General features: G+C 36.7%; 3 protein-coding genes and 2 non-coding genes across 6 annotated transcripts; 2 read left to right on the plus strand and 3 right to left on the minus strand.

Annotated features, from left to right (window-relative positions):
- Positions 1-739: 739 nt before the first annotated feature.
- On the plus strand, positions 740-70007 carry LOC114241388 (lachesin). Of its 2 annotated transcripts, XM_028172209.2 has the most exons (9): positions 740-919; positions 16119-16417; positions 31144-31271; positions 33055-33240; positions 56750-56939; positions 66002-66133; positions 67312-67440; positions 67908-68078; positions 68165-70007. In XM_028172209.2, the coding sequence occupies exons 2-9, from the start codon at positions 16321-16323 to the stop codon at positions 68527-68529; spliced, it is 1398 nt and encodes a 465-aa protein (XP_028028010.2). In that variant the 5' UTR covers positions 740-919; positions 16119-16320; the 3' UTR covers positions 68530-70007. The 2 variants fall into 2 exon arrangements, with proteins under 2 accessions (XP_028028010.2, XP_089584475.1); XM_089728349.1 differs by lacking the exon at positions 16119-16417 and having other exon boundaries at positions 742-919.
- A 38535-nt stretch (positions 70008-108542) lies between these two features.
- On the minus strand, positions 108543-228967 carry LOC114241341 (lachesin). Its single transcript, XM_028172149.2, has 9 exons — positions 228731-228967; positions 174632-174714; positions 169564-169685; positions 153472-153657; positions 151193-151382; positions 118645-118776; positions 115883-116002; positions 110332-110511; positions 108543-109314 (listed from the first exon to the last, which is right to left on the minus strand). The coding sequence occupies exons 2-9, from the start codon at positions 174693-174695 to the stop codon at positions 109121-109123; spliced, it is 1188 nt and encodes a 395-aa protein (XP_028027950.2). The 5' UTR covers positions 174696-174714; positions 228731-228967; the 3' UTR covers positions 108543-109120.
- On the plus strand, positions 160245-163721 carry LOC114241340 (facilitated trehalose transporter Tret1). Its single transcript, XM_028172148.2, has 3 exons — positions 160245-161015; positions 161142-161280; positions 162087-163721. The coding sequence occupies exons 1-3, from the start codon at positions 160932-160934 to the stop codon at positions 163370-163372; spliced, it is 1509 nt and encodes a 502-aa protein (XP_028027949.2). The 5' UTR covers positions 160245-160931; the 3' UTR covers positions 163373-163721.
- LOC149502822 (U6 spliceosomal RNA) lies at positions 179936-180042 on the minus strand. Its single transcript, XR_016323277.1, has one exon. It is a non-coding gene; the product is annotated as a U6 spliceosomal RNA (small nuclear RNA).
- On the minus strand, positions 185360-185523 carry LOC114241434 (U1 spliceosomal RNA). Its single transcript, XR_003624590.2, has one exon. It is a non-coding gene; the product is annotated as a U1 spliceosomal RNA (small nuclear RNA).
- Positions 228968-288358: the final 59391 nt, after the last annotated feature.

The raw sequence follows: 288358 nt of genomic DNA on the forward strand, positions 1-288358 counted from the left end.
TTTTCAACTGTAAAAAAGATAATAATAATAACAATTTACAACAATAACTGCTATCGCTTATATGAGGCTTACATTATGACCCAGTGCCACAATATCGTGGTATAATTTTGTCTTTTAAATTATATGTAGAAAATACAGTAGTAATTGTGGGCTCTGGTCTCCGGCTTAACTAAAGCTATGAGCCCTACGATAAATATCTGGGCAATGTATTTAAAGGGATTTAGATTTAGCTTGTACGAATCTGATGGAGGTTCAACGGGTAAAGAGATCAGACAGAATACGGGTTTTATGTTTTTCAAGTATACGGTGATTAATTGAATTTATATAATACAACAATTTTTTTTTTTACATTTTTATAGCATTATTTTATTCAGATCGTGAAAGCGAAATTTTAGCGAATTAACGACATAAAAGAAGATTCTGATCAGTTTTAAATTAAATTAGATAAAGTTTCGCTTGAAAGTTTTCAAATAACAAAACCCCGAATCAAAGCGTACGTCACGAGCAGACGGCTACTGTTGTTTCTCGTAAACACAATACGGCGTCGGTCGCCTCCGTAAAAGTTGTCCTAATCTAAACGTAGACGATCGCGATTGTCAGGAAATTCAGCGGCGATTTAAACGTATTCATAACGTTTACGTTTTGAGATTGCGCGGCCGTCAGAAGCAACAGGGCCGCTATTGGGAGTTGCGACGGGGGCATGCGCGGCTGTCGCGGGCGAGGGGGCGCGGGACGAGCCCGCCGCAGCCTCCACGCTTGTTCTTAATGAATCGCCGGTTCCCGCGGCTCGCGCTGCGCTCCGTTCCGAGCGCTCCTTTATAAAGTTAAGGAGATTTTCTCGCTGTCTCCCTCGCGCTTCTCTTGCTGCAACAAATAAACGCGCGGTTGGTCGTGGTCTACGATGTCCGTTGCACTGGAGGTAAGTGCATGCAATTGTTTCTTAATAAGTTTTCATTACTACTTTGTTTTCTTTTGGTTTTCAACATAAAAAAATTAGTTCACGAACTTTTTTCTTTTATGTAAATTAAAATACTTTTGATTTCTTTTTAGATTAGTAGTAGCACCTTTATTTGGTATAAAAAACATTAGAGAATTTTTTATACATAAATAAGTGACCGAATGGAAATAATTGTAAACTTTTAACAGCACTTCCAACTTTTAGTTGTAAACAAAAGTGTTGTAGGTACCTTGTCTGAAATAGTTTGACAAACTATTAATATTTGGTAATGTAGTATTAGTATTTGACATTTTGTTTGTTTTTTGGGATCGTTCTCAACGACATTACTTTAAAAATTCATTTAATTAAATTTTAAAGAAATTGGAAGTCCATTGTCGCATTTGAAAAATTGCATGACTAACTTTTTTATAGCAATAATATTGATGTATAATTGTTTCCGGTCTACAAGTACTTCTAGTTTTTGACTTACTACGTTAGGTATTGAACTACGCTATAGCTACTATAGTTAATTATTACATCTTATAATCTTATATCTTATTATTGTAGCTCTACGTTAGCTCTTAGCTTACGTTAGCGTTAGTTCTTATATCTTATAGTCTTATATCTTATAATTATAGTTAATAGGATATGTTGTAGCTATAGTTAATTCACAGCTTTAGAATTGAATGTTTGGTTGCCTAAGTAACGTAAGAAAAATATGTATTAATAATATTAAGTGAGCCTTGCATTAATTTTTCGACTTCATTATGTACCTAGCGCGTGTTGAGTGAATCCTACAGTAAAGTAATTACATTATTGTAAAATAAAAGGCCCCAACAAACCACAGTAATTTTATTTTTGGCGTTTTACTAGGATTGGAACTTCAGTCTTTTGTCTCCGCCTGGGTTTCGGCTTTTCCTTTATGATATCTATGGGCTCCGTTAACTACTAAATACCGGGCGAGCCCCGTGAGCTGGTTAACCATCTACGAAACCCTTCTTTTTTTAGGGATAAACCTGCCTACCCATTTTAAATTCGTAACAATCATGCATTCAAGTTTAAATGATAACATGACCGATAGTTGTAACTTGAATGCATGGGACCTCTAGTCTCAAGGTATAGCCATTCACAGCCCACTGAGTTTCTCGCCGGATCTTCTCAGTGGGTTGCGTTTCAGATGGTATATTCTGCGAAGCACTCCTCTTGCTAGGGTCAGTGTTAGTAACACCTCCGGTTTGAGCCCCGAGAACTCACCTACACGTTAGAGTAAAGCTGATAAAGCCTCTCACGGCTATCAGCATAGGAAGGAAAAGTGACGTTTATAGGTTGAAATATCGCAAAAAGTCAGATGGGTTCTGAGATCGAGATCTGATTAATCCCCTACTTATAGTTTTTATTATTCGTATTGGGTATGAGCTCTATATTCCATACCAATCCGAGGTGGCAAACCATTCGACGAGAATGAAGGAATCAATTACATGCGTCCGCGTTCTAATTGGTATCTCTACTCATATCAAGTAGTGTGACTATATCATAGTTTGGATCTTGAGACATGTAGCCATTTACTGAATTAAATATTTTTCGGGTACGTTCAAGAACAATTTCTACGATACGATAGGATCATTTAATAATAATAATATGGATAAGTTTATATATGATTACGTACTTACCTGAGAGCTGGGTGCGTGCTCATGTCGCTAACAATAAATAGACATTGCTACAAAATTGTTCTGACTTGGAACCTGTGTCTTTGGCTTCGCTAACCACATAAGAATAAATAAGAAAGAAAACTTAATACATCGACAACCAATGCCGTTTCTGCCGTGAAGCAGTAATGCGTTTCGGTTTTAAGGGTGGGGCAGCCCTTGATACTGATACCTTAGAACTCATATGTCAAGGTGGGTGGCGGCATTTACGTTGTAGATGTCTATAGGCTCCAGTAACCACATAACACCAGGCGTGCTGTCAGGTCGTCTACCCATCTAAGCAAAAAAAAATCTGAACGCATTTTGTAACATTGAACACAGCCGTGGACAGCTTTAAGCGAATGGCAACGACAATTACCTACAAATGACTAGCTTTAAATAGATATTACGGAATTGACAGCGCCAATCGTTAACTTTTACTACATCATTTAGGTACGGTCGGTCATGAAAGTGGTTGACAATTTTTACCATCCCCTCGTTATAAAGTTCAAGAGTACGATGTTAATTTCATTGTCCAGCGTAATTTAGAGGCAACAGCTGTTAAATCAGTTTCATTTGCTATTAGTGGAAATAAACGGTTATTGAGCGCCATTGTTAAGTGAATTCGTAATTAAACAGAAATAAGCACGACAGTCGAACTAAAATACTAAGTAAATTTACTTGAAGGAATTATCGTGGCTGGTTATTGTTAATTTTTGTATATTACGAGGATAATTATTTATTATTTTTCAAATTTAATGAAGACCTAGTATTTCACTACTTTACTGAAATTAACTTTAATGTCGTTTTGAGAATTAGGCCGTAAATAAAAACAAGTATATATATTGCTATATATTATTGCTAATATGGGTAAAAGAGTTCACGTCACAACTAGCGTTAAATGGTTATCGGAACCTACATCTCAACAACGTAAATGACGCCACCCAGTTTGAGATATGAATTGTAAGTCTTCGTTTTTTCGGTACATCGGCTGCCCCACCCTTCAAATAGGAATGCATTACTGCTGAATAGCAGAAATAGGCAGGGTGGTGGAGCTTACTCGTGCGGGCTTACAAGACCCCCTATTTCTAGTTTGATTTTTATTACACGATGTCACTCTTTCACAGTGGGAGTTAGTCGTGAACATTTCTTAAGTACGTCAGAAAAATTAGTACCCGCCTGCGGGATTCGAACACCGGCACAATTTACTGGTGGTAGGACCTCTTGTGAGTCCGCGCGGGTGGGTACCACCACCCTGCCTATTTCTGCTATTCAGCAGTAATGCGTTTCAGTTTGAAGGGTGGGGCAGCCGTTGTAACTGTAACTATACTTGAGACCTTAGAACTTATATCTCAAGGTGGGTGGCGCATTTACGTTGTGGATGTCTATGGGCTCCAGTAACCACTTAACACCAGGTGGGCTGTGAGATCGTCCAACCATCTAAGCAATAAAAATAAAATAAAAACGCATTGCTCGACACGAATGTAACGGGTGTATTATCTCTTAGGCTACGATGACTTCATAGGTTTTTTTGTGATATTAAAATGGAGTTGGATGATAAAGAAAGCTGAATTATGAGATAACACCCTAAGTAGTTATAGCATTTTTCGAAAAACCCTATTGTTAGGTAATATAACGTTTTTAGTTTGAGACTGAACAATAAAAGTTTTTCTATATGGTATTTTTTATAGAAAATGATCAAAGTAGGAAAGATTTTGAAGCGACCCTGTCCGAAATCAAAAGGTTCCATCGACGGGAATGCATTTAGCACGCCGAAGCATGTTGCGTGACATAAAAGATGAGATAAACTTTGTAGCTTAGTAGATACGCACTATTTTTTACTTAACCAACAATTAGATAATACAAAAAAAAAAAAGATGTGTGGTGTCGTGTCGGATAGGAAAGAAGTTCCTTATTATAAAAATATTAATTTTAAGTTCTATTCGAGGTATAAAGAATGTAAAACTGGAGGTTTCGCAACAGCCCACGGTCATTCGGTAACGTGCGAACTTATTGTGGTACACTTCATTCTCGGTTGTTTGCATAATGAGTTAGTGTATTGCGCAACCGAACGCTCTGAGATCGTGGTCAATGAATGATAAAAAAATATGTTGTTTTTTGTACGTTATTACAAAGTTAAGTCGTACACTGTGTTCATTATTATTTTGTACATTATTACAAAGTTAAATTGTACACTGTGTGCATTACTAATAAAAATCTTACGTTACGGACGTTTTTTCCTGGTTAGGGTAACCCTCTGCATCGTCCGATAAGGAACTTTGTTCCAAAAACGCCTACAACAAAATAAAATGAGAATATCATCAATGTAGTCGAAGTCAATTGATGTCACTGTTAAGGGATAGTTCGAAAAACTACAGGGCAGATCTTGATCAAATTTAAATGGGACCACATGAGAAGCACAAGCTTCCAAATAATAATAAAATGAGTTCATGTAGAAAAAAGAGAGAGGTAAAAAAAATTCGAATCGAGAACATCCTTGTTTTTTGAATTCGCTGGTAAATGGCTGGTAAAATATAAAAAAACTTCTTAGAAGGAACGCGAGGGAATTCACAGAAAAAATGTTTATAAGATATATTGTACTGTTGAGTAATATATTAATTCTGTACTTACTTCGGTTTTTGCAAATCGTAAATGATCTGATAAGCAGGATGACCGTGTTTGTGTTAAAAGCGCTACAAAAGTTTCACAGTCAGTCAGCAAGGAACAATGTGGGTACTAAATACGGCTTCAAATAAATAGGCATCAGCCAAAGTATATCACGATGCGATTCTTGAAAAGGTACTAAGGTAAAGAAACGTAAGTTTCTTAGCAAACGTTATGTTACGCTTGGTTATTAAGCTATTGCATAGCTTTTATCACGGGCCTTGAACGCTGCGACCGAGTCATGAAATTCCGTAACGAAAAAATCCTTACACCCCTCACTCCACCTACCATGTAGCTCGTGTTCAACACATGCACACGTTGCGCCTGTGTAGTGTTTGTGAATAAGCGCGTGGCGTGACGTCACACTGCATGCACATCATGAAAAGTCTGCTCATCTCTCTCTCGCGCAGTCTAGCTTATGAGTGTGAAGGAGACAGTTAAGGTTTTGCTTTTATTAATGTTTAATATAGCGTGGTCTTGTTTTATTATTGTTTTAATATTAAATTATCATTGTCTAATTATAATTGCATAAGTTGATAAAAATGCTATGCAATAGCTTTACCGCGGCAGTTCCCGAGTGCCACACGTTTTTTAAATGGTTTTTTCTAGAAAGCATGGTATGCTCGAAACGCCACAATATTTTGAAGTTCCCAAAATCTTCCGTAAGGGTAGTGAATATTCCCAATGAGAAAGTGCTTAATTTTTTTTTAACCGGTCCGTCCGGTTTTTAGCTCTGCCGAAGGGAGTTCAAAAATAGTTCTGCATTGTGTCCAAAGCGCATCCAGTTTATGAATTATTGGATAATATATTCATTCAAATAAACTATGTATTTTTATAATGTTACTTCCTCCAATTATAACTACCTACTCGTAATCATCCATAAATATTTTACTACAAAGCATAGCAAGTTGAGAAAGGCGAAATTATTACAGAAAAATTATCGAAAATTAAATTTAAATTAATAGTTGTTCAGAGCGGTCGTGCATTACGGTCATAAACGGCTTTTTCGTTAATAATTTTGGAATTCCAATAATTGCCTCGTCGGGGCTTTAATTCGTGAACTAAGGGGCGGTTTCCAATTTTTTAGGGTCGTTGACCTGAGTTTAATAAGCCTTAAATCAGTTACATAAGTTGGCTGCCGTTCTTTTTAAGCTGATTTGAAGAAAATATTTCATTATTACAGATCTTAATTTCAATCTATAATACATTACAATACTTTCCTCAGAACTCCCAATTTGTTGATATTATTATGATATTATTACAAGATAATCTGTAAACAACTTAAATCCAGACGAGCTATGAGATCGTTAACTGGCTTATGGATTGAATAAAAATATACATCAGAGATTAGTGGAGAGTGAAAAACCTTCTAGTTTTGCCCCACAACATGTGGATGTATGGTTGTCTGAGTTGTTGTGTTCCTGATCTTTATGTAAATTTTATATATTGTATGTTTACGATACTCTTGAGTCGATCTCACTTTTTTATCTCTATTGAAAGAACTTGTTTAGTAACGTCATAATAGGACGGCACGAAATGAAGTCAACGATCCCTTGTTGAGTCAGAAATGGACGCTACCTTAAAGGTTCCATGGATATATCAATTTCTTATTTGCCAATATTTTATGAATTAATATACGAATACTCAGATCGCAGATATGTTTACATAATCATAGAATTTGCGAAATATATCTAGTTTCAAGTTCATAAAATATACGAACACATTTGATATGGATTTTGATAATTTAATCCAAGAATGCCATAAAATTATTACTATTACACAGCTTGTTACTACTATCTTGTACTATACTATAATCTAGGTCATAATATTGTCAGGAGCGGCATCGACTTAGTCAAATTAGCCGAAACAGGGCACTCGTTGAGCCAAGCGCCGAGTTGCGTTTGTCAAAATCCCGCAGATGCAAATTCTAGCATCGGCGCGGTTAACTTCGAAAGGTTTTATCGAAAACCTAGCGCAATTTCCGACGGCTGCGGACTCACCCTCGGTAGCTGATTACGAAAGAGGTGTTGGATAAAATACGATTCAAACTCGGAATTTCTAATTACAGTATTTTGGGAAAATCTCTCATTTCAAGATAATTTTACGGCTGCATACCGTTGCTGTCCGAGTAGGATTCCTCACGAATTTGAAATTTCATCAGTGAATAAAACTACTGGTTAAAAGAAAAGCAATGAAATTTAATAAAACTATTGTCTTTTTAAACACAACAAACACACAAACAAACATAAAGTACTTACTGCATTTTAGCAATGTAGATTGCTGTATTTTTATCATTGGATTAGTATTCAACATGTGAAAAATCAAATATTTTTTTATTAGTACTTTGAAATGCTGTTAAGTTTGTGGCAGTGATTACTTAAATAAATAAATAAAGCGTTTCAAAATTTTTTGTTTGACTAATTTAAAGCTAACCTATAAAGATTTTATATATTACTAGCTGACCCGGCAGACTTCGTAGTGCCTCAATCGATAAATAAAAGACCTAAACTTTTGTATAAAATAAACTTAAAACAAACAAAAGGAACTTTGATATTTATCTACCTTTTAAACCTTCTCTGGACTTCCACAAATAATTAAAGACTAAAATTAGCCAAATCGGTCCAGCCGTTCTCGAGTTTTAGCGAGACTAACGAACAGCAATTCATTTTTATATATATAGATCTATATATTAATACGTGAAGCAAAAACTTTGTATCCCTTTTGACGAAAATTGCGCGGACGGAGGAGTATGAAATTTTCCACACTTATAGAGAATATAGAGAGGAATGGCACAATGCTAATATTTTTTTTCAATAATGCATAAAAGATACATTAAATCAATAAAAAAAACATTACACACACTACATACCATGTATTTTACGCACACACGCATGCATACTATTTATTGTCAAACTTTTGTTCTTGACGTCTGTTGTCAAATTGAGAATAGATTAAATATTGTTTGTCTTTGTTAATATTTTTTATAGTGTAGTCTTGGCGAAATTTGTGATTATAGAAGTATAAAATACATTCATAATAGTGTACAAACTTACAATTCCAATAAATTATAGTCGAATTTCGACTACTGCGGGACCTCTAGTTATAATAATTTTAAATATACATATATATATTTTAGTGAACATTAAAATTAAGTGAAGGAATAACAACCTCTTGTGAAGCGCACCACTACCCAAATCGATGGCCACGACCACTCTGCCGAGAGTGCAAACGACTGAAAAGAAAATTAAGTATTACAAACAATAACGGGCAAACCGAATACAAATAATTGATCTGTTCGACGCTAATCCTATTCGAACGAAGGGTTCTTGTCGAACATGATATTTTAATGAGATTTTCGAATACGAAAATTCTTGCTGAAGGGATATGTACCTACCTCGGTGGTGTACGTAAATATTTACTGATAAGTCGAATTCTTAAGCCAAGGGCATCAAATATGGTTGGTATTTTGTAATAAAAACTTTAATAAAATGTATAACGCGACGGGTATTAGCGGCGCGAAATTCCTCGCCGCGTAAATAATAACATAAAGATTTTCCAATATATGTCCCAATAGGATGTCCCCGTCGGCGGCGGCACAAGCCCGCCCCTTCTGTATATTAGATAACAACCAAACGTGTACTCGATTCCGTCCCGAACGATAAAAACAATGAAATGCTTCGAATTGATTCAATATTCTTAGAAGACGCTCAATAAAAAGTCTCCTTAGTAAATTAGATCTACAATATCTTTGAAATTCAATTTTACACGCAGATAAATTTCAATTCATTGATTCACAGCGAACAAGTTTGTTGAATCCGAATCGAGGAGATATTTTTCTGATTATAATAAAGAATTTCCTTAAACAAAAAAGTCTACTGCTGAAAAGGTACGTTATTAACGAAAAAAAAAATATGCTCAAAATAAATTCGATTTCGCGAACAAATCAGTGAACGAAAATAATATAAGGGGATTTTGACAATACGGGGTACGGTAATTTAGTCTGTTGCGTTGGGGACAGATACAGTGTCAACAGATAATAAAACGAGGTGGCCAATACCCTCCACAGACCCAATATCTCCAAGCCGTCTACATATACGAACCTATGTGGAGAGACTCGTATAAGGAGTGTGTCGCACCCGTATATGCAACAAACAGGCCGTCAAGACCTGGAATATTGGGAGCAATAGAATCAGTAAACAAGCTTCATTTGGATGGATGGTTTTCGGATGCGGTATGAAGTTCCGCTAAACCAAATTCCGTGTCCGATAATACTCAATATATTTAGTTGGAATTCATTCTATCATCGATCTACGTAATACTGCGGGAACCACTTGAACCCTTTCCGACATTCCACAAATACCAATGAGACCCGATTTCAATTAATTTATCATTTAAATAAATGTTATTATTAGTGTGATTTCCGGTTAATTTAACGTATACGTATAATTAGATTGTGTGCTCTACAATTTAGATATAGTTGAAATTGTTGAGACGCATTGGTTAGTACTATGAGGTGATTCCACTCCGTTCCCTTCGTCTATGAGGGATGGTGTTCACTGAATATAAGATGGATCCTAAACGCGTCTGCCTCCAAAGGCACTAAAAACCTACATCCGCACGGAGAGGTACGTTCTACCATTACCCGAATGGAGTTCTCGTTGGAATTAAAGGTACAATTTTGGCATAAAACCTATCAACTAAGAGATATAATGAGTTACATAAATCAGAATTGTCTACACTGACAATTTAGTTGTAGTACTTATTCGTATTTTCACAATAACATGCGCTATTTTAACTATCTTATACTTTTAAGTACAACCTTTTTAGATGGACGAGTATTGATATTTAACGACATCATTGTTTTAGATTAGATACGACGGTGGCTCACAACATAATTACGATGAATATTTCGTTCAATAGATTCATTAGCGAAAATTCTCTTTGTATGTTCATGTAGATATTTTATTTCACTCTACTAATTTATATAATATCGTAGTAATAGGGCTGGATAATAAATTTATTAATCATTGAAATCAGGGATATTACTATGTATCAAATTATTTGATTCGTATTTTTTTAGAATTTATTGAACCGCCTTCTCTTTACGAATATATTTTTTAAAAGCTCTCGGCATGTAAATTTAGATATTAAAACGGTGTTTTAACAAAGCGACAGTCACATTTACAGTGCAAAACCGCAGCAGGCGTCGGTGTTAAGAAAAGTTGCTTATTGTAGATGAACGGACTAGATCACTGTCGACCTGGTATTAAATGGCTACTTAAACTCATAAGCATCACAAGGTAATTACCGCCACTCAACTTGTCAACACTTCGACACCTAGTCTAAACCGCAGCGAAATCTGTCGGAATTTCACATAAATATGAAAATACATATCATCAGTTGCGATACTAGCGATTAAGTCTTGACACTAAGTAGCCTCCCAAATGACAATGAAAGATTTACACGGACCAAGAAAAATAAAGTCAGCCAAAATTAGAAATCTGCATAAATACTGGTATGACCGTAGTGTGAGTTCATACAGGAAGGTATCATCACGGTCCTATCTGTTACTGGTGCGAAGTGGTCATGCATTCCAGTTGACGTTGCGATGTTTATGGACATCGGTAATCACGGGCTGTGTCGTGAGCTCATTCTCCTATTCATTAACCCTACTGCTGGTCACAAACATTCCTCAAGGTTCGCTATGTTGACCGGTTCTGTTATAAGCATCAAGCGGATTTCCGTGACGTTCAATTGTAATAAGTAATAAGGATAAGGGGAAGTGTTTTTAATTTAGCTTTCAATATTTGACTTAAAAATATTGCAAGTTAAGAAATCCATCATGAGACAAAAGGTAGACGTCTCGATATATATAAAAAATGTAAAACAGCATATCGTCGTTGTCAAACCAAAATCTGCTATGTGCACTTTTTGAGAGTTTTACGTTTTGACCTTTTCGTATAGTTCACAGCCCTATCTACCGTATAAAAAAAAACTGATATGTGTCTATAGCTTTCATATTTACCTATAGCTTTCATTTGATATAGTTCTTAAAAAATCACCTTCATATAAAATTTTATACAAAAATGTTTTTACTCGTAATTCAAAATAGAGTTTTTGCACATAGCAGATTTTAGTTTAACAGCGACGATATTCTAAATGCTAACAAGGATGCGCTATGTTGTTAATGATCCATTCGTTTAAAAATATTAGCTCATATTGTCAACTTTAATCAATTTTCAACTTTAACACAATTCACTTTCGGTAGTATTCAGTTTCAGATTGAAACATAAAACAGTCCGTGGCAAATATGTTTTCTTGTTTGCGAACTTAAATTTCACAAATGGAATTGAATTTGTTCCGAGCCTAGATGACATCATGGATCAAGTGGTGATCCAATATTTGGACTGCACTTCCATGACTGACGAATTCCGAGGGATCGTGTTTTAGTTCGACAATTTCCCGATATTATTTTAGTTTACGAAGAATGTATATAGATTAATATTGGCTACTTAATTACATTTTCAAGATATTATTAGTTTTCAAAAACTATTCCACGAAACCGTAGAATGAGTAAACGACTCGTGTTTGTGTTCAAACTGGCTGACATTAACTTGGTTTCCCAGCTATTAAATTCAAATAGAAAAATATAATTTACCAGAATAAAATAAATATTTGTCGTCGATACGTTGGAACTTCTAAGAAATACTATATCCAAGAAATTTCATTACGGGCAATTTAAACATAAACATTTTCATACTTAATTCTATAGCTATGGTTGTTTTTTCTTTCGAAAGATTTTTTTATTTTCTTTATGGCTTAGATGTATAGACGAGCTCACGGCCCACCTGTTCAGTGGTTGGTAAAAGATTGATCGGTGTAAGTTATTATATGAAAATGGAAGAGGTCTAGATAATTTATCCTCAGAAGATATGTAGTGTATCCAAATCCGATCGCGTAATCTATATATATAAAAATGAAATGCTGTTCGTCAGTCTCGCTAAAACTCGAAAACGGCTGGACCGATTTGGCTAATTTTAGTCTTGAATTATTTGTGGAAGTCCAGAGTAGGTTTAAAAGATAGAAAAATATGAAAATGCTCGGAATTAAATAAAAATAACAATTTTGTTTTTCCTTTGATTTCTTTTCTTTGTTTTTTTAGTTTATTTTATACAAAAGCTTAGGTCGTTTATTTATCGATTGAGACACTACGAAGTCTGCCGGGTCAGCTAGTCTTATTAATAAATTCTATCATTGTCATTAGAGGTGTGCAACTCTAGCGGTAGGAGCAGGCATAGGGGCCCTAGTAATCACACTCGTCGAACATGTCAAAGAGCTCAACGTGAAATGTAACTCATAAATGAGCCCGGTGAGTTTTGTGACGGATTTGCGATTCGATGCATTTGCGAAGCAGCTGCCTTTGAGGTGTTAGGTCTCCTTCGAACAGCTGTTATTAAATCACACCCCTTCTAGCTGGGCCCACCTGTACTGATGAAACTGGAAATACCTCAGGGCAACCAGTAGTCACAAAATTAAGAAAAAAGTAGATAATTCATTTAGGCTTCATTTAAAAGATTAACGAATGATACTATATATCAGTATATACAAATATTATACTAATCCACATGTTCCTATAAATGTTTTCTATCGAAAGTTATTTCTGTGTGACTGAGCAAATACAATGGAACTTAGACAATTAAAGAAAATATTTCAGCTCACTGATCTTTCTGAGATTGTTCACGCTTTTAAAACCGAAGTCATTTTTGACGTGTTTTTGACAGAACAATAAGATTTCTTTACAAAGTTACAAAAAGGATTTGCTACTTAATTAAACCCTAATTTAGAAGAAGCACTGGTAACGACCGAAGTTTTTGCCCACAAAGAATGTAATGTAATAAAATGTTTTTTTATTAGTAACGTTTGTATTTTAATTCGCTTATGTTTTATAATAATATTAATATTTAATTAAATAATATTTTCAAACATACTATTCTAAATACATTCGGTGCTGTGTTTTCTTCAATTATAAAAAATACAAATTTGATTTTGTCACTTGAAATTTGGTACTGTATTTTTTTTTTTCGTCCCAAAGTGCGTCAGAAATGACGTATCGAACACAAACAGTTGAACGTCGGCCACGGATTCGCGTGTCGTGATTTATTTAATCCAAATTCTTCACTTCGTTTATTAAGCAGAGTCAAGATTAATACTGAGAGCTTAACGTAAGACATGAACCCGCCGCCTTCGACCCCCGCCCCGTTGCCGAGCACCCGCGTGACGACGACAGATAAGCTAATTACTTATTGTGATTTACCAACCGGTTCCTCTGCGAAATTTTTCATCAGATTTTAGGGAAGAATCCTGAATAATAAGCAGACGCCGTCCACCGCAATGACGGCAATTAACCGGACAATTTAACTTTTTTAATTGCGAATCGAGATTTGTAGAATGCAAAGGTCGAACGCGTTCTTCGTTATAATTTTTTTTTATTGTTGAATCATTTTATGATTTCATTTTTTTTTTATTACTTAGATGGGTGGACGAGCTCGCAGCCCACCTGGCGTTTAGTGGTTACTGGAACCCATAGACATCTACAATGTAAATGCGTCACCCACCTTGAGATATAAGTTCTAAGGTCTCAGTATAGTTACAACGGCTGCCCCGCCCTTCAAACCGAAACGCATTACTGCTTCATGGCAGAAATAGGCGGAAAGGTGGTACCTTCCTATGCGGATTCATAAGACGTCCTACCACCAGTAAAGATCCATTGCTTAGTTATAAAAGTATTATTAAAGGTAGCAATAGCAGTGCAGCTTACTTCAATAAATAATCTACTAGGTGTAGAAGCTTAAAAAAAATATAAACTTTTCATTTGAGTCCCGAGCTTCATAATCTTAGTTTTTTTCCGTTGTAGCGAACTGAACTTGCTTACGAAACTTTTCCGAACTTAAATCCTCAACAAAGAAACTCGAAACTGCGAACAAAGTTAAACAAAAGCAGAAAACCTTGTTCAGTCATATTATCGTGCACCGAGAACGAAAGCCACAATATTTATTTAGGCACGTTCAATGCCTGCATGGAGATAAGTTAGCGACTCGAGAAATACCATATTATTACGCGAAAGCGATTTCGGGTTCGCGTTATAATCGGAATTTCGAAATGAGCATAGACAATGTAAACACGACAATAGGAGCAACAGTAGGGGCTTGCTAAAACTCGTATCGGCTGCGTGCCACTCGTGCGATAACATAATGTGGCGTCTTTGTCAAATTATAAAGCAAAGGAATGTCGTAAATGGGGCTTCGGCTCAGCGATATCAAGGGTTAAGGGCGACTCGCTCCTAATATGAGGTTTGATACGATTAGCTCCGAATTCCCGACTTCAGATGGAACCTAATTATGTTTTGTGATATCGTTTACGCAGATTTCACTTTAATACATTTTTACTCAATAACAATGGCGTCTCATCGGAATATATATCTCATACACATATTACACTAGCTGTCAGTAATTTTTTCGATAATATTTCAAGCGGCAATAAATTGTTGGAAACCTTGTCCGTATCTGTCGAGCGATAGAAGGCTACAATCGATTGACAGTCGGATGACTCTGACGTTATGAAAACTCGCCAATATTAAATGTTGAACGTTTCGAAATTGGAATGGTGCTATATCTACAGAGAATAAAACAACCGCAGAGCAAACACTATTCAGTTTTATTACATAGAAAAGAGACCTCAGTAAAATTCCCGGGCGGCAATCCCGTAAATCTCTATTTGTCGCAACTAAAACAGGTCACGGCGGAAGGCTATTACGATCCCTAAATGCTGCCGAACTCCCTGTAGAACGGTCTAATCCACTCCGAACGGGCTGGTGTCAAACGCAGGCCAGGGTTGTTTGTATTGTTTATTGTCGCGGCGCTCGTTCTCACGGCAAAGACGCCGCCAATGCCGTCGTCGTCAGAGACCATGTTTCAATTGATGGAGTCGAAAACTCCCCGAGGCGAACTATTCTGTTCCTGCTCTAGAACAATACTTATACTCGTTCAATGTCTATTTGCCTTAGTTTATGACACTTATTGTCTAGAACAATCGTACCTAATTATTCGCGCAGTTCCTTTTTTTACTGGTGTACTGGTGGTTTTTTATCGCAGTTTTACTGGTGGTAGGACCTCTTATGAGTCCGCGCGGGTAGGTACCACCGCCCTGCCTATTTTTGCCGTGAAGCAGTAATGCGTTTCGGTTTGAAGGGTGGGGCGGCCGTTGGAACTATACTGAGATCTTAGAACTTATATCTCAAGGTGGGTGGCGCATTTACGTTGTAGATGTGTATGGGCTCCAGTAACCACTTAACACCAGATGGGCTGTGAGCTCGTCCACCCATCTAAGCAATAAAAGAAAGTTTTTAAATTGTTGTGCCCAAATGCAAAAGAGAGTGTGATCGTAGGTGAAAAGCGTCCCGGTAATAATAGTGTTCGTTAAGAAGTTTCCTTGACTTTATTGTCACTTTTTTGTAAGGTCGATCTCTCAACACGTTATAAAGTGCTTAGTCAGTTGAATAGTTTTTATGGAAGAGTTCGCCGTTTGAGCGCGACGAGCAAAACACCGAGAAGCTAACAGAATGAAACAAAACACTTGAAACAATATCGCGACAGAGCGGCAATCATTCCTGTTTTATCTCAGTTTGCGCACGCTGTGCCGCGGAAACTGCTCTAATAAAAAACTACCATGTGCTGCACACATCCACTCTCGTACAGCCCACTGCAGCGTTGTTAGTGCACCTTTTTTATTATTATTAAACTTCTCCTAAGCCCTCATCCGTTGGTTTGTTTCAGATTCATTGAATAGCAACATCGAAGGAAAAGCAAGAGATTATTATAATTAACAATAGCCTGTACATAAAAAAAAACCTGAAGCGCAGAGGAGGAAACAATGCTATTTAAATTTATTTAAAAGTCTTTCAAAAGAGCAAAGAGAAGAATTTTCATGAAGGCAATGTGAGACTGGGCAGCATTTATAATTGTGTCCCGTGACGTCATGCTGAGCGATATACCGAGACGCACCAAAGCCGTTTCCATGGAAACCGGCGGACTACCTCTAGTGTCAACATTTGCTTTACTCACTATTGTCGCAGGTGAGAAACATTATTTATAACGCAGTTTCCGAGTTTTCTGATTTACAGATTCAGACTTGCAGTGTTATTCCAATGATTGTATGTATTATGATGAGCTATGATCCTGCATGGGCTGATATCACAATCTTATCTGTTTCTACCTGAATTAGTTATGCTTTCGGAGTTTGTACTATTGGCATGTGTTGTACAATATAGTGAATAATTCGAACTCATATCGTTACGTTATACTCTATCCGAGTATATAAACGAAAGTTGTATTATAAATTAAGACTACCTACTTAAAACTGAATAACTACTGCGCATTATCTTTTTCATTGAAAACTCAATTCCATAAGGGCTCATTTGGAGCTTAGACTCATCTAGTTATTAATATTGAATTATGAATTTAAAAGTAGTCTTTATCTAATTGTTAACACTTAATCGTAATCTTTAACTACGGTTTAGCGCGTGTAAGTTTTGTTTTCAAAAACTTACAGAAAGGAGCTATAATATAATAAATAAAGTTTTCTGTAAGTTATTGAAAAACTGTCTCTATACGTCAACTCATATTGTTTCGAGGGATTGATATTTGTGGCAGGATATCTTCTATATTATAATACAATTTTATTTTATAAGAAATTATAATAAAAATCGTCGCTTTATATTTTATTAATTAATAACTCAATGATTACCTAAGAAAATAAAGGCGGTGAATATCTCGACTACAGTTTTAAGGAATTTTGTCTGAATAACATTTCACTCCTTCGTAGTCCTTGCATATAAGCTGCGGCATTATCTTCTAATGTTATATTATATAAGCTTAAATACAAAAAAAAAAAATTAAGCCTGAATTGTCACTTTGCCCAAAAATGCATAGAGCTCTGAGTACAGTTCACGACGCGATGTCGCGGTAAAGGCTTAGTAAATTAAAGGCAGCGGTAAGTTTTCGAACTGAAAGCCGAGTAGTAATAAGCCCTGGACGTTAATGGGGAGCTTGATGAAAAGCTTAATATCCAGCATTCCGTGCCTCTTTGAAAGCATTAATTTTCTCTTCCTGCCTCCGGACGAACTAATGCGGACACATTAAAATGTTTGCAAATGTCAGTGGCCAAACGTAAACACGACGGTTTCGCAGTATAATAATAGACTAGGGGTCCCGCAGTAGTCGAAATTCGACTATAATTAATTGGAATTGTAAGTTTGTGCACTATTATGATTGCATTTTATACTTCTATAATCACAAATTTCGCCAAGACTACACTATAAAAAATATTGACAAAGACAAACAATATTTAATCTATTCTCAATTTGATCACAGACGTCAAGAACAAAAGTTTGACAATAAATAGTATGCATGCGTGTGTGCGTCAAAGACATGGTATGTAGTGTGTGTAATGTTTTCTTTATTGATTTAATGTATCTTTTATGCATTATTTAAAAAAAAAATTAGCATTGTGCACTTCTTCTCTATATTCTCTATAAGTGTGGAAAATTTCATACTCCTCCGTCCGCGCAATTTTCGTCAAAAGGGATACAAAGTTTTTGCTTCACGTATTAATATAACTAGTCAGGTCATAAGTATTGTCACACAGTAAAAACTTTTCTTTTAGAATGCTGGCCACAAAAAAGTTTATTGAATTCGAATTTAGAATTGTTCATAAAAATAAAAACGTATACTTTTAGAATTTTACTCATTTTTAAATATGGAGTGGACGCTTAAAGAAGACCGTGTTGCAGTTATTGCGTTGCATCGTTGCGGTTACGCGCCAATTCAAATTTTTAACATACTGAAAAATTTGAATATAACCAAAAGATTCGTTTATCGTACCATCAAACGATACAATGAAGACTCTAGTGTAGATGACAGGTCAAGAAGTGGTCGCCCTCGGTCTGTTAGGACTCCAGCAGTGATAAAAGCTGTGAAAGCGCGAATTCAAAGAAATCCCAAACGTAAGCAGAAACTGTTGGCCCTTCAGATGGGGTTAAGCAGAACCACGGTAAAAAGGGTGTTAAATGAAGACTTAGGGCTTCGGGCATATCGAAGAAAAACAGGACATCGTTTGAATGCTCGTCTAATGGACCTGAGACTGAAGAGATGCCGCGCTTTGTTCAAGCGGTACGCGGGAAAAATTATCAGGAAATTCTTATTTCGGATGAAAAAAATTTTACCGTAGAAGAGAGCTACAACAAACAAAATGATAAGGTGTACGCACAAAGTAGTGAAGAAGCGAGCAACCGTATTCCGCGTGTCCAACGAGGTCATTTTCCATCCTCGCTCATGGTATGGTTGGGGGTTTCTTATTGGGGCTTAACAGAGGTACATTTTTGTGAGAAAGGTGTAAAAACGAATGCAGTTGTGTATCAAAATACAGTCCTGACGAACCTTGTGGAACCTGTTTCTCATACCATGTTCAATAACAGGCACTGGGTATTCCAACAAGATTCGGCGCCAGCTCATAGAGCGAAGAGCACACAAAACTGGCTGGCGGCGCGTGAAATCGTCTTCATCCGGAACGAAGACTGGCCCTCCTCCAGTCCAGATTTGAATCCGTTAGATTACAAGATATGCCAACATTTGAAGGAAAAGGCGTGCTCAAAGCCTCATCCCAATTTGGAGTCACTCAAGACATCCTTGATTAAGGCAGCCGCCGATATTGATATGGACCTCGTTCGTGCTGCGATAGACGACTGGCCGCGCAGATTGAAGGCCTGTATTCAAAATCACGGAGGTCATTTTGAATAAACTTTAGTGTCATAAGAATCTATGTTTTGTTAAGTTCATTTTCGTTTAAGAATGGTTACATAATGAATAAACTTGTTTCAATTATTTTACATTAAACATGTGACAGAATTTATGACCTGACTAGGTATATAGGTAGATATACATATTTTCACATTACGTAAATTTAATATTTTGGATTACGTAACTTTTCTATCGATCATTCTTTTAATTTTTAATGTGAATTATAGCCGCGATTTTAGCTGTAAACGATACGATACGATGCTGTTCGTTAGTCTCGCTCGGGAACGGCTAGACTGATTTGGCTAATTTTGGTCTTGAATTATTTGTGGAAGTCCAGAGAAGGTTTAAAATATAAAAATGCTCGGAATTACCTAAATAAAAATAATTTTGTTTTCCTTTGATGTCCCTCCCGTCGGACGGATTCCTTTTGTTTGTTTTAAGTTTATTTTATACAAAAGTTTATGTCTTATTTATCGATTGAGGCACTACGAAGTCTGCCGAGTCAGCTAGTCTAAAATAAATTACAAAGGTCGTAATCTAGAAAATAAAACATTTGAATCTGCTTAGGTTTATGCAGTGTCTATTATCTAGACATATAATACAAGCATTTATCTATTATATATTAGAGTTTAAAACGCTATGTATTGGAAGCTTAGTGTATGTCTGATTTTAAGCGAATAACATTTACATTTAAGCATTATTTTAAAATTCAAGAATAGCTTATTTTTCAAGTATTCGAGAATGTTCACATACATTTGTAGAAGGAATTCACTCAATTTGTTCTACTGACAGACCTTAATGTTTGTATCAGTCAAGCTGCATTTCCGACGTTTCGTTTTTGTATTTGCTTTCGGTTCCATGTTCAACATCTGTTAACAAAATAACCGTTCAAAAGCAGACCTTTATTAACGATTTGTAATGTACTATTGCCATAATTTCAACTGAGAGCTATTCATCTTTGATAGAGATTACTAGAGGTATTTCTTCTTAGTCGTTCGCTTTACTTGAGGATCATATCTTTTTTTGTAGTCTTCTCATTATTTTTATCCATTTACGCCTATATTTTTCATAGTAGAGAGCTTCATTGACCGGCATTTCAATAACCATTACCCAAATACTAAATAGTTCACAAATTGAAATCTTATTTAGTTAAAATACTTGTGATGCTTCAACGTGATTACATTATGCAGAATAGTTGACCTCCTATTGTTACAGTTCAACCGCAGTGTACTGAAACGGTTTGTAGTTTAAACTAACGTCGCTCCAGATTCCCTCATGTACCAGACGTAAGAACCCCACTGGATTCCGAGTTTAATTGAAAACGCTATACATCCTTTCTTTTAATTGTTTAAAAGCTCACGCGGCCTGCGTGCCGAGCGTTATAATTACGCATTCTTTTACATTCTCCCTAAATAAATAATACTAGTTGCGTTGTTCTGGGAATTTTTGATTGTTGTGAATATACTCGGATTATTTGGATCGGCTACTTGAGTTGCCAATCGGTGTAAATCAACTTGATCTATTGTATAGTTTAATTTTGTGCCACTTATAATAATAATAATAATAGTAATTTCAAAATACGGATACTGAGGCTTATTTGTTCAAATGCCGAGAAAATACCCAGGAAACCTGGATACCCAGGAAACCTGGATATTTTCACTACGCGTTTTTGTTGAAGGAAAAGAAATGAAAAGAATTGAACTGATAATGTAATTGCAACATTAACATTATCGTCTCTAGATGGACTACTGTGATTAGTTTGCCGTCGATTACTCCCTAAAAATTGTCTATTTATCTATTGCTATTATCCGTCTTAGACTTGGCCATGTTTGATCCCCAGTTTTTCTTGCCAAAATTAGAGTCCGTGACCATTCTCTTTATGAGTGTGGATTATATGAGGGTGCCTTGGAGCACATTTTCTTTGACTGCCCCAATATCGTGTCCCCTCTTTGTGATATCCTTCCAAAAGACATTCCTCGGCCTATTAATATTAATTTTCTATTAACTTTAGTATATTCTAATTATTTAAATATTTTATGTAAATTTATATCTACTAATAATATTTATTTTTAAAGTAGTTACACTAACATTATTGTTGGTGATGTTCTTAAAACCACAGGTTCGCGTATGGAAAAACTGATCAACTTTATTTGTGTTTAGATTTTTTTCTCTAAACACCTGTCATTTTTGTATATACTGTGACATTGACAAGATCAATGCCGAAGGCGAAGAAGCCAATTCTTAAAAAAAAAAACAGAAAGGCAGGAAACTTATCAGCTCATTAACGGCAATCAATAAACATGATACTATATTGATGGCATAGTCTGATACGGCAGATGGCCATAAAAATAATAGCAGTAATAGTGGCTACACAGCAATCTATTTTCTTAAGAATTGATCGATTAATATACTCTCAATTTGATACAGTTATTAATCAGCCAACTAAAATACTAAACAAAGAAGATAATATTTACTTCATCAAACTGTCTCCAAAGCCGAAATTGTAGTACTGTTAATCACCGGATTGATTGTATGGAAATTGGTGTCGGTACGCGGTGAATTCGACGCTGTTCCGTCAGAATGTAATTATAGAGCTCGATAACTGTGAAATACTCTGTGTAATTAAATCCTATAATCTCGCGACACGTACTGTGATATTAATTATACAAGTAATTTAGTGTGAAGCCTCATCGTAACGTAACAATTTATGTGTTAGTAAGATACATAATATATAGAATAGAAGAATAGAATCAATGAAACAAATTCCAACTGAAGTGTTGGGAATTCTTAAGCTAGACTAGAGAAAAGGATCCAACGTCGAGAAGCTTAGTTTTTTTTATTCTACTTCGTTTTATTCACCAGGAAACTGATATGTATTACGAATGCTCATGTCTATATATGTATTCGTATTTTCTTGATAAGTTTTAATACAAAGTTAGGGACACAATGTTTATTACAATTAAAAGGGTTTTTTTATTGCTTAGATGGGTGGATAAGCTCACAGCCCACCTGGTGTTAACTGGCTACTGGAGCCCATAGACATTTACAACGTAAATGCGCCACCCACCTTGAGATATAAGTTGTAAGGTCTCAGTATAGTTACAACGGCTGCCCCATCCTTCAAGCCGAAACGCATTACTGCTTCACGGCAGAAATAGGCGCGGTGTTGGTACCTACCCGTGCGGACTCACATGAGCTCCTACCACCAGTAATCTCAGTATCACCAGCTTCTCCTCAGATCTCAAAAATGTACTCGGAAGGATGCGACGGTCCTGGAGATATTATTTTGCCGATCTTGAGATAGGTTTTATGTTAATATACCTTAATAGTTTGGTAGTTCAAACTTATTGCGTATTTTTTTTCTTATTAGTCTAAAATGCGTTTTGTAACTTTAGGTGAGAGTATTATTTTAGGCTCAGTTTAAATTGAATACAATTATTTTATTGAGCAAGTACATGGTTGTATTGTAGAGCTTCCACGTATCGCATAGAATATTAACGTAGTTAAGACCCTTTCTATTCATTGCGTACCCATGAATACTATAGAAATGTAATAAAAAATGGCTAGAAATCATAATTACTTTAGGACAATAGTGAAAAACAACGATGATAATAACTTAGCCGGGGGCACAACGTTCGCTGTCGTTAGTGAAATTTTCAGAAAAATATCAGTTTGAAAAAAAACCTTACAAGATGATGACTATCGAAATAGTTATTCTAATTAACACATAATTCTCTTGTTCTATTTGTTATTTTAGTTATGTGTTATTTGTTCTACACACACTTATCACTTTTTATTATTATTCTCATTATCCTCTCGCAGGTCAGCTGGAAGAGATTTCTCAAAGAAATAAGCAGTGCCTTTGTACATAATTTTCCTATTACTCTGTACTGTGTCTTGTTTTCTGTGTACATAAATAAATAAATAAATAATAAATAAATAAATAATTTTCAACGAAAAAACATTTTTTTTAAAACGATCTGAGTTTATTATTTTCGCTATTTGTAAATCTTATTCAAAAAGCGTCCGAAATCCAGGTTTGTCGATATTCGATTAAAATTATTGTTCACGAAGCGACAGCTAATGAACGTGGCGTATCTGGGAGCTATTAATTTTCGTTTGACACAGACGGGCTGAGGCGCATGAAGCGGTGACACGAAAGCCCTTGCAGCCATTGTTTATTTTCGTTATTTATCCTTCAACTAAACCGGTCTTCATAAATTTGATTTTCATTTATTTACCAAGAGTGTGATATTCGAATGATTTGCTTGAAACAAAATAAAAACGATTAAATATTAAGATAGTTTCGAGTCATCTAATTTGATTAAGAAGCAATTGTGTGGCACGATGTAAAATAATGACTGTGCTAGAAACTATGATTTGCAGAAGAAATATGTAGTTACTATGGTGGTCGTGATATATTCAGGAAACAATACAACTAACTGACAACTACTTATGATCATATAGTTTGTAACTATAATTTGAGTAATTACTGGAGGCAGGACGTCTTGTGAGTTCGCACGGATAGGTACCACTATCCTGCCTATTATATCCTGCCGTGAAGCAGTAATGCGTCTCAGTTTGAAGGACGGAGCAGTCTTTTTATTATACTGAGACCTCAGAACTCATATCTCAAGGTAGGTGGAGACATTTACGTTGTAGATGTCTATTGGCTCCAGTAACTACGTAATACCAGGTTGACCGTGAGTTCGTTCATGCATCTAAGCAATAAAAAAAAACGTATGATTAAGTATTTTTTTTTTATTGAGTAATTCAAAATTGAACATATAAACCAATTGGATTACTAAATGCAAAACTTACCGTGTATTCAATAATACTCGTACAAGAATTCACTTTATTCACATTATTTATTTAATATTATTTGTTGATGATAATGAAAACAGTTGGTGAACCGCAGAACCGGCTCCGTTGCCGCAATGAGCTTAATTTGAGGCATTCATTATACCGAAGGCTTTTGTTTTATTACGTTATGAATTTTAATACATTCATTTTTCTGTGAACATTGTTTGATTGGATTGGATGTGACGTTTATCGTCAAAAGTTAGTTGCATTTTCATGAAAGTTTTCAATATCTTAGCAAACATATAAAACTGCTCAAGGTATGTTAATTTTTAAAAAGATTAATAAGCTTTGTAATGATTGTTGTGTGGTGTGGGCTACGTAACTTTTTCATTGAGTGGATCGTGTGAGGAGACTAAGGGATTCACTGGAGATGGGATTGAGTGTTCTGTGAGTAAGTATTACACTAGCATACTGTGATGCCCAATTGGTGTTTGTAGCGGTAAGGATTTATGTAAAGCAGCACGTGTAGATATCGAGATAGGTGGCAGCATTCACATTGTTATTTCTGTACGCTCCGGTTTTCCTCCAACGGAAAAAAAAATCCTTCTGATATCGCCTCTCTTCTATAATGTTATCAAAAGGATATCAGTGCTGAAGGAAAAAATATACTTGTTGACAGCAAATTAGAATAGGGATGTTTTTATAACAGTGAAAGGTTTCCGTGTCGTTGCGATCTATAGGATAAGATACGCGTAAGCATCGCGCGATGTGATTTTGTTAATTGAAATCTCGCAGGAAGTTACCAATCTTTCTAAGAAAATGAGTCTTTATGGTAAATTACGAGCAATTATTTTACTTATGTATATTCTAATCTTCAAGCGAATTGAAATCGCAGTTTATGATATATTATGAGTCATTATTTTACTTATGTACTAGTGGTAGGACCTCTTGTGAGTCCGCGCGGGAGGGTACCAACACCGCGCCTATTTCTGCCGCGAAGCAGTAATACGTTTCGGTTTGAAGGGTGGGCCAGCCGTTGTAACTATTACTTGAGACCGTAAAATTTATATCTCAAGATGGGTGGCGCATTTACGTTGTAGATGTCTATGGGCTCCAGTAACCACTTAACACCAGGTGGGCTGTGAGCTCGTCCACCCATCTGAGCAATAAAAAAAAAAACATTTATTCTATTCTTGAAACAAATTGAAATTGCAGTAGTTATATGTTTTTGGTATGTGCTAATATGCTAATAGGCTTAAGATGAAATAGGTAGATTATGAATTATTAAAAGAATCATCTCGTCTTCTAGTCCGTATAAAAGACCACGAGTTTTGATTAATTTTACAAAATTGCGGTCAGCCCATGCATCAATGTATTCATCCTTTACGCGGTCAGTGGGAAAAGCGGAAAAATTCATTTCATCTCCCACATTAACTGAATTGAATGAAAATGTTCGGTGTTCTGAAATCTCGCGCGATGTCATTAATCGTTTTGACGTCACGGTACGGGACATTTAGTGTGACCCTTTTTATGCGCCGGTCTATGCGATTCACGTCCCTAATCGGTAGAGGTCGAAATTGGTATCGTACGAATATCTGAAATAGAGAGTGTTTATTGCTTCAATATTTCAAAGTCATATTACACACACATATTACACACTAGTACACGATGGACGAGCCCAAGATGTATCTGGTATTAACTGGTTTTCAAAGCTTAAAGACATCACAACATGAATGTCGTCACCCACTTTGTGATATGAGGTGAACGTTTCAAGTGAATTGTATGATGATAGATAGACAGATCAGCTTACGGCCCCTCGCAGATATTACTACGTGTGTTCTGGCGTCCACTTTGAGACAGTACGGTTGAAATTTCAGTTCTGATAATTACCATGTACAGTGATAGAAATACAAAGTTTCGTATGTAAATAATAACGACCAAAATATTCGTATTTATATGGAGCGTAAACGTAACAGAGGCGAAATTCAGTCAATTAATAATTTTTGGACACTAGAAATGTCAAGTATTTAGTTCGTACTAGAGGTCCCGCATTAGTCGAAATTCGACTATAATTAATTGGAATTGTAAGTTTGTACACTATTATGATTGTATTTTAAACTTTTATAATCACAAATTTCGCCAAGGCTACAATATAAAAAAATAATAATAAAGAAAAACAATATTTAATCTATTCTCAATTTGACAACAGACGTCAGTAACAAAAGTTGGACAATAAATAGTATGCATGCGTGTGTGCGTCAAATACATGGTATGTAATGTTTTGTGATACTGTGTGTAATGATTCCTTTATTGATTTAATGTATCTTTTATGCATTATTTTAAAAAAGTATTAGCATTGTGCACTTCTTCTTTATATTCTGTATAAGTGTGGAAAATTTCATAGTCTTCCGTCCTCGCAATTTTCGTAAAAAGGGATATAAAGTTTTTGCTTCACGTATTAATATATAGATATTACTACATTTGTAATATGACACTTTATTAAAGCAAATCGATTACCTTAAGCATCAGACGTCGGCAATTTTACATTTTTGTTTGTGCCAGTCTGACCCAATTTAAAGCAATTTGTAATGCCGATTCGACCTGTATTTCTTCTGATTGTATTTGGCTACTGTGGCAAATAAAGCTGATTCGACCATTGATACAGCTGAATTGTTGATTGGGAGAATCCTGGTCGGTTGCTAATTAATTGTTCTGGATATGCGAAAAAAATGTAAGTTTGCTCTTTGATATTATTTGAATTGTGTCTTATCAATGCGTTGAAATTATAATTCACGAAATAATCGGTTTTCTTTCATTCAACGGTTGACCTGATAGTAATTTCTTACTGTCACTTAATGACAATGCCAATGGAACATCTTAATTATCGCCTACTGAGAAGATCTAATTTTATACTTTTATCGATCAGGAGGGAAATATTGTTAAAAAAATAACAATTACATCCTCAAAGGGGATTTTAAGTAACACAAGCTTTAACAATGAGGTTTATTGACTTTCAGATCGTATGCTCTAAGTATGGCTTTATGACAATTATAGTAAAACTCAAAGAACGTAAAATGGAACGGACTTACAAACCATACCATACCATAACATAAATATGTTAAAAATAGTTTAACATCTAATTACAATACATTAATTAGAAGATTAACAAAGTGGCGAAAGTTATTCGTTTGGTATTAAAAGTACTATATTGAACGATTTTTATTTTATTTTAATAGGCAGAATAAGCTCATGATGCACAGGATATTAAAATATCTTCCAATAGGATAAGGTGAAAGTTTTATTTACATTGAGATGAGTACCTTGCTAATATGCAATTTAGACTGCACGATTCCTACGCACTAATAATAAGCAAGATACCGGTACCAACCAATTTAACAGTACTAAATATTTGAATTAGATGAATTTATATGTACAGGGTGGCCCATAAGTCCTTTGATATGAAAAAAAATTTATTAAAATAAAACTAATTACATTATGAATTAAATTTTTATTTACATAAAAAGCTTAAAAAACAGGAATTATTTTTTGAAAATAACATCTCCTAAATGTAATCCGTTGCGATCACGGCACTCTTGCAAACGACGTCTAAAATTGTCGATGACTGCGCGGCACGTCACTGCTGAAATGCTTGTCATTTCTCTGCGGATGTTTTCTTTTAGGGCCTCAATTGACCGCGGGTTTGTGTCGTATACTTTAGCCTTAAGGTAGCCCCACAAAAAAAAATCCATCGGGGTCAGATCTGGACTACGTGGAGGCCAGGAAATGTCTCCTCTCTTAGAGATAACTTTGCCAGGAAAAAGTTGACGGATAACGGGTATAGCAGTGTTAGAGGTGTGAGAAGTGGCCCCATCCTGTTGAAACCACGTCCTGGCATTAAAGCCTGAAAAGTTTTGCAATTCTGGTATGAAAAACTCTTCGATCATAGCCACATATCGCTCCGACGTAACAGTAACTGCGCGCCCTCTGCCATCCTCAAAGAAGTAAGGCCCTAGGATACCATGGGCTGACATAGCGGCCCAAACAGTCACTTTCGGACTATGTAAGGGCTTCTGATGCTTAAGTTTTGGATTGATGGGGCTCCAATAGCGGCAATTTGGTTACTAACATGCCCGTTAAGATGGAAATGAGCCTCGTCAGAGAACATTATGTTATTGAAGGAAGTAAACCGATTCAACATTTCATTCGCATAATTTTGTCTTTGAATACCGTCAGTTTCCTTTAATTCTTGAACCAACTGAATTTTGTAAGGGTGCATATGTAAATCTTTCTTCAAAATCCGTTGTAACGATGTCCTGGATACGTTTAATGCTCTGGCGCGCTTACGAGTTGACTGTGTCGGATTTTCGCGAATAGACTGTGTCACTGTGTCTATGTTTTGTTCCGTACGTGACGTCCTTGGGCGACCCAACCGCGGTTTATCTAACGTCGAACCGGTCTCCTCGAACTTAGCAACCCAGTTCTTAATCGTTTGAAGAGTTGGAGTGTCGTCAAAGTTGTGTAAACCTTTGTGTTCTCGAAATTTACGCCGCGCAACGGTTGCCGAATTGTCGTTTTTATAAAACTCGCGCACACAAAACGCACGGTCCGCTCCGGTAAAACGCTCCATCGCGACTAAATTCCCAGAAACCGAAGTTACTCCCCCCGCTTCCCCTGCACCGCTCACGCGCGCCCTGTTCGTTTTATTCAAATTTTACTTTTCAAAGGACTTATGGGCCACCCTGTATAAAAGAAGAGTAGTTGTAATTATTGTTTTACGGAAAAATAAAGTTACACCGTACTACTGCATGAACTAAGACTAGATAAAAGAATATATCGACGCTTGAAAGACAAACGTGACTAAGCGACAATGCGTGAACTTTACAGTAGACTAATTTAAAGTTGAAATACCTGAAAAAAAAATTATTTTAACGAATCTAGCTGTAGTAGAATCTAGCTAGTAGCTGTAGGATTGAAATGATTTTAATAGACCGAGAAATATATATTTTTTGCGCATCGAATATGGTTATTGCCTATCGTTTATGTACAAAGCAGTTATTGTCGCTTAGTGATATTTGCCTTTCAAGCGTCGATATAAATTTCGGACTAAACTTAGACTTGAATGTAATAAATCCCAAAACCTATAAAAGCATTAACCTGAAAAAGCTAACTTAGCTTCTTTACTTTGATTGTATAATTATTACGTTTAATTAAAGTCGAAAATTGGCAAGTGAATAAAGTTATTATATGATACATACTCCTTTCATACGAATTATTTACGGTAAGTAATATATCACGTGTTAATACGAATAAAAGACGTGAGCTCAATGTGGTGTACTGAATTGTGAGTTATATTTACTTTACAATGGCACAAGCCTTTTGTATAGTTACAAGACGCCTACACTCTCTCGTTAACAGTATACATAAGCTTTACATTACGGCTCGTGGGTGTCGATTATTAAGCAAATATTTAAGAAGGCTAAAACAATAAGCTACTAATAGTTGAGTTGGGAATATGTGGACTAAGAAACTACTTACTTAACCTAATATTTGAAATTTTTGGAACGAAGTTCCTTATGGGACGATGCGGAGGGGTACCCTAACCGAGAAAAAACGTCCGTAACGTAAGATTTCTTCTGTTTAGTTTGTTATCAACAGATGTCGCTGCACGTGAATTCAACAATTCCTGAATCGCGGTGACGAGATGTTGCACAGTTGATAGACGTTCTCGTATTTCTCTTGCTAGATCATACTTACCTGGCGTAGGGGATACCGTGATCATGCAGGCGGTTCCCTCAGGGCAAGACTACTCCATTGCGCTGCGGAGTGGTTGACCCTTGCGATTATTTTTATTTTTATCAATAAAAAAATCATAATAAAAGATATATACCCGAATAAGTATTTTCTTTATACTTCGAATGGAACTTTAAATTAGTATTTTTTATAATAAGGAACTTCGGTCCTATCCGTTGTACCACGCCCACGACACCACATATATTTTTTTAAATTTCATTTCGTTTTTGAACTGATGGCCCTCCTCGTGTAAAATAGTTGCCGGAGCCCGTAGATATCAAAATGTTAATGCCACCACCCACCCGCGGGCCTAAGGTTGAAGTCTCAGTTGTATTCCATTACAGCTGTGCCATTTTTGAAGCTGGAACACATAATTGCTTAATTGCTTTTCTACAATTCGTGCTTCTGATTTTGAGAGATTACAATACTTTGTTTTGACTCGATATCAATGATTATTCCATTATTTTGTTTTTCCTATTGCACCGCCGGCCACTGGAATAGAGTTCATCCATACTACCTGGAGCCACTGCGTTCATCCACAGTGCGTTTTCAGAGATCTTTTTTGCCACGTACCATCTAGCTTTCGAATGAGTTCCCCTTCACTAACCACTCACCATCAAGTGGGTTGGCTGTATGCTCGTCTGCCTCCAAGGGCAATAAAAAAACCCTAAGCATTAATAAAGCAGAATTAAGTAAATAAGGATACTCTAAATAAGAATGGATGAATATGCTGTGAAAACTCAATGAGGACATACAAATGTTGTATCCTGGTGAATGAATAGCTAGAAAGGGTATTCTCTTCACTTTAAAGACATAAGTGAGGTTGAACTTTGAAAATAATTGAACAAATTGTTTTTTTCAATCGTTGGATTGAAGAGTGAATGTCTCCTCTATTATTCCTTTCATATTACATTCGTCGATGTATATGTCGGGTCGAAATTGTTTATGAAATTACACAGTATTACAATATGTCTCGAATTTATAAATAGAAACAAATATCCTGTAAAATAGTGAGGTTTTTTTAATCTTTCCTGAAAGCTATAATGTTAAATATCACAAAAAAACTGGTTTGCACGCACAAATGATTACCAAGTTGTTCAATTTAAAAACTACTACTGTTATGAGACCACACGATTGCTCGCTGAGTTTATCGCCGGATCTTCTCAGCGGGTCGCGATTCCGATCCGGTTGTAGATTCATTCGCGAAGCAATTTCTCTGGAGTTGTTAGGTCTCCTTCCGTAGGCGCTCGGGCAGTTGTTAGCAAATCCCACCCCTCCTGGCTGAGCTTTTGCTCGCCCACCTATCCTGGTGAAACTGAAAAGGCCTCCGGGCCACCAGTAATCTTTTAATCATAAAAAAAACACACGATTGTAAATGATGTTTGTAAATATGAAACGTTTTTTGTTCAAGGTCAACTACAAGGGTCAGGATATAACGAGCCGGAGCCAGAATTTCTGTCTCCCTTAGAAAATCTGACCGTAGCACAAGGGAGAGATGTTCATTTCACTTGCACCGTTAATCATTTGGGAACTTATAAGGTACGCGACAATTACATTGGTATTTTTATATTATGAGATAGCGTTTTCCTATTTTTACCTTAATAACAATACAAAATTTCGCTTTCGTATTTCGCTTGGTGAAAGATTATTTGGTTCAAGCGACATTTCGCTTAATACGCGACATTCGTATTTGTTAATACGCTTTTATTAGCTTCAGACGTATGTATGTTAGTATGTAACGGAATCTTTGAACATGATTTTGACCCCCTTCAAAACGTCGGATTAACTCGAAATTTGGCATACTTATATTAAGGACCGACGACAATATAATATTTAAAAAAAAATTGAAAAAATTTAAACTCAACTAAAAAATGAAAAATAAATAATAGTTTAAAAAAACTAAAAAAATACGCTTTTATAGAAAACCGAACTATAAAATATTATCAAAATAACCCTTCTACTCATATCTGTTCATAAAATATTTATAACTACTGATACCACGCACTCCACGCTTTTTTTTACAAAAAAATAATTTGTTTTCCACTCATTTAAATTTTTACACACAAATTTATTAAAATTTATCATCAAGTTTTTAGTTGGATTTTCTATAAAAGCGTTTTTTTTTAGTTTTTTTAAAAGTGCGTTTTATTTGGTATTAGCATCAACGATTCAATGTTTTTAATTGAATTTCAATTAAGTTTACTCCATTGAAATAGCTGAAGAAGTTTTTTTGTTATAATATATTTTCCAAATTTTAAACTTTAAATGCCTCTTCTGTAATGTTGCAAAAATGTAGCCTTTACTCCTCGATATGTAATCTTAAAAAATTATCTAGGTTTTGCTAAATATACGTAGCTTAGAATTGCTTGTGAGTAGAGCTTCTATTATGGTTAAGTACCCAATAAATTGAAACATATTGCAGTAGTAGGGTGAAAATATGTGTTATATAAATAGCTGGTTTTGTGTTTCACAGGAAAGCTCATGTCCAAAAAAATAAATGGCATAAATGTCATCGAGTTTTATCTTAAGTATATTAACATAGATGATGACCGAGCATTGCTCGTTTTTTTTTTTGATAACACCATCTTGTTGTGTCTTTAAAGCGGTTAGTTGCCCTCAATTAAGATAAATAGTATTGTTATTCGCCAATAGATGTCGGGAAGAGTTGATTATTGAAAACACGAATAAAACAACATTTTCTGAAAATAAATCGTAGCTAGATCGATTTATCGCCCCCGAAATCCCCTGTATACTAAATTTTATGAAAATCGTTGGAGCCGTTTTACGAGATTCTGATTATATACATATACATATACCTATATATTACAAGAATTGCTCGTTTAAAGGTATAAGATTATTATAAGATTCGATTCGATGAGTTAATTAGTGAAATACGTAGAAAATCATGTTGCTATTTTCATAAACAAAGTATTGTTCGAGGATAAAGTCGATAAGAGAATAAAAATGTTTGTTATTCTAATAATGGGACGATTTATCTTAACGGATAACGGTGGGTAGTTTACGTAATCTTGTACCGCGACTTTGTGAACTCTCCGTGTTTTGTGGTAAAGTTTTCCTTGTACCATTCAACTGAAGAAGTTCATAAGTATTCTTAGGTAAACCTGAATTTAGTTTACTTCTAAAGATTTTATTTACTTTTATTAGAGTAGGGAAAGGATCGTTTTAAAAAAATTAAACAGTCCTCAAATATTTTAATCGCATTTAACACGTGCTCTCTTTCAATCAGTAGTAATAGTGCATAGATATCAGCGAGTACTTTGTTGGAGATCTCTTTGGACAATAAAAGCTTGGGACTATACAGGTGGCCTGGATAAAATCGGACACGAAGACGATTCTGGCGATCCACACACACATGGTGACACTGAACCCGCGACTGTCAGTTACACACAACGGGCACAACACTTGGAAGTTGTACATCAGCAATGTGGAGCCCAAAGACTCTGGTACCTACATGTGTCAGATTAACACAGATCCAATGATGAGTCAGGTAAGTGGCCGTTTTATCGATTTTTTTGACGGTTAGGTGTAATTTTTGAAGTGAAAACTTCTTTAGAATCGTTGTGATTTCAAACCGGATGCAACGGAAAAAACGACAGGTAAGAGACACAAATACAAAAATGTGTAGGATGAAGCCAACAAAGAATGAGACAGAAATATACATACTACTTAATACAGCGCCATCTGTGAGATTTTTTAATACTAACGTGTGTATGAAAGCTCTTGTAGTGAATTTTAATTTAGGATTATACGTGAAATTAAAATATCAATTCACAGAGGGCGCTACCTTACAATTATTTACTAATGACAAAATTTTACATATACTTAAGACGTTTAGGATTTTAATTTTGGAAGGTTTCACTTCTACCACGTGTGAATTGCACACATTTTGTATTTTTTATTATCGACCAGCTGACCCGGCAGACTTCGTAGTGCTTCAATCGATAAATAAAAGACCTAAACTTTTGTATAAAATAAACTTAAAACAAACAAAAGAAATCGGTCCAATGGGGGACACATCAAAGGAAAAACAAAATTGACTTTTTTATTTAATTCCGAGCATTTTTATATTCATTTACCTTTTAAACCTTCTCTGAACTTCCAGAAATAATTCAAGACCAAAATTAGCCAAATTGGTCCAGCCGTTCTTGAGTTTTAGCGAGACAAACGAACAGCAATTCATTTTTCTATATATAGATAGATAGATAGATAGATAGATAGATAGATTATCACTAGCCGAAAATTGTTCACTGTTGAATACTGCTCTCCTTGAAGGTAAGTCTGCAAGCTCTGTGATCTATTGGGTCGTGGGATCAGCTTCATAATCTCGCAGTTGCTATTTTAATTTTATTCCTTCTATGTCACCGATATGTTTTTGCAATAGTTTTTTTTCGAACCTTCTCATTTGTCTTTTAAAAGTATAGTGAAACTTCGAGCGTTGTCCTTTCCATAAAATTTTGTATCACTTTAAGTTTTCTCTTGAGGTATTAGGTACAATGGAGACAATTGATCAATAGGCGAAAATAAGGCAAGCTTTTTTTGTCTTGTAATGGAAATATCGAAGCAGAATATGTTTAGTACGGAATATGAAAATTCTAAGATAAAGCATAATATCTCATCCCGAGCACCGTTAGTGGACAGTAATGTTAAATAAAATAAATCTGCTGTTATTTATTATGAAAACTGCAATATTTGTTTTAAAATTAAATAGAAGAATCAATTATCTTTGTGAATTTTATGAATGAAAAACCTATCATCTTAGTTTAGCCTAAAATTCCTAAAAAAGAAATCTTGGTATTTACAAGTTACACCTCTTACCTAGTATAATTAATTACTCACAATAACTAATTTGTACTACTATTTTCGTAGCATAAGAACATCAAAATGTATATGACATGAACATATTTATTATGACACGAACATATTATGCATTAAATAGGTAATATCATATAAAAATTTCAAAACTAGTTCAGTTAAAGCAATACAATTACAAAAATATAAATTATGTTGTAAGTAGTATTCATCAAAATTCAAAATGGAATTTATGTCTATATTCGTAGGTATAGTACAGTAAATAGGTTGTTGAACATGGTTCACATTACTCCATTTAATTAGGGTATCATTGCTTATCTATGGACGGTAATTACAATCAGTTTCCGTGTCGTTGACTCGGTTTGGACGCCGCCCGTATGTTTATTCAGTCTGAAAACATAGTAGGACCCATAGTATTTAATGTGGCTTTTTGTTTCCGTTCGATTTGTTTGATAAATTCGATTGTGTAAACAATAAATATTGAATCGTCTTCTATTTAGTACCGTTTGAAAGTCGTGAATTAAAATTTTATTTAACAATTATATGTTTGCTTATTAACATTATTTTATGAATAAGTATATAAAGGGTGTATTTATTTTCAACAACAAAATCCTATCCTAGTTATGGCTATCATTAAAACTTTGTAAAAATAACTGATGCATTTCAATAGGCCAGAACTTAATTGATCGTCATTACGGATACTTCTATTCAAAGAACGGCTAACCTTAACCCTTCTAAAATTTGTTTAACAAACTTATATTTGATTTTACACGTTCTACAAAAGCCAAAACCCGTTGGCCAGCTTTTGATATTGAGCAGTAACGTCTCTAATATTAAAATTTATGCAATCGACCGAGGCTTGCAGACCTGCACCCGATTTCACGAGCCAAATGTTTCACCAGCTAAATTATGTGATCGTATTTCTTGCATTGTCATTCTTTTTATAAAAATCAAAGTATGAAACGTTTTTCTTTTAGATTTCTTTATTTGATATGTGTAACTGTAGATGCGTTTGATTTACCTATTCCAGTTCCAGTTAAACTATAAGATACCACATAGGACCAAGCATTATATAGCAAAGATAATTTGCCATCTGTCATAACACAGAGAATCCTAATTTAGGGCCGGATGTCCGTGTGTGATTTATTGCCATTAACCATCTGTGTTCAAAAACGCTAGGTTTATATTAAGTTCTTCGTAATTCAATTAAATGAATTTTATCAACGCTTCACTTTTTCAAACTCTCCAATTCAAACAAGGAAAACGATGACGCTAACATTATTTTGTTGAATCGTTCTAGTTTTGAATAAATAACACATGTTGAGCGACTTTTGACGAACGGGAAATTGTTATTCAAACTAAACGCAAACAAAGATGTAACCTCATCTGAAACATGTCAACGCGACGGGAGAAATTTGTTCAAAGACGAGACTCCGACATGCCGTTCGCGAAACAACTTTGATACAATGTTATTATAATGTCTACCTGGGTCTCTGGCCTTTGGGTGCCACTGTGTGTGTGTGTGTGCTCTGTTATTTTGCGTAATCTGTACATCGTGTCGGCGAACATTGGCATTGTTTCAGAAGGGTTTTACGTTGTATTTTTTTTGGTCTCATAATTTTCAGGTACATCCCAATTTTTCTCATGTTTTAGTTTTTTTTTTAAGAGATTTTATGACCTGGTAACGAAGACCTTTAAGTCATGTCTTATTTTACTTTATATTCTTAATTTTATGAAAAATGATAATATGGAGTGAAATGAAATGAAGATGATTAATTTGAAACATTAATCAACTGGGATGAAATTTAATGAAATGAGATGATATGGGATGAAATATAATCGCAGTAAAATGGTGGTCATTTACTGAGATTTTTTCAGTGGACTTTTTGGAGGAACCCGAGAAGTTACGTCCAGCAGCTTTGTTTCATTTTCCTACATTTGTGCACATTCACAGATATTAAACAGTTAATAAACCACCGTTATTACACATTTAAACCTGAAGAAACACTAAATAGACAAAATAAAACAAATCATACAACTTCACTCCTCGCGTTCCCGCGAAAAAGTCTCATGTTTTAGTGTAATATTTTTTGTAGATTACCCTAAAATTTTCCTCAGTCATTTATGTCTTATATTCTTGTATCTATTTCAATAATATTCAAAACTATTATCCTCTTACCTATTCCAATACTATTCTATACTATTAAATTCTTGTATATCTGTACATTGAATATTCCGTGATGTCTATGGGATATTAATGTAACAATTTTGGCACAGATTCAAAAACGACTGCGCTTTCACATCCCTCGTAGCAGTTTTCAATCTCTATCGTCGATTATGCTGTAGACGTTGATATGTTACTCAATAGTGTTAGTATCAGTTAGATGTTGTGAATTTTATTTTTATATAATATCTGTAAGAGTAATGGGCATAGGCATTTTCTATACCTTACACCATGATTTTATAAATGAATTAAAATTTTACGGTATAATCTCACGTTTATTTTTTCTTATCATATCATTTCCTTTGATTATTATATTAGTTAACGGTGGGCAGCGGTTTGGCTCTGCCCCTGGCATTGCTGATGTCCACGAGGGACGGTAACCACTCACCATCCGGTAGGCCAAATGCTCGTCTGCCTACAAGGGCAGTAAAAAAAAATTCGACCTTTCGAATACTGTACAGTTTTGGTGGTTATAATAACGCGAGATTAAACCGAAAAAGTTGCAATCACGTCTACGACTCACGAAAATCGTAGTTAATGCCACATCATCATTGCCTTGGGATTACAATCTGAATTAGGGAATAGATTTACAAAATCTAGCAAAAATTATATCTTCATACTTAAATTTATAACGTTATATTGGGCAAATTTAATTGAGGAATAATAAAATGAGTTAAAGCAACAGGTTAATCATCACTAAACCAGTAATACTTAGGGTGATAGTTCAGTGAAACATCACGTATGACCAGAACAGTAAGTTAGTTGTTAACGTAAATGTAAAGTTCAGTGCGATTTCTTTTAACCGCAATTTATTGATGTAGCGTGCTCAGTTCTTGAACTATCCTATCCTATACTGTTTGTTATATATACGTGTTAAATTTATTTAATACTTTTTAAATTGAATACTGTTATTATTATAATTCAATATTACGAGTTCCTCTGTTGTTATATAAAAGCAGAGTTCAATATTATCACTTGAAACCGCATGGTCAAATTAACAGTACATTGAATAATTTTTTTCGGATTTTTGGATTGAATATTCGCGCCTCATTCTTTGTGTTTCTGTAGCGCTTTATGATAACTTTCTTGAAACGTTTCAGTCAGGGCGTGTATAGCTAGTCTGCCTCTAATATGAGCGATTTTTTTAGAATACATAGTAAAAAAAATTAAATTACAAAATAAAACATCGCAGTAATAGCATAATGCCTCGTAAGGAGGCTCGTGTAAGCTCTGTACATAGAACGAATAGAATATTACAAAGGAAAACGTATTCGGATAAAAATAATCATACGGATCCGAATTTATCTACTGGCTTAGAAGGCTTCTCTCGTTTCCGAGTCGCGAACGAATAACGTACAGTAAATAAGATCTACACTGGCTTCTTAAGCAAGTATCCACAAATTCTGTTCACAATACTAAGTCAATTCTTAAGCTCGATCTCGGTGTTGTTTGTGACTTTGAATTTCATTGAACTGATTTGTTTAAATGAAGAACTGGTTTTGCGGCAGCATGATGCTTTTTAAATAACGTATTGAAATCACAAACATTTTAAAAGTTTTTTATTTATTTTAAAAGTAAAATCTGAGGATGTAATTGTATTTTTGTCCGTATTTCTTACAAAGCGGTAGGCAGCGGCTTGGCTCTGCCCCTGGCATTGCTGAAGTCCATGGGCGACGGTAACCACTCACCATCAGGTGGGCCGTATGCTCGTTTGCCTACAAAGGCAATAAAAAAAATTAAAGTGTTATTTCAGCCTGGTATTATTTTAGAAATAGCATATGTAGAAATAGTAATCCTAACAATCATATCCCTAATTGTATAATTCTACATCTATATTTGCAAGTACATCTATATTTGCAAGCTTATCAGAACTCGAATAGCTGATAATAACAGTCAATGAATTTCTATATAATAATATAGTAAGCGCCAAATTTAAATTTCAGCTAGATTTACATCTCTGAGCTCACTTATAGGCTTAACTAGCCATTTAAACTTTGAATCTCCAAGCCAATAGAGAATAACGCGTAGGGCTGGTCAAATATTAATTTTATTTCGTTTAGTTATTTAATTAATTATTTTAATTTAGTCAAATACATATAATAATACATACAATTTTACATGAACTGATTTAACAGAGTGTGACTCCCATTATAATGAAGTTTGAAAATAATTCATGAATTCTGTTTGGAACTTGCTTGAGTAGTACCTCCTCCTTGCGTTGTTTCCTCACTGCTGAGGGTCGTGACCATCATATTTGGACAGGATTTTACTCTTTGAAAGCGCCTCCGGTCATTGGCCGCACGAAGGGCTTCGTGGAATTGGATGAATAGTACTACTAATACTAAATAATAAAAACGCATTGATTCTATCTATGATTTTTAATGATCCTACTACGGGAAGTTTCAGAATAAATTAATGCAATTGATGCCGTTGTCTTCCTATTATTATCGCACCACTCACATAGTAGTACTATTCGTTTTCAGAGGCATTTTTTGCTGAGTACCATTTGGTTTTGAAAGATAACTTCCCTTCTAAGTTTTTTATTTTTATTTTCATTGCTAAGATGAATGGACGAGCTCACAGCCCACCTGGTGTTAAGTGGTTACTAGAGCCCATAAACATCTACAACGTAAATGCGCTACCTCCTTTGAGATATAAGTTCTAAGACCTCAGTATAGTTACAACGGCTGCCCCACCCTTTAAACCGAAATGCATTACTGCTTCACGGCAGAAATAGGCAGGGTGGTGGTAGCTACCCGCGCGGCCTCACAAGAGGTCCTCCACCAGTAATTACGCAAATTATAGTTTTGCGGGTTTGATTTTTATTACATGACGTTATTCCTTCACCGTGGAAGTTAATCGTGAATATTTGTTGAGTGCGTAATTCTTTAGAAAAATTGGTACCAGCCTGGGATTCGAACATCGGTGCATCGCTCAATACGAATGCACCGGACATCTTATCCCTTAGGCCACGACGACTTCAAATAGTAATAGTAAAGTGCTTCAAAATTTGCTTTTGCAAATGAGGTTAGGGAAGGTTCTATAGAAGTTCCATAGACGGTTTTTTGTGTTTTTGCCCTGGCTTTGCTGACTTGCATTAGTGACGATAATCATTCACCATCTGTTCGGCTGTAGGGCTTTCTGCGGTGGAAGCGAAAAGACCGATGATCGAAAATGTTGCTCGCTTAGAAGCAGGCGATAGCGATTACTATAGTAAACTGACACTAGTGTAGTGTGTAAACACTCAAGTATATATGTATGTATACAGCCTTATTTAAAGTGCTTCTTCAGCACTACTGTCTTACTGTCTTGTAACTAAATACATCTTTTACACAATAAACCGGACCCTGAAACTGAATGGACGTATTATTTACTCTCTTTTAATCCATCGTGACCAGACACATCTAGATAGGCTATCTGATTCGAGCAAGAGATCAAAGTATCTGTTGCCCTCGATAAATTTCTTTGCGAATGAAATTCACAAATGTAATTCAGGTATTGGACAAACACGTTTAGTTTACCTTTGCGGTGTAACGCCACAATGCCCGGACCGCGGTGGAATTCCTCTCGTGGAATGCACGTTCGCCAAAAAGCCGGGGAATTCTGGCGTGACATCTTCATGCGCGACAGAAACAACTTTCCAAATGTCGGGGACTTTGAGAGCTGCTGTAATTCTTCAGAGATGGGATAACCTGGAATAAGGATTTGCGATACTGATCGTTACTTTATTCCTCTAAACATGAGACTGTTTAGTAATTTCAGGAGGAAAAGAAAATTGTCCGATTGCTGTTACGTCATTAGATTTATTTATAAATTCACAATGCATAAATGATTAAACTATTAAGATTAATATTTTTGGTCTGATACGATTTTGTTTTGAGCATGAATTCTGTAATTTTTTTTAATCACCCTTTTAATAACCTCACCAAGGTACAGAAATCGTTCTTAACTTTAAAATTAGTCTACGATGCAGCGTACTGGTGTCGTGGTGTGTATTACAAGTGAATGTCTACGAGCTTCGGTAACCACTTAAGATGAGTTGAGATGTGATCTCGTTCATCATCTATTAAAAAAAAGTACTGAAATAAATTTAATCTGGACGCAATTTTTTTGTAAAATCGACCTCGACAAAATTTTATTGCACGGTATGAATGTATCTAATCCATTACTAGCATTGCTGAAGTCCATGGCCGACTCACCATTTGGTGGGCCGTATGCTCGTCTGCCTACAAAGACAATAAAAAAAAGGGTAATCGACTCAACTAACAGCAGAATGAAATAATATAATATATAATTCATTTAAAAACCAAAATTCCAACAAAGAGTCGTAATAGTTCATGTAAAATATAGCAAGACTGCTCACTCGGCCCCGTAGATAAGTATTTGCTTAGGTCGGTAATACCAGGGTCGACAGCAAAAAGCTCGTTTGTATTTTGTCGTTTTGTAGGACTCCTTGTGTAAATTTGATCTTCAGAATAAGTGCGTGGCTATCTGTTTCCTAACATCCCTTAATATAGTTACTGGCGGCAGAACCTCTTGTGAGTCCGCGCGGGTAGGTACCACCACCCTGCTGCCTATTTCTACCGTGAAGCAGTAATGCGTTTCGGTTTGAAGGGTGGAGTAGCCGTAGAAACTATACTTGAGACCTTAGAACTTATATCTCAAGGTGGTTGGCGCATTTGCGTCGTAGATGTCTATGGGCTCCAGTAACCACTTAACATCAGGTGGGCTGTGAGCTCGTCCACCCAACTAAGCAATAAAAAAAGAATGACAAATGTATTCTAAAATGCAAGTATGTGTAGGAAATGTGTGTGTTATAATGCAAGGAGAAGATCTCGATTCTCTTGGTCTTTTCGTTGCTTGACGCAGCTAGCATGTATCCGAATGTCGTTTTCCGGAACTTGTGCAAAACTATCTGAAATTATTGCTAGCGCCATGTTGGTTTTCGCCATATTCATTCCGTTACTTAACAATACTGCCCCATATTATAAGTGTCATCAAGCCACTGTAACACATAATGGATAATTATTTAAATGTTTTTAATCTAAATAAAATTCATCGTTACAAAACGTTATCGATAATTGTTATTTATTTTAATGAAATAGATTAATAAACGATACGACGGTCATCATTCATTCCAAGCCGGTTTCGGGCAATCAAATAAATATTGACCTACTAATTGTTTTTGCGGCATTGATGGCGAGCCTCGTTGACAGAGGCGGTGATGGACGACCGCCTTTTTTGTAACCCTAACCCTTTTTCTACTCTCAGTGCGATCGTATTTCGACACATTGAAGATTAAATGCGCAAAGAAACATTTTTTATCATTAAACTTGGGACGGCGCTGGTTCAAATCGTCTAATGTCCAATGTTTTGCATGACAAAAGCAAAGTTATTGTCAATCAATCTCTTAACAATTCTTAAGGTTCTTGCATTGAAGGTTGCGTCAATCAAATATTTACTAACAATCACGCCACGTTAACTGATCCCGTGATAAGTTCGTAAAGAACTTGTGTTACAGATACCAGATAACGGATATAAATGTAAGATTTTTATTATACACATACATATATTTAATAGACATCCATAACCCTGGAAAAGACATTTATATTTATCATACAAATATCTTCCCTTGGCGGGATTCGAACCCGCGACCCCCCTGTGTAGTGACCATGTCACTTACCACTTCACCAGACGGCCGTTAAGTAGTCTTTCGTTCGCCCTTATTCCTACGAGGGATTCAGATTTTAGGTTCTTACTCGCGTTTTATGCACGGAATACAGCAGTGGATCACGCTGGTATAAATAACCCTTCGGCTGTTACCACCGAAGGGTATTTTCAATATGGGTAATTTCGCTTGGAGCACAAATATTTTAGGAGCTTTATTGCAAACTCCGGGATTAACTCGGCATATGAACGGTGGAAGCCGGCAGTGTAACGGTCACACACAAAAAGACTATGGTATTTTATCTTAATTACTTCGGAATCTTTGTGCGAGAAAATCCCATCCCTTATGTCCATCGTCGCGTAACTTTATGAGCGGATTACTTTTATGACCGGGATTAAAGTACCGTTTGCGAAATGTTTACAGCTTTAGACCCGTTCTCTGCCGTATATAAGACTCCTATTGTTATTAAATTCAAGCGAGTCGAAACGATAAAACCACTTAAAAATAAAACTCATAAAACACAGTCCTCGTGTCCCGCAGCTGTTGTGGTAATGTTGGTTGAAATTCGATTCAATTGTTTTATTTTAGACTAGCCGACCCGACAGACTTCGTAGTGCCTCAATCGATAAATAAAGTACCTAATCTTTCGTATAAAATAAACTTAAAACAAACAAAAGGAATCCATCCGACGGGGGACACATCAAAGAAAAACAAAATTGTTATTTTTATTTCAATCCTTTTAAACCTTCTCTGGACTTCTCTGGACAAAAATAATTTGAGACCAAAATTAGCCAAATCGGTCCAGCCGTTCTCGAGTTTTAGTGAGAGTAACGAACAGCAATTCATTTTTATATATAGAGAAGATAAGATAAGATACAAAATCTATAAGTTTAATTCGTTATTTTTTAACAAACTTAATTATGAGATTCATACCCAAATGTTAAATAGTAAATTTGCACTGGTTTTTACCACTACCCTGTCTATTTCTTCAGTGATGTGTACTGCTTTGAAGAGTGGAGACTTTGACCTCAGTTCTCAAGGGGCATTTGCGTTGTGATCTCTATAGGTTCGGATAACCTCTTAATAACATGTAGGCCGTGAGCCTTTTTTTCCGTCAATGCATAAGAAAAACAACAAACATTTCGATTTTAGTATTTAATTGATTTTAGCGTTTGCTAGAAGATATCCGGTAACTTTTCTCAAACATATTTATACTTATATTACCGTTGAATTAGCCGTAGCTTTTAGCGTTTACACCAAAACAATATTGGCTCGTTGGCGTCAGATTGGCAGAGTAAATGATCTTGATAAGTGGGTGCTGCTCGAACTGAATTATCGCCACCGCGTCGAGCGCGCTTATGTGGTTAAGGTGGTGGATAAGTTACGCGCGTTACTGGTGGTAGGACCTCTTGTGATTCCGCACGGGTAGGTACCACCACCCCGCCTATTTCTGCTGTGAAACAGTAGGGTTTCGGTTTGAAGAGTGGGGCAGCCGTTGTAACTATACTGAGACCTTAGAAATCCCCTTAAGGTGGGTGGCGGCGTTTACGTGGTAGATGTCTATGGGCTCCAGTAACTACTTAACACCAGGGCTGTCCACACATCTAAGCAATAAATAAAAAAAGTATACCTTGCTGATACTTCGGTGGATATTTAGATTGATAGAAATAAAAATAAAATAAAATAAAAGTAACTTTAACTTTTGTGTTCCAAACAGCAACTTCATAGGTAAACACAAATATGATGTTAGAAAACGTATGTTATCGTTTATAAGCTCCGGTAAAATACTTCTCTAAGTATTCGTTTCTCTTTCTCAAATGAAACTCGATGAAAATATTTCTCATAACTTCTAATGAAAAACGAAGAGTAAAAGAATCCTTGCAATTCTAAAGTTTATAATAAATTGCTCCGCTACCTACCATAGAATGATATTTGAAGAATTTTCATAACGGCAGCTCACTGTTCAACAGATAACTACTGCGCATTTTATTTATGTGGTCAGTTGAGGATTTTGAATGAAGATGATTTATCTGAATCTTGTATTGCCAAAGCTTGTATTTATATGTATTTTGGTAACTCAAATTTCCAATTATAATTTCAAAAGGTAATCCGATTATAAATTTGCGTAATTACTGGTGGCAGGGCGTTTTGTGAGCTCGCACGCACAGGTACCACCACCTTGTCTATGTCTGCCGTGAAGTAGTAATGTATTTCGATTTGAAAAGTAGGGACATTCGTTGTTACTGTAAAGCTGTGACTTAGAACTCATATCTCAAGTTGGGTGGCGGCTTACGTTGTTGATATGTATGTGAATCGCTAACCACTTAACAGCTAGTGGGCCGTGTGTTAGTCCACTCATCTAAGTAATAAAAGGTGTTGACCAAAATAGTTGTTTAATAGATAAGAAATAAATACTACCTTAATTCGTTTTTAGCATTTCGGCAAAATTTATATTATCCACATAATTTATAATGCAATGAAATAGTTTGAATGGTTGCTCGCTAAAATATTTGGAGTATCGCGAATAAAGACATTACCTCGCTAGGTAAATGCCAGCGAGGCGTTGAACCGAGGAGGTTCGCTCCGGCTACTAAGGAGCTCCATTCTTGGCACCATAAACACATTCTTCGACACATAGTTGCTGCGGCGTCGCAACTAAAACTCGTTCTTAACGCTTACTAGACAACGCTCCGAGGAATTCGTTAGACTGCCTTTAGCAATTCACCTCTAGGTTGTAAATTAGGAATCCGTTTTGGCTCTAACGTAATTATTTCATCTTTGTAACGCTACAAAGTCGAAGCTTTAAACGGAATTAAAGCGATACCTAAATTTTGTGCCACAGTTTATCTTCCTATATTGGATTTACGGTACTTAGAAGATTATCTGAACGCTAGCGGAAATATTCAGTAGAACATTGGACGTAGCTTTTCTATTGGCTAGGATTTGTTACGGAAAAAACTTTTCAAGAGCACACTCCGGAATAAATATGCTGGAACGTGGATTTGTATCAATGACGGTTAGAAGATAATTCCGAGATTGTTCGAAGTAAAATAAATAAAACATAAAAGAAAGTAAGTGGAAGGCTAGAGAGCAGAATCAACAAGTGAATTATTCCTTAACCGAAAAATCGTCAGGCGTTACTCAGCATTCTTTTGTTGTGTGAGGCTACAGGTGCGGCTTGAAAGTGTTTGACTTTTCATAAGGGTTTGTCACTGCTTCTGAATATCATGAGAGCGGTCTCAAAATACATATATCAATTTTTTTTATAGTGTACCTATCTTTGTGTTTCATTCTTACTTTATAATATTTTGTTTGGACGAATAAATTCTTGTGTATGTGTACATTCTTTACGACCAATTCGTCTGTACTAAGTACGTTACATTTTGAGTCGTAAATTCGGTCACCCGAAAAACCAACGACGAAGGGTCAAGCGGCTGAAAAAATAGGCAATAAACTGTCGGGAATCGTCCATCATGGCGGCTGCAAGCCGGGCGGCCGTAACTTTTAAATAATTGCTTCAACGCATCTTATTTATTTGGACGGATCATTGCCACCGCAAAATAAGTTGATTCATTTCTTTACGGTCTTGATTCGTGAGTATTCAAATTATCATTGTCCACACATATAACAGCGAGAAAATCGTTTTTCACGTTGACTCATGAGGTCAAAGTCGTGATTTTGTGAAATAAAGATTGTCCTATTTAAGCAATAACGTTAACTTTTTCTTGTTGAATTAGGCACCGTTATATCTAGTCAAGCGAGCCTAGAGTATGCCCTATTCCGAGTAATTACGCAATTAATACAAATCGCGGATCTCGTTGCCCTCCCAAACTTAAAATTTTGAATAAATAAAATATGCTATATGTATATAATATAATACATAATATCGGGAGAATTTTAAACGTTTTACTGAAATATTAAACAAGGAATTTTCATTAAAGTGTGGACAAACATTTAAAAATATGTTATGAGTCATAACTTTCGCAATTTGTGTGTAGATCAGATGAAATATCAAACTCATATGAGGCCAAAGAGCGCTTTGAATTTTATATGCAAGTAATCATATCATAAAACGTACACAGTCTGCAGTCATTTCATATTATTATAGAGTGAAATTGCTCATGTACGCGTGAAAAAATGGGCACTCTCCTACGTTTCGCAGTTCCTTGTCGTGATCTCATTCGGACCGGTTCCACGTCGGGCCTCAGCTCAGAAGATATATATCAGCCAAGAAAACAAATGACTCACTTACCTGTTGATGTTTGGCGTTTCCTCGAGGCCAATCTAACCGCCGACTCTATCGTGATGCGAAAACTAAAACGTGACTTGCGCTTAAAAGTCGCGACGTCATTTTTATTATAACATCACTTACGTCGTGATACGAATAGAATAGAAATCAAACGGTTACAGATACGCACGTCACTTGACAACAAGTTAAGTCGTATATGCGATATTACTAGCGTTGCAAATCTTCGTTGTAAAGTTGTGCTTTTTATGTTGCACCCGATTGACGCGTGGTGAGAGACACCACCTATTGTTAAGTGGTTATCACAACTTGAATGTTGGCTCACAAATTGCCCTTCCACCAATAATTATTGATTTTTTAACGAAATTCCTTAATGCACTTTGCATGATAAAAATGGTCACGTATTACGTTAAATTCTCACATTTCTCTGTCTACTACGCTGCCCTTTTCTGTCGCGAAACAGTAATGTGTTTCGACTTGAAGAATCTACAATTGTGACTTAGACCTCAAGTTGATATCGTCATGGCCTAAAGGATAAGATGCCTAGTATGCTCGTATTGAGTGATGCGACAGTGTCGGTGTTCCAATCATGCATGCAAGTAGGTACTAATTTTTCTAATGTATAAATGTACTAAACCTATGTTCCCGAATGACTTCCACAATTAAGGAATAATAACATCATGTAACAAGAACTGAATCATAAAAATATTACTTTTGCGTAATCAGTACATACGTACTTATTTATATGATTTATACAGAGTATTTTAAATCTACTCATCAATTTAAGAAATTTAATAATGCTTACCGTTTTGATAATACAGAACTTTATTCATGATGGGGAGTTTTCCAACCACGCACGTTTTTCTTCTTCAAATATACTTTACTTTACTCATGCTGAAATCGTCGTACCTAAGTAGAATGTTTTCGCTTATTTTGTCCGAAATTATGGGTCCTCGTCCGTGGCTTAAACAGATTAACGTGATGTGCCGGTACATTAATAATATGAAATATGTCTTGTATGAACCGTAAATGTTATTTCTTTTTATATTTGTCACTTTCAGAGGCATAGCATTGCAAGTTTATAATTTCAACTTCTGTAATTATGAGTTTTAAATTGGATTTAGTTCTAATGTATTGTAAATTATTAAAGATAATATTTAATTGTTTCGTATGTATGGTCGAAAGGCGTAAAGTGAGTTCGCACGCGTAGATACTACCGTCATACTTATTTCTGTAGTATAATTGTCTTCGGTTCCGGTTTGTGAGGGTGAGATAGCCATATTGCCTTAATTGAGACGGCGTATATGGAACTGTCATGGAGAGATTCATAGTGATGGGTATGGTAAAGTGGATGAAAGACGATCCAGAGGTCGGAGCCAAAAAAGATGGAGCGACAAAGTGTCCGAGCATCTGGACCAGAGAGTGAGCCACGCACTTCACTGCGCCACTGACCGACATACGTGGCAACAAATTATAAAAAAAGGTCACAGGCGGGCGCATCACGATTCTCAGCAATGAGCGATCGATTGAAGGAGGAGGAGGATATGGAACTCAAAGGGTGTCTTTAGTCTTCGGCAGCCAGATAACAACAGGTGGAGCGCAAGATCATTCACCAAGCCATGCAGTATATAAAATATGTATTTGTTATAATAAATGATATAGAATTCATAGATAAATTAGCAAAAGTAGATTCGTTTCATATGAAAAAAATATAGTTCCGATTGACAATTTATTAAGATTTAGATCTACGATTTAAACTAGTAGACATTATGTGAAACATACATTTATTGGACATATCGAAGCAAGTTAAGAGGAAATAAGAAAATGCACGCGAATGTGCAAGATTCCTTGTAAATTCCTAGCTAAAGCACGAAAGGACACCAACAAATGCGATACATTTCTCATGTAGAATAAATTGCTAGAATAAATCGTATTAAATTTTGTATGTAAATGTATTTGGTATGATCAAACGAAAAGGTTTTTCTACTACTTTTGAAACTATGTGTTGTATCATCGTCTGCAAATATTTAGTTTTTCTGATTTGTAGGTATGTGTGTAAGTCTTCTGCAAATTGTCAGATGACGATGGGAAACGTAGTAGAGTAGTAGAGGAGTAGAGTTCATCCATACTACCTGGAGCCACTGCGGTCATCCACAGTGCGTTTCCAGAGGTCTTTTTTGATACGTACCATCCGGCTATGGAATGAGCTCCCCTCCGCGGTGTTTCCCGAGCGCTATGACATGTCCTTCTTCAAACGAGGCTTGTGGAGAGTATTAAGCTGTAGGCAGCGGCTTGGCTCTGCCCCTGGTATTGCTGAAGTCCATGGGCGACGGTAACCACTCACCATCAGGTGGGCCGATTGCTCGTCTGCCTACAACGGCAATAAAAAAAAAAGTAATAGTGTTAAACGCTCTAAAGGTAGATGTTTTACAGTTGTCATACTGTATTTGATTTCGACGTTTCTTTCATGGAATAGTGTATATATCTCTTTAATTACCATCGTTTAAGAGTGACAGATTAATGACGTCTAGTTACATTTGTCTAATCATTTAAGATTGTAAGTCTATTTGGCTATGAATCAATAGAAACTGCGGCTTCTGCGAGTAGACTACTTTCAATCACACGTATCTAGTAACAATTTTTGCAGTAAATGGTGGGTGAGTGGTCACTGGATACATCAAAACGGGAATGAGACTTTGAGACATGAAATAATCTCATCGTATAAAATAATACTTATTTCTTTGCAATCGGAACGTAAGATTGTTTTGCTCCAAAATAGGTGAGGTTTACAATACTTGAGCGATGAACTAGGTTGGTAGAAAAAACACTTTAGGATACTGCTACTGTAAGCGAGAGTCAGAAGAATACTAATAGATCTAGCAGGCCAGAGGCACATATCTGTATTTGCATATAAATACCTAGAGAAATTATCATTAAGATCCTAAGACATAATATGTCTTAGAGTTCATTGCTTTTTTTTTTCATTGCTTAGTTTGTTGGACGAGCTCACAGCCCATCTGGTGTTAAGTGGTTACTGGAGCCCATAGATATCTACAACGTAAATGCGCCACCCACCTTGAGATATAAGTTCTAAGGTCTCAGTATGGTTACAACGGCTGCCCTACCCTTCAAACCGAAACGCATTACTGCTTCACGGCAGAAATAGGCAAGGTGGTGGTACCTATCCGCACGGACTCACAAGAGGTCCTACCACCAGTAAAGTAGCCATATTACAATTGAATGAAGACCAATTTTAAAGATATCGGTTTTTTTATCTCGACTATTTTACTTTCGACTTCATTATAATATCGTTTCAACACAAAAGATATAGAGTAAAAGTAAGCTGCAGCAAAAGTAAAACTGTTAAAATGATTTGGCACTGCATTGAACACACGAACTAAATTGAACGTTTTCCATTCTTGCTTGAGCTGGAACGTATATTCTTCGAGAAGGTTCCGTATCACATGAATTATGCAAATATCTGTCGCAAGTTCCAAGAGGTTTGAGGATGTATACTAAGCAAATGTTTGTGATTTTATATTGTAAACAAAATATAGTGCAGAAATCGATTAAAAAAAAGTATTCTCAGTTGATTTTTAAGTTTAGTGTCTATAATACAAGCTAAGTACTGTGTAGTATGCTCCGAACACACTCCATTATGACTTTCGATAGTTGAATGAAAACCTTCGATTTTTTTTAAATACTCAATCGCCTCTTATTGCCCGTTTTTTTTTTTTTTTTTGTTGCTTAGATGTGTGGACGAGCTCACAGCCCACCTGGTGCTAAGTGGTTACTGGATCCCATAGACATCTACAACGTAAATGCGCCGCACACCTTGAGATATAGTTCTAAGGTCTCGGTATAGTCTCAACGGCTGCCCCACCCTTCAAACCGAAACGCATTACTGCTTCACGGCAGAAATGGGCGGGGCGGTGGTACCTACCCGTGCGGACTTACAAGAGGTCCTACCACCAGTAATTACGCAAATTATAATTTTGCAGGTTTGATTTTTATTGCACGATGTTATTCCTTCACCGTGGAAGTCAGTCGTGAACATTTGTTGAGTACGTATTTCATTAGAAAAATTGGTACCCGCCAGCGAGATTCGAACACCAGTGCATCGCTCGATACGAATGCACCGGACGTCTTATCCTTTAGGCCACGACGACTTCAACGACAACGACGTAAATGACACTGGAACAGTAAATTTCCTTAGAGTGTCAACAAATACCAGGTTTCATCACAATCGGGTAACGGCTTAGAATCGCATAGAATTGGTTTGATCTACATTTATCTGATGCATTTACCCTGATGACATGGTGCTGCTGAGTCCATTGATTAGTGCCCTTAGGAGGTTGTAAGGCAAGGTGCGAGTGTTACGCGGGGGTTCTTAACATGGAATCGCCTACATGTGGCGGGATAAATATATGTATCTCCAAATTGTATTTTCATATATGGACAAACATATGATCTGAAATAAATGATTATTATTATTATTTTTCTTTACTTTTTTTTTCTCAGCAGACGCTGGTACGTTTTTATTATTTACGGGCCTTAGCCAAGTAAATGATAAGGAATAAATATTTTTAATGTCCGTTAGTTAACTGTTATTATTATTATTATTATTATATAATAATTACCTCGATGATGTCGGCGCATCGTTACTATTTAGTTAACTAAAAATAGTTAAAGTTAACTGTTTCCTTGACTCGAGCAGCTGACTGGAGCGGGGCACTCTGCTATTATCGCTGTACACTTCAAATGTAATAAATGGAATTCGTTGGAAAATTCTTCAAATAAAAGTTCTTCAAATAACATTTATGGTTATCGCTTTTGCCTCTTACATTGTTACAAACTAAGCTGTCTACATAAGCTGTGGCATTTCTGTTACTTTGGTTCTGTTCGGGTCATTAAATTAGTTAATAAATTGTTCACAACATTCAAACAATGCACTTACGAGAATATGCCTATTTCCTGTGTGTGTATGTGTGTAAAGCGTATTCCTGTATGTGTGTAAAGTGGAGTTGGTTATATCGATTAGACTTGATTATTTAGAGGAATATAGTTTTTAGCTATTATTTTTTTTGCTTAGATGGGTGGACGAGCTCACAGCCCACCTGGTGTAAAGTGGTTACTGAAGCCCATAGACATCTACAACGTAAATGCGCCAGCCACCTGGAGATATAAGTTCTAAGGTCTGCGTATAGCTACAACGGCTGCCCCACCCTTCAAACCGGAACGGATTACTGCTTCACGGCAGAAATAGGCGGGGTGGTGGTACCTACCCGTGCGGACTCACAAGAGGTCCTAGCACCAGTAAAAAAGCAGAGTTTCGTGGTTTTTCATTAATTTACTTTGATTTTTACTTGTCGAAAATAACATTGTTAACAGGGCATATACAAAATAAGCCTCAAACATTCTGATACAGTACGAGTATATTATAGACGATTTATAGACAGGAATATCTATTGTGATTGATGAATTTAATACAAGTTTTTATATTGTATGTATACAATATATTCGTTGTTTCAAGAGTTTTAGCTTCCTATCTTTGCGTTAAATTTAAGGATCATGAACAGTGAAAATAATAAAACTGTATTTTTTTTAATAAACTTTTGCATTAGTAAAACCACTTAGACCTAATAAATGAATTTTATTTTTGCCGTTACGTCGGGTTGGTAATTTTGAGTTCACTTTAAAGCATATTCTTACATTACTCAGATTTAAAAGAATTTAAAAGAAAATTTAGAAAGAACCAGCTCACTACTAATAGACTAATTCTGATAAGGATTTTAGACACAATGCGTTTAATTTACGGTCTAATGTTTTTGTGTAAGGTTCTCATAAATATGCTACAAGTTAGATATAATATATAAATATAATATCGAAATTGGTGAATTCGACAAATAAACATCACATCGACAACATTATTTAATCATTATTTAATTATTTAATCAACATTCTACTTTTATTACACATCAGTTTATTAAAACTATAAAAGCTTAGAGTAAGAAATAAATAAAAACAAAAGTTTATTCTGAAACATTTTAAATCTCGACAATAAAATTCAAGAACAAAATGTCTGAATATACACATTCCGAGCAAAATTCATTCCGAATACAAGTCCTTTAATCCATACAGATTATGGTGTGGCGCTGGAGGGTGTCTAGTTTATAGTTGGTTCGGCTCCCGGAGGCGATAGCAGACGTTAAGTTGGTTGGTTTTCCTGTAGAAAGCAATGTAATGACCGTGTTTTCCTTTGTCTATGCTCGGCCGACAGTTGTCGTAACGTCCCTGATTAATATCAATCGAATACTAGTTGCATTATATCCTTAAAAATTAATGCCCAGCTTTTAGAATGGTTACGGTGAATTGTTCAATATCCTAATTTAGCATTGTTTAGTAATGAGTGTTTTTGTTTATGTTAGTTAATGTTGATGCAAGTATCTAGTTCGCGAGGAATGTACTAGACGATTTCTTCTCTTCATTCTTGATTAAAAATAATTTAATTTTTAAAAATTAGTCTGAAAATGCTATAAATTTATATATCATGTTTAATTTCAGTTCTGTATCCCGCTCACGCTTCGATGGTCGCTAATTCGTATTTAAATTTTCTTCTACATCACACACATTTGCTTAACATATATAGGTACATATATTTCACTATTAGGTAGAAACGCCTTGCAAGCTATCTATTTACGCAGAAACAAGTCTAAAGCTGGTAGGCAATACTAAAATACATGCAAATGAACAAACCACAAACAAACACAAAGATCAATCTAGTTGTCAATGAACATTTGTTTCTTAAATATATCTTTGAGTTATTGTGTCTAAAGTTCTAATCGACTTAATGATCGTCTGTCTATCATCAGAAAATATTATATTTGAAGAAATGAAATAAAACTTAGATTAGAAAAAAAACGTTCGGTTTATAAGGTTTAAAGTGATACTAATAATATTAATGACTACAGATAACAACAGACAGATAAATACGTTCATATCTTTAATCTAATGAGAATAAAGATTTGAGGGTATCTCTCCATGCTCAAAGGGCAGGTTATTAAAGTAAGATGAAATTTAGTCATTATCTGTTTCGTAGACGTGTCATGTCCTAACGTGTATAGTTTATTAAATAGGCTATATATATATTTCTTTATTTTTTCTTTCGTACTTAGATGGGTGGATGAGCTCACAGCCCACCTGGTGTTAAGTGGTTACTGGAGCCCATGGACATCTACAACGTAAATGCGCCACCCACCTTGAGATATAAGTTCTAAGATCTCACTATAGTTATAACGGCTGCCCCACCTTTCAAACCGAAACGCATTACTGCTACACGGCAGAAATAGGCAGGACGGTGGTACCTACCCGCGCGGACTCACAAGAGGTCCTACCACCAGTAATATATTTTATATTATAACGAGAAAAACAAACTAGCTAAACTAAAACCATACAATATAATAAATAATGAATCATTAACTTAATTCAATTTGATCATTCCCTTGGCCGCTAACAATAGCTGAAATATATTTTATCCAATATTCACACAATAAGTACTTAATATAAATAAAAATTGGCATGTTTTCACCAAATAATCTGAAATTTTGTAATACTTATTGAGAGCTGTTAGCTACTTGTAACAATGCTGGCCATTCCATTTCTGCAGATATTAACTAACTTGAATGAATTGAGTCCGTGTACCAATTTGTAGCGGATTGCTACGAGCTAGTATCCCGTAGCTGGCACGTAGCATGTGGTCACGTTAGCATCGTAGAGATCTGCGGTTTCATATTGGATTTAATCCCGATACTATATTCGAAGTTATAAAACTCAATACAACATTTCGAAAATCTATTTTAGACTTGTGTTTTTTTTTATTGCCCTTCTAGTTGGACCAGAATAGGGCCCACCTGATGGTGAGTGGTTAGCGTCGCCCATGGACTTAGCAATGCCAGGGGCAGAGCCAAGCCGCTGCCTACCGCTGCTTGTGTTTAAATTTAGAGATTATTTATTATTATACTATTTCTTGATGTCTTGTAAATATATATATACTTGTAAATATACTTTGATGTCTTAAAAATATATAGTTCATTTAATAATAAATCTGGTGTACGATTTACATACCTGCGATGTTTTTCGTAAAAAGGGCTACCTTAACTGACCTATATGTAAGCCGTTCAGTAATTGTACCCTTAAAACTGAAAGGAATAATTAGCCTAATGAAGAAGATGAAGAATGATCTTCTTCAATATCATAGTGAATGATTATGATAATGAAAAAGACAATGCATGACAAATAAAAAGAACAAAAATTTGAACTATGTAATTTAATTACAGCTTCGAACGTTTCCCTAAATTATTAATTAAAATTCATGTGACATATTATTAATGTGCGTTTCCGACGCCACAATTATTAAATGTACGTGAGCGGAGGGGGATTAACCGAACACATTTTTGTGTCAATTTTACAAGTAAATATTTTAAAATGTTAGATTTTGGTATTATTTACGTACAAATAATCGTAGAATAGTCACTTCTGAGATTTCAAAACAATTGAATTAAAATTTATGTCTTGTGATCCTGTTAAATTTAATTTTAACATAATTCTAAACTCTCTAAACTCTATCTGACGAAGCGTGTTGCGGATAATAATATGTTTAAAAAAGTGTTATTTCATTATTGCGAAAAATAAAGATAATTATTCTAAACAATAGTATTTAGTTCAAAGAACTGTTCATTATGTTTACAGTATGTCAGTCTTCGAAGACAATAAAAAAAAACGTATAAGAAGTGTCCGCGACGTCATTGTACGCGCAACGCCTCTGATACTTGTATCGAGTGATGATTTTATTCTTTGGCTTTGATACCATGATTCCGAGCAAGTATAAATGCACGCGCAGGCATTATCGTTCTGCCTATTTGTATTCAGAATGTATGTATTTAGTTTGAAGAGTTAGGGGAGTCCATTTCTAGTACAATCAAAGCTTGGATCATCTTTTATTTTATTGCATAGATAGGTGGTCGAGCTCAGAGTCTGCCTGGTCTTAAGTGGTTACTGGAGCCCATCAATATCTACAACGTAAATGCCGCCACTGACCTTGAGATATAAGTTCTAAGGTCTCAGTATAGTTACAACGGCTGCTCCACCCTTCAAACCGAAACGCATCACTGCTTCATGTCTGAAATAGGCAGGGTGGTGGTACCTACCCATGCGGACTCACAAGAGGTCCTTTGGGTGATCTTATTTTCGTTGTGGTGCTTACTGGTGGTAGGCCGCTCGCACAGGTAGGTTTCAACATCACGCTATTTTTACCGCGAAGCAGTCAAACGAACCGATTTTAAAAGATGGGACAGTCGTTCACTGAGACTGTGTTATCATCTCTTAAGATGGGTGGCAGCATTCACGTTGTGCTGTTAAAGGGATCCGGTAACCATTTAACACTTTAGCAGGCCATTTAGACAAAAAAAGAGATGTGTGGTGTCGTGGTATTCCTTAATATAAAGATATTAATTTTAAATTCTATTCGAGGTATTAAGAAAATAAAACTGGAAGTTTGGCATCAACCCACGGTCTTTCGGTAACGTGTGAACTTATTGTGGTACACTTCATTCACGGTTGTTTGCATAAGAGTTAGTGTATTGCGCAAACGAACGCTCTGGGATCGTGGTCAATGAATGATAAAAAAAAGGTTATTTTTTGTACGTTATTACAAAGTTAAGTCGTACACTGTGTGCCTTACTAACCAGTACGTAATAACGTACAATAAAAATCTTACGTTACGGACGTTTTTTCCCGGTTAGGGTACCCCTCCGTATCGTTCCATAAGGAACTTCGTTCCAAAATCCGATGATAAGAAACATCCAGTGAGACACGATGCTCTGTACCCATTTGCGGCATTAATAATAATAATAAATTTTTATTTCAGAATTAAATTCCATATGAAATGTTAGTAATACAAAATCTTGAAGTGTTAGTAAAACAAATTCTTTCGTAAAAAAATTTTTAAGGGAATCCTAATTGTGGTATTATTAACATTGCACTCCTTTCAGATGGGTCATCTTTCAGTGGTGATACCGCCAGAGATAGCCGATGAAGATGGATCGGAAGCAAGTGCTCCTGAAGGTGGGTCGGTGGAACTGCGGTGTACAGCTTCCGGGGTGCCTGAACCTAACATATCTTGGAAGCGGACCTTGGGTAGGAACATTATCCTGCGTGACAGTAATGGACAGGAACTGAAAGGTAATTGATAAAAGCTATTTTTAATGTTAAAAAATGAGTCAGTGTTTAAGTTCATTTTATAGTAGATACAGGTTTCGACGGAAAATAATGTTATCATTGATAAAATATTTGTATCATTTTGTGTATTGTAAATAAAGTTTAATTTTAATTTTAAAAAAAAATAGTATATGTGCTATGTTCACGCGAACAAAAATATAATTTGAAATAAAAATTGCATCTAACAAGAAAGCATATAAAATAATAAAAAATTATAACACATTTAGTTTTGATAAATTATTGTAACGGATTATTAAAATAATTTTCAACATTAGCTCTTAACTACAAAATTGATTATTAGAAAACAGTAAAATAAAAAAGACGTCAATTCTCCGATAAATTTTATTCGAAGCCCATCGCTATTCAACTAAGTGATAAAAAAGAAACAAGACTAATTTTGCATTCAAAGCCTGCCTGGAGCGAGAGCAGGTGCCCGCGCGGTTAAAACATTGGAGTTTTGTAGGATTTATTAAGATATAGCCTTAGGATATTGGAAAGAAATTCTGAGTTCGAAATAAACGCGTTTCGATTGAGCGATGAGAGTGAACGCAAAATTAATATTTCTAAATTTCTTGTTATTTACGAAAAAGTTGAGTTTCACACCTAAAAACAAAAAAGTGTGTGTGTCCGCTCCGACGCACGACTGGAGTTTACTGGATATAAAAAATTAAACGAAACAATACGAGAAATAGTTCTATATTACGACAACACGATACACTACAGATTATTAACAAATTAACGAGACACAAAACAAACGACTAACAAATATATGAAAATACAATAATGAGAGAAACGCGCGATCAGTACGAGGCTTTGTGGCGGACTGCCGGCGCATGTACTAGCATGTCACACGAAATGCGCATAACGCATTTCGTGTGACATGCTAGTACGATTTTGGTCCCCATAATTTTCATACCCCGGGCCTATATATGTAAATCGATTCTAAAGGAGTAAACTCCAAAAAAAACCTGTCTAAGCTGATGGTCTTGAGAGACCACTTCAGCGTAACCGGGCGAGTAGCTGAGCTCACGGGGTTCAAACGTTGTTGCTAACACTGGCCCTAGCAAGAGCCGTCCTTCGCAAAATCTACCACCGCATCGGAAACGCGACCCACTGAGAAGATTAGGCGAGAAACTCAGTGGGCTGTGTCTGTGGGTTAATTTACTCGCAGAGCCCTTCGTTGCAAGCGACGGGTTCGACGAGAACGATGACCGGAATCATCTAAGATGAAAGACGTGCACATTGTGACGTGTACGGACTGTGGTAGCCACTCAGAACTAGAAGACCGAGAGCTCGTTTCCCCTTGATTATCAGCATTTATACATTATTTTGCGAATTGTATAAAAAGCTAAAACCACATTTTCATCTTTTGGCGGTGATAATGATCAAAAATACAGTTGCATAGACTCCTTAAACAGTACAGGTATTTATGTGTTACTTAAGAATAAATAAATATAACGATAATTATTGGAAAGATGCCGTAAATTAATAATAACATTCTCATAACATTTTTCTTAAAATTCTGTTAATTGCAAAGCTATTTTCAGAATATCTAGTCTACTTAATCTTTAATTTTGTTCCCGAAACACCTTAAAAACTTATATTCGTGTGAAGAAATTATCAAAATAAAAGATTTGAATAAAATTATAATTATAATTTCAATTTTTAAGATAATTCTTTAAACAAATTACTTTTGTTTTGTAATGTTATATCGTATCATAAAAGAAAACGAAAGCGGAATGTTCAGAGATAGACAGCCCACGAAAGTCTTTAGTAAAGATGGATTGTTCTCCAAATAAGATTGTAATCGAGGCTATTTGTCTCAAGTCGGTTGTGCAACGGTGACTGGCACGAGAATAATGCTTGAAATTCATTTCCGTGGAAAATCGCGTTCAAAGAACTCAATTACTACTTAAACAAAATATTATGGTAGCCTGGGTTTTGGTCAGGAAATTAAACGAACGGCTTACTGAAGACCGTGCTTCTAACAGGTTTGTTATCTTTATAGTTTGCTATAACGACCGAGTTTTAGGGCTCCGACGAGAGGCAAGGCGAAAAGACATGGGAGTTTGAAACAATTAAAGGCCTCGCCGTAGTAACCCACACGTAAACATAACGTGTTTGATAATATCAAATCTTGTACGTAATCGTCCATAATATGAGTGTGTTAGGCACAAAATTGCTTGTTCCCTACATACTATTTAAAACCTTTTCGCTTCGGTGTTTTACGAATTTGACCCGTTTTATTTAAGCCATTAAGCGTAAACAAAAGACTGGCAGTCCCCAGTAAGCGGAGGGAGGTTGTAATAGTTAACAGAGTGGCGGAGCCGGCTCTGCCTTTGTATTAATTGGACATGTTAGACATGCTTCACTAAATATATAAGAATTGCCCTTCGAGTAGCCTCACGTTTTCCTTTTTCTATAATATTCGTTTTATTTCTGTTGGGGAAACATCAAGCGAGCGTAAATGTCTGAAGAAGTTTCTGAGGTTTCTCTGAAATAAACGAAGCTTTATGTGTGTATTCAATGGAGTGAAAATCGAGTCGCCACTACAAAATCAAAATATACAAAATTTAAAAAAAGTAACAAAATACGCTTTTATAGAAAATCCAACTAAAAATTAGAATTTTTTTTTAAATAAATTTGAATGAAAAATAGTGTAAGAAAATATTATTTTATTGTAAAAAAAGCGGGGGCGCATGGTATCGGTAGTTATAAATATTTTATGCACAGATGTGAGTAGAAGGGTTATTTTGATAATATCCTGAAAAGCACTCCACGCTTTTTTGTGTATTTTTTTCTAAACTATTTTTTATTATTCATTGTTTTGTTGAATTTAATTTTTTTTTGAAATCATGTTCAAAGATTCCGTTACATACTAACATACATACGTCTGAAGCTAATAAAAGCGTATTAAAAATGAATAATGACAAGGTACCAAGGTAATTTGTGTGTTAGATTTTATACTGTATTGCAAAATAATGGATAATTTAATTACGTATGTCGTGTCGTGAAGTGCGGCGTCGAGGCGAACAGCGGAGTCAGCAAACTTAATTAACTCACTTAATAAAACATCGCGAACGGATCATTAATTAGCCTAACGAAGTAAATAAAATGTAATGATCAAGATCAAATTGTTGCAGGCTTTCGTTTTACGGTTTTCCAATTTAATTTTGAATTCTCAGTTCAATATTTCAAACAAGAAACGGCAAAGGGAAGACCCTTGCACTGCGCTCGGCTCTAACTTTGTTGTTTGAATTTGTATACGTAACCATACATTAAAAGGGTCATTATCATGATCGTGGTTATCGTGGCGTTTTTCCTTGGTTTTATCTTACTTTCTATTATAGCTACCGGTTAGACTATCTCCTAAGGACAGCCTGTTATATTACATCGCGAATGGTTCTTCGATAAAAGTTCATTAAAAGACATCAAGAACAAAGTTCATCATCTTTGAAACATTACAATGCTAGGTATGCGCGTGGGTGCTTAGAATCTTAATTTTGAACAGGATAGTTGTTAGTAGATGTTAGGATATTATGTTATACTAGAGCTGGATACTATGTGAATAAATTATGAATATATCTAATGTTGGGGAACTCTTATGATTGTTCTTTTTTTTTTAAATAGGTTAAAATCTAGGAAAAAATCTGTTAGCAATATGTTGTCAAGTATAATAATACTAATACTCCGTTTTATATTTATATGTATATGAAAAATATATTTTTTGATTTGTTTAACATAATATTTAAATATCGACTTCGGACCAAGTTTGAAACTAAGCATTTTTCATTTAAAATGTGTTTAGTGGTAGTAAATGATTTGTCTGAGAAATGAAATCGGAAAACAATTAGTCTCGGCGTAATAATAAAGGGGAATTGCTGAATCGCAGCCGTCGTCTGGCGTAACAAGTTGCCAACGACATGTCGCAAGGCAACTTTATAACCCGTTAATAAAATACAATTTCATACAAGCCCCGCTTTCGATATTAAGCGCTCTCTGTACGTATCCTTATATTTGCGCTTGATATTTAGGAGCCTCGTGTGTTTTAGTGAAGCGATAAATTATAAACATTAAATTTAATTTGACAGCAATTGTTAAATTAGCCGCGATTTTAATTTATGATCTCGATGAATTGTTTGACGTTTTGCTTAGACCATTACAAAGCATAGTTTACGTTAATAAAACTATATAAATAGTTTAGTACGCTTATTTAAGAGTATTAACATGTTTATAGTTATTGATAGTGTGTTATGGCTAAATAATAAATATATCTGTGGCTAAATAGTCCTATATTCAAAAGGGTAGGACAAATCTGTCAATTCCGAATCTTCTGATTAAAATGGTTACCGGAACTTCTTAACATCTGAAATTGTAAAATCTGTCTTTAGAAATAAAAACATGAGTATCCATTTCGTATCCTAGCCAGTATTTAATTTAAACTTTATTTTTCACGCTCATACTGTTTAATTATTACATAGTTGAAGTGCTTAAAAGAATAAGGCGTTCGGTATATTATAATTCTTATTATTAATTATTATCAATATTCGAATTATTTTGAATTATATTCAGGATTTTTTTTTTTTTTTCTTTTTTTTTTTTTTTTGTTCAGGATTAAATAGCTAATTCAGATATTAAACGTAACTAAGGAATGTTCGTATGGCTCTTCAATGATGTTGAAATAATATCGTATACGTACGTAATAATACAATTGGAACTCATATTCAAGGCATTCAGTTTTTGACGTTTATGGGTTTATTTTATCACCAGACAGGTCGTGAGCTTATTTAGCAAATCAGAAAAATAAAAAAATGAGATGAAGTATGATAGAAAGATCATAACGTAAAAAGTTTCGTAAGCATGGTTGCGAGCTTTTATATTTTTTCTGAAAATCGGATTACTATTGTATTTTTTTTATCAGCTCATACAATAAGCTTTCCTGACGCAATGGGAACAACAATGTTCTTATTCGTTTTGACACGTGTATTTATTTTGTATATCTGTTAATGCGATTACGATACGATTATTAGATTAACGTGGTATTTGATGTTGTAAATTATTTATTTTGCCCGTCAAAAGTGAAGAAAACAAAGTTCATACAATTGTAATGTATTTCTTAGGTAAACATTCTCTATCAAGTATAACAAGACTAACAAAGCCTGGATTGTACAATTATTTGTTGTTTGTTCACTCTAACCCAAAGTTTTTTTTTTATTTTTTTTATTTATTGCTTAGATGGATGGACGAGCTCACAGCCCACCTGATGTCAATTGGTTACTGGAGCCCATAGACATCTACAACGTAAATGCGCCACCCACCTCGAGATATAAGTTCTAAGGTCTCACTATAGGTAAATGTAGTTTAAATGTAGCTTTAAAGTCTTATTACTGGTTATTATCTTCTTTACTGGTGGTAGGACCTCTTGTGAGTCCGCACGGGTAGGTACCACCGCACCGCCTATTTCTGCCGTGAAGCAGTAATGCGTTTCGGTTTGAAGGGTGGGGCAGCCGTTGTAACTATACTGAGACCTTAGAACTTATATCTCAAGGTGTGTGGCGCATTTACGCTGTAGATGTCTATGGGCTCCAGTAACCACTTAACACCAGGTGGGCTGTGAGCTCGTCCACACATCCAAGCAATAAAATTTTTTTTTATTAAAAGCTACTCTACATTTTTATTAATAGCTTCTTTATCTAGAAGGAATTAACAATTTTCTCGGGTATCTTTGGTGGTTATTTAAACAGTAACGTGCTTTTGTTGTAAGGACGGAATTCCTCACCGAATAAGTCCACTGTGGAGTTTGTTGAGTAAGTTAGACCATTTACGGTATCCGATTGTGTTTCGCTTTCCAAGCCTCCAGCCTCCATGTCACTTGGAACTTCAAACTTCAGCATAATGCCTTAATTGAAGTTTTTGGAATTACACGGGGCACAATTTTGAATGAACTGCATAGAAAATTTATAGCTAGGAAATACTAGCTTATTGCTAAGATAGGTACTAAGATAGGTTATTGCTAAGAGATCACGACCCACTTGGTGTTAAGTGGTTATCGGAGCCCATAGCCTTCATAACGTCCATCTACCTTAAGGTGTGAGGTTCAGCATTATTTAACCTATCGGTTACCCCACTTTTAAAAACGGAAACCATGATTACTCAGTAGAAAAGCAAAGGACGATGTTCTCAACCCCTGTGTGTTCGTTATCGCATAATGGCGCGATATCATCAAGGAATAACAGCAACACCTGTGCCAAGGACATATGGAATCGACAATTGGTGGCCCACTGTACGAAAACCACAAAAACAAGGAAATGTCGAGGAGTCTTGAGATCTATATTGACAATAGAACACTCAACGCTTACCTCACGCTCATGCTCACGGTAAAGAAGGCGATGTGTACAAAATAAAAAAGCTACAGTAAAGCGATTTAATTGTAACTTAGGACTAATCGTTCTGTAAAAATAATGCATTATCAAAAAAAAGTTCTGTTAACTAAAACCTATTTATCAGCCATCAGCCGCATCTACACAATTGGGTAAACGCCAATTTTCTCCTGACGATAAATCATACTATTTCAGTGGGCCCCTCGCGTGGTTCTGTCGTTGTGTACAATCTAACATTAAATGCAGCCAAAGCCAACGCTTCCAAACCTGTTTTGGTTAACAGGCTAATTCCTATTTGTTAAGGCAATCCAAGACCTAATTTTTAATTTTCAGATAATTTAGTAAAATTGAAAAGATTATTTGAAAATACGTGAACGAGTAAACGAAAAAATATATTGTGGTATTCAATTTGTTAACTCGTCTTGTCGAAGTTTATTTTGTGAAAAATAATTATATATAAAATCAACTCATTTTTATAGCATCTACAAAATTGGGTAAACGCCAATTTTCTCCTAACGATAAATCATACTATTTCAGTGGCCCCCTCGCGTGGTTCTGTCGTTGTGTACAATCTAACATTAAATGCAGCCAACGCTTCCAAGTCTGTTTTTGGTTAACAGGCTAATTCCATTTTGTTGAAGCACTTGAAGACCTAATTTCTAAAGGTTACATTTTGTAAAATTGAAAAGATTATTTGAAAATACGTGAACGAGTAAACAAAAAGACAATATTGTGGTATTCAATTTGTTAACTCGTCTTGTCGAAGTTTTCTTTTGTGAAATATAATGATTTATAAAATCAACTCATTTTTTATTTGTCATTATAAAGTTGAAATTTTATTACGGTATACCTATTTTACTGTGGTTTAGATCTTACGCATATCCCAATGTGAGTGCCATGGCTCATTTTGAGATATGAGAAAGAAACCTTAGTACTATTATGATGTAAAAGATCTAAGGTTTAACCCTTCGTATCGAAATACACGGATACTTACCGATAGTAAAATCAGGCGATAATTAAGGACATTGACCGAAAAGCAACGACAGGGAGAAGGTGATTGAGACGCTACTATCAATAGTTAGAAGTTGTCCGGGCTAGTACACTTGTACCAGTATAATCGGATGAATGACATGGCTCATTATTGAACAGTTAAGAAAACGTCAGCACCGCTCTGATTTGACACTTTATGAACCAAAAAAACGACACTAAAAAGAGACAAACATATTATACATAGTATAGCATTTAGCCTGCGTGAGAATGAGATATAATAATACTGAAGACTTCAACCACATGTGAACTGCACACGTATTATTTTATCACCAAATAATCGTCCGACCTGATGTATTGAATTTAAGATTTTTAGCTCTTGGAGTGTTCTCAAATAGTTTTAAAATCCCAAATGAAAAACATCTTTCCTCTCTTACGCAGCTATTTTTCAAATAAAACGCACTGAAGCATCATTGTTGATTACCTAATTGTACCAATTCAAATTGGGACTCAAAAATGCACAAATACCTAGAAACCTGTATTTTACTTACCATCAAACAATTCCGGGTCCAGTCGATTGGTTTTTGGTTGGTAAAAAACAGAAAGGTTGTTTAACAGAGTTTTTCAGAGACTGAATATATTTGCTTGTTTAGTCTGGTATTTACGTTGTCCTTTTTTGATATTAAATTGCACAGAACGGAACTTAAACCTATTACTGATAAGAGACAATCGACGTTTGGAAATATCAATTGTTCAAACTAAATGTTAGTTTCGTTTGAATTAGAAAGTAGGTCAGAGGATTCGATGATAATAATGGTCTATCCGGCTACTAATCAGAAGCGGGTAGTCAGCCCCGACATTTTCAAGCTACTGCTTGTACCTTCTCAACATCCTTCTATAGCAAGAGTATTATTATCACTTATCCTAACTTAATCACTAATTTCTTAAGAATTGATTTAAAAGTTAGTACTTTTACAATCTTATGTCTCATAATACGCACATACGGTGCGATAACGTCACTTATGCAAATTAATTTATGTAATTTTTCATGAGAAACGTTGGAAAATTCAACACGTTAATAATTCTTATATAGTTCTGCTAGACTATAGAAATAAAATAATATTTAAACTACAACTTTAAACTTCATCAGTAAAAGCAAACATCTGAAACGAGCTCAGTAATAACTATTAAAAAATGTATTTTCTCATACTCAGTTCAGTGTTAACAAAAATTGCATAAGTGAGTTTATAGCACCGTATATGCGATATATAGTGGTATTTACGTTGTAGGTCCATCCAAATATTTTTTATTTTTAATAGTTAAAATAGAATGTATCCTGAATGTATCGTATGGAAGTCTATCTTGTATTGTATTATTTTTCACATGTGTATATAAGTATATATTTTTATGTACGCTTATTAAGATATAGCACCGTTCATGCTAGTTTGCTTATTCCTCTCCTTGCAAGGTTGCCTGGAAGAGATCGCTTTCAGCGATAAGGCCGCCAATTGGTGTCACCTATTATTATTTGTTTTATATGCTTACTCTCTACATGTGGTATTAAATAAAGAGTTATTATTATTATAGAATTTTGTATTGTATTTTTTATTTATTGTACGTACATAGCTTCTTATCACAAAAATTTATATGTCTGTCCAGTGGTGGACAGCTATGTTGGTTCAACTCTTGTGCTGAAAGGCCTGCGGCGTTCGGACATGGGCACCTATCTGTGTATCGCAGCCAACGGCATTCCGCCTACAAAGAGCCGCCGCTACGAGGTCACCGTACTCTGTGAGTAAACTAAAAACTCTTTTATTTACGATCCTACTGGAAAGCGCTCACTCATCTAGAGTTGTATTGGCGATCGTAAAACACGCCTTCTATAGAAATACAATTGAGATCCACTCGAGGATTTTATTCGTAGGTTTTTTGATGAAGCCAGCCGTCTATGTGAAATGACTGAGTGCTTCATAAAACGAGAGAATTTATAGTCTGCAAGTTACGAAAACTTTTGCTTCGTGTTAACGCTAAAATGTAGCGTTCGATTTGTTCGTAGGGGAATCGATCGAGTGAAGTTATTGTCCGTGCAAGGAAATAAACTGTCCAACTTTATATCCTCAACCGAACTGCCTCGCTTTAAAGCCCCACCTTAATTGAGTGGACTTAATTTGGAAAGCGTAAAACTTTACTTCGCCATGTTTATAAATTGATTTCGTAGGTGAACTGAGATTATAAGAATTAGCTTCACTGACAAATTAGATTTATGAAGAGATTAACTGAATAATATAATTATTAATAAGGTATTAAAGTCGTCGTGGCCTAAAGGATAAGTCGTCCGGTGCATTCGTGTTCAGCGATGCACCGGTGTTCGATTCTAACGCGGGTACCAATTTTTCTAATGAAATATGTATTCAGCAAATGTTCACGATTGACTTCCACGGTGAAGGAATAACATCGTGTAATAAAAATCAAACCCGCAAAATTATAATTTGCGTAATCACTGGTGGTAGGACGTTTTGTGAGTCCGCGCGGGTAGCTGCTACTACCCTGCCTATTCTGCCGTGAAGCAGTAATGCGTTTGGGTTTGGAGGATGGGGCACCCGCTGTAACTATACTGAGACCTTAGAACTTATATTTCAAAAGGTAGGTGGCGGCATTTACGTTGTAGATGTCTATGGGCTCCAGTAAGCACTTAATATCAGGTGGGCCGTAAGCTCGTCCACCCACATAAGCAATAAAAAAAATCATCCGCCCCAAGTTAGGGCTTTTCTTGTGTGTCCGCGAGCGTGCAAGGCAAGAAAAAATCACTTCGATCTCAAACAATGACATATCTTTCTATCATTCTCGAAAACATATCTTTAAATAAGGATATCTATAAAAAATACGCTCTGAATCGTGAATCAAATCCGGACAGTAGTTATCGTGTTTGTGGTAAATCTCACATAAGCTTTCTAATTCTTTGCGTACAGTTGAACCTATAGTTCGGGTGGCGAGTCCAGTTGTGCTGAGATCAACAGACATGCAAGTTACGCTGCAGTGCTACGTTGAGTCGTCTCCTAAATCTCTAAATACATGGCAGAGAGGAAAATCACACAACAGTACGTATAGCTCATCGGTTTTTTTATCACCGATTTATTTCAAAAGGTATCTAAAGTAAACACGTTTGTATTAGCTTCAATAAATCTAATTTATTGCTAGGTTTTTCTTTTATATCCTTATCATCTATATCTATATCTATACTAATATATAAATCTACAGTGGTTTTTACGGATTTTCCGTTATAACTACTGAACCATGCATCCGATTGACTTGAAACTTGGTGTCCATGTAGAAAATACATGTACTTAATGGATAGGCTAATATTTATATGAGTGTTGGACTCCCTACACCAGTTGAGGGGGCGTTGATGATGAGAATCTTTGTGGGGGTGAGAAATAATAATGTTAATTTAAAATATCCAACGAAGCAGTCGGGTACAGCTAGTATTATATAAAAATTCTAATAAAAAGTCTGAAATAAAGAATCTGATATTCTTTTCTCAAACAAATAACAAACTTTGTCATAGGTGGGAAACTTTTGAACAGCTCCAAATACGTTATATCCGAAGAGATATTGAACGAGTACGCGTTGCGTATGAACTTGACTATAACTCGTCTTAAGAAGAATGACTTCGGCGACTACACGTGCTCGGCTGTCAACGGATACGGGAGAGCAGATGGAGCTATTAATTTAAAAGGTAAATTTAATTCGTTTAAACAGCTCAAAATAAATATTAAGAGTAGTTATCGAGTGATTTTGAACGATAAACTTTTGATTTTCCAGAAACACCACAGAAGACGACCACAACTACGAGCACAACGACCACGACGACCACGACCACGCGTCCGTCCACCACCACAGCGTCGACGACCCGCCCCTCCAAGGTTCACGTGAAGAAGCAGCACGACCGCGCCAACCAGAACGCGCTGGACGCGGATCCGCGGCAAGTCGAGCTCAATAACGCCTTCAACTTTTACAATATCAACGTTTTCATTCCCAACACGACTAACAATGATTACTCTCAACGAACCGAGAGACAGAAGACTCGACCGACCGGCTCTCCGCGACATTACATCTCCTACAGCAGCGCTAACAAACAAAAACTAACTTCACTCGTATTATTCATTCTACTAAAACACATCGTATAGACACACTTTGTTTTATTATTCAGCTGTTTAATTAGATATAATAAAGACGTGGCTGTTGAATTTTATATTGTACTATTTTGAAGTTGTTGTAAAGTTTTTAACGGTATTGTTATGTAATGTTTATGAAGAACATTTATCGGCCTTATGACGTGAATCGAGACAATAAAACGGTAGCGGCTCTAAATGTCGAACCGTCTTCTGATTAATCTTCATATAACTTATATACAAAATATTTCACATTAATATCATATTGTCATATCAGATTTAATACGAATTTTGATTTCAAAATGTTTATCTTAGATGAAATAAAAATATTTCCTGTATTACATTATTATTATTAAACTAAAACTTACGATGCTTATTATATTAAACTGTTAATAATGTGAGGTAATTAGAAAACGTTAGATTTGTATGTGACAATAAAATTGAAAAGACAATAGACTTTAGACGTAAGATAGCGAACAATATACATACATAAGTATAATAAATTAGTTTGTTGGGTCATTGAGACGTTATTACAAGTGAAATGACAATACTATATGATATACAATTTGGGATACTGTTTACAATGACAGTAATTACAACGAACAAATAAAGCATTAAAATGTTGTTTAGAAATTTAATAATAATTTAAAAAAATGTAGGCGTAGTAAAGATTTATTAATGAATTTTGGAAAACCACGATTCTTTTATACGATATTGTATGGTTTTTTTTTTTTTGAAATATCGACAACAATTTATGCTAGCGTTTTTAAAAAATATTTATATTATAAATTAACACATAATATATTAACGTATGTAACATAAAAATTTAAGTAATTAATTTCTTGGACAAAATTTAGATTAAAAAATATGATATAATACTCGTTATTAATAAATTTATGTCTTCCGGTTAGTGTATTAAAATGTAATTTGGCTCATTCAAATTTATATGTTTCAATTGTGGTAATATATAATATATATTATAGTCCCTTTTGGATGATGCTGGATGATGTGTGAGAGTAGACTTTGTAAGCAACGTCAAAGAATTTATTGTAGTATTATGAATGTTTAGAGGACGTATTAAATTTTAAGTATGGAACTGTAAATTTTGCGGAAATGTACGAGTAATGTTGCGTGTCTCGTAAATATTAAAAAATTTAAATTGTATTTGACGTATCGAATAGTTATTATGACAATAATGTTGCGACAGCTGAACGTTTGTTAGTTTTAATAAAATTTGTTCACAGCTTTGATTCGTAAATGTAAAAGTTGTTTTAAATTGCAAACACTATATGGTTTGTTACTTTGCTTCGAATAATGTTTTATTAAAGTAAATTGAATCGATAACAAATAATGGAATAGTAAAGATTAATACTGTATTTGTAAATATCAGACCCATGTAATTATATATCACTCGAAGTTCGTGGGCGATTATTTATCAATGTTAAATATAAGATGTTAATATCATTTTATGATATTTGAAAATAAAAAATGTAATCCATCGTGTTCATTCATTTTAAGTCCTCAAAAAAGGAAAACGTCGTTTTGAGAAAATCGATTTAGTGGAAAAAACCACTGCAGGATAACCACGCATCTGTGCATAAGCTACAATAATAAATTTAGAAGTTAGAAGCATTTAGTTTTGAAAATAAAAAAAATATTCTCGCTAGTTCATTGGATAGATCTTAGAAGCAATGTTTTGAAGGGTATAGCATATTCATGAAATCCAACTATTTAAATAAATGTCATCAGAATTATATTATAAACTAAAACAATTTATCCCCAACTTTCAACGTTGAAAGACAAAATGAAACCTTTAGCCAAACAAGCAGAAGATACAAATAAAATTGAAAAATTGCAATAAATTTTGAAAATATTTCTCACTGGTTGGTAGCAGCTTGAATCAACTCCTGAAATATACAATGTACACAAATCAAAATTTTACGGTTGCACCGTAACATCGATGGTAGTTCGATGCTATAAAAGCATCAAAAAATATCTTGATACTGCGTAATTTAGGCACGTCAATGAAAATTAACATTAGAATTGCTTCGTTTGCTCCTTCAACGCGTTCCTGCATCGTTCACCCAGTTGTGTTGAAACTTCGGGAATGTATGGCTGTTGCTTGATACCAGCGACCTCGATATTGAAACTTTTAATCCAAAATAACTTTATTATAGTAGTTTTGATGTACAATAAATATGCTAAGTAATAGTTAGTGGAACGGGCTCAGCCAGGAGTGGTGGGGTTCGCCGACAGCATTCCGAGCGCTGCAAAAGAGCTGTTTTTTTTTCCTACCTAAGCTGATAGCCTTGAGAGGCTATTTCAGCGTAACCTTAACTAGTAGGTGAGCTCACGGGGCTCAAACCTGATGACGTTGCTAACACGAACCCTAGCAAGAGCCGTGCTTCGCAGAATCTATCACCGGATCGGAACACGACCCACTGATAAGATCCGGCGAGAAACTCAGTGGGCTGTGTCAGAGAGTAAACTGCAAAGGAGCCTTGATAGCAGAAGGGCAGCTGTTTCGTGCAGAACTGAATAGATCCTTGATATACTCTAACTAGCGTGTATCTATCTTTTATGTATCGGTGTCTTTGTATCGGAAATATTCAGCGTAATTGTTAACTTTTTTTTTTAATGCCGCCACTCACCTGGAGGTATAAGTTCTAAGGTCTCAGTATTGTTACAACGATTGCTTCACCCTTCAAACCGAAACGCATTACTGCTTCACGGTAGAAATAGGTAGGGCGGTGGTGCCGTGATGGTATCCGTGCGGACTCACAAGAGATCCTACCACGACGATTTTAAGACATCCGAAATTTGCAGTCATACCACAGACCAATGACAAAATTAATTAGGAACGCTAGGATAATAACAAAAAAATTGTAATTTAAAGATTTAAAGATTTTTTACTGGTGGTAGGACCTCTTGTGAGTCCGCACGGGTAGGTACCACCACCCTGCCTATTTCTGCCGTGAAGCAGTAATGCGTTTCGGTTTGAAGGGTGGGGCAGCCGTTGTAACTATAATTGAGACCTTAGAACTTATATCTCAAGGTGGGTGGCGCATTTACGTTGTAGATGTCTATGGGCTCCAGTAACCACTTAACACCAGGTGGGCTGTGAGCTCGTCCACTCATCTAAGCAATAAAAAAAAAAAAAAGATTAGGTTACCCATATTTTTATTTATCGAATTGAATATATTCTTATGTAAAATTTATAAAATATATTATATAATGTTATTATAGTATAAAAACACACACACTTTAAGTCGAACTGCAAAGTAGCACAATTAAATCTTAAACACTTATGATTTTTTAAAATGTGGTATGACGCTGTTGGCCGTGGGAATGTCTGCCAATTTACCAATCCTAGCGAGAGGACGGAAGGTTGCGCTTCCGATTCACGCTGGCTCTAGACCGGCGTAATATTGGGAATGTTCGCTGGCCGTTGATCTGATTTTTTTTTTGGGATTTTAGGACCTGGTATTTACAACATTTGGGTCAACTCTTATTTTTCATAGCACATTCATAGATGTCATATTATGCCTATGAGCACATTCCATTAAATTGCTTTAATTGTATTCTTTATATATTTGTAGATGTGCTTGTAAGTAAGTTCGTCTTGTAACAATTGTTTTAATGGCGGCGGGCGGGACCATAAATCACACTTATTGTCAACATCACTAAGTTCACTGGCCAACACTAGTCTCTCGATCAAAAATTTTTGACAATCGAAGATAATGTGCTTCACAGTTCCATCACTTGAGTTACAATGTGAACAGATTTTATTCGCAATAATGCCGAGTCGAGCAAGGTGTGACGGTGCCGTTGAATCTGACCAACGGTACGTATAGATGCTTATGGCTAGATAATCTATCATGATAACGAATTTATTATGGCAACACTCGATGGAATTTTCAAGCTGCTACAATTGCTTCTTAACTCCTTGGTGGTAGTTAGTTTCGTATCATCGTCCTTTTCTACCTAGTTCCGGTATGAAGCATTGATACGTTTTAGGATAATCATGATTAGGGTTTTGTCTTCTTAACTGAAAAACGGAGAGAATCCCATTGTAATAAACTACAGTAATTTCTTAACATCTCGTGGATCATAAACTAAACTGGTCATAAATGCTAGTAGAAAAATCTAACCTGGAAAATAAGCTAATAGACAGAAACAACCAACAAATGTTCGGTTCAATTATTCATACATACTAACTGCAAGATTTATGTGGATGCGGAGTAAAGTCACTGACCTAGTTCGCTTTGATATTCAATTCAGGTGTAATTTTAATAGTAATGGAACGGTTAGTTCTTAATACTGTTGCTGTGATGATATTCATGAATTTTAAGTTATTTTCACAGTCAATTACGATGTACTTCCTCATATAAAGTGGATCACAAAAACGAGCGTAGATCACGCACTATCTAATTACGAATCTCCTATTCATTTTTCATTTCAATCGCCATACTATAGAAAAACAATTTGTTTTATTTTAATGCCAACAAAATATAAGTGAAATAATTTAAAACGAATCAAAACGTCTTGTGATATGTATATATTATTATATGTAATGTTTACTGTATGCACTAGGTGTGTGTCCCTAAATCTTCTTTCCTTTTGCCGGTCTACTGGAAGAGATTTCAACATGAAATAAGTAGTGCCCTTGTACTCTGTATCCTTCTTATTGTCGTGTTTTTTCTAACAGCTGTGTGTACAAAATATATTAAATAAAAATAAATTATAAATAAAAACGATCATTTCGTTTTAATTCGTTTTAAATTTACTAGATTTTTTTATATTAAGCCGTTTTAAGCAACGGTTTTCCGCTTATGTTAATATTGTACCATAGTACAGAATGTGTCTTCACCATGACCTTAATAAGGAACTTCACATTTATTGAATTTTCCAATTATTGTCTATCTTTAAATAAATTACTTGGAATTTGGTTTATGTTTATTTATTTATTTATGTTTGCCTGCATGATACGTTAGACCATCGGTTATCGGACAGATTCGAAATTCAATTCAATAGTTATTGTTGGCAATTCAAATAATGTTTTTGGCGTAATGTGACAAGTGACTCTCGAAAATTCCCACTTAAGGTTTAACGCCTAAGTTGTTAAAAGCAAAGCGTCATAGATTGTCTAATTTATTATTTCCCTTAACGGGATCTAGTGACAGGAACATTCTGAACCTCATTTCGTGACGTAAGATTCTTATTTCGCTATGAATAAGTTATTAAGTTTAACGAAGACACACTCGTCGATTCGTAACTTAATTATAATTTTCATTGCGATTCAGCACGAGAAGTAGGACACGTCGCGCTTGTAACAAGTTCACCGGATTTATTCGAAGGTAATTTTCTGGGAGCATCTGGCACTGCGGTATGAGATATTCGGCTGATCAATATTCCGGCACTCGCTCCGAAGAGCTCCCCGGTATGTCACTCTCTCAGTCCGAGTGCAACTTATTCGTACCTGCACCTTTCGTAAATTGAGCTCTTATTATCTTATTTCGGATCGTACGAGTTCGCACAGTTCAATTGGGCATTGAAGCATTCAACTAACGGTATGAAGGAAACAAACATTGATTTGGATTAATTAGTTTCGTGCACTCGTTGTTTTATACAAATGTTTGATTTTGTAACGAAATGATTGGAAACATGAGAGGACCGCGAAGTTTTGTATACATAATAGTTTTGGTGATCGCGAACGAATAAGTTTCTATTCGTTGATATTCGAAAATGGCCCCAACTACTGTCTACAATAGTCTACATGGTTTTAAAAAAAAATCGGTTGTCTGTAAAGTCGGTTTACTGACGATAGTTGAACGTGACAACATCATAAGAAAATACTGATGGAATGGTTTCATTTTTCAAAAGAAAATTTTAATTTTATTTGTTTGATACATATTTTGTATGGACAATTGACACCACATTAACTTTTCATTGAACTTCACACTTGACGATAACATGTATTATTGTATGGCAGCTGTTTACGAGGATGCATCGCTCACTCAAGTAGGAGAGGGACAGATGTCGAACGCTGCCGAACGCGGAGGCCGATTGTGCCTCTTTGTCGCTCGTTGCGCGCTCTCGCTTGCACTTGAAGCTTTAAATGGAACGCCTCAATGAGTCATGTTTTTTTGTGCATGCAGCCGGCTCCATCGAATTATAAGACGTTGTCACGTCAAAAAACCTGGAATGTTTCGAGACGTCTCCGCAAGAAATATTATAAGACAATTAAAAAAAAATGCCAGATTAAATCGTAAAAGTATTGTCGTTTGTTATATTATTTATTTAATATAAAAATATATCATGCATTACAAGCATGTTATAGTAATTGTTGTTAGCAACCTCGCGAAGAGCCTAGTTAAGTAGAGCTCATAAAGATCACAACCGGTGTGCCACTATAGATTTAGAAACAGGAGCTCTAAATTTCTTTGTATAAAGTATATACCACCCTTAAAACCGGAACTGATGACTAATCGGCATTACAACTAATCAAAACATCAAAAGCGATTACAAAACTTTAACGAATCCTATTTAATGTATACTATGCGATTACACATCAAAATTCGGACAGGAATAACTTAATATTTCAATGAAGCGACGTTATTAGTTCGACAGGGATTAAAACAAGGATTATCAAATTATCACTTGACATAGTTTCTGGGTTCGACCCCAAAAACGTGTCCCTGTTTAATAGTTCCGAAGACATGGCACTATTCACATATGAAAATTTATGGCTGTCTCTATTAATTAAAGGTCGTTACGTGGAGCCCAAGTTTCTTAAGCAATTAAGTATCCTTCAACAACTTACGTCAGAAATACACTCACTAACGAAGTCGCATAATCAAATTAGCATTACAAAGCGTTTCTGTGTGTGTTTGACTGATGCTAGATCGTGAACTTATATGAGTAAGTATCACCGTCCTGTTTATTTCTAGGGCGAGCTGTTCATATTTTCTATTTCAAATGGTAGAACAACCGTTCTTATATTAAAATTAAGACCTAATTCATATCTGGCTGAGAGTGAGAGCTAATATGTAACTATAACATGGTCAGGAACGACAGGCTCTCTGCTCGTGGTGGTGGTACCGTCATTTACTATAGAAGAGCCCTGCATTGCGTCCCGCTCGATCCTCCCGCGCTCGCTAATATCGAAGCATCAGTGTGCCGAATCTCACTGACGGGACACGCGCCGATCGTTATCGCGTCCGTTTATCTTCCACCGGATAAGATCGTTCTAAGCAGTGATATCGAGGCGCTGCTCGGCATGGGGAGCTCTGTCATTCTGGCGGGCGACCTAAATTGTAAACACATCAGGTGGAACTCACACACCACAACCCCGAATGGCAGGCGGCTTGACGCGTTAGTCGATGATCTCGCCTTCGATATCGTCGCTCCGCTAACACCGACTCACTACCCGCTAAATATCGCGCATCGCCCGGATATACTCGACATAGCGTTATTAAAAAACGTAACTCTGAGCTTACACTCGATCGAAGTAGTTTCAGAGTTAGATTCAGACCACCGTCCCGTCGTTATGAAGCTCGGTCGCGCTCCCGACTCCGTTCCCGTCACGAGGACTGTGGTGGATTGGCACATGCTGGGCATCAGCCTGGCTGAATCTGATCCACCATCCCTCCCGTTTAACCCGGACTCTACCCCGTCTCCTCAGGGTACCGCTGAAGACATAGACATCTTAACGTCACACATCACCTCAACATTGGATAGATCATCGAAACAAGTTGTAGCGGAGGACTTCCTTCACCGCTTCAAATTGTCCGATGATATTAGGGAACTCCTTAGAGCTAAGAACGCCTCGATATGCGCCTACGACAGGTATCCTACCGCGGAAAATCGTATTCGAATGCGTGCCCTACAACGCGACGTAAAGTCTCGCATCGCCGAAGTCCGAGATGCCAGATGGTCTGATTTCTTAGAAGGACTCGCGCCCTCCCAAAGGTCTTACTACCGCTTAGCTCGTACTCTCAAATCGGATACGGTAGTAACTATGCCCCCCCTCGTAGGCCCCTTAGGCCGACTCGCGGCGTTTGATGATGACGAAAAAGCAGAGTTGCTGGCCGATACATTGCAAACCCAGTGCACGCCCAGCACTCAATCCGTGGACCCTGTTCATGTAGAATTAGTAGACAGTGAGGTAGAACGCAGAGTCTCCTTGCCACCCTCGGATGCGTTACCACCCGTCACCCCGATGGAAGTTAAAGACTTGATCAAAGACCTACGTCCTCGCAAGGCTCCCGGTTCCGACGGTATATCCAACCGCGTTATTAAACTTCTACCCGTCCAACTCATCGTGATGTTGGCATCTATTTTCAATGCCGCTATGGCGAACTGTATCTTTCCCGCGGTGTGGAAAGAAGCGGACGTTATCGGCATACATAAACCCGGTAAACCAAAAAATCATCCGACGAGCTACCGCCCGATTAGCCTCCTCATGTCTCTAGGCAAACTGTATGAGCGTCTGCTCTACAAACGCCTCAGAGACTTCGTCTCATCCAAGGGCATTCTCATCGATGAACAATTCGGATTCCGTACAAATCACTCATGCGTTCAACAGGTGCACCGCCTCACGGAGCACATTCTTGTAGGGCTTAATCGACCAAAATCGTTATACACGGGAGCTCTCTTCTTTGACGTCGCAAAAGCGTTAGACAAAGTCTGGCACAACGGTTTGATTTTCAAACTATTCAACAAATTGTGCCGGATAGTCTCGTGCTCATCATACGGGACTTCTTGTCGAACCGCTCTTTTCGGTATCGAGTCGAGGGAACCCGCTACTCCCCACGACCTCTCACAGCTGGAGTCCCGCAAGGCTCTGTCCTTTCACCCCTCCTATTTAGCTTATTCGTTAACGATATTCCCCGGTCGCCGCCGACCCATTTAGCTTTATTCGCCGACGACACGACTGTTTACTATTCCAGTAGAAACAAGTCCCTAATCGCGAAGAAGCTTCAGAGCGCAGCCCTAGCCCTAGGACAGTGGTTCCGAAAATGGCGCATAGACATCAACCCAGCGAAAAGTACTGCGGTGCTATTTCAGAGGGGAAGCTCCACACGGATTTCCTCCCGTATTAGGAGGAGGAATCTCACACCCCCGATTACTCTCTTTAGTCAATCCATACCCTGGGCCAGGAAGGTCAAGTACCTGGGCGTTACCCTGGATGCATCGATGACATTCCGCCCGCATATAAAATCAGTCCGTGACCGTGCCGCGTTTATTCTCGGTAGACTCTACCCCATGATCTGTAAGCGGAGTAAAATGTCCCTTCGGAACAAGGTGACACTTTAAAAAACTTGCATAAGGCCCGTCATGACTTACGCGAGTGTGGTGTTCGCTCACGCGGCCCGCACACACATAGACACCCTCCAATCCCTACAATCCCGCTTTTGCAGGTTAGCTGTCGGGGCTCCATGGTTCGTGAGGAAAGTTGACCTACACGACGACCTGGGCCTCGAATCAATTCGGAAATACATGAAGTCAGCGTCGGAACGATACTTCGATAAGGCTATGCGTCATGATAATCGCCTTATCGTAGCCGCCGCTGACTACTCCCCGAATCCTGATCATGCAGGAGCCAGTCACCGTCGACGCCCTAGACACGTCCTTACGGATCCATCAGATCCAATAACCTTTGCACTAGACGTCTTCAGCTCTAGGAGCAAGCTTAGGGACCTCGGTAACCGTACTCGTCGAACTCGACAAAGAGTTCGCCGTGCAACCTAACCCATGAATCAGCTCGCTGAGTTTCTCGCCGGATCTTCTCAGCGGGTCGCGATTCCGATCCGGTAGTAGATTCATTCGCGAAGCAGCTACTCTTGAGTTGTTAGGTCTCCTTCGGAGGCGCTCGGGCAGCTGTTAGCAAATCCCACCCCTCCTGGCTGAGCCTTTGCTCGTCCACCTGTCCTGGTGAAACTGGAAAGGCCTCCGAGCCACCAGTAATCCTTCAATCATAAAAAAAAAAAGCTAATATGTACGGCCGTGAAAAAAGTGACTTTTTTATTTTTATTTTTTTATTGCTTTGATGTGTGGACGAACTCACAGCCCATCTGGTGTTAAGTGGTTACTGGAGCCCATAGACATCTACAACGTAAATGCGCCACACGCCTTGAGATATAAGTTCTAAGGTCTCAGTATAGTTACAACGGCTGCCCCACCCTTCAAACCGAAACGCATACTGCTTCACGGCAGAAATAGGCGGGGCGGTGGTACCTACCCGTGCGGACGCACAAGAGGTCCTACCACCAGTAACTGATAAAGATTAATTACATAATAATATAATATTAAAAATACGTAGCAATCAATTTTTTTTACTTACTAATGTGTCCATGATGATATTGATCCGTGTGCGTTCAAACCAAATATAGTCTAGCGTTCACACGAAATAAAATAATGATTCTCAGAATTTATTTGCTTATCTTAATTGCCTCAAAATCTATTTGCAGACTTGTATTATAAAAAATATATTCTTCAAACAATAATTTATAATATAAAAATTGTTTATTTACGTTAAAGACTTTCAGATCACTTGTCATGAAATCAACATTAATTAAAAAATACATAAAGTTCATAAAATGAATGGATAATTTTAAATTTTCAAACATGTGTAAATGGTGTAATGACCATTCAGATTCAGATCAGATTCAAAATTTGCAATCAGACTTATAGCTTACAAGTTGTGGTGAATTTCAGATTCGATGACAGCTTAATAATAATTATTATAATAGATATTGTATGTGTTTACGTGTTTGTTTTGTTTTTAGGCTCTAGTTTTACTTTTAACTTTTACTGGTAGGACGTCTAGTGAGTTTGCACGGGTAGGTATCATCACCCTGCCTATTACTGCCGTGAAGTAGCAGTGCAGCATCCGTTATGTTGTAAGAAGTGAGACCTTAGAACTCACGTCTCATATAGGATGGCGGCATTTACGATGTTGATATCTATGAGCTTCGATGACCACTAAACACCAAGTCTAGGCCGTGATCTCGTCCACCCATCGAAGCAATCTATACAAATAAATAAAATTGGAGTGTCTGTTTGTAATAATAAAATAACCACATTTTACTAAAAGCGTAATACACAGTACATACAACATTTTTTTTTAAATTTTTGTCTGTCTGTTTGTTCCGGCCAATCTCTGGAACGGCTGGACCGATTTTGACGGGAATTTCACTGATAGGTAGCTGATGATATAAGGAGTAACTTAGGCTTCTTTTTCTGGACTAGCTTTGCCACGCGGCGTCACTCGCGGTACGACAATAGCCGCGGGTAACATCGCGGGACTCAGCTAATAAATAATAAAATAGTCAGCAAGCTTACAGCCTACTTAATGTTGAGTAGTTGCAATGCGCTATATCAGAGAACAATCACCTCCTTTACTTATGCTTACCAGCTCTGACCAGTGCTGTGTATTTCGGTTTTGATTCCCGGTCCCTAATAATTTTTTTAAGGTTTTCGGTATTCGAGTGGATCTGATAATAAAAGAAAATATGGATGTAACACTTTTGGACTTTGAATGCAGATCGTTTAAAAAGTTACATAAGTAAAACCTCAATAACATGTTTGTTGACGAAGCTATTTTGGATTACTATGAATAATGAATACAAGTTTAAGTAATTACTTCATATAGATTCACACGTTCCGCCTACATAAAATAAAACATTCCTTACCTTACCTCGTAATATTGCGTTCTCTTGCAATATGAAAATTTATTGCAAACTCTGTGCCTTTATGTAATAGAGACGGTTAACGTAGAAAAATGAGATTTTTAAAACGTTTTATTAGCTCGATCTGTCTATGTTTATCTATATCTGTAACGGAATTGTTTTCTGTAACGTCAAGTTGACCGATCCACTTGAAGATTTGGACTCGTGTTAGGCAGAAGCTTGGCTGTTGCCCTGGGATTGCTGACATTTATGAGCGACGGTCATCACTCACCATCAGGAGGGCCGCATGCTCGTCTGCTTACAAAGCAATAAAAATTAATAGTAATAAGGACCGATGATAATTCTGTAACATTACGACTTTGTGCTAATATCTTAACAAGGATCACTAGCAAGAATCCAAATTAATTATTTCACCTTTTAATTTGGGTTGTTTTATAAATTTAATGTTTTATATATTAATTATTTTTTATATATTATTATTATTAGTTTTTAAACGGCCTTTTTAATTATTGAATAGAGATTGTGGTTGGCTAACGCAGTTGATGATTTTAGGAAAGCAAAAAATAGTTACAATATATTTCAACTTCTTTGATCATTTGTTTATGAGATTTCTATTTATTCATCAGATTCCAGAAGACTCAACTTGTCACTAGTATAATTACAAAAATAAACAGGCTTTTTTTCTTCTTTAGACATCAATAAAACATTCCTTTATTCCAACGTAGTACTCGTAGTATTAATGGAGCTAAATTTCAGAAATGAAACGCGAGCAGTATTACGAGTAATATTAGTTTGTCGGTGAATAATTTGACCGGAGTGTAGGTGCGGGTGTAGCGCTCTTTGTAGTTTAGAAATACGTTCAAGTTGTTAGGAAACTTTGCTTGCAATGAAATTGCATTTTGTTGGATTTCTATTGTACTATAGTAGCTACCTGTGGGGGCTGGTCACGGTTAGTTGCGCAACTCACAACTTTCGGGACGTACATGGATATTTACTGGTGGTAGGGACCTCTTGTGACTCCGCACGGGTAGGTACCACCGCCCTGCCCATTTCTGCCGTGAAGCAGTAATGCGTTTCGGCTTGAAGCGTTGGGCAACCGTTGTAACTATACTGCGACCTTATATCTCAATGGTGGCGGCATGGCGGCGCTTAACACCAGGAGGGCTACGAGCTCGTCCACAAACTTAAGCAAAAAAATAATTATAAAAATAATCAAAGCAAACTCCTTTAGTCTTGAAAAGGAATAAAGTTACAGATTTGCAGTTATGTATACAGAGTACATATTTCAATAAACAAACAGATATGATAGCAAAAAGTTAAATTTTCAAAATATTTTTAAAAGCTAATTATCTCAACAAATTAGTAGGTACATCAAAAATTGGTATTCCGACTCATTCCGCTGGAGTTTTAAGTCTTCAACAATATTGTAGTTGCAAATCTTTAACTTTATTACTTTTCAATTTAAATTTTGGAGAGAGGAGTTTGTTTATATAATTTATATTCATATATATTTAATGTATAAAAGAAAACCTAGCTTTATATGATTGTTCACTACTAGTGAATTGGCTTTGAACAGAAATGACAACATTACAAGTTATATTTATATTAAAGCTCACGTTGTTGAAAAGAAATCCTCTGTTAAATTATTTATGTATGAGATAACATATGCGTAAATTATCCAAGCTCTATTTTACGAAAATTTCGTCCACACGAGTACATTCTGCTAGATTTTATCAGCTCTCAACTCTTATATTGGAAACACACATGACAGAATTAACTGGAAAATAGAAACTGAAATGTTATTGTGTTGCGAACACACTCGTAGGAATTCAGAGAAAATCGGATCGGGAAGTAGTAATACAGAGAGTTAGATAATGTTTCCTCCGGGGAGGGATCTCACGGTCGCAGATAAGGTGCTACCCGCGACCTCGGCTTTTTCCACGCTACCTTGTCTCCTAGCGTTGTTATATTCAGCTATCTAATTCACGTATTATAATATTGCGACATATTAAATTTTTACTCCGGTCACTTGTCTTTTATCCGAATATCTTTGTAACAACGTGCCCGGGGCGATTTCATCAATTTGAATATTAATTTTTCTGTGAAGAACATCTCATAAAGAGATTAATATCTATACCGCGTTTCCTTAGCGTAGTATTGGGTATGTTATGATAATATAGCAAGTCGGCGACATGAATCACGGGGCTCTTTCGAGGCGAGTCTTTGTATTCAGTTTGGCGGATGACGATAACCTTAATGTAAGCGCTGTCACGGCTGGTGGTCCGAAGAAGGATCGTTTTTGTCGTGGTCCCTTCCGCGCGTCCCATTCTTTTCTCTTTATACCGTTTCTCACTTGAGTAATTCGAGGACAATAAACATTTATTGTGCTCGTTTATTTGACAGACGATGAAGAAATATCGAATGAGTGAGTTCGTTATATTCGGCCGGCGGGCTTCCTCCGCACTTGTTTAACGATCGTTTGTTCGACAAAGGACCTTGGTGTTTTTAGGGATCGAGAGGTTTCCTTTAAAACGTAAGGGATAAGAAAATGATCCGGTCACCTTAAAGCCCGAACGTGAATTTGCGAAAAGTCTTAAAAGGCGGTTGAGTCCCTAGGGAGCCTCGAGCCATGAGACATCCGCATTCGTTTTTACAGTTTCATTACGGAGCACAAAATGAATTTACGACTTCCTCTTACAATAATTATATTTTGTTTTCATTCAAAGCTAATGCTGAAATATATCGTGCGATATAGCTAATTTTGAACATTAATGAAAATACCTATTTAAGTTAGGCGGGAGCTTTTTTTAAAAAGCTGTTTTCGCAAAATCGTAAGTACGCATACGAATTGACAACAGTAATTCTTTTAACAAGTCACATAAGGGCGGTCGTCTCGAGCCGAATGCCACCTGCATTTGTATTCAGTTTGGAAGACTACGATAACTTTAATCCGGGTAAAGTGTCACCTTGAGTGGTTCACAGAGAAAGAGCCTTTGTCTGAGAGGGAGCAGGGTACTTTGACCTTCTTATTTTTTCCGTCAGGTTTTCCCCTATTGTCACGGGCTAATGTAAAATCCAGCCACTTAAAAGGCGCCCGCTTTTCTTTGGATTGGAACCTAGACTGTAGCGAACGTCTTAAGAATGATTCTATTTGATGGATTGTGATCGAAAACCTCGTTTATCATATATCGCTTGAGCACTTAGGTCATTTCATTATGAAATACATTGAATTACAAAGTATTTTTTATCTAAAACTTAATGTGTTAGTATTTTGTAAATTACCATTTGCTAAGTAATCACGGGCCAATAATTTATCTGAATAGTTCACAGTTGTTAAACAACCTTTCATGTCTGTCTTTCTTCATTGACTTAGTTCAAAAGTACTAAACTTATTCAATTTTAATGAAATGGAATACGTTTGTGCCATAATAAAATAATCCCGAACAATTATTGAGAGACCCTCTCAATGACTTGAGTATTTAATGAAATTATGTTTTTTGTACAAGACTAATAGTATGAATAAATTTGGTTCAAAGTTGAATAATAAAATAGAATAAGACATAAATTGATATACTAAAAGTAGTTACATTTCTATTAGGGAATAACGTTGGAGAGAGTTTTGACAAAAGGTGAAGAAATGATACGGTTCCCTTTTGCAAAAGTTGTAATGTACGTGACAAATCTTCTAGTTTCGGATTGAAAACTGCCATAGAGTCGGCCCAGACGTGCTCTGAATCAGTTATTAGCTTCCCATTTAGAAATAGGTGCACAAATCTTATAGGTATTATAGTAGAATCGGCTGTAGTTAACTTGGTTGGATTGTAGTCACGTTCAGTACACTTCATTGAGGGTACAACATTCATTACAATGCAGTCAGCTTAGAAAGTTCTATTGTATTAACGAAATTAGTTTGGCCCGTCAACCGCAAACTAACTCTAAGCTAGTCAATTGGAGGTAAATCGAAACATAATCCGATTTGGTAAATGTTTTGCAGCTTTATGTTATTGATTGAGTGTTTTTGATGGCTCGGGATTTCTGCTGTTTTTTATGGATGTTATATTTCTTGACTTTAGAAACCCAAGATCGCATCTACTTTTGTATAAAGTCTCTTTGATTCTTGGATGATGTGTTTGTATTGCTATTTATTATCTGGAACTTTAGACTAAAATGTTCATTAATTAAGTAACAAAATTTTATTTCAAAATATACACATGCTTATTTGAAATCTTCAATTTGAAAAATATGAACATAGGAATTTAATCATAGGTCTGTTTTTAATATCAAGATTTACTTGTTGCTTTAAGAATTACCTACTTGTGTCTAATTTTCACGTACCAATACTTATTAGGTTTCGTTAGAATTATAAAATTTTATATCGCAAAAGGATGAATAAACAGGATTATTAAATTAAATCTATTCTTCGATCTTTTTAAATCCTTTCAAAGAAATACTCGTGGCAATTATGTAAAAAAACAGAAAAGATCAGAACGGATTATGTCGATGATTGGCTTAGATAATGAATCTTAAATTTCAATAAATCGTTAATGAAAATTTTCGCTAACAATTTGCAATAGATGCCTAACAGACGCAATATATACGCTTAGCCCGCTGAGTTTCTCGCCGGATCTTCTCAGCGGGTCGCGATTCCGATCCGGTTGTAGATTCATTCGCGAAGCAATTGCTCTTTCGTTGTTAGGTCTCCTTCGGAGGCGCTCGGGCAGTTGTTAGCAAATCCCACCCCTCCTGGCTGAGCCTTTGCTCGCCCACCTGTCCTGGTGAAACTGGAAAGGCCTCCGGGCCACCAGTAATCTTTCAATCATAAAAAAAAAAACAATATATACGCAAGTAACTATGTAAGTAAAATTCGGGAAATCTCCATTAGCAACTCACATATAACGTGCATCTGTTGATCATTAGCGAGTAAGTAGTCGCTAGAAAGCTTTTTACACCAATGTTGTGAGGACCGCCAAACACAGAAAACCTTTGAAAAAATGTAAGCTGATTTACCGTGACCGCGTGGGTCTCTTGTGTTCGCTCGACCGGCAAATAAAGGCGACCAGACAAATGCTCGCAAATTGACTCGACGTTTTTCACAGTATTCTATATTCTTTACGTAAGAAGGAAACTACTTGCTGAAACTTCGAATATTAAGCAATAAAATTAATCCTTTTAAGCAACCCAACCGATGTTAGGTTAACGAGATATTTCGAAGAAATGGAGTTACATGCATGAAAATATTCATAGCTGGTACATGTTTCTTATGTGTTTACTCTCAGACACAGCCCACTGAGTTTCTCGCTGGATCTTCTCAGTGGGTCGCGTTTCCGATCCGGTGGTAGATTCTACGAAGCACGGCTCATGCTAGGGTTCGTGTTAGCAATGTCATCAGGTTTGAGCCCCGTGAGCTCACCTACTAGTTAAGGCGACGCTGATATAGCCTCTCAAGGCTATCAACTTAGGTAGGAAAAAAATGTTTTTATTTATTTATGTTTCAAAATACCTGAATTGCTTTGTGTTAATGTTTCAATTTCGTACGTAATGGTATCTGTTGGCCCTCCTTATGCAAAGTGAGTAGCGTAATCCATTGACGTCACAGCATAAATGAACTAAACGTGAAAATTATTATAAAGCAATTGTTTCAGAAGAACTGGAACACAGGATTGATTCAGAAAGCTCTAGCTTGCATAGTAGTAGGTGGGTAACATAACGATAGAAATATTTGTGGCACGAACCAGTTATTCGTATGGTTTGAAATGTGAAACAACAGTTATGGAATACAATTGAGAGATTTCGACCTGTTTTTTTAAACGTTGTAAACGTTGATGGATATCGTCCGCTGATATATATTATTAAAAATGGAGAAAAAATATATGTATATATTACGATAATATACCACGCCCGCTAATATTACATACTAGAGGCATTACATTAATATCCCTTTGACAATGGTATATCGAAAAGATCGAGCCAAAGAAGGTCCTTCATAAAGAAGATTTCATTACAGCTAGACGGTATTAAGTCTACAACGACCAAATAAAGCTAAGATTACAAGTTAACCTCATGTTAGTCGGAAACCCCAATGATAAAGCATCTCAGGAAAATCGACCCAGGGGAGGGTACACTAATCCCTCTTTAGCAAAAACGCTTCGCTCCAAAAAGTGATGGCCGGCTCACGAGGGATGGATCTTCATTACCCAGCCGTGTTGTCAGTTAAGCCAAAGGGTCTCAGGATTATTTACTACTTAACAAAAGTTTTAAATTTTTTAAACGACTTTTTTTGTATTCTTTCATAATTTTTGTAGTCCGTGCCTATTGGCCTATTTCCGGAAATGAGATTCTCTGTGAACGAAAAAATAATTTAAAGAATACGTGATTCTACGAACTAAGCTATGGGTAGTTTAATTTTCTTAGGTGATGTAACAAAGTAAATTACATACAAACAATAACAATATTTCAAAGATTAAAATTTAGATTTTGAAAAATCATTCTATTTCCATAATAATTTAACTTAAAAAATAAATTTACTAACATATTAAGTAAATTTACTAAAAATAATTATTTAATCCGATAATGTGAACGAGAATATAAATTTGAAAACGCAGGTGGAAATTTACGCTTACGATTCGCTCCAATAACGAGACCATATCATTTTTCGATACAATAGCGCCGTAAAAGATTCACGGGGCTGCCTTTTTCGTATTTACCTTTGAAAATTTATATTCCCATTGGGTTCAAGAACGCGATCGACCGCAATAATGCAGAATGGCCAATAGAATTATCATATCATTACAGGGAAACAGATCACATTTCTGCGAGCATAGATATTTTTTAACGGCATTGAGTATGCTCATTGCCTATTACTAATTTTATATTACTGTGAAATTTCAGGTATATAGTACTGTCTCATTTTTATCAAAGTAAATCTACGGCTTTTAATGCTTGGAGTTTTGTGGATCGTGTTTTATACAAACATCTTGATACTTCAAGAGCCCTGCATCAAGCAGCCTCTGTTTTCTATAATAGTTTCGGATGGTGGATTTCTTAGGACACATTTGGCAACGAGGTGGCCAGTCTATAGAACGCCACGTCGTAGAGGAATAATGGACGATACGAGAACGCGCGGGGCGTCTCCAATACTGTGGCCAAACAAATGATAACTATAGTGGCAGATCCCTTAAATTAGAGCAGTAGGATAGCCTCGAGTAGAGAGAGATGGTAGGATATCATGAGTCAAGTCTATCCCCTCCAACATTACATGACGACCACTACCACTTTGTCAAGAGTGAAACGATTGAGAAGAAGAGGTATTTCAGGCTAAGATGTCGGACTTCGAGATAGGTATATCGGTAGGCAGCGGCTTGGCTCTGCTCCTGGCATTGCTGAAGTCCATGGGCGAAGGTAACCACTCACCATCAGGTGGGCCGTATACTCGTCTGCCTACAAGGGCAATAAAAAAAAAGTCTGATATGAAAACGGACCCAGGTTTTTGTGAAATTAAACTAAATAGTTTGAGGTTACCGGAACCCATAGACGTCACAAGGTGTCCTCAAAACTTCGTCGTGGCAGAAGTAAGCAACTGAATGGTGGTAACTCGTTTGTCCAACAAATTCATTCTTTAAAATGTAATAAAATCCAAAAATATCAAGCATACTTGACGATTTATGAGGCGTAAGGTAAAACAATTTATATACCTTGAGATGTCTTCTTATAAAATATATCTGCACATTAAAATATAATTTTACGTGATTTTTAAATATCGCATGGCAATTTTGCATTGTAACGCGAGCATTGTTAAGAATACAAATATATTGAACTGAGTTGTGTTATTGAATAAATGAATAGAAGGTACGTGTTTGGAGGTGACATTGCCAACACCTCTGTCTGCCCCTGTGAGATCAACACAAAAATATTTTACGTTAAAACTCGCCTTTCATCATTGACGAGCCTAAATTGGACATCGATTAGCAATTTGTGCAAAATAAAAAAGTCAGCTTAGTTTTAAAAGCAAATATACATTTTTAATTAGAGAAAATTTCCAATGGGTTTATGTTCATGTTTTTTACTGATGGTAGGACCTCTTGTGAGTCCGCGCTGGTAGGTACCACCACCCTGCCTATTTCTTTCGTGAAGTAGTAATGCGTTTCGGTTGGAAGGGTGGGGCAGCCGTTGTAACTATACTTGAGACATTAGAACTTATATCTCAAGGCGGATGGCGCATTTACGTTGTAGATGTCTATGGGCTCCAGTAACCACTTAACACCAGGTGGGCTGTGAGCTCGTCCACCCATCTAACCAACAAAAAATAATAATTAAAAATTAAATTATACAATTAATTGTTCACGGGCTGAGAGGGTTTTAAGTAGGCGGACAAATTCATGGTCGCCCCTGAAAATTAGCGCTCACTTTTATTAATACTTAAGGCTGATTAGTAGTGGTCAGTACAACGTATTTGAGCTCGTACGTGTAGGTATCATATTGTATGGTTCGGCCATTTCTATTGGTATCCAGTGGTATGGCCGTTGCACTAATAAAAAAAGTAAAATATATCAATAATTTTTTAAGTCAGAACACACTCTTAAGACACGACTAAGGACAATTTCAAGCAAAAAAAGAACGTGATCTATAATGAATACAGCTCAGGTAGATACTAAGTCATATTTAGGAAGAATCGCAATCGAAAAAATACCGGTGTTTTAAAAATTTACTTATGATTTCCTATTTATTAGCTGCCTCGTTAAAATGTTGATATGGAAACGCAAATAATACGAATGAATAGCTAAACTAAACTAACACCGAATCCACTTATCATAAAGATAAAACTCTAAGACAAATAAATTAGACGGCAATATTTTGTTGTGTGTCTATTTGCAAAATTATATGTATTTTTTTTGTTGACGTATCCCTTTGTCGTACATGATCACGAACTTTATGAACTAGAAAGGTTAGATATTATAACGATTTTTTTTTATCTGAAATCAAAAGTAGTTTTGATTTTTTTATAATAATAATTCACGGAAAAACATTGTTTATTAAGGAAACAAAAGGCCGTGTATCGTTTTTGGAAGACGTGGGTATGGAATCGGTCCGCTGATCAAAACTACAAGGATCTGTCAAACGCAGATTGTTTTCGGGAGAAGTCGGACAGGCGAGCAATATTCGCCACTAGCCCTCGAATAATGCCACATATCGGCTTACATTTTTTTCTAAGAAAACTTTTTATTTTATTTTATTTTTTGGAATGAAGTTCCTCATGTAATGATGCGAAGGGGTACCCTAACTGGGAAAAAACGTCCGTAACGTAAGATTTTTTCCATTTAGTTTGTTATCAGCAGATGTCACTGCACGTAAATTCAACAATTCCTGAATCGCAGTGACGAGATGTTACACACTTGATCTCGTATTTCTCATGCTAAATTATACTTACCTGGCGTAGGGGACACCGTGATCATGCAGGCGGTTCCCCCAGGGCGACGCTGCTCCATTGCACTGCGGAGTGGTTGACCCTTGCGATTATTTATAATGTTATCAATAAAAAAATCATAATAAAAATGTATATCCGATTAATTATTTTCTTTATACCTCGAATAGAGGTTAAAATTAATATTTTTATAATAAAGATCTTCGTTCCTATCCGGTGTCCCACGACACCACACATCTTTTTTATTGCTTAGATTGGTGGACGAGCTCACAGCCCGCCCGGTGCTAAGTAGTCACCGGAGCCAATAGACATCTACAAGGTAAATATACCACCCACCTTGAGATATAAGTTCTAATGTCTCAGTATAGTTACAAATCAAAACGCATTACTGCTTCACAGCAGAAGTAGGCGGGGTGGTGGTACCTACCCGTGCAGATTCACAAGAGGTCTTAACCACCAGTAATAATAACTCTAATCGATATTTATTTTTAAACTAGCCAAATACGTTTTGAAGATTTAAAGCAAAACGAAACATCGCATCGATCGGTTTGGATTTCTTTGTAAATATTCGTTTTGTATTGCTCAGAATAGTGAACGAGTTCATGACTAATCTTGTGTTAAGTGGTGATCGGAGCCCGTAGACTTGAATGCCCCCATGCACCTCTTACATAATGACATAATGTCTAAGTCTCATTGTATATAGTTTAACGTTGCCCTACCCTTTAAATCGGAATTCATAACTGTTTCGCAGTAAAAAAAATAGGTAGGGTATTATAAAAATAGGTACTACGCTAACAAGACTCCCTTTGATTTGTTTGATCTTTAATATCCCGTGTTATTCCTTCGTCGCGGATGCCGTATGCGAACACGTGTTAAGTACGTATTTCATTGGAAATAATTGGTACCCGCCTACGTCCTATATAATTACCTGTACTTGTTTCCAAAAATATTTCACCGATAATGCTCATTGAACTTTTTTTTTTTATTGCTTAGATGGGTGGACGAGCTCACAGCCCACCTGGTGTTAAGTGGTTTACTAGAGCCCATAGACATCTACAACGTAGACGCGCCACCCACCTTGAGATACAAGTTCTAAGGTCTCAGTATAGTTACAACGGCTGCCCCACCCTTCAAACCGAAACGCATTATTGCTTCACGGCAGAAATAGGCAGGGCGGTGGTACCTACCCGCGCGGACTCACTAGTGGTCCTGCCACCAGTAAAAGTGTTTACATTCCGATTTTCATATTCTCAATCCACATTATTAATTAAGCTTTTATCTTAGTTTCTTTAGGGTACATTTTTGAGTAGAATTTCTACGTTATAAAATCAAGTCGCTTTTAAGTCAAGTCTTTATTATAATCGAGTATAAAAAGCGGGCGAACCGTTTGTCACAACTGTCACATTGCAACAAAATTACATGAAATAATCTCCGCATTTTCAATAGCGGCGCGTTTCCTTAGAGCCATCGTCAGCTATTCTCATGCCTTGTTTGGCGTGTAATTGAATAAGACGGTCGCTATCACCAGTCTCGGAGAAAAGAATTTAATAACACGCGAAATAAACGTACCGAATACATGGAGGCACCCGTTTAAACGACACATCTCAGCCAGACGATGAGGCGTGAGGCTCCCCCGCCAACTCCAATAGTTTTTATTTAAATAAAATTCCAATAATTTCACGCCTACTGCTCAGTGCACGGACACAGGGAAAATTCATTGTTCAGACGGCTGCCAGATATATTGGGAATCAGTTCGTTGCTGTTTTTTTTTCATGTCGCCAACATAAATAATGAGAATACACACAAGGACATAGGCTGAAAATAGATCGAATAACCTTTGACGACCAACGAAAAAAGTTTTTAATGAAATTTAATGGTCTTTCGTGATATAGAAACTTGAAGTGCAAGGGTCGCAGGAACTCTAAAATGTATTGTTTTGTCATCTATTATTGTATTTGCTGGTTTCTCGAACTCAAAGGTTATGTTTGTGACTAAGACTTTTACTGGTGGTAGGACCTCTCGTGAGTCCGGACGTGTAGGTACCACCACCCTGCCTATTTTGGCCGTGAAGCAGTAATGCGTTTCGGTTTGAAGGGTGGGGCAGCCGTTGTAACTATACTGAGACCTTAGAACTTATATCTCAAGGTGAGTGGCGCATTTACGTTGTAGATGTCTATGGGCTCCAGTAACCACTTAACACCAGGTGGGTCCACACATCTATGCTACAAAAAAGATAATAGCAATTATCGTTATTTTAAGTTTTTGGTAGTATATTTGGGTAAATAAATATGAGTGGTAGTAAAAAATGCGGCATTTTGATTGCGTTTAAGACAACACAGGTTTTATTAAAGCTTGGTCTCAAAAAATGAAAAGGCTAAAGCCACTAGAGAAGTTGCGAGTAATAAATACTCTTAAAAAAATCGTCTGAATTTGAGTCTGAACTTTATCATTATCGTTTAACATAACTATACTTTAAAAGTTATGATCTCAACGATTCGTAACCGTATTCCGTGAAAGTCGAAAAATGTAATAAATTCTTTCATAACCCGTTTCAGTCCGGATTCCATATATATAGCCGATGGGTGTACCTAACGCTTTTCATATAACTGGCAGTACGTTGGGTCAAATGGAACGGCCAATAAATCTGTTATAGTGACAGTGTGAACGCGATAACACGCGATCGCTAGCGTGTGTATTTGATAATGGGCGGTTGACACCTGCCGCCGCAGGCACCACCGCACAAACGTTCGACCAAGTACATACCGAATACAACTATGTTATTTTTATATTGGAATGATCATTACTGTGGTTTGTCAGTTATATCTTATATATATAAAAATGAATTGCTGTTCGTTAGTCTCGCTAAAACTAGAGAACGGTTGGACCGATTTGGCTAATTTTGGTCTTGAATTATTTGTGGAAGTCCAGAGAAGGTTTAAAAGGTAGATAAATATAAAAATGCTCAGAATTACATAAAAATCTATATATTATCCAAAAATGAATTGCTGTTCGTTAGTCTCGCTAAAACTCGAGAACGGCTACATCGATTTGGCTAAGTTTGGTCTTGAATTATTTGTGGAAGTCCAGAGGAGGTTTAAAAGGTAGATAAATATGAAAATGCTCAGAATTAAATAAAAATAACAATTTTGTTTTTCCTTTGATGTGTCCCCCTTCGGACGGATTCCTTTTGTTTGTTTTAAGTTTATTTTATACAAAAGTTTAGATTTTTTATTTATCGATTGAGGCACTACAAAGTAAGCCAGGTCAGCTAGTCTATACTAATATATAAATCTACAGTTTTTACGGATGTTCCATTATAGCTACTGAACCGTGCATCCGATTGACTTGAAACTTGGTATCCATGTAGAAAATACACGTACTTAATGGATAGGCTAATATTTACATGAGTCTTGGACTCCCTAATAATAATGACAATAAATAATAATGTAAATTTAAATGCCCAGCGAAGTGGGCGAGTACGGCTAATCAATTTCTATGATTATTGAAATATTATTTTTAGTTATCTACCGTTTTTTTTTATTTTAGTCTCCATCATCAGACTCTCCGAAGCAGAGGAGTCACTTTAAGCGGATAATGTTGTTCATGGACATCAATGCCAGAAACACTAACATTAGCTAGTTTTTGAAAATCTAGATTTAAATATATCAATCAAGTGTCATCATAGTGTTCGGAAAACACCGTAGAGGGGAATTTATTCATGAGACGCGAATTTGTCACTAATCTTTTTATGTGGTTTAATCATGGCCTAAAGGATAAAACCTGGTTGGTATACGATGTTGTGTATATGCCATTGGATTATACCAGTCTTTTTCCAAATCCTGGAGGCAAGAAATAGTTTTTTCAAATCTAATATGTATTTAACACACGCCCAAGAATTTAATGTCATGTAATAAAATTTAAATACGCAAAAAAGATAGTTTACATAATTACTGATGATAGTGAGAGAGTAGATGATACTGATGATCAGGTCAACCCGCTAGGGTAGGTACCACTACCTCACTGCCTATTTCTGCCGCCAAGCAGTTATGCATCCTAGTTTAAATGGGTGGACAACCATTATACAATATAATTGGTTTTATACTGGTGGTAGGACCTCTTGTGAGTCCGCACGGGTAGGTACCACCGCCCCGCCTATTTCTGCCGTGAAGCAGTAATTCGTTTCGGTTTGAAGGGTGGGGCAGCCGTTGTGACTATACTGAGACCTTAGAACTATATCTCAAGGTGTGTGTCGCATTTACGTTGTAGATGTATATGGGCTCCAGTAACCACATAACATCAGGTGGGCTGTGAGCTCGTCCACACAGCTAAGCAATAAAAAAAAAATAAAAAAAATTTGAGACTTCAACTTCATTGAATGGGGACTTTTACGCTGTGACGTCTTTAAAATCCGCTAACCACTTAACTCATAGCTTATAACACAATTTTGCTGGTTTATTAAAGAGCTAAGGCTTTCGAATCAGTGGCTTAATTAAATGAGTTTCAATAAACACCGCTCTCATTAGGAGGAGTTCATGAACGCTTACATTTATATGAGACGAGATCAGTCTAAAGCCTCAGTTCAAATTACTCCATTTCAATTACATTCTCCTAACGTTGGATCACAGGCGGACTGTAGTACAATAAGCTGCAAGTCCGCGATTTGTCGGATTCGTACAACTTCTCCATTCATAGGCCCCGTTGTTCCTTACGCTTTGCTATGCTCATTGCCCCCTGAATGAGACTTATTGAACGATATAGACAAAGGACTTGAATTACTCCGCGAGTGCCTTTATCGCAGCTCCGATTCGAAAATACGAATCCCTTTATTTCGTGAGACCATCGGAGTCGATTTTTCACGAACGCGCGATAGAATCGCACAAAACGGTCACGTATTTTTTAGTGTCAGTGGCTTTGTGAGGGCCCGCACTTTAACAATATCATAACTGCTACGAATATCGGTAGGCGACGCGAACCGGCTTATTGAATTTCGTTGTGAGAAGGTCTCTGTTTCAGCACTATTACATGACCTCTACTACTCATTGCAGCTTCTACTCAGCGTTTTTTTTTAATTTTTTTTTTGTGCATTTTTAAGGCGGTGCTAATAATGTTAGACTCATCAGTTTCTGTCAGACTAAAATATATTTGAACGTTTTAAGTGTGAAAATGATACTGCCATGTTAAATTCGGTTGCCCTATTCAATGGTTCTAGGTGTGAAATTGATACTACCATGTTAAATTCGGTTGCCCTATTCAATGGTTCTAGGAGTGAAATTTATACTACCATGTTAAATTCGTTTGCCCTATTCAATGGTTCTAGGAGTGAAATTTATACTACCATGTTAAATTCGTTTGCCCTATTCAATGGTTCTAGGTGTAAAATTGATACTACCATGTTAAATTCGGTTGCCCTATTCAATGGTTCTAGGTGTAAAATTGATACTACCATGTTAAATTCGGTTGCCCTATTCAATGGTTCTAGGAGTGAAATTTATACTACCATGTTAAATTCGTTTGCCCTATTCAATGGTTCTAGGTGTAAAATTTATACTACCATGTTAAATTCGGTTGCCCTATTCAATGGTTCTAGGTGTGAAATTGATACTACCATGTTAAATTCAGTTGCCCTATTCAATGGTTCTAGGTGTGACATTGATACTACCATGTTAAATTCGGTTGCCCTATTCAATGGTTCTAGGTGTGAAATTGATAATACCATGTTAAATTCGGTTGCCCTATTGAATGGTTCTAGGTGTGAAATTGATACTATCATGTTAAATTCGGTTGCCCTATTCAATGGTTCTAGGTGTGAAATTGATACTACCATGTTAAATTCGGTTGCCCTATTCAATGGTTCTAGGTGTGAAATTGATACTACAATGTTAAATTCGGTTGCCCTATTGAAAGGTTCTAGGTGTGAAATTGATACTACTACCATGTTAAATTCGGTTGCCCTATTCTATGGTTCTAGGTGTGAAATTGATACTACCATGTTAAATTCGGTTGCCCTGTTCCATGGTTCTAGGTGTGAAATTGATACTACTACCATGTTAAATTCGGTTGCCCTATTCAGTGGTTCTAAATTCAAATAACAATTTGATTTCGTATCTTAATCTAAATAAACTGATCGCTCGACAAATGTCATTTGTACTAAGAAGTAACTAAGTCGTTCAATTTAACCGGCGGCGTTCGTAAAACCACGCATCGAAACTGAATTGCGACGAGAAATTCTCTTCAAGTTTGTTTCACTCTTAGGAAGTAATTGATTTTAATTCCGCCAGCACTAAGCCGAACGCAACGGAGCGTAAATGGAAAATAATTTTCTCAACTTTTAAGTTAAAGAGCATAGTGTTCGGTTCGGTGAGTTACCCGGAATATTGCGCATAGAAAATTCTCTTTTCGCCATAATGGACCTGTATACGAACAGTCGTTTATTGTCATTTATGATACTAAATCTGCTATTCATATTTAAACAGTCAAATAGGGCTTTAAGACATAGGCTCCAAGCTCTTCGACAAATTCTATTACTAAATTATATACTTGTAGAGGCTGTAAAAAATAATACGGAAAATGAAAATGAATGACGAACAATTTTAATGTCAGCATTGCTACATATTTATTTACATATACAATGTCAAATAATTACATATCTAATTATATAGCTTCTAGTTTTATGCCTATGTTGTATTTATTTATATACTTATATTTTATTATTATAATATTAAAATTGCTGGTATTTTCATGCTTACTGTATCTGGGTTGAATTTTCTGGTTTACATGCTATTATAAAATTGTTTTTGATTTACTGCGAAAATGTCATTTCAAAATGTGAAAGTTGTTTTGAAACATAATTCTCCAAGAATACTGTAATTACTCGTAATGAAACGTCATAGGACACAAAAAGTATGTTGGAATGCGTAATCTATAAACATAAAGTTTACCATTATATCACAGTGACAACAAAATTGGCTAATACATCATTAAAAAACCACGTGTGGCACTCGGGGACTGCCGCGGAAAAGCTATTACATACCCTTTTTATCAATTAATGCAAATATAATTAGACAATAATAATTTAATATTAAAACAATAATAAAATAAGACCACACTATATTTGAGTCGTCTATTATCAAAGGTGGCAATCTGTGCATTTGGACAAAAAAAAATTATTGATATGTCAATACAGATTGATTTGAATATAATCGTCTCCTTCAAAGAATACGGTTCAAAACCTGCATTAAATAAAGGTTAATACTTAACCTGTTATTTATCTAAGATGTCGTTCAGAAGAGTTTTGTGACTGCCAATGGAATACAAAGTCAATAATTCGTTTTTCTGATTTACCAATAATTTTCCAAAAGTCACATTGCCGGCTTTGATAATAGTCGACTCATTTATAAAGATTAACAAAAGAAAAACATTAACTGTCTCCTTCACACTCATAAACTAGACCGCGCGAGAGAGAGATGGGCAGACTTTTCATGATGCGCATGCATTGCGACGTGACCGCGCGCTTTTTCACAAACACTACACAAGCGCAACGTGTGAATGTGTTGAACGCGAGCTACATGGTAGGCGGAGTGGGAGGTGTTAGGTTTTATTTTCGTTACGGAATTTCTTGATTCGGTCACTGCGCTCAAAGCCCGCGATAAAAGCTATGCAATAGCTTAAAAATCTAAAGATGCATTTGTTTTTCTTGAACATTGGTATTTTAGTAATATAGTGTCATTCTCGCATAAAAAATAACTTTCTCGAACCATCTCTATCTATGCACAATAATAATATGGTTAATAGACTAGTATGCATTTCTGCACGCTAATCTCATGAATGTCGGAACTAATTTGAATGTGGTTTTTGTTAATGCATATTTAAGGGATTTACGCTAGCGTGTTTCTCGTTTAGTTTCAATGAAATGTGTGATAAATAAAAAAGAAATTATCTCATCTCAATTTGAAAGAAATTAATAAAATTGTATTCTATTATACAATAAAACAATTATTAAAAAATCTTTCGCTTAATAAATCTATGCAAGTTTCTGTTATGTAGGTAAGTAAAAATATGTACTACTTTATTAATTTAAAATTACAGTCCAATTGTAAAATGCAGTGAGTATAAACTTTCCCAAATCCTTCTTTACTTTTTTGAGAACTTGTATTCTAATGGTATTCACAGGATGCCCTAATTAATATAAACAAAGGATCTCTTAATAAAACCTAACTTGAACCGCCCGCGAGAAAAAAATGTGTTAAAAAACCCAAATTTCATCCTTGAGCATAACATTGAAAAAAGGAGTCAGAGAAGAATTAATCTGAAATCAAATTTTGAAATGGTAATGTTATGTTTTTATGTTTCAGCTTCATCATAATATATTGTGTGCACAACCTTTAAATTTTGGAGTTGTCGTGGCCTAAAGGATAAGATAGCCGGTGAATTCGTATTGAGGGATGCGACTGCGTCAGTGTTCGAATCCCGCAAGCAGGTATCTTTTTCTAATGAAATTCGTACTTAACACTAATTGTTCACGTTGACTTCCATGATAAAAGACTAATAACATCGTGTAATAAAAATGTTTAATTTGCGTAATTATTGGTGGTAAGGCGTATTGTGAGACCGCACGGGTAGGTACCACTACCCTGTACATTTCTGCCGTGAAGCAGTAATGCGTTTCGGTTCTAAGGGAGAGGCAGCCGTTGTACTATAAAAACTGCGACCTTTGCAATCATGTCTCAAAGTGGATGGTGCCATTTACTTTGTAGATGTCTATGGGCTCCGGTACCCAATTAACACAAGGGCCGTCCACCCAGCTAAGTAATATATTACACAAAAAATCGGTGTAAGCTAAATACCTTATAAAAGTCATAGCTTATTGTAACCTACAACTACATATTTTTATTATCTTGCGTCTCGAGTGTCTAAGTATTAAAAAATAATGAGTAATATTTAGAAAAAAAACATGTTCTTCTAACTATCTTTCTCTGCAGCTTCCCCAATTCATGTTTAACACTGGTAGTAAGTACATTTTAAGTTCGCACGGGTTCTGCTCATTTGTATAGCATGTCAATCACGGGTTCTATTCAATATGATGAATAACGAGCTAATCGTTTTTCTAATGCAACGAGTACTTTGATATGGGTTAATTTTTTTTCGGAAATGGCGTTGGATAGGACATACTCTACGGCGCAGCGGAGTCAACGCAGCACCAACCGCGTTTGAGTGGCAACCGTGTGACAAGACCTGATCGCCCTGTACACAGTTGGCGACGCACCGTGGAGAGTGACATATTAGGACTCCAACAACAACAACTTCGATTTAAGATCTCCACTGTGATGCCCTTCGCCTTATAATCTTTATAGACTCCAATAACTAGCAAATAACCAGTGTGGCGCGAGTTTTCTTATTTTTATCAAAATAAAATGAGAACATACGGACGACGTGGAAGTACTAGTGTGAGCTCAAGGTTGTACAGGACAGACTATTACGTAACATGTAGGCGAAATCGTATGGTTTTAAACAAACGCACAACGAACCCTAACAAACTGGCGCCTATTATTATTAGCAACCCTTTCTTCTGATCAATATATCGTTTTTTTCGAAGAAGTTTTGATTGGCTTCTTTACATCTCAGATTGAAATAAAATAACTTCCATTCCGATAGAGGCACCCGTCACATGCGGACGTGCTCATCGTCCACTCGATCGCCCGGTCTTTGTTCGCCCGGCTTTTGTTAGCCCGGCCATTGTTCGCGCGGCCTGTGTTCGTGATACATCTGCCGACCAAGTGTGTTTCCTGGAAGCTTTTATTTGTTTTGTTTTAGTTATTTTTGTGTTCGTGGAACATTTGCCGACAAAGTGTTTTCCTGCAAGTATTTATTTGTTTTGCTTCTTTTTGTAATTTCTGTTTTGTTGTGCTTTTTCTTTGTCCTGTAGTAATCGCGCCGCATTGCCACCTGTGTTCAATAGAACCGCTCAGGTCCGAGAAGTTGGGGCCTCGCCGCAAGGCGAGTGTTTTCAAGACCCAGGGCCGCCCCACCTGGGTACTCAGCGATCATGGACGCTGTATTCGTGGAATTCCTCCGACTTCGTCACCCACAGCTCGCCTCAGAGTTTCTGGCTTTCAAGGCCAATCACACTGCGAGCTCTCTCGAAGACTCCGCCGTGCTCGCTGCTCCTGCGTCGCCTGTACCTGCGTGCAAAGCTTCTGCATCGAGCACCGCAGCCTCCGTCGTGCCTGCCGTTCCCGCGTCGCCTATACTGGCGAGTAAAACTACTGCGTCGTCCGCCGTGGCCACCGTTCCAGCAGCGCGATCATCCGCGGCCTCCGTCGCGCCCTCCAAAACTCCTGCTTGTAGGTCATCTGCGCCCGCCTCCTCGTCCTCCGACTCTGACTCGGAGATGGAGGTCGACCTCGCCCCCGCCTCATCGACGGATGGATTCACCCTGGTACAAAAGGGTAAGAAGCGTGCCGCGGAGTCTCGAGCTCTCGCGGCCGCTAAATTTAGCAAAGCCGCGAACGCGTCGCGCCCCCGCCCTCAGACTCCCGTTGCGCCTCCAGCCCGTGCCACTCCGTCGCCGCGACCGGTGGCGCAATCTAAAACTCAGACCCCTCCCCCGGTTATCCTTCAAGAGAAGGCAGCTTGGGACCGAGTTTCCCTGGCCCTTAAGGCCAAAAATATTAATTTTGCCAGCGCCCGTAATCTCGCCAACGGGATTCAAATAAAAGTAACGACACCCGACGACCATAGGGCCCTCTCAAGTTACCTCCGAAAGGAGCGTATAAGTTTCCACACTTATACGCTCCAGGAGGAGCGCGAACTCCGCGTTGTCATACGTGGAATCCCGAAGGAGCTAGATGCCGATCTCGTCAAGGCAGATCTGATAGAACAAGGCCTACCAGTAAATTCCGTGCACCGCATGCACACCGGCCGCGGTAGGGAGCCATACAATATGGTTTTAGTCGCCCTCCAGCCTACCCCCGAGGGTAAGCAAATTTTTAACATTCGGACCGTCTGTAGGCTCTCCGGTATTGCCGTCGAAGTCCCCCATAAAAAAGGCACTCCTAGTCAGTGCCATAACTGCCAACTGTACGGGCACTCTTCCCGTAACTGTCACGCGCGCCCCCGATGTGTTAAGTGTTTGGGCGATCACGCCACGGCCCTCTGCGCTCGCGACCAAAAAACCGCGACGGAACCGCCTAGCTGTGTCCTGTGCCGAACACAAGGTCACCCCGCGAACTACCGTGGATGCCCCCGAGCTCCAAAAATAAATCGCCGCGTCGCCCGTCAAAACCGCCTCCGAGCTTCCGGCCCAGACATCAAAGCCACGGTACCCTCTGTGCCGAAGGCTAAGCCTGCTTTCGTGCCGGCGTCGGTGCCCAGCGTCTCGGCTTGGGCTAAACCGTTGCCGTACACGAACACGGCTACAACTCTCTCCCCCGCGACTCGTCCCACCCCCGCGATACGTCCCTCCCCCGCGACCTGCCCTCCGACCGCGTCCGAAAATCTCGCTCTAGCGATCGACTTTTTTCAGTCGATCAACTTTGAGCGTGTTAACGCTTTGGGTGACGCCATTCGCGCCGCCTCCACTGCACAACATTTCATCGCCGTTGTGCAAGAATACGCTGACGTATACGCGTCGTTAAATACGTACGTCCTCCCCTCACTCCGCCGGTAATCAATGGCGTACATTAGTAGAATAAAACCCTTATCCGTAACATTAGGATTTTTTAACGCTTACGGTCTCGCAAATCAACGTGATCAGGTTTGTGATTTTTTGCGTGACCATCAAATTGACATTTTCTTAGTGCAGGAGACCCTACTTAAGCCCGCGCGCCGTGACCCTAAAATCGCGAACTATAACATGGTCAGGAACGACAGGCTCTCTGCCCGTGGTGGTGGTACCGTTATTTACTATAGAAGAGCCCTGCATTGCGTCCCGCTCGATCCTCCCGCGCTCGCTAATATCGAAGCATCAGTGTGCCGAATCTCACTGACGGGACACGCGCCGATCGTTATCGCGTCCGTTTATCTTCCACCGGATAAGATCGTTCTAAGCAGTGATATTGAGGCGCTGCTCGGTATGGGGAGCTCTGTCATTCTGGCGGGCGACCTAAATTGTAAACACATCAGGTGGAACTCACACACCACAACCCCGAATGGCAGGCGGCTTGACGCGTTAGTCGATGATCTCGCCTTCGATATCGTCGCTCCGTTAACCCCGACTCACTACCCGCTAAATATCGCGCATCGCCCGGATATACTCGACATAGCGTTATTAAAAAACGTAACTCTGCGCTTACACTCGATCGAAGTAGTTTCAGAGTTAGATTCAGACCACCGTCCCGTCGTCATGAAGCTCGGTCGCGCTCCCGATTCCGTTCCCGTCACGAGGACTGTGGTGGATTGGCACACGCTGGGCATCAGCCTGACTGAATCTGATCCACCATCGCTCCCGTTTAACCCGGACTCTACCCCGTCTCCTCAGGATACCGCTGAAGCCATAGACATCTTAACATCACACATCACCTCGACATTAGATAGGTCATCGAAACAAGTTGTAGCGGAGGACTTCCTTCACCGCTTCAAATTGTCCGACGATATTAGGGAACTCTTTAGAGCTAAGAACGCCTCGATACGCGCCTACGACAGGTATCCTACCGCGGAAAATCGTATTCGAATGCGTGCCCTACAACGCGACGTAAAGTCTCGCATCGCCGAAGTCCGAGATGCCAGATGGTCTGATTTCTTAGAAGGACTCGCGCCCTCCCAAAGGTCTTACTACCGCTTAGCTCGTACTCTCAAATCGGATACGGTAGTAACTATGCCCCCCCTCGTAGGCCCCTCAGGCCGACTCGCGGCCTTTGATGATGACGAAAAAGCAGAGCTGCTGGCCGATACATTGCAAACCCAGTGCACGCCCAGCACTCAATCCGTGGACCCTGTTCATGTAGAATTAGTAGACAGTGAGGTAGAACGCAGAGCCTCCTTGCCACCCTCGGATGCGTTACCACCCGTCACCCCGATGGAAGTTAAAGACTTGATCAAAGACCTACGTCCTCGCAAGGCTCCCGGTTCCGACGGTATATCTAACCGCGTTATTAAACTTCTACCCGTCCAACTCATCGTGATGTTGGCATCTATTTTCAATGCCGCTATGGCGAACTGTATCTTTCCCGCGGTGTGGAAAGAAGCGGACGTTATCGGCATACATAAACCCGGTAAACCAAAAAATCATCCGACGAGCTACCGCCCGATTAGCCTCCTCATGTCTCTAGGCAAACTGTATGAGCGTCTGCTCTACAAGCGCCTCAGAGATTTCGTCTCATCCAAGGGCATTCTCATCGATGAACAATTCGGATTCCGTACAAATCACTCATGCGTTCAACAGGTGCACCGCCTCACGGAGCACATTCTTGTGGGGCTTAATCGACCAAAACCGTTATACACGGGAGCTCTCTTCTTCGACGTCGCAAAAGCGTTCGACAAAGTCTGGCACAATGGTTTGATTTTCAAACTATTCAACATGGGCGTGCCGGATAGTCTCGTGCTCATCATACGGGACTTCTTGTCGAACCGCTCTTTTCGATATCGAGTCGAGGGAACCCGCTCCTCCCCACGACCTCTCACAGCTGGAGTCCCGCAAGGCTCTGTCCTCTCACCCCTCTTATTTAGCTTATTCGTCAACGATATTCCCCGGTCGCCGCCGACCCATTTAGCTTTATTCGCCGACGACACGACTGTTTACTATTCTAGTAGAAATAAGTCCCTAATCGCGAAGAAGCTTCAGAGCGCAGCCCTAGCCCTAGGACAGTGGTTCCGAAAATGGCGCATAGACATCAACCCAGCGAAAAGTACTGCGGTGCTATTTCAGAGGGGAAGCTCCACACGGATTTCCTCCCGGATTAGGAGGAGGAATCTCACACCCCCGATTACTCTCTTTAGACAACCCATACCCTGGGCCAGGAAGGTCAAGTACCTGGGCGTTACCCTGGATGCATCGATGACATTCCGCCCGCATATAAAATCAGTCCGTGACCGTGCCGCGTTTATTCTCGGTAGACTCTACCCCATGATCTGTAAGCGGAGTAAAATGTCCCTTCGGAACAAGGTGACACTTTACAAAACATGCATAAGGCCCGTCATGACTTACGCGAGTGTGGTGTTCGCTCACGCGGCCCGCACACACATAGACACCCTCCAATCCCTACAATCCCGCTTTTGCAGGTTAGCTGTCGGCGCTCCGTGGTTCGTGAGGAACGTTGACCTACACGACGACCTGGGCCTCGAATCAATTCGGAAATACATGAAGTCAGCGTCGGAACGATACTTCGATAAGGCTATGCGTCATGATAATCGCCTTATCGTTGCCGCCGCTGACTACTCCCCGAATCCTGATCATGCAGGAGCCAGTCACCGTCGACGCCCTAGACACGTCCTTACGGATCCATCAGATCCAATAACCTTTGCATTAGATGCCTTCAGCTCTAATACTAGGGGCAGGCTTAGGGACCCCGGTAACCGTACTCGTCGAACTCGACAAAGAGGTCGACGTGCAACCTAACACATGCATCAGCCCGCTGAGTTTCTCGCCGGATCTTCTCAGCGGGTCGCGATTCCGATCCGGTAGTAGATTCATTCGCGAAACAATTGCTCTTGAGTTGTTAGGTCTCCTTTGGAGGCGCTCGGGCAGTTGTTAGCAAATCCCATCCCTCTTGGCTGAGCCTTTGCTCGCCCACCTGTCCTGGTGAAACTGGAAAGGCCTTCGGGCCACCAGTAAACTTTCAATCATAAAAAAAAAAAAAAAAAAAAAAAAAAAAAAAAAAAAAAAAAAAAAAAAAAAAAAAAAAAAAAAAAAAAAAAAAAATAACTTTGATTGTTTTCATCATAATATTTATTTTTATCGTTCGAATAGCATTTAAAATTAAGTTTGTGAAATGTAGGTATATGAATTTCATATGCACAAAAAAAAAATATGTATTTCATTCGAGAAAAAAATAAAAAAATCTATGGCTTCTTTGAACGTAGTTCCTAAGGACAAGATGTAGGTTGAAGTCAGATTGATGAGTTCGTTTGACATCGTCATTAGGTTTGGCCCTGAATGAACCACCGTTTTTCTCGTCCGACCACGGTAGCATTTGGCCGCCGGTCCCCGATAATTGGACCGAATGTTTTCGCTCGCCCGGTCTAATGGCAGGCCGTTTTGTTTACCGAAACAGTCATTGAGCCGTTTGCGTTTGTCCCATGAACCGTTCGAACCGTATTTTTAGTATAAGCTTTCCGTTTTTTCTTCTTCTGCCTATACAATCAACAAAGAATCTAAGCGGGAAATAAACGAGAGATCATTGCAATGTGTGCCTATAGATTTAAATTTGGTTCTGTGTTTATTTTTTATCCGAAGGGTCGCGTACAGTCGGTGGCTATGCTATATATTTCGGTGTCCATCGATGCGTCACTTCGGCCGTTCGGATAGATTGATCACCGCGTTGAATGACGTCCTCGTTCCGGCTACCTCCTGCCCGACCCGACTCGACCCCTGCCCATACACTCACGTCTGAATATCTAAAAACCTTAATTTCCAGTAAATCATTCGAAATACGACGCGGAATTTACATTGTCTGGACCGTGATAAATACGCTCATTACTTTTACAGTATTAATTAAAGTAAATAAATATTTTTGGGCCGACTTACACAATTATCCTAATGAATCCGACGTCAAATAACTTTTTCAAGCTCGGTTGTCACAAAAATAAACGACATCGGTTTTTATATTTTAAGATCAAGATAACGCGGCGCTCACCTTCTGTTTGCTTTTGTTTTTATTCGTTCCCGATGCCGCCAACGCTATACGTTTGGATTTCAAGATTATTTTCGACATTTATTGTTTAACTTGCGAATCGCAAATGACAATAGCTGTCTTTTTGTTTTTTTAAATAAGAAATGTGATATTTTTTTGATGTTAAAATACTCCTGACGCTTGAACGTGAATGCAATCGAGCGCCATTGGAGCGTGTTTTGTGGGGAAAAAAATCTCAACGACCGCTTACGTTACAAATGACACAGTAAATCCATTTCTAGTGCAGAGGCGATGCCTGCGGTAGAATTGTCAGTGGCATTTTCAAAGAATTATTATCACATGACATCCTATGTCGCCGGGTCGTCCACGTAAAATCATCAAATGAAATTTTCGAATGTTCGTTGTGTGTTTTTTCTTTAAACTTATAACTACGTTTATTTAAAAGCGTTCGTAGTTAGTTTTCACGAAAAAGATAACAACAAAATCCGGTTAAAAATAAAGCGGTTAAAAGTCACGTTGTCGGTTGGCTATCAGCATTCAACGGGATATAAGGAAGCAAGAGTCGGACGCCTATGACATTATTAAACTCAGGCGCATCTCTGCTCGGGTGAAGCTAAAAACTACGTGACCGCGTTCCACAATAGGACCTTCCTCCTTGAAAAATCATCCACTCGAAATTCAGAGCGTATTCTGAACGAATAAAGAAAAAATAACGGAAAAGTCCGCGTGGGCCACTTCGTTGAGTGTCCCGAATAAATTATGCTGATGAAACTTTAAGTTCGGGTGTTATACGGTGTGTGCGGCTACTCGTTTTAACACTGATTTGATATAAAATTCGAAAGTTCTGGGTTAGGTTCATAGAATAATACGGCATTGTGTGCTTTCATTTTATTATGAATTATCTTATTCTTAATTAGATAAGCTTACGGTTCATCTGATGTTTTGCGGCTATCGGAGCTTAATTACGCAACTGCACAATATATTTAGTACTAGCGACTCGCCCTCGCTTCGCTTCGGAAACTGTAATTTATTATTGATTTCTCCACTATTTAATGGATGTTATAATACATATAAACCTTCCTCTTCAATCACTCTATCTATTAAAAAAACCGCATCATAATCCGTTGCGTAGTTTTAAATATTTAAGCATACATAGGGATATAGGGACAGAGAAAGCGACTTTGTTTTATACTATGTAGTGATAAATCATTTTTACTGTACTTTTTTTGTCTTTTATATTACGTTAGGTCTTATAAAAGTCCTTAATTGGAGTTAATTTTCTCAGATTTTAGATAAATAATCTTAATTTCTTTTCAAACTTGAAGGTTTGAATAGTAAGTGCATGTCATATTGATAAAAATAAGAAATCCCACACATCCGCTGATTTGCTTTTTATTTATTACTAGCTGACCCGGCAGACTTCGTAGTACCTCAATCGATAACTAAAAGACCTAAACTTTTATATAAAATAAGCTTAAAATAAACAAAAGGAATCCGTCCGACGGGGGACACATCAAAGTGAATACAAAATTATTATTTTTATTTAATTCCGAGCATTTTCATATTTATCTACCCTTTAAACCTTCTCTGGACTTTCACAAATAATTCAAGAACAAAATTAGTCAAATCGGTCCAGCCGTTCTCGAGTTTTAGCGAGCTTAACGAACAGCAATTCATTTTTATATTCAGTATCAAAAAGTTCAATCATCTAAATATTCTGCAAGAAAATGTAAAAAGAATCTTAAATATGAAATATTCAATATCCTGTTGTCTTTTAGTACATTAAATTTTGTACGTTTGCATTTGAAACGATTTTAATTAGAATAGTTTTCATGAATGATATAGAAAATTGAAGCAGGAAACTTAATTAAGTTTAATAGAGCTATTCACGGTCATTAACCCCGGTCGTTGCCATTGCGCCCTGTGGAATGAAACTGAAGCCGCATTAATTCAAGTGCAACACGAAAAATGCATTAAGCCCGGGATAGGCGATCCATCATAGTCCTGCAATATCTCTTAGGGCAACTAGGAAAAAAACTTAATTGTTCCATCGCAGTGTTCACAGTTTACCTACATACACATATAGTCAATTCGCATTAAAAGTGTACAATTTCTTAAAATATTCGAAATTGAGTTAATATGCGAAATCATTTGGTATCACCAGTTTATTTTTCTCATAAATATTGTCAAAAGAGCATAGTTTAGTTTTAGTTTTTTTTTTAGTTTACCTATGTTTTGAATATTATTAAAAAAATTATTATAATACATAATGTTATCTTACTTTAAAAAATGTTACTGGTACTTTAAAGAAGTTAATGTAACTGGTAAAAAAAAAAAAAAAAAAGTTGCAAAGATGATTAATATTAACACTATCACACGATAAACCTTTAAAACACTCTCCTGTAAAATTAGTAAGTTTTGAGATTGTACAGCTTAAATGCGAGAAGACGATAATATGTATGTACGTGTTATGTGGATAAGCTATTAAATGCATATGACAGCTTAAAGTTGTTTGTGCTGAAAAATATATTTCTAAATATTACATAAAAAAAATTATTGCTTAGATGGGTGGATGAGCTCACAGCCTACCTGGTGTTAAGTGGTTACTGGAGCCCATAGACATCCACGACGTAAATGAGATGTTTATTACTGGTGGTAGGACCTCTTGTGAGTCCGCACGGGTAGGTACCACCACCCCGCCTATTTCTGTCGTGAGCAATAATGTGTTTCGGTTTATAGGGTGGGGCAGCCGTTGTAACTACACGGAGACCTTAGAACTCATATCTCAAGGTGGGTGGCGGCATTTACGTTGTAGATGTCTATGGGCTCCAGTAAGCACTTAACACCAGCTGGGCTGTGAGCTCGTCCGCCCATTAAAGCAATAAAAAGAAAAAGTATTCGTAGTACATTTAATTTTGTGCAACATAAGCTTAATTATATTCGGAGAGAATCGATTACGTTGCTATTAGTGTTCGCTCTTTCAATGCTTATTAATAATAATTATTATATGCATTATGTTACAGTGTAACATACATTTTTTTAATTCATCTGAGTAGTTTAATTACGCCTTAAGCTTAGCACACTGTACTGTATAGTAGGTGGAAAAAAAGGAGACAAATTTTAATAAGGGCATTTATTTTATTATTACATTTATTCATAAATTACACATTTATTGTCAAGTCAACGTAACATTAGATCAAGGTATTGAGTAAAACACGAAACAATGATATTTTATAATTGAAGTTCTAAAACATTAATCATCTTAAGCTAATCAGTTAAATATACATGTATTTAAATCTAAAATTTAACCTCTAAAATAATTTACGACATAAAGAATTGAAGGTTTATAGTTTTATATAACACCTGATTTCATTGTCACAGGTACTTAGAATCTAATAGAGAAACGAAGAGACACATTCTATGAGTCAAATAGATAAATACTATATATCTATATTAGTACTGTATTTTAGATGCGACATTAAATATTTCTGTTAGTTTGGAGACTGCGAATTACTTTATAGTACAACCTAAAAATTTAACATAATTATTTGTAAAGTAAGTTACATGTACTATACTTTACTAATAGTTAAAATTTTGATATCTTCTATTAGCTTTCTGAACACTCAAAGTATTATCTTTATTAATTGTATGTAGTCGATAGATTCAATCCAAAACATTATTAGAGCTCCGTACGAAGTTAAGTGGAAAAATTAGAAGGTTAGATATCTTAGTAGAGCTATCGCTAGCGCATATATTTGCGGTGGAAGTTCTCTCGTGAGGTGGTGGTACTGAGCATGAGAAGCGGCGGGACGAGTCCCAGTTGGGGAGCTCCTAGCTCTCTGCCATGCAGCACCGGACACCATAGGTTCTTCAGCTCCAAAGCCATTCATGCTCAACTCCAACCCTATTTGAAAAAAAAAACCAAAAAAGTTTCGAATAATTTGTGCATAGATAAATAAGCCGACGTCAGAGAAGTTATTTTATTTTTTGTTGTCTCTGGTTCTTCGAATTGTGTGTGTGTATAAAAAGAAAACATGGTGTTGTTAATCAACATGATCTCTTGTTTTCTTTATTGCGATCCGAAATTAATGATGTTCGTGTCTTGTTTCAAAGGTCGAAGTCCGGATAGTTACAGGGAAAGCCGTCAGGACCATTTCAGTGTGCAGTTCTTGCTCAATTACGCCAATTGAATCATTCATTTAAATGAACCTTTTACAAAGATTGATTAAGAACAATCGCTTTTATCAAGGATTTTTAGCATAAAAGACGACATTCTAGTTTTAAATTTTAAATTGTAATAAAACTAAAAAAAAGAAAATTGTTTTAAAATCTAGAAGGAACTACAATTCGTTTTATTCAATAGATTTTTACATCGACCGCAGTTTGAATTTATGTTCTGATTGGTGTTCTAATATAGTTTGAATATAGAAATTGTCAAGTTAGTAACATATTTTATGAACAAGCAAATTCCTAAACATAGTAATCCTAAATTCGAAATTCGCATTTTTTCTTTTGTATCAGGAGCAATAATGGAAGACAGTTCTCAACGTCCCAGAAATTTTCTTAGCCAATCCGGAGATTTTACGATGGCTTGTCTTCAATGGTGTCGCAGACGAGTTACCCACCCTGGTAATGTTGAAGTATGTTAAGATCACAACATAAATGCTACCCTCCTTGAGACAAAAAATAGATATTTCAAACCTATCGTTTTTTAGAATAGTCATCATGAAGAAAGCGATCATAGGATAACTATGTATTAAAATATATATCGATATTGACGATAGTAATATGATACATTAATAAGAGAACGCTGCTACCCATTCTCTGGTGAATTATTTTGTAGCCTTCACGACACCTATGAGAGGAGATGAGATGTTGCTATTCTAGGCTGTACACATAGCTAATAAATCTAACTACTCACTGTGTAAGCTGACTTGACTCTCCATCTTCCCAAGCGCGTTAACCGAAGCGCAAACATATGTTCCATAATCACTAAGAGCTAGCGATTTGATAGTCAAATTCATCCATAATGAGTATTCATTGACAATGGCCTCTTTGACTCGCAACTTCGGATTCTCTGCCAGTTTGTCACTAAGTAACGCTGCAAAGAAAAACTAGGTCAATAACGATACACAATCGAGAAGATAAACGTTTATGTTCGTTTATTTTCTTAGTAATTGACTTGTTGGTGGGTTTATTACCAAACGTTTTACGTAATGAGATTTAATTTACTTATATTCCTTTAAGTGAACGAGTATAAAGTTCTGTTCACATGCCTTTTATTGGTAAAAATAAAAAAATAAATATTTATTAACAATCCCGCCACGTTAACTGGTCCCGTGATAAGTTCGTAAAGAAGTTGTGTTACAGGTACCAGATAACGGAAATAAATGTAAGATTTTTTATTATACACATACATATATTTATTATACATCCATAACCCTGGAAAAGACATTTATATTTACCATACAAATATCTTCCCTTGGCGGGATTCGAACCCGCGACCCCCTTGTGTAGTGACCATGTCACTTACCACTACACCAGACGGCCGTAGTGTAGTGTTTAAGCATTCCAAGATTTAATCGTTTAAAATAATATACTATATATAATATACGTTAGCTATACTGAGACCTTAGAACTCATATCTCAAGGTGGGAGGCGGCATTTACATTATATATATGTAGGTAGATGTCTATGGGCTTCCACGTAACACTAGGTGGGCTGTGAGCTCGTCCACCCATCTATGCAATGAAAAATAAATAAAAAAAGGTGACGACTTAAATTTGAAAATATACAGGAGATGTTAATGATTAAATTTATTTGAAAAACTTTTCTCAATTCAGCATTACGCCAGTATGTCATAATTAAGGTCGGCGACAAAAAATATTGCGATTCTTAAGGGTTTTATTTCTTTCAGTTTTTTTTTAATTATTGATGTATCATACTCACAACATAAAGATTATAAAAATTCAAGACGTATATCGGTAACAGGAAAAAATTCCTAAATTAATCGTCCGATTTTTATTTCGGGTCATTAAACCCAAAACTGGTTTTGAATTAAACTGTATCTCATCTCGTACCAGTTTACCTCTGCATAATTATTGCATGTACATCCTTTTTTATGGTTCCATAGTCAAACGGCACATACCTGAACGCTTAAGATTTTAACCACAACAATTTTTATTTGGGGACCTTACTACTATAACTATAGGACACATTATATATGATGTAGTAAAGTATATAGATAATTGATGCAGGAAATTACGTCCTACTGGTGGTAGGACCTCTTGTGAGTCCGCGCGGGTAGGTACCACCACCCTGCCTATTTCTGCCGTGAAGCAGTAACGCGTTTCGGTTTGAAGGGTGGGGCAGCCGTTGTAACTATTCTGAGACCTTAGAACTTATATCTCAAGGTGGGTGGCGTATTTACGGTTGTAGATGTCTATGGGCCCCAGTAACCACTTAACACCAGGGGGGTTTTAGGTCGTCCACCCATCAGAGCAATAAAAAAAGTATATTTATTATTAAAGAATTTCATATATTAGTAAAAATTCCAAACAAAAAAGTGTACTATAAAAAAAACCAGTGCTCATTAATGTGTTCGCCATTGTTAAATTTAAAATATAATGATCATAATAATATTGAGATTTTTCTATGAAGCGTCGTTCTTTAACATTTCGGTAGGGTGCAAAATTCCAAAAATAACAGGCAATTTGAAACGTAATTTGCTTAACCAACGGCTTGCACAAGTTCTGATTGAAAAGAGGCTTATTTTCCAAAAAATTTTCCTATTCAATTTTCATAAAAATGGATATGACAAATGCAGGTTAGTGTGGAATACGAGTTGCGCGTCAGTAGCAATGCCACACGAACGGCTTATAACATTAATTATGTATACGGAGTGAGCACAATAGACCAACGACCGATTAGGCCACTGAGTTTCTCGCCGGATCTTCTTAGTGGGTCGCGTTTCCGATCCGGTGGTAGGTTCTGCGAAGCACTGCACTTTCTAGGGTCAGTGTTAGCATCAATCCGGTTTACGCTCCGTAAGCTCACCTACTAGTTAAGGTTACGCTGAAATCAAGGCTAGGCTATCAGCGTAACCCCTTGATTGCCAGGAAGCTAAAGTCAACAACGGCGAATTAAAGGCGATATTGGAAGCTCATGGTACTCAATTTCATTAACGAATTAGAAGCAGCTTTTAACGTTAGCGTCAAAACAATAGTGACCCATTTGCGTTAAATTACCAAGGTTAAAAAACTGGATAAGTGGGTGCCGCAAGAACTGAATGATCACCAGCGCGACGAAATGCGTAAAGGTATGCCTTGCGTTGCTAGCAAATATAATAACGAAGAGATTTGGACGATAAAACTCGATTCTTCTTGATAATCGTAAACTGTCATCACGTTGGATAGAACCTGGTTCACCATCCAGGCAGTCTTTCAAGCGAAAACTGATCCCTAAAAAGTCATGGTCACTGTTTGGTAATCTAGGACAAGTATAATTCTTCATAGCTTCTTACTAAAAGGCACAAACATTACTATCTATCTGTAAGGTGAAGAACTGGACACAATTATGGAGAAGCTCTGGCCAGTCTTGGTTAATCACTCGTCCGCACTACTCTTACATGACCACACTCGACCTCATATGGCACAATAGACAGTCTCTAAGGCAAAAGATCTAGTGTTGGCCGGACCTTGCACTGACAGACTTCTACTTTTTCATATTCTTGGCAGGGAAAAAAATCAATACCCAAGAGGCAGTACACATTGTCTTTGAAGAGTTCGTTGGCTCTCGTACACCTGATTTCTTTAAGGAGGGCATTAAAAAACATCAATGCGCGCATAGAGATGCATCGACACCATGGCTGCATATTTTAATTAAGAGAAATAAAAAAATAAAAAGAATGACTAGCTTTTTGTGTACTTAACGGCAATTTTGTAGGTAAAGGCCAAATACCACACAAGGTAACATAAAGTTTCAAAGAAAATGATCTGATTTTAAAAAAGAGCGTTTATCTTGATAGCAACATTTATTCAAGTCATTCTAATATGCCATAATTCTTATAAATAAAATCCAGCATTTGTTTTCTGGTTAATGAAGTTGAATGATTTTTATCAATTTTGCTTCTATTTGACCAAGAGTATCGTGCTGATTTATTGCGAGATGTTTAACTCTCGATACTAGGTGAATTTTTTAGTTGTACTGTGAACCAAATCTACTGTACCCAACGTAAAGTTTATTTACGAGTTCACCTATTCACACAATTCTATTAGTGTTCCTGATTGGCGTGGGCGCTTGGCAGCGTAGACTATTAAAAGAAATCACGTTTTCACGCAGTACCTTTCATGCACAGGCCATTAGAATGTATGTTGGTTTTCAATCAATGAAATTATTCATATCTTCGATATATTCTGCCGTGAAGAATCAAGTTCTAAATTTAGATATTTCAATTTGCTTGTTAAAACGTGGTATCCGAAGTAAAGTACTCTTTAGATGTTGATGTGTAGGCATGTGGGTTTGATGTAAGCTAATGCGGTGTTAATATCCTCATTTTGGTTTCAACAATGACGTTATAACATAATTAAATCGTTTAAATAGATAGATAGTAGACTTACAACTTAAGATGCTCTTGCTGGTTAAGATGCTACATAAGATGCTCTTGCTACTTAAGATGCTATATAAGATGCTCTTGCTACATAACATGCTCTTTTTAGCACAAGTAGGTAAAGGAGTTAGTCTTAAGTGCTTATGAGAGCCGAAAATAACAAGTAAGCTGAAAGTGGCTGCCCACCTTGCAACATAACATCTCAATCGTATTGTACAACGATTATCTCATTCTTCAAATTGAAACTCATAATTATTTCGGAATAGACACGAGCAATAGAGTGGTACTTGCCCGTGCGGCCATATATGTATTACGTCCTAAAATTCGGATTTCAATTTGTTTCGTCACGAATTAGTAAACGAAACCAATAACTATTGTTACGCGGTGGGTTCTGTATAAATAAAAATTCGAAGTACAAATTAAAATCTATTTAACAGTTAAAACACTTAACGAACACTTTACAATTCTCAGTTAACTTCTTCCGTTTCACTTTAGGTGATCCGTTCGCTGTTTCGCTTCGAGATGTTTCAATTACTAACTGCCTTCATGTCAGTCGATACGACATCCCTAGAATTATGAAGAGCATTCCTGACAGGTCGAGTGGTTTCGATATGTGTTTCCGGTATTTGATAATAGACGCCGTTGTACTTCTTACTAGTTCTTTCGTTTCTGCTATTCAACGATAGATGGCGTTGCTCTTACCGGCGTAACAGTATTAATAATTTACTATCCATTGTACTTATCATTGCCTGATGGTAATACAATAGAAACCCACTTATTTAACGGTTTCTTTACACGATTATTAAGTTTCATAATTATGTTTTCGATGTTATGTACACACGCGTGAAGTTTTAAAGGCTATAGTGGAAGAGGTAGGCCTAAGAAAAAATGGATGGATTGCGTGAAAGACGATATATGTAAGAGGGGAGTGAGCGAAGAAATTGTATATGATAGAGGAGTATAGAAGGAGACAACATGTTGCACCGACCCCAGGTGACTGGGAGAAGGGCAGGAGAATGATATGACGCGCGAAGTTTAAGGCAACACAATAATAATTAATACAACTAAAATGAAATGCTCTAAGTGTAATGGGCTGTCTTATCGTTCACTAACATGTGATGATAGTTTTCACTTAAAGCAAGTAACGAGAACGCAGAAATACTGAATGTTTTGTATAAGCAATTTAATGTATATGTTTATAAATCTATATCATATCTACATCTTATATCATCTTCTTAGTCAGCATCCTTTTTCTCTTCAGTTGGCGACGGGTTTCATATTATATTATTATTATTTTGTTAAGAGCTTCTGTAGAGTGTTCGTAATATGAAAAAAGTCGGGTATTACTTAGATTTTTTCCACGCCTTTACAGGAATAAATGCTAGTTATAAATGAAAATAGAAAATGGAATACAAAGCATGTATTTAAATTTCGAAGTGTTCTTGATTATGGTCGGATTCCGAATTTTGTAAAATAAATATTAGATATAAATCTATATGTATATATCTATATATATAAAAATGAATTGCTGTTCGTTAATCTTGCTAAGACTCGAGAACGGCTGGACCGATTTGGCTAATTTTGGTCTTGTATTATTTGTGGAAGTCCAGAGAAAGTTGGAAAGGTACATACATATGAAAATGCTCGGAATTAAATAAAAATAACAATTTTGTTTTTCCTTTGATGTGTCCCCCGTCGGAAGGATTCCTTTTGTTTGTTTTAAGTTTATTTTATAAAAAAGCTTATGTCTTTTATTTATCGATTGAGGCACTACGAAGTCTGCCGGGTCAGCTAGTATTCTTTAGATGATTTCTTGCAATTTATTTACGTTTAAACGTTCAATCATATCATGATGAATAGTTACCGTCTTCCCGAGACCAAGAGTTCATCGCTTTCGGAGAGGCTTCGATGTAGCACTGCAGTTCTACGTCGCTTCCCAGCGGAGCTCCCACCAGTTGGTTCGTCACTTTCACTTGTGGTATAACTATTAAAAACACACGAAGAAAAAAAAACTTTACCTAAAAGTTCACGCGTGATTACAAAATTACACAACGATTTGATGATGTTTAATTAACATGAAAAAAAAATTTGAAGCAGTTCGTTATTGATTATATATGTGAATAATAAAAAAAAAATCGTTTTGTTTCTCAAAGATGGATGGATAGTTATGAGGTCTGTAGATACGAACTTCGGTAAACGCATAACGTTGAATGAACCACGACTATTGGTAGGACCTCTTGTGAGTCCGCACAGATAGGTAGCACCACCCTGCCTATTTCTGCCGTGAAGCAGTAATGCGTTTCGGTTTGAATGGCGGGGCAGCCGTTGTAACTATACTGAGACCTCAGAACTTAGATCTCAAGGTGGGTGGCGCATTTACGTTGTAGATGTCTATAGGCTCCAGTAACCACTTAACACCAGGTGGGCTGTGAGTTCGTCCACCCATCTAAGCACTAAAAAAAAAGACTAAAATATCTAGTTTGTTCACCTAAGAAGCTCTTATTAAAATATTAAAATTTATATAACGGCGGAAATATAATGCCGCTTCCAGGTTCTACAAGAAGGTTATTGCCAGGGCGAAATCGGAGCACGTTGCAAGAATTGGCGAGCGACTGAAAAGCTATCCCTCTGGGAGCCGTGCTTTTTGGTCGCTCGCCAAAGCTGCAGAAGGAAACTTTTGCAGGTCTAGTCTCCCACCACTACGCAAGTCCGATGACAGTCTGGCCCATAGTGCAAAACAGAAGGCTGACCTTCTGGTCAAACTCTTCGCCTCGAACTCGACTGTGGACGACGGGGGTGCCACACCATCGAACATCCCCCGGTGTGATAGTTCCCTGCCGGAGATCTGCTTTACACAGTGTGCAGTCAGGCAGGAACTCCGACTCCTGGACGTCCATAAGTCGAGTGGGCCAGACAGCATCCCTGCAGTGGTTCTGAAAACGTGCGCCCCTGAGCTGACGCCTGCGCTAACGCGTTTGTATCGCTTCTCTTATTGCGCTAACAGGGTTCCGTCTTCATGGAAGACCGCCCACGTCCACCCTATCCCCAAGAAGGGTGACCGGTCGGACCCATCGAGCTATAGGCCTATCGCGGTAACTTCCTTGCTTTCCAAGGTGATGGAGCGAATAATAAATATACAACTCCTGAAGTATCTTGAAGATCGCCAGCTGATCAGTGACCGACAGTACGGTTTCCGTCACGGTCGCTCAGCTGGCGATCTTCTTGTATACCTTACTCACAGGTGGGCTGAAGCCTTGGAGAGCAAGGGCGAGGCTCTTGCTGTGAGCCTTGATATCGCGAAGGCCTTCGACAGGGTCTGGCATAGCGCACTTCTGTCGAAGCTACCATCTTACGGAATCCCCGAGGGTTTCTGCAAGTGGATCGCTAGCTTTTTGGATGGGCGGAGCATCACGGTCGTTGTAAACGGTGACTGTTCTGATACCACGACCATTAACGCTGGCGTTCCACAAGGTTCGGTGCTCTCCCCCACGCTTTTCATCCTGTATATCAATAACATGCTGTCTATTGATGGCATGCATTGTTATGCGGATGACAGCACGGGGGATGCGCGATATATCGGTCATCAGAGTCTCTCTCGGAGCGTGGTGCAAGAGAGACGATCAAAACTTGTGTCTGAAGTGGAGAACTCTCTGGGGCGAGTCTCCAAATGGGGTGAATTGAACTTGGTTCAATTCAACCCGTTAAAGAGACAAGTTTGCGCGTTCACTGCGAAGAAGGACCCCTTTGTCATGGCGCCGCAATTCCAAGGAGTATCCCTGCAACCTTCCGAGAGTATCGGGATACTTGGGGTTGACATTTCGAGCGATGTCCAGTTTCGGAGTCATTTGGAAGGCAAAGCCAAGTTGGCATCCAAAATGCTGGGAGTCCTCAACAGAGCGAAGCGGTACTTCACGCCTGGACAAAGGTTTTTGCTTTATAAAGCACAAGTCCGGCCTAGCGTGGAGTACTGCTCCCATCTCTGGGCCGGGGCTCCCAAATACCAGCTTCTTCCATTTGACTCCATACAGAGGAGGGCCGTTCGGATTGTCGATAATCCCATTCTCACGGATCGTTTGGAACCTCTGGGTCTGCGGAGGGACTTCGGTTCCCTCTGAATTCTGTATCGTATTTTCCATGAGGAGTGCTCTGAGGAATTATTCGAGATGATACCGGCATCTCGTTTTTACCATCGCACCGCCCGCCACCGGAGTAGAGTACATCCATACTACCTGGAGCCACTGCGGTCATCCACAGTGCGTTTCCAGAGATCTTTTTTGCCACGTACCATCCGGCTATGGAATGAGCTCCCCTCCACGGTGTTTCCCGAGCGCTATGACATGTCCTTATTCAAACGAGGCTTGTGGAGAGTATTAAGCGGTAGGTAGCGGCTTGGCTCTGCCCCTGGCATTGCTGAAGTCCATGGGCGATGGTAACCACTCACCATCAGGTGGGCCGTATGCTGTTCTGCCTACAAGGGCAATAAAAAAAGAAATTAAAAATTTAATTAAATTTCATTACGGATTCCCATGGTTATTTATATAATCTACAAGGATAGTAAAGTATACAAATTGAACATGCACTAGCAATAAATTATCTTCCTCACGGTGAATATTGAACATAACTTACAATGAACTTCGACTTGGTAACGGCGGCTGACAGTGGGCGGGACCCCGTTGCTTGCGATGCAGTAATAAGTTCCCATGTCGTTTCTTTGCACGTGGGACAATTCGAGGCTCTCACCTCTATAACTTTCCACCACTGAAATAAAATAAACCCTTCAACAAAGCTTACCGACGAAGATTTTATAGATTTCATACTGGTGGTAGGACCTCTTGTGAGTCCGCTCGGGTAGGTACCACCACCCTACCTCTTTCTGCCGTGAAGCAGTAATGTGTTTCGGTTTGAATGGTGGGGCAGCCGTTGTAACTATACTTGAGGCCTTAGAAATTATATCTCAAGGTAGATAAATATGAAAATGCTCGGAACTAAATAAAAATAATTTTGTTTCGGTGGCGCATTTATGTTGTAGATGTCTATGGGCTCCAGTAACCACTTAACACCAGGTGAGCTGTGAGCTCGGCCACTCATCTAAGCAATAAAAAAAAATTGTGAAACGAAAAGTTAAAATTGAAATTAGGTAAATATTATCGTGTAATGTTTGACTCGTACCATCACGTTTCAAGAACATGGATCCTGAATAATATACACCGTACCTACTTCACAAATACAAAGGGTTGAAAAACGAACATACGGAAATAAACCATGTGAGAATATTTTATGCGTTAAAAGGCCTCTGGGATCAGTCGTTCTGCGTACAACCGAATCCACTTACATTGTTCCATTTTTAAAGCCCTATAGACAACCGCTTAAAAAAAAGAAATACTCCTCAGCGAATCCAATAAACTGTTTAATACGTTCGTACAAGTGAAGTGCGTCTCGTTATATCTATATATTAATACGCGAAGCAAAAACTTTGTATCCCTTTTCACGAAAAACGCGCGAACGGAGGAGTATGAAATTTTCCACACTATAGAGAATATAGCGAAGAAATGCACAACGCTAATATTTTTTTAAAATAATGCATAAAAGATACATTAAATCAATAAAGAAAACATTACACATACTACATACCATGTATTTGACGCACACACGCATGCATACTATTTATTGTCAAACTTTTGTTCTTGCCGTCTGTTGTCAAATTGAGAATAGATTAAATATTGTTTGTCTTTGTTAATATTTTTTATAGTGTAGTCTTGGCGAAATTTGTGATTATAGAAGTATATAATACAATCATAATAGTGTACAAACTTACAATTCCAATTAATTATAGTCGAATTTCGACTACTGCGGGACCTCTAGTATTATTTGTTTCATAGTAGTAGCGTTTCAAGCGGCGAAACTTTATTTGAAATTCATTGAGAGAGTAAAACAGTGAAAAAAGAACGTTTAAAATCTGAATTCTTTTTATGAGCGAAACTGCGATAAAAGTTAAGCTATGCAATCCTTTGATGATGAGCTTCCACTGACATGCTCATTGAAATAAAAAAAGTTAGCGAGGATTTTTTCTGGCGTCGCTTTTCGGAGTAATTATGTTCTTTCAAGCAAACGGCTTTGAGCTAAAAGCGTAGTATTTATTTCACCTTTATTAACTAATATCCTTAACTCCGTTATTGCAGATCTCTTAAGAGTCACTGGGGTTTTTTAAATATGATTACTAGATGATGACCGAGTTTTGCTCGTTTTTTTTTTTTGATAACGCCATCTTGTTGTGTCTTTAAAACGGTCAGTTGCCCTCAATTAAGAAAAATAGTATTATTATTCGCCAATAGATGTCGGGAAGAGTTGATTCTTGAAAACACGAATAAAACAACATTTTCTGAAAATAAATCGTAGCTAGATCGATTTATAGCCCCCGAAATCCCCTGTGTACTAAATTTTATGAAAATCGTTGGAGCCGTTTCCGAGATTCACATTATATCAGTATATATTAATATACAAGAATTGCTCGTTTAAAGGTATAAGATAAATATAACACAGTGCTTTGATATCTATTTTGAAAAGTCTGAGTTCACTTTTCAAGCGAAGTATTTAGGTAAGCTGAACGCTATTTGTATGTGGTGTTTTTTCTAACTTTATTTCCTCGAAATCCGTAGCAATTGAAGTGCGAAAAAAAGATTCCAACGTCACTAGAGACGAGACGAAGCGTTGACGTGGAGCGCGGTATTTTCTCGTTTCACGGAAATATCGTCCGTTCTGAAATCGTTTTGAGTATAAAATCTTTTATTATGCGAACACGGTTCATTTAACGCGGCATTAAGTGAATTTGTCGAACATCGTATTTTAAAAATGAACGGGTAAGCAGAGCAGTAAAATACGTACTGCCGGCACTGGGAGAAAATTGCGAGTCGCCGCCCTGGTATTGTGTTTAAGTTCTTTTCAGCGCAGTTTGCCGATAATTTATTAAACTTACGTACTCTATAACCAACATCGTAACATTTAAGCAATATAAATTTTACTTTAAACTTGATCGAAGCGATCACAGTACGAGGCTTGAATGAGTTATTCTCCTTATCGCATGTAGGAGACGACACTTGAATTTTGTTGTAATTTTGATTTGCTCATTTCATACAACGCGAAATGTTAAAAAGGTCTTTATTATTAAGTCTTCTGTAACTGACATTTTAATCCGGAGCGGAGGCCGGTTCTGTCGGCTATTAAAAGTCCTACGTGATCGAAATAACGAATTGCATTAACAAAATTTTGTATTTTCCTAAAATAAAAATCAGAGATTACGAAAACCAGACGCGGCTGTGCTACTCCTATTCACTGATATAAATATTATTTGACTGTATTTTGATTCAAAGAACAGTGATAATAAAGCTGTACAATTATGTGATTTAGCTGAATAAGTGTCTGGCAGGTTAGCCGAATAAGTGTCTGGTACGCTCCGATTTCAATTTAAATAGGGCTTAGTTTAAAACTAATTTGGATCGAGTAAATTTTACAAGACCAAACATTCCATTTGATAAACTGAGGGCACTATTTCAATTTGCACGCCTAAGCCTCGAATCTTCTTTAACAATGTCCTTACTTTCGTTTTAAAGCTCAAACAAAAAAGTAATTAAGGACTCTCGGTCCCAACGTTAAATAAATCGAAACGACTGAACAGTGAATATCGGTTTGTATAGTACTCCGCCCGAGGTTGAGGTTTGAAAGGCTGATTAGTAAACGTTGACTGAGATTATGAGAAATAAGTGTTGGTTCTTCAATTGCTTATTTATTCAATTGAGAATAAACTCGATTATATTGTTTTGTTACCAGAATCTATAGATCCAAAAATACGAACAGATTTTTTTGTCGTCGGGTGTCGTGGGGCAACTCACGTTTAAGTCGAGGAAAAAATTTGTAAAATCCCATCTCGATATATTTGTGAGAGTTCATTAGCGGCTATTGATTTCTTCAGAGAAGAATGCGTGACCACTTTGGGACTTAAATAGGCAAAGCCACCAGGCGTTAGCATCAGCATGTGTAAGTGGGACTTATATACTCAAGATGCTCCTCGAGATTGCTCCGATTCACAAGTCTTAACAATTAATTGAACATCTTAATAAATAGTAATAGTACAATTAATTTTTTTTGTTTCAACTTGTTAAAATTAAAAATTGATACAAAAAAAACTAAAAAGTTTTTTTTTTTTTTGATGATTTGATGAGTTGAAATAAGGAATTATTTTATTTTTAAATCACGACGAACTAACAAGTATTAATTTTACCGTTCACGAACAAAAGGTGACAAATACGAAAACAAAGGTGAACGAACTCGTCAAAGATGCAGTAAATCTAAATGAATACCTGTATATTACAATGAAATGATAATAATTGAGACAGTTGTGTCAAAGTCACTAAACGATAACCATAACGCATTCATTACATGCAGTTCCATTTTGTCTTTGTTTTCTTAATTTTTAAAACTCATTAACAACTTTGTATGCAAGTAAAAGAGCAAGCAAATTATTTTTAAGCAAACAAAGTCTTCTAGTGTATAAATGTCGATGTCCATTTTTCTGACGCTAATAAAAAATGATTATAATAAGTTTACCTTCTATTGTCTTAAATAGCATTTATCTAATTTTTTGTAACATACATCGCGACCAGAAGAATTAGAAGAATTAGATTACTATGGCCTATTATGATTATTATTATCAGCAATTACACAAAAAAATATCTTTAAAATAACTGACCGATACCAATTAAATCGGAACTCAGGATTTCCTCACGGTAGAAATCGGTTAAACGGTTATTGTACTAACACGCCAAAAACATCTTATAGCAGATACGACTATGTTGGAGAATATAATGAAGGTACTACGAACGAATAGTTTCAAAGTAGTACTTTAAACTATTCTAGAACGGGGCCGAGGTCATATCCTTAGATTGACAGAATATTGCGTGATTTCCTCTAGCCAATTACAATTGTAGAATATCTCAGATATTATTTAGCCGATAAGAGTAGGTAGTTAACAAGTAGGTGAGCTCACGGGCTCATACCTGACACTAACCCTACAGTGCTTCGCAGAACCTATCATCGGATCGGAAACGCGGCCCTAGGAGAAGATCCGGCGAGAAATTCAGTAGGCTGTATATAGTCACTAGTATTCATAGTAGAAAGTGGGGGTAGCTTAGTCATGAATTCTCTTGAATACCGTTTTAAGCAGTTGACTTGCGTAATATTTAGGAAACAGTTAAGTTTAACTATTTTTAGCTAACTAAATAGTGGCCCTTGCCCCGACATATACATATGTATATATTTATAAGGTTAAGGAAGCGGTCACATAAAATGTTAATATTCCTGCATAGATCTTGCATAATACATTTCACCCCTTTCGAAGAGCTCCACGCATGAAATGAATTATTGTTAGAAATCCGAGCGTAGGGCGATGTATTTCTCCGATATCTCGACTCTGGCTATGACATTATTAAACTAGATGGAATCGACTCGATGACGTTAAAAAAATACGTGATCACTTTTCGCGATTGGCAACGCACTAAAGTAATGCCCTCGAAATTTAAGGCCAGCATTGACAGGCTGGAATATATTATGTTAATGGGAGTTTGAAAGCGCATCCGTTGGTTCGCTCGCTACAAAAGGCTTTTTCTATGATTTACATATTAACCGATGTTGTTTGTGGCGCGGACGTATGGTGCATCTGAATTAATTTATCTTAATTAATAGTTTAAGCTCGTTGAAAATAACAAAATCGTGACTGTTATTATTTAATACTGTTACGCTGGTAAGAGTAACGCCATCTATCGCCGAATAGTCGAACGAATATCGAATGATCTAGTAGCGCCTAGAACGCTCGAGAAGTACAACGCCATCTATTGTCATATAGCGGAAAAACAATACTAGAGATGTGTGGAATATTCTCGATAATTCTAGGGATGTGGTGTCGGTGTCTATAAACGCGTTGCAGAGATGGCACGCAGTTAGTAATCGGGACTACTCGAAGCGCAGCAGCGAACGGGTTACCTGAAGCGAAGTGGAAGAAGCGAATTAAGAATTTTAAAGTGTTTTAAGTATTCTAAGTGTTGAATACAGTTTTAGTTGTAGTTTGGTGGAATTTTATTTATCCCGAACCCCAGCTCGTAACAATACGTATTTTTATATTTCATATTTATACGTATGGCAAAGGATGGTGCTACACGTACACACAATAAGTCTAGTGGTGCACATAGACACAATAAAGGATGGCGACATACATACAGACAATGCGCATAAGTAATTATTAGTATTTTTATTTTACGTTCTGAAAAAATGTGTTTTATAAAATTATTGTTTTTATAAAAAGTTTCTAAAACTGAAACGTGCCGAATGAAAACTCTTCCCGTTTTATTATTTAGCTGCACAAGCTAAAGCTTCTAAATGAAACTTACACGCTTAATCCATTACGCCCATATAATGTTCCCGCCACACTTCCTTTATGTAAACGTAACTATTTATTAAGAAATTATCTTCCACCGGGAAGCTCATAGGTAATTAAATATATTTATTATGGAAACGTTATAGTTTTGCATGTTTGCTAACAGTGTCAGATAAATAAATCAATAATATGTTGCCTTTGCTTTGGCAATGTTAATAGTATTGTTTGTTCATCTTTATGAACTTTTGCTAAAATTGAAGCTTTATTGAATTGCAATTGAATCTTTAGATAAAAACGTTAAACTGGTTATACGTTTTCAATTTGCTTTGCTTTGCTTTTAGATTTGCCTTAGTATGGTATCATTAATGCTACACTATATAAGATATGAATTATTACTCATTCCGTATTGCATCTAATAATCTTATACGTTTCGCCACCTGTAAATACGATGAATGAAATGGGCTTAACACCAGTTGGACTCGTTGTCTAATGGAAATAAATAAATAAAATTAAAATATTTTATTTCGAGACATCATAGTCTCATAGTTTCACATGTATAGTGTTACATAGTATTACAAATAACTTAAGGACTATGTTAGTATTTTTTTTCTTTTTTTTATTGCTTGGATGTGTGGACGAGCTCACAGCCCACCTGGTGTTAAGTTGTTACTGGAGCCCATAGACATCTTCAACGTAAATGCGCCACACACCTTGAGATATAGTTCTAAGGTCTCAGTATAGTCACAACGGCTGCCTCATCCTTCAAACCGAAACGCGGGCGGGGCGGTGGTACCTACCCGTGCGGACTCACAAGAGGTCCTAGTGCCAGTAATTACGCAAATTATATTTTTTGCGGGTTTGATTTTTATTGCACGATGTTATTCCTTCATCGTGGAAGTCAATAGTGAACATTTGCTAAGTACGTATTTCATTACAAAAATTGGTACCCGCCTGCGGGATTCGAAGACAGGTGCATCGCACGATACGAATGCACCGGACGACTTATTCTTTAGGCCACGACGACTTCCTAAAGTAATTATAATAACAATAGTAGTAATTTTTTTATTTTAATTAAAGTAAATCTAAAGTATATGAAAACAGCAGAAAAAAACTAGAATTACTTAAGATACGCTGTCGGGTTTAATTGCTGTGCGTTTCTGTTCTAATTACTTAAATTCAACTAGTATTGCAGTATTTTTTGATTCGAATTTAAATTTCTAACTGTTATACGACGCTTCTAATGGACGCTTTTGTTTTTCGAGTGCTGTATGTTTTTATCAACATTTTGGTACGCACTGTAGCCGTAAGGGCTTCGTGTATCTTATATCTTTAAACGAGCAATTCTTGTATATTAATATATGTATATGTATATAATCTGAAACTCGGAAACGGTTCCAACGTTTTTCATAAAATTTAGTATACAGGGGATTTCGGGGGCGATAAATCGATCTAGCTACGATTTATTTTCAGAAAATGTTGTTTTATTTGTGTTTTCAATAATCAACTCTTCCCGACATCTATTGGCGAATAATAATACTATTTTTCTTAATTGAGGGCAACTAACCGCTTTAAAGACACAACAAGATGGCGTTATAAAAAAAACCCAGCAAAGCTCGGTCATCGTCTAGTTTTAACAAAAGAGTAGTCCGAATTTCAGTTTATACTTTAGGAATGACCGAGTTTTTCATTTGATTTTTTTTTGTAATATTTTTATTACGTGGACTAGTGAAGCAGCTCCTGGTCTAGCTAGTTCCGTTAAGTGGTTATCGGAATCCAAAGACAACATTACGCGAATGCTGCAACCCATCTTGAGAGACAAAGTCTATGTCTATGTCTCAATCGTATGAAGTCACGCAAATAATATAAATATATTTTGCGGATTTGATTGCATGAAGCTATTCGATTATAGTGGAATTCATTCGTACGTATGACTTAAGCCATTTTTTCTAATAAAATACGTACATAAGTACTAAATTACCCCTCCTCCTTGTATCGTGTTCCTCAGCGCTGAGGGTCGTGACCTTAACGGAGCAGTTTTGTTTGGACTATGTACCTCCATTCGCTCTTGTCCTCTGCGCAGTGGATAGCGACAGCGATGCTGCAGTCCCATGTCGTCTTAACTTGATTACGCCTCCTGGGCTCTTCAACGTTGCCGGAGTTGAGCAGTTTTTTCGAGATTGTCACCGTTTTTCCTCACAATGTGCCCAAAAAACTCGAAAATTTTACGTAAGAATGTGGTGGAGATTCTTGTAGAGACGCGTAGTACTAAGTAAGTAAAATGGTACTTATCTACAGAAGTGGAACATGGACGAAATCGAATATTTCGAAAAAAAAATCGATTCTAAATTTGTATGTGATCCTCTTAAGCTATCGTTTAACTGTAAAAATATGTTTAAAGTACGCAGTCTGGATAGTGAATTTTTCATTAATTACAGTTTTGCCTTTAACATATTCGGTTAGTCGATATTTTAATATTGACGAAAAATACTATGCTTCTAACATTGAAAATTTTAAATGTAGAAAACAAAATACGGAATTCCTATTTCGAAATTTTTGAGGAGATATACTTGTCAAAATTGAGCTCGTGTCAGAAAAGATAAGCTAAAATTCTAGAAATAGTCAGTGAGACCGTAATCGAAAGAAAATAAGCGAAAACTGATGATCATTCCCAAAAACAATACGTACTTGTAATTAATGTAATTATGAAACTAGATTAATCTGATATTAATCATTCGCCGACCCAAACAAATGCATAATCAGACTACAGTTGTTAATAGATGTTAATGTGATGCCATGAGACAAGACGCCAGGTATTCGGCTCACATATTAAATCTGTGACCATGATTGGCGTGGTACATAATGTTCCGTTATTACATTCTCGTCACGTCCTACATACGCTTTATCAAATAAATGTCCACGATACATCGGCTATATCACGCGGCTCATCTGTTTTGGGTATCAAAAGGCTTACGGCGATCACCTTCAATAAATAAAAAAAACCTTCTTTAAACGAGGCTTGTGGAGAGTATTAAGCGGTAGGCAGCGGTTTGGCTCTGCCCATGGCATTGCTGAGGTCCATGGGCGACGGTAACCACTCACCATCAGGTGGGCCGTATGCCCGTCTGCCTACAAAGGCAATAAAAAAAAAAAAAAAACTTGAAATCTACAGCATTTCGTAAGGCTGAACGACTGAAGTATTAAACTAAATGAATAATTGCAGCTTAAATAACAAAGTTGCAAATGAATGGAGTTTGCTAAATGAAACTTGAGTAATGAGTGCAAGGAGAAGGAGACTGAAATAAAAAAAATTCAATACAAATCCGTAACGCGAGGCAAACTAATTAATAGTTACGAATGCCGAGTGAAATAAGCGACTTGAATCAAGTAAAAAAAAAAACTCTTTAAATATTTTAAATCAACACTGTACGAGAGCGCAGCGGATATTTCAGTTAATTCGTAAACTTCATAGTACTCCGCTCGCTGGCACCGAGTTAAGACGTTAATTAAAACACTTTACCCAACTTTTAGTACTGAATTCCCAAAGTATAGCAATCAAGTTAATGGCTCAATCAAAGATCAAAACAACCCTATCACAATAAATATATAATTGCAATGCTTTATTAAAGCCAGTTGGTACGAAGTGATTACGAATAATTTGAATATTTTGTTTCAATCGTTCGTAGGCTGTTCCACAAACAATACGTCGTTTTACAAAACGATAAATTAGCTAACGAGACATTTTCAATTTTGTGGCATTAATATGATTTCTTGTCTAAACGTTTTTTTATTGCTGAAAAAACGTTATAATAACCGTTATAATCTATGTAGTTTCATTCGTAATAATTCCTTATTTACACGCACTCGAGTTATGTAGGTCGGTACAACAATTAGAAGTCTTGTGTGTAGGATTACGGTGTGAGTTACAGCCACGCGTAAACTTGGTGAAGTTAGCGTCTAATTAATGTGATTACCTTCATTTATTTTCCTTGTCCGTTTTGTAGATCGTGCCCTACGTTACCTTTCTTGGTTATTCTGTTATTCGCAACAGTGACTGATGATTCTTTTATTTTTGTTTTAAAATGTAAAAGTTAGAAAAGTATGAATCGAATTACATATTTATTTTAAGCTATTGCATAGCTTTTATCGTGGGCCTTGAGCGCCGCGACCGAATCATGAAATTCCGTACGTAAAAAACCTAACACCCTCACTCCGCCTGCCATGTAGCTCGCGTTCAACACATTCACACGTTGCGCTTGTGTAGTGTTTGTGAATAAGCGCGTGGCGTGACGTCACACTGCATGCGCATCATGAAAAGTCTGCCCATCTCTCTCTCGCGCGGTCTAGCTTATGAGTGTGGAGGGGACAGTTAATGTTTTGCTTTTATTAATGTTTAATATAGCGTGGTTTTGTTTTATTATTGTTTTAATATTAAATTATCATTGTCTAATTACAATTGCACAAGTTGATAAAAAAAAAGCTATGCAATAGCTTTACCGCGGCAGTTCTCGAGTGCCACACGTTTGTTTTTTATTTATTTATTTATTTCATTTACTTCAGATTTTGCATCCATATTACATTCATTGACATTTCATTTATACCAGAATTAAATAAAAATAATAACTACAATCTCGGAATAAAACAAATAAATTATATACGTAATATAATTATAAACGTACTTGTCAGCGTCTGTTAAGAATAACATTTTAATTCAATATAAATTTAAATTTAGTTAAAAAATTTAAAAGAAACTACTCCTTTTATTTAGTTGAGGATACGGCTTGTTAAATTAAACTTCAAAGAGGTCTCATAAATATTTAAAACATTAAATTGATATTCATGTATTTTGAACACGTTATACAAGGTTATACAATATTTAAGTATGTAGGTCACGCTTTCTGTCGATTTGGCAAAAGGTATGAAAGAGCCCTTCAGACAAACGCTGTAAAAATATTTTAACATAATGTCAAGGTCTTGTATATTAATTAGCTTTGTTTAAGGATGAAATGAATAAAGAGAAGTAGTTTTTTTTAAAATGATGTAGTTTATCGTTCAACCCTAGGTCTACCTGGGGAGCCTGGTTATGGTCACGCTCTATTTATTTTTGTGTTCAAGCCAGGCTTGAGACATTGGGTATAACAGCTACCTTGAGGCTGAACATGTGATTGATATATGGCAGACAGTGGTTTAGAGAAGTTTAGAGAAAAGAGAGAGGGGATATTTTATTACAAATAAAAAGATAATCTACTTTGAAAGGAATCAGTAAACTGGTATAGATTGAGAAATGGACGGCTTATCGCTAAAAGCGATCTCTTCCAGATAACTTTATTCACACAGAAGAATTCTGAAAAATATACTACAGTATCAGTAAGTAGTACAGTATAACTGGATATTTTTGGTTTAGAATGATCAGTAAAATATAATATTACATTTTATTTATCAACGCTTCAAATACACACATATGCGATGTAATGTAAATTGTGAAAATATCGTCGGGCCGATATTTTAAATTGCGAAGCTAAAGACAGGAATCTGGTTCCATGGAAACGTAATATAATTCAAACAACCGAGAGCTTTGTAAATTAAAATCTTCCGACTCGTTGCGTTTCAAATGTTTTGTTCGAGGTCGTGCGATGCGTCAGTGAGGTTGTTTTTAATATAAATTTTAACGCTTTGCCGGTTGTTACATGGCCGCCTATTATTACTGCAACTACCATTCTCTATTTGTTGGAGCTCACAGGGCGGTCAAGCTAGTGATGCTTCAATGTTGGACCGTAAAGTATCGATAGTATGACAAAGTTGAAATCTGATTAAAATTGATAATCATTGATTTATTGTATCTTTTTTTATATTAATTAAATAATTTAGTCTTTTTCAGTACTTTATTTTGAGTAAAATCAACTATTAAAGGTATGCATTGTTTTGAGGTAATAAAATTTAACAAGGTCTACCAGTGACAGGTTTTATAGATTTAATTAAATTATGTATTATCCTTTATTCAAATACCTTCATAATGTTTGTCAGGGATTTACCTGAATTAATTGAGTCGGTTGTATCACATAATTTGCTCTTTCACAAAAGTTTATTCAGCAAAGTAAGACAAGATTAGAATACTGCCTTCGGGCAGAAGCATTTAGAAAGGGTACGCAGCGGCTTACAATAGTGAAGCTAATCCGTCGCCTTGGGCACGTTTCTGGAATCGGAACGACTCAATCAGCGAGTCTAAATGAGGTGAAAAATCAGTAGGCCTCGATCAGACTTTCGCAATTTATCTACTCTTAATTGTAATTACAAAGCCAAAAAAATCTGTTTCTGCCGAGATCAATTAATAATTAAACAGTTTTAAAAAGGTATTGACAGACTTTGATTCTTAATAAAGAAAAGAGCTTTTTTTTATTGCTTAGATGGGTGGTTAGAGCTCACAGTCCACCTTTTTTTTTATTGTCCTTGCAGGCAGACGAGAATACGGCGGCTGATGGTGAGTGGTTATCGTCGCCCATGGACTTCAGCAATGCCAGGGGCAGAGCCAAGCCGCTGCCTGCCGCAAGTACCACCTGGTGTTAAGTAGTTACTGGAGCCCGTAGACATCTACAACGTAAATGCGCCATCCACCTTGAGATATAGTTCTAAGGTCTCAGTATAGTTACAACGGCTACCCCACCTTTCAAACCGAAGTCGGAGCACGTTGCCAGAATTGGCGAGCGACTGAAAAGCTATCCCTCTGGGAGCCGTGCTTTTTGGTCGCTCGCCAAAGCTGCAGAAGGAAACTTTTGCAGGTCTAGTCTCCCACCACTACGCAAGTCCGATGACAGTCTGGCCCATAGTGCGAAAGAGAAGGCTGACCTTCTGGTCAAACTCTTCGCCTCGAACTCGACTGTGGACGACGGGGGTGCCACACCACCGAACATCCCCCGGTGTGATAGTTCCCTGCCGGAGATCTGCTTTACACAGTGTGCAGTCAGGCGGGAACTCCGACTCCTGGACGTCCATAAGTCGAGTGGGCCGGACGGCATTCCTGCTGTGGTTCTGAAAAGGTGCGCCCCTGAGCTGACGCCTGCGCTAACGCGTTTGTATCGCCTCTCTTATTGCACTAACAGGGTTTCGTCTTCATGGAAGAACGCCCACGTCCACCCTATCCCCAAGAAGGGTGACCGGTCGGACCCATCGAGCTATAGGCCTATCGCGATAACTTCCTTGCTTTCCAAGGTGATGGAGCGAATTATAAATATACAACTCCTGAAGTATCTTGAAGATCGCCAGTTGATCAGTGACCGACAGTACGGTTTCCGTCACGGTCGCTCAGCTGGCGATCTTCTTGTATACCTTACTCACAGGTGGGCTGAAGCCTTGGAGAGCAAGGGCGAGGCTCTTGCTGTGAGCCTTGATATCGCGAAGGCCTTCGACAGGGTCTGGCATAGGGCACTTCTGTCGAAGCTACCATCTTACGGAATCCCCGAGGGTCTCTGCAAGTGGATCGCTAGCTTTTTGGATGGGCGGAGCATCACGGTCGTTGTAGACGGTGACTGTTCTGATACCATGACCATTAACGCTGGCGTTCCACAAGGTTCGGTGCTCTCCCCCACGCTTTTCATCCTGTATATCAATGACATGCTGTCTATTGATGGCATGCATTGCTATGCGGATGACAGCACGGGGGATGCGCGATATATCGGCCATCAGAGTCTCTCTCGAAGCGTGGTGCAAGAGAGACGATCAAAACTTGTGTCTGAAGTGGAGAGCTCTCTGGGGCGAGTCTCCAAATGGGGTGAATTGAACTTGGTTCAATTCAACCCGTTAAAGACACAAGTTTGCGCGTTCACTGCGAAGAAGGACCCCTTTGTCATGGCGCCACAATTCCAAGGAGTATCCCTGCAACCTTCCGAGAGTATTGGGATACTTGGGGTCGACATTTCGAGCGATGTCCAGTTTCGGAGTCATTTGGAAGGCAAAGCCAAGTTGGCGTCCAAAATGCTGGGAGTCCTCAACAGAGCGAAGCGGTACTTCACGCCTGGACAAAGGCTTCTGCTTTATAAAGCACAAGTCCGGCCTCGCGTGGAGTACTGCTCCCATCTCTGGGCCGGGGCTCCCAAATACCAGCTTCTTCCATTTGACTCCATACAGAGGAGGGCCGTTCGGATTGTCGATAATCCCAATCTCACGGATCGTTTGGAACCTCTGGGTCTGCGGAGGGACTTCGGTTCCCTCTGTATTTTGTACCGTATGTTCCATGGGGAGTGCTCTGAGGAATTGTTCGAGATGATACCGGCATCTCGTTTTTACCATCGCACCGCCCGCCACCGGAGTAGAGTTCATCCGTACTACCTGGAGCCACTGCGGTCATCCACAGTGCGTTTCCAGAGATCTTTTTTGCCACGTACCATCCGGCTATGGAATGAGCTCCCCTCCACGGTGTTTCCCGAACGCTATGACATGTCCTTCTTCAAACGAGGCTTGTGGAGAGTATTAAGCGGTAGGCAGCGGCTTGGTTCTGCCCCTGGCATTGCTGAAGTCCATGGGCAACGGTAACCACTCACCATCAGGTGGGCCGTATGCTCGTCTGCCTACAAGGGCAATAAAAAAAAAAAAAAAAAAACGCATTGCTGCTTCACGGTAGAATAGAATAGCTTTATCGAAATGGCATAGTGCAAAATCTCTGTACACAACATATACAAACTACAGCATTACTCACAAGAATTCACTGTTTTTTTATTTATCGACATGCGAATGTTCCATCACTGTTTGAGCGCTTCAGCTGTCTTTAATAAATAACGATATTTCTGTTGTCCGTGATGGAAGACAATGTGAGCTAAGCTCCACGTTACTATTACTGCAGTGGCTTAGTCTATTTTTTCATTATATACTTTGAAAGTGAACAAGTGGCGTTCGAGCCGACTATGAGCATAATGAGAAATTTGATATAAATATTTCTTTTGGCATAATTGGGAGAGTGACAAAACCTAACCTTCTTATTGTTCTAGTAATTTTAATATATAGAATGGCGTGAGTATTTAGTAGAACATAAAAATGTAAGGTAAGATAAGTGTTTGCAATTTTAATACTTATGAATTAAGCTCGCCTCTATAATAAAAAGCAATATCTTGTGTAAATTCTGCCACAATATTACGTTTGGTTTTCATTAATTAGTTAAGATATTTAAGTAAGCAAGTTTCTTTTATTAGCACGATGATCATGTGACATCGTTTCTTTTATTAATTTAGTTAATTCGAGATCTAGTAGCTTAGATATCTGGTTAATCTATATACGTACATATATAGTTGTTCATTAGATCAAGAATTATTATTTATAAAAGAAACAAATCAGTATAGTGATCAATAGTTAGTGCTGTGATTTCGGTGATGTCGGTTTGAAGAGTAATAACTGTAGGTGATATAGCAAAACAATGAGACTTCGAGATTTGGACTCAAGGTGAGCCACTGCAGTAACGTTTAGTTGACTGTGGGTACCAGTATTAAATTAGACAAGCTCATCACAAGGAAAACTAATTAGTATTTAATCTAATAATGCTGTTCAGCATGGAGTTGAGTCATTGACACGTTGACACATCTGAGTTAGAGCATGGGTTCCAACGGCTTATGGTGCGGGTTTGGTTTTCTTAAAGTCGATTAATTCAAATTTCGAAATAGAGAAAATTTGGTGTGCACTATGAAAGATACAGTTAATTCTCATGTGCTGGAATTGTTTGACAGGCATTAGTGTCTTTAAGGCCTTTAACTAAACTTGGATAGTACAACTGTACAACGGGATTTGATATTCACGGTCATAGACAGTAAGTAGCTTTATTATAATTCGGTATTCCGAATTTTGGCAAGTCTACTTTTTCTCGTGTCGTACGTGTGTTTGAGATAACTATGACATAAGGGTATTCGTGCGTGAAATTATACTGAAGCATAAAACTTCAGATCTTCATTTATTTTGGGGTACAACTTTTTTTCTTAAATAAAAATTAGTAAGAACGTACAGTGAGAAAGACGATAAAATTTTGTGTGGTTGAAATAAGACGAAGTGTAATGAGAACAGCTAAGAAGTAGTAAGAAGCTATTTAGCTGGAAGGTCACAATTTATCATTCTTAAGTGTAGTACTGAAATACATGAAGTGCTCTTATTTGAGATAGATAAGGCCTTTAGAGTTACGGCTCTGCACAGTAGGGGGCAACAAATGGAGGCCTTTCTGTGCTAATAGTCAAACCTTTTGTTTTGGCATCTGTTTTAACATATTTACAATCGAATTTTGTTTCATACATTTGACTACGTGAAAACGAAAAAAAAAGTGAATAATGTTAATGAATGTAAAATTTTCTTGCTCACAGTAGAAGTTGTTTGTCTTCGTGTATTCCCTGAAAATAAGCGTAGGAGAATTTAGTTTTTGAATTTGCATACTTGTTTCGTTAACAAAGATTCGTCTAAATTTAATGGGTGAATATTTCAGAAACCTTATCTCGTCAAATTTAAACACTTTACGAACTTCTAACTTCGTTATCGTAAGATACAAAAATTTAGTAAGACTTCTGTTACTTAGTTTGCCGATACTTTGGAATGATTAATTGTAGATGTTTACAGATTTCGAATGCTTTTGTTTATTGTTATTCAGCGACTGTTCGATAAACGCGACGGAAATATTTACTTATTGAAATCTATACACGTAGCTTCAATTTTAGAATACATAGATATGTTTTAGTAAATAATCATTAAGGTTATTTTCTTGTTTTGTCGCCCGTCGACCTGAAATTAAGATAAAAAAGGGTGCGTGTACTTATGTACGCGCGTAAGAAGTTACACATTATTTTTATTAAATTTATTTCTTTTTTTTCTAATATTAAATAATTAATAATAAATATTTAACGTTAATAATTTAATAATATTTAGTATGAATTACATTTAAATAATAATTTTGTCATTTATATTACTAAATAACTTCAAAATGAATGCTAATAACATTTTTTTACGAGTGTACATGCGCGAAAGTTCACCTGCGGCTATATTCAGACTCGCCAAGTTACGTCGGTCGTATTGTAATGAGCGATTTAGTGGGCAACTTCATTCTGTTAATTTTGTGTCACGGTGCGCGCGCATCATAAAATTTCACTCTCATCAATTTTTCATAACGCGCCTAAAGAAGTATAACTTCAAAATACGGTCTCGCAAATCAACGTGATCAGGTTTCTGACTTTTTGCGTGACCGTCAAATTGATATATTTTTAGTGCAGGAGACCCTACTTAAGCCCGCGCGCCGTGACCCTAAAATCGCGAACTATAACATGGTCAGGAACGACAGGCTCTCTGCTCGTGGTGGTGGCACCGTCATTTACTATAGAAGAGCCCTGCATTGCGTCCCGCTCGATCCTCCCGCGCTCGCTAATATCGAAGCATCAGTGTGCCGAATCTCACTGACGGGACACGCGCCGATCGTTATCGCGTCCGTTTATCTTCCACCGGATAAGATCGTTCTAAGCAGTGATATCGAGGTGCTGCTCGGCATGGGAAGCTCTGTCATTCTGGCGGGCGACCTAAATTGTAAACACATCAGGTGGAACTCACACACCACAACCCCGAATGGCAGGCGGCTTGACGCGTTAGTTGATGATCTCGCCTTCGATATCGTCGCTCTGCTAACCCCGACTCACTACCCGCTAAATATCGCGCATCGCCCGGATATACTCGACATAGCGTTATTAAAAAACGTAACTCTGCGCTTACACTCGATCGAAGTAGTTTCAGAGTTAGATTCAGACCACCGTCCCGTCGTTATGAAGCTCGGTCGCGCTCCCGATTCCGTTCCCGTCACGAGGACTGTGGTGGATTGGCACACGCTGGGCGTCAGCCTGGCTGAATTGTAGCGGAGGACTTCCTTCACCGCTTCAAATTGTCCTACGATATTAGGGAGCTCCTAAGAGCTAAGAACGCCTCAATACGCGCCTACGACAGGTATCCTACCGCGGAAAATCGTATTCGAATGCGTGCCCTACAACGCGACGTAAAGTCTCGCATCGCCGAAGTCCGAGATGCCAGATGGTCTGATTTCTTAGAAGGACTCGCGCCCTCCCAAAGGCCCGCGCCCTACCGCTTAGCTCGTACTCTCAAATCGGATACGGTAGTAACTATGCCCCCCCTCGTAGGCCCCTCAGGCCGACTCGCGGCGTTCGATGATGACGAAAAAGCAGAGCTGCTGGCCGATACATTGCAAACCCAGTGTACGCCCAGCACTCAATCTGTGGACCCTGTTCATGTAGAATTAGTAGACAGTGAGGTAGAACGCAGAGCCTCCTTGCCACCCTCGGATGCGTTACCACCCGTCACCCCGATGGAAGTTAAAGACTTGATCAAAGACCTACGTCCTCGCAAGGCTCCCGGTTCCGACGGTATATCCAAAAGCGTTATTAAACTTCTACCCGTCCAACTCATCGTGATGTTGGCATCTATTTTCAATGCCGCTATGGCGAACTGTATCTTTCCCGCGGTGTGAAAAGAAGCGGACGTTATCGGCATACATAAACCCGGTAAACCAAAAAATCATCCGACGAGCTACCGCCCGATCAGCCTCCTCATGTCTCTAGGCAAACTGTATGAGCGTCTGCTCTACAAACGCCTCAGAGACTTCGTCTCATCCAAGGGCATTCTCATCGATGAACAGTTCGGATTCCGTACAAATCACTCATGCGTTCAACAGGTGCACCGCCTCACGGAGCACATTCTTGTGGCGCTTAATCGACCAAAACCGTTATACACGGGAGCTCTCTTCTTCGACGTCGCAAAAGCGTTCGACAAAGTCTGGCACAACGGTTTGATTTTCAAACTATTCAACATGGGTGTGCCGGATAGTCTCGTGCTCATCATACGGGACTTCTTGTCGAACCGCTCTTTTCGATATCGAGTCGAGGGAACCCGCTCCTCCCCACGACCTCTCACAGCTGGAGTCCCGCAAGGCTCTGTCCTCTCACCCCTCCTATTTAGCTTATTCGTTAACGATATTCCCCGGTCGCCGGCGACCCATTTAGCTTTATTCGCCGACGACACGACTGTTTACTATTCCAGTAGAAACAAGTCCCTAATCGCGAAGAAGCTTCAGAGCGCAGCCCTAGCCCTAGGACAGTGGTTCCGAAAATGGCGCATAGACATCAACCCAGCGAAAAGTACTGCGGTGCTATTTCAGAGGGGAAGCTCCACACGGATTTCCTCCCGTATTAGGAGGAGGAATCTCACACCCCCGATTACTCTCTTTAGTCAATCCATACCCTGGGCCAGGAAGGTCAAGTACCTGGGCGTTACCCTGGATGCATCGATGACATTCCGCCCGCATATAAAATCAGTCCGTGACCGTGCCGCGTTTATTCTCGGTAGACTCTACCCCATGATCTGTAAGCGGAGTAAAATGTCCCTTCGGAACAAGGTGACACTTTACAAAACTTGCATAAGGCCCGTCATGACTTACGCGAGTGTGGTGTTCGCTCACGCGGCCCGCACACACATAGACACCCTTCAATCTCTACAATCCCGCTTTTGCAGGTTAGCCGTCGGAGCTCCGTGGTTCGTGAGGAACGTTGACCTACACGACGACCTGGGCCTCGAATCTATACAGAAATACATGAAGTCAGCGTCGGAACGGTACTTCGATAAGGCTATGATCGTCATGATAATCGCCTTATCGTTGCCGCCGCTGACTACTCCCCGAATCCTGATCATGCAGGAGCCAGTCACCGTCGACGCCCTAGACACGTCCTTACGGATCCATCAGATCCAATAACCTTTGCACTAGACGCCTTCAGCTCTAGGAGCAGGCTTAGGGACCTCGGTAACCGTACTCGTCGAACTCGACAAAGAGTTCGCCGTGCAACCTAACCCATGAATCAGCTCGCTGAGTTTCTCGCCGGATCTTCTCAGCGGGTCGCGATTCCGATCCGGTAGTAGATTCATTCGCGAAACAATTGCTCTTGAGTTGTTAGGTCTCCTTCGGAGGCGCTCGGGCAGTTGTTAGCAAATCCCACCCCTCTTGGCTGAGCCTTTGCTCGCCCACCTGTCCTGGTGAAACTGGAAAGGCCTCCGGGCCATCAGTAATCCTTCAAAAAAAAAAAAATAACTTCAAAAAAACCTGTGCTTTAGTCTTGATGGTTTCGTAATATCACCTACCGCGTGCAATGTCAAATTCTAATCAGATTCATCAGAATCTTCGTTAAAGATATTAAACATCCAAAGTCTAGTTTTAGTGTTCTTTTACAAAACCAAAGCAAAAAAACTGATTTATGCTTTTCTAAGCCAATTAAGGCATAATTACTTTTGTTGTATGCTGAAGAACTCATACCACAGGATGCAATTATAATTCCAAGTCTTTAAGTGTGAGCCATTGAATGTTGGTTTAATTTTGAAAGGTTATGTATATAGTAACAATTTAATAGATAGCAAAAACTCTTAAAACTGAATTAACGAAATTATAGTCAAGAAAAGACCAAAATGAGTCGCTTACGACTATAGTAGCAGGCGCTTCTTATAATACAATGATAGTATATCAACATTAGACCGGAAGAAAATGAAGACAACCGGTAGTTTCTGTAGCAAATTGCAATTACCGTTATTGCGGTAATTTTGAAGCTCCCGAGTGCACGGCCAACGTAGGAACTCTGAACTGTAGCCATTTACAATGTGCTTTCTTTATTATTATCATACAACTTTGTCGCTATATAAATATCTCGGTTCGTTTTGTGGATTATGTGAGATGAGTTTTGTTGGCTTACTTTGTTTTGTGAATCGTGTTTGATGTTGCTGCAGCGCTCACCTGCATGTTTGGTTAGTTTATTGCTTATATGGGTGGACGAGGACGAGCTCACAGCCCACTTGGTGTGAAGTGGTTACCGGAGCCCATAGACATATATAACGTAATTTTTTTTTATTGCTTAGATGTGTGGACGAGCTCACAGCCCACCTGGTGTTAAGTGGTTATTGGAGCCCATAGACATCTACAACGTAAATGCCGCCACCTACCCTGAGATATAAGTTCTAAGATCTCAGTATAGTTACAACGGCTGCCCCACCCTTCAAACCGAAACGCAATATTGCTTCACGGTAGAAATAGGCACAGTAGTGATCTCACCCGTGCGGACTCACAAGAGGTCCTACCGCCAGTATTTGTTGTGTTTAAATATTGTTCATGAATGCATCTGTTTATATTTCATTTCTAACTAATGCTATTCATAAACCGCAATCAATTGAGACACTCTGTATATTTGAATTTAAAACCATAGGCAAATAACATTTTAACGGATGTTTTTGTTCTTTACGTGAATTGACCCTTTTCAGTGTAACGAACCGAAATGGGGTATTCCGATAAAATTCTCTCGGATCTTCATAAAGCAAACAGGTACTGCATTATATAAATTCGATACATTAACTCATGGGATTAGAGGGCCCGTAAAAGGTTCAAGCTTAGGTGTTCCGTAGAAGTATTTGTAATAATTAAATCCTTCGTATCCATGAAACTGCGTGTTTTACGCCAGCCGAGTAATGGGTAAAGTTTCATTGCGCGCTTTTATCTAATTTATTTTTATTGTTATATGAGCCAGTTTACGTCCCATTTTATATCTTGTACAGTAGTTACAATCAACAGAAAACGTGCGATGTTTTATTAATATTTTTGCCGTTCATTTTTATGATTTATTTCATTTGATAAAAAAAAATATCCAACTGTCTGTCAATTTTAGTATTCATTCAATCAATGACTAAAGCTCTTGTATTTTTGTCTATTCTTTAATTTGTTTTTGTCAAGGCATTATTGAATTGAATAGTTGAGCGATTTTGTGTATAATAAAATCAATAGGGTTACGTTTGTATGCTTATATTAAATAACACAATCCGATCTTTACACAAATAACACGAAGAAAGCAAATATATAGACTGAATTAACACGGTTAAATCTAGCGGCAAGCTTTTAATAATGTAATTTAATAATGTAATAATAAATTAATGGGCCTGGTTAGTATTTTTTTTTGTTTAGCTTGAAAATATTCTAGACTATGAATTTGTGTATTCCTCTAGACTTTGGCCCCATTATTCAATATAACTGCCTTATTTATCTTTAATTATCATATCTTCCTTAGATTGTATTTTTCTTAACCTTAGATGTGCGAACGAGCTCACGGCCCATCTGATGTGGGATGGTGGGGTGGATGTGGGATGTGGCTATCGTAGCTCATAGATATCAATGACGTAAATGTCGCCACCCACCTCGAGATGGTGGTAGTACCTTTTGTGAGTCCGCACGGGTAGTTACCACCACCCCGCCTTTTTCTACCGTGAAGTAGTAATGCGTTTTGGTTCGAAAGGTGGGGCAGCCGTTGTAACTGTACTGAGACCTTAGAAATTATATCTCAAGGCGGGTGGCGGCATTTACGCTGTAGATGTCTATAGGCTCCAGTAACCACTTAACACCAGGTGGGCTGAGAGCTCATCCGTCCTATACGGGTGGATGAGCAATATTTTTTTTTGTCAAAGTCTCAGTTTTATAGTAGAACAACAACCCTCCCTACCCAATGGCTCACAAGACACCCTAACACCAGTATAATAGCTAGTAATAGTAAATAGTAGTAATAGTAATAGCTTTATTTATGAAACAATAAAATTCCAATCTATAAGCAGATTGTGAAAATATCTAAACCACACGTTACCTCATAGTTCTGCGTTCAAAGCAACTTTGTAAATCAAATAAATTTCCATTCAAGATATCTTGTGACTTTTAAGGAAACCAAGAGATTCGTGGAATCTTATTAAGCTTAAAGCTTGGAAGTGCTGCAATATCGTAGTCTCTATCTTATATTGCATTCACAGAGAACTCACACTACATGTGCACCTTTTACTATGGCTTTATCTTAGTAACAAAATATTATTATTCCAGCTCATTACAATACTTTTAATTTTTAATATTAATTCGATACGTATTAATCATGAACCTTTGTGTGTATAAAAATGACTAGTAATTTTGTATACTAGAATTATATTTAGATTGTATGCTGGCATTTTATAATTAGATTTATTAGAGTTATGAGAATCTATTTTTCATGTACGGCTTATTATTCGTAATAATTTTCAAGAAATATCCTTTGGCACTGCGTAGGGATCTATCTTCCCTATGCATACTTTACAGAATTTACAATAGGGAGTGTTCCGAGGAGTTGTTCAATTTAATAGAAGCCGCTGATTTTCGCAACCCATCGTCTCGCCGAAACTATCATCCGCACCATCTGGATGGTTGGCGTTCCACTACAATGCGTTTTAAAAACAGTTTTCTGCCACGCACAGTAAATCTCTCATCTCTCTGGAATTCGTTGCCATCAGCGGTCTTCCCCAACAACTGCGACATTGGGCTATTCAAGAAAAGAGCATATTCTTACCTGAAGGGTAGGCAACGCACTGGCGTAAACGCTGGTGACCGTGGGCGGCGGTGAATCACTTACCATCAGGTGATCCGTCTTGCTCGTTTGCCTCTTAGTTGTTATAAAAATATATATATATATATATATTATTACTACCTTTACTTTTATTTTATTTATTAAATCAATAATCACTCAAACTAGAAAATATTAACATTGCATAAATTGAATTTTAAATAACTTTAAAAGCGTTTAAAAAGATATGGACCTAAATAAAAAATTCTAAGCACTTAAATTCCGACTGACGTAAATCTTGAGAGGCAATTCAATTTTTTAAATTACAAATTCCAGAGCTAAGACAGCCGACCCGGCTCTCGGCCGATAGAAAAAACTATATTGAGCTTTTTTTTTTATTATTAAAAAATACGAAGTGTTCAAACGAGGGGTGAACGGCCACTAAAACGTTATGGTTACTGCGGTGACATTCGCACGAATACCTAACTTATAAAATTGGTAATCCCTACGCTACGGCCGCCCTAAGGGATCGTCTAAAGCAGTGATTCTCAACCACTGTTCCGCGGCACTTTTGTGTGCCGCCAAATTTTGCGAATATATAATAATGTTAATATTATTAAATTATATAATTTTAAAAGACAAACATTTTAAACATGAATATATATTTAAATCCACAAAAAAAAATTATAGTATATTTTAGTTTATTTCGTATATTAAAATTTTTTGATAAACTATTTATGCAGTGTGTTGTAAGTAAATAATTTTTATCTATTTTTTTTTTGTGTTAAATATGTGCCGCAACAAAAAAAAGGTTGAGAATCACTGGTCTAAAGCATTACTTACAACCTACAACGAATTAAGGATTATATTCGTTTCTCGATATTGTTTAACGTTATTCCCGTTTTAAGGTTTTTTTTATTCTTTTATGTAGGTCATGTCGCGGTATCCGAATCGGGTTTAACGGTACCGGATGAAATGTGATAATATTCAATAAGCGAAACGTGAACCTGTGACTAAAGATAAACGTTTTTTAGAGTTGTACGCTTACTATTACGTGCTGTTATATATTTTTTTTTTATTGCTTAGATGGATGGACGAGCTCACAGCCCACCTGGTGTTAAGTGGTTACTGGAGCCCATAGACATCTACAACGTAAATGCGCCACCCACCTCGAGATATAAGTTCTAAGATCTCAGTATAGTTACAACGGCTACCCCACCCTTCGAACCGAAACGCATTACTGCTTCACGGCGGAAATAGGCGAGGTGGTGGTACCTACCCGTGTGGACTCCCAAGAGGTCCTACCACCAGTGATTACGCAAATTATAATTTTGCGGGTTTGATTTTTATTACACGATGTTATTCCTTCACCGTGGAAGTCAATCGTGAACATTTGTTGAGTACGTATTTCATTAGAAAAATTGGTACCCGCCTGCGGGATTCGAACACCGATGCATCGCTACATACAAATGCACCGGACGTCTTATTCTTTAGGCCACAACAACTTCAGATTAAGAATCAGATTGTTACATGGGTTTTATTTATTTATAATATAATTTGTTTATTAGACATGTATTGCAAATGTGCATACAACACATTTACACTTGCATTTGCGTCCTTGGGGTGAACTGCGCCGTCTGGTGGTAGTGTTGACCGCGGTAACCCCCTTAGCTCATCCGGGTTCTGACCTCGGAGGGGATCGGATGCTTGGGCGAAGAGTGCAGAGGAGTCGTTTAGTGGGTAGGATCCTGAGTTTTATTGTTGCGCAATATTTTAATAAGTAGAATGATGAGCTTATTCTCAAGGCACTACAGAAGCTTCTCAATTATTCAGTCTAGTCATTGTGCGACTCCGACGTGGCTGTGTTAGCTATAAGCCATATTTTCGTGAAAAGGTATCAAACATTATCCTAGATACAATTCTTGACAAGATTATTTAATTCTCTTAACAAATCATGTCGTCATATAACAATCATGAAGTCGTCGTGGTCCAAGGGATAAGACGCCGGGTGGATTAAGCGGTGTTCAAATCCCGCAGACAGTTACCAATTTTTCTTATGAAATACGGACTTAACAAATGCTCACTATTGACTTTCAAGGTGAAGTATATAATATCGTGTAATAAAAATCAAACCCACCAAATTGTAAGTCTTCGTAATTACTGGAAGAAGGATGTCTTGTGAGTTTGTACAAATAGGTACCACCACCCCTGCCAATTTTTACTGTGAGGCTGTACTGCGTTTCGTTGGGAAAAAGAAGGAATGGCCCTTTGAGTAATATTTAGTGCCGGGTCATAAAATTCGAACTAGACAAACGTGACTTAAAAGGTGCACGACCGACCGTCATCTAGGTATCATCTTAATACGCTTAATTATGCATTATGGTATTTTATAGAGTACGGCATGGCGTAACGGCTTCATAATTTGTAGTCCTTATAACATTCCATAAGATAGGCAGTGGTGAATTTTCGCGCGAGAAAGTGCGGGTTTCACAATCGATAACTAGCGACAATATTTAAATTATCGTATTAAGGCCTATAATTATAATGCGATTACTATCAACAAGCTTCATATCTATATGTTTATATATATAAGTATTATCTATATATAAGTATATAAAAATGAATTGCTGTTCGTTAGTCTCGCCAAAACTCGAGAACGGCTGGACCGATTTGGCTAACTTTGGTCTTGAATTATTTGTGGAAGTCCAGAGAAGGTTTAAAAGGTAGATAAATATGAAAATGCTGGGAATTAAATAAAAATAACAATTTTGTTTTCCCTTTGATATTTCCCCCGTCGAACGGATTCCTTTTGTTTGTTTTAAGTTTATTTTATTTATCGATTGAGGCACTACGAAGTCTTCCGGGTCAGCTAGTTTTTAAATAAAAACAAAATATATTTAAACAAATAAAAAGTCCGGCCCCAAATTACGAATACCTGTGCTATGAGTACCAGACACTGACATTAGACAGTGTCAAGATAGAAACTTATATACATTTAAATACATACATCTATAGATAATAAGCACCCAGACACAGAGTAAGCAAATCTGTTCGTTACACGAATTTTTGCCTGATTTGGGAATCGAACTCACGACCCTCGGCGCGACAGTCAGTGGCGCTAACTACAAATTAACTACAGAGTCAGTCAAATCCAGTTTAGTAATAGCGCTGACCCCTTTAGTTTGAAACGGTATTTTTATGCAGTCATAAAAGTTTCAGTTGTGGTGCGATTATTTCCTTAAAAACACTGTTAGTTCTTGCAAGATTTGACAATCATCTAAGTTGTATAGTGATATAGACTTTTTTGCCACGTAGCATTCGGCTATGGAATGAGCTCCCCTCCACGGTGTTTCCCGAGCGCTATGACATGTCCTTCTTTAAAATAGGCTTGTGGAGAGCTGGCTTTCCTCACGTCCATGGGCGACGGTAACTATCCACCATCGGGTGGGCCGTATGCTCGTCTGCCTACAAGGGCAATAAAAAAAAAAAAAATCGAGTAACACTTCCGGCCTCACATAATCAATTATTTACGAACTAGTTAAGGTACATTCTAATGATTAGGCAATATATAGAAAACTTATTATTGTCTTATCATATAATTAGTAATTTCATAATCAAGTAATTTGTTGATTCATATTTCTTTATACTTATAATATTTTATTAGCGCCTTCCGCTTGACAGTTTCCGGCGCAATAAGCCTTTAATGTTATTTATGTTATATAATTCGATATTATTAAATAATAATTGTAAATAATCAACAGAATAATTAACATAAACAATGTTTAATATTACCCATTAATTTGTATTAAAATAGGTCAAGATGATTGTATAAATACTGGCGGTTAGCATATTTTTGATTCATTCGTATTCTACCCGTCCTAACGTGTAATGAAGAGAATATGTATATTATTTTGTGTGTGTTTTTTTAAATTTTTTTATTGCTTAGTTGGGTGGACGAGCTCACAGCCCACCTGGTGTTAAGTGGTTACTGGAGCCCATAGACATCCACAACGTAAATGCGCCACCCACCTTGAGATATAAGTTCTAAGGTCTCAAGTAAGTTACAACGGCTGCTCCACCCTTCAAACCGAAACGCATTACTGCTTCACGGCAGAAATAGGCAGGGTGGTAGTACCCACCCGCGTGGACTCACAACAGGCCCTACCACCTTTGTGTGGATATAAAGGATTGCAATTGTCGCCGCCACCCTGATAATCCTTTAACAATAGCTTGATACGAATACACCGGACGTCTTTAGTTTAGACCACTGTGATTGCAAGTACAGTAGTTCACTTCATATCTAATATTCGTGAATAGTTGATGTGTTTTACGTAGGTATTATTACAAAAATAGTAATGGCGCGAATTATTGCAAACCAGCAGTTACTTCACTGGATATGAGTACGTCGAGTGTGTTATCCATAAAACCACATGGGCTTGAATGACGTTCAATCGCCATAGTATTAATGGTTCTTTATATATAGCTATAAAGATCAACTTTCAATAAAGCAGTGTGTAGTTACAAACGAGTTTTTTATTGTATGCACGCTAAAACTGAACAATCTCAAATAAGATTAGTAGTGCAACTAAGAATCGGGTTAAACGACCTCATCGCCCAAATTGTGATTTTTTTAACAACTGATGACATATAAAATTCTTAGATTAAATATTAAAAGTTATTTGACTAATCTATAAAAACAAAATATGTATTACAGTCGTGTAATTAAAAGAAAAACAAATTTTTAATACACTAAACGAATTAAACTCATTACTAATATTTTTGTACATAAAAGAAACACCTATGTATAACTACACCTGTTAATTATAGAATATAAAATAACATAGTTTATTACTGTCGTAACATTTGTATGGTAATGCGCGATATCGGGTAAGCTCGAATTTTTTTATTATTAATTTCGAATTTAGGATCTTGTAGCGGTGAGCAGCAAAACCAGACCGACGCCGACGCCATATCGGAACCGGTGTGCCCAAAATGGCACTACAGCAGGCCAGTTTCTATAAAAGAACAACGGTGAGTAAATAGCGCTCCTAATGACGGCGCCGATGACTCATAATTTGCGATGTTACTGATCAGAATAAAAGATAAATTAGCATAAAAGTTGCTCGTTGTTTAGTTTAGGTTTGCGTTCAATCTATACTTAATATTATAAAGAGGAAAGATTTGTTTGTTTGTTTGTATTGAATAGGCTCCGAAACTACTGAACCGATTTGAAAAATTATTTCACTGTTTGGAAGCTACACATCTCCGAGTAACATAGGTTATTTTTTTTTTAACAAAAATTTGGGATTCTTATTAAAACTTTTGTTAAAGACCCGAGCGAAGCTGGAGCGGGCCACTAGTAATTTATACATTTAACAAAGCAATTCGACATAAAACCTCCATAGGCACAAACTCTGCGAATTATTCGATTCATTTCAAAGGAATCCCACTAAAAGGATCGCGAGACTAACTCAAAGCTTTTATATCTCGTTTTAAGGCGTCTTATTGTCTTGGCGGTATATGTATTAAAGCTTGCTTTCTCTTGCGTAAATAAAATCCAATGGAAAGGAGAAGTGCTCGAGAGCAAGCACAGGGGGGCCGGGGGTCTAGATGTAATGTCTCATGCGAGCGTCGGGCACAATGCAAAGTAGATTGAATTGGAAAAAGACTTGAACAGAATAGCGGCTTTCGGCACCCCGGGGAAAAGGAAAACTCACTCAGTCGGGCTAACAATGAGAACAGTGCCCATAGATGGGTAGCAGTTTGTCGCTTTGCATTGTAAAGCTCGGCTTTCTTTTTGATGAACTTAATATCATTTTAGACGTCTAATATGAAAACGGATACACTTACTGTCATAGTGCTCCGGTAAAGGAATCTATTATTATGGTTCTTGTGTGTGGCTAAGCAAAGCAAATTTTTGATCATATAATAATACTAGCTGTACCTGTCGGCTTCGCTGGGCATTTAAAATTAACATTATTATTTCTCACCCCCCACAAAGATTCTCATCATTAACGCCCTCGCAACTGGTGTAGGGAGTCCAACACTCATATAAATATTAGCCTATTCATATTCATTAAGTACATGTATTTTCTACATGGATACCAAGTTTCAAGTCAATCGGATGCATGGTTCAGTAGTTATAACGGAACATCCGTAAAAACCACTGTAGATTTATATATTAGTATAGATTCCTAGTGGTAGGACCTCTTGTGAGTCCGCACAGGTAGATACCACCACCCTGCCTATTTTTGTCGTGAAGCAGTAATGCGTTTCGGTTTGAAGGGTGAGGCAGCCGTCGTAACTATACTGAGACCTTAGAACTTATATCTCAAGGTGGGTGGTGCATTAACGTTGTAGATGTCTATGGGCTCCAGTAACCACTTAACACCAGGATTGTGAGCTCGTCCACACATCCAAGCAATAAAAAAATATTTTTTTCCTACTAGTAATCGTTGGTCATATACCTGCTAAGTTCACAATCAGGCCGCGGTCTACTGCTGCAGATTCTATTCGGAATCAGTGAGGAAGGATTGTCCAATGTCATCAATCAGGTAAGTCGTTAGGCGGTTGGACAAAAAAGTCAAATAATTGTAGAGATCGAAAAATTCAAAAACATTTAGTATTATCTGTTAGTGTAATATCTTCTTCTATAGCTGCTTAAGACTTTCGCTGATTAGTGACCAATTAGTGTTTTTATTGGCAGCTAACAATATAATTATCATCATATGTTGATGAGACCATTACAAACATAGTAGTAATATTAGTTAATCTATTAGAGTTTTAGGAGAAATAATTGAAGAAGGGAAAATTCATAACCTGCATAGTAAATACGGCTACCCTCATAATTATTGATGAAACAAGTGATTTAATGAGTAGGTCGGTTATTAGATGGTGATATCACCAGGTGAATGCCGTCACCAATCTTGGAACAAAAGGTTCTCACTATATACTTAAATATAACTTCAATAGATGTTGATTTCAGTAAAACCTCTATTGTTAAGAATCTCGGTGTACTGTTTGATACTCAGATCTCCTAAAATCACTGTGTAGACAGTGATTTTAGTGTGTAGTGTAGATTTTACTGTGGTAGATAGTCCAAAATGTTTAGATAAGCATAAAGTTCATCAATGAAATTTATGTTTGCATGAACATATTGATATTTCTATAAAATGCCTACTTATATACGCACAGCTGAAATTTCCCGTCCCTATCTGTAAAATATTTAAAAAAACATCATTCGTGTAGAAAAAGGCCTGGATGAGTGCGTTGCCAATTATAGAACATATTATTATACATACGAGTATATACGTCTCTCCATCGAAGATCCGAAACAGTTATCTGGAACCCAATATAGCCCCCTATGATTTTAATTACAGTCATTTTAATGACATAGATCTAATGAGTGGACTAACTTATTTGGTTCTCGTCCCTTCTAATGTCGCAGCGTTCTTGCCTTATTCCAGGACTAACTCTACTCTTTTCGTAGAATGATGAATTCCATAAGCTAGTTTTAATGGAAATTAATAAACTTATTTCGACTACTATTTGGATAGGGGCATAATCGTATTGCTTGAAACTAGTACGCCAGGCCAGTGTTATCTTGTGGACCAAGAAGATTACAATTGTTTTCTACATATCCGTAGTCACCATCAAAGTATGAAATGCTCAATCAAGATTCTTCTGATATATAATTAGCGTTATTCACAGCGAAGAGTCGCCGAATTTCACTTGTCTATGTATTTGTATAAAGGCCACAAAAATATTTACTTCGACAAGATACGATACGAGCACGTAGGCGACATCTTATCATCAAGCGAGTCAGCTCATTTGCCGTCATGGATCGTAAAAATATAAAATTTTATGGATAGAGTGCCCTGTAAATATGTTTAAAGCAGAACTGGTTTATGGCTCTCCTTAACACTGGGTAAATCCAACCAAAGAGGGTAAGCATCGAAAGGTAAGTGCCAATTTTTAATTATGAAAATAATTAAAAATGTTAAATCGCTGGCTGGTTATTAAAAAAGGCTTTTATCGAATGTACGCGACTTGCATAAGTATTTTTTTAAAAAGCTTACTCATAGAATTCATTAAATTTAAATATTTGCAATGTACGAACCTTATTTGTTCATAAAATATTTTAATTTTTAAACCGAGAAACGTTCACCGTTTGCAAATTCCAATTTTGGAATGCTTGAGTTGTTTTTCTACCTATTTTTGATTGACGATTTTACGTGTTTTTGTTCTGTATTCAATTTTAAAATATGTGCAATTAGTTATATCACCAATGACGTATTTCGGGGCTATTTTAGTTAAATTAAATCCTACTGGTTTCTTTAAAAATCCGTAAGCCGCCAGCACTGATCATTTAACGGTTGCTCTTGTAACATATAATGCCTTAGTAGGTCTTAGAATAAAAACACTCGATATCTACAATGTCTCAGAAATATTTATATAATTATTAGTAAATATTTTAGGTGGCAGAGTAGCCTGCATAATATTTTTTCGATTCTCGCAAACTGTACAAAATGATTAGATACTATGTTTAATCTTGTGTTTAATAGGATGGGTTTTCTTAACTTGACTGTTGAAGTTCATGTTCGTTTTGGCTCAAGGATCGGGCCAATTTTTACAATTAATTATCAAGAAAAAATAATGAAAAAGATATTAACACTAGAATGTTCTTTATTACTCACTTTGCATTTTATAGTGCTTGCTAAATTATTTAGATTCTTCACAGAAATTAAATTATGTTTTGCGTAACAATTCAGTCCCTTAATTGCTGGACTTAAGATGTAAGAAGACTTAATTGTAAGACACTGAAATATAGCGTGACTTCTTGAAATCTATAATAAGATTAAATCGTTCGCTTTTGTATAAAATTTGTACTGAATATAGTTCCTCTAGCAAACATGTTCTAGAGATGTATTAGTTGTGTTAATGAATGAGTTAATTAATTCAGTAGAAAGATGATCATTTGAGAGCTTGTACTGCTATTAATATTTATATTTAGACGTGCAGATGCGCTCACGGCCGACCTGATAATAAAAGAGTACTGGAATAATCACATGGAGACAAGAAGTTGAAGTCACAGCATATATATGTACATACAGCTGCTATTCTATCTATTAAATCGGAAGGCATCATTGTTTCCGAAGAAACTGGCTAGAAGTTGGTACCGACCAATGCAAACGATAGAGAATGATTGAATGGGCAATCACGATGGCTGTAATGCTAATAGCGTCTCCTTATAAAAAAATCTTTTTGATTCTTTTATTCAATTGTATGCTTTAGTTTTCGTTCACTTATTTAGGGTTCTGCATTTTTTAACAATAATATTAATTAAAATAACAGATATTAAGCTTACCTTTCTTTTCTCGTCCTCCGTCATGCCTAAACACAATGGGTTTGTTGTTCTGTCGACGCCACAGCACAGCGGGAGTTGGCAGCCCTGTGGCCGTACACGTTAACCTGATACTGCCGCCTTCTTGAGCCGAACTACCTTCAGTTGCCGAATCGACTATATCCGGTGGGATCACTACAGATAAGTGACCCATCTGAAAGGAGCTTGTACATAAATTATCGATTGCAAAGATAGGTTTACTTTATCTTTTATGAAGAAGTTTGTTTGGTTTTACGATAGATATCTTATCATTGTGCGTGAGAGTCTAAGAGGACTCACAGCCGTATACCACAACCTTAAAGGATGTGGTCGTGTTATGTCAAGTTTATTGTCAGTAACCCTCACTCACAGTTAACCTGATAATTAGTTATGGGAACCTATAGACACCCCAATGTGAACACTGCCACAGACCGCGCTATTTTAATCGTATATTGGACGTTCCACCCTGCAAATCAGAAGTGTGACTATTACACGGCAAGAATTAAGGCCGGATGACACTGCCTATCGGTGCGAGCTTACATACGGATTTTATTACACGTAGTTGCTCAATAGCAGTCATTCATGAAGATATAATAGATGCGTAGAGCCTTAAAAAGTGGCATTTGCCAGTGGGATTTCAATATTGGCATAGTCGCATCGTTTGACACAAGTAACAACACGTTTTATGTTCTTATATTTAGGTCATGACGACTTCAGATCCTAAGCTTCTAATCCTGTTCTGCAAATACCGCTCGCACGAAATTTGGGAGTATTTTGGATATAGAATCTTGCAGACGTCTTGATCAGAGTAACTGTCGCCTAAAATTAGCATTTTGGTACTTGATAGGACTTTGTATTTTTTCAGATACTGTTGTTTGTAATCGAGCTTATTTGAGAGTGAACACGGCTTATACTATTTAACAGTGTTTTATTTTATTAATGACTAATTAGTTAAAGAAAAGATTGATATTTCTTCTTGCTCTTCACTTTTTTCCTATTTCAAATGAAACAAAACAAATAATTAAAGTTAAATTCGTTGCCAAAAAAACCTCATTTGTAATCCACACATCTTCTTCGTCGCTTTCTTTATTGCTGAAGGTCGTGTCCCTGAAACTTGACCGTGGCCTGTCTCGTGAGCTGTTTCCATCTCGTTCGGTCCTCAGCTTCTCAAATGGCGGTTGCTACTAGCAGCCCAGTTAGGGCGGTTATTTGATCACACCAACGGCTAGGTAATGGGCCGCGGGGTTTCTTTCCTACTGGTTTGCGCGTCACAATCACTTTGTCCAAGTTATCTGACTGTCGGCGGGCAATATGACCGAAGTAGCTGAGGATCCTCTAGTAACGGATTGTTGAGAGCCTGACTCGGATTCGAAGCTGATCTTGGATAGATTTATTTGTCCTCTTGGCCGTCCACGGAATTCAGAGCATTCGTAATCCACACAATGACATATATTAATCCAAAGGCGGCTTAGATCCTAGCCCGAGAATTACTTTTATTAAATCATTAAAAATAAAAAAATCACTCAGTAGGACCAACCAACCGCGCTATGTTTATCGGTGACGTAATTTCCTTTAAATGAATTTTCAGTAAACATGAGGCTATGCTCTATACATTGACGTCGTAACCTACAATGACCTTAACAATATTATTGTGAGCTACAAATGACCTTAAAATTAATTTAATAAGCTGTAATGACCTTCACATTAAGCTGTTTCGCTGTCGGATCACTACAGTAATAAATTATTTAGTATTCGATAGTTTACGTATGGCAGTGGATCTTATGTAGACTTGTTTCTTTATTTATCGAACGCCGTTAAATTAAATAAATTTTGCTACTACTAAATGCAAGTGACAAATATTACGCCAAAAACTGCATGAGGCAAAATTTGTAGACGGCCACGCAGCGGCGTTCTAGGATTGCCAGTGACCATAAATTATGTTAGCTACTTACTAAGCGGTTTATCTTCGACAACAACTAAAAAAAGTTTTCTAATAAAAAAACTTTTTTGATATATTTTGTTAACCAAACTTGATACTAAGTTTTTTTTTTTTAATTCCAAAAGTCCCTTATTTATTTCATTAAAAGACAGGTTGCCTGATGAAATATTTAAAATTTTCATACAATTTAATAATTGACATGAATGTTACATACTTTTTATTTTGGACTCTTCAAATACTTTACCGGTAACTTTTTATTAGCATGGTGAATCCAATTCAGAATTATTTCACTCCGTTTCAAAGCGATATATAAACACAAACTTACCTGACTTTTCATTGGATCAGTGTTGACTTGACACATGTATGTACCGGAATCGTTTGGCTGCACGTTGCTGACGCGCAGTTTCCACGTATTGTGGTTATTGTACGTGACGGAGAGGCGAGGGTTCAGAGCCACCATGTTCGTGTGTATCGCCAAGATTGCTTTCGAATCTGACTTTATCCACGCCACCTGACGATAAAATAACGAATCAAATTTCGAATGTGTTTCGATTTTCGGGCTAATAATAAATAAATAAATATTTACTAACAATCACGCCACGTTAACTGATCCCGTGATAAGTTCGTAAAGAACTTGTGTTACAGGTACCAGATAACGGAAATAAATGTAAGATTTTTATTATACACATATATATATTTAATATACATCCATAACCCTGGAAAAGACATTTATATTTATCATACAAATATCTTCTCTTGGCGGGATTCGAACCCGCGACCGACCATGTCACTTACCACTACACCAGACGGCCGTTAAACGTTGAAGTTTAATGTAAAATTTCATTTATTTATAACATTAAACGTTTATGTACATTAAACTTCATTTATTTATTCATTTTTATTTTTATTTATTTATTTTATTTATTCCATTCAAAGTCAGGCTTACAGCTTGCACCAAAACGCTTGACTCGTTAACACAAAAAACATTATTAAAATTATTAAGTGCTATTTATTATTACGCTAAAAATAACATTATTTTGGGAAAAGTATTCCCTACTATCGGCAAATACGTCAGCATCCTGGATTTCGGACAGAAATTCGTTCAATAGCGCAATTGCCCTGGCCGTTGGACAGTTCCTAGCTCTATGGGTCCGCAGCCCCGCCAACGCCGCCAATAAGTGGTGGTGGCAGCGCACTCCCACGGGCATTTGCCGTAGTGCCAAGGGATTATTGACTCTATTCTGTAATAAAGAACAGTAATGTACGAGTAGAGTTCATCATTATAATATTCGAAAATATTTTTAACGTTGCTCGCGATAGTGTTGCCTGCTAAACGGGCAAATAGCGTAAACTTTTTTTTTTTTTTCGGACCGGGTCCGATCCTCCTATGAGGTCCCCGCGCCTAGGGTGCGCGCGGAGTATGTGAGACTCAACGATCTGCAGGTGTTGAGAGCAGATCGCGGGCCCAAGGATTTTAGGACCCACCCACTAAACGACTCCCCTGCACTCTTACACCCGACATCCGATCTCCGTCCGGGGTCAGAACCCGGTCAGAGTAGGGGGGTTCCCGCGGTCAACACTACAACCAGACACGCGGCGCCACCCCGAGGACGCCCGACCGGCGGGTCGTTGAGGCGATAGTCGACGAACAACGACGTCGGTCTCCGCGGTACGGCGGCCCTACCAGGCCGCCCGGGCGGTGCCGCTGGTGTTCCGGGATACCCCGCTGGGAAATAGCGTAACCTAACCTAACCAAAACCCATACAACCCGGACACGAATGTCGCTACTTCCACAAAACCTGAAGACGATGTATCAATTGTATTATATAAGCGGCTGTCGTACCATTCAAATTAAAATGCGTGACTGCTTCCTGGTAGTAGTAGGTAGTATCGTAGTATTGTGGTATTAGGCACCATGGTACACATGGTACAGGCTCATAATGCAGGCTACGGTAAAATTACGTACGAAATAAAGACTTCCACATAACCGGATTCGATGTATCAATTGTATTATATAAACGGCTGTCATACCCTTCAAATTAAAATGCGTGACTGCTTCGTGGCAGTAGTAGGTAGTATTGTGGTATCGTGGTATCAGGCACCATGGTACACACTGTACAGGCTCAAGGCTCATAGTACGGGTACGGTAAAATTACGTACGCAATACAGACAGCAAAACAGAAGTATTTTGCTGTGAAGACGAATGGAGATTAAAATTGTAATTTCAAATTCTCACATAGAGCTATATACAAACATCACACGGAAATAAAATTAACAATGCAATTAGAATAAGTATAAAACAAAGCATTTCCCTCGGGCGTGCATAAAAGCGTAAATTCTCATTTTATTCAGCTAAGATAAACTGTCATAAATCGCTCTCGTTCCCTGCAAATCCTTCAAATATAAACCATTTGTATTGTCTACCACAGAGCACTGACTTGAACGTTGCAAACTGAGGGCGCTACACGTGAAATTATAGAGCTTCAGAGGAATGCACGTCGTCTCGTCGGCGCCGCTTCCAGCATTTTTCATGTGACATCTCGCTTTGTTGCGGTCGGAAAATAAATTAGTAACAGTTTCATTGTTTGCGAGAATTATTTCAGACGAGTACCATTACAAGCGGGCTTGTTCTAGAAATGCGGGCGGACTGTTCTGTTCTCATGACTTGTGCATAAACATTATGTGCATTTATAATACAAACGTTTTTAATTGTCACACCTATACTGTGTCGTATTATGCAGTTATTGTTGAAGAATTGCTACTTAATTTTTTTATGCAATCAAATGTAGGTATATAGATATATCGTATAATGTAGGTATATCTTTGTAAGCGCGAAATATACTCTACACACTACCAGATATATTTATAGAAATCAAATAAAACTGTAATGTCTTATGATGATATCGAAGGATAGTATTTTTACTATATCACATAGTGAATTGCTCTTTAGAAATATCAATACGCATACTGTATATTCAATGTTCATGTGTCCGCTCTCTGTTTGATTGTTCGGAATGATTTTCGAAACAGTCAAGTCGATCCTGGTGAGATTTTCATTGTTAAGCATTAGGTAATTTATCACAATACATATTACAAGGGTTGAACTTAATTCGATCTCTTTGAAGAACTGCAAGGTAGACATGTAGTGAAGTAGTCGGAATGATAATATAACGGTCTAAAGATAATAAGTATATATTAAAAATAAAAATTAATTAATTTTGCTTAATTAGTGAGAGAGTCCGCACTGGTCCGGTTTGAAGAAGAACGTGGTTATTTCACCAAGTAATGTACACTCCTTTTAGTCTCGAGTTGAACGACCATCCAGCCAGATTACGGTTATCACATTTTTATAATCGGTCCCATGTTTTACCGAAATCTCATTCACAAAGTACGTTTTTGTGCAAATTTAAAATCACTGTCATATACACTTTAAAGCTATATTATAAAGAATAGAAAGCAAGAAGTGGACAAGAAAATGGACACAGGGGCTACCGAGGAAGGAGCTCACAAAAAATCGAGGAAGCCAGGCCAATAGATGAGTGGTCGAAATTAAGTAAAAATAGTGGGTCCATTTTGGAAAAAATCGTACAAAACTGAATGGAGTGGAGAGCTTTGCACTTATGGATGTTGAACTTTTGTCAACTGCAACTCTCTCTCTGTTTCAAACAAGCACTATTTCAGATTTCACATTCTCTCGTTGTGCAAAGAAGGAAGTTTGGAAAGTAGAAGTAGAAGATAGCAGTCGTTGTGGTCTAAAAGTTAAGACGTCCGGTGCATTTGTATCTAGCGATGCACCGGTGTTCCAATCTCAGGCGGGTACCAATTTTTCTAATGGAATACGTACTCAACAAATGTTCACGATTGGCTTCCACGGTGAAAGAATAACATCGTTTAATAAAAATCAAGCCCGCAAAATTATAATTTGCGTAATTACTGATGGTAGGACCTCTTGTGAGTCCGCGAGCGTAGGTACCACCACCCTGCCTATTTCTGCCGTGAAGCAGTAATGCGTTTCGGTTTGAAGGGTGGGTCTGCCGTTGTAACTATACTTGAGACCTTAGAACTTATATCTCTAGGTGTGTGTCGCATTTACGTTGTAGATTGTCTATGGGTTCAAATAACCACTTAACACCAGGTGGGCTGTGAGCTCGTCCACACATCTAGGCAATAAAAAAAAATTATTATACTATTCATAACTTGTCTATGGATGTTGAACTTTTGTCAACTGCAACTCTCTCTGTTTCTAACTAAGCACTATTTCAGATTTCACTTTCTCTCGCTGCGCGAAGAAGGAAGTTTGAAAAGTATTATATAAGAAGTAAGTTTCATGGGATTCAAGCATTTAAGCAATAAGAAACAAGATTTTATTCCAATGAAGGCCTAAAATCCAAGTTCAGATATGGAAACCATAGTCCAATTTTGTTTAATCTACGGCATGTGTATGTATGTTTTACACTAAAATTCTAAATATATGTACTCATATAATAAATAGATTGTGTAGAATATTGTCAATTAAGCAGATAACATCGAGGACCCTATTGTTCGAGACACGAAAGGAACAATCGAGATGATAATAATCTATTGGCTTGAATGAACATACTTAAATACTAATGCGATTGTAACCAAGATTTGGTTTGTCTCGTCTGTAATAATCATATATACCCGTATGAAAGTAGTAAGGACTGGTTTGTAATATTAACCTTTATACAAAGTAGTTCCTTAGGTTAAGTCGGAGCTGGACGTTTTTGAAATTTGCTTGTTTTTTCCTGTGGTATTTTGCAGTTATATTTATCTATATTTATAAAAATGAATTGCTGTTCGTCAGTCTCGCTAAAACTCGAGAGCGGCTGGACTGAATTGGTTAATTTTGGTCTTGAATTATTTGTGGAAGTCCAGAGAAGGTTTAAAAGGTATATAAATATGAAAATGCTCGGAATTAAATAAAAATAACAATTTTGTTTTTCCTTTGATGTGTCTCCCGTCGGACGGATTCCTTTTGTTTGTTTTAAGTTTATTTTATACAAAAATTTAGGTCGATTGAGGCACTACGAAGTCTGCCGGGTCAGCTAGTTTCAAAATATAAAACTATCAATTATTGATAGTTGATTTATGTTATAACAACTCTAGTTATTGTAAAGTACTTTTTTAATGTTTATTTTATTTTTATTATAGCGATGTAAAATTACTGAGAATAGCATAGTAGGAAATTAATTCTCAAAGTTTAGAGAGTTCGGATAAGAAAAGTCTCTGAAAATGACATGAACTTTTTGTAAGGCTCTAAATAGTACAGGTGAACTCCATTGTGTGGGGGTGAGTGGTGGAAAATGAGTATTGGTATAATTACTCGTGTTTGAGTGTATCTGGAAGCTGCACTGGTAATTTTAATATCATTATTGTAACCATTTTTGTGGGACAGTCATTACACCACGTAATTGAATCTTCAACTCATATCTGAAGGTAGGTGAGTGTCTGATGTCTATGGGCTACAACAACTAATTTACAATGTGAAAGGCCGTAGGCTCGTCTGGCCATCTAGCGTAATCATGAAATTGATAATTATTATATAATTTTCTTGATAAAACTGCGAGAAATAAATAGATATTTCAGTTCGATTTGCTCATTCATTGGAAATTTTGTTTTTTAATTAATGCATACAAAATGTGTTGCTCTGTGGTTACAAGCAGTAAAGCTAGTCTAAAACTACACATATACTATGTCGTAATAATACGGTCGCCCGAACTCATTATCATTCAGAAGTGTACGCAGACAACTCTATAAAGAAACCTAGTGAAACTTCACTTTTTATTGCGGAGTATGGCAAGCGAATATCGTTGCAGTGATGAAAATAGATTATAAATACCCATATGGCGACATTGATCGAAACCAGTTTGTCGTGAAGCAATTTTTATTTGCATCTAAGCAACCTTATCGACCTTATTTAACCCATTAAACCACCAATTAACAGTTCATAAAGGCAGTGAAGTATTTGTTTTTCGTCCTTTGTTGATTATAACGCGAATGCATGAGGTGCCATTGAAAAGATTTTATTCGAATGGAAATAAGTTTATAAAACTACCATTCGTATAATATAGTACCAACGACATTTTCATGATGAGATGTTTGTGAAGGTTGTTTGAATTCGTGGCTACACCGGTTATTGAGATGTATTCAAAACTGTTTGTTTAGATTGAAAATTTAACATAATGTATGTAAAGTAAGTATTATAAAATCTAATAATAAAAATCTGTTTGAGCGTACCGTTTGCGCGTACGTATATGCACATGTAGACATTTATTTAAAACTAGCTTTTGACCGCGACTCCGTCCGCGTGGAATAGTTACTTGGACATAACGCTAAATTTTACCCCCCACTTCATTTACGTAGAAAGTGAAAATATTTTTGAATTATAGAATGTTAAGGAGCTACTTAAGCCCCTATTTTGAAACATTCTATATTGGTGCTCCACTTATATTGGTCTTACTGTGATGTTAAAAAGCCTATAAGTCTTCCACAATAAATGGACTATCTAACACTGAAAGAATTTTTCAAATCGAACCAGTAGTTTCTGAGATTAGCGCATTCAAACTAACAAACTCTTCAGCTTTATAATATGAGTATAGATAATTAAAGTGAGTTGGTTTCCATTTTATTGGCCGGATAAGGTAGACAAAAGTCAATTCTCGGCCGGTCGTTAGTGTCAACCAGAATCTACCTGTATTTATTATAAATGTTAAAAAAAAATTCTTCATAGCAAGTAAATGGAATGTCTCAAATCATGCCCCAGAGTCATTATAAGTTGTAATTGCGTGGCGTCTATTACTCCAAATGTTTTTAAAACTCAATGGTTTTCAAATTGAAACCCTAAAATATTTCGCATTGATTATATGGATATTTTATATATGCCGTGATATTCTTTAAAGGTGAAGTCACATGTGAATCCTGTGGTGTGCAATAACTCCTCAAACTGGTTTTATATTCTCCAGCGGACTAATGTGGTACAGACTAGTCACGCGTTTTTTTTTTTATATATAGTCTGTGGACGTATCGTGTCCTTATGAGTCGACTCTTAAGAAGGTGCTTGTTATGGCTGGCCATACTATTGTCTGCTTTTAAAGCGACGCCTTAACAGTTGATTCCTATTAATAATGAACAAGAATTGTTTGGATTTTAACATGCTTTCGTTATTGTTGTTTAATGTGCGAATTTTTTTTTTTCAAACACTTTAATGTACTATAAATAAATAAAAAATACTTAATATTTTATGCGGCAGCTTTGTACGCGTGAACGTGAACAACATCCTAATTTTAAAACGATCCTTGGTGGACGTGGGAAAACAAGTTTTATCATAGCGCCATGCACGCCGTTGTGGTTTAAGCGCTCTGCAAAAATATCTGGAAACATTCGTGTTTACGCAGTGCTTAAGGTCGGTTGTGCAATATTTGTCGCATATATTGTCCGTAAAATTCAAAGGCAGCTCAACCGGCCCGCACGGCGCCAACGTACGGTTAATCATTAAGCATAATGTAAATAAGTGCATACTGATCACTGGAATTACGAGTACATGTCAAGGGATTTTACGAATTGCAATTGAAGATATAAGAATAAAAACTCGTGCTGTTTTTTGTTAAATGTTCATTCGTTTGTCGAAAGTGTGTTTGCACAACCATGCACGGTAACAAGTAATATTTGTGAAAAAAAAATCGAGTGATACAAAATTTGAAAATTTTATATTAAAAAAAATAAAAAGTTTAAAAAAAAAAGTTTTATTATTCGTTTTTACAAATCATGGACTCTAATTACAAAGAAGTTAGTACACGTGAGAATTATGGAAGCATTAAAAAGTGTTCGTGGATGCCGTTTATCAAGCAGGTATTAAAATTAAAATACTGTTATCAATGTTTTTCGTATGGAGTTATCGATTCCATTATATTTGAACATAGTACGATTTTATTTTAGTTTTTTGTAATTATTGTTTTGTTTTTTCGCTTATTACAGTTCCTCGTTTGTAGTGGAGTATGGACGATTTATTTTACCTTGGGAATGGCCACAGGAGCACCCACGGTATTCATACCTCAGCTCAGAAAAGAGGCAAACTCTACAGAAGCAGTCTCGGAGGAAATGGAGTCATGGCTATGTAAATAAATTCTTAATTTAAAAATATATATAAAAAAACCTTCATTATCAGAGGCAGTTTTGTATTGCTCTGAATAGGCAAACGAGTTCTCGCCCCACTTGTCTCTGAGTCCTTACCGAAACTCATATACATCAAAACGTGTTAATGGGGCTGTCCCCCACCTTGAGACATGAGGTCGAAGTCTCAATTGTATTATAATGGTCGTGTCCTCCTTTGGAAAAAAATGGGCAGAGTGGATGTCTATTCGTGTAAGCTCTCAACTTTAAATGTCCCAATAGTATATGCTTGGATATAAGTTTTATTACTTACTAATTTGCCGAAGAACCCATATATCTTTGAGAGTAAGCTGGTACTGTCAGTTATGCTAATATCTAGTACAGAATATTGGCAGTGCAACGACATTTCATAACGCCAACTTCATATTGTGATATAAGATCATCGCTTACGCGTGAGCTTAAGTTATATCTAATAAATTTTTATCACTAAAACTCAAATTGTTATATCAAAAGTGTGGTTTTGACTAAACCAATTTTTGAAATTTACAACAATCACATATTAAAGATGACTTGAATTCCCAAATGTCAATCAATTATAAACATATGAATACACTAATACAACACAAATAAATTACGATGAAACTTCTTGAGTAAAAAGCGAAGAAAAATATTCTCAGACAGAAGAAAAACAATTTAACGTTATTATTAGAATTAACATCTTAGGGCTGTCTAAAAATATCCAATTAATCAATAGGGTACTTGAATTACTGATTCACTCATTTGTGATTCTCACAATAATTTTATTTTCAGCATCCGTCATAGGATATGGCGGGATACCTTGGGTATTCTTATTACCAGTTTTCACTGAATTCATCGGACGCAAGATACCGTTTATTATTTTGTGTGTGAATTCATTAGTGGCGTATGTTGTTTTTTACTGCAGTACAAACACAACGCATATTTTAATCAGCGAAATTATGCAGGGTATGGCTCAGACCGGTGCTCATACCATATTACCTGTCATCATAACAGAATATACGTCCGTTAAATATCGAGGGATATTTTTAACGATCAAGTCAGCTTCATTCTTTTGGGGAATATGGGCGTCGAATGCAATCGGAACGTTTTATTATTGGAAGAACATCGGAATTTTTGCATTTGTCTGCTCCGCTTTCACCGTCACAGTTCTCATTTGGCCCGAATCGCCGTATTGGCTAGCGACTAAAGGAAGGTTCGATGAATGCACTGCGTCATATCGCTGGCTCAAAGGCTACGACAAGGAGTCGGAGGAAGAACTCGAATACCTAATTAACTCCCAAAAAGAATACAGAAAGTGTCACGCTGACGATAAAACAACTTGGAGATGGAGACTTAACAATTTTGGAAAAACTCTTCTGTGTGCGGAATTCTATAAACCTGTTCTACTGTGCATGTTGATGATGTCCCTTAACAACTTATCGGGGAAAATCGTGTTCAGCATGTATGCTATAAACATTATTAAAAAAATTACTGACAGCGAGTCAATAGCCTATAAGGGCATGTTAGTACTAGACGGTGTTACAGTACTAGGAATGTATGTTGGATGCTTGTTAGCTAATTTCTTAAGGCGTAGAACTCAACTTTTAGTTGCTTCCTCGTTGGGTATGATATTTTTGTACGTGATTTCATTGTATTTATATTTAGTTAAACAGTCGTTAATAACTGAAAACAATATTCTGTCCATAGCATTGTTAATAATGTTTTCAGTGACCATAAGTTGTGGACCAATTATAATGACCACGTCGATTTATGGGGAATTGATACCTCTTCAGTTTAAGAGTTCGGCAATGTTCGTAATGGGTTTGTTTAGTGATATTTTAATGGCTACAGTTCTTAAAGTTTCACCGTTCATTTTTAGGGTGTTCGGTTTTCATGGTGCATGTTTATTTTATGGTATATCAGTATCGATTTGTGTACTAATATTGTTTAAATATTTGCCTGAAACTAAAGACAAGTCTTTACAAGAAATCGAATGTTATTTCAAAGATAAATCAAAGGATGAAATGAAGGAGTTGATGGATCTAAAAAAGAGCGAACAAAATAAATCAGTACCTTAATATTTATTTAAACGTAGGTTGTAAGCAAAAAGGCTCATAAATGTAAAATTCAATCAATTATTTGTTTACAATCGTTGCGAACTTTACATATAAGTCTAAATATTAGGTGTAGATTGGAATTAATCATACATTTAGAAAAATATCATAATAATATATAAGTTTATTGTGTAGCTGATCTTAGAATTGTAAATATTAAGACTGAAAATTTAATTTCAGTATTTTATTAAGTACCAAACAAGAAATTATTTTTTACTTACATTATTATACTATTATCAAATTAGATTAAGTGTATATACATCAATTGGAATTATACTAGTGATAAACTACATTAAAATGATAATTATTTTTATATTTTACGCCTTTTATTAAATTTTCCCAACATTGACAATGGAATGATTCATTAAATATGAAAATAAAACAATTAGCGATTCCTACATCCTAAAACCAGTTTTCAAGGTCGTGTCAAAGCTACAACTATCAAGTGTGTTGGAGCTCATAGTCGTGGGTCCTGTAATAAAGATAATAATAACACCTGCCAAACAATATCTAATTCACTTAAACTTTTTATACCTTGTTGAAAGGTAGAGGGGAGGTATTTAAAAAAAAAAATTTAACGAAAAATACCTCTTGTTTTTTGTCTCACAGTGAATGAGAAACGTCCTATAAATATATTTAAATGTTTTATAAAACCTTACAAACATCAATGTAAAATCTAATAAACTACAACGCAAAATATGGACACGTGGTCCGGAAATCTTATTAAAATTTAATATTTCATAATATAAGAGCCCTAAAATAAATTGATTAATAATAACTCAAAAAATGGCAAAAATACATATTTAAGAAATCTAAAGTTTATAACATTGCTTTGGCAAATACTTCTCAGGAAATTATTGAAAAGTTGACATATCACAAATTATAATATACAATTTTCCTATCCGTCCCAAATCGTCCCAAATCCCATTTAAACTTTATTCTCATCTATCTAATAGCATAAGAACGGACACATACGCCGAGAGAGAGACTGTATCAATTAATACAAGTTTTGTTTTTCAATTTTGCCACGGAATGCTAAAATAACAATGGAGAACTCTTTAATGTCAATTGTTTATCGTCTTTACTCGCTTATGATGCTCCGAGCCAGTTGTGTTACACAAATATTATCGAAATGGCACACATTCATAATTTATTCAGTATCATCGCTGATGCCGTAGCGATATTGGTACACCACATGAACAAATAAAGTAAACCTTTAGCTTCAAACACACTTACGACGAGTTCATTATTTGTATTGATGTCCATATTAGTGTTTTTATTTATTTGAATGATGATATCACGCTACTGTGCGATGTTGAGTAACGGTTAGCATCCTCCTAACATTATGGGTTAGAACAGCCGCGTTTGCAAATTAGCAGAATGCTAAGTGGCATTTTTATAATCTTGTCGCGCCGGCGTCACCAAGTTACTTATTTACGAAGCAAAAAAAAATACTCATGTTTATTCTGTGATGCGAATCATGTTAATGTTCGTAAAACCGGTGTATTCCTCAAATAGATTCGCAACTTAGTTTAGAACGATGTCTTTCTGTTATCGCGGAGTCCTTGCTTTCTTGCTATATTTTTAGTGTTTAGACGAGTGAACGATCTCGCGGCCTGCCTGAAATTGAATACCACCATTCATTTTTACACATGAGAATTAAGTCTCATTCATCATTATTAATAGTGTCCCCCTCTTCCCATTGCTTCGCAGAAATAGGCAGGTTAGTGGTATTTCGAGTAAATACCGGCCTACTTAACGTTGCGCTATCAGTAAATCAAAGGATTGTTAATTTTAGTATGTAGTAGTAATAGTTTATTTTTTATTTTTTTATTTATTGCTTAGATGTTTGGACGAGCTCATAGCCCACCTGGTGTTAAGTGGTTACTGGAGCTCATAGAAATCTACAACGTAAATTCGCCATCCACAGAAATAAGCAGAGTGGTGTTACCTACCCGCGCGGACTCACAAGAGGTTCTACCACCAGTAACCAGTAAGTTAAGTATAATAGTAAGTTTCATATTTTGTTAATTAATTTATTGTATTATAATTAAAGCAGAATACAGTTTTTTTTTATATTGACCTCTCAATAAAGGTATTGACAGTTGATATTTCATGCTGATGAATCTGATACTATTTGAATTGGAATGTAGCTACTGATTTGAATTCCGGAGGCGAAATTAAAAAAATATCTTTATTTATTTATTTTTAGTTATTCTAATTCAATTCCAAAGTGTATTTACAAGAAAAGAGTCGTTTGCGATATTTCGATGTCCAATGAGTGTAAAAATATGATAATTAAATGGTAGAGGAGAGATTACAATTGTAGTTATAGATACAGAACCGTCATTGCAATTATTGGAAAAAACTCGGAAAGGTAAAACATCTGTTATTATATTACTATGAATGATAAGCGCTTTAGAAAAGATGAGTTATGCTCATTCTCTGACGTCTACATTATATGTTAATAAGAGCTACAATGATGCTTATAATTATTAACTTGAATGACGTTTAATTTAGTAGATTCCCCGTACATCACTGAGTTACATGAGTGAAGCCAAAGACTACTTAAATAAGGGGCTGCGGACAAAATGTATGGTGCTTTCCTCCATTTGCGTTTAGAAGAAGTTTTCAGTTTTCGGGCTGAATTTTGATGAAGTCGTTCTAAGTAGTTTCCCGATAGCTGCGGAACGATACATCCACGGGTCAGGATAGCGTTTTGTAATGTAAGGTTGGAGGGTTTTCCCTTCAACCTCCTATGTCTTGAAACCTGTTTAGGACTTAAGAGAGTCGAGATGATGCTCGCGGAGGCAGGAGATGGCAAATTGAAAATTCTTCGTTCACTATTTCTATTTTGCATTTGTAGTTCTCGCTTTAGTGTGCTAGTGTGCGTGGACTACATATACACGTTGTAGATGTCTATGGGCTCCAGTTACCACTTAACACCAGGTGGGCTGTGAGCTCGTCCACCCATCTAAGCAATAAACAAAAAAAAAAAGTGTGTGTGTCCGCTCCGACGCACGACTGGAGTTTACTGGATATAAAAAATTAAACGAAACAATACGAGAAATAGTTCTATATTACGACAACACGATACACTACAGATTATTAACAAATTAACGAGACACAAAACAAACGACTAACAAATATATGAAAATACAATAATGAGAGAAACGCGCGATCAGTACGAGGCTTTGTGGCGGACTGCCGGCGCAGCAGCCCGGCGCGCATTTCGTGTGACATGCGCATAACGCATTTCGTGTGACATGCTAGTACGATTTTGGTCCCCATAATTTTCATACCCCGGGCCTATATATGTAAATCGATTCTAAAGGAGTAAACTCCAAAAATTGAGGGCTATGTAGTCTTTCACTTTCTACGAATAGAGCTTGAGAGCTTTGATGCGAGAGTATTGACTACTAGTAGACGTGATCATGAAGGCTATGGAATGGAAAACTGATGACACGATCCTGACGAATACTTGATCGCAATGATGTTTCACTTCAGATGCCTTTTCTGTAATGTGAGGATACATTCAAGGAATCTTCTCCGCGACAACAACAACCAAAAAGAAACAATTTAAATATAATGCAACCAAAACGCATAAGTATTTTGGTTGGATTACGTTTTGCATAAATAAAAAAAATATATATAAAAAAATTAAATGTCGTACGTAAAAATTATGATGCAGGACATTTTGGTATGAAATAAGAACGAACAAAAAAGCTGTAGGTATGCAAACGAATAAAATTAAAATGATTGTAATTGACAATTAAGAGACAGAGTAATGAATATGCTAAGAGAAACCATAATATTTACTGTCGATTTTTTGTGCTTTGCACTTTAATGAGGAAGAATTTTTAGTTAGTGAAAAAATTAAATATTTATTTTATTCGTTTGAGTGTTATGATTGATAACGTTTTCTGTTAGGGTATTTGTTTTTTTAACCAATTTACAATACAACATTACACTATTTTTGGTCTAATTGGCTGTTATCGTAATTTTCAATGACAAAAATCTTTCTATAATACATAGTTATATTTTAAGATAAGACGCACGGTATGCTCATATTGAGCGATGCGATTGACTATGTCGATGTTCAAATCTTGTAGACAGGTACAATATAATATGTCATTGAGTTAACAATGAGGGAATATCTAGTGTACTTTAAAAATCAAACTCTCGAAAATTTTAATAAAATTTGCGTAATAAAACTAATTACTGGTGGTAGCTAGTGTGATAATCACCACTCCGCCTATTTCCGTCGTGAATCAGTAATTCGTTCCGGTTTGAAAGGTAGGGCCTTTATAAGTTAGTATAAAACTACACCACTGATACTTAGACCTTATGCAAAGGTGGGTAGCGAAATTTATGTTGTGATATCATAGGGTCTGGTAATCACTTAATATCAGGTGAACCATCAGCGTGTTGAAGTATGCAAAACATTTTTTTTTAATTTTTTTATTGCTTATATGGGTGGACGAGCTCACAGCCCACCTGGTGTTAGGTGGTTACTGGAGCCCATAGACATCTACAACGTAAATGCGCCACCCACCTTGAGATATAAGTTCTAAGGTCTCAGTGTAATTGTAATTGAAATATAAACAGAGCTTTGCCTTTGACATTGTTTGCATACCTTTTTTTTTATTGCTTTTGAGGGGATGACGAGCTTACGACTCTCTCAGTGTCAGGTTTTTTACTGGTGGGTATATGTACGTCCAAATGGATACAAAAGAGCCCGCGTCTATATTCTTCTTCTCCATCGTTCCCTCACTGCTGAGGATCGCGACCACATGTGACTTTCCTCCACAGCGTTCGGTCATAGGTGGCATGGTTCGCATGGTAGGTATAAGCCATCGTTTTGGCTATTTCTGCTGGTATACTTCCTGCAGGTGTTGACGTTCACGTTGGGATATCTATGGTCTCCAGAATTCACTTAGCACCAGGCAAGCGATGAACTTGGTCGTGTAACGTATCAAAAAAAAGAAATTCGAAGCTCCTCATGTCAAACATAAGTGTTTTTTTTTAAAAACCTTGAATTTAGACCTGAACGAAGAATATCAACAGTGGCTTAATTATGCAATTCGGTCAAACAAAAAATACCTACTCAAACTTATACCATATGTGATATCTATACTAATATTATAAAGAGGAAAGATTTGTTTGTTTGTTTGTTTCGAATAGGCTCCGAAACTACTGGACCGATTTGAAAAATTCTTTTTCCATTAGAAGCCGACATTGTCCCTGATGAACATAGGCTACTTTTTTAAATTTTTTTATTAATTTTTTTTTTTTTGGTTTCATGTGTGTTTTAATGTTTCCGAAGCGAAGCGAGGGCGGGTCGCTAGTACTTATATATAGTACAAAAAAGTCTTATAAATGTTTCGAATAGAATAATAATATGAAAATAGAAATAATTCTAGGTGCAAACGTTAAGGCCATAATACCCATCTCGATTCTTAATACCTTATTTTATGGTAGTGTTCTCCCAAAGCTTCCAAGAGCCTAATTGTGAATACCTAGATACGAAATATAAGGGGATTTGTAGCTGAAATCTGATTACCTAGAAACACAGTTAGGTGGCTTAGAATAAGGATTAACTATGTTTTATATCGATAGCTTACAGCGTTATTTATGTGCTTGAGTAATGGCAGATGGTTAAGCGGTTATGGTTATGTGCTTGTAATGGTTAGGTATCGACTGTTTCCACGGCGAAGCAGTTGCGCATTCCGTTTTCAAGAGAGACGCAGCTGTACAATGAAATTGAGGTGTTGATTTCACTTTTTTAGCTGGATTTATGTTGCGAAATCTGTGGACTTCTGATACTACTGATACTGAAAAGGGGAGGGGGAGAGGGGGGAGAGAGTATTCTTTATTGTACACCAAAAAAATAAGTAAACAATGCGATACATTAAATACAAAAAAAAGTACAATTGGCGGGCGGTCTTATCGCTAAGAGCGATCGCTTCCAGACCACCATCAGGTGGTCAAGAATCATTTGGAAACGAATTACGCGCGGTGTACCAATTCAGTGAAATATATTATATACATACATATATAAAATAATTATTAATAAATTTTTTTACACATAAATAAGAAAGAATAAGCAATAAACTAGAAAAAGTTTATAGTTAAATAATAAATCTAAGAATTACCCTGTAGTTTGAGAGGTGGTTGACGACGCATGTGAAGTGCACGTCGCGTCCCAGAGTCACGGTGTGGTTCTCCAGGGCTTGCAGGAATTCGGGCTCCGCCTCTGTTTGTGTCGGCATCTCCGCTATGAATCACGAAAACAGATTTTGAAAAATTCACATCGATCAATATAAAACAGTCACAGTGTGAGCCAGGCGAATGCTCCGTAGATATTATGACAGTACACATATAAATCTAAAGATTTTTTTTATCGTATAAAACTTTTAAAACTCTTTAGTTTTAATAAAATATTTTTCTTAACGAAATCACTCGTCTGTCTGTCGTGCAGTGAAAAGAGAGTTCATTTTTGTATAGTACCAACAAACTGTTTAAAATATTAATTTTAAAAGAGATTAAGGGCTTTAAATGTTAATATCACAGAAAACCGAATTAAGTCTTCTATGGTTTATTCATTCTCAAGTATTCCATAACATTATACATATCAATTTTTTATCTAGTTGGGTTAATAAGCTGGAAAATATGGTGTTATATGGTTATCGATACCCATACACAACACTACATCAATGCGACCACCTTAGCTTGAGATATAAGTCGAAATCTTAATCGATAAATTTTCTTTTTCAAATACAACTCGATCCAGTTTGATCCAGATAACTCTCATATTAAAAGTGCGCGTGGTACAGTCACGAGTGTTACAAGTAACTGTTTATTTGTCAACGCGAAAACGGTATCGAATACTGTAATCATATAACAGATAGTACTTATTAATTAATATTATACAAAAAAGGAGTTTAGCGTTACCCAAATAAAACTCAAAGTTGAATAAACGCTAATGAATAATGCAGGAAGCTGGCTATTGCCACGCATTAGCAAACTTGATTAACATTGTTATTCTTTTAAATGATATGAAACTATTAAAATAATAATTTTAAGAGAGATAAATGGAATAATGTGGGATTAGCCTTTAGTATGATGATATATTTTTAATGTTTAGGGTGAGAAGGTAACCGATGACGCTCTACGACCAGAATTTACCGTTATATTTAAAGTGAAATTTAGCACAAATGAGTTTGTTTGATTCATTAAAAATGTCGGGGAAAAAGTACAATGCTTCATATCTCTTTCATTTAAACAGTATAATAATCTATAAAACTGAAACTGAACTATTTAAATCTAATTATTATTAGTCCGCAATAGCGGTGGGACCAATACCTCTGAACTTGTAAACGTAAATAGAACACTTAATTATTTCGTAACAAGATAAGGTCGACAATATAAGGAAGTACATAATGTTATTAGTAACGACGTTACAGCTACTAGAGAACTCGCAGACCCCAATTTATTATCAATTAATGCTATTGAGGAAGCAAGTACTTAAACCACTTCAATGAATTTTGTAACAGATTAATATTAATTTTCTTTCGGTAACATTATTTTAAAGTATTGCCGATGCACGAGTGAGTGATTTGAGAATATTTAATTAAAATATTAAAAGTATTTTTTGGTGATTTTTTGGCTACATAATTAATCGTAGATGAATTATAATCTCTTTATTTAGCGTCTTTAAGTGGTCGTGGTTTTATGATGATGGTATTGTTATTGCTATTTTCCCCATATTTTTCATCTACTTCAGCTGCTGATATTGTAATAACATTTTGTTATTAAACTTTACATCAGTAAATTTAAAAAGGGCCATATGACCGCTTGTATTCTCTTTGATCTTGGGCTATAGCGATGAATGAAAGTAATCGTCTTTGGAAGATAAATCATCACAATGGGATCTTAACCAACTAAAATAAACGTATCTAATATTGTAATATGTTGAATTCGACAACTAGAGCGTGATTTACACTTTATGTCACATTGTTGCAGACCCTGCTCAGTATTGAAAACTAAAGTTGCTACCCATATTACTTTCCAGAATTCTAACTATTCTCATAGCGAATTTTGTTAAAATTATTCCGTGGTTTCTTCATGACAGCATAACAAATAGAAAGAGTAACTTTTGTAACAATAATGTTGTTTGATGTTTAATTTTTAACATGTGACAGTATAAAAATAAAATTCTGATCTCTGAATCTGATCTGAATAAAATCTCTTCACTTGTGAAAACTACACATAAATCAATTAAATATCCTTATCGGCATGCGTCCTATTACTCTTTTTTAGTTACCACCTTTACTTTATATAATTTATCTTCAATATTTTAAAATCAACGATTTCAGAGCAACTTTCTCATTAGGGACGCCAAAGCGACTGATGAGCATTACATTGGAACAATGAAGTATGAAGTGCTGATTTTTTTTTCCTTCTTAAATTTGCAACGGAAGAAAAACTAATAATAATAACTCAGAACAAAGCACGCACGGTCATCCAGTCCCAATTTAGGATTCCCTGTGTTATGGGTACCAGAGATTGACTTTTTTTAAAATAATTACATATAATACTAATAATACAGATAGTAAGTAAGCACCCAGACAAAAAGCAAACAAGTTTTAAGAAGCAAACAACATTACACTTTTTTTTCCTGATGTGGGAATCGAACCTACGATCCCCGGCGAAACATTCAGGGGCGTTAACTACCGCACCACCAAGGCAATGAGTAGATAATTTATTTAATTTTGTTGTAATTCGAAAAAAAAACTATAAACTGTAATCTGTAAACACCATATATGATAAATCTTCTAATCATCAAAAAATGTTCCGCATTTACAATAAATATGTACTACGCAGCTCATCTGCTCAAAAAATATACCGATTAGATAAAAATAGCCAAAAGGAAAAAAAAAGAGATAAAAAAGGGTAAATAAGCTAAAAGTAATAATTAAAAGCTATCGAACCGAATCGAAGCGATGGCTCGTGAGAGTGCGTCTGAACTGTTACAGATTTGAGATAAAGATATCTATAACAGGAAAATCGACTGGTCCATTAAAGGAAGATGCAGTAGTTAGAGAAAATATTTAGTCGCACTATCTGGAGCTTAAAGTAGGATTTGATGCCTAACTGAATTTGTAAAAGTCTAATTTCTATATTATTATTGAATAGGCTAAGTACACATTTCATTGAGGTGCTTAATCAAAAACAAATATAAAGTTTAAATTATTATCTTCGGTTTTCGCGACTTGTAGACGTAGTTAAAAGTACTTTAATGGCTTATTTTGTTTTTTTTTATGGTCATAATTTATTACTTCCGATGTTTCGGCTACTTGGCAGCTATAGCCAAGGTCGACTGAGGTGTTATTCGTCTACATCAGTATTTCCCAAAGTGGGCGATAACGCTCCCCTGTGGGTGGGTGCTGCAGGCCTAAAGGAGGCGGTAACAGATCCAGACAAACAATTGGGAGCGTTGCAGAGAAGCTTGGGCTGCAATTTGTAATTTCTAAGAGGAATTCTAAGAGGACTCTTAGACACCGACTAAGCTCTCACTATAGTGGTTTTTAGGTATGTGAAAAAATGGGAGCGCTAAAAAATAATTTATTCTCAAAGTGGGCAATACACAAAATAAGTTTGGGAGCCCCTGGTCTACATTACAATTATTGTGCTAACTAGCGTCTGATTATCGATAAAATATATTTCTAGAATTTTACGTTTCATTTATATCAAATATTAGCTACATATATTATTATATTTGCTACTATCTAATTCCGGTATGCACAAGCCAACCAATCTAACACGTAATATACTTATCAGCCGTAGTAGGCTTCGTGAATGTAAGGTAAGGTAATGTTGAAGCAGTGACCCTTGGATTTACCTGAGAAGGGTTAACTCTGCTAATATAAGGGTTAATACGTTTTGCTTTGTTAATCATGCAAACATTTGCCATAGTTTTGTAGGTTAGGAATGTTGAGAATAGAAAGTAAGATAAGAGGATCTTCATTATAAACAAGTTTAATACAAACTGCTGGCTTATGTTACTGTTGGACTATTCATGCTGGATAATATAATTATTAAGTTATGTTTATTGGACACAGGAAAAATATATACAAGAAAAGTAAGCAACGACGATTTGCTTGATTAATCAATGAGTATAGGAAATTCAAACACCATTGACCCAATCATAACTTATGTTAATGCATCTAATGTTATGGTAAAAGTATAGTAAAATAAACAAAGTATGAGTTATTTCGATTCTAAATATAATCCACAATCAACTTAACCAAACAGAAGAAGCAATCTCTGGTTTTTTAAATGTTGTTGTGCGTTGGATAATTTTTATTAACTACACGACGTTTATCCTTCGTCGCGGAATTCGTTCGTGAACACGTTTTAAGGTACCTACATTACAAAAATTCGTATCTGTCATTGGATTTAAGCCTCGAAAATACGACGTCATATTTTTTTGTTTGTGTGTCTCGGTCTAAAATATTTTGAATAAAATAATAATATTTTATAAGAAAAATATCTGTCACTAATACACTAAAAAATGTAGCCAGCCATCAGGCCAGCCATCAGGCCATCATCATCACCACATCATCATTATCATTATCATCATCATGATGTGATGATGATGTGATGATGATGATGTGATGGTCATCATGATGATGATGATGATGTCTCACGTTAAGATATTTTGAATAAAAAATAAAAATAATAATAATAAAATACCTGTCACTAATACACTAAAAATGTAGTCAGCCACCAGCCCATCATCATCACCACATCATTAGCATCATCATCTTCATCGTGATGTGGTGATGATGTGATGATAATGATGTGATAATAAATATAATAAATAAATAAATATTTACTAACAATCACGCCACGTTAACTGGTCCCGTGGTAAGTTCGTAAAGAACTTGTGTTACAGGTACCAGATAACGGAAATAAATGTAAGATTTTTATTATACACATACATATATTTAATATACATCCATAACCCTGGAAAAGACATTTATATTTATCACACAAATATCTTCCCTTGACGGGATTCGAACCCGCGACCCCCTTGTGTAGTGACCAAGGCACTTACCACTACACCAGACGGCCGTTAATGTGATGATCATCATCATGATGATGATGTCTCACGTTAAAATATTTTGAATAAAATAATAATATTTAATAAGAAAATACCTGTCACTAATACACTAAAAAATGTAGCCAGCCACCAGGCCGCCTTCGTCGACGTTGAAAACATGTGTCCCTCGATGTAATGTCTGGAACAATTGAAACGGTTGTTAATAAGCCGAACATTACTGTTACATTACAGTTTTTACTGTTACCGAATACGTAAACGAATCTACGGACCACAACGATAGACATACAGAGGTCTTTTTTTTTAATTGTTTTATTGCTCTTGTTGGCAGACGATCATACGGCCCACTTAATGGTCATTGGTTACCGTCGCCCATGGACTTCAGCAATGCCAGGGGCAGAGGCAAGCCGCTGTCTACCGAAAAATTGTTATTATTATTTCCACGGCAAGTCCTTGAAACATCGAGCAAAATTTGACCAATTTAAATTTGTCTAGTGGCTAAGTCTCGCACGAATTGTCGAGACCGTCGATGTTTCTACCGCAGTAATTTCCATTTCTAATGTGGTGATATCATGGGAACTAAAATATGAGTAAAGGACCAAAGTTTCTTTGAGTAAATAAAAATTAAGCGCGTTAAAGGTAAGGTATTCCAAATTTAAATCGTAATGCAGAAGAATTTTCTAATTGTTTACACTTGAATGAACACAAAACGTTTCGTAAATACAATGGACTCGTTTTTTTTTTTATAACTTAATGCTTCCCGAAAAATGTAACGGACAATAAAATGTAACCCAAAATATCTTATCCAAAGGAAAGCTTCATTATAATTTTCCCGCAAATCTTCGGAACCATCAACTGCAATAATATCTGTTCGTTGAAAATAACAAGAAAAGGATCAACAAAGACTTTCCCTCAAAGGAAATGAGGCTTGATCTCAAGTCTGATAATAATTTGAGTTTTATTGAAACGGATGGGTTGAAAATTTATTTGTACCTACTTTTAAACGAGTGATGTCACTGTTTAGCCCTTGAGGATTCTACGTTATGATTTTCTTTGTTGAAGACATCTTATTATTGAGGATTATCAAGAAAGGTTTTGCTTAATAAGTTATTGTTTGAGTAACAAAACTGCAAATGTATTTAAAAAAAAGCTTGGGCTATTTGTTGGATTCTTTGAAATGACACGCAAATGTATTATAATATAATTATGTTTTTCTGGGTGAATCGGAACAACGATGCACGAAGAGGGAAACAAAAAAAAATATCACATAGAATATCGCGGTTTAGGACATTTTAAACTACAAAACGAACATTTTTATTTTTTATTTCTGAGATGGGTGGATGAGCTCACAGCCCACCTGGTTTTATGTGGTTACTGGAGCCCATAGACTCCACCTCCACTAAATGCCGCCATCCACCTCGAGATATAAGTTCTAAGGTCTCAGTATAGTTACAACGGCTGCCCCCAAACTTCAAACCGAAACGCATTACTGCTTCACGGCAGAAATAGGCAGGGTGGTGGTACCTAACCGTGCGGACTCACGAGAGGTCCTACCAACAGTGAACATACGACACTGTCACCAAAATAATTCTCTTATCTCGAAATACAATTCACGCGAAATATTACATTACGTATCAAGATCAGTAGTAGGTATGTATCCGAATAAACAAACATCTGATATTATATCGAGGCTATAATATGATTTTGCCGATAGTCAGTATTTGTCTTTAGACCCGTCTCGCACGACTCTCCCGTTCGCCAGGGGCATGCTTCCGAATGTGTGAATGACGTCACTACATGCTTCAGTCATAGAAATAATAGATAGAAATCGAATCTCAGTTATTATGTTTTGACATGCATACCTTTGTTTAAGCGGTTAAGTATTATTATATAACTAGTGGTCCCCGATTGTCGAAATTCGACTATAATTAATTGAAATTATAAATTTGTACACTATTATAATTCTATCAAAGACTATTATACTTCTACATTCACAGATTTCGTCAAGACTACATACGCTTTAGGTAAATATTAATAAAGACAAACAATATTTAATCTATTCTTAATTTGACCACAGATTATAATCAATAAGAAAAGTTTGACAATAAACAAATAGTATGCATGCGTGTGTGTATCAAATACATGGTAGTGTGTGTAATGTTTTTATTTAGTGATTTAATGTATATTTTATGCATAATTAAAAAATATTAACGTTCTCTATATAATCCACAAGTGTCGGAAATTTCATATTCCTCCGTCCGCGCAATTTTCGTAAAAAGGGGTACTAAGTTTTTGCTTCACGTATAAAGATAAATCCGCAAAAAACTAAGCCCTTGTTGAAATTTTTCGATGTGTTAAATTGTTATTTCAATTTACAAATTGTTTCACGTATATAGACTAACTAGACGATGACCGAGCTTTCCTCGGTTTTTTTTTTGATAACGCCATCTTGTTGTATCTTTAAAGCGGTTAGTTGCCCTCAATTAAGAAAATTAGTATTATTATTCGCCAATAGATGTCGGGAAGAGTTGATTATTGAAAACATGAATAAAACAACATTTTCTGAAAATAAATCGTAGCTAGATCGATTTATCACCCCCAAAATCCCCTGTATACTAAATTTTATGAAAATCGTTGGAGCCGTTTCCGAGAGTCAGATTATATACATATATATTAATATACAAGAATTGCTTGTTTAAAGGTATAAGATTTAAATATTTTTTATTATATGAAATAAAGGATGCGTTTTATGTTTTATTTCTCTGATATACGTTACACGTCTATATGCTCATAAATTTTGAATATGCAAACAGCGTTATGAGAGGCGAACATTGTGTTATGGACGCTTTCGTGAAATACGATGTGGCCTACGATATTATCTTTCTCAATGTGGGTGGTGAGTTAATTTATTTGTCCTAGGCTATACAAAAACTAAATAATCTTACGTATCTGAAAAAAAAATTGTTTTTTATCAGCTCAGATGTGTAGGCGAGATCACGTGAATGCCATCGTATAGAAAACAGAACATAGAGCAAAGAAAATTAGTAAAAATTAGTAAAAATGTATTTAAATGTTTTTCAACAAACGATACTTTTGCGTTTAACCTTTAAAAATGCATACTTTAAATGTGAAATGAAATATTATACATACTGTGTAGTAAGTACATAGAAGTGTATCTACTATTTTTGGCTTAGAAGTTTATCTACAGTTTTTGTATTATAATAAAATTTAATTTATAACGGAACAATTCGTGCAACAGAAAAAGAAAAACTTACATCTCAAGGTGGGTGGCGCATTTACATTATAGATGTCTATGGGCTCCATTAACCACTTAACACCAGGTAGGCTGTGAGCTCGTCCACCCATCTAAGCAATAAAAAAAAAAACTTTTATCACATCTAAAAAAACTTTATAATCGAATTTTATAGCCTTTATTTATTATGTATTAACACTAATTGCTTATCTGTCCAACTACTATTTTACTTAAGACTCATAATATTATGTTGGAAAATGTACTTTCATATTTAGTTTATCGTGGATATTTAATTTTATGCCAAGAAATGCCATTTATGGGCCCCGAGAGTGTAATCGCATTAACTACTTGATTACGTGGACTGGTTATGGGTACTAGATTCTATTTTTAGTAGCAAAACATGAGATGTTGCATCAACTAAGTACAGTTAATTTGTTTTAAAAGAGAAGTTTATTACAAAAAACAGTCAAGCCACTAGTTACTGTCGATAATAGATTTACTATTCATTGTATAATATTTTATAGCATCTAAAATATTTACTATTATTATATGTGATACGAATATTAGTAAGATAGAAAAATTTCGGGAGTTGCCCAAGTGAAGTTTAATTACTTAAAAATAATATTTGTACAATTTTTTCGAGTCCTTGTAGAGCCTGATTTTGAGAAGCTCTTAAAACGGGTGCGGGGATAGAGTGAAAGCGTCTACATTTATCCTTCACTATATTTTTGTACAAAAACTATATTTTTGAATCTACACAACACAATCTATATTTAAACATGCCAGGATAACACAGTGAAGTATTATCTATCTTTCAACTGACTATAGTATTCTTTTTTTTTATTTAGTGGCTCACTGGTCAGATACAGTGATTTAAATAAAATAAAAACGAATAATCAGTTATCTTCTTCAAAATCACAATAAAAAATAATAATAGAGAAATCATAATGTACAAAATGAATGTAAATCTTAATGTGTCAATGATTATGGTCCGATTTTTTTTTATTTATTGCTTAGATGTGTGGACGAGCTCACAGCCCACCTGGTGTTAAGTGCTTACTGGAGCCCATAGACATCTACAACGTAAATGCGCCACACACCTTGAGATATAGTTCTAAGGTCTCAGTATAGTCACAACGGCTGCCCCACCCTTCAAACCGAAACGCATTACTGCGTCACGGCAGAAATAGGCGGGGCGGTGGTACCTACCCGTGCGGACTCACAAGAGGTCCTACCACCAGTAATAATTAAAACCGATTTTGATAATTTCACGAAAACTAGTAGATATAAATAGTTTTACGAGTATTGTTGAATTCTAGCGACGAGTTTAGTGACCGTTCACTTCTAATAGTCACATATGACCTTGCTTATGGCGACGACCGTTTTATTAGTCATTGCCGTATTAATGTACATCGTATTATCATAATGTTTAATTAATTTATTAAATATATCTATACGTCAGCAATCCATATTTTACAACGCTATAAAATTTTATAGCTCATGGTCAGCTAAAAGCGACAAGGGCGGTGGGATTTGCGTATTAGTGTCGCTTTGCATCCTATTCAACAATTATTATTGATCATAATATCCTGTGCTCATAAAAACAAAATTCTGCACATGTTTTCTAATTGCAATTTTTCTAGTGAATTACGTACTCAACAAATGTTCACGATTGACTTCCACGGTGAAGGAATAACATCGTGTAATAAAAATGAAACCCGCAAAATTATTATATGCGTAATTACTGGTGGTAGGTACCTCTTGTGAGTCCGCAAGCGTAGGTACCACGACCCTGTCTATTTATGTTGTGAAGCAGTAATGCGTTTCGGCTTGAAGGGCGGGACAGCCGTTGTAACTATACTGAGACCTTAGAACTTATACCTCAAGATGGGTTTTTTTTTTTTTGGTCAGGAGGAAATCGCCGGACTTCCGCCCTTTTCTGGGGATACTGGGCGGGGTATGTCAGAGTCGAACTGACTAAAACCTCCTGTCGCTCAACAACCAACGTCCAAACCTCGCATGAGACAGAACTCATGACAAGGCAAAGGGGGGAAGTGAAGCGTTTAGTGCGGAGCACATCTCTCCCATCACCCTCCCCCTCGGGACGCCGGACTGGCGGTCGTCGGCGCCACGACCACCAGCCCTCTCGAAAAATGTCGAACGCTTCACGATTTTGCGTGTCATCCTTGCGCAGGGGCCATGCTAATCTTCTCTGTATCGTTCCAATTTTAGTATATGTACTGCCGAAGCAAGTACACCTCAAGATGGGTGGCGCATTTACGTCGTAGATATCTATAGGCTCCAGTAACCACTTAACACCAGGTGGGCTGTGAGCTCGTCCACCCACATAAGTAATAAAAAAATTAAAAAACACGAAACGTAAGAGAAACGTCTAGAGTACTACAGTTAAAAAGTTGTTGTAAATACGATATTAGCATAGATTATGTAGTCTTTTTTTTTTGTTTGAACCGACCAACTTGCCGCGCTTTTGCGATTGTCATGATTCATCAGTGTTAATCTTGACTACTGTAACAAGGTGCCCGAGTTCGATTCCCGATGCAAGTTCAGTACCTTTGTTAAAGATATTCGGTGTTTGAGCTCTGGGTGTACTTATATCGTCCCGTATGTAATATATACGGGAACAAATGTTCAGTAGCATCACAAATAGGTAGATATATCTATATATTTAGTTTTTACTGAAAACGATTAAAACACGAAACTGGCTATTATTACATTATGTTTTAAGAATCATAATATTTATTGACGACTAATACCAATTGTGTGATAATAAGAATTATTGATGTGATTGATTTCAATAAAAGAGGTAAGTTTTTTTATAGTGTTAAGTGAGTTTAATTCAAGTTTTAAATGATATAAAAACCCTAATTATAGTTGACCTCCTCACACTGTAACATTGAGTCCGGGTTTGATTCAGAGTTGGAGATAGACACTAAGCATCGCACGTATGAAAATCCTAGTCATGTATTAATGGTCAATGATGTTCTTAATAACATCTGGTATCGAGCATGCAATTATAATCCGTATTAAAAAAAAAAAAAACAATTGTCTTCTTAAATAATAAATTATAAAAAATCTTATAAATTACAAGAAGGTTTCATAAGCAACAGCCGAGTGGGGAGGCGGTCAAGGGGCGGAGGACCCGCAGGATTCAATTACTAGCGCGCTGACATGGCGTTAGAACTTTAACCAACGTTCGTCGGTGAGTTCACGAGAGAAATAATATAGGGGGCGAAGAAAAATGGTAGTTCCACCTTCGAATTATTGCCCGTGTGACTGATTTTATGAAAGATCGATTTTCATAGAGATTTTGGCTGTATTTGCAACTCTAGGTTTGCATAACTAAGAATACTAGAGGTCCCGCAGTAGTCGAAATTCGACTATAATTAATTGGAATTGTAAGTTTGTACACTATTATGATTGTATTTTATACTTCTATAATCACAAATTTCGCCAAGACAACACTATAAAATGATATAAAAAAATATAAAAATATATTCTATTCTCAATTTGACAACAGACGTCAAGAACAAAAGTTTGACAATAAATAGTATGCATGCGTGTGTGCGTCAAATACATGGTATGTAGTGTGTGTATTGTTTTCTTTATTGATTTAATGTATCTTTTATGCATTATTTTAAAAAAATATTAGCGTTGTGCACTTCTTCTCTATTTTCTCTATAAGTGTGCAAATTTTCATACTCCTCCGTCCGCGCAATTTTCGTAAAAAGGGACACAAAGTTTTTGCTTCACGTATTAATATATAGATAATTCATAATACTTTGTTTTTTTAAATGAAATTTCTTTTAATCGCTTATTCACGAAATATATTATAAAATGCTGTAAAAAAATTATATAAAATGTAGACAAAAGCAAAAAAAGTTTTTAAAAGGTACTATTAATTGAATTGGATGATGTCTGTGGACCCCGGTGACCAATTAACGGCAGATAGTCCGTGAAATAGTACATCTATAGTAGGAATAAAATAAAATAAATATATCGGAAAATTCAAGCAGTCAATCAATTAGCTCTCTACGGTAAAATGGAGGGTAGTTTTATTTGATGTGTACGGCAATCAGGAAACATGGGTTAAGAAATAAATATCGGTGCGGACGAGGTCGGGACAACTAATTGCAGCCCTATCAGTATTGATGGCACACTACCAGCTCCCGGATCAATGTAAATTATCTATCCCTGATCCGCAGACGCGATTATCGTGTATCACTATTCGGATTTTATGTGTACGTTTCTATTATTGTTGATAATCAGTTTCTGTTGAAGACTGAATGTGGGTAGATCTGTTGGGTTAGCATCTATGAACCTAAATATTTTATTCAAAGAGTATAATGTGAGTGTTAGCCACAGCTTTTTTAAAATTTATGGCGGGTTAATATACCTTAATAGAATACTTTTAATTTTCATGTGTTTACCATGATAATTGTCTCTTTTATATTCTTTATAAAAACTATGGTAAAGGTTACAGTTGTCTTATCAGCATTGTGCAGCATCGTATTTTTATGTAAAGAACTTCATAAAATATAACATCTTGAATGATTTTAGGGTTCCACTACTTTTATCTACTTCGTATTATTATTTTAAAAATAATTTTGTCTACTTTTGTGACTTTAATTCTTTAAATACTAAATAGGTCGTTTATTATTAATTTTTGGACACAATTTACCTACTGTGGACGGATGAAGGAGGCTAATTAGCCTCTTATTTAAAAGCCAGACTGACTATTAAAAAAAAAAGTTCAATGTCTTGTAAAGCTACGCCGTAAATTTTATAAAATTTGTTATAATAACTAAATCTTCCACATGTTTGAAGTATCAAAAAATAAAACAAAACAAGCAAGGTAAAACCGAAATGAATGCGCAATTATGAGAAACAAAACGAATCCCCAATTAGTGGGTAGATTGTACCTTCGAAACTAGCGCTATGTGAGGGCTGACTTGTAATTAAAACTTCAGTTTCAAAACTGTGCTTCTAAACTTTGGACACGTTATCCAAGTTTTTTTTGTAATCGTTGAATGTGGATTTTCAGCAGTGTCCATAAAGTTTGAGATGGAGAATCAGATAATTCTAGATAGTAGTTCCTATATACAAGTTAACAGATTGGCCATATTCCTTCTTGAATAGCAAATTTAATCACTAACTAATCTCAGTTTTAAGGATCTTAAAACCCTCATATTTGATATTGTATATTGGGTATGGTATTTTGAGAAATGAATTGCTAGTTCCCATTTTATTGTTATCACTAAACTAATCTTAAAAAAGGAATATGATTGTTTTAAGAATAGGTATGACGGTTATACCAAACTGTGTTGGCTCATAGCAGCTCCTCTCCGAAGATGGTGATAAGGGCGAGAGTCGTAATTTTTTAATGCCATTTTAGGCAGATTAGTTTATAGCCCAACTAATGATCAGTAGTCGCTTATAATCATAAACTTCAGTAATGCCAAGGGGACAAGTCAAGGAGCTATCTAAAAATAATGAGAAAACTCCAACCACAGATAGATGACGAGGTCACATAATTGCATATCTATATCTGATATCGGAAGACTTTAGGGAGCGATCAGAATATTAACGTACCACTGGCCTAGTCTGGGATATTTTTCGACTACAGAAGGAAACTGTGAGTTTGAAGCCGTCAACACATTTCATTGGACGATTGTGAAATTCAGTCACGTTCTGCTGGGATTATCGCTGATTGTATGAAAAATACCAATTTTGTAATGCTAGTCGCACGCCAACTATTCTGCGATGATTAATACATTATAACAGAAACATACCCTGGAGTGCCAACGATAATTGTAACAAGTTTCATTACATCTGATTAATGTTTTAGGAACGTATAGTGGTCAAAGGAATAAACACAAAAATGAATATTAGCTTTTATATAAATCAGTTCTAAGCTAAGATTAAGTAAATGAATCGAATCACATAGAGTGATATTTTTTGTTGAAATTTATGAGAATGATAAAAAGTGTCATACTAGTAGTGCTTTAACTGGTCCATTACATTTTTTCACTCTTTGTTTCGAATATAACAACGTAATAAATTCTTGTGGAGCTTACCTTAATAAATCCGGTTCGACTCAGATTCTCAAGCAGCCATAAATTGTTAAATAAATCGTTCGAACACGAAACGGATACGGAGTGGACGATGGCGCAGTTCTTGTAATTTGGAACTTTGTTGGTTAGAAGCAGCAGCGAATTGTTTTCATTTAAAACAAGTTTTCAATCCATAATGGTATTTCATGATATATTATAGTCGCAATTCTGAATTGCAAGAAAGCTGAACGGAAGCAATGTTTGAAATATTTTTTTGATAGCGCGTAATGGGAGACCATACGTATGGTACGTGGCAAAAAAGATCTCTGGAAACGCACTGTAAATGACCGCAGTGGCTCCAGGTAGTATGGATGCTCTCTACTCCGGTGGCGGGCGGTGCGATGGTAAAAACGAGATGCCGGTATCATCTCGAACAATTCCTCAGAGCACTCCTCATGGAACATACGGTACAAAATACAGAGGGAACCGAAATCCCTCCGCAGACCCAGAGGTTCCAAACGAGCCGTGAGAATGGGATTATCGACAATCCGAACGGCCCTCCTGTGTATGGAGTCAAATGGAAGCAAATTAGCAAATAGACGCGTATAGGCAACGTATAGACTAGTCAAGTACCCAGTTTCTGTGCTTTTTAAAGGTTATTTAACTGAAGATGACGCGTTTATTCAGTTGGCAAGTTATCAAACAAAATGTTTAGTGTTATTCAAGTTCGAAAGCACAAGGTCAAATTATCATTAAAGTTACGGCTACTATGTAAAGGTTTAGAATACCTAATGAAGCCGCGACCCGCGCCTAATGAAGCGAAAATCGCACTTTCGCACTTTTACGATATAATCTCGCGTTGAACATTTTATCTTCAAAATCGGATCGATACTTTATGGTTTTCGTGCTTGACGAAATTTTTACCGGTCACCGTCTTCGTCGAACCCGTCGCTTGCGACGAAGGGCTCGGCGAGTATAAACCCACAAACACAGCGAGTATAAACCCACAGACACAGCCCACTGAGTTTCTTCTCGCCGGCTCTTCTCATTTGGTTGCATTTCCGAGCCGGTGGTAGATTTTGCGAAGCACTACTCTTGTTAGGGCCAATGTTAGCAACACCTCCTGGTTTGAGCCCCGAAGCTGACCGCTAGGGTAACGCTGATATAGCCTCTCAAGGCTATCAGCAAAGGTAGAAAAAAAAAGATGTGTGGTGTCGTGGGACACCGGATAGGAACGAAGTTCCTTATTATAAATAAATAAATATTATAAGCTCTATTCGAGGTATAAAGAAAATAATTATTCGGGTATACATTTTTTATTATGATTTTTTTATTGATAAAAATAAAAACTACAAAGTTATCAACTTTATTTTATTCACAATGGTTTATAAAAATATATATAATAATAATATACAAAGAAACAGCTGTTTTTATGAATAATAATAATAACCGTCATCACGTAGACTATACATTAGACACTGTATAGCCATTATGCTAAGACTATAAATAATATAATAAATATATAATATAAATAACAAAAATTACGCGTCCGAGTTATCCGCATTAGGGATAATCGCAAGGGTCAACCACCCCGCAGTGCAATGGAGCAGCCTCGCCCGAGGGAACCGCCTGCATGATCACGGATTCCTCTACGCCAGGTAAGTATGATTTAGCAAGAGAAATACGGGATGGTCTATCAGCTGTGTAACATCTCGTCACCGCGATTCAGGAATTGTTGAATTTACGTGCAGTGACATCTGTTAATAACAAACTAAATAGAAATAATCTTACGTTACGGACGCTTTTTCCCGGTTAGGGTGGGGTACCGCATCGTCCCATAAGGAACTTGGTTCCAAAAACGAAATTTTATTATTCTTCCAACTTTATACATAACATATTGGACACAAAACAGATTTCAAAGATCATCTTATAAAGCCGAATCTGATCTATTCATGAAGAACAATTTCTTGGAGATCACTAGCAGCGAGCTTCCATTAAATAAATAAAATGAAAATTTGTTAAGAAAGTAAACGGTAAAAATAGTTTTGATTAAATAAAATATTTTTTGCAATCCTTTCAGCAGTGATATGTGAGTGATATAAATTGCAGAATGATCCAAGAAGGTTAGCACGTGTGGCTTGATCTAAGGTCAATGTGCCACGCAGCCCGGTGTTCACATTCCGGCTGACGACCTGACAGTGTCATTACTCATGGTCAGTCCACCACATGACTATTGCACTTAGCTTCGAAAACAGATAAAAACTATTCAGTTCATATTACCCAAGCTATTTTATAGTTTTTCGTGAGCTATGATCACGATTAGCAAATTTTTATGTTTGTTTAATGACTGAAGCAAAACTTGTGCAGAATTTAACATTTTTAATATTGTACTTTAAAAATAAGTGCAGTTGTTAGTCATAAGTGCATTTCTATTATGGAAGAATTCATAGCTAACTCGAATAACGGAATAGCTAAATTTGTGTAGTGAAAAGAAAAAAACACACACAAAAAAGAGGGAAAATTATACTCTCACAACAAAAACGTAATTTTTTTGATACATTTTATTCAACTTAGAGCGTGATTTATAGAATTAAAAAAATATGGCAACAAACATGGAAACGGATTAGTAACAAACTACAAAAAGAGGGCAAACTTATTCTAGTATTGCTTTTATGTTTTTTACTTACATACGTGCATTTTTTACATCTTTTGTTTGACCAAGTGGTGGTGAAAATAAAAACAACACAGTCATGTTCTTGGCTGAAAGAAAGGGTAAACTAATATTGTCTGTGCAATGAAAAGAAAATGTTGCCGGTTTCTTGCGAAGTATTGATGCATAAGTTGGTTAATGGTTCTATTAATTTAATAATGTAGACAGAAGAACTAGTGGTCTATCTGATATTTACAGGTTAACCTACATGAGACTACATTAATGTAGCCCACGGACATCACAGCTTGAATTATCTAACCTTGAAAAGAAAAAAATGGAAATATCGAAAAAGAGGCAAAAACATCAAACAGGAATACGTGATTAGTTCGTGGCATCAAGGGTCAGGATATCTACCCTTATAGGGGCAACAATACAGGGTGTACCATATAGAATTAATTCAAACCATGTCGAATTAGCGAAAGTTATCCGTTAGTGTTATATGATCATTTACATCACATCAATTGTTAAATTAATAGACTACCAAATAAACAAAGCAAAATATCTAAATAGTACTCTTTTTTTGTTTAATTGATGATTTTATTAAATTATTAATTAATTCAAAATAAATATTAGCACTCGGAACCGTACACTCTATATTTAATAAAAATAAAAATTGTACAATTCGTTGTGTACACAGTGTTCTGTTGTTTTAAGACATACGATACAAGACCGCGTCATACCGATGTCAAATTCATAAATCTCCAAACTCAGAGCATCTAATAAGCTAAGGAAACCAAAAAAACACACATTAATTAACATAGGTAGACCGGTTTTGTCACATTTTTGGTTTCATACTTGTTATAATTTATGACTTCCATAAATTCGAGTTGTGTCCGTTTTGCAAAAAATCTATTTTATTTTAGTTCAGCTTTCACCCTCGGCATCGAAAGAATCCGGAATTATTTTAGAACTATATTATTAAAGTTGATGGCGGCCGGTGAGTTCCTCTTGAGGACAGACGTTATTTTCATTGGCATTCGTTCATTTGTACAATATACATATTTAATGAGTATTTACATAAAAATATTCACAAACCCAAAAGGGGATTCTTTTTATTAAGATATATTTTTCATTACGGCTACACACCATTAAACCTTTACATGTTATTTTAAAGAAAGAAAAAATGTGCGGATTTCCATTATTTTTGAATTTTAAATTAAATGCGGATGAAATAGCGAGTTCACGTTTAGTTTAAAAGGACACTTCCATTTTAGAAAAAGATCGTAGCGGAGAATTAATTTTCTTTTTCTTGACTCTACTTAACATAAACTTATTTTCATAATTAGTAAATGAATGTGCATTTAACATGTTTTTTTTCAGATTTTATAAAATTTCCCTTTAACGAATCTTACAAAAATTACGATCATTTCAATCAACGCAAATAAAGGTATTTTTAGTTTCTACTACTATAATTACAAAAATGAAATTTTAATGTCAGCGTCTTAAATATGTATGCCTGTAGTTTAAAGATCGAATGCAGGCGAAGCATTACCCCTTCTTCTTTTTTTATTTTTTTATTGCTTAGATGTGTGGACGAGCTCACAGCCCACCTGGTGTTAAGTGGTTACTGGAGCCCATAGACATCTACAACGTAAATGCGCAACACACCTTGAGATATAGTTCTAAGGTCTCAGTATAGTCACAACGGCTGCCCCACCGTTCAAACCGAAACGCATTACTGCTTCACGGCAGAAATAGGCGGGGCGGTGGTACCTACCCGTGCGGACTCACAAGAGGTCCTACTACCAGTAAAAAGTAATCTTCTAATCAAAAGTGGTTACCATTGTCACCAACCTACCAGATATATCACAAGCCCTGTTAAATTGCTGACTATCGGATTGTAAGTAAAAAGCGCTAAGTACAATGGTATCAGGTTCGTAAGCTCAGCGCTAACTTTATTGGGCACGAACAGTTCAAAGAATTTTTGTTAGCGCAAGTTAGACACACACTTCGTTTCATAACTGAATAAGTCGATGTTAATACATACTAAATACATTACTAATTGATATGTGTATGTAGATGCTCTGAGGAATTGTTCGAGATGATACCGGCATCTCGTTTTTACCATCGCACCGCCCGCCACCGGAGTAGAGTTCATCCATACTACCTGGAGCCACTGCGGTCATCCACAGTGCGTTTCCAGAGGTCTTTTTTGCCACGTACCATCCGGCTATGGAATGAGCTCCCCTCCACGGTGTTTCCCGAGCGCGATCATGGGCGACGGTAACCACTCACCATCAGGTGGGCCGTATGCTCGTCTGCCTACAAGGGCAATAAAAAAAAGATTTATATGTATAGCAAAGCGGTAACGCCAGCCAGATGCCGAAAGTAAGGGGGAAAACTATTGCATTTATTTTTTACAAAATAAGATTCATATTGATCGATAGTCGTGGCTGGATCCCGTGGTATTAATAATAGTCATTGTTACTAACTAGTCGATCATCAAGCTGATCTGTTTCAAGGTCATAAATATGCGCATAGGTAGTTAATATTTGTTACAGAGAATATTATTTTTCACGCTAAATAATCTCACTTTTAATGATAAGTAAGTATGTAATTGATTAAATGATATGATCATTTAATTAAGCGGTAGGCAGCGGCTTGGCTGCGGTAGGCAGCGGGTTGGCTCTGTCCCTGGCATTGCTGAAGTCCATGGGCGACGGTAACCACTCACCATCAGGTGGGCCGTAAGCTCGTGTGCCCACAAGAGCAATAAAAAAAATTTCATAATATCATTTCGTGAAAAACACTTGACGCTGTATTTCCATTTAATCAAATAAACATAATTAACGTCACCTTTATTAATTCTAAAACAAGCACGAATCAATCAAACTGAGGTTTCGCACATGAACATACAAAGTGCAATAAAGTCATTGTCATAATAACCGAGTAAAGTCACGTTGAGTGAAAGTTGCGAACTCTAATCTACTCCTAGCTCTAAGTTGTGCTTGAAGTTCTTTGATAATGGCTACAATAGACTTGGTATGTTATCTTGTAAGGTCTACTTTATGTACTAAGTAAAGAACTTCTTATTTGTGGGCTCTGGGTAAACTTTGTTTAAATTATCGATCATTCACAGTCTTCCTGTAGAAGCTATTAGGAAAGCATTATCTTGTACAATTCGAAATAAAATTATTTTCTTCTGCAATAATCATTTCTTTCTCTTTTTTATTTAATAACATGTATTCCGAGCTCACGGCCCGTTTGCTTTAAAGAGGTCACCGTAGACAACATAAATGCCGGCACTCACTTTGAGATATGAATTCTGAGTCTCTTTTTCTACATTACTACATGTTTTCGTTCAACATCTATCTATATATATATAAATGAATTGCTGTTCGTTAGTCTCGCTAAAACTCGAGAACGGCTGGACCGATTTGGCTAATTTTGGTCTTGAATTTTTAGATGAAGTCCAGAGAAGGTTTAAAAGGTAGATAATCAAGAAAATGCTCGGAATTAAATAGAAATAACAATTTTGTTTTCCCTTTGATGTGGCCCCGTCGGACGGATTCCTTTTGTTTGTTTAAAGTTTATTTTATACAAAAGTTTAGATCTTTTAGTTATCGATTGAGGCACTACGAAGTCTGCCGGGTCAGCTAGTTTTATAATAAAATTAACGAAAAATTTCGATTAGAAGTAGTAGTAGACGAACATGATAATTACCGATGATGGTGTCTCTTATAGCCACGGAAAGACTGGTCCTAGCTATGATTTGTACTACATACTCTTTGTGAAGTGTTCTAAAAATGAGGTTGTTATCTCTTTTAATCAACGTACTTTATCGTACCCTTCATTGTAACTCAATAAATTTTCTCGATGTTACTTCGGTTCTAAAACATGTTCTTATTCAAAAGCGACTTCTCTGCGTGACCCTGGCATTATATATGTCCATGAGCAACTGAACTTATTCACCGTTCGGTGGGCATCAGACGTACTCAACAAATGTTCACGATTGACTTCCACGGTGAAGGAATAACATCGTGTAATAAAAATGAAAAACCCGCAAAATTATAGTTTGCATAATTACTGGTGGTAGGACCTCTTGTGAGTCCGCGCGGGTGGGTACCACCACTCTGCCCATTTTCTGCCGTGAAGCAGTAATGCGTTTCGGTTTGAAGGGTGGGGCAGCCGTTGTAACTATACTTGAGGTCTTAGAACTTATTCTCAAGGTGGGTGGCGCATTTACGTAGTGGATGTCTATGGGCTCCAGTAACCACTTAACATGGGCTGTGGGCTCGTCCGCCCATCTAAGCAATAAAAAAAAAAGGTCCATCGAAAAATCAATGACACTTGAATATATCTTCGAATCAATGTTATGACTAACTTATTTAAAGATAAATTTGTCTAGAAACTTATAACTATATATGAGACAATTCACTCTAACAATTAACTTAAAACTAAAAACCTTAAAAGATTACAATAATATAATATACCTGCAACCACCATTGCTGGCAGAAACAGTCAGCGAATGAAGTAGACGGATGAAGTAAACAAACAACTACTTCGCTGCTATTACACTGTTACAAATTGCGAAACTAATCTTACAGGATATCGCTCAGCACTCTGCACGAAATTCATTGAAACATATCCAGACCTTCACATCTATAATAACATATAAATCTATAGTGGTTTTTACGAATGTTCCGTTATAACTATTGAACCATGCATCCGATTGACTTGAAACTTGGTATCCATGTAGAAAATACATGTACTTAATGGATAGGCTAATATTTATATGAGTGTTGAACTCCCTAATAACAATTACAATAAATAATAATGCTAATTTTTAAATGTCCAGCGAAGCGGGCGAGTACGGCTAGTAATGTAATAAATATTCATACATCGCTTTACAAAAATCTGTAATAATCGACACCTGTTCCATAGTGCGACGATTCCTTAAATCCACTACTCAAACCCCTACTACAGTACATAACAACTCAGTTGGCGTAAGCCCGTGCTAAGTTCACATTTATCAGCATTAAAAGAGAGAAAAAAAAAATATCCATAACCCATAATAATAATAATAATAATATATAATGGAAGCGACTGACTTATATAAATATCTAGGTTATACACAACTAAAAGGACTAGACCATGTTAGAATCAAAAACACATTAACTGCAGAGTACAAAAAAAGACTAAACGCCATTTGTAAATCCCAACTATCTAGTAAACACCTTGTAAAGGCTTTAAATACTTACGCCATTCCCATATTAACCTATTCATTCGGAATTATAAAATGGACCAAAACGGATACAGAACAGTTAGAACGAACTACACGCACCACACTAACAAAACACAAAAAGTTACACCCTAAATCTGCCATAGAACGGCTAACAATTAAACGACAAAATGGAGGGAGAGGCCTTGTAGATATCCAGCACTTGTGGCAAAAACAAATCATTAGGCTAAAATCATTTTTTCACACAAAATCACAATCTAGTAAAATACATAATGCAATAGTTCTAAACGACAACAACTACACTCCACTAAACCTAAATGATCAAACAGATACACTGAACACCAACAGTAATAGCCCGCAAGAACAAAAAATTAAAGAATGGAAAAAGAAAGTGCTTCATGGTCGACATCCTCATGACCTAGAACAGTCACATATAAACACACTTGCATCTAATAAATGGCTTAAAGTCGGTAGTTTATTTCCAGAAACTGAAGGGTTTATGATAGCAATACAGGACCAAATTATTAACACAAAAAATTACAGAAAATACATAATGAAAGATCCTACAATAACAAACGATAGGTGTCGCAAATGTCATACACAATCAGAAACCATTCAACACATAACAGGAGCATGCACTACCCTCACACAAACAGACTATACACACAGACACAATCAGGTAGCAAATATTATTCATCAAAAACTTGCACTCAAATATGCACTCATACAAGACACAAACACTCCATATTACAAATATAATCCACAAACCATTCTAGAAAATACTACACACAAACTCTATTACGACCGCGCCATTCTCACTGATAAGACAATTCATTATAATAGACCAGACATAACTGTACAGGACAAAGTTAACAAAATCACTTACCTTATTGACATTGCTGTTCCTAACACACACAACATACAAAAAACAATAACTGAAAAAATAAGCAAGTACGCAGAACTCAAAGATGAAGTGAGCAGAATTTGGCGACAGGAAAAAGTATACATAGTACCCATAGTTCTCTCCACAACAGGCGTCATTCTCAACCATCTTCTCCAAAGCCTAAAACTATTAGACCTCAAAGAAACTCTCTACATAACTCTCCAAAAAGCCGCAATCTTGAATACATGTAGAATAGTCAGGAAATTCTTGCAGATAGACGAAAACGAAATTGCCCCTCATAATAACATACCGTCAACATAAATAATAATTTTCCTTACTACACGCTGCGTTCACTTGGTTTAGGCCCGTGGATGTGGTTCAGACTAGCCAAAGTGCTAAGAAAAGATTACCTTTCTGAAAAATAATAATAATAATATCCTAAATACATGCAGAATAGTGAGAAAGTTCATGCAGCTTGAAGAAAACCAAACTTACTACACGCAATAAAAACTAGCATAATTATTAACTCATAACTAATGTATATTACTTGGCCAAAAGCCCGTATATACAGTTCCACCGGCTCTGTCGACAGACTGAACTGAGAAAGGGGAAACATATGAAAATAATAATAATAATTCAATAACTAAAATATATTATTAAAAGGAGTCCCTTTAGGCATGGTTCCGAAGATACTGGCAGCGTTCCCCCATTGAATAGCTAGAATATTCGAAATCATTCGAATCGGACCGTGAGTCACATGCATCGAAACATAAAACTATCTGTACTCGCATCATTGAATAGTATGGTTATGAATGTGGCATAGCTGTGAATGTGCCACAATTTTGCTTGCATGTGCTCTGTTATTACACACTGGAACAGCTTGCATTTTACGGGTATTGTGTCAAAGCGTCGCACAGTGGGTCGATTCTATGATTTTAGTGACTTAGGGACCAACTTTGTTTTTTTATAAAAAAAATTATGTAGATAGATAGAGCTCGTTAATCTCAATAATAATTGTTTTGGGCAAAAATTACAAAAACTTTATAGTTTGGTCAGAAAAATGTGTTTTGTGATTTTTTTGTATGGAGCGGGTCACATTAAATTAAATTCCTGCTAAGTACCGCGAGGTCCCGCTTTGAAACTTTATTTTCCTTATACCTTGTCTAGTCTACTATCATTTGATGCTATGAACATGTGCATAAAGTTGCAACTCTGCCAAATAAATGGATCGAAAAAAATTAATAAATACATAGAATAAAAACCTTTATATTTTTTTTCGTAAGTGCTTTTAAGTTAAATTTGATATGGATTAGTAACTAAAAGCACGTAATGATACCCATAATTACATAATACCTAACAACAATACATTTAGTAGGTCTCTAATGAAGCAATCTCTCTAAATATTATATATTTTGTTTCACCTTTCGATCTTTGGGTCAGAAGACGAAAGAAGATTTTGTAAAATATCCTCATTAGTCGACGTCCTACTTCTCATTCTTGAATAACAACTCTCTGTATATTTCCGAAAATCTTTATTGGGAGCTTCCGCTGCCTCTTCCGAGAGTTTACCTATACGAATGGCACCAAAGTTCTTCATTATTGTATATCACTGCCATGTGCCAACAATTTATGAATACTGGAAGGTATACAATATAATACCAGGGATATAAATTAACATACAATACTGCAGTATATCTAAAAAATTCGGAAAAATTGGAAACGCGCTCTCCAGATGCAACAGAGTGAAGAATCACGTGAAACCTCTCTATTAAATCTTTACGTATTCCTTTATGCGGGCTGTTTCTTCTGCATCCCTGAAAAATCTTCTGGCAGTATTGCCATCATTGGTTGTTCTTACTCCTTGCTTGACAACATCTATAAGTAAACCGCATTCCTTTTTAAACGCTTGCTGTATAGCACTTTTTCTGGTTGTTATTTTTTCTTTGTCATCGCCCCTTGCAACTCCATTTCTTGAAGTCCAAACGATAAGACGTAAACAAAAAAAGTGTCATTTAAAAAATTATCTCACAGGAAACTACATACGATGAAAAAATTGTGAAGTAATAAAATTATATTTACCGATATGAAGTAAGCACTCCATGCATCTTATCCAGGTATGTAAAGATGGCATTCCATACTGGAATATTTCTTCATTATTTTCTCTTTGATAAGCAAGTCACTCCAAAAAACTCTGACGGTTTTGCTTTGCAAATATCACAGACAGCAGAAAATGTTTCTGACAAATATGAGGTTATTTTGCCGTCTATCATCATCATGTGCAATTGATGCTTAACTTCAACTTGTTTGATTTTTGATGGCTGAAGTCTTTCTATTTCTTCTGTTATGCTAGCTTTTATAATTGTCACTGTTGACTGCGTTTCTTTTGTAAATTTAAACATTATTTGACGGCAATAAAAAGTTGATGAGGGTAGGTCGTTTTCCCAAACAATTGTTCTATCAAATTTCTGAAGCCTTATAGGAACTAGACTGACCATGAAAATAGATAAATCATCAAACTCTGTTTCAGTTTTTTGTTTATAATTACTTTGACCTAGGGCTCTATCAAAGCCTATTTGCTTATAAGCAGTAGCTCTCTTGCAGAGTTCAAATCCGAAGTAATCACATCTAAAAGCCTATATAGCGCCAAGTTTAGTAATGCTTGCATTTTAATAGCAGCTCCTTCTTCAGTAATAATTACCTCGTCTTTCCCTGGATAACATTTGGTCTTTTCTTGCTTAATTTTATATTAAGAAGGGTATAAATCAGACCTATTTTCACTTGCTGCTTCTCTTAGGTTTATATACTGCCACTTAATTTAAGTGAAACTAATATTGCCTCATCGGGAGAATATGTACTACTTTTCACTTTACTTGTAATTAAATACTCCTTAACTTTTTCTAGATCTTCGGGGTGATTTGACAAGTGGTTCATTATTTCTCCTACATCTTCATTTCTAGTGTTTCTCAAACTAGCAATTCTAGTAGCTTTCATTTCATCCGGGGATAACGAAAGCGATTGGTAAATTTGTTCAATGCGTCTTCGTTTTTGCCTGGATCCCAATTCTTCAAAAGGTTTTCGAGGTGCAAAAATAGATGTCGAGGCTTCTGTAGTACATTTGAGGGTGGTACATTTTCAACATCTTCAGTATTAGAAATCTCGAGCCTTTCATGTGCAGTGTTGATAGCTTCAGGTATCATTCCTTCGGGCCAGTTTATTGCACATTCTAACCAATCACATTTTTTTCTTATAAACTGTGCTAACATGCGACTACTTCGTTTCCATATTGCACTTATATTTGAACAAAATTGCGTACAGAATTTTTAGAGCTCAACATTTTTCTCTTCGGTCACGTTTATTTGATTTTGTAGGAATTGAAAGAGTTTTTTATTATCAGACAGCGACTGTAGTTGCTCTCTTAAAATCTTAATTCTAAATTGTTAACAAAATTATCAATTATAACGGAAACAGCAAGATCACAACGACAATCACGAGATGTGAGTAGTAGTACGAATAAACGAACACTAGTTAGTATATAATAAGCATAGTCACTTTATACTTCCAGTGACAAACAAATGTTTACTATATTTTCTACTACCCAGTAATGGCTGCTTAAATAATTATCCTCATTAAATAATGTTAACTATCCTAATAATTAGAGAGATTGCTTAATTAGAGACCTACTAAATGTATTTTTGTTAGGTATTATGTAATTATGGGTATCATTACGTGCTTTTAGTTACTAATCCATATCAAATTTAACTTAAAAGCACTTACGAAAAAAAAAAAAGGTTTTTATTCTATGTATTTATTAATTTTTTTCGATCCTTTTATTTGGCAGAGTTGCAACTTTATGCACATTTTCATAGCATCAAATGATAGTAGACTAGGCAAGGTATAAGGAAAATAAAGTTTCAAAGCGGGACCTCGCGGTACTTAGCAGGAATTTAATTTAATGTGACCCGCTCCATACAAAAAAATCACAAAACACATTTTTCTGACCAAACTATAAAGTTTTTGTAATTTTTGCCCAAAACAATTATTATTGAGATTAACGAGCTCTATCTATCTACATAAAAAAAAATATAAAAAAACAAAGTTGGTCCCTAAGTCACTAAAATCACAGTATCGACCCACTGTGCGTCGTATTCAATTTCAAATGCCTGTGTGAAGTGCGAACAAGTCGTCAAATATTTGAGAGTAGTTTTTTTGAAATATCAAAGGTACCAAAGCTTTTTTTTATAAGCGGAGATTTACCAAATATAAATAGACATTTAATTTTTTTTCTTCAAAGAAATATTAAGAAAACGTTTTAAAGAATCATAAAAAGTTGAAATACCACTATTACCTACTTGTATCGTTTACAAGAATTTATTTTCGTCTGGTAGGCGCTGTTACAAGTTACTTTATTACAAAGTTTCGACATGGATTGAGATTACTTAGGAAGTTTGAGAATTTCCACGAAGGAACCTGAAATGAATTTAAAACTCCATTCTTTTACTCAATAATACTTATTTACAGGCTATTTCCTTACGCAATCAGATGAAAAATGATTTGTAGCAATTCATTTCTGGGAGCATTTGATTGTTTTGAGTAATACTTTTAAGAAACGACACCAATATTTCGTTCGTTTTTAGTAACAGATTCTTTACATTTTATATTGTGACGTCAAGCATGCTTAACATGTCGTGAATGAATCTTTGATATTTTTATCAAAAATCTCGAAAGTTCTTTTGAATGCATACTCAATGATTTAAAGCCGCGTTTAATATAAATCAACTTATGAAATCGTGTCCGTCATGTAAATTATCGAATAAAAACATATTTTCGTGTTGTAATATATGCAGACAAATATTGAGATAAGGACACATTTGGACAACGGAATCTTCCGCGAACCTAAATATCAAGTTATGCTAATTCTGTATTTACAAAATTTGTAAACATTAAGCTCAATCAATTACAATGAACGTCAAATACAAGATCTCAGCAAATATCTTGTTGCATTACAAAATATAATAAATGACAGCATTAATATGTAAATTATTGAGTTAATTAATTGAATTGAAGTTGTTGCTCAGTGTAGGTATAGAGAGAAAGTTGTATTCAATTGAGGGACTAATTTCAATACGCCTATTTTAAGCAGGTGTTTTTCTTAGTAACTTGTTTGATATTTTATATAATATTTACCTGTTATGTAAATATTTATTGGTAGATTATATTAATTATAGTTTACCCTAAGTATAGGAATGATCAATAAATTCCTTATTTGTTTGCCAAAATATTTAAGATTTTTAGAAAGTGAACTAATCAAGGACAAAACAGGGACATCTCTTCGGGGACGGCTTAATTAGCCGAGCAGCAAATAAGATAAATGAACTGTCAGTGCCGCTAATGTGCCCACTGGATGACTTTGGACACACGTGTACAAAGTTGAATGAACTTGTTTAGCAACAAGTTGACATATGCTTATCCGCAATGGAATTCGAAATGTTTAATGAATAGTCCTTATATTATATAAAAAAAAACAATATTTAATAATATGTCGATACAAATTATAGGAACAAAGAAACGATTACGTAAAATCTAAAATTTTCGACTTTTTGTAATGATTTTTTGGATTTAGAAGTTTTTAATGATGAACAAAAAAAAATGTTTATTTACCAACTAAATGAAAATAGCGATTTATTATTATTATCCATCAATCATTAAAACGTGACCTTTTTACATTTGAATTTGTGCAAACTACTAAGCACATACATATTAAGATCTCTGTTTTTATTACACCAACATGTGACTTTAAATACAATAAGAATTTAATTGTGTGACTATGAAGTAAGTAAATATTATTGTACTTATATTCGAAGGACTTTTTTTTGCACGTGTGCGATATATCAATATTTCGATGATGTTTTTCTAAAGTTAGTGTGCGGAATGTAAAATCATTTTCTTCTACTTCTCAGGCGCTTTTTTTAATATTGCTTAGATGGATGGACGAGCTCACAGCCCACCTGGTGTAAAGTGGTTACTGAAGCCCATAGACATCTACAACGTAAATGCGCCATCCATCTTGAGATATAAGTTCTAAGGTCTCAAGTATAGTTACAACGGCTGCCCCACCGTTCAAACCGAAACGCATTACTGCTTCACGGCAGAAGTAGGCAGGGCGGTGGTACCTACCCCCGCGGACTCACAAGAGGTCCTACCAGCAGTAAATTCATTGCTGAATAATACTTCATTGCTGAGGGTCGTGTCCCTGAAAGGCCTTCGCGGCTCTGTACCATCAGCTTCCATTTCGTTCAGTTTTTTATTTCTCTCAGGGCGGTCGTAACAGAGAGTCCAGTGAGCGCAGATGCTCTCACCAACAGTTTGGCAGCCGGATAGCGAGTATTTTCCCTTCTACCTTGGCAACCATAGCCAATTTTTCAGGGTTGTCTGGTGGCCGTATCTACAACGTAAATGCCGCTACCCGCATTAAAACATGAGTTCTAAGGTCTCACTTTTTTAACAGTACAACTACTGCCTCGCCCTTCAAACCGAAACGCATTCCTGTTTCACGGCAGAAATAGGCAGGGTAAAGGTATCTACCTACCTGGACCTACACGATGACCTGGGCCTACGGTCAATCCGGAAACACACGAAGTCAGCGTCGGAACGCTATTTCGATAAGGCTATGCGTCATGATGATTGCCTTATCGTTGCCGCCGCTGACTACTCCCTGGATCCTTCTCACGCAGGTGACGCCCTAGATACGTTCTTACGGATCCATCAGTACCAACAACCCCGGCATTCGACGCCTTTAGCTCTAACACTAGGAGTAGCCTAGTAGTACCGTACTCGTCGAGCTCGGGAAAGAGCTTAACGGGCAAAATAAACTAAACATCAGCCCGCTGAGTTTCTCGGCGGATCTTCTCAGCGGGTCGCGATTTCGATCCGGTAGTAGATTCATTCGCGAAGCAGCTAGTCTTAAGTGTTAGGTCTCCTTTGGAGGCGCTCTGGTAGATGTACATATTTCATTGAACATTTCGTACCTACCAGCGGGATTCGAACAGCGGTGCATCGCTACATACAAATGCACCGGACGTCTTATCCTTTAGGCCACGACGACTTCAAAAATACAGTAATATTTTATGAACATATCACTGTTCTACAATATAGATTTTTTCGTAGTTTACGCATCAAAAAGTAGGTGAGTACTAGGAAATTATTACTAATATTATTTAAAAGAGCCAAAAATGATCCGTTAGCTGTCCATTTATTGTGGCGGTCACGTATGCGGCGCGACGTCTGCCCCGACCGTGTGTACACTGCACAGGTCACGTCACGTGATTATGACGAATGTTTAGCTATCTCAGCAGCTACAACCGTTACGTTTAAACGTGTTGGTACAATCTAATAACATCCTTTTGCTATCAATTAATCAATTGGTATTGGATTTTTTTCTTTACCGTACCGGCTTTTTGCACTATTAACCTAGTTTACCAAAATAGTTTTTGTAAACTTCGTAGTTAGATTTCTTTGGCATAACGCTAAATTCCCCCCTCCCCCCATCTTAGGTAGAAAGCGAAGATATTTTTGAATTATAGAATGTTAAGGAGCTATTTAAACCCCTAAAACATTCTTTATTGGTGCTCCACTTGTATTGGTCTTATCGTGATGTTATTGATGAGTAAAGGTTGAATTTTGTTTTTAAATTTTATTTCTAAGTTTTTAAAAAATTGTCATATGAATCAGTCGGTAACTTATCCGAGAAATAGGTGATCGACGCGCCTGGTAGTTACCCTTCTTGGTCTTGACGCAGACACTCCGGGTCTCAGGAAAACAAAAAATCGCTAATCCTGATTATCCTAGTAAGGATAACGGATCAACCTGTTTAAAATATTGAATTGTCATCGGTCGTTAATAAGTATGCCAAATTTCGAGTTAATCCGACGTTTTGAAGGGGGTCAAAATCGTGCTTATAGATTCCGTTACATACTAACATACGTATAAAGCTAATAAAGGCGTATTAAGAAGGTGAAACATACGAATACATATTATGTGTTTTGAAGTAAGCTCTAACTAGAATCGAGGAGAATCAATATAAATTTCCATATACTTATATAACTATAATAATAGTTACGTATTTCTCTGAAGTAGACGTTATGAGCGGGGTTATAATCAAGCTACTTATTGCTAGTACAGCATGTAATTCTGACTCATTTATTGCCTTGATGGTTATAAAACAGCACTTGAAAGTAAAATGTAACAGAACGTTATAAATAAAAATAATAATTGTGAAAGTGAAAAATACGAATGAACACATTTGTATTTAGAACTAAACTATTATTAGAACCGAGTTGAATCAAAATAGATTTGTTCGCGTGTTGAAGTAACTTTGTGGACGATGCAATTCACGTCTCGACAGGTGACGAGAACGGAACGTTATTCCACTTTCCTCCGTTGTTGGTCGCTTCATCGTTACATTCATACGACGTTTTTGTTCGTTTTCGCTTCTGACAGCCACTGTTTTTATGTCACATATGTTTTTCTTCACGGCTACCTATAGTTCGGGAATTTTGCTTTGACATGACGTCTATTCGCATTAAAAGTGCACAATTTCCAAAAATATTCGAAATTGAGTTAGTATGCGGAATCATTTGGTATTATCACCAGTAAATTTTCTCATAAATGCTGTCAAAAGAGCGTAGTTTATTTAGTTTTAGGTTTTTTTAGTTTACCTATGTTTTGACGACTATTAACAAAATTAACACTTAAAAGACAGTAATGACATAATGACAGATTAAGAATAAAGACATAATGTAATTAGTAAAAAATAATAAATAAATGTTGCAAAGATGATTAATATTTAAAATACCACATGTTAAACCTTTAAAACACTCTCCTGTAAAATTAGTAAGTTTTGAGATTGTATAGTTTTAATGCGAGAAGACGATGTATTAGCTTGGGTGTGGCACAATTGAAAGTCTTGTTTGTTTCCGAATCAGGAATTTGGTGATCGGTTTTAGAGTAGGTATTTAAAAGAAAAACATTCTAGTGAGAGGACGCTCCGATAAGATTTCAAGAAGGAAACGAGTTATTAGTTTCCGAATCGGGAATTTAGTGTTCAGTTTCCGAATACAAAAAGGACATTTGATACAAATCTCTTACGGAGAACAATTTCATAAGAATCCCGAAATCAAACCTGAATTAAAAATAAGATTATTCTTCAGCAGAGAAGTTAAAGAGAACTTGTCGGTAGGCGGTGCCTTGGCTATACAATTTCCATTAGTGACGATTACCACAAGACATGCACCATTTCATCTGCTATCATTTGCCAGTCCGTAATTAAATAAATGAATACGAAATTTCTGATACTGTAACCAAGTAATGAGGCCGGACGTTGTGTTGTTTGTTACAGACGAAAAGTTTCTTTCACAAGTGATCAATTAAAAGGCAAATAATCGACATTTTTTCGGATGATCCATTCGAAGTGATGGTTATCTTTTAGGCTTTTAACAAGATGTGTGGCGCATTTACGCTGTAGAAGTCTATGGGCTCCAGTAACCACTTAACACCAGGTGGGCTGTGAGCTCGTCCACACATCTAAGCAATAAAAAAAAAAGGCTATAGAAAAAATTTAATTATATAAAATGTATGTCTGTTAGTTATGTGTTACATTTGTTATTTTACTAACATAGATTATAAGTAATTGTTACTAACAAAATGTTATGGTTTTAAAAAAAAACTGAAATAAAGTATAAATAAATAAATAATAAATAAAGTGAATCAAAAAGGTTGTACTCATCTCTATATATAAAAATGAATTGCTGTTCGTTAGTCTCGCTAAAACTCGAGAACGGCTGGACCGATTTGGCTAATTTTGGTCTTGAATTATTTGTTGAAGTCTAGAGAAGGTTTAAAAGGTAGATAAACATGAAAATGCTCGGAAATAAATAAAAATAAGATTATTTTTTTTCGTTTTTTTTTTTGTTTTATTAAGTCTTTTATTTATGGATGGAGGCACTACGAAGTCTGCCGGGTCAGCTAGTAATTATATAAATTGAACTTCTTAACGTCGCGTTTATAGCAATACGGCAAAAGTAGTCGATTTTTTTTCTAAATTAAACGATTGTCTTAAACTTGTAAAGTGATGCTAATGTAAACAAGATCAATTCTCCAACTTAGTGTACATCGCCAACACTATTAATGACGGTAATAATTTTGAAGCAACACGATTCGATGCATAAAATAGGATACTATAGTGTGACATCAAACAAACATTACCTGATGCCGTTTGCACAGCCCACATACAGCGTTAAGCGGCTTTTTGGGCATAGCACTTAGCAACTGCGCAAAACCACTCGGGTATAACGCTTGTGGTCATCCATGGGAGGAAAATAAATGACAGCGAAGCGAAAGTTTCTTTGGGGTGGAGTGATGTTTACATTAATTTGTGTTATTTTTGGGATGGACATAATGCGGGCGAGCTGAGATGTACTAATATTCGTTTAATTTATACGTCCTTTAAAATCCGTGTTTTGATTTTTTCTGCTTAGATAGATTTAAGGTAAATCTATATATAAATAGGTGAAGCAAAAACTTTGTATCCATTTTTAAGAAAATTGCGCGGACGGAGGAGTATGAAATTTTCCACACTTATAGAGAATATAGAGAAGAAGTGCACAATGCTAATATTTTTTTTAAAATAATGCTTAAAAGATACATTAAATCAATAAAGAAAACATTACACACACTGCATACCATGTATTTGACGCACACACGCATGCATACTATTTATTGTCAAACTTTTGTTCTTAACGTCTGTTGTCAAATTGAGAATAGAATATATTTTTACGTTTTTTTAAAAAAAAATTATATAATGTTATAGTGTTGTCTTGGTGAAATTTGTGATTATAGAAGTATAAAATACAATCATAATAGTGTACAAACTTACAATTCTAATTAATTATAGTCGAATTTCAACTACTGCGGGACCTCTAGTTCTAAGGTAATTTACCTTTTTCATCATTTAAACTATTTTGTAACGTGCAGAAATTGTGTTGGAACCACATATCCGGTACTATGCCGATGCAATTGAGACTTAATACTTGCGAAGAAAATAAACTTCAATCGAACATATTAAAAAAAAAATTGTAAATTGAATGAAAGATCATATCCATGAAAATGCATTAATAAGATGAAAGTATTAAACCAATAAGTCAGCACTAATGACGTGGAAGCGAGTATTCCGTTTTTGTGATAAAGCATTACACATTATAATAAATCGGACTAGATTAATGAATATATTGTTCTATTATGTCTCATTCATTTATTCGTACTATAGTGTTTTTATTATCAGAGCACGCTATAAACAAGAATATCTTTCTTTTACTAGGCAATCTTGGAAACCGTATGAATTCGAACAATTAATTTGCTTTTTCTTTTGTGATTTTTCTTAGTTAAGAAAATCGAGTTCTGTTTTGTCATTCTGCTCTTCTGCTTTATCTTTACATACTGTGTAATTCTTGTCTTGTTACTTAATTTTATTAAGTATTACGCTCACATTTGTATTACCTACCTATTCAAAATAAATACTACAGAATTACTTGATATATTTTTATTTATAAACCAGTTTACATGAGTTCAACCTTGTGTAAGTCATCGAAAAAGACATGCAAAAATAGCTTTATCCGGTATAACAATTAACTTGAACAGAATTACGGGCAAGAGCCACAAATATCTGCTTCCAATTTTCGTATAATATGTGTAGCTAGAATATAGATATTAACTAAACACGCACAATCAGTAGTTAGTAGTGAACTGTAATTTACGATTCTCCGTCATTAGCGATATTGTGCTGTACGATACCATAATGCCACGACTCCTCGATGCAAAGCATTACCGACATCAATAAACACTCGCGCAACGAACCATTCTTTTGTATAATCATTCAATATTGACGGGACATTGATAAATTACGAATGTACTCTCGAAAATTTTATTCGAGAATTCCTTATGTAACGTTTTCGTTAATAATTACATATTTTTTTTGTTGATTCTACTAATAAACTGTTTTCATTTTTGCCACAGGCTAAATACTTTATTCTATTTCTAGAAAGCAAATAATTTATTTTTAATTTGAATTTTTTTTCGAAGAGTCCCCTAAGCATTAATATATTTATGAATATGTAGGTACTCAATCATCTTGGTCTTTTTATATTTTATCGTTTACATATAAGACTAATATATTCATAACAGCTCTCGAAATCACATTTCCCAAAAAAGAATCTGTCCCTTGACGTTTCCAGAAGGCATCCTTTGACACTGCTACATAATTCATGTATCTATTTGAATTCCACTAGGCCGGTGTCAAGTGCGCTTACCCACAATTTGCTTGACGAGAAGCAAATATTGACCCTCGTTGTTCACTTCCCGACCTTTTATGTTAGCCTTATTTGAGAGGCCTACCTAAACAAAACTGTTCATTTGGCGTGCAATCGGCTCGAAAACAAATCTTGTTTTTACGTTTTTTTGACGGCCGCGCTGCTTTACTACTCTGTAGTGCTATCCCACACTATATTTTACTTTAAAATTTACAGCTTGTACTGTGAAATTAGTCTATTAATATTTTACGATCAATTGATTGCTACCAGAAGGTTCTTGGTTACTTTGGTCACATTGCTCGGCGGCCACCAGACAACCTTGAAAAGTTGACTGTGGTGGGCAAGGTAGAAGGGAAAAGACCCGCCGGCCGGCCACCAAACCGTTGGTCAGATCAGATTACTGCGCTCACTGGACTGTCTGTTGCGACCGCCCTGAGAGAAGCCGAAAACCGAAGGAAATGGAAGCTGATGGTACAAAGAGCCACGAAAAGCTTTCAGGGACACGACCCTCTGCAATGAAGTATGCAACTAAGAAGAAGAAGAAGAAGATGAATTTTAAATAAATAATGAAAGACTTATTCAGAGATGCACAATAATGAACGATAAAATATTTTCTTGTATTTAATTTAGGTAACATGCCATTCAACATAAAAATATCCTGCTAAAAGAAGGTCGAGTAAGCTCGTTTTCATTTTGAAACTGACGGCTACATTTCGCTCTAAACGACAACATTTAACTATCATAGAGCTCCAGGCTATATTTCAACGTTTGAATGCGATGCACCGGCTTCGCGACTGTCGTTTGCTGCACAAATATTTACTACTTTGCGCCAATGCGCGCTAAAATATGCAACGATTTCAACAATTCATCCATTCGAATATATTTCTATTATAATAAAATTGCTTAACTGACCATAAAACGACCGCACGAGACCACACATTTGCATGTACAACTATTGTTTCATGATATGATTGCACCATTGTAAAGATTATTTTAAAACTTCAACAATGTTTGCATTTAAATTAGTACATGTAAAAGATGCATACGTGAACACAAAGTTAGGTCAGGCATCTTCTCGTATCAAAATCCATATAACTTCTTTGTTTCGGGAACAACGAACAACAAAGTTTGACTTAGTCTGTCACCTGAGATTTGTTCTGTTTCCTTTTGTTTCCACACAACTTCGGCATTATGTGATCTAGTGCTAAGCTCACATTAATTTGATCTAGTTCTTTTTACGTTACATTTCAATTATCTCTATCTATCTGGATATAAAGAACTAAATGTTTTTTTTTATTATTTCGCAATTTATTTTGTAATTCATTGAAATAGTCATGAATAAACTGATTGAAAAGAGAAAGAGGCGAGAAAGCAGGGGATTAAGGCTTAGTTAATGAGTTTATGTATTTGAGTTTTAAAACGCCTCATCATTGGGTGAGGCCGACGGAACCCATATAATCCTGATAAACATGTAGACAGAAGTGTCCGGCAAGTTGATGCGTCACGCAATACCCGAATGATTGATGAAGGGACATTCGCGTTCACGAATCTTGTGACTATTTCATGTAAAGTTTCCCTTGATTTTTCGACAAAATGGTCTTTTAAGATTACTCTTTACGTCATAGATGCCCATTAGTAACTCTTTTTTTTATTGCTTAGATGGGTGGACGAGCTCACAGCCCACCTGATGTTAAGTGGTTACTGGAGCCCATAGACATCTACAACGTAAATGCGCCACCCACCTTGAGATATTAGTTCTAAGATCTCAGTAATAGTTACAACGGCTGCCCTAGCCTTTTTTTATTTTTTTTATTGCTTAGATGGATGGACGAGCTCACAGTCCACCTGGTGTTAAGTGGTTACTGGAGCCCATAGACATCTACAACGTAAATGCGCCACCCACCTCGAGATATAAGTTCTAAGATCTCAGTATAGTTACAACGGCTACCCCACCTTTCGAACCGAAACGCATTACGGCTTCACGGCGGAAAATAGGCGGGGTGGTGGTACCTACCCGTGCGGACTCCCAAGAGGTCCTACCACCAGTGATTACGCAAATTATAATTTTGCGGGTTTGATTTTTATTACACGATGTTATTCCTTCACCGTGGAAGTCAATCGTGAACATTTGTTGAGTACGTATTTCATTAGAAAAATTGGTACCCGCCTGCGGGATTCGAACACCTGTGCATCGCTACATACGAATGCACCGGACGTCTTATCCTTTAGGCCACAACGACTTCAGACCGAAACGCATTACTGCTTCACGGCAGAAATAGGCAGGGCGGTGATACCTACCCGCGCGGACTCACAGTAGGTCTTACCAACAGTAAAAATTGATATTCTTATTCTGCAAAACTCATGATATTCTTATTCTGCAAAAACTCAGGTATAAAGTTTAAAAAAAAAATTATAGCATACATTTTGCGGCGACATTATTAATAGCAATAAATTGTCGAAAAACATGCTTTTATAGAATTCACTAAATTTCATACAGTCTGTTAAAAAGTCTACCTTTTTTTCAAAACGTCGCAGAAAACAGGTTCGTGATCGTTTCGTTTTTCTAATCTAAAACGCGAGCACAAAAAGTACGATTTAAGTAATAAAATTTTACGTGATGAGTACAAAAAGTCAGTCGCCCGTAATCGAAATTTTCGATTCACATCAAAAAACCAGACGAGCAGTCGCATCTGTCAGACCGTGCCGATAAAATGATTGATGACCAAGTGCTTTTGAATACTCGCATAATTGTAATTAGCTAGTTGCACGAATCGAAAGAGATTTTGGGTTTACTAGCCATTTTAACAATAACGAATTGTCGTTAAGATCATAATTTGAACACTTCAATAATTTTTAGTTTTCTCTTTCAAAGGAAAAACCTGGCAAGCGTAATAGGGATTAATCACGGCTAAAATCCAAATTCAATATTAAGTTTAATAAGTTAAAGTCGTCGTGGCCTAAAGGATAAGACGCCCGGTGCATACGTGTCAAGTGATGCAACTGTACGCTTTTTTACAATGAAATCATTTATTCTTACACAATTTTTTAAATTCAAATTTATTAATATTTATTTTCTATTATTTAGTAGAATTTTATATAAAAGCGTATTTTGTTAGTTTTTTTAAACTATTATTTTTCATTTTTTAGATGAATTTCAATTTTTTCAAATTTTTTTTTTAATATTGAATTGTCATCGATCCTTAATAAGTAGCTATACCAAATTTCGAGTTAATCCGACGTTTTGAAGGGGGTCAAAATCATGTTCAAAGATTCCGTTACATACGTCTGAAGCTAATAAAAGCGTATTAAAAATATATAAACAATGTATAAAAAAAAGTTTGTTTGTTAAATTTTAACCGTAAATATATACATACATAATAATATATTAACAAGACACTTCGGAAAGTTTAACATAAAATGTAGATGGGACTCATAAATTGTTTAAAATAAATAGGTGATGCGTAATGTGCTATGTCTGGAAACTTGGTTGAGTCCTTAGAAGAACTTTGGCATAGCCCTTAACTCGTACCAAGACCTCTTAATTACTTGGTATAACGTCAGTCTGAATTAAGCAGCTTACGACGTAGAGTTATGTTTAAATCATATTATTAGCGTATCAATCATAATTTAAAATAAATTTAGGTGGACTTGTACAATTGAAACTTTTTCCCAAATTTGAAAATTTTGTCAAATACTTACAGTATTGGGTAGATTATTACGAGCAAACAGACTAATTTAAAATTTTATTTTTGACTAGCGACCCGGTTGCGCTTCGCTTCGGAAAATTAGATTTTGTTATTGATAGCTGAGTCCCGCGGTTATTGTCGTACCGCGGGTGACGCCGCGGGGCGAAGCTAGTCTAAAAAAAGTTGCCTAAGTTACTCCTTATATCATCAGCTACTTAATAGTGAAAGTCTCGTCAAAATCGGTCTTGCCGTTCCAGAGATTAGCCGGAACAAACAGAAAGGCAGACAGACAAAAATTGTTAAAAATGTTATTTTGGTGTATGTACCGTATATATATGTATTCATATGCATGTAGTAAAAACCGGTATTTCAATATTACAAACAGACACTCCAATTTTATTTATATGTATAGATAAAAAAAAATATGTTTCTTTATTTTGTCCTTATCCTCCTTTTGATATAGTGTTTTTATATCTCTTGCAGGCAGACGAGCATACGGTTCCCCTGATGGTGAGTGCTTACTGTCGTCCATGAACATCACCAGTGCTGAGGTAGAGAGCCAAGCCTCTGCCTACGGAGCAGAGCCAGGCCGCTGCCTGGCCTATGTAGGCAGACAAGCATGCTGCCGACTTAATAGTAATTGGTTACTGTCAGTCATGGACGTCAGCTATATTAGCAAGCTGCTATCCACCGGTAATCACTATCCTCGAGCCTAATTTGATGAAGCACTTGTTATAACGCTCGGGAAACACTGCAGAGGGAAATTCATTCCAAAACCGGGTAATACGTGGCAAAGGGCGACCCAGAGATAAGGGCGGTACTCCACGCGAGGCGTTGTGGCCTACAGGATGAAATGCGCGGTATATCCGTACCGTGCGATGTGACTATGCCGGTGTTCAAATCCCTCTGATATCAATATGCGAAATGAAATCAATATCAAATTTATGTTCACGAATGACTTACTTCCACGTTAAATGTATTACCATACAAAGCTATTCATTTGTGTATTATATCTTAGATATTAGATAATATAAGCAATACTTTCGTTATGATGAGAACGTTTTTTTTATTACTTAGATGGGTGGACGAGGTCACAGCCCACCTGGTGTTAAGTGGTTACTGGAGCCCATAGACATTTACGACGTAAATGCGCCACCCACCTTGAGATATCAGTTCTAAGGTCTAAGTATAGTTACAACGGCTGCCCCACCCTTCAAACTGAAACGCATTACTGCTTCCCGGCAGAAATAGGCGGGGTGGTGGTACCTACCCGCGCGGATTCACAAGAAGTCCTACCACCAGTAAAACGTGTAAAAAAACGGCAAAGGAGTAAGTAAAATTCCTTCTGGAAATAATATACAGTCAGCATACATACGTATTCGAGTTCCAAAAAACGGGAAGGCAGGTGCATACTAACAATGCACAATAGTTCTGTGTTGATTGTGCAGAAAATTGCGCGCAGTGGAAAATTCATGCTCGGAATTTGCGTCTTTTGATGAAGTTTTTGTTCAGCAACGCTGACATGCATTATAATTCAGTCGTTAATCGTGTTGTGTTTTCGTATTTATAATCGATATTATACAAAAGGCGTAAATAAAGATATCTTTATACTTATATAATACAAAAATGAATTGCTGTTCGTTAGTCTCGCTAAAACTCGAGAACAGCTGGACCGATTTGGCTAATTTTGGTCTTGAATTATTTGTGGAAGTCCAGAAAACGTTTAAAAGTTAAATAAATATGAAAATGCTCGGAATTAAATAAAACTAACAATTTTCCGTCCGATGGGGGATCACACATCAAAGGTTTTCCTTTTGTTTGTTTTAAGTTTATTTTATACAAAAGCTTAGGTCTTTTATTTATGGATTGAGGCACTACGAAGTCTGCCGGGTCAGCTAGTAAATAATAAATAAACATTCTGTAATACACCTAAAATATGAAAAGCTTTGCACAGTGAAAAAAGTTGTCCTTAAACAAATTTTAATAAGTGTCGTGGTAATGTAAAACTAAACATTCTGCAAAAAAATGTGTGAGATGTGAGTGCAAGTCACACACGGTAGAAGTGAAAATTATAAAAAATAAGAATAATCGCACCACCATATAAGAACCGCTCCGCAGCGCAATGGAGCAGCCTCACCCTGGAGGAACCGCCTGCATGATCACGGTATCCCCTACGCCAGGTAAGTATGAGTTTGCAAGAGAAATACGAGAACGTCTATCAACTGTGTAACATCTCGTCACCGCGATTCAGGAATTGTTGAATTTACGTGCAGCGACATCTGTTGATAACAAACTAAATAGAAATAAAAGTATCTCAGGGCGCTCCGAGAGCCACGACAGCATGCACGGACGTCAAAAACACGCTAAACTAGTCGGGGACGCGAGACCGCGTGGAGCGCTTCGTGATTTGTCAGCGCCGCTCGGAGCCGCTTCGGCAAGCCAATCACGGTACACTTATTTTTTCGTTTCGTTTCATCGAGTTTAAAATCTTAAGAGGTTTCACTTAAAAAATAAGAGCAATTTTACAGGTCTCCTAAGCTACCTTCGATTAATTAAACCAACAACAAATTTAGTTAATTCACAAACCATATTGTATCTTATCCCCAGCAAATTCAATAAGAAATCGTACAGGCTGCAACTCAATTGAGAGTCCCAAATTAAGCCTGATTGAATGTAGTCCAATGGTCGACCAAATAACAATTTCGAGAGTCGGAGCTTCCAATCTGGTTCGAGAAACTAAGGTGTTGCATAAATAGGGCTAAATTGGTATTCAACGAAATTCACACATACACACATACAGGGATTGGACGTCCGAACTGCAGTAGGTACATAGGGAAATAAAGTTACAAACTTCGAAGTTAGCAGTGTCGACCTCAACCACTGTGACTTCAGTCGAATTCACACTGGGATTAAAGTTAATAGCTGCTGTATGTGAATTAAATTGGAACCGGTCAAATGATTTCAATAGTGGTCTGATTTCAGTTCGAATGGTAGCTAATTTCGTGTCGATATTATTATACCCTGTTATACACGAATACGACTATTGCCATAGTTAATTTAAGATTATTATTATCTTTGACGATAAATATAACTATCTTCAATAATTCATAATTTAATGATGATTCGATTCAAATCATCTTATCTCAACTTATTTGAAATTCAGCCTCTGACTTGTTCCAGAGAGTTCTTCTCTTTAGAAACAAGCCTTTATCGCTTTTCCTGCATAACACTCCGACGGAGACTCTGATGGCCAATATATCGCGCATCCTCATGCATTATCTGCACAACAATGCATCTTAACTATAGACGGCATGTCATTGATATGCAGAACGAAAAGCGTGGAGGAAAGCACTGAACCTAGTGGAACGCCAGAGTTCATGGTCCTGGAAACAGAGTAGCAGCCGTCAACGACAACTGTGATGCTCCGTCCATACAAAAATCTACAAACCACTTGAGTCCCTCGGTGATTTCGTAATCCGGTAACTTTGATAGAAGTGCCTCATGCTACACCTTTTTTTTCAACGCTGTGAAATTCGTTTACGAATACCTGATTTAAAGGGTAGCAGACCAGGTTGTGTCAGACTCCGACACCTCGAGAGAAGAAAAGGGAGAAGAGGAAGTCCTATTTTTCCGATCCGTTCCTAGGAGACTACACCTTGAGAAAAGCGCGCAGGGCAGCATGCAGCGCGAGCCATGGAAGTTTCGCCCCACAAAATCAACAACCACAAAATCGAATACCCCACCAAGCTCCACTACACTGATTAGACGAAATCTACGGTACCATATAGTGCACGCCAAAAGTCCACTTTCATTGGTACCCATCCTGATGATAGGTAGGGATTTTATCACCGGGAAAAAGGAAGGGCCTCGTCTCGGGAGACACACCGTGGGTGGCGCATAGAAGCAACCTTGCGCTGTCTCACTGACAGGTTCGGCGTCAGTATCGCCACGAGATCTCGGCGCGGGCACTCCCAACGCGGTCACATTTGAAACGTCATCGTGCGGGTGTCCACATTGGTGACAACCCAGATATGACTCCCCCCTCCCTGTGAATTTGGCATAAAAGACGATCGAGCTCGCGGTAACAGTATCAGCTGATGTTTTAAGTAATCGCCGGAGACTTAGGAACCGTACAATTTTTATTCGTAAGCATCAATTAAAAATACGTATTGCCATCTGAAGTGGAAGAATCAATTTCATGGGAACAATAGTTGTTCTACTCGTCGATCCGAATGCATTCTTGCTTTACAATATAGTCAAGGCTGTATGACCTTATCGTAATTCTCTCCTTTCTGAAGGCTGGGACAACTGCTATGTAATTCAGTTGAGATTTTGACCTCAGAACTCGACATGATCGACGCAATTTACGTTGATATGCACCGACTCCGGTAACTGATTTGGTATGAGCAGCAACTCATACACATATCTGGTGCTTCAACCGGTGTGAGCTCTCAACTTACTCCACCAACCTAGTCTTAATAGTTATGAATGCCTAAACGAATTGACTGAAGTTAACCTTTTGAGACGTTGCCAACAGTGCATAAGCACTCGTTTTCTTAATAGATCCAACTATAGTTTTAAAACTATTTCCAGCAACTGAAACAGGTGGATACACTTTAAAAATTCCTCTACGTTTCGAGATTGTGCTTCGCCAAGTCCAACTTTATCTAACAGCTGATTGCGAGACTTTTCTTTGGGAAACTATCGTTAGAATCTTTGCTTCCGTTTTTCTTTAAAGTTTGTTCAAACAACTTATTTCGTTGTCAATATAAAGCAAAAACATTGTTTTGCTTTTAATTTTCCTTTCCAGTGCGCCCATGTGCAAGAAATTTGCACAGCAAGCATTTGCAGGAAAAACTCCTAAACTGCTATGACTCAGATACAATTGTATTAGTTGTATAGGGTATTCTTTGGAAACGAAGTTAACTTTATGTTAGGCATCCTTCTTTGGGGCCTGTAGTAGGTCATATTTTGGACGAGCAGGCACACAACAGCAAGTGGCCTGTGACCTTGATAGTTAATTTCAGGCATGTCACTTAACCTCTGGATTTATCTAACAGCAGTTTTGTGATCTGCACTAAAACTTTCAAATTTTATTTCTTTAGTGAGAGACACTAGGTCACAGCAAATCTGGTATTGCGTCGTTATTGAAATTCATAGACATTAGAGTATATATATCTCCGATTTGTGCCGAGATCGAAAAACAGTATTATGTAAAGACTGAAGAAGACAGAAAATAAAAAAAAACTTGAACGCGTGTTGATTTATGGCAGAAATAGGCAAGATTTTGGTACGAGTACCGTCCCATGAGAGTTATGTTTCGCTTTAATACCAGCAAATAATAAACAGTTCATTTTCAGCGTAAACTGCTTAATAATGGTTGACAACGACTTGGCTCTTCCCTTGGCTTTCCTCACGTCCATGGGCGACGGTAACTATCCACCATCGGGTGGGCCGTATGCTCGTCTTCATACAATGGCATAAAAAAAGCGTCCGATGTCCCTTGAGGCAGTTCAAACTACCCAATAGGGGTAACATGACGCTGCACAGACTATGCTTATTATTATCACTCCACGCAAGACGGCGGAAAGATGATTTGGCAAATAAACTAACCGCTGCTTCTCTCGGCCAACGGAGTCTTTGAAGTTCAAATTAGTTGGCAGGGGGGGGGGGCGTGTACTTTCCTATCAACCCATGCATGATTTTATCTAGAAAATTAAAGAATTCCCTTCATTTTTTCTTATCAATTCCCAATAGAAACATTCTACGAAAACTTTGTCAAAAGCTTCTGAGCTGAAAATGAACCGGCTGAAACCCGGTTGTAGGTTAAGAGTACAGCCGCAATAGATTATTATTATCATAACACTATCCCACGTGGCTTAAATTTGCATAAATTGAAGTGAATGCCACATTTTCTAAAAAACTGTAGTATTTTTAATATTATTTACAATATAACTGAAGAATAATTTTAATGATGCTCGTTTCTGTTGCCATCGAAGGTAGATTAGCCTATGGTTTGCCGTCGAGTTATGGACAACACCAATGCCAGGGCCACAACTAAGCCGCGAACGTTAATAAAATGTTTTTAAAATACGCCCGTAGGTAAAAATGAGACACGCACTATTGCGTTCATTCATGATTATGCAATTACTTCAATTAATTAATTTTAATTAATTACGGGACGGCCGGCCATAATTGTGCTAGTTTCAATGATTTTATTTGCGAGCTTTACGTTTTTTCACGATTTCACGAACTTCACGATTTACTTTTAAGGCAAATACATTTAAACTAAAACCTATCCACATTCAACGATCTCCCAAATATAGATGATGTCGGTACAAAAAACAAACTGAGGAAAATTACAGCCAAATCGGAATACTTAGCTTTAACAAAGATTATGGCTCATTGAACCAATTTTTTTTTTTCGAGCCAGGGTCCGAACCTCCTACGAGGTCCCCGCGACTATGGGGCGCGCGGGGTATGAGGGACTCAACGATCTGCAGGTGTTGAGAGCAGACCGCGGGCCCAAGGAATTTTAGGGCCCACCCACTAAACGACTGCCCTGCACTCTTACACCCGACGTCCGATCTCCGTCCGGGGTCAAAGCCCGGTCAGAGTAGGGGTGTTCCCGTGGTCAACACTACAACCAGACACGCGGCGCTACCCCGAGGACGCCCGACGAAGGAGTCGTCGAGGCGATAGTCGACGACCAACGACGTCGGTCTCCGCGGGACGGCGGCCCTACTAGGCCGCCCGGGCGATGTCGCTGGTGTTCCGGGATACCCCGCTGGGCCAGAACCAGCCTGCCGGGTCGGAACGCGATACACCGCCCACCGGGTTGCTCTTCCACAGTATGTTCGGCGACGACAGCGACGACGAAAATGCGGACCGCATCGTAATCCGCAGCCGCCGACGCATCGTCCCGTCCTCCTGGTGCCAGCGCGCTAGAGTGACGGTAGCATGCGGCGCATCCTCAACCCCCTTAGGTCGCCCCGTGACCATTACCGGGAGGAGACTGCCTCCTCATAGGGGCCGGAGCTGGACAAACGCTCTCCTCCGACGCCCCGCTCGGCGGCGGCGGCACGGCGCCGAAAGGGAAGAAGAGCTCTCCCTCTCCCGTTCCGCCGCCTCCTTCTGCGAGATGGTGGACTCGCAGAAGTCGAGCATCGCCTGCCAGTATTTGAACCAATACCTCAACCTTGAATCGAATTCGAACCTCATGATAAAGCTGTCAGGTCACTAAGCATTATCGAAAGAGGTGAATTTTATTGTTAAATGAGTAATTTTATCAAGTAGATTGGATCTTCCATAACCATATTTTATCAGATAACTAGTGTATCCTGTTCACACTCGACTAACTAACTAACGCTAATGACATGAATAGAATCGATGTCTTGAAACTATTCGCGTTTTCATACCTTGACGGCCCTATGACAGCTACTTTCCCTAAAGCTCCAATAACAACTGTACCACCTTTCATCACAATCAGATAAATTATCTGAAAATAAAAACCGCAGTATTATGTTTTTTTTTATTGCTTAGATGGGTGGACGAGCTCACAGCCAACCTGGTGTTAAGTGGTTACCGGAGCCCATAGACATCTACAACGTACATGCGCCACCCACCTTGAGATATAAGTTCTAAGTTCTCAGTATAGTTACAGCGACTACCCCACCCTTCAAACCGAAACGCATTACTGCTGGGCGGGGTGGTGGTATCTATCCGTGCGGACTCACAAGAGGTCCCACCACCACTAAATAATAAATGTAAAATATTGACCTAGACCAAACACAAACAAAATTCGATTCGGATCAACTATTTTATAACGTATACAAAGTATATTATTATACTTAATTTTTGTATACAATATACCAGTGTTAAGTTTGTGTAAATCCACACGTACACATTTTATTTTTAGTGCGTCTAATATTAAGTAACCAACGCACGGTAGTTAAATTGGTAGTAACGAAATAGCAGTAGGTATCTGTTAAGGAAACAAAGTGAGAGAACAAAAACAACAATTATAGTTATTGCTGTTTAAAAACCACTCCGCTACTACTAATACCAAGCGTAGGGAGAGTTTTAAAAATTGCATTTGGCTCCATACCTACTTTGTGTAATGCACTCACAGCGATTCGGTTCTCTTTATCACCCCACTCCATTTTAATATCGCAAAATATTGTGCAATCTATTGGCGCCAAAATAAGAAAACTCAATGAGCAATCATATAAAAATGACAGATTCCAAATTCAAATGTAATATTTTGTTTATTTTTAATTGTAACAGTATTTATGGCCAGAGATGAACAGTATTTATTTTTATTGCGTGTAATATTAAGCAACGAACACACGGTAGTTAAATTGGAAGTAACGAAATAGCAGTAGATATCTGTTAAGGAAACAAAGTGAGAGAACAAAAACAACAATTTTAGTTATTGCTGTTTAAAAACCACTCCGCCGTCACGAGTTGGATAACGCGCAAATAAAATTTTATCATCCAACTTGTAAACAGGCTGAGTTTGGAGATTCTAACTTACGAACGAATTATTTGTTTGGATTTATAAAAAAACCTAATTTATCATTATGTTTAATAGTTTTTTTGAAAAGCCTCAGTTATAATACGAATTAATCAGTACCTCATGTTTCCATATTTCATTAAATTACGAACCCCGATTTTGTTAGAATGCTACCATTGTAGGTACAGCTACACTACCAACGGCACAATGCACAACAAATTACAAAAATTCATCTGGCTCCAAGCTAAGAGTCCCTAAAATACGAGACCCAAATATATATTCTTATGTGATACCGTTGAAACTAGGCTCCCAGACAAAGAGCAAACAAAGCAAGCGGTTCTTCGCTACAGAAATGTTGGCCCCAAGGGAGAATCGAGCCCATGACCTCAGGGTTAGCAGTAAGGGACATTGTTGCGAACATTCATAAATTCTTAGCTAGTATTATTAGCTAGCTACTACTAGCTAGTAGCAGTAGTAATCACGCAATGAGTTGATAATTTTAGCCTAGTAAACACATCTCGAGCGAGATGAGGACTGCCGAAGTGACCTGTAATGATGTCAAGGAGCAAGCGCAGGCCAGGGTCAAGTGTAGATAACTTGTGAGGGCCCTATGTACTAGCGGGGTACCTTAGGACAACAACAACAATAACAACAACATACACAGCTCAAGCTATCTATCAATCTTGGACTCAAATTTTGTATTATTTTCTATTTCACCCCTCTGCCTATTTCTGTTGTGGTGGAGTCTTGCACTTTGATTTGTACGATCGGGGAATATTTAAATTATATAAATACATTTAAATTAATTTATCTCATAAGTGACGGTGAGACTTGAGTGACGGACGACGATTGAAGTGTTCTGGTAACCGTACACCAAGTGGACCATCACCTTATCCACCAATCTAAGGTAATTAGGAAGAGCTCTCAAGACTTAAATTACATTCCGATCTTAATATACATACAATTCTCTGAAGAAGAAAAATCGAAAATCTCTTTAGAAAAATACTACGTTTTTACGTACAATCTAGCTTAAGTTTTTCATCTCAATTTTCAGATTATCTTAATCTTCATTAATCCTGACAGTCGTGCCATAATGCTTAAAGATATTATTAAAATATTAATTTGGCTTTTGCTCGAGGCAATGACAAAATATGAATGCGGTGTTGACACGGGGAATGTTATTGCAACTTACTAACCGAATCTATGTGAGTAAAATAAAGGTTATGAGGTCTTAATACAGTCTGTGTTCGATGAATGGGCGATTTTCTCATTTGTAAAACGTAAAGTAGTTACCAGAATTTGTGGAAGCCACAGCGACATAAGTCTTATTTGATTTTGCATAACGTTTGTTCCAGTATTCAAATTTAGACACAAAAAGCAAGGTTTTTAACAGTACGAATAAAGGAAAAGTATAAAAATAATTAATTTATATTATTGATACATATATTTTTTTACAAACAAACGTTGTTACTTAAAAACGTCAAAGAGACAATGCCTTGGGATGATACGATGTTCGTCGCCTAAGAGGACGGGCAGATTCGTGCTCCTAGGTAGGCAGGGACACCCGGTCTAACGTGTACCCCCCATTGTGTTGCTGAAAAAAGTAGCTGGAATGAATTTGACGGTTCACACTGTCTGGTGCGTAGTCGGTGTCTGAATTGGATCCGATGGCAGGGCAATATGGGTTTCCAAAAAGCTCAGAGGTCAGTACGATCGAGGCGGAGGTATATGGATAACCATCTCGTAAGAGTTCTCTCTCGCCTATATCAAACCTATCTGGTGAGTTCTGGCTCATCGAGGTCCTAACTTGATTTGTTGAGCGACAGGGGGCTTTAGTCGATTTAATTCCTACACGCTAAGCACATTTTATGCATAGGTTGAAGTTTGGGATATTTCCTCATAACCAAAGGCTCGGTAGAGAGCGGCTTGGCTCGGTAGGCAGCGGCTTGGCTCTGCCCCTGGCATTGCTGAAGTCCATGGGTGACGGTAACCACTCACCATCAGGTGGGCGGGCCGTATGCTCGTCTGCCTACAAGGGCAATAAAAAAATAAAACCATAAAAAGGTGCTCTAAGCGATCATTTATGTTACAGTTTCCACGTTTTTATCTCAAGGTTTTAGTAGAAGTCTACTTGCCTTTAATACGTGAACCTTAATATAGCCCCATCAATCGATACGAATATGTACATCGGTTACTGTAATTATTAGGCCACAAGCCCGTTTGCATTGTTTGTTATTTGTGCCTCCACGAAAACAATGGTTGATCTTAATTATGAACGCTGTATAATAAATATTATTTACTTTCTTATTTTTTGATCAGGTTCCAAATTAGCAAACACGTTTTATTACGTAGCTTAGAGATTTTATCAAAAAGTGCAAAGAAAGATGTTTTTTTAGTGTCATAACGTACTCTTTCCCTTTCGGCGCCATACCACTGCCCGGGGGTCGGAAGAGGATGTTTGTCTAGCTCATGATGATTACAGGGCGCCCTCAGGCCTTCAAAGCTGCGCCGCATACTACCGTCACTCTAGTTAGCTAGAACCAGATGGATGGAACGACATAGACGTACTGTGGAAGAGCAACCCGGTCTGCGGTACATCGCATTTCAACCAGACGGACTGGTTCAACTTAGTAGGGTGTACCGGAACACCAGCGGCACCGCTCGGACGGTCTGACGGACCGCTGTACCACGAAAACCGCCATCGCTGGCTATCGACGATCGCCTCAACGGTCTGGTGTCCTAAGGTAGAGCGGCACAAGTCTCGTTGTAACGAGAACTCCCCTCCCTTGGTGGGTTCTGACCCCGGCTGGAGATCACACATCAGGTGAGAGAGTGTAAGAGGAATCGTTCTGTGGGTCGGGACCTAACAACATCGTTGGGCCTGCAGTCTATCCACAACACCTGCAGACGTGGGTCTTCACGATCTGCACACCCCGCGCGCTCCCTCTACGTGGAACCTAGCAAGAAGATCGAGACGCACTGCCTGAAAAAAAAACAACTTGCTGCCATATTATGAGTACAACAACACGTTTGGTGGAACTCAATATTCTTTAAGCTCATTTAAAAACAAAAAAATTACCTTAAAATAAACTGCCAACAATAACTGCAATTCGTAGTCGTGGATTATATCTTCGTTTCTTAGAATAATACCCATAGGAAGCATAGCTTCATAATAAATGAATTAAATCTAATCTCTTGTCGTAGCTGTCTACGTGCTACGCTGCGGTCTCGACAGCTACGTGGGGCTCTACGGTTGTTGTCGTATTTATGTTTCCGTTCCTATTTTAATCTCAAAATAGTTGAAATATACTTCATAATACACTTGTTAGAAATAATTTGAAATGTGTCTAAAATTTAATTATTAAAAAAAAGAACTGACCTGCATACTTCTATGTTGATTTAAGTCCAATTAAATATGAAAAGGAAATTGTAGTAATTGAAACATTTAAAGTAAAGTTCAAACTTATTTTAGTATTTATTTCGATTAAAAATAAATGAGAATTAAGTCTAAATATGGATCTAGGAGTCTAAAAGATACGCAGATACAACTTTGTTTCTTGAAGGAGCTCATGGCCTATTTGATGTGATTGATGCCTAAGTGGTTACTGTGTGAATATCGCCTTGAAACATGAGTTTGTTGTCTCAATTATATTGTATATCGGTTGTCCCACCGGTAGTCTGGTGGATCAATAACACGCAAATAGTTACAAAAAATAAGAAATTTTCTGAGATTGATTTTTATTACATGTTCTACAACAGCTTTTACTGTGGAAGTTGTTCGTGAACATGTGCTAACTACGTCTTTCCTTAGTAAAAATTTTATCTACCAGCGGGAATTGAATATCGCATCGTTTCATACGAGTACACTGGTCATATTTTTTTTCATACATAAACGATGATCTAAAAATAATTATTTATACAATTATATACACAATAAAAAATTAAACGATATAAAAACAAACATAGAAAATATAATTAATTATACTATGCAGTATTAGGCCGTAATTATATAAGTTTGTTTTTTAAGCCTATGGTTTTACAAATGCTATGCTCTTATTTAAAATTCAACGTATTCATTTATCTATTTTAGGACATTATACAGTCTTGCCCAGAAAATTATTTTATAGGATAGTCAAACGCTGTTTTACAAACTGTTGACTGGATATACCTATTATAGCGGATGCAAGTAGGATAGGTGCACGGGTTAAAACAAGCAGATTAGTGAGAAAGCGAAGCGGCGCTTGAGCGTGGCGTGCGTGCAGTTTTGACGCGTGCGGTTACGTTCAGTAATGATGGCCACTGCCGCTGCCCCGCTTGCGGGGTGCGGTTCGCGCGGGAGCGTGGGAACTCTGTATACGCGCCCGACCCCGCGATGACGTTGGAACGCCTCTCCTGGCACACTGGCGCACGCGCAAGCGACCGTAAATGGTTTTATTAAAAGTATAAAGCTACGGAACTACACCGCTAGGCGCGTCGTCTACACCTATACTAGGCTGCACTAAAAGTATCGGGAATGGAATATTTCCACTGTTTCTGTCATATTAAAATCTTTTTAATTGAAAACTCCCTAGTTTTAAAAATCGAATACCATTTATTTATTTAAAAAAAGATTCTCGGTCTTGTCACGAGGTTTTGTCAAACTTGTTTAGTCGTTGAGAAAATGGAATTGACTCGAGAAAATTCAAGACCGATGATTTATTATGACTTTCGAAGTGGTTTAACACAAAAACAGTGTGTTGACCGGATGATTTCTGCATTTGGTGATGAAGCCCCATCCAAAACCACAATTTATCGCTGGTTTGCTGAGTTTCAACGTGGACGTGTCAAGCTCAGTGATGATCCCCGTCAAGGTCGTCCAAAAACTGCAGTCACCCAAGATAACGTTAATGCTGTGCGTAAGCTGATTGAGGAAGATCGACATGTGACATACCGCGAAATTCAGGCAACTTTAGACATTGGCATGAGTCAAATACAAATAATCTTGCATGAACAATTAGGTGTAAAAAAGTTGTTTTCCCGATGGATACCGCATTCGCTCTGTGAAGAGCAAAAAGCGGCTCGCGTTACTTGGTGCGTCAGAACTCTCGAAAGATTCCACGCAGGATCCTCAAATGCTGTATACAACATTGTATCAGGTGACGAATCCTGGATATACGCGTACGAACCCGAAACAAAAAACCAGTCACGAGTTTGGGTGTTCGAAAATGAGTTAAAGCCAACAAAAATTGTTCGTTCACGGAGTGTTGCAAAAAAATGGTGGGCACGTTTGTCTCCAAAACCGGCCATGTTACGACTATTCCTCTTGAGGGACAAATAACGGTTAATGCAGAATGGTATGCTAGCATTTGTTTGCCACAGGTCGTTTCTGAACTCCGTAAAGAGAACTGCAACCGCCGCATCATCCTCCATCACGACAATGCGAGTACTCACACCGCGCACAGAACAAAAGAGTTTTTAGAGCAAGAAAACATAGAATTATTAGACCATCCGCCGTATAGCCCCGACCTAAGCCCTAATGATTTCTATACTTTCCCTAAAATAAAGAATAAATTACGTGGACAGAGATTTTCATCACCTGAAGAAGCTGTGGACGCCTACAAAACGGCCATTTTGCAGACCCCAACTTTCGAATGGAATGGTTGCTTCAATGGTTGGTTCCATCGTATTCAAAAATGTGTCTAATTTCGCGGAGAATACTTCGAAAAGCAATAAATACATTTTTAAATAGTAATGTTGTGTCACTTCGTTAATTCCCGAAATTTTCAGTGCCGCCCTCGTAATATAATATTATAATGGTGTTTTTAAAAATCCCGCGCGGTACCTCTCTAGTGCACTTATAATATTATGACTTAAAATCATTTATGTACTGATCGTAATCAACTAAATACTAAAGTTTGGTACGGTGAGTAACGCGCGGACAGAAAGAAAACGTAGAAAGAAATATTAATTTTTATATATAGGCTTACAACTAAGCTGAAAGATTCTGGATATAAATCTTTATCAGATTAAGGTAAATTATTATTAGTATTAATACCTTGAGACAAGACAAGGGAATGGAGAAAGCACCATTTTACTCTTTTATATCATATCTAAGTGGTGTGAGATTAATATTCCTCAATCAATTCAATTTGACGTTGGAATTGGTTAATAATAAATGAATAAATTATTGCTTATACAGTAATAAGAAAATATGCTGGTTAATAATAAATAAATACGAAATGTATCCTTGCAATTAACGTTTTATAATTTCAAATGAAATAGACAAGACTTAATTTAATCATCACTGAGGATACATAAATCCATTTTGTATAATCCTCATCACAAAATAGAAAAAACATAATTTTAAAGACATCAGTATTTTTTCTTTAGCAGATAATTTATTTTATTTCCCAAAAGACCCTCGAAATGGGCAGCGTCGATAATATGAATGTCAGTGGAACGCGAATCCGACGGGATCCCGGGAGTGTTTGATCGTTAACAAAGAGTAACAGGCAAATTAATGCACAGCCAGCCGATACCAGTCACAGAGGGAATTTAACGCGAAGTCACAGAGTCGGACCTAATTTAAAATCAATGATGTTACTCAACGGCTAACGAAATAGCTGAATCATTCCCAATAACAAATCCTTTTCATTTTATCTGAAAACTTTTAAACTTTATTTTCATTATTGTTATATATATTCTTATTATTGCTAAGATGAGTGGACGAGCTCACGGCCCACTTAGTATTAAGTGGTCACCGAAGCCCATAGACATCTACAACGTAAATGCCGCCACGAACCTCAAGATGTGAAATCTAAGGTCTCAGTTTTTACAGTACAACGGCTGCCGTTCAAACCGAAACTTATTACTGCTTCAGAAATAGGCGGGCTGGTTGTATCTACTCGTTCAAACCCACAAGACGCCCTACAACCGCTGTTAAAAGCTTTCGTATCTCTGAGAAACCATATCTGACCATGAAATTAATATTATCACGTTAGGAAAATTAGGAAGACTATTTGAATTTTTAAATCCAGATTTCGTTATTAGTAATTCAAGTTTTGTCGAATTGTGTTAAGACTTAGATTTATAATGGCTTTCAACCAGCGAGAAACAAATATGCGTTTCTGTTAAATCGACAGAACAGTCACTGTAGGATAGAAAATTTTCCCTAATATTTTTCAAGGTGTTAGGAAATTCACCTTTAAAAGAACGGGCACGCCGTGAAACTACCCATTTACGCCAATCAAAATGAAAAAGACCGTATCTCAATGAAATTAAAATATATAATTGATCGTTTTCATTGTGAGGTGTTTAATTGTGATGTGGCTAATTACAAGTTGATGTTTGGAGAGCCCAGCTATCGCTGCGAATGAAAAGTGAAATCTCACAAACATAAAATACCATTGAAAAAAATCATAAGTAATACGTGTTCATACATAAATTCCAAATCACAAAGGCACATCTAATGCAGTAAAGATTGGTTCGAGAGACGATGAAAGGGAATAAAATCGTACCATTTTTCATTGAAACCGCTTAACTTGACATTATAGGCGTGGTTTGAAATCAAATTCTCTTTTATGAACAAAATTAATATATTACATTTAAAATAAGTTTTTATACGCTTAAAGCATCGATTTACTATGATGTATTGAATGGTTTACTTAGACGTTTAGATTTACGATTAGAGAATCTTGCGTAATAGCATTTTACCGGTTTTTAATTCAATCGATATGGGTACATGATTTTGACCACTTCGATCCACTATATTCTAAAAATCCCTTTGTAGCAGCATAATCACCTTTGGAATTCAAACCTACCACTAATTCCTTTGTAAAGTTTTTACGGCTTAGTTGACATTAACAAAGTTTGTAGTACAACGGCAGTCCCATCCATCAAACCGAAACGCATAACTGCTTTACGGTACAAATAGGCAGGGTGGTGGTACCTACCCGGGCGACCACATAAGGCGTCCTACCGTCAGTAATTACGCAACATATAATTTGTGTGGATTTGATTATTATCACACGATCTTATTTCTTAATATTGAAAGCTATTTGTGAGCATCTGTACGTATTTCTGTTAAAGAATTGGTACCTGTCTGCGGAATTCGATTATAGTCATAGTCACAACGCATCGGTACGAATGCACCGGGTGTCTTAATCCTTTAAGCTGCGGCGACTTCAAAAGTATTTTATACAATTTAAGCTATATGGGATACTTAACAAATCTTTTTTTTGTTTTTATTGCCCTTGTAGGCAGACGAGCATACGGCCAGCCTGATAGTGAGTCTAAATTACTCCGAAACTGGACATCGTTCGAAGCGTCGATCCCAAGTATCTCAATACTCGTGGAAGGTTACGGGGATACCCTTTGGAATTGCGGCACTATTTGCATATATTATATATTTGCAGTGAACGCGAAAACAATAAATAAAAACTTAATCAATGATTAATATATAAATAATAGAAATTAATATATAAATAAAAAATTTCTGACGAAGCATGTTGCGGATAATAACATGTACTTTTAGGTTAGGTGTTCTTTTTTTTAATAATTTAATAAAGTTTTAGAATAACTGTTTTTATAAAAAAATGTATAAAAAATTAAATAAATAATAGATAAATAAATAAATGTTACAGTGCCGAGTCCACCTGCGTTGTTTTTGCTATAATTTAAATATCAAATTGAGTGTACGATAACCTACATAATATATTAATACTTCAAACTGGTGTCTCAAGACGTCATTAACGTTATAATCTCTGTAAGCTCCGGTAACTACAAATCGCCCTGAGTTCGCTCGACCTACACATTCTAGACGTAGCGTGGGACGCCCCCTGGCCCCTGAAGAAGTGGGTGGGGAGCACCGAAGACTGGGCTTAATTGTGTGGATTGGGAGAGGCCTATGTCCAGCAGTGGACGACTGTGGGCTGATGATGATGATGTTGATGACACATTCTAGGCGCCCACAGAAATTGGTATACTATAAAAAAAGCCTTGATCACACGCTTTTATTTAACTTCGTCGTGGCCTAAAGGATATAAATATATATAAACGTTCGGTGCATTTGTATCTTGCGATGCACTGGTGTTCGAATTCCGCTGACGGGTACCAATTTTTGTAATGTAATAAGTACTTAAAAAATGTTAACGACTGACTTCCACGGTGAAGGAATAGCATCGTGTAATAAAAATCAATCCCGCAAAATTATAATTTGTGTAATTACTGGTGGTACAACCTCTTGTGAGTCCGCTAGGTACCACCACCCTGCCTATTTCTGCCGTGAAGGAGTAATGCGTTTCGGTTTAAAGGGTGGGGCAGCCGTTGTAACTATACTTGAGACCTTAGAACTTATATCTCAAGATGGGTGGCACATTTACGTCGTAGATGTCTATGGGCTCCAGTGACCACTTAACACTAGATGGGCTGTGAGCTCGTCCACCCATCTAAGCAATAAAAAAAAACTTGGTATGTATTGTTTTCATTAACTGCAAAACGTCGTAACGATCAAGACGAGTTAGATGACAATGCTATAATTTTTTAATTTCCCTCTAACATCCTTATTGGTGGTATCAACAGGACAAAAAGAAATATAAAAATTAAATGACAGTTTGATGCACTATTTAAGCGTTTTTATTATTATTTATTAGTATTTATTATTGTTATTAGTCTAGATGTGCCAATGAGCTCAGGAGCCGTCTACTGTTGAGTGATTATGAGACTTTATTGACAACATGAGTGCGCCATCTAGCTTGAGAGATGTGGTTGTAATCCCATTTGAAATATATTAATGCGTTGTAGCAGACATATTATGTAGATAGGAATCCTTCAAAGTGGGCACAAAACCGTCCTGCTACCAGTAAAAGTTACATATGTACACTTGTCTCAACAAAATGATCCACGCTTCTCTTGAATACGCAGAATATATAAAATACTTTGTATGGTGGTTTTTTTTTTGCTTTATTTGTTTATTATGGAATCATGGTCACGAAACGTCACACTTAGCAGCATGTTAGCAATAGTAGGTACATTGTTGTTCATACAATTATATATATAATAATATAAAATATATACATGACTTTTTAAGCCAAGGCGATGATTTCGTAGCGCTCACTTGTCTACGTACGCAAGTTAATATCAAAAAAATACAAGCACGTACCTCTGAAACTAAGACCACTTCCTTTTGACTTTATCACGGTCGGTAAAAAAGAAAACGTATTCTTTGATCGATTTTTTTTTTTATTGCTTAGTTGGGTGGACGAACTCACAGCCCACCTGGTGTTAAGCGGTTACTGGAGCTCATAGACATCTACAACGTAAATGCGCCACCCACCTTGAGATATAAGTTCTAAGGTCTCAGTATAGTTACAAAACGCTGAGCTCAAAATTTTAGAGTCTTGAGATCGTTTTGTATGCTAAGAGCAAATTGAATTTCAAACCGAGGAGCTGAAGTTGAAACGTTCAAAACAAAAGACGGATAGATCGTGACCTGATTAGCAGATTAAATTATATTAACAATTATGATCACGTTCTAAAAGAGCCGGACTTAATTCGATTCTCATATCAAACTAAGCTTTATGTAACGTTATCAACACGAGCGAACCTACATACATTATTTTCAGTTAACAAAAAACTAAACCTTCAGATTTGTCTTATTTTTTTAACTTAACTTATACTAGTTTTGAAGAACATTATGCCTTCATCGAAATACAATGAAACATTTTTTTAAATCGCTAATTTTAAGTTTAAATTTATTATTGGGTATATGTACCTATTGGGTAAAATTTCATTGTAATAAATCAAGTAGCATTTAATTTTTTTGAAACTGTTAAAAAAATTCTTAGAAAAATAATAATCAATAATTAAATTTTCTTCTGTAACTAAAGATAGTTTCACCAATAACATCTAATTTACTTTTCTTCATGTCTTGGATGTTTTTTTTGTATCCATAATACAAGAGAAAATTTAAAAGTCGAATTGAGAACGTAAGAGAAAATTAATCATATTTGTGTTGAAAGAAAAAGCCCTTGATGAATTAAATGTTTCCGGTCTTGTTGACGCAGTTATTGTGAAGTCCAAAGAAACAAAAGAGTTTTAATTACGACAAAGTAACATTTAAAAGGTGGAAAGAATAAAGCCAGGTTGAAAAAAAAAGCTAAATTATGTGACTGTAATATTTTTTCAGTTCATACTGAAAACTTTAAAATGTTCGGAATAATAAAAAAGAGATTAAATAATAAAAATAGTTTAAGTTGACAACTCACAAAAATCGAAGCATATACAACGAGTATAAGTTTATATAAAGCTTCTGGATTATTTGATTGTACATATAAGTGTTTGTGTATGTATATAGGAGGAGATGAATAGTTTCATTGAATTCTACGTTCGAATGAGTAAATCATATGGAAAAAAAAATGAAACAAAAAATCTTTTTCGTGCAGTGTCAAAGTTCTTAACCTTTGCAGAATCCAGTTACATACATTATTGTTTTAAACTCATTACCCGTTTTGATACCTAAATTTATTAGAATCATAATAATACAGTGATAACTTTACTTACTTCCACACGCGATCGAAGATAATATTGATAGAGACACAGCACAATCATAAGTCTAGAAAAACATTAATATGGCAACTTCGTAAACTTAATTCAGTGTCACCCAAACATAGCGTTTCATGATACATAACAGTTAAATTGAAAATTACAGTTTGAGCGCACGTGGACGATACGAGCGCGGGAAGTCGGAGAATTTAGCGCCAAAACTGACGTCTTCCGAGAGTACCATCCCCCGCCGTGCTCCACAATATACTGACAACTGTCACCGAATACCCGGCCGGCGTTTTGCTCGCTTTTACTACGAACGCTTTTCCTCTTTTGCCCTATCTTGCTTTAACGAAAATTTATACATAGAGAAGTGTACACACATGGAGAATAAGTCGGCCTGAGACGACGGTATTTCGTGTATTCTTCGTCGATGTGTGCAAAGAGCTCTGTTAGTGCGAGTGGCTCATCACGACGCATCTTCACATTGCTGCACGGATGCGTTGGTGCATACAATAATAAACGCAACATTGGAATAGAGCTTTTACTTTTACTGTGATAAAGTAACTTTTTGCTTGCCGTGCTAATTTCGTTCATTCAGATACGATGCTAAAGGTGAACTGCGCATGTCCGTTATCAATCTTGTAATCGTGGAACTAAGAAAACTATTGCTGTCCTTATTTTTCTTAAGTTTGAAATTTCTACAGATTCTTAAATTAAAAAAAAAATTATTTTCTTAGATGGGCAGTGAACACGCAGCGTCATTGATCACAATTTCATAGTCGATTATCACGTGTTGCGTATGATGTAGCATTGCCGGTATTTGTTTATTACTTTGCTTCAGCCGAGTGTGTTTTTACGAGTCATAAAGTCGGGCACCTTAATTACTCAACAGCAGAGCGAATTGTAAATAAAATATGAATTTAATTGTAATATAAGCATACCTGCGTTTGTTTATTTGATGTTAACGCTTTACGAGTAAATTCCTGGCTAGTCGACTGAGTTGATAATTTGCACTACAAAATTTAACAGTAAAAGATACTGAGTTTACAGTTTTAGTTATTAAATCACTAGTCCTCACCTCTAAGCTTTGTATACGGCTCTGTTTAATTTAAAATTATTTCGCTTGATTTTTCATTTACTTCTTCTTACAACAAAAGATAAATAAATTATTATAAAAATTAATTTATCACTACTACATGATACATCTAAAGCATTATTGCAATAACAATTTTATTAAAATATAAAAAAAACTTTTTCATATACAATAATATTTTCATTTTGCCCAACGAGAGTACTCAAAGTCGAAGCCGCCCGCAAAACTTTCCGTCTCAAAACTACTTACAAAGTAAAGGTCCTCGAAGAAAAAATAATTCTCTTAGAAAGGACGATATTAACCGAGAGATAAGAATGTAAGTGTATGAGTGAAGTACTCTTTCCGAGCGAACGGCGTTTATACAAAGCTATGAATAACAATTTAGCAAAGAGCCCAGAAGCACAAACACTTGAGCGGGGAAGTTTGTTTCGAAGTGCCCAAACTCACGAACAATGCCCGGACTCGGAGTCGAGAAAACCGGAATAAAACCTGACACTCTTCAAAATGTTACTACTATAATTGGAGTTTTATTTATATCTCGTTGCGCAAAGATACATTTGTTCATATTATTCGTGTTTACTTGTATTAGGAGGTATGATAATGCGGGTACATAGCGTCATCATGCCCTTTTCTGTAGCAAAGTTATATGCGTTCAGGTTTCAGTCGTTATACAGTTCAATTGAGACTACGACCTCAAAGTGCGTGATGGTATTCACGTTATCATGTATATGATCCTGTGATCAATTTGACATCGAATAGCGTATCTATTGTGACGATAAAAACAATAAATAGGTTGTGTAAAATAAAATATTAGTTCAGTCGTCATGTTAGATATATGATATATATATATATATATATATATATATGATATATATATATATAACAAAAAAAAAAATCCTTAAAACTCACGATTAGCTTAGTTTTATACTAATTAAAATCAACATTGTAGGTGTAAATAAGATAGAACTGACATCAGTTACGGATATAAGTTTTTAAAACATGAATAGGCTTTTTTCCCTTTCGAATATACAGTTTTTGTGCAGAATTCAATGGGCTAGCATTGCTTATATATTTATTTCTGTCTAGCATGAAATAAAAGAATAAATTTTGTTCTTAACAGAATTACCATCTCATACGAGTATACCGGTAGTTTCACCAAAATACAAAACATATAAGTCCTATAGGTACGCGGAGTCAATTCTAATCTTGAGCTTGAGTTGTTTATGATCTTAAACAGCACAGATGCAAATTATGATTGTGTTTCTACTCTAATATATATATATATATATATATATATATATATATATATATATATATATATATATATATATATCATAGATTTTAACGTCCGTCTGGTGTAGTGGTAAGTGACATGGTCCTACACTAGGGGGTCGCGGGTTCGAATCCCGCCAAGGGAAGATATTTGTATGATAAATATAAATGTATTTTCCAGGGTTATGGATGTATATTAAATATATGTATGTGTTTAATAAAAATCTTACATTTGTTTCCGATATCTGGTACCTGTAACACAAGTTCTTTACGAACTTATCACGGGACCAGTTAACGTGGCGTGATTGTTAGTAAAATATTTATATTTATTTTATCTCCAAAAGCTCAAAAATTAATATACGCGTTAACTGTTAAGCTAGTAACTTAGATCATTAAAGGTAACTGCGGTTCACTGTAACGGAAGTATTGGCAGGGAGTGGTGTATATTCCGGTTTTTTTTTAACCGTTTTCGTTTGAACGGATGTTTCATCTCGCTGTACTGAATTTGAATTTTTGTTTCCTTAGATGGATATTAATGATATCGGTCTAAGCTACTATCGGTTCTATAGTGTGAATGCTATCACATACTTTAGGATATCAAGATAATCTCAATTGTTGAGAAATAGCATGTTTTTACTAATTATATTAAGTTAAATATGTTTCAAAAAAGCACTGCTAACACTAAGACTCAGCAGACAACGTTTATTAAACTGATTGCCTTCTCAAAAATGCTAAATGTTTTTGTAAAAGATGTGAGTACCTTTTTTTTTAAAAGGCATTTGCATTTTCTGCCTTCCTTAGCCCTTTTCGTATTACCTCTCATAAGGATCCAACGATAGAGTGGAAAGTGGCAGTTAGCTTGTTTAGCGGGTTCGTCTTTCTTCCACACAATGCCCCACGGCCATGTAGGGCGAAGTTTCGGCATCAAATTTCCCGCCACAAAAATTCACTACCTAAATTACGTTGTTGGGTAGTTTTCGTGTAAATAACGTTCACACTACTAACCATCCCATTTTTATTAATTAATTTATTTTTTATTTGTTTATTATGAATTAAACGAATTCTTACATTGTAACGGGTTGTATTGGGTTCGACTGTTATAAGAATAATAATAATATAAATAATTTATTTCAGACTATATTTTGCCCATATATAAAAATACAATTTGGAAATACATCCATACATACATTGGATTCCATGTTAAGGAGAATGGACAATCCATCTCCATTCTGTTCGCAATGAGTTGCAGATAGCCGTTGGAGCCGCCACGCACCCGCTGCATCAGGGTTGCTGCTCGTTTCATAAGTATTTCGGCAAAGCCGTCAACGCCGGCCTCTTTAAACATTCCCGACGCGCTACAGAAACGCGGCAGCCCCATCAGTGCCCTGAACCCATTGTTATACTGGACGCGCAAGGCACTGCAAGCCAGTTACGTATACTTAACCCATAGGCTACAGGTGTAAAAGACTGACAGTAGGCCTTAAATAATGTGAATTCCTTTAATAATGTTATAGGTCAGTCGCCAGTCCTAGATAAACTCTTCATAATAAAATCCCTGAAGACTTGTCGAAATTATGCTTTTCCGTTTCGTAGCTCCGGGTTCAACAGTCAAGCATTTTGTCGGTTCAACCGCTTTTATAGATGTCACTTTGTCACACTCGCTGGCTCAGCCGCAGATAACGAGTTCACACGAAGATTCAAGTAATATTCTGCTTATTGTCATGAACATACGTATTACTACCTATTACGTATATTCAAGTACGATGTTCGTAGATGGAGACTGTTTTATTTATAATAAATAAATATTTAATAAAATAAAATGAAAAGCCTTGTATTTCACCCATAAAAAAAACTATTACATACTATTACATAACTTTTTTTTGTTTTTGTTTATTACTATTTTATTATTTTTTATTTAACTAACTTTGACTAGATTTGTTTTTAGTTAAGCGTGAACCCCTTTGTTTGAGGGTAAAAGCCTCCTCCAAAGATGCCCAATAGTCTCTATCTGTGGCCTTTTCCATCCACAGTTTACCAGCCGTGACTTCGATGTCGTCAGCCCATCTGCTTCTAGGTCTTCCTCTTTTTCAATTTCCCACGATTATTTATTTATACACCTACCTAATTCACAAATTCAAAATTGTCCTAATCTATTCCATGCCTCAGTTTCTAAATTTAAATCTATATAATATTAATTAATGTGCTAAACTGTTAGTGAATTTTCAAACAGAGCGTAAACGTTAGCTTAAAGTTTGATCAAACAACAATAGAATTAATTTAATTAAGCTGATCAAATTGAATCTCGTGTTCCAGGTTACGTAAATAAAACTTTTGATGTCTATTCAAATAGATTTCTAAACGGTAACTATTGAATTTGTCTGTTTTTACTACACATCATTTTATTTTCAGAAACAACAATTTCAGCTCTTCTATTGAATCCAGACTGTATAAACTTATTTTAGTTGTACAAAATTTATTCTATTCTCCCATTTTATCTTTTTTTCTTGTAAAATAATTCAGATATATAACGTTATTATACTTTTCTATTTTATTATAAGCTAAGATAGGCAGAGGATTAATATAGTAAATGTCCTTAAACACTGAACACGTGATTACTTTATGGCTGCTGGTGGTAGGCGGGAGGGTAATGTCTACCCTTGTATTCCCCATAAGATAATAATATAAGCCTTGTAACATATCACGTAAGGGACTCGAAAATACCTGGTCCCTAAATTTTTGTTGGTACAAGATTTTTTAAATCTCTCAAATATCTACTTTATGCCTTTAAAATTTATTTTAATCGAATAATCCTTGAACACTACACTTGAATTAACAAATACTTAATTGAATTTTCTACGTACATATCTAAGTAACTTATTGAGACTTTATAAAATATTTTGTTTCCTCTAGAAGATTCAAAACTTAACATCACCCGGATAAACTTCGTCGGGGCATTAATACAATAAACAAATGCCCGAATACATATACGGAGAAGTTGTAAGGGTTAGAAAAACGTGGCCCTTATATTTATTGTCATCATAAAGCAAGACGCTGTAGGCGCTATGTCAGCGAGAAACTTATAAAAGTCCCTCCACCAAAGAAAGAGTTATGAAAACGACAACTTTTGGGGTCCAAACAAAAAATACTGGGTACACAGTTTCCTCAACTTCGGCCCTCAACAGGATTTTATAAATATTAAAATCTAAGCGAGACACTTTGAAAGCGGAAACTCATTTTTTTTCTTTTCTTTTTATGAGGTATTCATGAGTTTCTGCGATGCTATAATCTTGTCTTTTCTCTTGCAATTCCTAAAATTGACGGTAATTTTTTAGATTAATAATTTATGTTGTTCATTGAATTTGTAAACATTTATTTTACTGTTCTTAAGATATTTATGAAGATTTAACTAATCTACATAAAACTTTGTTTATTATAAAAAAAAAGAACATAATATTCTTAACCTAAAAGTACATGTTATTTTCCGCAACATGCTTCGTCAGATTACAGAAATAGAGTTATCGGCAACATGCTTCGTCAAAAGTACAATACTTACTTTCAGCTGCAAGCGTCGTCATAAGTAACATATAGGTCCACGCTAACAGCAATGCGCGCGTAGGCATCGGCTAGTCAAACAAGCCACTCTGGATCGCACCCGGCCCGAAAGTACCCATTACGCTAGCAGCATTGTCACGCTGTATGGCAACGGATAATATCTGAACCAGGTAATTACTAATTAAATTCGTTCTTCTTAGAGTTCTTCTCCACCAGTAGAGGGTGGGGGTTAACAGTATTGGAAACTTGTACTTAGCGCGAAGCATTTCTTATACTATTCTGTTCTTTTACTGTTTTCGTTCACTACATTCAGGACCTTTGACAAGTCAAGTCAAGACTTTGACCATTGATTCTCACACCTTCCTTGGGTCTTTCGAGTCTGTTATTACAGCCTCGGAGTAAATATTGATAAACATTCAAATGCATCCTTGTGGAATACAGCAGTGTAGGTTCATTTCGTTTCTGTTCTTAGAATTTTCTTAAAATCCCAATCGTACGTATCGTTTCGCTTTTTGATTATTTTCTTTTGAATCTTTTAGTTTAGTTTACACGGCCTAACCGACCGAGATTAGTGGTGGGCGTGGACACATGTCTACGGTGCGGCGCCGGCTACCGTATAACGTTTCGACACCGCTACCGTTGAGACGCCGCCGCGTCGTGCTGCGGCACGGTGCCGTGTACGGTGCACCGCACCGGCACATGGCAGTAACCATCGTTTCCAATACGTTTCTGTATTAACATGGATCGCGAAAAACGTATTATTCTGCTCCTTTTGCTAATACGACGAATCAAGAAAAAACAGAATCAAAGAAAATATTGGGTGAAACCTTTCTACATATAATGAACCATGATGGAGGTTATTTTAAGAGGAAATATCAAGCGCTGAAAATATGTGGTATTGACAAATTTTACAAATATTTTGAGTGCGCCGTGGGTCAGTGCGGTGCACCGTACGCCGCAGCGTCGAGCCCTCTCAACGGTAGTGGCGCCGTGCCGTTACACGGTAGCCGGCGCCGCACCGTAGACATGTGTCGACGCCGCGGTCCTTACGCGGCAACGCAAAACCGCCGTCGCCCAAAACACGTTTTGTTGGCTCTCCCGGGTCGACTCTCGGTGCTTTTAACTCTTCAAGTATCGGTCACCACCCTCTTCGAGCTCGTAAATTACAACGGAGAGTTTGACAAGTGTACTAACCCATAGACACAACCCACAAAGTTTCTCACCGGTTCTTCTCAGTTGATCTCAATTCCGATCTGGTGGCAGATTCTACAAAAAACTGCTTTTGCTAGGGCAAGGTCAGCACTTTCTCAGGTCGAGCCCCATGAGCTCACCTATCAGACATAGTATAACTGAAATAGCCTCTTAGGCTACCAAATAGGTAGAAAAAAAAACGGCCCATTCAATTCTTAGTGTATGGACCATGCTACGTTTTTGGTCTGAGAATATTCAACGCAAACAATAGTAACTTACTAAATGTGCACATTCAGAAATAGTAAATACCAGGGGTATTAATTTAATATGCGGTTGGCGGAATTCTCATGGTGATGACCATGGACTCTGTTAATCACTTAACATAATGTGATCCGTGTGCTCGTTCATCCATCGATGCAATAAAAAATTATGATTTTTTGGAGGTATCGGCTATGGGAAGATTTTCCATCAAGCGGGTGGTATGATTTGGACTGATGGTCCCCGTGTTATTATTGGGAACGCGTATATATGCAAACATAACTTGAAAATGTCATTAGCGAGATTCAGGCAACTGTCAAATATATTGTGTTTTATGATAGTTACCGATATAATTACATAGAATGACTTAGAATGCTTGAAAAGTATGAAAAATTAAAATAATAGATTTTATGGTTATTGTAGTAAAAATCCATAAGGTCATATTCACGTATTCCCTTCATCAATCTAATACAATTTTACAATGAATTATATCAATTTTACTTTTTAAAATATCAAGTCTATCAAAAATTTAAGAGATTCCGATAAATCAAGTACTCCTAGCGCTTCGTAATTTACAAAACACAATGGTGGATCGAAAATCAATTCTTATCAATTAGTAGGGTTTCTATTAGACAGAAAATATCAGAGAAATATACTGCATATTTCTGTTTCAATTAAGATACAGAAATTAAGTTCGTGCAATTGAAAATTATTTATGATATAATCCTTTGTTTGTCAGAATCGCTTTTTTTATGTTAAAGTCATTCAATTCACAGAGCTATGTATTGAAATATTTAATTTTATTTACAAACTTTCATCTTTCAATCCGATATACATTACTGCTTCGTGGTAGAAATATGCATAGGTGGTGGTGCCTACTAATGCGGGCTCACAAGACGCTCTACCGCCAGTAAATTCATTCCTTCATCGTGAAAAATATTCGTGAACATAAGCTAAATTCATATTTCATTTAAAAATTTGGTACCTGACTGCGAAATTTGAACACCGGTATTGTCACATCAAACCACCACAAGTACACCAAGCCTCTTGATCCTTTAGGCGACGAGACTTTATTATAAGCCCCCCGGTCATCGTTCTCGTCGAACCTGTCGCTTGCGACGAAGGGCTCGGCGAGTAAATTAACCAACAGACATATTCTACTCAGTTTCTCGCTGGATCTTCTCAGTGGATCTCGTTTCCGATCCGGTGTTAGGTTCTGCGAACCACGGCTCTTGCTTCGTGTTAGCAACATCGTCAGGTTTGAGCCCGGTGAGCTCACCTACTAGTTAAGGTTACGCCGATGTGGTATCTCTAGACCGTTAGCTTAGGTAGGAAAACACAACAATTATAAGCCCAGCTGTAATTTTTGAGAAATGGCTTTGACTTATAAGATCACTGTCGTACTTTAATCGTAATTTTGGTTGTCAGTTAGCTACTTATACTCGTTGTCTAAAACACTTGTTTATAAGAATATTACAATTACTAGATGATGACCGAGCTTTGCTCGTTTTTTTTTTTGATAACGACATCTTGTTGTGTCTTTTAAGCGGTTAGTTGCCTCCACTAAAAAAAATAGTATTATTATTCGCCAATAGATGTCGGGAAGAATTGATTATTGAAAACACGAATAAAACAACATTTTCTGAAAATAAATCGTAGCTAGATCGATTTATCGCCCCCGAAATCCCCTGTATACTAAATTTTATGAAAATCATTGGAGCCGTTTCCGAGATTCAGATTATATATATATATTAATATACAAGAATTGCTCGTTTAAAGGTATAAGATTTTAGATGACCACGGAACAAATTATTAAACCAGTAATTATAAAATCAATACTGCTATCACTCAATCCGATAAATCGACCATAATGAGCTTTACAAATTATGTAATTTTTAACGTTGTACAATATAAACGGAGCAAAATGTTTGGCTTGTTTCCGGAAATTTAACATTCGCTTTGCTGTATATTAGCCAATATTGCTGCCAAAATCAATGAACTTCAATCATTGGGATCTAAAAGTTAAGTAGCGCCAAAATGTGGTTAGAGGATCTCACATGTTAAATAGTATTTTTATACATAGTAAAATACTATTATTTTCATCTTGTTTTCAAATCTCCCAAACTAAACTAGAATCAACATGATCATTGATAAGCTTATAGTAACTACGTTACATACTAAAATATTGTGAATAGGGCTCGCCTGGGCTGTGGACCAGCATTATGGGTAGTTATTTAATATTAGCTCATTAACACGAAAACATCCTCAGTGAAACAATGCAAAATTGTAAATATTATGCTCTTACTACGTGGGTACTTCGGCTTAATTCATGTTAGGGCGAATATAAACAGTCCGGCCATAAATAATGCAATATAATACTTAAAAACAATAACATTTATTACAATTTGGAACCTGTTATTCTGATATGAATATTCATGGTATTTGACGTATATTCACGCCAATCTTTGTTAAAAATATGAATATGGCAATCAGAAGCATATCTCATATTTTCAAAGATGACTTCCTAACTTTTTTTAACACATAACCCACACTGCAATAATACAACGTAATACAACAAAAAAAATATATTCTTGAAAGTAAATTTAATTCAAGACCATATTTGAAATACTCGTACGAAATAAGCTTTGTAATTTCTAAAAGGACCGTCATCAAATTAAGAAACTAAAATTAAAAAGGTATTGTATATGTGGTCTCTAAAACGTGAAACTGTAATTTATTATTGATTTCTCCACTATTTAATGGATGTTATTATACATATAAACCTTCCTCTTCAATCACTCTATCTATTAAAAAAACCGCATCAAAATCCGTTGCGTAGTTTTATACTTTGTTTTATACTAATAGTGATAAATAAAGTCAAGCCAGTTTAGTACATTTTCAAGCATTATTTAACAATCTATTGACTGTTTATTTTATTTACTAGATATCAACTAGATTTCTATAGAATCAAGAAAAAAAACTAGTAATTTCAATAATTTTGCAAGGAATATGTCAATATTATCAATATAAGAAACAGAACGTATAGTCATTACAGTCGAATATAATAATATATCGACCACGAAGCAAACACTAGCAAATAAATATAAGTAACCATGTTTTTTTTTAAAGGGATTTTATGACCTGGTAACTAAAACCTTTAGGTCAAGTCTTATTTTAATTTTAATGAAATCTTTTTTATATGTAAAATGATGTATTATGAAATGAAATTAAGTTGATTAATATAAAACATGGCATGAAATGAAATAAAAACGAAATGAATTGAGATGAAATATAATTTCGGTAAAATGGTGATCATTTACTGAGACTTTTTCAGTGGACTTTTTGGAGGATCCCGAGAAGTTACGTTCAACGGCTTTGTTTCATTTTCCCACATTTGTACACTTTCACAGATAATAAATAGTTAATAAACCACCGTTATTACACATTTACACCTGAAGAAATACTAAATAGACAAAATAAAACAAATCACACAACTTCACTCCTCGCGTTCCCGTCAAAAAGTTCATAATAACCGGTATGTCAAAACGTATTATTTTTCTCATTACACGTAATCGAAGCTGACTTATCAAAGCAAACGTCGACGCGTCTAAATTAAATTTTAAAGACGAGCAGTCAAACGAGTGTGCCGTAATATAATCCGCTTTTGTTTGCGTTTCTACGTATTCCGAAATTCAATTTAAATATGATGGCGCCCGACGCAAACATGAGATCAGCTGAAATTAAATGACGTGTGCCATTTGTCCAGGGCTTCATGGGAACTGCACGGTGGCCGTTCGGTTTCCAAATTAATTGCTTTCCGATAGTGTTTTATAATATCAGATCTAAAGTGGTTTATGGTTTTAATTAATACGTTTTTTTTTTCAATCAACGATGTATTCATTCAGACGTATTAAATTATATGCAGAAATAGATATTAAACATTATTTATTTGGTTGTTTTGGTATAATCTATACTTTATTTTCTATACTAATATTATAAAGAGGAAAGATTTGTTTGTTTGTTTGTTTCGAATAGGCTCCGAAACTACTGGACCGATTTGAAAAATTATTTTTCCATTAGAAGCCGACATTGTCCCTGATGAACATAGGCTACTTTTTTTTAATTTATTTTTTTGGTTTCATGTGCGTTTTAATGTTTCCGAAGCGAAGCGAGGGCGGGTCGCTATAATATTATAAAGCTGAAGAGTTTGTTTGTTTGAACTCGCTAATCTCAGGAACTACCGGTCCGATTTTAAAAATTATTTCAGTGTTAGATAGCCCATTTAGGAAGGCTATATAACATCACGCTAAGACTAGTACAAGTAGAGCACCAATAAAGAATGTTTCAAAATCGGGGTTATTTTTAACTTTTGAGAGCTTCCGCTGCGTGCGCTACAAAAACGGTTAAAGTTTTGCTAAAATAATGTATGACAGAATTGCTCCCCATTAAAAGATCTAAAAAAAGACCGCAACAGCATATGTCTATATGTTAAGATTGGCTCACTATTACGTTTTCTATGCTAACCAAATTTGTTCTAAAATAAAGCATTATTTGTGAATTATTCCACGCGGACGAAGTCGCGGGCAAAAGCTAGTTCTATAAATGGCATTTTACTAAAACATTGAGAATGCTTTAGTAAAATACATATTACAATGAACATCGAGTAACAGTATTATGTGAAAACATTGAGAAATTTCAAGTCGCCGTGACCTAAGGATAAGAGGTCCGGTTCGAATGTTCCGCAGGCGAGTACCAATTTTTCTAATGCAATAGCTTGTACTTATTAAATGTTCATGATTCATTTTCAAGATGAAGCGATAGCATCGTTGAATAAAAATCAAACCCGCAAGATTATAATTTGTGTAATTACTGGTGGAAGGACCTCTTGTGAGTCCGCATAGGTAGGTACCACTACCATGCCTATTTCTACCGTGAAGCAGTAATGCGTTTCGATAATGTCTGTAGTAATGTCTACGGGCTCCAGTAAACACTTAACACCAGGTGTGATGTGAGCTCGTCCACCCATATACGCAATAAAAAAAGATATTTATATTTTTTTTATGCATTTGTTTTGCATTTTTGAGCATTTTGATTCACTAGTCAACTTGGAAACAATGATTTGGCAAATATAAAACTAAGCTCCTGATTAAATTGGTAAAGAACTCACTTTGTTTATTAGATTTTAATTTTGTAAAATTATTGTATATCTGCAAAAAATTGAATTTCTCTTTATTCTATCAAATAAAGTTGCAATTGGCAGAGACAATTTTAATGATACAGCCAAGTCTGACTTCTTCAACCTATGTAATATATTACCGTGAACGTTCTAAATCTAGATGTTTTCTATTTTACTACCGCGTAAATATATTTCTTGACAGGCAATCCACATTTTTCGCTTTTACAACATGCTCCTACATAATATATGTCGTTTAGAATATGTATTCTTGATTTTTATGTTTTAAGAGATTGAATATGTTCGTTGTTTTACGAGAGTATTAAATAACGTATAAAACCAGTCACTCATGATTAAAACTAGGATTAGCCGGCGATAGAATAATTAATACTACGTGAGTAATCTAAATCTTTATAACTTAAGTACTGTTAGTTGAATATTATGGCGTCTAAAACAATTAATTTAGTAATTAATTAATTCCAGTCGCTAACCTATGACTGAAGGCTACGATCGTCAAGGTCAAGGCGCTGCACTATGTTGAACTCAAATACAAATAGCACAAAATGCAAAATTTAATTCTGCTTACGACTGTGCTGACTAGTGCTGAGTAATTAAAGCAAAAATCAAAATAACTAAAAACCGCAGTGGATTTGAATTTTAAAGCTACTTCACTACATAGTATAAAACAAAGTCACTTTCTCTGTCCCTATATCCCTATGTATGCTTAAATCTTTAAAACTACGCAACGGATTTTGATGCGGTTTTTTTTAATAGATAGAGTGATTGAAGGTTTATATGTATAATAACATCCGTTAAATAGTGGAGAACTTAATAATAAATTACAGTTTCCGAAGCAAAGCGAGGGCGGGTCGCTAGTTACAAATAAACTGCAACAAAGTAATTTATTAAAGATAAAGTCAATGTTACTTAATAGTCATCCGTTGAAACTGAGGGCAACAAAAGTAAAGCAAGAAATTTGAATGGATTATGCGCTTGGGAGTGTTACAACAATTATTTAGTTTTAAAACTTCTTTTACATTGGTTTCTTGATTCCTGTGTTAGATAGCATGGTCTACCATATGGGCTTTGAGGCTAGTAGGTATAATTTTACGACACTTATTATTAACATATTAACATCCGTTACAAATAAGAAGTAAAAGTGAATCAGTTACATTTTCTTCTCGTATGTAAACGTTACGTTGAACTTCTATTAACAATCTATATAAAGTAAAAAAAATGTTAGTACTGAAAATCACTTTGAGAACATATATGAAATTTTTTACCGTAATTATTATGAAACCCTTACAAAAGTAAAAGTCGTATTTAGGTATTGCAATTATTTCAAAATGAATTTACAAAAAAACTTTTAAAAATATTTAGAGTATGTACCTACAGTTTTGAGGCCATAGTACTTAGAACTTTTCCAACGATTACCAACTCAAGATATTTGACGGTATGTCGATGGCTGCTATGAATACTTTTAAAAAAATGGTTCGGTGACCCAATAAGATTCCCCAACGATTGACATCAAAAATATGCATTTACCAAGTATCATGATAATAGAACAAGTGAAAGTTATATTGGAAGATACGTTAAATTCATCCCTAGTTAAAATGCAAGTCATGTTAATAGGAAATGTGCAAAACTACCGGACAGTCGACATGTACAGTAACTGAGTCTGGAGTAATTCATCTCGCAGACAGGTCGATTCGTGTACGCGTTGACAAGCGGCTGCGTAGGGTGGTAATGGATGGCCGTCACACGTGTCCAGTGACCGACACTAGGCCGCAACGGGCGCATCACACGAGTTACAAGGGCGCAACATGTACTCGTCTCGAAGATACAGGCTCGCTTAATGAATGGACCAAACGTATGACTGATTATTCAGTTTTCTCTTCTCTTAAAAAATCTTTACATAATTAACGTATAAATGTAAACTATTTTACTTTCTAATAATGTAAGAGATCTTGTTTAATTTATATTCTAATTTATATTTATATATAAATGAGTTGCTGTTCGTTAGTCTCGCTAAAACTCGAGAACGGCAGGACCGATTTGGCTAATTTTGGTCTATAATTATTTGTGGAAGTCCAGAGAAGGTTTAAAAGGTAGTTAAATATGAAAATGCTCGGAATTAAATAAAAATAACAATTTTATTTTTCCTTTGATGTGTCCCCCGTCGAACGGATTCCTTTTGTTTGTTTTAAGTTTATTTTATACAAAAGTTTCGATCTTTTATTTATCGATTGAGGCACTACGAAGTATGCTGGGTCAGCTAGTTTTGTATAAATTTCGCGCAGTTTCATTTTTTTTTTTAATTAACTTCCAAACTTCTAAGTACCGTGAAATAGACTCATTGAAACAATATTTCATATCCAACACCTGCAGAGGGCAAGATAATCGCAAAGTATCGACTAAAGTATGCAAATTCAAATACAAATTGCACAAAGGATAAACTTATGTTTTAAAACAAAGAAGTCTTAATTCGAACACCCAGGAAAGTTTAATTATCAAAATGATTTCATGAGCTAAGTTCCGAAATTCATTTCCAGTTTGAGTTATAACGTTTTCGTTTTTACGAGTTTAACTAAGATAAAGTTAAATTGTTAAATTTTTGCAACATTATATTGGAATTCTTGAAGGGCGACCTGATTATTTCTATTATTGTTTAATTCCATTCAATACTGAGGGCGTTAAATCACATTTATTGTATAAATTACCTAAATTTAATTTCTATTCATGCACAGGTTGGTAGGCAGCGGCTTGGCTCTACCCCTGGCATTGCTGAAGTCCATGGGCGAAGGTAACCACTCACCATCAGGTGGGCCGTATGCTCGTCTGCCTACATAGGCAATAAAAAAAAAAAACATGGCGCAGCGTTCGTCATATCGTGCATTATCGCCTAATAGGTACGCCCAGTGTATTGTAATATCATGTGATGGGTTCGCGCCATGGCTCAAATCTTTTTGTTGATATATACATATTTTTCGCCCGTCTTCTCAAATTACTTGCAGTCAGGAGCAACTTAGATATGAGCTCTTTTTTTTTATTGCCCTTATAGGCAGACTAGCATACGGCCCACCTGATGGTGAATGGTTACCAGCGCCCGTGGACATCAGCAATGCCAGGGGCAGAGCCAAGCCGCTGCCTACCGCTCGTCTGATTCTATAGAGTATTAAAACTTTGCGAACGAAAATCTGTTCACGCATTCGTTTTTCTGAAGCTCATATTATTCTGTAGTAATTTAAATGAAAACAGAGAGATAGAGAGTGAGAGACAGATAAAAAAGAGGACAAGATAATTGTTAATAAAGTAACAGTCTAAGCATGCTGCATGGAGTACGATGAATATTATTATTTTAAACAGTCAATTCAATTATAAGTATGGTACTTCTTTCTTCGAAGCAAGCATTTTCTTTTAAAGTAGCAATTTTGCTGAGCAATCTTCTTAAAGATCTCGCCGTTTCTTGTTTATATTTTTGCAGAACTGTTTTGTAACTATAAGTATAGCACATAATTCTCTTTCATCATTGGTTTATTGAGAATTTAATAGACCGTTCATAGATATATTTTTCCTGATAAACGACGATCTGATAAGAATTTACTTTGCGATATTTTTCGCATTACAATTTTAAAACATTTTAGTTATTAATAATAATAACCCCACAGAGCCCCATGTGAAATTTTGTAGATTTCAATTAAAATAGTAATTTATCTTGTACAGTATGCATTGTACGTGTTTCTCTAATAGTTTACCTTAAATTATCTCAAATGGAAGGTCATGAAATCTATCCCTTGCTGAGATTAAGTGTGATAGCCCTTCACGAGACACGTTTTCACGACACAAACGTCTGCTTGGTACACATTCAATTAATTTCAAAGCGGTACCTACACAACACTTATGTAAATAGCATGGCGTTAGAAGCGGTAATTATTAGTCATTTAATTATAGGCCGCGAGGTTTGATTAAAATTATTTTCCGGCATCACAGGGCAAATGTATTATGTGGAAAATGTTTTTACGGATTTCTTTGATTTAAGAATTTTAATGATAAAGGTTTCAACAAAATATTATAATTATAATGCCTAATAAAAATTACAACCAACTAAAAAGAGCACGATTTTAAAGTTTAAAGAAAAAGCGGAATTCATATTTGATTAAGAATCTTTTTTTTTTTATTGCCCTTGTAGGCAGACGAGCATGCGGCCCACCTGATGGTGAGTGATTACCGTCGCCCATGGACTTCAGCAATGCCAGGGGCAGACCCAAGCCGCTGCCTACCGCTATATCTTTCGATCAATTACAGATTTGCTTGTATCGTGTTTGAATTTGTGTCCTGGTGATTTACTACAAATATATATACAAGTTAGGAAATAAATATTCTCCGTAAGATACTTTTTTCAGAATCATAAAATTATTTTGTTAGTTTAAGTTTCAATTAAAGTCAGTCAAAATTGAATATCTCACTAGAATTTTACATTAAAACAGATTAAAAAGCAAATATTAAAAACAAGAGTATGAAGAAAACCATTTGATTATCTATACTAATATTATAAAGAGGAAAGATTTGTTTGTTTGTTTGTTTCGAATAGGCTCCGAAACTACTGGACCGATTTGAAAAATTCTTTTTCCATTAGAAGCCGACATTGTCCCTGATGAACATAGGCTACTTTTTTTAATTTTTTTTTTTTGTTTCCTGTGTGTTTTAATGTTTCCGAAGCGAAGCGAGGGCGGGTCGCTAGTTTTCAAATAAAAAAGAGCTATATTGTTTTCACATTAGAGTGGAAAGTTGTAGATTAGGTAGTTAGTATTTATACACAGACGCAATTTCCCAAGCACCGGCAGGCGAAGCTGAATCATTAATCGCGGCAAGATTTCGAGCTTGGCGACTGTAAGAACGAAAGTTACTGCTGTCTCTGCTCACTAACTATTGAATTGAATTGACTTTGTGGCGGGTAGCCATCATTACAACGCAAGATATTTGACAGATGCCTGAATCTCACTTACGACATTTTCATGATAAGCTTGCATATATACAAGTTCCGAACAACAAGATCTTCCCTTTGTCGTTTAAGCCTCCCACAACTTGAATAGCCTTTTATTCATATTAGAATGACTAATATAATATATAGAAAACTTAAATTTAATGTAAACCTTAATCTAGCCTCTTATTTGAATCTTACCTATTTTCTGCAGGTCTGTTTGCCAATCGACAAAGGCCTCCTCCAACCTTTTCTACTCATGTCTTTCTTGAGCCACTTTGTTCGATGTGACGCCTTTCACTTGTCTTATGCAATCATCCCATCTTTTTTGCGGTCTACCTCTTTTCCTTTTACTTTCTCTAGGATACCATCGTGTCACAATTTTGCTCCATTTGTCTTTTCGTCTATAATATGCCCTGCCCAAGCCATTTAAGCCTTCTAATTTTGCACTCTATGTCTACTACCTTTCTTTTGCTTCTTATTACACGGGCTCACTAACTATTGACTATTCGTAAATCGTAGTCGTAAACAGAAAGTGGATCTTCGTGTTCGAGCCCCAGTAGGTGCCTATAACGTTTTGCATTTTTATGGGCAACCATGGCTTAGCATTAAGTGATTACCGGAACTCATAAACAACACAACGTGAATGCCGCCATCCATTTTGATTTACGAGATTGAAGGCTCAACTGGATGGCTGCATCGTGGCGGAAATGAGCTGTGTAGTGGTACGGACTTATTTTATTAATGCAGAGAAGTAAGAGTTTTGTCAATAAGATCTGCTTAATAAATTAATACTGTGAATAGCTGACATACATATGTTGCTTTGATTGAAATGCGCTGACAATACAAAAATCGTCTTTTTATTCTTATTCGCTGGTAGTGAAGGGGGCTATTCCAGGACGGGATAGATAGTATAAAGAGTTCTCTCCAAAAATGTTTCATCACCAAAATTATTAAAGACAATACATCATACAAAATTTTGTAAATACGTACGTGTAAATACGTACGTTTGATTTCATTGATTAGAACAAATACATTTTCATTACTAAGAAGTAACAAAAGCATTCCGATAGAGGCACCCGTCACGTGCGGACGTGCTCATCGACCACTCGATTGCCCGGCCTTTGTTCGCCCGGCTTTTGTTAGCCCGGCCATTGTTCGCGCGGCCTGTGTTCGTGGTACATCTGCCGACCAAGTGTTTTTCCTGGAAGTTTTTATTTGTTTTGTTTTCTTTTGCTATTTCTGTGTTCGTGGTACATCTGCCGACAAACTGTCTTCCTGGAAGTGTTTTATTGTTTTGTTTCTTTTTGTTATTTCCGTTTTGTTGTGTTTTTTCTTTGTCCTGTAGTAATCGTGCCGCATCGCCACCTGTGTTCAATAGAACCGCTCAGGTCCGAGAAGTTGGGGCCTCGCCGCAAGGCGAGTGTTTTCTAAGACCCAGGGTAGCCCCACCTGGGCACGTAGCCATCATGGACGCTGTATTTGCGGAATTTCTCCGGCTTCGCTACCCAAAGCTCATTTCCGAGTTTCAGGCCTTCAAGGCCGATCACACCGCGAGCCCTCTCGTGGACTCCGCCGAGCTGGCTGCTCCTGCGTCGCCTGTACCTGCGTGCAAAGCTTCTGCATCGAGCACCGCAGCCTCCGTGGTGCCTGCCGTTCCCGCGTCGCCTATACTGGCGAGTAAAACTGCTGCGTCGTCCGCCGTGGTCACCGTTCCAGCAGCGCGATCATCCGCGGCCTCCATCGCGCCCTCCAAAACACCTACTCGTAGGTCACCTGCGCCCGCCTCCTCGTCCTCCGACTCTGACTCGGAGATGGAGGTCGACCTCGCCCCCGCCTCATCGACGGATGGATTTACCCTGGTACAAAAGGGTAAGAAGCGTGCCGCGGAGTCTCGAGCTCCCGCGGCCGCTAAAATTAGCAAAGCCGCGAACGCGTCGCGCCCCCGCCCCCAGACTCCCGTTGCGCCTCCAGCCCGTGCCAGTCCGTCGCCGCGTCCGGTGGCACAAAATAAAACCCAGTCCCCTCCTCCGGTAATCCTTCAAGAGAAGGCAGCTTGGGATCGAGTTTCCCTGGCCCTTAAGGCCAAAAATATCAATTTCACGAATGCCCGTAACCTCGCGAACGGCATCCAAATAAAGGTGCATTCATCTGATGACCATAGGGCCCTCACCTCTTACCTCCGTAAGGAGCGTATAAGCTTCCACACTTATACGCTTCAGGAGGAGCGGGAACTCCGCGTTGTAATACGCGGAATCCCTAAAGAGTTAGATGTAGAGCTCGTAAAAGTCGACCTGTTAGAACAAGGCCTACCAGTGAATTCTGTGCACCGTATGCACACCGGTCGCGGTAGGGAGCCATATAATATGGTTCTAGTCGCTCTCCAGCCTACCCCCGAGGGTAAGAAAATCTTTAACACACAGACCGTATGTAGGCTCTCTGGTATCGCTGTCGAAGCCCCCCATAAAAAAGGCACTCCTAGCCAGTGCCATAACTGTCAATTATATGGGCACTCTTCCCGTAACTGTCACGCGCGCCCCCGATGCGTCAAATGTTTAGGCGATCACGCCACGGCCCTATGCACTCGCGATCAAAAAACCGCGACGGAACCACCTAGCTGCGTCCTGTGTCGAACACAGGGTCACCCCGCAAATTACCGCGGATGCCCCCGAGCCCCGAAAATAAATCGCCGCGTCGCCCGCCAAAACCGCCTCCGAGCTTCCGGCCCAGACATCAAAGCCTCGGCACCCTCTGCGCCGCAGGCTAAGCCAGCGTTCGTTCCGGCAGCGGTGCCCAGTGTCTCGGCCTGGGCGAAACCGCTGCCGTACACGAACACGGCTACAACTCCCTCCTCCGCGATTCGTCCCGCCCCCGCGACTCGTCCCTCTCCCGCGACTTGCCCTCCGACCGCGTCCGAAAATCTCGCTTTAGCGATCGACTTCTTTCAGTCGATCAACTTTGAGCGCGTTAACGCTTTGGGCGACGCCATTCGCGCTGCCTCCACTGCACAACACTTTATCGCCGTTGTGCAGGAATACGCCGACGTATACGCGTCATTAAATACGTACGTCCTCCCCTCACTCCGCCGGTAATCAATGGCGTATACAAGTAGAATAAAGCCCCTATCCGTGACGATAGGATTTTTAACGCTTACGGTCTCGCAAATCAACGTGATCAGGTTTCTGACTTTTTGCGTGACCATCAAATTGATATCTTTTTAGTGCAGGAGACCCTACTTAAGCCCGCGCGCCGTGACCCTAAAATCGCGAACTATAACATGGTCAGGAACGACAGGCTCTCTGCCCGTGGTGGTGGTACCGTCATTTACTATAGAAGAGCCCTGCATTGCGTCCCGCTCGATCCTCCCGCGCTCGCTAATATCGAAGCATCAGTGTGCCGAATCTCACTGACGGGACACGCGCCGATCGTTATCGCGTCCGTTTATCTTCCACCGGATAAGATCGTTCTAAGCAGTGATATCGAGGCGCTGCTCGGTATGGGGAGCTCTGTCATTCTGGCGGGTGACCTAAATTGTAAACACATCAGGTGGAACTCACACACCACAACCCCGAATGGCAGGCGGCTTGACGCGTTAGTCGATGATCTCGCCTTCGATATCGTCGCTCCGTTAACCCCGACTCACTACCCGCTAAATATCGCGCATCGCCCGGATATACTCGACATAGCGTTATTAAAAAACGTAACTCTGCGCTTACACTCGATCGAAGTAGTTTCAGAGTTAGATTCAGACCACCGTCCCGTCGTTATGAAGCTCGGTCGCGCTCCCGATTCCGTTCCCGTCACGAGGACTGTGGTGGATTGGCACACGCTGGGCATCAGCCTGGCTGAATCTGATCCACCATCGCTCCCGTTTAACCCGGACTCTACCCCGTCTCCTCAGGATACCGCTGAAGCCATAGACATCTTAACATCACACATCACCTCGACATTAGATAGGTCATCGAAACAAGTTGTAGCGGAGGACTTCCTTCACCGCTTCAAATTGTCCGACGATATTAGGGAACTCCTTAGAGCTAAGAACGCCTCGATACGGGCCTACGACAGGTATCCTACCGCGGATAATCGTACTCGAATGCGTGCCCTACAACGCGACGTAAAGTCTCGCATCGCCGAAGTCCGAGATGCCAGATGGTCTGATTTCTTAGAAGGACTCGCGCCCTCCCAAAGGTCTTACTACCGCTTAGCTCGTACTCTCAAATCGGATACGGTAGTAACTATGCCCCCTCTCGTAGGCCCCTCAGGCCGACTCGCGGCCTTTGATGATGACGAAAAAGCAGAGCTGCTGGCCGATACATTGCAAACCCAGTGCACGCCCAGCACTCAATCCGTGGACCCTGTTCATGTAGAATTAGTAGACAGTGAGGTAGAACGCAGAGCCTCCTTGCCACCCTCGGATGCGTTACCACCCGTCACCCCGATGGAAGTTAAAGACTTGATCAAAGACCTACGTCCTCGCAAGGCTCCCGGTTCCGACGGTATATCTAACCGCGTTATTAAACTTCTACCCGTCCAACTCATCGTGATGTTGGCATCTATTTTCAATGCCGCTATGGCGAACTGTATCTTTCCCGCGGTGTGGAAAGAAGCGGACGTTATCGGCATACATAAACCCGGTAAACCAAAAAATCATCCGACGAGCTACCGCCCGATTAGCCTCCTCATGTCTTTAGGCAAACTGTATGAGCGTCTGCTCTACAAACGCCTCAGAGACTTCGTCTCATCCAAGGGCATTCTCATCGATGAACAATTCGGGTTCCGTACAAATCACTCATGCGTTCAACAGGTGCACCGCCTCACGGAGCACATTCTTGTGGGGCTTAATCGACCAAAACCGTTATACACGGGAGCTCTCTTCTTCGACGTCGCAAAAGCGTTCGACAAAGTCTGGCACAACGGTTTGATTTTCAAACTATTCAACATGGGCGTGCCGGATAGTCTCGTGCTCATCATACGGGACTTCTTGTCGAACCGCTCTTTTCGATATCGAGTCGAGGGAACCCGCTCCTCCCCACGACCTCTCACAGCTGGAGTCCCGCAAGGCTCTGTCCTCTCACCCCTCCTATTTAGCTTATTCGTCAACGATATTCCCCGGTCGCCGCCGACCCATTTAGCTTTATTCGCCGACGACACGACTGTTTACTATTCTAGTAGAAATAAGTCCCTAATCGCGAAGAAGCTTCAGAGCGCAGCCCTAGCCCTAGGACAGTGGTTCCGAAAATGGCGCATAGACATCAACCCAGCGAAAAGTACTGCGGTGCTATTTCAGAGGGGAAGCTCCACACGGATTTCCTCCCGGATTAGGAGGAGGAACCTCACACCCCCGATTACTCTCTTTAGACAACCCATACCCTGGGCCAGGAAGGTCAAGTACCTGGGCGTTACCCTGGATGCATCGATGACATTCCGCCCGCATATAAAATCAGTCCGTGACCGTGCCGCGTTTATTCTCGGTAGACTCTACCCCATGATCTGTAAGCGGAGTAAAATGTCCCTTCGGAACAAGGTGACACTTTACAAAACTTGCATAAGGCCCGTCATGACTTACGCGAGTGTGGTGTTCGCTCACGCGGCCCGCACACACATAGACACCCTCCAATCCCTACAATCCCGCTTTTGCAGGTTAGCTGTCGGGGCTCCGTGGTTCGTGAGGAACGTTGACCTACACGACGACCTGGGCCTCGAATCAATTCGGAAATACATGAAGTCAGCGTCGGAACGATACTTCGATAAGGCTATGCGTCATGATAATCGCCTTATCGTTGCCGCCGCTGACTACTCCCCGAATCCTGATCATGCAGGAGCCAGTCACCGTCGACGCCCTAGACACGTCCTTACGGATCCATCAGATCCAATAACCTTTGCATTAGATGCCTTCAGCTCTAATACTAGGGGCAGGCTTAGGGACCCCGGTAACCGTACTCGTCGAACTCGACAAAGAGGTCGACGTGCAACCTAACCCATGCATCAGCCCGCTGAGTTTCTCGCCGGATCTTCTCAGCGGGTCGCGATTCCGATCCGGTAGTAGATTCATTCGCGAAGCAGCTACTCTTGAGCTGTTAGGTCTCCTTCGGAGGCGCTCGGGTAGCTGTTAGCAAATCCCACCTCTCCTGGCTGAGCCTTTGCTCGCCCACGTGTCCTGGTGAAACTGGAAAGGCCTTCGGGCCACCAGTAAACTTTCAATCATAAAAAAAAAAAAAAGTAACAAAAGATGCGATCAATACAGGACTACTGTATAGAGCACAATTTCGAGCCTTGTAATTCACATACTTGCCTACAGTATAATAGAATTCTACGTTTACCTTATATTGTTGTTTATCGAACCATAATTATGGTACACCGGTAAGAGCACCGCCATCTATTGTCGAATAGCAGATATGAATATCAAAAGAGCAACTAAAATCAAGAACTCTCGAGTACAACGCCATCTATTGTCAAATGGTGGAAATGCACATCGAAAATACTCGACATGTTAGGAATGTTCTCGATAACTCTAGGGATGTCGTATCGACTATAAAAGCGTTACAGGGATGACGCGAAGGCGGTTAGTAATCGGAACTACTCAAAACGAAACAGCGAGCGGATTACCTGAAGCAAATCGGAAGAAGCGAACTGTAAAGTGTTCTGTACTTTGGTGGAACTTTTATTTATCCCGAACCCCAGCGCGCGACAGTATTAAGAAAATACACAATAATGCTACGACACGCTTTTTAAAGGACATTTCATTTATGAATTCAGCCTGAGTTCATTTACAATGTCCATTAAATGAACAAAAGTTTTCATGTTTTGAACCGGGCGACGCTACGTCGTCCTAGTCGACTCCGAATGCAAAACTTTGTGAAACTCACCCTAGTCTTGACCAAAGTGTGGTAAGTTCTTGGCTAGCTGAAATACGTGACGGTTTTCATCCGAACTTCGCTTTACTTATTTACTAAGCTCAAGATCACTTGTTTGATTTCAACCAAAAGTTTTCGGGAAACATCGATAGATTTTGTGTCTTTATGTACCTACATGAGTTTATGTGGATGTTATGTTAATTTGTGATAACCTAATACAATTGAGATTTCATATCTCAAATGGCGTTTTTGCTATATTTGTAATAACAAACATAAAGTATTTATCATAAATACACTAATGGTTGAATTTCATTAGAAGCTTCGCTGCAGCGAAATCTCATGTTCCCAGGGCTTAAACTATATACATATGTATCATATTTTATCAAAATCAGTTCAACACTTTAGGCCTGAATACTTAACAGAGGACTTTCGTACTAATTATGTAAAACTTCTAATATCTAACAATGCAAAAGTACATCCCAAAACTTCTAAATTGACGATAACTGTTTTTGGAACGAAGTTCCTTATGGCAGGCTTGGAGGGGATAGAGATTTTGCTGCGCGACCGAACTGAAAAAAATGTGACAGTAAAACCGTAAGAAAAAATCCGTGGAAAAAAGTGCGTGGAATAAAACCGTTAAAAAAAATCCGTGGAAAAAAGTGCGTGGAATAAAACCGTTAAATGAGACGTGCGCAGGCGCGACAGTCGTATACACAAGCGAGTAGTGTATAATACCTTTCTCTTTCTCCCTCTTTCTTTTCGTTTTCTCATCCCTTCCCTCTCTATTTTGTAATTATTTCTATTTCTATGTAATTTTATGTTGTCAAACAAAAATAAAGAGACATATTGTGTTATTTTAATTGATAATTTGAATTACGATTTTATTTTTATTTTACGTAATTTATTATTTCCTAAAATACTGAATTTCCTAAATACTTTCCTGTACTAAACTATTCAGCAAAATTTAAGAGAAAAATCAAGAAAACCAACATAAAATTGAGCACGATTTTTTTTTGCAAATTGTGTCGATTCTACATTAGCCGAAGGAACTTCGTTCCTACCTGGTGTCCCACGACACCACATCTTTTTTTTTCTTTTTAATTTCCGATTGTAGTTAGCCTAAATTCTGCTCTATATGTCTGTCTACTCGGCAACCGAGCCACATTCATACTCGGTACCCTCTATCCAACGATCTGCAAGCGTATTTTTCCTTCGTGATGAGGTAACACTACAAAAAAATATACATCCGGCAATGATTAATGCAAATGTAGTGTTCGCTCACGAAGTCCGCCTCCGCAAAAACACCGACCCTCTTTTGCAGGATGACCATCAGAACACCATGTTATGTAAAGAATGTACCTAGATCTTCACGACCATTTAGGCTAGAATTGGTTAATGAGTATATGAAGTCAGCGATAGAACGCTTGTACAAGAAAACGGCAATCCTCTTATCGTGGACGTCAAAAGCTACCTCACCAAGCCAGAAGACGGGGCATTCTCTGTGCTTTAGGCGTTCCAAGCTCGCAAGTTCATCACTCTCGTCAAACTCGTGTATTTTGAATGAGTTTAAAGAAGAGCTTTATTAGCTAAGAGAGAGAGAGAGAGAGAGAATACATTTTATTGCACACCAACATTTATTTAGATAGATTTTAGCTAAGATAGATTTTAGCTATTTTTTTCGTGTTGAATCCCGTGATTTTGCCCCAGTCAATGTGAATCCAGAATAGCTCCCAAGAAGCTAGCAGCAGATAGGTAGAGAAAAAGTACTTGTAAAATCTACATGAGAATCCGATCAACAGTTCCGGTGATCTGTGCATTTTGTACAAACAAACAAAAAGACAAACAGAAAATAGTTCTAAAAATCACTGTCTTGTCTTTTATTACTTTTCTTTTGCTCCCCTTTTATATTTTTATTACTTTTCTTCAATGCGCAGATACATTGGATACTACCATTTTACAGAACAGCGATATGTTTTCGTATCGTAACAATAAAACGTATTTGAGACGTTTAAAACAATGTACTTACGCGATCGGAGTCCCATATATGACAAGGTACACAGCAATATCGTCTGGTTACTGAGTAAATATGATCTCGTTTATTTCATGTTTCACTGTAATAGTATCTTGACTGCAGATAACGAGATACGGTATTCGATACTTGGATACTCTTAATAAATATAACTAGTCTGGTCATATACAGTTACATAAAAACTTTTCTTTTTTTTTCAACTTTTTGTTTTGTTGTTGTTACATACTTTTATCATTAAGTTCCTTAGACTTATTTAGATCCTATGAATTTAACCTATATTAGGCATTAGGTCTATAAGTAACTCACAGCTTAAAAAAATATTATTAAAAAAATTAAGATTCATATTATTATGATAATTATACCACCTTTATATATAATAGTATTGTAATTTAAAGAACACTTTTCTTTAAAATGTTGTTCCAAACATTCGATTATCTTAAAATCAAGGCGAAAAAAATTATCAAAATTACGTGTCGTGTTTATTTTTTGAAAGAGTAAATCCGACCGTTCCCAAAATAGTTAAAAAATCAATTGTCGGGTAGGATCGCTTTGAAGCAAGCAGGAGGTGATCACTAGCCGAGTTCGTTTTCTCTAGCTAGATCAGAAAAATACGCACAATTAAGAAAAGGTTTTGTGTTTTGTAAATAAAAAATATCTTTCGTTTATTTTTTGAGCCAGTGGCTTATTCCCGTTTCACCTTCGGAAATGGCCTGCTTATACCCTGTGTTAATAGTGTAGAGGCGACATCAATTCTGTGCCTGTCTAAAGACAATTTTCAGTCGTAATTCGAATGTACCATAAAAACTGAATTGAACAGTTCAGTGATTCACGTACGATATTTTAATGAAAATTGGCGTAAGCCTGCAACATGAATGCGTACAATTCTATTATGCCATACGTATTTTCCATTCATTTCGAAATAATTCGTGCAGAGCATACTGTTGCATTTTTATGATTCCCTTGTTTTAGCTGATTGTTATGTCACGGTATCAATGTTGTTTTTAGTAATATAAATCCCAATGTTTCTAAGAACTAAACTCGTGTTTTTAACATATCTAATTAATTACTAAGTAGTATAGCATTATGGGACGGCAAAAGGCTCATATTATGCCACCATGCTGTGTATTTTTACTAAAACGAACTAGCTTCGAAAGGCGATCAAAACTTGAGAACTCTCAGGGGCGGATCTCCAAGTGGGGGGAATTGAATTCAGTTCAGTTCAACCCATTGAAGACACAGTTTTGCGCGTTCACTGCGGAGAAGAACCCTTTTATCATGGCGGCCCGATTTCAAGGAGTACCTGCAACTTTCCCCGACTATAGGGATTCTGGGGGTCGATATTTTGAGTGATGTCCAATTTCGGGGTCATTTGGAAGGTAAACCCCAATTGGCCTATCAAATGTTGGGAATCCTCAACAGAGCGAAGTGGTATTTCGAGTACTTAATGGTAGGCAGCGGCCTGGCATTGCTGACGTCCATGAGCTTTTCTCCTAACATTGCTGACGTCCATGAGCGACGGTGACCACTTACCATCAAGTGGGCCGTATGATCGTCTGCCTACAAAGGCAATAAAACAGAAGCTATTTACTGTCAATAACCCCATTTGCGTAACACTAAGTGACGAGACTGCCTCTCGAACTAGAGCAGTAAAAAAACACACTAAACGAGATTATTTGAATTGCCCATCAATATAAAACCATCACCAAAAATAAAATGTTAAATTACTAAGTTTTCGTTTTTCATTTTATTTAGCTACATGAAGTTTTATAGTTGGAATTCGATTTTGCTATCTGGAACGCATAAAGGAGCACTGCACTATCTATCGATTTAGTATTACTTATATGTATTTATTTTATGTATTTCATTATATATATACGTGTATGTATATGGTATTTATGTGTGTAATTGTGTATGTAAACAGTCTGATATATTATGTGTTAGTGTTTTTATTCATTATTGTTACTATTATTGTTATTTTGTATCGTATCAATAAGTAAATTGATTAGATTGTACTATTCTACCCACCTATGTAAAGCTCACCCTCTTTAAGAACGGTCAGCTGGTAGATAACTCAATTGTTGAGTTTAGCTCGCCATTTTTATAACTTTACGCAATTATTATATTGTATTAACTGTGTGTACAATAAAGAATAAAGTACGAGAGTCGAATAAGGAACTGTCTTCTTGAGTTTGTGTTCTAGCTTTTACGTTCTGCTTGCGGTGAGTAATTTCGATCGAATCGTCTTTCGGATAAAATTTTGCAGATCAGTCTTAATCCTCAATATCAAAACATCAAGTTTTCTACAGGAAAATACGGCCCGTTGCCTCTGAGGTTGAATTTGAGTGAATAATGTTAACGGGGCGTTAATCTGTAAAATCTGCGTCTATAGCTTTGTTTCGCCTCTCTATATTGAAGGTAAACTTGTTGTGTTATTAGCCTCGTTAGTCTAAAAGTTTCGAATTCGATTCCCGGTCGGTTTCAATATTTTAAGTAAAAATATTTATCAACGGAATTGGTGCTTATTTATAACCGTCTCTGTATACGTTTGTTTCCGACATCAACAGAACGGTATTTTTTTTTACCTGGGCCGTTAAATATGAAAGCTTACATTTATTTACATTAAATTAATTATTACATTTAATTAATTACGTCAAGATTGTGCGCGAACAGATTTATAAAAATATACGAACGATACTATTTTCTACAGACTTATTATAAATACGCCCTTTTCATCCCGCTGGAGATTTAATATTAAAATACCTGTCGCGACCATTGTCTATGACATCATAGGAATGCCCTGTAAGTTTAAGCTTTATACGAATTTGGGAAAGCGTTTCGCGACCTACAAGACTAAATTTTCAAATTTCAATTAATATTCTCATCATAATGTCAGGCATTGTCAAGCAAACTATTTCAAATCAAACATTCGTTTAATGAAATGAACATAACTGGTACGTGCCTCGTGTACAGCGCTAATCAAATCCTGAGCAGTCGACACTGCGTTTCTTGGTTTCATTAGCCTTAGCAAATTCAGAGGGGAGGGTAAATACATTTCGAAGCCTTCGTGCGTGTTGCCCAGATATCATTAGTATGGTAAGAATAACAGTTAATGGTGTTTGGGTCATGTTAACTGATGTTTCTTGTCACATTTCGCGGGCAAATATCTACATCGTTAGTATTTTACGGAAATTTAAATCTTCGATCGCAATATCAGACATATTTAGTAGCACAAATAATTTAAATAGTGGCTTTCCGGATATAATAAAAAAGTTAATTTTATTTTTAAAATTTCACACTACTTCAATTCTTAATAGTCAATATGCAATGCAATTTTAATTTGCGTAATTACTGGTGGTAGGACCTATTGTGAGTCCGCGCGGGTAGGTACCACCCTGCCTGTTTTTGCCGTGAAGTAGTAATGCGTTTCGGTTTGAAGGGTGGAGCAGCCGTTGTAACTATACTGAGACCTTAGAACTTATATCTCAAGGTGGGTGGCGCATTTACGCTGCAGATGTCTACGGGCTCCAGTAACTACTTAACACCAGGTGGGCTGTGAGCTCGTCCACCCATCTAAGCAATAAAAAAAAATGCAAATATGATGAATATTATCAGAGCTATTTATTGTGTTTGATGTTAAACATTGACTCGACTAAAATACCTCAAGAGCTCACATTAAAATATTCCGGTCACGTATCCGTTTTCCCCTTTAGTTGACCACTAAAACACAGAAATTCTTTGTGATTATGAAACGAAAAAAAAAAAAAAAAACATTTTACGAATATCTGATGTTGAGCCGAAAATTGTGGTCCTTTGATGCCGAGAAGCGGGTGCGCGGGCGTGCTCTAAACAAATCTCCTTCGAAAACACACGCAAATATTGTATTATAATGTGGCATTAATTTATTCCATTTTATACGCGAAAATCGTACGGTCAAAGAAACACTTCAAAAGCATAATATTTTACGTTATTGTACTGACTTCAAAGCGTATCAATACTGTGTAAACGAAGTTATAATATATGAATAGCTACCTAAAAATGAAAAGGCCTCTTATTAAAATTGTTTATTTAGCTAAATATTATAAGAACGTTTCATTGAAAGGCTTATACTTATGTATGAAAATATTCTGTACGTGTGTTTGTAACTCAGCTCTTTACGGTTATATGTATAGTAACAGTGGACGCCTGTGGGCTGGTAATAATAAACAGTAAAAGTAGTTTTTTAATTAAGTATATCAATCACTACTTTTCCCGAGAAGGAGAATCATAAGTTTTGTTTTATTTCGTAAAAATGAAAAAAAAATCATTAAATCCTATTAGAATTTAAACAAAACAAATTTTATTGATTTTATTTGCTTAACTCCTTTGAGAGAAAGTATAATTGGACACGATATCGAAATAAAAATTTTCGATTGCTTGATAACCTCTGACAAGCCCGCCAGTAGGCATGTATGTAGAATGTTTTTAATTAGTGTTTGAAAAAAATCATGTACCTACATAATAATATATCAATAGCAAAGAAATATTTCTGATGAAACTCGGCGACTTTGTGAAATTGGGGCATAGAAATTATTTTTGTCCTTTCATAAATATTTGTTAAGTTTTAGTTATATTTTAAACACAATTCTAACGTAGCTATGAAGAATCTATAAAGAATTTAAATTTACACAAGCAGCTCATTCGTTATCAAATACTTGGCATTGAAAAAATTGAAGGGGTATTTTATTAAATATAGACAAAGGATAAATTATTTTAAGATTGTAATCAAAATTATTTTTCCACATATAGTCTAGGCAGTAGCTACCAGCTTCACAAACGCTGTGAGAATGTATTTGGTGACTACGAAAAATAGGAGGCAAATCTTGACAATTTTTTTTTTTTTTTTTTTTTTATTGCTTAGATGCGTGGACGAGCTCACAGCCCACCTGGTGTTAAGTGGTTACTCGAGCCCATAGACATCCACAACGTAAATGCGCCACCCACCTTGAGATACAAGTTCTAAGGTCTCAAGTATAGTTACAACGGCTGCCCCACCCTTCAAACCGAAACGCATTACTGCTTCACGGCAGAAATAGGCAGGGCGGTTACAATATTAAAATATATATTATAAATAATAAAATACATATTATAAATAATAAAATACATATTATAAATAATATACAACAATACATAATATACAATATACAATATTATACAATATTATAAATAATAAAATACAAAGTTCTAGACGAATGAGAATGTTGAGTGTCTATAATTATGGTCCTTTAGACCTCAACAGGTCAACAGTCCAATTACGAATCCTCAAGTTCTTCGGGCACATCACTCGTAATGAGGATTCCATTGAGCGGTTGGTGGTGCAAGGGAAAGTCGAGGGCAAAAGATCTCGCGGACGATCTCCAACACGATGGACCGACCTCATAAAATCTGTTACTCACTCCAACATAAATGTTTGCTCTCACTCTGCGAAACATCGTGCCACATGGCGTCGCATCGCGAGAGCATCGGTATCGCAGGATCCGACTGATGCATGACCACGACCACTCTGTCAAGAGTGTACGAATAGGAAGAAGAAGACCTTATTGAACAAATAAACAACAGTCCAAAAATATATGAAATACTTTAAAAACTATCTGTATAAGACTCAATCGTTTCAGTGATGTTATGTGTTTTATTCCTCGAGATGAGCTAATCATGATAAAAAATCATGGTTATTTTTTTCATAAAACAAATGTAAATACATCCTGTTTCGGTTATAAAAAAGAGCATTAAATTAAAATGTAACAATCAAGATGAACAAATATTTACTCAGCAGTAGCTCGAGATTCAATACGTTAATCCAATTATGAGAAATTCATTATCTTCGATCGGGACGTGTTCCTCAGTCAATTGTGATCCGTAGAAAGAACCCTTGGAATCTTCTAGAGTGGCACTTGCAGGCGATTAGCACTGGAGCACACTTAACCCCTCTAACCTTTCTCGTGAGGGCGCATTCGGTTTACACTCTTGCTTTGTTCGTACGATGCTCGTGGCATCGTTGTACTATTTAGTGATTATTCAAACGTTTCAAAGTCGCTTTTAAACGTTACTTGTTGTTTTTGGTAAAAAAGACGTGGTGTCGTGGGACACCGGATAGGAACAAAGTTTCTTATTATAAAAATTATTAATTTTAAGTTCTACTAGAGGTATAAAGAAAATAATTAATCGGGTATACATTTTTTATTATGTTTTTTTATTGATAAAAATAAAAATAAGCGCAAGGGTCAACCACTCCGCAGTGCTATGGAGCAGCCTCGCACTGGGGAACCGCCTGCATGCTCACGGTATCCCCTACCCCAGGTAAGTATGATTTAGCAAGAAAATACGAGAACGTCTATAAACTGTGTAACATCACGTTACCGCGATTCAGGAATTGTTGAATTTACGTGCAGCGACATCTGCTGATAACAAACTAAATAGAAAAAATCGTACGTTACGGACGTTTTTTCCCGGTTAGGGTACCCCGCCGCATCGTCTCATAAGGAACTTTGTTCCAAATAAAATATTCTTGTCCCACATAGAAGACGAGAATTTGCAGTGAGTACTGCCCATCAAGTTTTAAATTATTACTCTCGCGCATTATTGAGTGAGAGAACTGTGAATTCTATCATATACTTTAAGAAATGAGATGGAAGTCGAACAACTGGCTCACTGTTAAAATCGGAGCACAAGACTGCTTCGATGTAAAGACAACGATTTTATTGAAAAGACTAACCGTATTGGTTATCACGTTGAATTTTGTGAATATGCAATGCATATTCTTTTTTCGTTTATTGTAAGCCGTCAATTGACCGAGAAAACATTACAGACTAGCTCAACAACCCGTATGATTTTTAATAAAACAGTTGTAACTATTAAATGAAAATTAATTTACTTTAACGGCTGCGTGTTCGCTGATATGAAGCGTTATTTGTACAAAGAGGGGCGCGTGATGCGGGAACTCCACGGGATTAGGGTGGTTACACACTGCAGTGAAGGCAAACTTGATTTTAATAATCCGTGTCGTACTTTTTTTTCATTTTTTAATAATACATATATTTAAGAGTTGCATAGGTGGAACGAGCTCATAGCTCGTCTGGTCTTAAGTGGTGATTGTGGCATATATACATGACCTTGTAACATGAGGTATAAGTCTCTGTTGTATAGCGTAGCGCCAATCATTCCGTATTGTATTCAGAATTTATTAGATTCTAACAAATTTAGGCACCACTTCGCTGTGAATATAGATGAATTGGAAAATCGATACACTTAGCACATATTGCAAGGTTGCACCAGTCTCTGTTCATAGGAATCATTTAGTACGATTATCCTAATCGGTGGCTTAAAAAAACGTCTAAAGCGCGAATATTATTAGGCGAATTAGCATCAATTGAAATGTTATTTATAACTAAATTATCGAAGTGTCCTAAATGAAAAATAGTGTTATTTATAGGCAGAGAACATGTTAATGATCCACTTATTATATTATGTTGATGGTTTTATGTCAGAAATTTCCAAATTCAATAACCACTAACTAAAATATTTTTACGATTGTTGGGTACCGGATACAAGAAAAATGATCTAAGATTCAATTTAGAAATACTTTTATAAAGAAGCCGATTCTAGCCTGTGGTATATAACTCCGTAACGGATCACTAACTTGACCAAGGGTTTCTCACCATCTCAATCTTGCTACCCGTACTATGGGTCAAGGAAGCCTCATTTATCCCCTCTAAATGCCGGCTTCCAAAATAAAGTTATTTGCATTATAGAAAACCTTAATTTAGCGGTGAATAGCCGAGTTCATCTTGCTTACAACTTATAACCGTTGTGTTTCAGAGATCATTTTTACTATATTTGTGGCAAAGATTTGGGTTAGACTAACGCTAAATCAAGAATCGATTTAAGCATAATTAAAACACACCGACACATGTCAGAAAAAGTTCAGTATTGAATCGTAAAATGGATTTTGTTTTTTGTTATGTTAATGTTACGTACCTTGTTCTCTTGTCCCGATTTTGTATTTCCAGCACGCATAAAGAAAAATCAATCAATATTCTAGCTCGGAATCGTTGAATTTGCAATGCTTGATTGGAAAATGGACATGAAATATCAATAGTATTGTGAAATGCACTTAATATTACAACAGATAAAATTAAATATAAATTAAAACTCACATCGGAGGCAATTTGCGTAACAACAAGTTACGGAATGGTTTTCATTGAAAATCAGTTCTGTAATTTAAATATAAATATGTAATTTTCGTTCATTGTAAAACGTAGCGTATTTGTTGTGTTATAGTAGCAAAAGATCAGATTATTCTTATATATATTAGCCTCCATACTTTATCCAACTTGAATTCAGTTTGTAGTTTGATAAGGCATACGTTATTTTGATTAATACAGCAAGGATCTTTTGCTTGATATTATTTATCTCATAAAAATTGATACAGTGTGTGGATGGATGGTAGGAAAGTGACATTATCTTGAAGAAGCTATTAGAATTTCCTTGAAAACTGTTTTGTACCAAAAGTATGGATGGATGTGGATGAAATGTTTGGCTACATGAAATGTGAGGTATAGATTTAGAATAGACACTAATACACCGCCTTTACCTGATAGCACTGCTTCATTGTGAATAAAATGCCTTATTGCATTTATAGTTTGCGAAGCGAATCCTGCTTAACAGGCTTTATGTTGCCAAAAATACCCTACATATTCAAGTAGACTAAACGGAATTAGCTCCCGTTTTCATATACCTGAAACTAAACCTGAAAAAATACATTTTAATCTGTATTTATAAATAAATCAACACAACATTTCTATACTGTTATAACGCCTTAGAATTCGGATATAGTAATTCCAAATCCTCTGAAAACACAATACAAGTGGATTGTAAATGCAATCACACAATGTCGTATACCGAACACCGTACCGCTTTATTACAGAACTGTTCCACCATTATCCCGCGTTGCACAATTGTGCGTGCTTTCAAGCTATTCTCATCTTCATACTATGCAAAATTACAAGCAAAGAAGTAATTCGAATGCAGCTCACGATTCGCCAGCGTAATGGGGCAATTTCCTTGTCATTTCCCGGTGGCTGCAAGCAATCCGACATCTTGCGGCAAACACTCTTGCTTTTGACGCTCGGCGCCGACATTTCTTCAGTGTCTTTTGTGCACAATGTACTTATGATACAACAGACATAAATCGCATTGTGAATATCCAGTCTTCGCGTTGGTTTACTGTTCAATATTTTTATTTAGTATGCACGTTTGATCTGTCAGTAGCTTTTCAAAAGCGTTTTATTTATTTATCACAAATTTTCTAGAATTTAATAGATATATTCATGTAGGCGGTACTTAAACATTTCGAACTCAATTATCTCAATGTTGGCTTAAAACTTTTGTTGTGAACATGTAAGTTTGATTTTAATAAACAACTAAATCTACGCCTACGTGGAAAACACTTTATAACGCGTAAGTAGTGAGGTTTAGATTTTTAGGCGTGGGATGAAAGGTCAAACAACGTATGCTTATTTAAAGTACTTAATAGAGGGATTTTGAAATGCATTGTCACTTACGATGAAAAATGGATTCGTTTTGATAATCGTAAGCAGTCATTATGTTGGTTAGACTGAGGTTCGGCACCCAGGCAATGTCCCAAACGAAAACTTACACCAAAAGAAAATCATGATCACTGTATGATCTAGTGCCGGTATAATCCATCACAGCTTGAAGTCGTCGTGGCCTAAGGGATAAGACGTCCGGTGTATTCGTGTTAAGCGATGCACCGGTGTCCGAATCCCGCAGGCGGGTACCAATTGTTCTATTGAAATACTTACTCAACAAATGTTCACGATTGACTTCCACGGTGAAGGAATAACATAACGTGAAATAAAAATCAAACCCGCAAAATTATAATTTGCGTAATTTATTGGTGGTAGGACCACTTCTGAGTACCACCAACCTGTCTATTTCTGCCGTGAGGTAGTAATGCCTTTCAGTTTGAAGGGTGGGATAGCCGTTGTAAAAATATTTAGGACCTTAGAACTTATATCTCAAGGTGGGTGGCGCATTTATGTTGTAGATGGGTTCCAGTAACCACTTAACACCAGGTGGTCTGAGAGCTTGTCCACCCATCTAAGCAAAAAAAAAACCCTAAATAATTATTTGCTTAATTACTAGTGGTATGGACACTTGTGAGCCTTGTGAGATTTTTGCTGTGAAGCAATAATGCACGAAGAGTTTACCCTGTATTATTATGTATTAAGAAAAGGATCGTATATTATCATTCAACTACGGTCATTAACATTGAATTTAGTTATTATCATTCATAAAGAACAGACTGAGAATATTTAAAATTCTTTTCTCTTTTCTGTTTTAATTGTAACAGTATCAGAATAAGCGTAACAGCGTCCGATATAAATTTAACAAATGAAGCGATTTTTAAGTGAGTGATCAATATCTATCCAGAGGCGTCTGCAGTAGCTCCACGGAAACGTTGTCGCAAAAGTACATTGAAAAGTTTTCTTGTTAAAACTTCTCTATTCCGGAATGAGAATAATAATTCTTGAAATCACTTCCTTACTTATGAACGAAGTCCATATTTTAGTCTTTCGGATAACTATTCAACTGCTCGTTACTTTTGTAAATACGATTTTCTTTCTTCCAAGTGTATTAACTGGTTTTATATTCCGTTCCTTAATCTAGTGCGAAACAATAAAATAAAATAAGTAACTCAATAACCATTCCATCAACATCATCTCATTTTGAGCCGTTTGATACCCACTGCTGGGCATAGACCTCATCTTTTTTATGCCACAATGTTCGATCGTCCACCATTCTCATCCACATCTGACCCGCCATCCTAGCAATGTTATCGGTCTACAGTGCCACAGGTCTTTCTGACACCTTTACGGCCTAATTTTGACCACAATTCCGTCACTATCCGACTCTATCTATTATTATTTCGCCTTACTAAGTGTTCAGCCCAACTCCATTTCAGATCTGCTACTCTCTTACCAACACCTGTAATTTTTGTTTGGCGGAAATTACGGATCAGATCTATTAGATTGATGCCCAGCATAGAGCTTTCAATCGGTCACTGTGCAATGCTCATTCTGCGCGTATAACCAGTAAATGTAATATATTTATGGCATTGATAATTTTATATTGGGTTCACTAGTTTACATCCTGCCCAGTGTAAAGTGCTTACCGGAATTCGTAGATACTACAAGATAAATATCACCATCAGATATTAGGTATTTATTACATTCTCTAACAACTGTGTTATCCTTATACACATGGCTTTGCGCCATAAATATGCCAGATTCAGTTCCATTACTGAGTAGACCGAGCCGATAATGTTAAGTATAATTAAAATGTTTTAAATAATACTCTCGCCCCAACCTCCTAATCTCGTTTCTTTTGATCTAGAAAATCTTTAGGATACCTTGTAATAATAAATGTTTCATAGAATAATGCCAGCATGAAACTATGTTGGAGCAAATCGAACAATATAACCTAAAAACTTAGTACTTCTGTTTCCTGCAAGCATGAATATATTATCATTTTCCTATCTCCTTCTTAATTACCACTTGAACCGATAATAAGAAATTTATATGAACCATTAAGGAATCGGCACATCGTTAAGATAAACCTAACGAAAACCTTGCACTAATTTCTCTAGCTACATAATGCTGATATAACGTTAGAATTCATAAATGTACAATATGTTTCTTTTTAGGACTAATATTAAGTTTTGTATTAGTATACATATATTATTATTATTATTATGAGATTGATATTTAATTAAATCACAAAATTTAATTATAGTAACTATAAAGTAGAAATTTCACTACCTATTTCAAATGCATCAACAAATATTACGTGTAACAAAAAAAAAGTATCATTATTCAATTTGTAAATATGCAACTTTTTTCCAAGCACTCAAATTGTAATCTCACTTTTTTAAATTATATTTTGTAACATTCATCTCGTTTTTAATGGAGCGGGCATCGGCACATCCCCCGTCAGATCTAGTGAAGACAAGCGGAAAATTAGAAAGTAAATACTGATACCCTGCATTCTGACTTCAACACGAGACGTTTTTGAAAGAAAGAAAAAAAAGCATTTACCTATTCCAGTTTAAAAGAGAAACGGCTAGATAATTAAGCAGTAAGAACGGAATAAGGAGATCTTTATTCAATTAAAAGGGACATCGTACCGCAGGCGGTATCAAGACACACCCCGGAGGCTTAGGAGACAAATTTTCCTGAAAACAAATGCGATTCAAATTCAGACAAATAGTCCCGCCGCGGAAGAAGCCGTTTACCAGGAAATTCGTCCATCACTCTTAGGCCGAACATTATTTTCTTTCTTTTTCTTTCGATTTCAGGTTTGCGAAAAATTGTACACTAATTTACTAACACGTGATCAATGCTCACTCTCGATAATCTAAAGAATAATCTTAGCAAATTAATAAATTAGTGTCAAGAACAAATAGAATCATTAAATATTTACGGTCAATTTTTATTTTTAAAAAACCTCTTAATTGTTAGGATCAATGGATATAATAGAAGTGAAAAAAAGCAAAGTGGCCACTTATTCTCGGCGGTCCTAATTGGAGAGCTCCTTTGATGCAGGAGAATGGTAGAGCAGAAAATGATCCGCTTACTGACATCACATCTCGTTATGGCGTCGAATTGGTTTAGCCAAACCTGTTGAGGTGTCAAGTAAGTGAATTTAGTAACGCGCCTTTTTCCTTTTATTTCAATTAAACTAATTTCTCCGTTGACTCAGGGGCGAGTTGTTTTGTACTTTTTAACTTTAGCTAAACTTAAAGATTTTTTGACGTGACAACGTCTTATTATTCGATGGAGCCGGCTGCACGCACGAAAAAACATGACTCATTGAGGCGTTCCATTTAAGGCTTGAAGTGCAAGCGAGAGTGCGCAACGAGCGACAAAGAGGCACAATCGGCCTCCGCGTTCGGCAGCGCTCGACATCTGTCTCTCTCCCACTTGAGTGAGCGATGCATCCGCGTGAACAGCTGCTATATAATAATACATTTACATGTGGTCGTCAAGTATGAAGTTCAGTGAAAAGTGAATGTGGTGTCAATTGTCCATACAAAAAATCTATCAAACAAATAAAATTAAAATGTTCTTTTGAAAAATGAAACCATTCCATAAGTATTTTCTTATGACGTTGTCACGTTCAACTATCGTCAGTAAACTGACTTTACAGACAACCGATTTTTTTTTCTCGATAAATAAGAAAATCGTTTTAATTAACTACCAGAAGTTATAAACTTCACAATGTGAGTACTGTTTCTCACACTGAGAAACTGATGTAAGAGGAAGAACTTCGCTGCAGACGAATTCATGAAACAAAGTCATAATTATTTATCATCAGGCAGCAATTTCTACCCTTTTTAGACATTTGTGTCCTTAAAACTGAATATCAATTTTCTTCGTGGTTGGGAGGGGAGGGATTGCAGCTCTCTGGTGGGCTTGTGATCTGGGATTTTCCACCGTTTTTACTAGAAGGTATGAGCGTTACGCGACAAAAATAGGCAGGATGGTAATGCCAACTCGTTGAACCTTATAATACAATAAAAATATGTCACCGGTGCTTACGTAAATATTATTATTTAGTAGTCTTATTTATTTATTTATTTTTACACATATATGAGCATGTTAACTTACCTTAACTGACGCCTTGGCATGTATGTGTAAAAAATAAGTTCTAACTTTGGCTTATCAATTACTTTAAAATTATTAAGGCAAAAACACATAGTAATCAATTCAAATTGAATTCCATCGAAAGAAATAAAATATCTTAATAGATTCCAACAATTACTTAAAATTATATATAATTATATGTATAATACTGTTTATAATTTTTTTATGTTAATATAATTCTGTAAATTTGTTGTGCATAATATATTTTCCATAATAAGGCGGTTGAGGTATTCGACGAAAACTGTAAAACCGCAGAACTGATACGAGTACTGTAACCACATTCATTTTGTATTCAATCAATTGTTGTCGTTAACAAATAAACGAAAACGAATGTTCATAATACCAGTTAGCAAGAGAAATGTTATTGATCTACTATATTTAAACCGCTAGAATAGTGGGTCACATAGCTAAACAGATTTTGATTCAACTCCAAAATTATTGTCTTTTTTTTATTGCTTAGATGGGTGGACGAGCTTACCACCTGGTGTTAAGTGGTTACTGGAGCCCATAGACATCTACTACGACGTAAATGCGCCACCCACCTTGAGATATTAGTTCTAAGGTCTCAGTATAGTTACAACGGCTGCCTCGTCTTTCAAACCGAAACGCATTACTGCATCACGGCAGAAATAGGCAAAGTGGTGGTACCTACCCAAGCGAACTCACAAGAGGTCCTACCACCACTAAATGACTATTTCATTAGGTACAAATTTCACGATGACGTCATATAATGTCATTATGTATTTTAAAATTTGCGAAATCATATTTAGTAGTAGGTAGACACAATTTTCAGCAAAGACAATTAATTGTTTTGGATTGTTGTGAGCATCATCTTCTTACTTCTGCTTTATAAATAGTACGGAGGAAAATAAAATAATATCGTTCTTTTATGTATGAAAATTCGTCCACATACAAGGGATGCCTAGATGAGATTGATCTAAGCGATAAGACCTTTATTTGTCTAAGCCCACACGTATGGTCCCATTTCTGTACCGTCGTGTTTGATACTCTTGCGAAGTAATCATGCGTTATGGTTTAAATGGTAAGGTGCCTAAGAATACAACATCTTAATGAAAAATTACTACATACTAATACATACTGATCTATACACTAATCTCAATTGTGCGTATTCGACTTCCAATTTTATATTTGATGTCATGTAAAAAATCACTTTAACGTGCTTTCAATTTATAACGTTAAATTTTCCAGCATATTAGGTATTTCCCGTAAGTGGTTCTTTCAAAGCTAAAAAGATTCTTTGTAATTATTCATTTTTATTGGTTCATACAAATCAGTTCAAGATTTCAAAGGGTCTCGTAGTAATAAAAAAAGTATTATGTGATTAAATTTCAAGAGCGTTTTCAACGAATAAATATTCGGCTAAGGATTTATGAACTTAGGTCTTTTGTAGATATTGTAAAGTTCAATGTTTAAATTAGCAGTAAACAAGACGGTTAACAAAGTTAATTGACTTGGCGATCTGCAAAAAATCTGGATGGCTACCTACTGAGTTAAATAGGGCGCTTTGTCACTTTAATTTTTTGCTCTAAAAGTGTACAATAGAATAGTGGAAAATCTTCATTTATGTATATTTTTATTACATATTTTGTGGAACTCTCTTATACCACGTACGATATGGTGGTGGTGCAAACTAGAATCCTTTATTAAAGTATCAAAAAAATTGTACAAAGTACAACTCGATAGGAGAAAATATGACTTACGTACACATTTTATACTATCAAACTAAGCTTGAATTTCTTAATTAAAATATAAATAAGCAAAGTCAAGCAGGTACCTTTAGTTCCTTTGTTTGTGTCCGTTTGTCTTTTTTATTTTTGTTTAGTACCTATTGACGAATTAAGTATTATTTTCCAAAAAAAAAATGAATACAAATTGTTTTTTTTTTCAAACGGGATTAAAAAAATAAAACAGAAAATGGTATATTTAAAATGAATCCAAATCATTGGGTAATTAATTACATTAAATATACTAGAACATAACAATAGAAATTTGAAAAAAATCGAACAGTCACAATCCAAAATATTCAGTATTAATATTTGAATATCATTAAGTAGATTTTACTCAAAAACTTTTTAATACAGAATTTGGTGGAGTATCTATAATTTATTAATAACTAATCCCAAAAAAACAAAAATTCAAAACTGGACGCATATTTAGATATCTATAATAAATACATTTAGATTCAAGTGTAATTATCAATTTTCAGCTTAAAAAGAAGAAATTAAGGATACTTTATCGTATGCCTCTAAATCAAATGATTATTTCGCAAACGCTTCATGTAAATCGGTAGCATAAAGGGTACGATGATAAAAAATCAAAAGCATTTTATCCATTCGAATCCTACATTGTACTGTCTACTTGGTATTCAGATTCAACGTGGAGACACGTATCATCAGTTTACTGTCGGGTGCGTTCGTGACTACAAACCATTTTCCAATTGCCTGCGTTTTGGCCCAAGTAAATAGATCACAGCCAATGCTCGAGCATCCGGGTTGAAGGAACGTATGCCTTCCTATGTGACTTCCCGTAAGTGTACGAGGAAAATAGTAGCAAATCTCCACAAAGAACAGGTATAAATCTGTCTGACACGTTCTACGAAAGTTTTGCTATGAAGGCCGAGATAGAAAGCGTTTTGACTGAAGTGTTTCGGTTTATCGCTTTATCGATTTTCAGCCGAAAAGGATCTTCAGGGATGCTTTTAATAATATGAAGTACTTTTTTACTGATATTTGGGGCTTTTTTTTATTTTTTAACGTATTGGGGTAGATTTTATTGTGACACACTATTTGTGTTAAATACTATGTTACTAGATTAGTTGACACATCTATTGGAACGCCAAAGCCAATCTTGAAGCTTGATATCTCTAAATCTTGTGAGCATTAGAAAAATGGCTATACTGTCCTCCATAGCTGAACGCATGATTACTTTGCGGTTAAAATAGGCAGGACAATGGACGACATTGAAGATGTAAGTTTTACCTAGGGATTGTTAATTATAATTAAACCTTTCATGGAATGATGAATTCCTACTGGTATGCGTCATGATAATTGCCTTATCGTTGCCGCCGCTGACTACTCCCCAAATCCTGATCATGCAGGAGCCGGTCACCTTCGACGCCCTAGACACGTCCTTACGGATCCATCAGATCCAATAACCTTTGCATTAGACGCCTTCAGCTCTAACACTAGGAGCAGGAATAATATCATGTCTTTCTTCAAAAGAGGCTTGTGGAGAGTATTAAGCGGTAGGCAGCGGCTTGGTTCTGTCCCTGGCGTTGCTGAAGTCTATGGGCGACGGTAACCATTCACAACAACAACAAAAAAAGACAGGGCTTAAGGACTCCGGTAACCGTACACGTCGAATTCGACAAACAGGGTCGACGTGCAACCTAACCCATGCATCAGCCCGCTGAGTTTCTCGCCGGATCTTCTCAGCGGGTCGCGATTCATTCGTGAAGCAATTGCTCTTGAGTTGTTAGGTCTCCTTCGGAGGCGCTGTGGCATTTGTTAGCAAATCTCACCCCTCCTGGCTGAGCCTTTGCTCGCCCACCTGTCTTGGTGAAACTGGAAAGGCCTTCGGGCCACCAGTAGTGTAGTGTCATAAGTAGTCTACAACAATCAATCTGATCGTAAATATTTTTAAGTCTGGAGGACGTAACCATTTCCCAATGTTCTCAACTAAACCAGATTTCAAATTCATCCCCCTAATATACAACAAAATAAATCTAATATACATGAATTAATTCGGAATGATAACTGCAAATAAGGTCCAGATTATTAATACCATAATTTATGTGTCCCTAATAGTTTTGTTATAGTAATAAGAAAGTCGTGATTGTCAAAGTGTCTACGCGAAACGCGAGGGAGGAGAGCCTTTAAGGATTATCCTCAAGCAATACGCGGGTGTTTGTACAAGCCGTCGTTATCGGACGCCGGCACGCGTATTTACACATTCGTATTATTTGGCCACCATTATAACATTGTCAATAATTTTATGGAAATTTTATTGATCGTCACTAATTCTGTGTACATAGTTTAGATATTTGGATACGTTTTAGATATATTCTGTGCAAATTAGATCTTAAATGAAAAAAAAATTCACATGAAATACTCACAAATGATGTCATTCTGTGTGACATCTTCCGGAATTATTACTTTCTTTGAAAAAATAAAAATTGTTATTAACAGATTAATTTACATTGATTTGTTACAATCAATTATTAATTTATTAACATTCTTAACATAATTTAAAATTTTTCTCATTAATTAATTAACTTGTTCAACTGATTATAATTCCATTAGCCGATCGGCTCTTGAGATGTAATCAAAAGTTATTGTACAGTAGAATAGGAGACATCGGGACGAGCCCAAACATTTTGATAACCACAAATACGTGTTTCCCTTCACAAGGGTACAGACCGGCCCTTGTAACCGCAAAACAATGACACCGATATACCAAATTCCAAAACTTGCCTGTTCGATCTATCTTCTTGGCCAACTGAATACTTGTCTTTGGCATGAGTTGTTTTTTTTTCCGGATAGACTTTTGCGGACGACAAGTAATTCGGTGCTGTTTGGAAATTGGAAAAACATAAAATCCGTCTTTCACAATTTAGAAACCAAACTTATGTTTTAAAGTGGGTGGCGACATTAATTTTGTGCTTATAGACTGACACGGCATAAGGTAAGTGCCCTGAGCTCTTCATGCATCAAAAAAATAACAATTTCATTAAGAAGAAGTCGCTTAAAGTCGTCGTGGCCTAAAGGATAAGACCTCCTGTGCTTTCGTTTCAAACGACGCAACGGTGTTCAAATCCCGCAGGCGGGTACCAATTTTTCTAATGAAATACGTACTTAAAAAATGTTCACGATTAACTTCCACGGTGAAGGACTAACATCGTCTAATAAAAATCAAACCCGATTTTTTTTTAATTTGCGTACCTAGTTACTGGTAGTAGGAGGACCTCTTGTGATTCCACACGGGTAGGTACCACCACCCTGCCAATTTCCCCAAGTTTGAAGGGTGGGGCAGTCGTTGTAACTTTACTGAGACCTTAGAACTCATATCTCAAGGTGGGTGGCAGTATTTACGTTGTTGATGTCTATGGACTCCGGTAACCACTTAACACCGGGTGGGCTGTGTGCTAGCCCACCCATCTATGCAATAAAAAAATAAAAAGAAGCAACAGCAAACTTTTTGACAATAAGAGTGACAATTATAATGTTGCAAATAAGTCATATATGTCAGTTTTTAGCAATAATTATGTAAATGGACAGCAATGGAATAATAGCAATATATGTACATAATAGGTACATACGTCAAAAACTATTCCGTGCATAATTTTCGATTTATATTTTAATTTTGTTTTTGTTAATACTTATTACATAGCTTCAATATAAACATTAGTAAAATAATTTTATTAATTACCATTCATGATCTCTCGATAAGTATTTAGCCATACTTTATAAAAGTAAAGTAGGTACAAGCTATAGCAATTACTCGTGGTAAGTTTCACTGTTGTGCGAAATTGATAAATATGGACAGCGTGTGCCGAATTTCGTTATTCGACAATTTATTGCATACAGCCAACCTTTTATTATACCGTTCATTTCTCAAAACAAAACAAAAAACTTAATATGACATTATGTCACTACTTAGTACTGCCTATGTAGTCTACTTATAATCTACCTATAGTCGTACCTATTTATATATATGTATATAAAAATGAAACTGCGTAATGTATGTAAGCATAACTTCAAAACTACAGCAACAAATTAGTTAATTCTTTTTTGGTGGATTTCTTATTGTCAGGAGAAGATTCTTATGGAAGAAAAACTAAGAACATAGCGCACAAAATTAGAAAATTTAAGAATAAATAACCATCATATTAAATTTTCTTATGTAATCTTATGGCGTTTGACACAGAATTGACAGATGCGTGCTGCAAATATTGTAAAATAAAAGCTTCGATCGGAATTATATTGGTAAAATACTTATGAGTATTTAAAACACTGAATTTTACTGTTTAGAGCAAAATCATTGCTGTGCGGATCAATGAACGTTGTGTTCCAATATATTGCAAGGCATTTAAGTTTAAAAATGAAGATTCTGGATTGTGCTGTGCGAGCGTTCAAATCAAATTGGCGCCATTGGTACCGCCACCAGAACAATACAATTAGCAATACAAGCAATACGATAATTCCTTACATAAAAACGTTATTTGGAGCAAGAAAAGTTATTCAAGAAAATTTTATGCCAACTTTCAAGGTAAGTATATTAAAAAAAAAAAATGGACTTTTACCTACACGTGTCTGATGCAAAATACGTTTGCAGGTTTCTATTGAAATAGTGTAGCAATTGAAAGGGCGTAAAGGAAGCGAAGCGAGGGCGGGTCGCTAGTCTATACTAATATTATAAAGAGGAAAGATTTGTTTGTTTGTTTGTTTCGAATAGGCTCCGAAACTACTGGACCGATTTGAAAAATTCTTTTTCCATTAGAAGCCGACATTGTCCCTGATGAACATAGGCTACTTTTTTTTAATTTTTTTTTAATTTTTTTTTTTTGGTTTCATGTGTGTTTTAATGTTTCCGAAGCGAAGCGAGGGCGGGTCGCTAGTTTTGAAATAAAATTAGTCAATTTCTGTTCAAAGCATAGAAAAGTTGTTACTTATCATTGTTTTAATTTTTTTATCTCTGTTTTAATAGATCGATGAGCTCAATATCTACATATTAAGTGATTACCAAAGGTTACATACCTCGCAACGAGAATCCCATTACCTGCTTTACGGAATAACTATCAAAAATTTAAAAAAATACACTAATACGAAACGTAACGTCAAAAAAAAAATATCATAAGGAAATTAAAAGTTTTACCTTTAAGCCTATTATTATATGAATACGGTGTAAAATACGGATAACCTGAATCATGAATGCTTACGTTGATTAATTTATTAAAAGACCACAGCGTAGCAATACATGTGGCAGCTGTTTAACTGTTTTTTTATATATTTAAAAAGAAAAATTGTAGCGTTAATAATGTTTAATACAAAACTGGGAATTGTAATTATAATTTATACGAAAAAAAAAACAATGAATGAGAAAGTTCTTAAATTAGCTGTGTGGGGAATTATGTTTTAATTATTTGTAGTTTTTCAAGCTGTACATTTCAATTTATTATTTGTTGGATTATATTGGATATATGTACACAGATTTTTCTCGTCTCACAGAATACCAGTACATGAAATAGAATGGTGAAAAACATATTCAAATTTGTACAAAAATTGAAGAAAAAAACTTCGGTGTAACACAGAGCTCATAATATTTAATAATGATGAACATAACACTCGCAATTTGAAACTAAGCTTCACATTGCGCAAAAGAGACGCTAATTCCTCAAAGTTTCTTACCTGATTTAAATTATTCTTACACTGCACATAATTTTTTTTTATTTTTTTTTTGAGCTCACAGCCCAACTGGTGTTAAGTGGTTACTGGAGCCCATAGACATCTACAACGTAAATACGCCACCCACCTCGAGATATAAGTTCTAAGGTCTCAGTATAGTTACAACGGCTGCCCCACCCTTCAGACCGAAACGCATTACTGCTTCACGGCAGAAATAGGCAGGGCGGTGGTACCTACCCGCGCGGACTCACAAGAGGTCCTACCGCCAGTAAAACCACCACTTACTTTTGGTATATGGACGGTTTGGTTCATCGCATCTAGTGCACGTAAATAGACCGAATGGTACCAACCCGCGCGGACTCACAAGTGGTCCTACCACCATAATTATTATATTGAATTATTTTACTAAGCCCGTTCTACCAACTATTGAAAGCACTACGTTCATTTACGCAAACACGACCCCCCCCATCAATTGCTTGAATAAAAATACATTTTCCAAGTTACGGAGTCATTTAAAACGTATCCCTCAATTAATTTCCTTAACTTAACATGACTTAAAGCCCAAACTAACCTGGTCTGGATACAAGTCAAAGTAAACCAAATCAATTAGCCAGTAACCGACTGCGCCCCTGAACTAATTGATTTACTTTGCAACGAGACACCAGACTCAATTTAAAACCCTATCCTTAAATTGACATTAACCGGAATCGGGAAGTCAATGACGCGATATTTTTTTATACCAGTATAGATTGGCAAATAGACTTATGTCCAATTAATTACACTAGAGGTCGCGCAGTAGTCGAAATTCGACTATAATTAATTGGAATTGTAAGTTTTTGCACTATTATGATTGCATTTTATACTTCTATAATCACAAATTTCGCCAAGACTACACTCTAAAAAATATTAACAAAGGCAAACAATATTTAATCTATTCTCAATTTGACAACAGACGTCAAGAACAAAAGTTTGACAATAAATAGTATGCATGCGTGTGTGCGTTAAATACATGGTATGTAGTGTGTGTAATGTTTTCTTTATTGATTTAATGTATCTTTTATGCATTATTTAAAAAAAAGATTAGCATTGTGCACTTCTTCTCTATATTCTCTATAAGTGTGGAAAATTTCATACTCCTCCGTCCGCGCAATTTTCGTAAAAAGGGATGCAAAGTTTTTGCTTCACGTATTAATATATAGATGATGCTGAATTAACCTTAAATATTAGTTTGAGTTGTATTGGTTAGGTTTTGACGGGAGAGATATGGGACGATGCTATCAAACACTAAGACCTTACAACACGTCCCATTACAAGAGCTCTTAGAATACTTTTTGTGAATTATTTATTCAGAATGAAGTATAAATATATCATAAAGTGGGGTTAAAAATGTTTTGTTCATCTTAAAAAAAATTGACAAACAGTTTTAGATCTTCAAATGTATCTGATAAATACATGAATACGTAATATTAAGTACTTTATGCACGACTGGAGACAAAGTAATTTTCGAGGTTCTCCAAATCACTCAAGCTTGATGATGTAAAGTTCGAACAGAAAAAGGAAAGGATTTATACCAATATTTCAGGAGTAAAAAGAAAGCTAGCTTTGATTTGCGCTAGTTCCCTTTCAAAGTCGGCGTGAAATCAGTATCGCCGCATTCGTTGCAAACACCAACAAAATAAAATAAATGTAGCTAACATTTTTGTGATTCGAACTTCAAAAATATTTTGCCTTTACCGTTTATGCTTCTGCGAATATGTGACTAGCAAATATTATAGTATTATAATATTAGGTATTTGCCTGATAACCAAATAACTTTAGCAATTATCTGAATTCGAAAATAGAATTTCATATTTCATCATCATCATCATCACCAGCCAGCAAGTCCACTGCCGGACATAGTTCGCTCCAATTACACGCTACTAAGTACGATTCTCGGCTTCTTTTTCCCAGCTCTTACCAGTCACCTGGCATAGATCATTCCACCAAGATTGAAAGCGTCAAATTTAACGATAAATATCGTTGAAATTCATATGAATATCGGATTCCATGCTTATACAATAAGATATTATGTGAATTTAAATTTTTTGCCAGCCATACATAAATTACGTTTAAAATGGTCATTATTGTAATTCGGCAAATTCATAGGTAAGATACCTATTATAATACTACTATGGCTATTCTTGAATAGTCGCATGTGTTTTAATTATTGTATATATGGACGAACAGACGGTCTACCTATATACATCATAATGGGAATACCGCCAACCATCTCTATCTCTCAATTGCATAGTCAATATGCTAATTATAACTTTTGCAAGTTTGATTTTTATGGTCTTCCTCTTTTCCCTCTTCTTCTCTGGAGGCGCCGGAGTCCGACATAACGCGGCCTGTTACCCCTCTCGACCGGGTATCCGTAAAAGGATTCCCCAAGGTTAAAAAAAAGGTTTGATTTTTATTACACGAAGTTATTCTTTCATCGTAGAAGTAATTCGTGAAAACGCGTTGAGTAATTGTATTTCAGTAAAAAAATTGGGACCTCTCTGTGGGATTTGAATACCAGCATAGTTGTTAGGACTGTTCTGGAACAGAGCTAAAGAAGTGCTCGAGATGATCCTATCTCGTTTTTACTACCTCACCGCCGGTCATCGGATTAGAGTTCATCCATACTACGTAAAACCATTGCGTTCATTCACAGCGCGCTTAAAAGAACTTTTATGCTACGTGCCATCTGGCTTTGGAATGAAATTCTATCCTCCATGTTCCTTGTGTTTCTTCCATGTCCTTCTTCAAATGTCCCTTGCTGAGAGTACTCAGTGGTGTGCAGCGGCATGGCTGTACCCTTGAAATTGCTTATGTTACCACCATCAAGGTGGGCCGAATGCTAATCTGCCCCACAAAGGCAATAATCTAAAAAGTCACACACCGCTTGATACAAATACACCAGATGTCTTATCCTTACGACCACGACGACGAATAAACTAAGTACTTAACAGATGTTCACGAAATATTTTCACGATAGAGGACTTCGCAGCATCGTGTATTAAAAATAAGCCCCTAAAAATTATTATTTGCGTAATTATTGATGACAGGCCATCGTGTGATCACGGACAGGTACAACTATTCTACTTATTTCTGGAGTGAAACAGTAATGCGTAGCGGTTATAAGGTTGGCATAGCCATTATAACTACACAATTGAGACAGACCTCACGTCTCAAAGTGGGAAGCGGCATTCACACAGTGATGTCTATAGGCTCCGACAAGCGCTTAACACTGGATAAGGTGTCTTCGCGTACTCATCTATATAATAAAATAAATAATAATCTAGTAACACATAATGTTGTTATGGGAATCCAACAAAATTAATTAAATAGGTATGTCATGATTACGTAATGTAATTAATCTGTTCATATTAAGTCAACTATTTTCATCGAGTTGTTCACATTTCTTTTACCTTTTTCCTTTGATATATAAATTTATATACCTACATTGTAATAATTATATAGCCTTGTTGTCCACTGGATAACGAGTGCTCATTATTGACTGAGGTTTTCGTGCCTCTGCCAAACAGTTTTAAGCATATTAAGTTGGAAACAATATTTTTTGGATTTATTTACAAATTCTTATAATTAATTTGTAATAAAACAAAGCAAAAATGTATCAGATATCTTCGTTACATTCGAGGGATAGAAAAATGGACGGAAAACTGTTTTGCCTTCTGTTTAAACAGTTCTACCAAAGAGAGTATACTGCAACTTTTTACTTATAAAATACGAAAATACGTTTTCCGCAACGTACATAATACGTAATTGTAAAATTTAAATTTTTTCCGTTGCTCTAAGTGACAGCAGTATCATTATGTGTGACTTCATTGATTTTTTTTAGTGTTACATATTATTTTTTAGTCTTTACAGGTTTTTCAATGGCGACAACAGGGAGTATTAAAAACCTGTTTATTCCTGTCGTGAAGCTGTCATGCATTCCGGTCTGCTGGGACAGACGCTATACAATACAATTGAGACTTCGATGGGCTCCGGTTACCATCAACCTCCAGGCGGATTGATAACCTATACGAGTCGTCAACTTTCGCCTCAACGATCCGTCGGTCGGGCGTCTAAGGGATGACGCGGCGAGTCTGATTGTAATGTTGACCGCGGGCACTCTTCTAATCCACCCGGTTTTGACCCCAAGCAGAGATGGAACGTGGGTGAGAGAGTTTAAGAGGAGTCGCTTGGTGGATAGAACTCTAAAAACATCCTCGGGCCCACGGTCTGCTCCCAACATTTGCAGCCCGTCAAGTCCCACATACTCCGCGTGCCCTCTAAGGGCAGTCACCTCCTGTGAAGTTAAGAACCGCGTCCGAAAAAAAATAAGCCAATAAAAAGCGCTCATTAAAAGATCACAATAGGACAATGGATCGGATCTATTAGATGTCTAGAAAAGCAATGGAATAGTGGATTATCCTTATAAAAATTGTGCCATAGCAGTTCTTAAATTCGCTTTCATAGTATTATTGTCATTGTTACGAAATACAATGATCGTGGTTTTTTTTTGGTTTGTATTCGTTTACACGTGTCGACTTCGTGTTAATCTCACACAAAGCGTTATACATACAATACGACTATTTATTAGATGAAAATAACGTTTTTTTAACACGTTTTATGGATTGTTGTTATATGAAAGGCCAGTTTTATTTTTATTTTTATGGTAACAAAACGTTGGTAACGTTCGAGAACACATTTACTTAACAATATTAGAGTCAGTGAGTTAGTGATTTTCTTAATAAGACTCATAGTGGTTCTAGTAAAGAAATACCAATGAGAGCTGCTATTGCACTAACAAGCAAAAGTCAGGAAGATTTTAATTATTTAGAAGATTGTATGATCAACTACAGAAAACCATTTACAATTCGATTTGCAATGACTACTAAATAGGGTTATTAACAAAATAAAAAAGGTGTATAGCTAAATATTTCTGTTACAATATTTACAAAGTTGATCATTGTTTAATGTGGGAATTCATGTTCAAATAATTTACCACCTTTGCATAACCTTCACATTAATCACCTTTACCAAACAGCATTATCAAGTTATTACGAGATATCAACAGAAAAAAACTAGACTACCTTCAAATTTTTTCGATAAAAATATATCCGGACTGTAAAATACCTCAGCGTTGGTGTTTGATTCAAAGCTTACGGTGGCATCGAGGGCTCTTTCATTATTTTTTATAATAATAGATATATCACTTTCGAATAATGAAAGAAAGAAAAATTATTTTAAGCAGTTCAATTAATCCACCACCACATCAATGTCACACTCATTATACACATGTGTTGTGTACATATGAAAAATAAGCATTACAAGCGTAAGTAAAACACATATAGCGCATAAATTGATGGAACATGATTCGAGCTTGCGTTGGCTTGAATTTTTATTGAATTTGAGCTCGCTGGCATCAGCTCAAACACAATGTAGCAGAATTAAATTATGGTATCGGCAATTACAGCCGTTTTTGAACCACATGATGGCCAATGGCCAATTTATGCTCTCATGTCGCTAGGTTCCAGTTGATTTTATGATCGCTACGAGTAACGGTGTGTATCATGGCGTATGTATTTTACTTTTATTACAAGGCAAAATTAACCCTATTATTTTTAGCGGCTATTTTTTTGCGATTTGTGTTCTAGAAACCTTTTGCAATCTTTCGGTGCACGTTTTAAAACGAGGTGTCTTAATTGCAATTTTTATTGTACAAGACACAATAAATATTGACGATATACTGTATAGATATAGCTAATCTACAAATTGAAACAAAAAAGACTGATTAGAGGATTGAAAGGCTTAGTTTACATTATTTTAATTTAATGTCTAATAAATTAAAGACACTTTGTAGTAAATTACACCTAAATAAGTTAAATTTGATTGAACAACTAAGCTAGATTAACTTAAATTGTGTTTATAGTTCTCTGCAGATGCGTAATTCTCTGCTTAGTTAAATCGAAAGACCTTTTATTGTGCTTAATTTGTTAAAGACTGTCATTGACATTTGCTATAGATGACAAGTAAATAGCCAAAAACGGCTCCATTTTGCTCAAACCAAATTTCTTTATAGATAATCGTATTATACTACCACTAGTACTACTATAAATAGGTAACGTGTTTTTTTTTTAGGTGGGCAGACGAGCTCACGCCTCTTTTGATGTTAAGTGGTTACCGGAGCTCATAGACATTTACAACGTAAATGCCGCCACCTACCTTGGGATATGAGTTCTAAGGTCTCAGTTTTTTATAGTACAACAGCTACCCTACTCTTCAAACCGAAACGCATTACAGCTTCAGGGCAGAAATAGGCAGGGTGGTGGTACCTACCTATTCGTGCGGACTCACAAGACATCCTACCCACCAGTAATTTCGCAAATTATAATTTGGTGGGTTTAATTTTTATTACACGATGATAATCCTTCACCGTGGAAGTCAATCGTGAACATTTGTGAAGTACGTATTTCATTAGAAAAATTGGTACCCTCCTGCGGGATTCGTTTACCGGTGCATCGCAAGATAGGAATGCACCGGACGTATTATCCTTTAGGCCACGGCGACGTCAAAATATTACGAAAAAAATGATCCAAAAAACACTTATTTCTTAAGAACAAAACTATTACCTACTCATAATCCGAATAAATATAAATTTCGTAATGAAACAGAAAGCAAAACAGTATACAAACATAATACAATTAATTTTACATTTATATTTATTTACACTTTATTTCAGTTTTCTTTTTTAAAACCATAACATTTTGTTAGTAAGAATTACAAATTAATTAATGTAAACATTAACAAACCAAAATGAAATGGTGACAACACAAAAACGGTCTATAATAAAATTCTACGCTAAATTCAATGCTTTGTAAATCGAGAACAGAACTTAACAAAAAACAGATTAATGTAATATTATGTTGATTGGTTAATATAAACTCCTTTGTATAATTACTTCTCGTAATCTGCTCCGAAAGCCGTAGGTAGCAGTGGCATGATTTTTTCATGTGTGTGTTTGTGAAATAAATTTGGAAAAGTAGGGCTTTAAGCAATTTACCTCTTCTTATTTGATTTCAAACAAGCGTACCAAAAAAGACGCGGTGCTTCGTTCGTTGAATGCACCGTAGAAATTACATTTCGTGGTCCTGTTTCGCGAACAAAACGAACTATTGTATTCTTAGGTAAAACATATTATTCAGTACGTGGAATACCTATCTTGAGAGGTATTGGAATGGTTTCAAGACTTTTTCAGTTTAAAATAGTAAAAAATTTAAATTCTAATTTAATTCTTTATTTGAATATGAATTTTTTCACTTAAGCGTTGAACACTAAATTGGCTGCGTTGTCATAGCATGGTCATCGGTGGTCATAATCTGTGTCATAAACTCACTATATGTCTTACCAACAATACGCAAGTTTATACAACAAGACACAACAACACACAATATACCTGTGTCTACCTTTAGGTTATGTTGAACAAGAGGGATACGACTTGTCAATGTTCTTCTACCTTACTCCGGAAATTTCCTGTATCGTTAATCAAATGAAGTGTTAAATGATCCCGAAAACTACGACGGAAAGCTACGAAAATTCGACAGTAAGATATTCCCGCCCTTACGGACTTACTGATGATTCTTCCGTGCAATATTTTTTCTTTAAGAATCAATGGAGTTGCTAACAGGAACAATTTGTCAGAAGTCCATTTTGTCTGTACAGGTTTGGATTGTTTATCTTTCATTCGGAATCGACCAACATTTTGACTTGGCATATTTGTTGATATTTAATTGATATGTAACTAATTGGTTAGCTATAAATTTAATCGAGACTTTTTGGATTTGGTGTTCTTTTTCTGATTATGAAATAAATCAGTACAAAAATGTTAGGTTTTATAGTTTTTTGCATTGTTAAGCTTATAAGATAAAAATTAATTTCATTACAAAATAATATGAACCAGTATCAATATGAAGTACATATGTAATAACGTAAGATTTACTAATAATAATCCATAGATCCAAATTTGTTTTTAAGGCACTTAAAAGTGATCGTGGGATTAAAAAAGTCCTATATACATTACCTCTAAAAACATTACACTCATTTTTAGACAGTCGTGTAAAAATAAGTAAGACGACAATATTAAAGTTTATAGCCATGCTAATGTAGAATATGTACTATTTTATTTATTGCGTAACCACGATATATCGGCTTTTAAACCCAATCGGAGTAAATGGAGTCAGAATCGCTGTAAATTTCCTTTCCAGGGACTGCATTTATTTGTATAATAAGAATAACAAAACCTGCTATAAAAGATATCGACAACAAAACAATACCGGATGCAAGTTTCATCGCTCGAATCCGGGGCATCTTGATAACAAAATATACTAAATAAGCTGCGTGCTCGTTCACCTCGAACATTTACCAAGAAGCGAGTGCCTTGAGCTTCGAAGCAGTATTCACGAATAGTTGAGCATCCCGGGGCGAATTCCCCACACCAGCAACGCGACCGCACAGTCGACAACGTTAGTCTTGTGTCGATATGCAGACTATGTGAATTATCCTTAACCACCGCTATGAGTTATAAATTTATAGACACGGCTGGAATTCCGAACGTACAAAGCAAACTATTTATGGATGCTTAACGTTAACGTAAATTATGTTGTGTAACGTTGAACGAACATCCAGATAGCGTTTATTACATATACTAGTGGCCCCGCAGTAGTCGAATTTCGACTATAATTAATTGAAATTATAAGTTTAAATATTATTGTGGTTCTATTGTCAAACACTATTATATTTCGATAATGTAATCACAGTATTCGCCAAAACTGCACTATAGATCAATAATATTAAAGACAAACAATATTAATCTATTTTCAATTCGACCACAGACTTTAAACAATAACAAAAGTTTCCCAATTGTGTCAAATACATGGTGTGTGTAATGTTTTCTTTATTGGTTTAAAGTATCTTTTATGCATTATTTAAAAAAAATATTAGCATTGTGTACTCCTTCTCTATATTCTCTATAAGTGTGAGAAATTTCATACTCCTCCGTCCGCGCAATTTTCTTAAAAAGGGGTACAAAATTTTTGTTTCACGTATTAATATATACATTGGAGTAACTTTATACATTCAGTTAGTTTAATAATAATTTTTATTATTGTCTTGAACTTAATAGAAAAATATGAAATATCGTTAAGAAAATAAAATGAGCTGAACACTAGTTCGCACAAATTGAATGTCGATAATAGCAACGTCCATAACAACGACAGCTATAGAGTACAAAAATGTTAGAAATGATAAATGAAAAAATATTATCAACGAAACAACAAAGTCATAGCAGAATTAACTTAGTTTTCCGTCAGTATTTTTATTAAACTCTAGTTAGTAGTGCTTTAATCGTTTCATCGAAGTGATCAGTGACTATGATAATGATTTTTAGAAAAATCGCAGTTCATGAAATGTAATTGCAATCGTGGACGCTCATTACGTAAACTACGCGACGCCATCTCACCGTGACTTGATTTGTAGTATGAGTTACACTGAGTACATTAAAAAAGTAATTTCAATATTTAATAGTCACATTTTAGTTATCGTATTAAGAATCACACCGCCGCATGATTTCGCATTCGGAAACAATCCTTGGAAATTGTGTCCGTTATAAATTGGTACTACAGCCTGAATATTGTTTAAGTTTGAATATATGTAAATACAGTGAGTTACAATAACGATTTCTGTATTTATTGAAGATCATAAATTTCCTTGTTCTGGCTTAATAACCGTATACAAACTTTTATTGAATTCGCTCGATATATTTTGGCAATGGCGCAGATACGATGGTTGTTGAATTCAATAATGAAAAGGCAGTTTCCCACAGGTTTTAAATGGCTTAATGGCATAGAGCCAACGTTTGTATACCGTCAACTTGCTCTTAATAACACAAAAATTGTATGGTTTTTACAGTTTTCGTTTTATCATCGGCAGCAGGTGCTCATGCTTCGACTAAATTGTTAAAAATTGACGTACCCTGGGTAATTATAGTGACTTGCTATGATTTCCTATGAAAGACTAGATATACTGTCTAGATATATAGTAAAAATGGTATATAAAATTTGTTGAAAGTGGGCATGTGATATTTTATATTTATTCTATCAACAAAAAAATCCGTCGTAGGAGTCTATGCTTTTAATGATTTTTAGTCATCGTTAACACCGGAAATCGTGAATCATTGAAAGTATCAGATATTATAAAAATTATGTAGGTATTATACCAAACGCAAGACGTAAAAAGTATTACATATTAAAACCCTTAATTTTTCATAACATCAGGCAATATATTGGGACAAAACAAACTTCTTATATCTTATGTCCACATACATTCTCTAATGGCCTGTCGTGCAGCACAATTTCTCACATTCTCAGTCTCGAGTGACACGAAGACCAAGTCCTAATTTTATCCATTATAGCAAAACAAACAACTTGGCAAACCGTGCAGAGCAGTTTCTACAGACCCATTTATTAGCCGTCATAAATTGCCTGTGTGGGTTTACTCGGTTTCAATTAACGTAGCATATTATTCGGGTTATGCTGACATTGCCTTACGAAGTGATTAAATAATTGTAATCAACAGAAACGTTATAAACTTTGATTTGGTTTTTAATAGTCATTAAAGGATCCGTAGCATAATGGGCGTGAAGTCTTGTGTATTCGCCAATAGAATGCTACAACGACTACTTTTGGTGGTAGGACCTCTTGTGAGCCCGCGCGGGTAGCTACTACCACCCCGCCTATTTTTGCCGTGAAGCAGTGATGCGTTTCGGTTTGAAGGGTAGGGCAGTCGTTGTAACTATACTGAGACCTTAGAACTTATATCTCAAGGTGGGTGGCGTATTTACGTTGTAGATGTCTATGGGTTCCAGTAACCACTTAACACCAGGTGGGCTGTGAGCTCGTCCACCCATATAAGCAATAAAAAGAAACTGTACCAAGCTTCATACGTTTGAATATACACAATTTTTATTACGAATAAATATTCAGTATAGTTTTACCTAATTATCTTCACGAACTATTTTCACGATGAAGGAATAAAATTTAATTCAAAAGTTCCATTTATCGGCTCAGTGCTAGTTTTTCTTTAGTGTTAAGCTTACGGGAAAGACATCTACACACGCCTCTACATCCCAAATACGGTAAATTTCACGGTCAATTCCCTTCCAGTAAATCCAGTTGTGTTGCCATATATTATATAGTGTACGATTAAAGATCACGTACTCTTTGAGTCAGCCATATGTAATAACAAAAACTATTCTGCCCTCATAATTAATTAATAGCTTATACAAAAATAATAATAAATTCCAAACAAACCGTTACTTAATTAAACTACAGGAATTTTGAACACTTACTATGCTAAATTAGTTAAGACCTAGCAAGCGTTTAATGAAATGAATTCTCCGAGAACTTTACATTTAATATAATAAAAGCAGAACCGCTTAACTGAGTCGGAATGTGAGGAAAATAAATTGAATTCACGGAAAAACTACACAGCAATAAACAATATTCGCATGACCGAGCTTCAGATGAAACTTTACATTATTAGTTTCGAGTTACGAATTCAATTTCTCGAATCCAGATCGCTGGTGTTATTGTTTTATTTTATTTTGTATTAGATTTGGTAACATGTAGGACTTCGTGACTCACCTTTTTTTTTATTGCCATTGTAGGCAGGCGAGCATACGGCCCACCTGATGGTAAGTGGTCACCGTCGCTCATGGACGTCAGCAGTGCCAGGGGCAGAGCCAAGCCGCTGCCTACCAATCACCTGATGTTGAGTGTTTTCTGAATCTATAGACGCTTATATACCACCACATAACCCACGAAATTAGGCTAGTCTTGATTTGAATAAGAACTGTTCCAGCCATTAAAGTAATTTCTTTTCATGTGTAAGCTCTCAATTCTCAATATGAGCTGCGAATAATACCCTAGATAAAAATTAAAGGGAATATTAAGTAAGGTAACAAGGTTGGT

The sequence above is a fragment of the Bombyx mandarina genome, chromosome 06, assembly GCF_030267445.1.
Source record: "Bombyx mandarina strain Sakado chromosome 06, ASM3026744v2".
Lineage (NCBI taxonomy): Eukaryota > Metazoa > Arthropoda > Insecta > Lepidoptera > Bombycidae > Bombyx > Bombyx mandarina.

Coding starts and splice junctions, on each gene's coding strand:
- LOC114241340 (XM_028172148.2), top strand. CDS start 160,932: ATGGACTCTAATTACAAAGAAGTTAGTACACGTGAGAATTATGGAAGC. Junction 161,016..161,141: donor GGATGCCGTTTATCAAGCAG/GTATTAAAATTA, acceptor CGCTTATTACAG/TTCCTCGTTTGTAGTGGAGT. Junction 161,281..162,086: donor GGAAATGGAGTCATGGCTAT/GTAAATAAATTC, acceptor TTTTATTTTCAG/CATCCGTCATAGGATATGGC.
- LOC114241388 (XM_028172209.2), top strand. CDS start 16,321: ATGCTGAGCGATATACCGAGACGCACCAAAGCCGTTTCCATGGAAACC. Junction 56,940..66,001: donor TAATGGACAGGAACTGAAAG/GTAATTGATAAA, acceptor ATGTCTGTCCAG/TGGTGGACAGCTATGTTGGT. Junction 68,079..68,164: donor TGGAGCTATTAATTTAAAAG/GTAAATTTAATT, acceptor TTGATTTTCCAG/AAACACCACAGAAGACGACC.
- LOC114241341 (XM_028172149.2), bottom strand. CDS start 174,695: ATGTTTTCAACGTCGACGAAGGCGGCCTGGTGGCTGGCTACATTTTTT. Junction 151,383..153,471: donor CTGATCCAATGAAAAGTCAG/GTAAGTTTGTGT, acceptor AGCTCCTTTCAG/ATGGGTCACTTATCTGTAGT. Junction 116,003..118,644: donor TTACCAAGTCGAAGTTCATT/GTAAGTTATGTT, acceptor TGTTTTTAATAG/TTATACCACAAGTGAAAGTG.